General features: G+C 40.2%; 4 protein-coding genes and 4 long non-coding RNA genes across 19 annotated transcripts; 3 read left to right on the top strand and 5 right to left on the bottom strand.

The window, feature by feature from the left end:
- Positions 1-15,391: 15,391 nt before the first annotated feature.
- Positions 15,392-25,423, bottom strand: LOC137853067 (uncharacterized). Of its 2 annotated transcripts, XR_011094211.1 has the most exons (4): positions 25,202-25,423; positions 16,710-16,785; positions 16,513-16,623; positions 15,392-15,486 (listed from the first exon to the last, which is right to left on the bottom strand). It is a non-coding gene; the product is annotated as an uncharacterized lncRNA (long non-coding RNA). The 2 variants fall into 2 exon arrangements; XR_011094212.1 differs by lacking the exon at positions 16,513-16,623.
- A 29,877-nt stretch (positions 25,424-55,300) lies between these two features.
- LOC137853065 (uncharacterized) lies at positions 55,301-59,618 on the bottom strand. Its single transcript, XR_011094210.1, has 3 exons — positions 59,482-59,618; positions 59,074-59,278; positions 55,301-57,052 (listed from the first exon to the last, which is right to left on the bottom strand). It is a non-coding gene; the product is annotated as an uncharacterized lncRNA (long non-coding RNA).
- An 8,489-nt stretch (positions 59,619-68,107) lies between these two features.
- Positions 68,108-79,278, top strand: IRAK1BP1 (interleukin 1 receptor associated kinase 1 binding protein 1). The gene is made up of 4 exons (XM_068678125.1): positions 68,108-68,500; positions 74,304-74,369; positions 77,801-77,931; positions 78,967-79,278. Exons 1-4 carry the CDS (start codon positions 68,183-68,185, stop codon positions 79,235-79,237), a joined length of 786 nt encoding a protein of 261 aa, XP_068534226.1. The 5' UTR covers positions 68,108-68,182; the 3' UTR covers positions 79,238-79,278.
- Positions 79,279-79,719: 441 nt separating this feature from the next.
- LOC137854557 (F-box only protein 21-like) lies at positions 79,720-89,098 on the bottom strand. 4 transcript variants are annotated; one of them, XM_068678127.1, is made up of 8 exons: positions 88,557-89,098; positions 88,364-88,421; positions 87,289-87,459; positions 86,048-86,137; positions 84,521-84,591; positions 83,591-83,754; positions 81,576-81,686; positions 79,720-79,949 (listed from the first exon to the last, which is right to left on the bottom strand). In XM_068678127.1, the coding sequence occupies exons 3-8, from the start codon at positions 87,414-87,416 to the stop codon at positions 79,854-79,856; spliced, it is 660 nt and encodes a 219-aa protein (XP_068534228.1). In that variant the 5' UTR covers positions 87,417-87,459; positions 88,364-88,421; positions 88,557-89,098; the 3' UTR covers positions 79,720-79,853. The 4 variants fall into 4 exon arrangements, with proteins under 4 accessions (XP_068534228.1, XP_068534227.1, XP_068534230.1 ...); XM_068678126.1 differs by lacking the exon at positions 88,364-88,421 and having other exon boundaries at positions 88,557-89,095; XM_068678129.1 differs by lacking the exon at positions 88,364-88,421 and having other exon boundaries at positions 87,292-87,459; positions 88,557-89,088.
- Positions 89,099-97,867: 8,769 nt separating this feature from the next.
- On the bottom strand, positions 97,868-208,973 carry PHIP (pleckstrin homology domain interacting protein). 2 transcript variants are annotated; one of them, XM_068678117.1, is made up of 40 exons: positions 208,195-208,973; positions 208,013-208,071; positions 207,813-207,842; positions 207,601-207,660; positions 198,147-198,297; positions 197,946-198,044; positions 186,617-186,777; positions 175,610-175,831; positions 174,857-174,957; positions 169,492-169,562; positions 168,597-168,697; positions 168,459-168,499; positions 167,232-167,330; positions 165,509-165,662; positions 164,463-164,597; positions 149,188-149,316; positions 144,512-144,737; positions 141,462-141,599; positions 140,225-140,408; positions 139,134-139,257; positions 132,478-132,618; positions 131,916-131,992; positions 130,941-131,172; positions 128,789-128,908; positions 125,101-125,208; positions 124,512-124,636; positions 124,257-124,339; positions 119,762-119,873; positions 119,487-119,548; positions 117,990-118,145; positions 116,314-116,434; positions 113,777-113,902; positions 112,295-112,367; positions 111,872-111,922; positions 111,406-111,555; positions 109,654-109,806; positions 107,288-107,451; positions 106,524-106,804; positions 106,025-106,192; positions 97,868-104,164 (listed from the first exon to the last, which is right to left on the bottom strand). In XM_068678117.1, exons 1-40 carry the CDS (start codon positions 208,238-208,240, stop codon positions 103,521-103,523), a joined length of 5,478 nt encoding a protein of 1,825 aa, XP_068534218.1. In that variant the 5' UTR covers positions 208,241-208,973; the 3' UTR covers positions 97,868-103,520. The 2 variants fall into 2 exon arrangements, 1 of the variants encoding a protein (XP_068534218.1); XR_011095225.1 differs by lacking the exons at positions 97,868-104,164; positions 106,025-106,192; positions 106,524-106,804; positions 107,288-107,451 and having other exon boundaries at positions 109,667-109,806; positions 111,872-111,918.
- Positions 208,974-209,164: 191 nt separating this feature from the next.
- Positions 209,165-224,055, top strand: LOC137854555 (uncharacterized). Of its 2 annotated transcripts, XR_011095226.1 has the most exons (4): positions 209,165-209,548; positions 214,389-214,506; positions 223,084-223,225; positions 223,945-224,055. It is a non-coding gene; the product is annotated as an uncharacterized lncRNA (long non-coding RNA). The 2 variants fall into 2 exon arrangements; XR_011095227.1 differs by lacking the exon at positions 214,389-214,506.
- A 584-nt stretch (positions 224,056-224,639) lies between these two features.
- Positions 224,640-249,392, bottom strand: HMGN3 (high mobility group nucleosomal binding domain 3). 6 transcript variants are annotated; one of them, XM_068678120.1, is made up of 7 exons: positions 236,516-237,702; positions 235,428-235,478; positions 229,547-229,576; positions 228,875-228,922; positions 226,481-226,591; positions 226,264-226,363; positions 224,640-225,965 (listed from the first exon to the last, which is right to left on the bottom strand). In XM_068678120.1, exons 1-7 carry the CDS (start codon positions 236,714-236,716, stop codon positions 225,952-225,954), a joined length of 555 nt encoding a protein of 184 aa, XP_068534221.1. In that variant the 5' UTR covers positions 236,717-237,702; the 3' UTR covers positions 224,640-225,951. The 6 variants fall into 6 exon arrangements, with proteins under 6 accessions (XP_068534221.1, XP_068534220.1, XP_068534223.1 ...); XM_068678119.1 differs by having other exon boundaries at positions 226,481-226,594; positions 236,516-236,731; XM_068678122.1 differs by lacking the exon at positions 226,264-226,363 and having other exon boundaries at positions 236,516-237,014.
- Positions 249,393-280,283: 30,891 nt separating this feature from the next.
- Positions 280,284-283,252, top strand: LOC137853064 (uncharacterized). Its single transcript, XR_011094209.1, has 2 exons — positions 280,284-280,622; positions 282,282-283,252. It is a non-coding gene; the product is annotated as an uncharacterized lncRNA (long non-coding RNA).
- Positions 283,253-288,358: the final 5,106 nt, after the last annotated feature.

Here is a 288,358-nt window from a genome sequence, read left to right as displayed (position 1 = left end):
AAGCAGCTCCAAGTCTGGGCTGCAGAAGATGGATGGGGAAGAGATGGAACCATGACAGAAATAAATTACACAAATTGGAGAGGTAAATGCTTCGAAAAGGAGTCCAAAACACCTCATTTCTAAAATCCTCCCTCTGAAAACACCACCTGGACGACACTGTTGACTTGTAAATCCAAACCAGAGTAACCTCCCAGGACTCCTTCAGAAAGCAAAGTGTTTGCACATAAACTTTATACAGGAGAATGTGGAAAACATATATAGAGTCCACAACAGTTCATATGCATGGACATATGTTGTCTGAACTACACTGAACAAAAGAGGCACATAACTGGCTCCCCTAATCATGTTTTTTGGTCCTTAGGTTTGCACCACTTTCATCTGTGGAGCAGTGCTATACCCTTTCCTAGGACAAAAGATCCCAGCCTGTTCTGGGATCTTTTTTCAGCTGGAATTGATGAGCATGCCAGAGAAGGGGTGAAGTTGTCATGCACCCTGTAGAGATTCAAACAGAGATGTTCCTCAATCTATGTTATGTTCCTTACCACATCACATCTCCCAGCCCACTGACTTATTCCTTTTCTTTCTCTCACCCTTGGTGCAGGAGGTCTTATGTCAAGAAAAATCAAAAATTGTGAAAAACTGTGTCAGGCTCAGAGCCAAGAAATAGAACTCTAGACCAAAATACAAGTTAGTGTTTAGAAAAAAATACCTCTTCTTATTTTCAGGGTCAGAAAAAAAAGATAGTCAGATTTCACCAGTTAGACAAGGCCTTTGCTCTAATCTCAGTGAGAAAGAGTAAAGGTAAGTTTGGTTTTGTGTAGAAAAGTGCAGGCCTCAGTACTTGTCAGTGCTGTGATTGCACCAAAAGATGAGTAAGGTGTCCCTTTTTCCACCTGGCAGTGATGGCTCTGGTAGTTGTGACCATATTGTCAAAGACTGTCTCACCAGACTGTTGAAGCTGTGCATTTGATATTGTCTGGTGTGTTTGACTGACAGATTATGACTAAGACTGACATGCAAATCACTGGTGGCAAAACCATTGCAATATAGGGTGTAGTTTTATGGCAATTAAGCATGATGTCAGTAGGACACTGACTGCTGTCAAGAACAGGATCAATGATCCCCAGGGAGTCAGGATGTGTGTGTTTTCCAGGTTTGCAGTGTGGATGGTGCTCCCAGTTATTTCATCAGTCACAGGCTTCATCATTAACCCTCTTAGCTCAGGGTTTTTTTCATGTGCATGAACTATTGCATCAAATTGACAAGATTAAAAGAAAAGAGGTAGGACAGAGCACGCAGTGAGCAGCTTGCAACACATGCTTCTGCACAGTGTGCCAGAATCACCAGGAGGAAAGAATAAATCACCATACTAGCTGTCAGGGAGGTTGCTTTGGTAGAATGGCTCCTTTCCCATTGCGCTGAGAAGTGTGTATCAAGTGCTGTGGGACACCTTCAGATCTGGGTCTTTATTTTGGCTTCAAGCCATTGCAGATTCTCCATCTTCAGGCACAGAAGTCTGGCATTCATGTGCACCTCTCCTACATCCCACACAACCTGTGTTGAAGACAGGCAGTCACAATCTTCAGAGCCCACTGGTACCAGTGCCACAACCACCTCTCCTAACTGAGACATTGCCAAGAAAACCCAAAACACCTTAATCTGCAGCACTCCCCTCCATGCTCATCCACCACACATCATTTCAAACATGATTTTGGCACCTTAGGACAGAGGAGGGGGAGAAAGAGACAAAAAAAAATACAAAATAAAAATAAAAGAGAAGAAAATAAAGGGTCAGCAAACTGATTTTTTACAAGCACTGGTGAAATGTGCTGTTACTGGTCTTTTCTGTGGGATGTGCACACTACAAAATATTAGCCACTACTATCCAGCCTTAGGTAAACATGTCAAATTCACCATGAGTATACACTCACTTACTATACGAATGCACTTCAAATTTGTGTGTATCCCTCTAAATCTAGCTTAACCTGGATATTTCAAATATATATAAATATATATTAAAAAAAAAAAGAAAAAAAAAAAAAAAGCTCACATAAGCTTAAATTGATTTAAAAAAACAGCAATGACACCTTGTATCTGCAGATAACCATTGGAGAGTTGTTGCTGAAAGCTAGTCCCATGCATCATTTTCAAGCATCAGAAATAATGTCAAGTGATTTGCAGAATTAAACTCAATAGCACAACAGAATATTTCATTCTGATACTTTATAAACACACTTCAAATACTTCAGGCCCAGTGGAGACTCACAAATAATCTTTGACAAATACAGTGGAGAGATTATTAGGATTTTGTTGTTGTTATTGTTGTTTTATTTATCTATTTTTTTACCAGTCCCCTGGGAATATGAAGAACAGACTGCCACCAGCTATTAACATTATTTTTTTTACCCCATTCTGCCTCGCCTCATCTATGAGCTGCTTGATTTCAACCTCCTGCTGCAAGCCTAAAATCTTGGAATAATCATATCCACCCCTAGAAATCTGAACTCAGTTGACAAAATACTCACAGCCATACCTTAGCCCGCTCTAACCAGAAAGAAAGAAAAAGAAAAAAAAAAAAAAGAAAAAAAAAAAAATCTATTAGTTTGGTTTCCTATCCTTTCATTCTCTTATTTCTGGGAAATCTGTCCATCAAATTTCAGATGTTGCTCAGTGTTGTCTTCACTACAAGATGAGCAGCTTGACATGGGAGCTGTCATTTGTCTTTCATTTCTAGACTGTATTACAGATATTATATGATTACAGGAGATCAAGTGGGTGAAATCCTGTTTCATTTCCCTGGAGGCTGCAGATCATCCTTATGTAAGCTGTCACAGTTTTTAAGCGCTCCTCCTGCTCTTGGCTTTCTTCCTGTGCTTCAAATGGACCTTTTTAGTCCCTGGGATGAGCACACCCAGGGGTTCCTGGTGTGAGGGCACTGTGCTGGTATATCTCCTTCACAGCCAGACCATGACGGGGGAAGATTTTGTGTTGGATTCACCAGACTGAGATTTTACACATCTTGCAAAATGTTTCCAATGCTGCACAAAATCATTGGAATTCTGGTGCTCAGCAGGTTGTCAGCCAGCTTTATTAAGCCCATTCAGAAAACACCTGTGACTTAACAAATCTGGGCCAAGGGAAAACAAAAGCCAAACAGAAAAACAGACTTAGTAAACTCTTATGGGGAGGAGCAGTGTAAGGTGTTTTCATAAAGTCCTCCTGCCAGGAAGACAGAGAAAAACAAGCTTTGGGACCTGGTCCAGCTCATCACCTGGAATGCAGATATGAGCATTGCCCATGGCCACTCCTCAGATCCTGGCCCTGCTGCCCAGCTCACTTTCTTCTTCCAATTATTCTTCCAAATTCTTCTTCCAAATTGGTACAAGCCAACCAGCAACAGTTCTCACATTGCTGTATCTGTCCTTGGCCTGACCAGCTCTAGCAGTGGGACATAGGATCACTTGTGTCTCTTGGTCTGGATGTAAGTCATAGCCACCTAGTAATACCAACCCAGCTTGAACTAACCAAGAACAATTTTATCAGTGCAAAAATGGAAACAAGGAAAGAAAAAACAGTAAGTCCACAAAACAGTAAGTTTGAACTTGGTCAAAGTCTATGAAACAGTTTGCACTGAAGTTATCTGAGTTTGTATCTGAAGATAGTGAAGAACCTTTCCCTAACCCTCAGCCTGACCCTCCCCTGTCCCAGCTCCATGCCATCCCCTCGGGTCCTGTCGCTGTCCCCAGAGAGCAGAGCTCAGTGCCTGCCCCTCCGCTCCCCTCACGAGGGAGCTGCAGGCCACCATGAGGCCTCCGCTCAGCCTGCTCTGCTCTGGGCTGAACAAACCAAGGGACCTCAGCCACTCCTCATATTTCTTTCCCTCCAGACCCTTCACCATCTTTGCAGCCCTCCTTTGGACATTCTCTAATAGTTTTATGTCTTTCTTATGTTGTGGTGCCCAAAACTGTACTTAGTACTCAAAGTGAGGCCGCACCAGTGCAGAGCAGAGTAGACAATCACTTCCCTAGACTGGTTAGCAATGGTTTGACTGATGTACTTCAGTATATGTTTGGTCCTTTTGTCTGCCACGGCACACTGCTGGCTCATATTCAACTTGTCTTTGACCAGAACCCCCAGATCATTTTTCACAGGTCTGCTTTCCAGCCTCTCATCCCCCCAGTCAGTATGTATATCCAGGGTTGCCACATCTCAAGTGCAGAATCTGGCACTTGCTCTTGTTAAACTTCATGTGGTTGGTTATTGTCCAGCCCTATAATTTGTCTGTCTAACATTTCTCAGCCTTCAAGGGAATCAACAATTCCTCCTAGTTTAGTGTTATCAGCAAACCTAGTGCACCTTCAAGTCCCGCATTCAACTTATTTATGAAAATATTGAAGAGAACTGGTCCTAAAATGGAGTCCAACAAAACCCCACTAGTGACTGGCCACCAGCCTGATGTAAGTACATTTACTATAACCCTTTGAGTCCTACCCGTCAGCCAACTGTTCACCCATTGCATTATGTATTTATCTAGCTGTATGATGGACACTTTATCCAGAAGGATACTGTGAGAAACAGTATCAAAAACTGTGCTGAAATCCAAAAAGATTACATTGACTGATTTCCCTTCGTCAGCTAGGTGGGTGACCTTGTCTTAAAAGCAAATTAAGTACATTAGGCTTTCCCCTCATGAACCTGTGTTGGCTACGACCAATGACTGCATTGTCTTTCAGGTGTTCTTCAATAACTCACAGAACAATCTTCTCCATAATTTTACCAGGCACTGAAGTGGGACTGACAGACCTGTAATTACCAGGGCCTTCTTTCTTGCCCTTCTTGAAAATGGAGAAAACATTTGCCACTTTCAGTTGACTGTGATCTCTCCAGATTTGCAAGACCATTGAAAAATAATTGAGAGAGGTCTCCTAATGACATCAGTCAGCTCTTTGAGTACCCTAGAATGACCTCACTAATTCTCAACTCTGGACCTGTGTCTATATCCTTTTTTTCTCTGATCCCTTTTTGAAGCTGTTACCACCTGCCTCCATAAACTACCATGGAAATGGCTTCCAGGTCATGGCCCACCACATAAAGATGTCATTTCTTTTGTGTACTTTAAACTAGTTTCTCACCAGTTTCAGTGACTTCTACGAGTTTTTGTATTGAAGGAGAATACCAGTTCTACATGAACCTTAAATACCACCTCCATGATTTTGTAAATGTCAGGCATATGCCACATCAGCCCTATCCTCCTGAACTGCTACCCTCCGAAGTCCCAGCTACTCTCCAGTTGCTACACCCCTTAATCATTTCAGTTACTTCTCCCTGTACTTTTTTTAAGACTATTTTGTCCTTTTTGAGATGTAAACACAAATCTGCACACAGTATTGAAGGTATAGGTGCTCTAAGATTTTGTATAGCTGCAAAATTATGCTTGTTTTTTTTTCTTTTGCATCTAGTACCTGATGATACATAGTGCTTTGGAGTAAGACAGGAAGGATCATTATCCTACTTGCAGACTTACAACCAAAAGCTTGAACAGGACTGCATGTCTGAATTACTCATTCTATAATATTTTCTGTGTATGTGTTTCATGATCTGGAAGCACAAAGGTTGCAGTGCCTTTCAGTAGTAGTATCTGTTTGTTGCCACTTTACAGGAAGCTATGCTGCTCATGAGTTTTGTAGGAGTTTCTGAACCTTCATGGTCATGAATTGAACAGTGAGTTGAAGTTTCGAAACTAAGACCCTCCTCTTCTCCTGTGCTTTTACCATGTTTGTGGTCATTTAGACAAATATGCTTGACTCTGCAAATGAAGTGAGCTGAGAGATGTGGCTCAGAAGACCAGGTGGTAACTCAGCATGCCTCAATAACTCAGTCCCTTTGGCTTCAAACTTTTAGAGAGCTTGTCAATGACAGAGGAAAGAACTAGCCTCTTGCTATGCTTTCTTTGTAACCCACTGGTCACAGAAGCAATCACATTTTGTATTTTTGTCTCTTATTTGTTCAGATGTCTTTGATCTAAACCAGGGACCTACTGGGTAAGTATTTCTGGCTGATGCCTTTGTAGTATTTGCCTGTTGCATAGGAAGGTAAATTCAAGAAAAATAAACGTACATCAAAAAAGATACAAGGGTTCATTTGTATGAACCCTATACATGTATAAGCAAATTTGAGGGGGTGCAAAATTCTGAAAATGTGGGTATTAAAAATATGTTTTCTTGGCACTAAAAATATTTTTGTTTACTGTCTTAAAGAACACATGCCACTGAAAGTCACAGTAGCAATAAGAAACCTATGACCAACAAAGGATTTGCCTTGAAGGAAAATAAATCTATTTCCAAGAAAAAGAAATTAGGGTAGGAATTGATAACAAAAAATTGAAGTTTTCTTTCCTTCAGATTTCACCTCAATTGGAGAATAAGGAATTAAAATCCATAACACACGTTTTTATTCTGGCCTGTTTTTTGTTGTGTTTTTTTTTTTCAAAATTATTTAAGCAATGATGGCTTTCCGTTTGAGACTGCTGCTTTAGTGCTACACTAATTATCAAATGTATATAGGCATTGAACATTCCCCTCCATCAATATTGATATTGAATTTATGTTTAAAAAAAAAAAAAAGATGCCAGTTTATACCACGTGTTTCATAAGCAAATGCATTGACACTTGCTTCAGGATTCTTGTTTTACATTCTGTGGCTGAAGGGCAGGTATAAATAAATTAATCAGGTTATTACCTTGGCCCACACTATGAATTACAACTCTGCACACAGAGAGCAGAATATCCGACACTTGCCCTCCTGACCTGCAGAACGGTGGAAGAACTGGCACAGAAACATGGGTATGCTTTCCAAGAGATTTGAAAGTCAGCCAGCCTGGCACATGCTTGAATCAAGGCAAGGTAAAATATTTTAGCATAGACCTATCAATGAAGGTCTTCACTCTCTCCTCTGAACTTTATGCCTTAGGTGAGAACTGTCTCCAGCCTTTCAATCCATAGGAAACATAACTGACCATGACTACTGTTGTATAAATACAGAAAATACCACCTGATGTGCTTTCAATGCTTTTGGTAAAGGCAAATTCAAGGGGTGATATTTGAGAAAATCGGAGTGCATCTGGCACAGCATTGCTAACCAGTCAAGGGAAGTGATTGTTCTACTCTACTCTGCACTGATGAGGCTTCTCTTTGAGTACTGAGTACAGTTTTGGGTGCCACTTAGGACATAAAACTATTAGAGAATGTCCAAAGGAGGGCTGCAAAGATGGTGAAGGGTCTGGAGGGCAAGAGATATGAGGAGTGGATGAGGTCCCTTGGTTTGTTCAGCCCCGAGCAGAGCAGGCTGAGGGGAGGCCTCATGGCGGCCTGCAGCTCCCTCACGAGGGGAGCAGAGGGGCAGGCGCTGAGCTCTGCTCTCTGGGGACAGTGACAGGACCCGAGAGGATGGCATGGAGCTGGGACAGTGGAGAGTCAGGCTGGGGGTTAGGGAAAGGTTCTGCACCCAGAGGGTGGTCGGGCACTGGGACAGGTCCCCAGGGCAGTGGTCACAGCACTGAGCCTGACAGAGTTCATGAAGCATTTGGACAAAGCTCTAAGACATACGACCTGATTTTTGGGTGGTCCTGTGTGGGGCCAGAAGTTGGACTCAATAATCCTTGTGGGTCCCTTCCAACTCAGGATATTCTAAGATTCTACGTTTTTATGCATTGTCAAAGCATAATAAATACATTTGAATAGTGCAGTTGAACATAAGCCATTCAAAACAAGCCTGTCAAAATAGCCAAAGGCTTAGTATGTATTAATCACTTTTGGCATGCCAATACCCTTCTGACATCACTAGAGAAAATACAACAATACATCAAAATGAAAGCAATAAAGATAAAATATGGAGAAGACCCAAGGAGGTGTAGAGAGGTCTTCTCATTGGTGCTTGGTCACTGGCCATCATGAGAGGGGACTTAGCCATATGATCTCCTGCACCCCTATCCTCCTTACTTTTCCGGGTGAGTAGTGGAAGCAGTCACGGCACAACAGGGCCTACGAGCACAGCTCACTGCTTTCTTTGCTGATGGAAAGTTTGGTCCATGCAATGAAAGTATTTATTTGCAAAGAGGAAAACACAGCTGGAATCTAGAAGTATCTCATGACAACCAGCCCTGCAGAGGACTTGGGGGTAACGGTCGACAAAAAGCTTGACATGAGCAAGCAGTGCACGCTTCCAGCCCAGAAGGCCGACTGCATCCTGGGCTGCATCAACAGAGCAGTGGCCATCGGGTTGAGGGAGGTGACTGTGCCCCTCTGCTCTGCCCTCACGAGGCCCCACCTGGAGTGCTGCATCCGGGCCTGGGGCCTCCAGCACAAGAAGGATGTGGGGCTGTTAGAGTGGGTCCAGAGGAGGTCCACAAAGTTGATCAAAGGACCGGAGCACCTCTCCTATGAGGAAAGACTGAGAGAGCTGAGGCTGTTCAGCCTGGAGAAGAGAAGGCTCTAGGCAGACCTCACCGTGGCCCTTCAGTACCTAAAGAGGGTTTATAAAAAAGATAGAGAGTGACTTACTACAAGGGCAGATAGCGACAGGACAAGGGGAAAGAGTTTTAAGCTAAAAGAGATTTAGATTAGATGTTAGGAGGAAATTCATCAGTCAGAGGGTGGTAAGGCACTGGCACAGGTTGCCCAGAGAAGCTGTGGATGCCCTATCTCTGAAGGTGTTCAAGGCCAGGTTGGACATGGCCCCAGGAAACATGATCTACTGGGTGACATCCCTGCCCATGGCAGTGGGGTTGGAAATAAATGATCTTTAAAGTCCCTTCCAACTCAAGCCATTCTATGGTTCTATGATTTACTATGTATCGCTTTTATGATATAGCACAATAGTTGTGCATAGCATTTTGATACATTAAGTGAATAGTTCTTGTCTTATAATTTTATGATATAAAATGAGATATATGTGCATATAAATAAATACATGTATGAGTATACTTTTAAACACATAGATCCCAGTGCTGACAGCACAGAAATAAGGAAGTCAGTTTCTCACTTGCTTAAAAGAGCTGTCAGTTTTCAGCCTGTCCAGGGGGGAAAAAAGAAAAAAAAAGGAAAGTTGCTGTTAATGATGACAAACTGAAGTCTACACTGGCAAATACACCATCTGTAAAAACAGTCTTTGAATTCTCATGAATGAGTTGCTGAAGACAACCTTAGTCAATTAACAAGCCATTCTTCAGCTGCCTAACAGATAGCTCAGCATGGTCACAGCTTGCCTTGGCCCTCATATTACAGCTCAGTTGTTTCCCAAGACAGTGCACATACAAACACACACATTCCACCAGCTGCCTTCACTGGATGAATACAAATAGACAAAGATGCTGAAAAATCTGGAGGAACTTGATCAGAACTTAATAGCTTAGGTCAGGTTACCTTCAAGTTTTCCTTTCAACACAAAATACAGAAAATTCCCTCACAAAATAAATTTGCCTCTGATGGATGAAATGCACTCTGTGGGGTCTGATTCTGGACCAGTTGTCATGTGTTGCAGGTTTGGTTGATCTCCTAGCTGGACTCTTATCAAGCTACACTGAAGGATGCTCCAGTCCTGGATTTCTAGGTGTCCCTCTGAACCAAAAGTGTGATGGGCTTTTTCTCTCCCATTAGTCTGTTTTGTACGTTCAGTTGGGTACCTGCATCTTCTTTGCCACCACAAAACAGGCAGACCAACAATCAGTATTTGATCTGTGATGGAAGCATCTGCAGTGGTTTATGTCCTCCTTCTAACATACGAGCAGTCTTCACAATGACAATATCCCATATTCCATGATGTGACTGTGAACCCATCTTAAAGTATTCCCAAGGGATCAGGTTCCTAAGACCTCTGCAAAGGGGCCTTCAACACTTCTCCCAAGAGTCTTTTCAGAGTTTCTAGGGCTTTGGCCCTGAGGTAGGACAACTCTGCTGCTGTCTACAAGCTAGTAAAGCAAAGGAGAGGTCAAACTAAAGTGGATTTGACCTTGATCAGCTGTTAGACTTTTCAGCATCTCCAAGCTGTGCAGAAACTGAACAAGTTTTTCAGAAAGAGAATGTGGGTGCAAGATGTAATGAAGATGAATATTAAGCATTTCAGCTCTCTGCCCTTAGAATGGGAATATCACTTTCTCACCTCAGAGAGGTGCATGTTTAAGTTTCATACCCAACAAACTGGTATGTCTAGCAGGAAAGTTTCTTTTAAAACTAAGAATTCACAGGGAAAGAAGGTCATTGCATAAATAATTCAGTATCAACATAAAGGAAAAAAAAAAGAGAGAGAATAAAAATTAAAAGCTCTGTTCAAGATTCTTCTCATCCTTCTCCTTGAAACCTGTAGAAAAAATAGCAATAAACAAGCTAAATCAAAATTCATTGCAGACCTGTTGAAGGCCACCACAAGGGAAGTCCTTGGAAAGTGCCAGAGAAAATTTAGGCTTCTTAAAAGAATACATCATCTCTCATCTAGCCCACCATTAATTGGTCTTCCCTAGTGAGAACATGCCCAACAGTCATACATTTCATCATGAATGTAGTTTAAATGTTCATTTATAGTTTAGTGCTGGAAATGCCATAGAACCTTTTGGGAGTCTTTTTTAACCCATACGTGTGAACACTGCTATGATATAGTAATGCCCCAATGTTGTTCAGAACATGATAATAATATTTCTAAAACAAAATATGGAGTGCGTACAGTTTTGACATCCATAATATGTGGCTATGCAAGGAGTAATATGCAAGATCCAAACTTCTGTCTACTGGGTTTTGAAGAGATATGAAGATTTTTGAAGAGAGAAGAAGTGCGGGAAGGAGATGAAAGCAAACAGATATGTATTTTAGGCTTTAAAAGGACCCAAGTACATAGACAAATCAGCAAGGAGTTCTGCATTGTAGAGGGAAAAAAAAGTGTAAGTTCTGTAATATTTTCTTAATATAAGTTTAAAAGAAAAAAAAAATCTTATGAAAGACTAGGGTAGTTCTCTGTCCTAACTTAAGGAGTTTGATTAATCACTTTAATCACACTTCTTGCACTTTTCTAATCAACTGCATAATGATTTCTATGCTTATGCATGAAAATGCCATATTTGTATTGCTTACAACAGCACAAGTAGCATGCTCAAAAAAAATACAGGACTGACTTCACTTAATTGTTATCATAGGTAAGGCTTAGGCTAAGTCATTCTTTTAGGTACTTCCAGATGGTGATTCAGAGAAGGTGGGTGAGGCTCCAGCTCTGAATTACCTTCAGAGGATATTTCTTTCTCCACAAGCACAGAAGTTTGAAGAGACTGTTCTCATAAATCTGGTACCTAGGCATGACTCCTAATTTTGGTAGTTGTAAACGCTTTCAGTAGTTTCAGATGCTCTTCACATGTGCTTTCCTTAGGACTGTGGCCAATGTGCAGAATGCTCTGTTGCTTAATGACAGGAAGGAAACTACTGTTTGGCTCAGTAATTTGGATCCATTTGTGTCAACATTGCCCATCATCTCTCTTGCCACTCAGGAAAGTGGAATTCCAAAGAAATCAGACTTCATTAATTAAGCCAGAATATTTTTTTTCAGAACTATTACTGGATTACATTCAATAGGAATTGCAAATCATCTGTTACATGTCAGAGGATCTTGCCAAAATATTTTCAAAAATAATCATTTCATGGTGCCTGACTAAGTAACACAATTTGAACATCCCTTTCCAAACACATGCTGTGCCTTTTTAGATACAACTTTTCAGCCAACTGTTTCTCTGTGACAATCTCCTCAACTCTTCCAAGAAACTTCTCTACATAAAAATATCCAACCTTTCTTCATTGGGTGCATGTGCTTATTATTGGGCACTTGTTATCTCTATAAATATATCTGCTTGACACAATGCAGTGCTGCATAGAGAAACTTAAACGAGCTCTGCAGAAATCAGAGAGGCATCCACATCTGCATTAGACTTCTCTTTACCTAAGACTAAAGCATCTAGCCTTGAAAGTGTCCTCATCTGCTCTGCACTAGGGCTGCCACTCTGGCTCTGGTTCCTAAAGTAGATCATTCATTAAATTGTGCTGTCTGTATACCCCTTCACCTCGGTTTTCAAAACAATGTTTTTTCCTCCTATGGAGACAAAATAAGTGGAAGCTATCAGAAGCCTGAAAAAAAAAAAAAAATAAAAATAAAAAAAAAAAAAATAGGCTGAGTTTTATTAGAGAAAGTAGTGAACACAAAACAACAAATCCCATAGAAACAGCCTCAAGGCTGTCTTCATGCCCTTGGGTGGTGAAGACTTCTTCCCTTTCCACATTTGCAGACATGGATGAGGGAGCCAAGCAGTGATACAATACTTGGAGCTGTGCTACAAGAAAGAAATGTGACTGTGAGGCATAAATTAACACTAGAGTGAATAACTTTAAATTATATTGAGAAACACTCATTTTAGCATGGTGGAAGTTTAAGGTTGACATTTAGTTAAAACTAGTTGTCTAAACTCCCTCTTCCATGAGGCTAGGTGGGTTCCTTACAGGTAACTATCTAGGGGGATGGAGTTACACAGGACGGACACATGGAGGAAGACAGGCTCTGTAGAACTCCTCCCTTATTCTTCCCTGCTAAGGGCTGCCACATCTTTCAGATCTGTCATGCAGGTTTTCCTCTAAGACCCAAGACAGAAAAAAGTCTGCCTACAGGTTCTCTTCAGCACTGGGAAGCTTCTCACACAAAGTCACTTCTTATGCAAAATCCATTCGGTGAAGAGTCCTTCAGCCTTCTCTCAAGATGTGGACTGAACAAAGAGGGGGGGTTATTATTATTTGCTTTTGCCTGTTTTCTATTCCCCTCTGTTAAAATTTTACAAGAAGGCTACTAATCAAATCTAAATTTAAATAAAAATCCTATTGCATTATCCTTTATTGTTGGTACTGTTGTTCTCATCATGCTGAATAATGTTAATGGTGTGCAACCAAAGGATAAAGTGTAAAAAAAAAAAAATCTCATTGTGGCATTTCTTGTTTCATATTGAACTTAGGACAGATTTTGCTAGATCAAGTATGGTCTGGTCTATTTTATTGCAAAATAATTCACATTTTCTTTTTCATTTTCTGCAAAGGCTACAGATAAGCAATTATTTTATGCAGAATACTAAACAAACTACAGCCATACACATATCTACATAGCCCACTCATTAATACATTCATGAGATGGAACACTTATGCATTCCAAACATTTTTGCAAGTAATTTATACATTTTGAACAGGGATGTTGCATTTTCAATGCAAGGTCTAATTCTAAGGAATGCTACCCCCTGTATCAGTGCAGTCAGCATTTTGCCAGCCACTCCTACATCTTTGCTTTCATCCATTTCTACGTGCCTTTTGTCTTTGCATTTGATTCTATTAGCATTGAGATCAATCACAAGATTCCTGCTGGGAGCAGAGGGAGATGTCTAAATCCAGTATTTATGATATCTAAATCCAATATCTGTCACCATTCCTCTCTAATACCAGCTGCAAACCAGTGTCTGCTCTTCTAACTCATCAGTTTTAGATATTTAACTGCTTAGGTCTTCTCACTATTTAAAACAAAGATAAAAATACAAACATGAAAAAAACTTTCAAATAATGCTGACACCCTAGGGTGTATTAACACCCTAGAATTTTTGCACAGTTAGTTTTCTAATTTAATTTCATATATTCACAGTTGTGAATATACTTGTTTAGCTACTTGTTTAGCTACACAGTCCCCACAGGACAAAAGGTTAATTTCTCTGTGGTTTTCACTAGTGCTGAGCAAGCAAAGCTCACATTCACTGGATGTTTATAAGTTTTCAGAGTGCACAAAATGCACCAACTTACAAAAACATACCAATTGCAGCCATTCAGATAAGGAAAACCAACCTGAAGATCTGCAGATAGTAGAAAGGTCTTCCCCAGAACTTTCTTTTTGTGAAACAGTTCCTTCATTACTTACTGTGGTGACTCTTCTTGAGAAATACACTTTGATAGTTTTCACACTGGGAAGAAAAAAGTAAGTGTATTTTTTCCCTTTAATACCAGCTCACTAGCAAAAGGAAAGTAATTAAAATTATATCTATTCTCATATCATTTTTATTTTCTGAGAATGTGTAGTACATGTAAGATTGCTCATCTTAGTAAATATACTTGTAAAAACACTTTAATTATGAATACTTGCCACTGGATATCATTTTTAATCCAGTTAAGATTGATGGTGGATGACAGACCAGCAAAGTAAATACCATTTTAATAAAAACAATTGTTGTAACTGATCTCTGTTGTTTCACTACTGCCATACTTGACATGGAAAATTAAAATTATTTCTCTGATATTTTCACACCTGGAATTTCAAGACTGTCACTACTATGAAATAAATAGAAATATTTTCATTTGCTTTTTTTTTCCATGTGCTTTTTTTTTTTTTGAATCAATGTTTATTCTTGTTGTAAAACAAATGCCATGGGAAATATAAAATTTCAAACTGTCTTTTCTGTTAGACTGGTAAATTAGCACACAATTCACTGATGTTTTAAATTCCTGTGTTACCACAGAGTTCAAGATACTTCTGAACAACACATAATATTTTTATGCATATATACAGCCCCTAAATTAGTCCCAGGATTACCACAGATTTCATTAGGTGTTTAGACCAGGATTGTTATTTCCAAACGAATGATAGAGAATGAATCAGCAGTGAAGATGGTCTGTAGATATGAATTTGATATAATCTGGAAGGCTGGAGGACTTTCCAGAATACTGGGAAATTGCTACAAAAAACAGTGTGCTTCCCTAGGAGTGACAACCTGATATGAGGGTTAAAAAGAGGACCACAACCTACAGGGAGTGTGTGGCTATGTGCATCACTGCCTTATCAACATCACCTTTATCATTTATAAATATTCAAAACTTATAAAGCAGACAAGTGTTAGAATTTGGCTTTTAAAAACAATAAGCGTTGGATTGTTTTTACTTACCTTCTAATTTATCTTTGGAGAAAATTAGTGTTGTGCTTTTGAGTTTTTCACTGCAACCAGTAAGACTAATAGCTGTTTATGGACTTTTTTCTTTCTGAAATAAAGGATTTATCTCCTGTAACCACTTGTTTCCAGGAATGAAGGCTTTGACTGAAAAAAATAACCACTGCACAACTTGAGATCTATTGTTCCCCATAGAGAGCTGGCAACTCCAAAACGCAGTGCACCTTTCCAGAAATAAGAGGAAAATTGGAACTACGTAGGGGTTTTATCAGATAATATAAAAGAAAACAGAAGTGTTATCATACTTGTTAGTAGGCACAGAGAAAAACAGGAGCTGCTTGGTAACCAAGCACCTCCTGTACTTTAGGGCTGTTCAGAACCTGGGATTGTTTCCAGTGTTACCTTTAGTCACCTCCAGTGCTGGACCTGAGGATTTTCTAATACACATTGGCCCTCAGAAATCTGGGGACAATGATGAAGACAAAGAGAGATGGTATCTGTGAAGCAAGGGGGTATATTAAGCTTTCGTCTCTATGCCTGGGCAACTCAGAAAGGGTTGAACTAAAAACATATGGGGACAGCTCAGGACCTCCTGATGAAATGCACAAAATATCAGAGATAATAAAAAGACATTCAGTTGACTCTCTACACCACCAGGTAAGTGTCTATTCACCCTTGAAAACAAATAGAACAGAACAGAAGTCAAAATATAGCCTAATGGTCTTTTTAGCATACATAATTTCTGATAAGTTTTACATAGTTTTCTTCTACAACCTAAATAGAAAATGGGTTTTAAGCTCTGAATGGGGGTGTTGCATGTGGTGAAGGTGTTGTGTGATTATTACCTTCCAGCAGCTCCATAGCACTGACTTTCACACGTCACCACCACTTGGGATGCCTAGGAAGAGGACAGTCACCTACCTATTATGCTGTCTGGATGCATGGTAGAGCCTAATTCAGTTTGACTGCCACATCAAAATGCAGCTTGTGCTAGATGCTAATGACAGGCTTCTGCAATTCAATGCTTTCAACAACAATTTATTATCTTGGATAGAATCTAGCAGGGCACAAGGCATTTTATTCATGAGAATATACTGTAATAAAGGAGAAATACCATCAAAATGCAACTGCTGTGTTCATGACGAATCTGAGGGGGCTTCCACCTATTTAAAATTTTAATACTTTTTTAGAGCTCCCAGCAGCACTAGTGACTAAAAAGTAGGAAAATGGCTCCTAGAGCACACAAAAGGGCAAGGACATTCAGGCAAGGTGACAAAGCGGGAAGAAAACCAAGAAGTCTGTTGGTCCTCCAGGCAGAGCAGCACTCACTCCCATCACGGGATTCAGCTCACAAGTACAGGGCTACCACTTGCCAGCCTTCTCCACTACCATGTATTTATGTCAGGGTTTTATTCTGTTCAGTAAACAGAACATATTTAAAGATGAAGCATACTGGATATATATACAGAACACATAGCAATGGTTTTGCCAGCTAGATACAGGCTCAAACTGATCTCTGGTACCTGCAGGAGACTCACACACTATTTGGCAGCAGCATAGCTCACTCCCACGCTGCGGACACCCAAACTGGGACCAATGGCATGGCCAAGATGGCTTAAGCATCACTCCATAGACTGCAGAGGAACACATCCATGAATAATATGACAGCAGGGTGGCAATTGCTGAGGAAAAAGTGAAAAAAATAACAGTGGGCAATCACCTCCTCAGCCCCCATAGCATCACTGTTTGCTGTTTACAAGTCAGCTCCTGCCATGGGCCTGTGCAGTGCAAAGTACCTGGAAAGAATATGAGAGATGTGAAATCAATATAATGAAATGTGGATTTCTAATCCTTGTATCTCCATACTTGTAAAACAGCCTGCCTCAGTGAAATTCAAATAAAAAGAATGGCCTCTTCTTTAAGCTTTTAATAGCTTCTTTTATATATATATATAAAAAATAATATTAAAAAGAAAGAGGTAACATGAAATTGTCTAAATGGAGATACAATTTTGTCTTGCCTGATACTCGAGTTGAACACTAATGACATCTCAAGAGTCCCATCTTAATTCCAGTCAAACCAAAATCATAATTAATTACTTCAGGAGGCTACTAAATGCCCACAGCACTGAAAAGTCTGTGGAAATCACTTCAGTGCTTCTGTGCCTTAAGTACAAAATCGCAAACATGTAAATGATTAACCAGGTCTTGTCAGTTTTCCATGGAGAGACCGGCTTCTCCCAAAATTTCCTGCAAAGCCTCATTCTCCCAGTGTGCAAGCACATACACACACTCTTTGGATGAAGGGGTTGCCACAGCATTGATTTTATGAAGCAACACGCAACAAAACCCATTAGAGAATATTGGGAGAAGTTGTTGGAGCAGGGGGATCCACCCCAGTTCAAACCACTAGGGTTAGTAAGTTCATGATGCACTTTTGGTGAAACCATCCACAATCAATTACTGAAGTATAAATAGGAGCGTGGGAAGCAACCCCCTTTAAATAAACCAGTGATGCACTTGGAGCAAGGTCCTTTGAGGAAAACTATTCCTTACGTTCCTATCCATGAGAGAACTGGCTCCTGTAAACTTAAATTCCTGTGCAGTCCTGGGGGCTTAAGAACCAGCTTTGATCACTTTTCTCACTGTGGCAGCTCTCTGGTTAAATAAGAGGCCTTTAAAGTAAAGAAGGGATAGTATGAAATGCAACATCTCCCTTTAAGGAAAATACTGTTTGACAAGAGTTGCTAGTGAAAGCGATGAGATACATTCAGGTAATTCAGAGATGCGTTCAGATTGCTCAGACACTAACTCATGTTTGCTGCAGTCGCAGCCTCAGGTAGAAGCCCTTAAGATTTAAGAGCATTGCTGAGTTTTTCAGAAACGCCATGTTAACATTTTCCACCAGCTCGCCTCCCAGAGTCTCACATTTTACAGCTGAGGCAGGAGAGCCTGCAGACCTATTGGGACCACTAGCAGTGCTGCCTGCTGCCCAGTCCTGTCCCCATGCTGGGGGTGGCACTTGCCCAGCCCCGCGTTTCAGCTGCTCACCAGAGCGCTGCCTTGGGACTGCCTTTGGCACGGAACACTGCACAAACTGGGCTGACACAACTCTCTTCTTTTCCATCACACAGCTTCTGTCACGCGCCAGTTGAAAGCAGCACACAAAACAAAGACCAACTATTATGTAAAAGAAAGGAAAAAAAATATCTTAGGGCTTAGATTTAAATCTTTAAGCAATTACCAGGAAATCAGACTGACTGTACAGGAGAGATAACCTTAGAAGCATGATGCCTGTGTTCATTTCTTTGAGTTGCATTTTGTTCTAATAACCTGGTAAAACAAAGTATGAAATAAATTCTGGCAAATGAGCAGGTTATTTCATATTAAATTAACCAGTATTTAATAACTGCTTGTTTCAGATACTGTCTCCTTTTATAAGCAAGGTTTTTGAATGTTCAGAGTATATGTATTTCCAACCCTCAAAAGGTTTCTTTTGTCATTTGACAGAAATTCAACCTGCATTGGAGCACGAGAGCAGGAAACCAACACAACAGAATTCCCTCCCAGAAGATATTTAAATTTTATGTAATAAGCAAGGCCTATGACAAAAGTATGTGTAATGTAATGTAATTGTGTCATTTCTCAAAGTTTTACATAATGATTTTCTGTTTCTAAATTGTACTTCATTACTAGGAGCAGGAGAAGGTAATTGTTCTCTGGGTGCTGCTGATAGCTCCTAAGGGTACAATCAATCCTGCTGAGACACATAATTCATGCACTGTTTGCTTCTGATACAGCTACATTTACGAAAGCAGTGCTGTGATTAGATTCCTCTGGAATAAATGTGCCTATAAATCCTTGTGTTGCGAGTATTTCTAAAAACTACATCCACTAAAGGACTTGGGCCACTAGCATAAGGCTGAGACAGAGCTAACAGGTCTCCAACCTAATCGTAATTCAATAAATAAACAAATAAATCTCATCTATTGCTTAACCCTGGGCACAGTTTCACTCACACAGCACCTTCCTAACTCCAGTCCACTGGTGCCTGAGGCACTGCTCCAGCTCCTGCTCAGCACGGACTATCTGAGCTTTTCCTACAGAAAGGAAAACAGTCGGGGCATTGAACCCTCTTCTGCTAAGCTTTTGGAAAGATTGAATCTGATAGGTATTTAACACAGCACAAGCAGAATCGGATGTCTTCACAAAATGCAACTAGGGACGCTCTTATGAAAAATAGTTGTCACTTTAGCTGTCAGCAGGTGATCAAGAAGGGAGATTGCTCTCTGAAACACCTCAAGCCAGAGGAGAACAGGGTTCTTAGCTACCATGGGCTAAACACCGCCCTACGTTATAATCCAGGTACACACAGAAATTACACAAATAGAGCAGAGGGTCAGGTTCATCTCTCCAAAATAAGACATCTGCATTGGAGCTAGCTGGAGAAAGATCAGTGTTTTAGGGAATAATTCATCTTACTTAAGGAAAGTACCTAAAACTCATGATGTGTTTCACTCCTTAGGGTTGTGATTCCCATACCAACTGTAATGGGAGCCCCCAAAGCTAAATCAGATGTAAATGTATGCACTGCAGGCTGCTAAAGTTAGCTGAAATCAGTCTTGCACTAAGCATATATTAATAATTTAACTAACCAGAAACACAGACAAAAGTGAGTCGATGCATTGTTTTAATATTATTTATGTTACCATTGGGCTGAGCAGAGAGCAGAAAGATTAAATACTGAAAAGGCATACATCTTTCCTAACCATGGAGAAAGTCATATTTAAAAATATATATCCTTGTATCATATTGATTTCCATCAATTCCACATAGGCCATTAATATAAAGAAACCAAATTCTGAAGTCAATAATTAAAAATAAATAAAAATAAAAAATAAAAGATAAAAGAATGGGAGCCTTGATGAGCCTATAGGACTCCTATGAGAGTCATAAGAGTTTCACATGAGGCTGTGTAGCCACTAAAGTTCAAATTGGGTTCCATGGACACAAATATAATCAAATTGTTTCAGTCATTTCTGAATCAGCTTTGAAAAAGATGTATTTTTTTTCATCTTCCAGTATAGTCAGATTCTCAGAGCTTTCCTCCCATTTGCAACCAGGCTGTATAGTGCTCGGGTAGGTACATCTGTGCTGAGTTGTTCTTTCCACCACTGCCTGTTTCCAACATGCACGTAATTTAAGAAAAGACCACCAATATGAAGGCATATTTCCATTGTTTTTACACGATATGGCAGCATGACACCTCAATGCAGAACTTATTGAGTCTTTACGGACAGTATTATATTGAAAACTTTTAATAATTCCCTTTATTAGCCAGACATCATGTATGCAGGCCATCCACATGAAGACAGACCGAAGAATATGTGATTTTTGCCTGGTGCAGTGATCTGTTCATATCTTTACATTTGCAAAATTGATACCAAGATTTCCAAAATGATGACAGGAATTTTTTTATCCTTTAAAGCAAATCAGAACTACACACCCTGTGCATCACCTCTTGTTGACACTAGTCTCTAATTTTGAATATGTCCTCCCCACCCCATGAATCTTGCCAGTAAACCTTTCACTTTCTTTGGTACATAGTCTGACTTCCAGGACAGCATCACTGACTGTTTTCCGAGTGTTCAATTAGCTGGTACTTCAGACAGGCACATAAAGTAGTTTTCCTGCAAATGAGCCATTTAAGAAGAGCCAAAGATGATAACTATCAAATGTCATGGGAAAAAAAAAATAATAATAAGAGAAAAAGAGAGAGAGAGAGAGAGAGAGAGAGAGAGAAGAGAAATAACAAAACCAAAGGGAAATGATCAGGAAATCCCCACTAGAAGAAACAAAGATAAACAATCCTTAACTGAAAGAAAGCAGGACTCAAAGACCAGCACTCACATTTCTTTGTTTTGAGCTCTGTTTTCTTCCTGAGCACAGACCAGCTGTGGCATAGCTAATGTTGGCTGTGGTCATCTTTCATGGTCTAATTGTTGCCCACATTTGTAGCTGCATAGGGCACAACCCTGGGCCACAAAACAGCCTAACCTGGTGTAGGTGGAATAGAGCATGAAGTATATAGTATATATACAGTAAGGCACAAGGTATCTGAGCTCATCTGGCCATTTCACAGAAAGATGGGTTGTTTTTGTGCAGCCTCCATCTTTCAATGCTATCACAGCCTTGAGGCACATCAAGACTTTTCCCCTTTCTTTTTTTGATGTCTCACAGTTGCTTTAGCTCTAAATCAGACTCCTCCACACCCAGACATGTGTCTCCCAGCTTCAATCATCAGTGGCACATTCTCAAAAAAACTACTCAGTGAGGAGGAGGGCTTAATGTATTTGATTCCCAGTTTGACAGGTTGGGCCCTCTCAAAGCTCTCAGCAGTCTGCAGCAGTGATGCTGACAACAAGAAGCCAGGAGCACAAATATATATTAAAAAAACAGCACTGGGTAATCAAATACAGGTAATAATTTTCCTCACCCAGCAAACAAGAAAAATTAAAAACCTCAGAGGTACACCTGTGAACCCCTGGATCATATTCAGTAACCTACTGTTATCTTCCTTCCAAATCCAGACTTATGAAGGCTAATTGTGCTCATCCCAGTTAATACACTGCAACCCCAAGTAGGACTAAGGAGGACTCTGAAATTTAGCTTCTGAGATCTCAGATGGTAATTGTCAGTCCCATGTAGGAAAAGGAAGGATAATGCCTATCTCTGCCATCTGTCCAGTATCAGCAGTGCACAGTAGCTCCAATACAATACCAGATCCAGTTGGGCTCCTTAATATAAACAGGACCACAAAGACATAAAACTTTATTAACTTACCCCACCCCTCTGTATTGTGCAACTGTAGACCAGAAGGGAGCTGAAGGCTGAAATGGTTTAATGAGAGATGACCTGGACTGGAAGGAGACAGACTGGGCATCCTCCTGAGGTCGCTGAAATCTCTATCTCCTGTGACTGCTCACTGGTTCAAGTAGTGTAGCTCCTATCTGTACACCTAACTTTAGGCTTCAACCTATTAAAGGAGCTAATTTAAAATAGACAAGAAAACATGTCCCAGACTTCCATTCATCTGGAGGATGTCTCCCTCTTTAAAAAGAAGGTCTATTCACTTAGCACTTAAGCGACATTCCTAAGCCATGCTCAGGCACTACCTTCCTTAGGAAAGTTACAGTACTGATTATTTTCACTAGAAGTTTGTAATATTTATCATTTTCACCTGGATTTTTTTTTTTTTTTTTGATGTCAAGACCCTTAGCAAAGGTAAACAGCTGCAAAATAAACCTTTAAAGAAGTGCAGTTCAGCATACAATGGTTTCAGTTCAAGGGACATTAAAGTTCCAGCCCCACCAGACCAGGCTGCCCAAAGCCCCATCCAACCTGGCCTTGAACACTTCCAGGGATGGGACATCCACAGCCTCTCTGCGCAACCTGTGCCAGTGCCTCACCACTATCAGAGTAAAGGATTTCTTCCAAATATCTAATCTAAATCCACACTTTTTAAGTTTAAAGCCTTTACTCCTTGTTCTGTCACTACATGTCTTATAAAGTCCCTTCACAGCTTTCCTGTAGGCCTCCTTTACATACTGAAGGCCACTGTAAGGTCTGCCTGGAGGCTTCTCTTCTCCAAGCTGAACAACCCCAGCTCCCCCAACCTGTCTTCGTAGGAGAGGTGCTCCAGCCCTCTGGTCATCCTTATGGAGAATCACCTTCCTTGACCTGCTGGCCACACTTCCCTTTATGCAGCCCAGGATCCAGTTGGTTTTCTGAGCTGCAAGCACACATTACTGGCTCTTGTTGAGCTTCTCATTTACCATCATCCCCAAGTCCTTCTCATCAGGGCTGCTCTCAATCCATTCTCTGTCCAGCTCGTGTTTGTTCTTGGGATTGCCCCAACGTATGTGCAAGAACTTACACTTGGTGCAGTTCTAGTAACTATTTTTTGTATGAGAAATTGGTTATAAATGTATAATTTAGGGCTTCAAGGAAAATGTTAAAGCCGGGTATAAATTAACAACCTAATGCTGCTGTCACTGAAGTCTGTTAGAACATGACTGGATTCTAAATGACCACTGGAAGTTACCATTTCCCCACAGAAATTCAGTGAGCCAGGCATTATGCTAATTCTTCTCAGTTATTAAGGGCAGACATCCTTAATATCAATAGCTGCAAAATACTCCCACATATGGCAAGCTGTGTGAGTGTGCTTGGGGCATGATGGGGTGTGGGGTTGTATTTGAGCATGTAAGCATAGAAAGGTGTTTGGAGAAAGATTTCTTGTTGCTTATTATTTGTTATAAATAGCTTTATTACCCCAGAACCTAGAAACCCAATATCTCATAGAACCACAGAATGGTTTGGGTTGGAAGGGACCTTAAAGACCATCTAGTTACACCCCCCTGCCATGGGCAGGGACACCTCCCACCAGACCAGGCTGCCCAAAGCCCCATCCAGCCTGGCCTTGGACACCTCCAGGAATGGGACATCCACAGCTTCTCTGGGCAACCTGTGCCAGTGCCTCACCACCACCGAGCAAAGAATTTCCTCCCAACATCTAATCTAAATTTCCCCTCTTTCATTTTAAAATCATTCCCCCTTGTCCTGTCATTATCTGCCCAAGAAAAAAGTGTCTCTCTTTGTTTCTCTGTGTGACATGCTCTACAAAGCTGTAAGGCTGCTCTAACCACCCACAGCCTCAGCGAAGAGACAACAGAGCATTAAAGGTATATAAGAACCGATCAGACAGTATTGATTGGCCTGATAGACAACAACATCTGCATGCCAGCAGCCTCATCATCACTATGTCCTGGCAGAAATTACAGGCACAGAGAGCTGTTTTAAGGTGTCATCCAAGAGGAGATAACAAAGCTGTTCTGTACTTGCTTTCAGAAGCTATTCTGCAGCACATTGGCAACATGAGCTATATTGGTGCACTTTTGAAAACTGGTGAGCAGGCAGTCTTGACTTTCTGGGATGACTGAGTGTAGCAACTAACATCTTTAGTATGAATGAGAGATGCTAGCCTGGCTAATATGACTGATTATCTCTGCTTGCACATTTTAGTTACTGTGGATACCTTGTATGACACCACATGAGGAAGAGACACACCAGCAGCTTTGGTACCAGAACACAGATAACAACCTTAACACACCACTTCACCTTAGAGCTTGTAAGAAGGTGGTCATTTTAGGACAGACATGGTATCATCCTCCTTTGGCTATATTACTTCAATTCATAGCTTGCTTTTTTTTTAAAAAAAAAAAAAAAAAAATCTTCTGTACAGCACTGGAGAGCCTTAGGTTCCTACTGTAAATTGGGGATAATAATTGTCTTTTTTCTGTCTCGCTCATTTGAAGACAAGATCTGGGAGGCAGGCACTGTCTTTTAATATTCATGTGTGCAACAACTGTACAATAGAGCCCAGATACAGGCAAGGGCCCCTAGAAATTCCTTCAGTACAAGTAGTAAATGCAATAATAAGGTAATCCTACCTCTCAAAATATCTTCAACAAGTAGACATGGACTATAGTATTATCAGTCATGTCAGGAAGAACCTAATGGCAGTTTACCCACAAGACCTGTTCTTCTCACTCACTACTGGCACTCAGGGGTGCCTAATGGCATGTTAGAGGCAGAGCAACAAGAGAAGATCAATGTGACACAGAAAGAAAAAAACCTAACCCAGTGGTGTGTGGAGAAAGCATTCAATCAAGCACAGGGGAAGCAGCTGCTTTGTCATCTGCAAGGCTCTGTAAAATACCACAATCTAAAAAGAATAAAAGAATTTTAAAAATAGCACTCCATTTTCCCTTCTTTAAAGATTTTTCACCCCCATCATTTTCTCTTCTGCAAAGTTCTTCTCACCATCAAAGCATTTTAGCTTTAATATTAAAGTGACATATCACTTTCTTTGTCTTTCCTTTTATTTTAGGGGGAGGAGGGGATATGAATACTTTCCTTCATTGTTGGATTTATTTTCTTCAATCTAAAAATGGTTTTGAAATTCTAAGCAGGTTGAGAAGCTCTGGTAGAAATTCAACAACTTTCTATTTATTTTATAATTTAAAAAAAAATCTATTATATAAACCTCTATCATACTGTGCAAAGGACATTAACAAACCCTTTGCAGCTCTTGCACTGAAAGTCTTTCTGCAAGTAAAGCAGGACAATGGATAAAAGGAAGCTCACCTACCAGGATCCCAAGTCTGGTTGTCATACAAACACCTTCCTTCTGGCACAGACAGGCATCCTCACTTTGGCAGTAAGATATTCTTCTGCCATTTGTCACTCTGAACCTGGGTGAGTGTGGCAGTGGAGGGTTACCACTGCCTCTTAAACAGGCTCTGGAAAAACATAGCAGGCCAGACTACTCTTGGGGCAAGTCATTTGGTAATCCCTCTACTGGGACTTGAGTGGAAACAGCTGTAGGTAGGTTCACTTTTAAGGGTAAATCACTACTAAAGCATCATTCAAGACCTTACTCAGAGACCAAGGGATATTATACTGATGCAATGAGCAACACAAATGACTCAGAGATCAAACCATCCCCACTGGCAACTATAAAATGAATGGCTTAACAAGCAAATATTTTTATTAAAGGGAGAAAAACAAAAATGCCTCTAGCAGGCAGATAAACAGGGTAACAATAAGTAATCCTCAAAGCATAACTGTAATGTATAGCCTTTTCTTCTGCGGAGGGAACAGCTATGCCAGCTGGATGCCTTTCCACTTTTCTGCCAACCGTCACTCACAGGGCAAGACTTTGCAGCCTTTCAATGGCAAATTTCAGTTGGGCAAGCTGGTTTTGGGAAGCCCTTGCCTCTGCCCCAGCTGCTGCCCTTTGCCTGGGGCTGGGAGAGAGAGGAGCTTTGTGGTTCCTGTCCCTCTGCCACCACTCTGCCTGACCCCTGTGGTCTCTCTGATGGGTTCAGCTCTGGTGCCCTGGAGGCTATGGGCACAAACTGGAGCACAGGAGGTTCCCTCTGAACATCAGGCAGCACTTCTGTGCTGTGTGGATGATGGAGCACTGGCACAGGTTGTCCAGAGAGGCCGTGGGGTCTCCCTCCTTGGAGATCTTCAAAAGCCACCTGGACATGGTCCTGGGCAACCTGCTCTGGGTGGCCCTGCTTGAGCATGGCTGCCAGATATGCACATGACATGAACATATCTCAACATATCTGTGCCATTGGATATGGCACAGATATGCCCCTACATCTGGATGTGGGGAATATATGGGCCTATTTGGGCCCACCTCCCAGAGACATTAAGGGTGGCTTCTTGCATGAGTCACATACACAGCACTGAAATATTTGTGGGTTGTATAAGGGACCCAGCTGGAAATTGCCAGCTCAGGCCCCTGCTTCCTGACTAGCCCATACAGAAAGCAGACATCCCTCACCTATGAGAGCAAAGGCACCCAGCAAACAGCCCTCAGGGCAAGATGACGTGATGATGGCTTTCCCGTGTCTCCAGAAAAGCATCTTCTGCGTGGCAGGCAAAGAGGAAACACGCGGGGGAGAAGGCAGGAGCCACATGTGGGAGTCCCCTAGCAGAAGTGAGAATAAACACTTGCAGCCAGATGCCCAAACACAGTCACGATGCTGGGACTGGAAAGGAAACAAGAAAACTCAATTAGTGTCATACTTTTTCTTTCCTTTCTTTTTTCACAGGTCCAGGAGCTCCCAGGGGGGTGAGAGTGTAGCATCCACAAAGCCTAGGCAATATTGTGTTTTATCAAGGGCAGAATAAAAAAGAATTTAAGGATTCTCAGTTTCCAATGGGAAAATCATCCCTGTCTTTTATTGCAAGTACGACTCAATGAAGAATGCTGCTACCGATAAAACCTCACGCAAAGCTCTGAAAGAATAGTACACAGGATCCTTAAATACTAACATTATAGGGCTCAGTTTATGTCTTCACTGCAAAAAAATATAAGGCATATATTATATAAGGCAGGACTGGTAAGTTCTGAACCAGCTCCTTTAACGGTGCAGAGATCTCAAGAGCAAATAGCGTCATTATCAATAAAAATAACTTTTCATTTACTGCAGTTTTTGTAAGAACGCCTATTCTGTTCACAGAAATCTGCTGTTGATTGAAAAAGCCAGCGGTTTTCAAAGTAGTGACAGAAATTACCTGCCTTTCTCTGTATGCAGTGTTTGCTTTCTCCCCTATGATTTAGCTGCCTTGATAGCAAAACTGTTTTGACTAAATTACTGCAGCCTGCTTAGGCAGACACTTATATCAATATAAAGGAGGTAATATATTTATAGGCAGTACCAACAAATATTCACATTGACATAATGGTTATATAGATTTAAATACATTTGTACTTCTCCCACAGTCACTTCACAGAGGTAAGACTTCTGAATAAACAACAGCTATATTAACCATGCACAATAGTCAGTAAACTTTTATATCAGCTTGATTTGATTACTAAAGTTGAGACGAAAACTGTCCTCCAGGCTTCAATGCATGAAAGTCTAGAAACAGCCACAAAAAAAATAAGGTAAAAAATGGTATTTTGCTGATGGAGTTATTTTAAGTCTAGAGTTAGATAAATTTCTGACTGCGCAAACTGACAAAGTGACACATTCGGTGGTTCCACTTTGACTGCAACCACTACTGCGTTGCTTGATCCTGTCTTTCTTCTTTTAAAGATTTTGTTTCCAGTGAAACAAAAAACAAAAATATGTGGAGCCTGTCTTTCTGTTCTACCTTTGAGCAGCGCTAGGACAGCAGGAGGTTAGCTCACAATAAAGTGAAATAACCGACAAGCAGATATATTGCAGCATAGCTTGCAATTATCAGTTGATAATGAAACTGTCAAGGGTTATCTAAGAGGAAAACACATCTGGCTATGCAGAGCATCCCAAGTAATCCATAACTTTTTGTTACCTTGTCACCAAACAGTCTAACAAGTATTCAATAACATATTAAACCGAGCTCGTAATAGAGGCTATATGTCAAAACATCCTTCAAAAATTTACTAATGAAATTTTTATAACACAAAAAATTCTTGATAAATCAGGCCATTAATTTGGTCATATTTTCTTAAAATCAGGAGCAGTAGCTGTTTGAAGCCAAGGGCATGCAATAGCCATTCCAGTCAAGATGAAAGGAGAAGATGCCCATTTCAGAGAATGCTCTTTCTAATCACGATCAAAGCCTTCTTTGTAGTGCAGGTGAGAAATTTTTCAATTAATGGCTCCCACCTACCCAGTGGGAAACATTGACTTGCTAAAACTTTTTGTAGAAAAGACCTAGATTTAATAGATTTCTTCATAGTGAACAGAAAAAAAAAAAAAAAAAAAAAAAAAAAAGTAAAAAGGAAAAAAAAAAAGAGGAAATGTAAGTTTTCAAATTGTTGTATGGTTTTATCTGGGAAAAAAAGTTACAATTTGTTTATTCAAGCTACTTTGTTTTGAAATTTAAACTAAAACACTGTATACATTCACCAAAACTGTGTGATTTAAAGATTTTTAATCGTTAACATTACTGAGATTTTAATTTTGCATTGCCACAAAAGAAAACATTTTTTTAACTTGAAAATTCTCCCACTAGCTTCTCTATTATTTATTGGTTTGTGTTTTTGTATTATTTAGTTTTGTTTTGTTTTCCCCTGAGAATTAGGAGATTTTTAAATAAATTGAATACTTTGATTCAATAGACACTGAAGTTGCAGCTGGAGACAACAGTCACTGCAGTGTTTCAACATGTTTTCATCTTTTTTCTCCAAAACAAGTTTTCAGCAAAATAAATAAAATTTCAAAAGATAGTACAACTAGTCTATGTATTTTTTCTTAGCAGATTTAACCATGTTATTTATCTTTTAATCCTCTAATGTACTCACATACTTCCTGCTTCTTATCTCTATTTTGATCTCTTCAGGTTTTCTACAGAAGCTTGGCTTCAAAAAATGCTGCCAACACATGAGAGAGGTCAAATATCTGAGTGCAGAAAAATGGGACACCCAGCTCATAAATAAATTTCTGTGCAGGAGAGGTCACTGTGCTACTCTTGCTGAACCATTTCCATGTGCAAGGTATTGCAAACTTACCATGAATGTCTTCAGGCGTAAGAAAGTAGTTATTGTAGCATTTCAAAACCACAAAACTTTATGAAAATTGTAGATATTAAATGTTATTGGTTCTACTAAATCTGAGACCATGCAGGCTTAAAGTTTGTCTAGAGAGAACCAGAGAGATATGTCCCCTGTAACTCTGAGAGAGTACAGCTTTACTGCCACCTTTTTCCAAAGCACAAGCTAGGGCCCTTATTAAAGGAAGCACATAAATTCACTTCACTTACTCATAAAGGAATAAAACAAGTTTGACTCTTTAACACATTCTTCTATTTGGAAGAACACTGACAGACAGTAGATTTTAATCTGGGTTTTCCAGAAAGAAGATATCTGCTTTATCTCTTTAGATGCAGCTCTCGGTACAAACAGACTTTAAATGAACAAAATCGCTTCTTTTTATCTTCCAATGATGTCTTGGAAAAGATGTGATGGTAGAGGGTTATTTCATAGCTGAAAGAAAAATAAAATAAAAAAGAATGGGACCACTATTCCATAGTCCATCAGAGTCTTTCTAACCACTACCTTCTTCTCTGGATTATGACTTCCAGTTCTACTGCCAATAAATTTCAGGAGGTTTATTGTGGTTGCAGCTGGGAACCTCAGCCCTATTATGGCTCGTTATCTCAGTCTCACAATGCATTTGATGCAACCTAATCCATGAGTAGTAATTTCACCATTGGTTGAAACCATTATAGTCTCTCTAATACAGAAACAAACATAAAAATAGTGAAAACAAAACCCTCAGGTGTCAGAGTCCACATTATAGAGGTCACAATCAGAAGTTTTCTATGCAATAAGCATTATCAGCAAAATGTAAATTAACCATAACTGAGAGTGCAATACCATCAAAAAGAAATGGTTCAAACAGAACAATGACACCCTAGGAGTAAAGAACAGTTTGTTGTTACACTCTTTTCTCAGAGAGAGAAACTAATTTCCTAGCTCCATGAGCAGCAGAGGTGATGCAAGTTGGTTTCCTACAGCTCCGTATCTCCAGACTGTGTTCTCCTCTGGATTCTGTGATGTCTGACACAAGCACTTCACACCAGCCTCTCCTCTGCTGGGGCATGAGCCTTCCACCTCCTCCACTTGACCAACTATTTTCACTGAAGTTGTAGGGGGGTTTTGATATATCTTTACCTTTCTGACAAGTCTGCATGAAATCAGCTCACATGTCCAAAAGTTTTGGGCCAGTACAGGCAGGACTCTGGGCAACTGATCAACAACCAGTCAGACAAATGCAACATTTTCTCATAAGTTTTGTTTTCTTGTTTCTGCCTGCCATCTTCCAACTCATGCTGCTTTTGATTTATCTGTGGGATGGGGAATAAATTATATATCAGAGAAAGGGGTGAGGGAGGTAAATCATCAGCTTTCCGAAAAATTACAGAGAAGAAGTGTGCCTGTAAAGGCAGTGAGCAAGAGAGATGCTTAACTTCTGTGTCACGGATGTGCCTTGGGAGGATACTGAGAGGCAGATGGCTAGGGAACAGCAAAAACATGTTAAAGAGAAGCCTCTGGGAAGACTTTATAATGGCCTTCTAGTACTTATGGGGGGCCTACAGGGAGAGACTTGATCAGGGAGTGTAGCAATAGGACAAGGGAGAACAGTTTAAAACTAAAAGATGATAGATTTATATCAGATATTAGGGAGACATTCTTCACAGTGAGGGTGATGGAGCAGGTTGCCCAGAGAAGCTGCGGATGCCCCATCCCTGAAAGTGTTCAGGGCCAGGCTGGATGGAGCTTTGAGCAACCTGGTCTGGTGGAAGGTGTCCCTGCCCATGGCAGGGGGTTGAAACTGAAATATCTTTAAGGTCCCTTCCAACCCATGCTGTTCTGCAATTCCATGGTTCTAAGGGAAACTCTTGTTCCACACCTGAGAGTTGGAAGAGAGTTAAAGCCTCTTGACATCTACATCTAATGAGAAACCCATGAGAAACCCATTCTGTAGTGAAGACAGTGATAATTTACTTTCCAACAGCATGGAAGCAAAACTCTACATTGTCCACATCAGAAATGGTCTGAATCACGTAGCTGAGAATGACAAAAGGAGTCACAGACACAGTAAGTGCTCCTTATCCCCAAGCACTTCCATGACTCATCTGCTGGTACATTTCACGTCTAAATGATTCTCAGAAAACTTCTGAAGCTCCCTAAGGAAGAGAAAATGAGAGAAAGAGAGAAAGAGAGAGAGAGAAAGATAGAGATTGGCAATAACATTTGCCATTTTAATAGCATCTGACTTCTTTGAGGTATTCCATGCAAGACAAGGGGAGCTGTCTGCTTTCACTTACCAGCAAATATGAGTGTAGAAAGAAGCAGTTTTTATAAACATGGGTTCCTTTTGGGTGATGGATTCTCCATATGGGATATAATAGTGATTGAATGCCACTGCTGCTTACAGTGAAGGCAGAAGCACTGCCTGCCCAGGCTGTGGTAGCTCCAGAGCTACCAGTTTCTCTCTGTCTCCAGCACTGTGTATGACCATGCTTCTTGCACTTGTCTCAAAGCAAAGGGGAAGGTTGTGGAGCACTGCTGACTGACTCAAGTTCAGCTTGTGTTACTGTCTTACTGCTGGCCTCTACAAAATGAATTTGTCTTTACAGCATTCCATTATTTCATTAACAATTAAACTCAATCTTGCCTAGCTGTATGCTTGAATAAGATGTAAATCAGAGGACCACTCTAGTTAGAGATGGGCCAAAATTAGTGTCAAACTCTATGTCACATTAGGTTTCCAGGGCGTTGAATTTTGAGGCGTGAATCCAGATTGGTCTCACCAATACTTTGCAGCAGAAGATGAGCAATTTGTCCAAATATAGAAGCCCCATCTCCAGTCAGACAGAAATACTGAATTCAGCCTCTCCTCCAGCATGGGAGATGTAAGAAAAGGCCCCCACTTTCTGTGTGTGATTGCTGTGGAGATTAAAAAGGCACCCATAAATCTTTCTTTCAGCAGCCTGAACAAACATGGGTGAAGGTATCAAAGGCTAGACATGAGCCCAAGTGGATCTCCTGGCTTTGCCCACAGAAAGGCATAAATGTGCTGTTGGTATCTGTGCCCTCAATGATAGGTAAACATCTACCTTGAAATGGGCTCAGCAAAAGCTGTGCAGATATTTACCTTTAAGAATCTAAGACCTAAAGCTGCAGAGATGAGTTCCTGTATTGTCCAGCAGTGAAAACTAAATTGATTTGGACTCCGGATTTAAAATAAAATAAAATATAAACCCTACTTAAGTTAAAGAAAAAAAAAATATCTGTTCCATCTGTTTCTAACTAAAATTTACTACCTTGACCTTAAAGTCAAAACTTCAACAAAGATTTGAAGATTGAGTCAAATTAACTTTTCTTTATGAGATATAATCCAGAAAGAACAGTGGCATGTGATTCTTTGGAGCATACTTGTGTTCTGGAAGTTTTTTTTACAGAGCTGAGAAATCAAGCTTAGCAACACAGAGCTTTCCATCTTAAAGTACTTCAAAGACTTTGCCCTGGACTACGGCTCTGTGAGCTGCTGCAGGACTTGCCTCTTCTCGATCCTCTGCCTGCCAGGACTGGCAGCACTGACCTCCCCAGCACATTCCCCAGCTGCAGCCTGCCCCAATGCAATCCTGAAAAGCATTCCCAGGGAACACTGAGCTGCGAAATTACATTGCGCAGCCATGTATCAATTAAACACAATAGCCCTCATGAAAACACGAGGCAATTTCTGGAAGAGTGAGCCTCTTTGTGGTCTGCTGTATAGCAAACCTCTCAACCTTTAATTTCATCCTGCTCCCAGTGCTGTGGGGCTCTGAACTTCGTCAGAAAAGATGCTTGTTAATGACTCAGCTCTGGGAACCCTGACTGGTTTAAAGAAAATGTACCCTTTGAAAAAGATCTAATGGGAATCTTCTCTTTCAAATCATTCCTCAAGATCTCTCTGTGCTATGACATCCATCAGCCAGACTACAATTGTAAGGTGTGATAGCAGACAGGGGCAACCCGCATCCCCTATCAAACATGTTTTCAGACAATTCAGAAACACCACGCTGGGTGTATAGTTTATGTAATCTCCGTTATAGTTTATGTAATCTTGTCATATCGTTCTCATCTTTTTCCCTTCCTTGTTACTTCTTTCCATTTTAAACATATTTGTTGCATTTTTTATGAGCCCCTGCCCTCCTCTGGTGTTGGGGCAGCATGAGATGCTGGCCAGATTGCACGAATCCTGCAGCTGAAGCTCTGCACAGATAGGCGGTTGGATGCCTATGTGTACATACTTAAATGCACTTAAAAAACAGAGATGAGTTTGTATATATGCATATAAGTGCATGCACACACCTATACACCCCTCCCCACATACCCTATCGGTTCCCAGAAAACCTACCTGGAGCTCCCTACAGCAGAGCTCCCAAACATGAAACGATTCACATCGCTGACATGCCATTTAAAAATCTTAAAAATCAAAAGTAAACAAGCCAAATTCTCCTAGGTACATTTTTAATATCTGATGAGAAGAGCATTTGTTTTTAAGGAATATGAATTAATTCCCCTAAATATACATAGCTACTTCACTGGAGAAATGGAATATACTTAGCAGGATCAAATAAGAGACTAAATCTGCCAGAAGAACTCTCTTTAAGGAAAATGTTCAAACACATAAAACTTTTAATACTTTTTTTCCCTTGGAAGCCACACAAGATAAAAGCAAATGTGTCACCATTCTAAGTGAATTTTAAAAGGTGAAGAATCACTGCATGTTTTACTACCTCTATATACATTGTAGAATTACTTACAGCATGAAAGATGTTTGCCAATAAAATGGTAAGTAAAGCATGAGAAAATAAACTGAAAATGCTTTGGGACTGTTAGGACCAGGATTATTTATTGCAATGGATGACAGCCAGCCCCCTTTGGAATCGGTTAGAGCTTCGCCACCCTGACTTCACCCAGGTGGCTGCGCTGGGACACGGGGCCAGGTCTCAGTCTGATTACCTGGCATGAGTACTTCGACCAGTAACACTGGGACATGGAAAAAATAAATGCAAGCAATGGTGAAATGTCCTCTCATTGCCACATTAGGAACATAAATCTCCCAATAAGTTCACACGATTGGGTACAGCTGGATTCTGGCCCTGTTTGTAACTGGTCACTCCAGTAAAGTTGCTGGTGCATCTGAGAGCTGCTTTACCAATTACCCAGCAAGCTCCCAGTTCACTCACTGTGCCTTGAGCCTGTGGCAGACTACCAGCTTCTCTGTTTGGATGCCCAAATTCACATGCTACCAGCAACTTTTCCCTAGCACTGAGTAACAGTGGCTGAGTTTCGAGCTTTGGCCATGAAGAGAAAGGGCAGAGCAGCACGGCCCCTGGCCCATTAAGACACTAGGCAGCAGTTTAATAGATTCCTGATCCTGGCTTTGAACACGTTACAGTTTTTTCTCCCTATTTGAAAGCTCTTTAACACTTTCACATCTGACTGAACGCTACATCAGTGGCAAATTATTTAGCAAAAGCAGCAGAGTGCAGCTGAGAAGAGCACAGCCAGGAGATTTAGGAAGTCTTTGGAGTCACCTGCTCACAGGCCAGCCCATGCCAGAGCAGCCCTACCCAGCATTGTGCCCCTCAGTAGGACTTACAGCTGCACACCAGCAACCAGGATAAAAGCCAAAGCAGTGGTTTCATACCACATAGAAGTTTTCTTGACAAAGCTGAAGTCCCTAAACTCAGGGAAAAAGTGAGTTTCACGCTGTCCACATAGCACAAAGCTACCTCCTAGGGGGAGACCTCTGCAATGAACATTCCCAAATAACTTTTCCTTTATCAGGTTAACTAGAAACATTCTCAAAATTTACTACTATTACAGTCTATATAAGAGAATATCAAGGTCAGACATAGCCAATTTGTAAAGCTGAGTTATGCTAAACTGAATACTATGCTATAAAATAGCATACTAAAGCCTTTGCCACTGGAAGGCCTCCAGATACCTTACTCGTTATGTGTCAGAACCAATCTGGTCAGGATCACTTATCACCTGTAAATCAAGCTAACAAATCTGATGTACACAGTAAAATGCCTTTTTTTTGTGTGTTAGAGGCTCTTGTCACACAGACGGAGCAGCTGCTAAGAGGACTGCAGTAGCTGCTGTGGCTGAGATGCTGTCAGCTCCTGTTTCAAGCCATTTGATGTATTCTGAAAAATCAGCATCAAAAGTACTTACCAGAAATTATGTCGCAATATACTCACCAAAGGTAAATAAAAAAAAAATATACCTGTCAAAGATATATAAGAAGTGGAACAGCTGCATGAAGTTGATGATTTTAAAATATACAAAAGCTATAGAAATTGGGTGTTAGGGAGTTAAAGTCTGTTAGGGAAGAAGCTTGCAATGCTGCACAGAGAAAGGTCAAAGCTCACCTCCTTCCATCTGTCTTTATTCTGGTTGTCTACTCGCTTCTTGGACTACATGGTGTGTTTGTGGCTGAATCTTCTGGCTAAGCTGCAGATTTTCTCTAAAGAGTGTCTTACTTCCTTGAGACAAATCCAAGCTGGCACCTTGGACTTCCTGAGCCAGAAGGCATCCAAACACCTGGGTCAGTCTCTGGTGACACAGATATGAGAAGATGCCCAGCCAAGTACTTGCCACTGATGCTGAACAGCAGAGCTGCAGACCAACTCCAGGTTTTTATGCACATGATGAATATTTTGCCTAATAGAAGATAAAGTACTTTGCTATCATATATCAGAAAAGCTCTTGAGCAGAATTTAAACAAGCTTATTAAAACAAGACTTGACAAGCTTCCAGAACAACATAAGCCAAGTGATATTCCAAAATACATCCTCAAGATCACTACGACCAACAGAAATTACTTCAAAATTACCTTATCTGTGCATTTAGGTCGTAACTCCATTCAGACTGAATTAGCTGCCATCAAATACAACCACGGCACAGAATCGCCACCTTCATCTGATATTTGCTGTCTCCTAGAGTTTGGGGTTTTCTTTATTTAATAATTTACAGAAAGGAACAGATGTTACTGTCCTTGTAACTAGCAGGCTTTCCATAAATTCTTAAGCCCATATTTCAACTTCAGCACTGCTTAGGTATTGCTTTTACTGCCAACAAAAAACAAATAAACTTTCCCTGTTCTGAGAATAAATTCACTCGACAGTGTAGCAGCTTCCACCTCTTTACACCATCAGGAAGAGAAAGAATCAGCTACTGATGGTTAAAATAAAATAAAATAAAATAAAATAAAATAAAATAAAATAAAATAAAATAAAATAAAATAAAATAAAATAAAATAAAATAAAATAAAATAAAATGCTCCTCGGTTAGAGGGGAATTTGAGGTGTATTAGGCAATCACATGTCATACAGATTCCCAAAAAATTCTCTCGTTGCTATCCTGCAGTAAAGCCTACGTCCCCAAAGTGCATCTGCCTACCGAAGGAGGAAGCCATAGGAAAAGGATTTCTTTTATCCCTGTTTAAATACTCACATGCAGCTAAATGTGTGCCACACTCTGCTGCATGGACACACATTGCTGCAGAGGTGGTGAACAGCAAGAGGAAGCTGGGCAGGGCTCACCACAGTCCCTTGAGGTGGGACAGGAATGAACCTGGAGTGTCCTCTGCAAGTCCCTGGTGGCCACCGGACACTGCTCTGGCTACTCTTTGTGCAGCTTATTTGTGTGAGGAAAGATAAAATCTATCAACTTCCAATAATGATTAAATAAATCTAAAGGAAAGGAAAGTTACTATGCATCTTAAAATTGCTATAGTCTCATGAAGTTTAAAAAAAAAAAAAAAAAGAAAAGTATACCATTTGGTGCAATGCAGAGTATTCCAAGGGCAAGAACTTTTGTTCTTCAGAATTATTTTTATAATGTCACCTCTGCCAGGAATGATTTAGGAGTTTCCAGATAAAGGAATGAATTTCATCAGAAGCAGAGAGATCACCTCAAGACTCTCTTCCAATTCTTGATGAATAAAATCCCCAGCCCTTTCCAGCAGCTTACTGCTCCACTCAGAAGCAGGACTTAAAAGCAAGGGAAATTATTTCTGAGTCTCAGTCTAAAGAACGTCCTAAAAAAAAATTAAGAAAAGACACACGAGTGTACTGAATAGAGTTGAGCTTCTTGACTAAGTTTTAGATACCTTTAAAAGTGAAATTCTCTTAAATCAAGTGTGTTTAATGTAGCTCTCTGAACCGTTATTACTGCATGGCACTACCATGCTCGCTGCAAGTGGGAGCAAATATCCGCTCACATTTTCAGAAAGTGTCATAGCACTTCAGGTGTCTTGCAAGCAGGAATCCTCTCTATAAAATGGACACTTCTTTTGGTGCTAGACACAGCAGAGTATCAGCTAAAAACTTAAATAAGGCCAGCTCCAAAAGGATTTAAATATCCTCACAGCATAGAGGAGGTTCCTACTGAGTCTTGCTCACCAGGCATTTCCTTCTCAGTATCAGTTAGTTCCTCTTAGTAAGCACAAAAAAACGGGCAAAGAAGAACTAGAGATGGGAAATTGTTTGCAATATACCCCTTCAGCCAACAGAAGCATCAGATAAAAGGGCTCTTCCTCCATTATAACCTTTCTGCATAGCTCCAGTAAGGAGAAAGAACCCTAAACATTGCATGCTCCCAGCCACAAATCACCACAAAAGGCACTACGCTGGGGTGCCACCAGTCCTGGCCACATGTTCAGGGAATGCTGTTTAGATGAATGAAGAAATGGAGAAGCTTATCTTGTAAGGGGACACTACTACAAATTGGCTTACTCAGCCTAAGAAAAAGCAAATTCCACATCCTGAGACAGGGTGTGGTTGTGTTACAAATATATTGGGGAGAAAATAAAAGAGAAAAGAACCTTCCCAGCTCACCGACAGTGTTGGCATATGAAAAAATGGTTATGAAGAAATCAGATTTCTAGACATCTAGAGACTGAGGTTCTGGAACAGATTTCCAGAAATACATATATACATATTAGGAAAATCAAACAAACAAGCAAGCAAAACTTTTTACAAGGTAGAGCTGACTGTGTTTGCACAAGGGGATTACTTGGCACGGTTTCTCGCAAGGAAATCCACCTCTGTACTTTATCTGCTGCTCAATGCTACTAATAACCTATAATCAATTCTAGGGAATCAGAACACCGAAAGGCTGTTCAAGCAGAGCATTGGTCACATCAGCCTCTACGTCAAAACACGGTGCCAGCATAAAGATTTTTTTGCACACTCCTGCCCCTATGCCTTCACTGCTGTAAGTTCTGAGTGGCAACTTTATGAGGTATGGTAGAGCATTATATGCAAACAGCACAACATACTTAGGAAAAATGTATCTGAAATATTTAAAGATGAGGAAACACACAAAATGAAAGTTTTAAATGTTCGTTTAAGGAAAAGAGCTATCTACAATGCACAGTATACTGAAAGGCAAGGAATTGAATTAGTATTTACTGCTGTATTTCAAAAGCCTTTGATCATTTCTTCTTAGCATGTAATTTACATATTAATAAGGGAAGTGCCATTTGTTTGTCCATTGCATTATCACTGTCTGATAAGCAAGAGTCATTAATACATACAAATAAGACACTCCCACCTGTCTGCTAGGACTCACAGCCCGAAGTTCTTTACAGAGGAGTCACACCCGGCCTGTTTCACACTGTCATGAATCAGCTGCCTTGTTAGTGGACACCTCTCCTTCCTTCACATCAAGTCAGCAGAGAAATGTCTTAATGCATGCTGGGTAATAGCACAAGAAGACTTGAGACTTTAAAATCTAAAAGCTGCTTTGCTGTGAGACCAAAATAGAGACGTGCTGGAATTGTACCCATGTGCCTCTTCAAGCTGCACCCTGTACTTGTGCTCCTTAAAAAGGAAGGAAGCTAAAACCCAACTTTTAGGGAAATCAAGGCTTGAGAAAAAAAAAGGAAAAGAAAAAAAAATCCTGGACAGTGACTGAAGCAGAAGCTTTCAGTAAGCCACAGTTTCCTTCTGGTAGAAGAAGAGTCCCAGCAGCCACCTGAGTCCTTTGGCGTTTGGTCACTCAGTCAATAGCAAAGAACAGGGTTAAAGCTACGTAGCCAACAGAACAGATATGAGCAGAAATATTTTAAGACATTTTGGTCAGACTGAAGGTCCATTTGTTCCTGTAGCCGTTCTCTGGCAAAGGCTATTAGCAGATGTTACTGCCAGGGAACATGGCCCATAGAGAGCCCCATTGACCACAGACAATCTTCCCAGCAAGCAGGTGTCTGAGGCTGCTGCGTGCCAATTTGTTCTTCATGGCCTTTCTTCTCCAAATGCATCCCATCCGCTTAACACATTCCTACTTTTACATCCGACACTTCATATGGTAATGAGTTCCTAAGCTGTATTACAGGCTGTGCAGAAAAAGTATGTGTAATACAGATGTCTAATAGCACCATTACACTGCCCATACTGCAAGGGTTGTGAGACACAGGGAACAATCATCCCTGACTTGCCTTCTCCACATACATCTCAGTAGTCTCTTTCCCAGGCTAAAGGGCATAACTCATTTAATTTCTCCATATGCAAAAGCCATTTCAGATTCCTGGTTAACCTTACCGTACTCTCTGTACCTTTTCAATCTCTACAATATCTTTTGAGATGAAAGAATCAGAAATGAATGCCTTATTCAACAACCTGAATATGTAAGCAGAGAGAAAATGATATTTTATCCATTCCTTTCCTTGTCACTTCTAGCATTCAATTTTCCTTCAATTCTCATTGATCATTATAATGATTCAGAAAAGGATGTATAATATCTTCAAATTGTTATAGGTAATAAGAAAATTATCATTTTGTACATATAGTTGAGATTGGTTTTCCCATGTGCATTACTTAGATTTTATGGGCACGAGATTTCATCTGCCATTTTTATCTTAGAGTCAAATAGTATAAAGCAATGATGTTAGAATGAAGGAAAAAAAAAGAGTGTCCTTTAAGGAACGAAGAACATCCTTCTAATGCTCTTTACAGTTGGTTTGAATTTTGGCTTCTCAAAAATATCTTGTTTGATCAAGCAGCAGTTGTCACCACATCACCCACCCCTTTTCTCAGCTCATTTATGAGTATACTAAACAGCACAGAGCTGGGACTACGGACTTTCCACTCTGTTGTGAAAACGGAGACCATTTACTCTTACCCTGTGTCTCCCTTCATTTAACCAATTGTTAATCCATGACAGCTTAACCACATCCAGAACCTTTGGTAAAAGGTGTTGTTGAAAGGTGTTTGTTTGTTGTGTTGTTTGTTTGTTTGTTTGTTTGTTTTGTAATTTTTTTTGTTTGTTTTTTGTTTTTTAAATTTGTAATTAACTGCATCACCCTTACCTACATATTCTTCAAAGAATTAGACCAGATTTGTGAGGAATGACTTCAGCCTACAAAATCTGTTTTCACTATTTCCCAATATGTTGTATTTCAAATCTCTACTAACTCTATCATTTGTTACAGCTTCTACTGATTTTTCTGGTACAAAAACCAGACTTACTGTTCTGTAGTTCCTTAAATTCTCTTTGTGGCACTTTGTTAAAGAATTGGTGCCATTTCTCATCCATCCAAAAGGGGAAAAACAAAGAAAAAAATAAAAATGCAATAGGTTGGAAGACACAATTAATTGTTCATAAAATTCAGGCTGAATTCCAAAGAAAGTACTGTGCTCATGTTACCTGCTGCTGCCACTTTGATAGTACTCTTTCCACTGATTTTTCTAAAACCTCTTCTGGTGACATTTCATATTGAGAGTGTTCCCCAGACTCATCCCTGAAAAAGGAATGTGTTACAGTAGGGCATCTTCCACAGTGGCCGTCATTGAAAATAATTCACTTTAACTTTTGTTCCTTACTTTCACTGGGCTCCCTACAATTTCCTTCTGCTGTTTGAGATATCAGTAGCTTCACCTAAAACCAGTTATTCTAGTCCATACTTCATTTTTCATTTTCTAATGCTGGTAGAAAAGTGCTCACATTCGTATGATTTTTTCCAATACATATGCATTTTATCTAGCTGCCTATTTCTGTGTCTCAATCTTAACCAGATTTTATTTTTTTTTAATGTTGGTTGATAAAAACAGGGACCTTACATATATTTGTCCACACATGCTGTTATGCTGCCTCATGTTTCATAGCATCCTGTATTTCTGTGTAAAATCACTTTGTTCCAGAACATTTAACAACTCCAACAATGACAGAGAAAAGCACAAAGAATAAATTCAAGACAGCTAGCACTTTCACTCTTCTGTTCATTAGCTGTTCACCCCTAAGCACCACCACCACGACCCCCCCCACCCCAAAAAAAAAAAAAAATCTGTATTTAAATGAGAAGATTAGACTATGTTACTTAAGCACAGTCTTAAATGTGAAAGGAAGATATATATTTCTGCTGTGGGTTTATCATTAGTTTTTGAACATAAAGCAAATGTTCAATGTCATGTTTATACTACCACATGCTGTAAGAGACTCCAGGGAATTTGCACTCTGCTCATCTGAAGTGGTAAAAGTATTTGAGCTATTATGTGTACAGCAAGCCAGTAGTAGGGAATGAAAGCATGAAACCATCCTTTTAAAACCATGTGCAATACCTTGGCTGAAATCAACACCAGCACTTCAGTGCTCACATACAGAAAGGAAACACCAAGTTCTCTCTCTCTAATGTTGCTTTTTCTTTCAGAAGCTACCAAAATTGGATATTGCTTTCATGATGAAGCTGACAAACGATTTCTACTCACAATTCAGCATCCCCAAATATTTGTCAGCAGCTTTTCTTCTCATTACTTCTAAATAAGTATTTTCTAACAGCACTGTGTTGACACCTATGAATCATAATGGCATTCTTATCCAGGGCAAAAAAATATGATGATGAACTTTTTCAGATACATTTATGAGTATCAATCGAAAAACAGTTCTGCGGGTACAAGCTCTGGAGAGCACCTTTTTTAGTGATTTAGCTGTGTATAGAATTCTCTGGCAGCTAAAATCTATGATCCTTTCTGTCTACTAACCTCAGCAGGACTACTTGTACAATTAAGGATTAATTGTTTCAGAGGGATTGCTTACAATGCAAGCAAACATAATGAACATGTAAGATGTTCTTATATTCGCATGGTTTGGGCCAAACCATCAACTGATGTACTTAAGACATCTCCAAAGAATTCAGTTAATTGATGCTGAAGGTCTGGTTCCTACTATTTGTATGATTTAGAGGGAATGTGATAGAGAGAAATAGATTTTTGTCCAAAAAAAAAAAAAAAATCTACTAACATATGAGAATTTTATTCAGCAGACTAATAAGAGAAATAGGCTGGCAATGTATGATTTATTTCATTTTTCATTAAGATCTTTTTGAGGCTATTCAAGACACTGATAAATCACAGGTTAAATGTCAGTCCTCTGTCCTTGTTGGGATTTAAAACTTTTTAAAAAATAAGAAGGTAGAGAATTTAAAAGTAGCTGTAGACTGGCAGTTTTATGTATGATGTATGTCATTAGTAAATAATCAGAAGATGGTTTGCTGGAAGTCTCTTTGGGTGACAAAAATGTTGAGGTGCATCGAGTCTGAAGGGGCTTGAGGGATTAAAAAATGTACTTACACTATATGTGTAAGTACATAAGGTAGTTACCATTTCTAATACAAAGGGACCCTGGAACACTCTGCTCTTAATAAGAGAGAACACTGTCCTCATCTGCCCAGAGTTTAATATACTGCATTTATCCTGGGCTGTGTTGTAACAGTATTTTCAATTCCCCTCATTTTGCTTTGTCTTTTCCCTTTTTCCAGGAAAAAAAAAAAAAAAAAAAAAAAAAAAAAAAAAAAAAAAAGCATAAAAGCATCCTTCTCTTTTAGTGATCTGTCTCTTTTAGTCTTTTAGTGATAAGACACTCCTGGAAAAAAAGTTCCAGGCTGAATTTGGTTTCTTGTGCTTTAAATGGTTTTATAAGAGAGACAGGAAGTTCTGTCCTCACCTTCTACTGCCTGGTGTTATAAAGAGTTTTCCTAACACTGCTCCAGCTCCTAAGAAATAAATAGATAAATAAAACTATTGCTCCAGTACAAATATGTCATCAGAGCTAACTCCAATCCAACAGAAGGACACCTGCAAGTCTTTGAGACTATAGTTAAGTCTTGCCAGTGTCATTCAGCAGAGGACTCGGCACTACTGGCCATGACTCTACTGAAGAGTCATGTGGCCTGGGACAGGGGCAATAAGCAAAGCTATGAGCTAAGTGCTTGCTTCAAATCAGCCCTTGTGTAGGTGCTGCCAGAAGGGAAAATGGATCACAGCACATGATAGTACTGAAATGCAGTGAAGAGAATGGTATTTCTTGTACCCAGCACGCAAGGACACTTGAGCTTTCCCTTCCTTTCTTCCTTCCTCCCACCTTTCCACCTCTCTTCCCCTTCTTTCTCTGCTTCCTTCTGCTATAAAATCTCCACGGGATGGACCACAACCATTGTGCCTCCGTTCAGAGAAACCCCGTGTAGCTGCCAAGGGTTGACCTGGGAGGAGCAGCTGACTATAAAGGAAACAATACCTCTTTTAGCAATTTTTCTCACCATTATCTCACATTTCTATGGGCACAGCAACTTCAGAGGTGAAGAAGTCTTGCATACCAGCATATATAATGAAAAAAAAATATATATATATTCTCCACTGACCTTGTTCTTCTACATCTGTGGGAGGTGTATGGAACATAACAGCAGCGTGTGGAAAAGTTCAATTCAGTCAGTCACGGCTTTCACACGGTAAATGCATTTTATTAACTATAAGCTTTCATTTTCTCTCGTGGGTTCGCAGGAGCCTCATGTGACACTTATCTAAGGAGAAAACAGAACAGAACAATCTTTCAAGAAAAGAACACCATAAAGCTCACAATTAATTCAGCTCTAAAATATGCAGAACACAGGCCCAAAAGCCAATTTAAAATCTTCAACATAAGATCAAAAACTACTACAAAAGGATATAAGTATTTTTAAACAGGAATGTTCTCTTTAGGAGTCAAACTATTTCACAAGTTGACAACTTTCTGTGTTCAAACCCAGTAGCTTTCCTTTGAAGCAACATTTCACATTGAGATCTGATGGAATCATTCAACATTACAAAACAGGAAAGTATTATTAATTATTCTTATTATTTTGAAAGTTCCAAAACTACAGTCACAGTTAAAGGTCTCAAGATGTACACAGCCTAAAAATAAGAATTAAAATTAAAATTAAAAAGAAAAAATTGACTAGACCCTTCCGTATAGAGAGTATAGCTGACACATTAGAGAGCAAGTAGACAAAATACATAGGAAAACAATGTAATGATCAGGAAAAAAAGATCCATGAATTTGCATCTTGTTTCACAGGGTCATATACAAAGAAATAGCTGGTCAATCGAGTATTTGTATAAGTTCCCCCTTAGACCAAAACATGGTTGTATTGCTGCAGGGACATTTGGAACAGAAGAAATGTACTGTCAGACCCTGCCAAACACAGCCTCATCATCTGAAAACAGCATGAGACAGAGAAGGAAGTAAAAATCAGTCATCTACAAAACTCAAAGCACTGGCAAGTCAATCAGCCAGATGATTGAACCATATGTGTATAAACACGCAGTCAGTGAGGGGCATTAGCAGAATAATATTCTTGTCATTTTAGTGTTACTAGCACACGGTAGGGGTATTAACTTAGCAAAACTTAAAACTGCAAACACGTAGCAAACCTAAAGCCCAAGTTCTCCTTAAGATCAGACACGAAGTGGTGTTTAGACTTCCCATTAGACTGCTACACAGAAGTGGACTTCATACAAATTTTTTATCGGATCTTTTTAATTTTGCACGCCATTTCTCGAGCACGTGTGTACCTGCTGCAGAGCACTGTGAGTGCCACAGCCTCACGGGTGCACAGGTGGATGCTCTGCAGCCAGCTCACAATATCTGCTCTGCAGAATGTGTGATCACATCACAGTGTTGTTGTTATCTCTACAGCATCAGTTAGCAGCTTGCTGGAGCAAAATACACGCTTTGGTTTGTTCATGACATCATTTATCGTTTTATACCACTAAGTCCTCATCTGGGGATGTCAAAGGTGTGAAGTCACCTAGAGGCCCACAGTATTTATATACTAAACAAGGAAAGGTTCGTACCCATCAGCTAAAAGTATAAAGGAAAAGTCACTTTTTTGAGAGATTAAAAAATAAATAAAATGAAAAGAGATTAAAAAATAAATAAAATGAAAGCAATGGCTGTAAACTTTACTTTTGTCTATTAGAATAGCAAAATGATTTTTTTTCTAAGGTGGTTGCTGTTTAAGGAAAATGAAATGATCTATGGCTATTTCCATGGCTCCTGAAGGGGAATTTACCTATGGGATCAGCTCTCCAGGCATGAGACTGGAAATAAGGGTGCTGCAAAGGATGCTATACCATGCTGTCAGGATGGTGTGATGCATTCACTGCCTCAAAGTAAGAATTTATTCGGCAACACTATTGTTTTCTGATTACATGACACCGCATGGTACCAGGGAAGAGCAGAAATCAAAGGGAACAACATGAATAGAAGAACAGTGCAGCTAAAAGCTTCAGCAGAAACACTCTGAAAAAAAAAAAATAGGGGCAGAAAGGATATGGGAGAGACCTAAACAGCATGCATCTCCGCGAGTAACGGTTGCCAGAAAAATGGAAGGCTTGTCAAAGGATGGGCTTAATTCTGGAAATCTCTGGCTGTGAAGCAGTGGATGTGCTTTACAAGTTTGAAGTAATTTGGGCAGAGGAAGCTAAATCTGCAGCAGCAGCACATGTTTTGAAGGAACTCTTTCTTCTATGCAAAAGAAGAAAGGGCACCCAGAGGGTGTGCAAGCAGTTTTGCTCATTCCCCTGTCCCACAGAAGTACCTTAATGATGATCACAGACCCATTCACTTTTAGGAAACCTTAGAACAGAGGTAAATAGCAGATGTTTTCCTTCTACCTTCTCCCTTCTCCTCCCTTTCATGTGCATGTCATGGTGTTGTATCTCCCAGAGAAGCCCTGGGGCTGGCACTGACACCCTAGGAGCAGAGCATACAGAAAGCGACACAGCTGCTGCCAGTGCCACGTGTGGGTTAAAGGGATTTCTGTCACCACTGGGGCCAGATGGTTTAACATTCTTTGTGAACACTGTGCTTGCTTTCTTAAAAAGTATTAGGACTCTGTCATTAAATGCTCCCTGATTTGCACAGAATTAAACTCTATTGTGCTGTAATTTTTGCTTTGTTTTCTTGCATATTGTTTCAACTGTTGGCACGGTCCTTTGAGATTTGTCATCTGTGCCCTGAGCATTAAAGAACTCACTGGGCCACCACTTATCTTAATCTTTTTTTTGACAATTTTCATATACAAAGTCCCCTGCATAATAGCAGGTTCAATACTGTTAACAAAAAAAAAATGTAACTAGCAATTTTTCACGGAGTCAGGCACATATGCAATATGCTCGCTAGATTACTTGCTCTGTCCTTGCCTGTACAGGACATATCCAAAAGAAGATTTTCCCCATTGGGCACAGCTTGCATACATATGTAATTAGTTAATTTTCACACATGCATGATTACAGGATGAAGACTGGACAGACATTTATGTTCACAGGACATCCTGCACAGCCGTAGGAACATCTCCTCCTTTGAGACCCCATTTGCACTTCAAAATCAATCATATTAAGGAACTCTGGGCATGATTCACAGGGAACCCAAACTCTGATTTATAGCAGACCTGGAGTGCAATTTGTTTCCTGCCACCTCAGCTGTCCACAAGCTCAGCACCTAGGGTAAGCAAGTCTTCTCCATCCCCTCCATACTCCAGGGAGTATCTTTTGATACAGGTAACTTTCTGATCAGTGATTCATCAGCATCTCCTTTGTTTTTTTAGGACAAGCTGAGTCATTTCCTGGATGTCTCTGCCCACTGATTAAGAGCCTAGATCACTTTTTCAGACTAAATAGCTAACTTCAAAGCAATTAATGTTAGGACAGATTAATCCTGCCCTCAGTTAAACCACTGTTCTTCAGTTCAGGTGCTGTTTTCATGTTGGGAAGGAAACTACAACTTAAATCTCGGGGAATCCTGGCAAAGTAACACTCCTCTGAGAGTCAAGAGTCCCGGTGGCTCAGGTGTTATTCTCTATTCCAACACTATTTATGCTCTACAGACCAATTAGAAAGATAATTTAAAAAATAAAAAATAAAATAAATAAATAAATAAGCAAGAATAGTGGTAAGAGGGACACCTGCCTCCCAAACCATGTCTTTTATTACTACACAAGTGCCAGGTCCCTTTCCTCACTGTGTCCTAAGTTCCCACTCCCAGGTCCCCACTGGTCCAGCCTCAATGTGACAACTGCAGTCACTTAGAGCAGTTACTGGCCCAGCACCAAAGGCACTTTCATTTGCATGAAAGAATATCCATGAAAGAAGCTCTAGCAACCACATTTTCTATTGATTAACTTTGGTATTTGGACAGAACATTCCTTTAAATGCATTATTGTGTAGGCAACCTCCTGACCTTTGGATCTTTAAATAGGAATATTTTTTGCCCATACTGAAGAAAAAGCATAAACATCCAAACTGAGAATTATTTGCTCACCGCACGGCAATAGACTCATACCATGTAAGTGAATTTGTTTGCTTTTTATCTTACGCAAAGTCACTATTAGGAGAGGTGTTCAGAGGGTCTGTTGACTGGAGGTCTATTGGCAGGGAAAATAATCTTGATATTTTGCCAACAGGCAAAAATTTAAAGGAGAGACTTACAGAACAGTGGTAATAAACCCTCCCAACTCCCAGACAACTCATTGCAGTGCAATATGAGGGAGACTAGGGCTAGAGGAGATGAAGGTATAAAATAACCTTTAGCATGAATAACACTTCTAAGAATCCTGCTTTACAAGTTGCAAGGTTTTCCTCCATCCTGCCTGGTAGGTAAGTCTACAACATAATTCAGCACAGTGGTAACCAAAGTGTGATCATATTATTGTGATCATATCCTAGCTATTCTGGTCCTCAACAAGAATGGGTCCCACACTGTCCCAGCTCTCCTGCTCTGGAAAATGAAGCTCTTCAACACTGTTTTGTGCCCTGAGCAACAACCCTTAGTGACACTGGAAGCACCTGCAGGCATAAGAGAAGAGGAAGCAACACATTCAAACAGAAGCTGCTAGCCCACCACAGACTCTCTTAAACTAAATAAAAGACTAAATAAAAGGGCAGAGAACAAGAGGAACTATAAAAGTTGTACAGAGAGGGGAAAAACTTCCTTAGGTATATCCTGCATGGGCAAGGACAGAACAAGCCAGGAGTGTTTGCTGTAAACGACACATTCTCTTACCAACTTCTTCCTTGAACTTTCTCTTGCTCCTAGAAACTTGATCTAGCATCGCTCTTATTAACCCAGCACACAATTCAGGAATGATCAGTAAAACAGACCAAACAAATAAATCTTTATTTAAATATCTAAATTTGAAGATTTACAAATGAATAGTGTAACGAAGCTGACATCAGGCACCTACATTGATAACTAGAAATCCCCACAGGATGGCATTCCTGAACTAGAATCTACAAAAGGTAAAACATATTCACCAAATAAAAAGGGATGCTTTTCATATTTTGTACTCGGAGAATGAGAATTACATTTCAAAGGACTGAATGTGCTTCTAGCACAGGGGAACAGAATTTCTTTCACCTTCACTAAGTAAAACATGCATTTATGCTGAAATCTTTCATCTGTGAAGCCACTGCTGGAGTCACATAAAGCATTTGACTAAGTACACAAAAACTCATGAGCCCTTCATTCAGTATTTGGGTGATTATGTTTGCTCACACAAACTGTATCTTACTTTTGTAAACAGATATAAAAATTATGTCGTTTTGGGGGAAGTTTATACATCAATATTCAGGTATCTTGTTTTGCAACTCTTACTTCCAGTTATTAGTTAATCTACCCAGAACATCACACCTGCATAAGTAGTGGCTCAGCATAAGAGAGGGTCTAAAAACCTGCATAGGATAAATTTATATATATAATAGATTTTTATTTTTTCACTGATGTATTAGTTTTTAATAATTTAGCTCATCTATAGAGACTAATGAACAGCATACTTTTAGAATGGTAGCTGAGTTACTGTAGCTTACAACACCATTTGAAATCAGTTGTTTCATGCATTCACATTAATAATAAACTGTTCGACTCTGTTTTTCTCTGTACCAGAGTTATGTGTCAGGTCTATGTCTAAATCCCATGTTTACAGTTGTGGTACAAGTCCATGAAGACACAAAGACAGACAAGCACAGTTGTTCTCCTGCAAAGTCCTTAAATCTTGTCACTGAGAAGGACATGAACTACTTGATCTAGCTATACCAAAGGTAAGGTATGGAAAATGAACCCAGGAATGGGTACAACTTCTATACAAATATATTTCCATCTTCATCTTTAAACATAAAGAGAAAAAGATGCACATAGTTTGCAGAGTTAAAACTCTGAAATATGTTCTTCTTTCATAATATGTTCGTTCAGTATTTCTCAATCTCAGAAACCACAAGAATTTTGGGGAACAGCCCGGTCACTGAAGATCATTAACACTTCCTCTAGCACTAGCCTCAAAACCAACATAGGAGAGATAAAGAGGAAAAAGGTTTTTCTCTGACATTCTTGGTTTTGGCTAATATTTTTTCAGCACACAGATATGTTTATAAGCAACTAATAACTATGTTAATTTTATTCAGAAGTTTACTAATCCATTTAATTCTAAGGCCTTTGTGGCTTTGGTGGAATTAGTGCAGGGATTCAGAAAGGATAACAAAAGATTATTCTGATGAGTACCAGTCAACATATTTCTAAAGACAAGAAATCTAGTTATTCTTTAAGGAAAACCAAACAGATAAAGTGAAATTTACCTTCACAAATTTTAATAATAATGCATTCCCACAAGTGCTTAAAATTCCAGTTAACTAGAGAATTTCATTAAAAATAAAATAACATATTTATATTTGACACATTTTTTTACTTACAAGCATTTAATTTTATTAATAAGAATCTGGTAAAACACAGAATGGACTATTTTTTTATTTTATATATTTTACTTTCACGTTTTGCTGACAGTTCACATTGACTTCAGTAAGAAGTATGTCTCTATAATCAGACTAAATGGCTTATTGTATTTTTCTGAAATACCTATATGTGCAGAATCAAATATTAAAAATCTAATTACAATCAAATTAATATATCTATTAGTCAAAGAGCTGACTTTTTTAACATGTAATATAGGTAGAATTCAACACTACTTGCTACCCAAAAAGTGACTTTAATTTATGTATTTGACTTAGAGATGAATCTGGCTCCATATATATTTAAACAACTGTCAACTTCAACCTACATAATGTCCTATAATTAATGTTCACAGTATTTCATGAGCAGATTGACTTTATTTGCAGTTACTTCGCTTTTCTAGCATTAGTGTAACAAACTGTTCTCCCTCAGTGAAAACAAAACAAAACAAAACAAAACAAAACAAAACAAAACAAAACAGAAAAGAGGTTGAAAATCCAAAGTTTGTATCTCAAGTGATGATCACCTCCAAAACAGGTCATGTGCGTATTAACACAGATGCTTCCATTTCTACTCATTTCTTAAGAATTTCTGATGGTAATGAAAATGTAGAATTCTAATGAAGAGATGCAGTCCACCAGAAATAACATTTCTATTCAAATCCAATAATTTTATTTCAAAACCAAGTACAAAACCCTAAGCAAACTCAATATAGTCTAAATTTCCAGTAGTGTATGTGGACTATCTTATTAATCCATATATATTTTGATATAGAAACTTAAATCTCATTGACCAATTGACCATCAGTGAGATTGAGGGCTCTGTAGGAAGATTTTGGTCCTTCAAAATGCAATTGAATGGAAAATGGAAAATCCCACTATTGTAAAAACAAACAAACAAACAAACAAACAAACAAAAAAACTTCTTCGAAAATGTGAGAAGAATTACTGAGACCAACTCAATAACCGAGCCGTCTGAACAAATTAGGTGCCAGAGTTTTCACAAAATATGCATATTCTCCTCAGCAAATGTTGGGCCAGATTTCTAAAGATATGCACTAAATCTAAATCAACATTGCCAGTCATTGATTTCAGCAAGAATATGTTACCTCGACACTCTTTAATCCTGCCTCAAGTGCAGCTGCTGGCATATAGGAAAACCATATCTGAATTTATGCTAATTTAATGTTACAAGAGGTGGAAGGAATAATAGGAGATATCTAAACTATTCGGGTGTAAATCAGGTGCAGTTGAACTTTGAGCTGAGTTCTCTTCTCATTCTAAATAATCTGACTAAACAGGTTGTTCAACTTGGATTATTATTCTTGACTCAGAAAATCCAGATTTTTCAGAGAAATTATAGTTTATTTCAGGTAAAATTATTAGATAGCTGTTTCCTAGCTTATATTTTTATAAGCATAGTGTAGACCTATCAGAGTATCAGAAGGGTGTCCTTTCAATCCAGCAGACCTGTCTGTCTTAATGGCTCGGAGAAGGAAATGGTAGAGATCAAGAGAAAGCGAGCAGCAGCAACAGAAACCTCTACAGATTCTCTTGATAGGGATTTTCTAACTTTGTCATTTAAAAGTCAACTGCCTAAATGTCAGCTAGTCCCCTGGGCTCCTTTCTATCCAAAGAGAAGGAGGCACCTCCAGAAAGCTATTCATCTCATCCTAAAGTAGATATCTACAACAGGTTCGGTGAATCACTCTTTTCATTTTTATCCTATGGCTATGAAGGGAATGTGACGAATAAGTTTTAGATGCCTGAATCTGGTAAATTGAATACTGCCCTAGTGTTCTTTTTTCACTCCACTTTGAAAATTCGCTTTTGGATTTTCTTCACCTTTGTTGTATTGCTTTTGGGTCTTGGTTCTGTTTCTTGCCACTGCTCCCGAGCTGTATCATGCCTGACCCAACCTCACTCACTGACCCAAACCAAAGCCCACTGGAAGATTCTCCTTGATATGAATGATCTTTGGATCAGAGTTTAAGGAAAAAGCAGTAGAAAGGCAAAAGCATTCACCAAGATTATTCCAGAACAGCAAGCAAGTCACTTTACTCCAATCTGTGAAGGAAAAGTTCTCCCTTGACACTGCCAATGCATCAGTTAGCCCACTTTGGTCCAGAAGGTCAGCAGTTTTTTGATCTTGTATGTTATGCTGTCACAGATAATTTGACAACTGCATCAAAACTGATCCATATGGCTGCTGTTCACTTCTGGCCAATAGAAAGGTCAATGAGAGGTGTATCAAAAATTTGTATTGCAAGAGTCTTTCTGAATTCCAAAATTCCCTCTATTATGGAGCTAGTTAAAAGTTTAGAATCATAGAATCATAAAACCACAGAATGGTTTGGATTGGAAGGGACATTAAAGACCACCCAGTTCCAACCCCCCTGCCATGGGCAGGGACACCTCCCACCAGACCAGGTTGCCCAAAGCCCCATCCAGCCTGGCCTTGAGCACCTCCAGGGATGGGGCATCCACAGCTTCTCTGGGCAGCCTGTGCCAGGGCCTCACCACCCTCTGAGTGAGGAATTTATTCCAAATATCTAATCTAAACCTACCCTCATTTATTTTAAATCCATTCCCATTTCTCCTATCCCTACACTCCCTGACAAAGAATCCCTCCCCAGCCTTTCTGTAGGCCCTCCTTAGGTACTGGAAGGCCGCTGTAACATCTCTCCGGAGCCTTCTTTTCTCCAGGCTGAACAACTCCAGGTCTTTCAGTCTGTCTTTGTAGGAGAGGTGCTCCAGAACTTTGATCATTGTCATGGCCCTCCTCTGGACTCAATATAAAAGACCCACGACCATTTATTAGATTTTAGCAATACTTAAAATATTGCTTTTTAACTGTGTCCTGCTTGTCACTGAGGCAAAATCACATGATTAACTGACTTTTTTCCACTTCTGAAAACAGGATCAGTTTATTTAGCACATGAACAGTCAACTATTTCTAGTATCATACACCAGTACCATGAGAAAGCAATTATAGCGGAGGTTGCATTCAGTGACACTGTATGAAAATCTCTCAATTTTTCTACCCTAAGATTAGTGGAAAAGATTTCTTACTGAAATCAAAAATAGTTTGTTCAGTGCATCAAAATAGCTTGTATTCTTCAGAATTGTGGGTAAGGGAAGCCAGAAAATAAAACAATCTGTTAAATGTGTTATCAACAAAGAGAAGCTGTCAGTCATGGTACTGCACTGTACATTACAAAAATGGGGAAAAAAAATGAACCTGGACTCAAAAGCATCCATTTATTCTGCATATATGAGAAAAACAAAGCTGTTATACAGATATTTTACTGATTTCCTTATAATAACAGAATTCTTCTTGAGAGAGCTGTTGACAGAACAAGAATCTAGAATCTGGAAACTTGTTTGCAAGTTATGATCAGAAGTGGTCCACGCCTGATGAAGTGGATGGGTAAAGATGAAGAAAAGCAACAGTTAAATTCTCAAAAACTCTGGAAGCGTATCTGAGAGCTTCCAACTCTGAGAATTAAGGAGGAAAAAAATAGGAATAGAAAGCGCCATTGCATTTAGATTTGCAAACAATTACCGTATAAATAATAAGTCTGTTTAGAAAACCCATCCACAGTTGAAAATAATTTCTAAGCAGACTGGAGGAAAACAATTTGCATTTTCAGTTCAGGTATGTCTGCCTACATATTTATTCATATCTATCTACCTATCTGAATCTATGTGAATTAAACACACAAATAAGAACTTCATTAAATGAAACTTTGATGTTTTTTACATAATTTAATCAAAACCAAAGGTTCTTTATCATTTTCTCATCAGAATGAATAGGATATAGGCACAGTAAAATGTCCCATTATTGGAATTTCATTATTATGCAGTGCCATGCATTTACTATTATAATGTAAAATAACATAAATATTCAAATCTCTCTGTCCAATATGGAAATTAACAGAAATATATATATACATTAGCAAAAGGAAGGGAAAATAATAAGTTCCAGAGCTACTCTGTCTTTCTCACAAATGCAAAGTAAATGGATAATTTAAGCCTCAAATCAGATTCCACTTTTCTTACTAGTACTATCTTAATGAACATTTGGAGTTTAAATCTAGTTCAATAATGACATCTTATGACATGTGACCTTTGATCTCCTACATACATAGCTGTTATACTGCTCAGTTTTATTTTCAGTATGAAAGTTAATCATGCCAGTGCAATATCCTCCACTCCATGCCATGTAGTTGAGTTACAAAAGTTTTTTCATGGCTGTTGTTAATAGAGCAGTCCATGTCCTTAATAACAGCTTTGGTCATCCTAGGATAGTTCATCTAGCTTAAATTCCTGTTTCCACATGTGGCCAATAGAAATTGTTTAGAGAAAACACAAACATACAGGACTTGAATCAAGTGATTTCTCTGAGCTATATTTCCAAAGTAACTAGCTGAATTCCTGAGACTACATCTTCAGAAAGCCTTACTTAGACCTTGTCTGGAGAAAGAGAGAGAAGGAAAACAAGAATGAGAATAAACAACACAATGAATGTTCAGCAAGGGGAGCCCACAACAAAGTGGAAAGACTAAGGGCGAGCCTATGTTAGGGTGTCAATGCAGCCAAGGAGAGTGGTTTTGAAGAAAATCATTTGTCACCATTTTGTGTGCTTTGGTTCATACTGCAGAATGGTCTCTGACCATATTAACTGGATCCTTTTTGGATGAAAATAAATCTGATGGTGACCTCCAGGACTATATCCTCAGCCCTGAAAGAGTATGCAGTCTATAGGACAACACTAGGCTTAGTCTCAAGCATGTAGGCATAGCGTAGGCACTGAGTCCTCAGCAGCAACCATTCTGCTCTACAAATATAGCTAGTGTCTCTTACTACTTCTCTATGAATATGGAGCCAGAAAAGCTCCCAAATGCAACACAGTCTGGTAGAGCCAACCCTCAAAGGTGACAGGATGACCAGAAAGGACTGCAAAAATTGTGCTACAACCCGCAATACCTTTAAGTGGACTGAAACTATGCTTGGGAGCAAGGACCTGAGTTCAACATTGAATTGGGCAGGGGAAGATGTTTTTCGAAAAAGACGTCCAAGAAAATGCCCATTTGACCTTCCCAGAAGCATCATTGTTAAAAAAAAATGCAGAAATATATAATATCGTTTGACTTTTGCTTTTTATTTCCAGAAATGTTAAAACCTTGACTGGGAGGAATTGGGCACATATGAACTACAGTGAAATAAATCTTACACTTCAAAGATGAAAATACTCATAGCTCATCGCAATCCATCTCCTGGCTTGCAGACCAAGGCCTTCAGGGAGCATGACAAATTTCCATCACCTTTTAAATGCCAATTTTGTGTTTTGACCCTATGGCTTCAATAACTGATAAAAATCACGTATAACCATGTAATTCCCCAGTGATTACATTAATGCAGATGCTGAAAAGAATAGGTTACTTGAGTGAAAACCTTCATGAACTTAAGCAAACATAAAAATTTCTTCCAAATCTACCTTTCCCTGATAAAATAGAGGTTAGGCAATACATCACTAGGTACTTTAGAGAAAAGATTACTGCTCGCTGTTGTTTTATGCAAATTTTACTTCATTTAATCACATAAATCCCTTTTTGGTAAGTGATAAGTACATTTATAAAGCTCTTTCAGTTGCAAGGATGAAAAGCACTAGCTAAAAATGCTATCACCATTTTCACTGCAGAGGATTCAGAAGACGTGACTCTGGTAATCTGAGAGGAGCATGAAGTAGATAGTCTGAGGCTACAGAACATAGCTTTCAATACAAACATAAAGTCATGACTAAATTTCAACATAGATCTAACGGAATCATTGGCACTGAGAAATTACACACCTACATGTTGCAAGTTACCTGTATTTTCTCTCTCTTAGCAAGGTATAAACTGGAGAAATCCTACCAGACTCCGTTATTCAGAAATACAGCCTTCTTCTCCTAACTTTGGCTAATTTCGCCAAGAAGGGGTCTACACCCACGGTAAGCTGCTCCCTGAACTGGGGGTTGTCATGGACCACCTTAATAGCCCCTCAGTGTTAACAGGGATAGTGGTTTTACCAGTCCACGTTGCCCATGCCCCACTAGGAAGGCTATAAAGTTCCATGTGCATTACTGGCATGATTGTTTTGACCTACTTCATTCCTACCAGCATATGATGGCATATTTAATGTACCTCTAAATTTGGAGTAATTTTCATGCAGCACAGATTAAAAAAATATATGAGCAGTAAACTTCAGGCACTTTCACACAGATGGCAATGCAGTGTGAAATGTTATTCCATTTTCCCACACTAAGATAAGAAAGTATAAATGTCAAGTAAACTGGAGGTTTTCCTTTGGGGAAAAAAAATGCAAAAAGTTAGAAACCAGTGCCTAGATGGTGCTCAGCATCCCCCATTTTGTCACTTGTTATACAATCATGTTTTCTGCAAGGCAGTAGTTGATTCACTGGAATGTGTCACTCCAAACCACTATATTTTGCAATCTCTTACTGCCATCTTATGCCATTTTTTGTCACTGCACAACCCATGTCTTACTAAAAATTGTTAAAGAAATGTTTTCTCACATACACCATTCTTTTCGTAAGCATGTGTCATCCTATCAGCTCATTATCATCTGGCTCTCCTTTCTGCACCCCCAATTCTGCAAGAAAATATTGAATGCTGAATTCTCTTTGAAGTTGATGAGAACCGAGAGACCCCAGCACCTTTAAGGATTGTGTTCGAAAGGGTAATAATAAGCTCTCCCCTTCAAAACTGTTTCTTCAGTTGCTCATTGCTTTTCAAACATTTGTCTTGATTCTCATTTGCACTCCATGTTTCTCATTCCAGTACTGCACCGGGACTACAGAGTAAATGGAGACGGGCCTGTAGTCTTCCCTCTGTAAAGAGATGGCTATAAGTGGTGAAAACAGACTCACAGTATGCATTGTTCATGTAAAAAAATATTTGGAAAGATTGTCACTTTAAACAGCTTTAGATGCTAGAACAAAATGAGTGAAACACAAGCAAAATTAGTGGTCTATAATATGATCTTTTAAAACAGTGGGTTTGTTTTCTTTGTCTAAAAACTCATTTAATGACTTGGGACCTCTGTGCGTGTTCTTTTTCTTGAATTCCACATTAAAATTCCAGTTTATATGTAAAGGAACACTCCTGGTGTTTCTCCAGTAAAGCATGAAAAATTGTCTTTAAGTATTAAAGTCTGTTTTCTTGTCCCATCCACTCTAACAGATTTTCCACCAACCAAGCACTATCCCCAGCACTATCCATAAAAAAGAATAGATTTTAGTTCTGTTTGAGACATTGATGATTAGAGTTTAGTAAAAAATATATCTTGTGGCTGATGTATTAGAGCAAATAGATTCATTTCTCTCCCATTCTTTTCTCTCATTCGGTTGTGGTTTTGTTCTGGTTGCTGCACTGATGAAAATTAAAATAGAGCTCAGCTTCTCAATACAGCTAATGCAAACTAACCTTCCAATTCACAGCAAACCCTGCAATCACATTTTATGCCACATAAAGTCAATTTTCTTCAAATGCATCGACTTTAACCATTCCCAGCTATCGTACTCCCAAAGCACAATGTTGCAAGACGACTAACATTTGTATTGATTTTTCAATATGCACTAGAATAACTTCTTTTAAGCACACTTCAGTGATCACTCTAAATGACAATGCAATCAAATGAGAGCTGCAAAGTATTTCTTTGTTTGCTTCTCCCTAACACTGGAGCAACTTCTGTATCTCACTTAATAACACATTCACAGGAGAATCAACTAATGCATTAGGGACCTTGCCATCTAAAAGCAAAATTATATTCTTCTGTACTAAGATTCCTGAGAGATATTAATGTAAACTAGTTTTACTAAAAAAGGACAAATTGATGTCATGTTCTCCACTCTTAGACATCATTTCGTGCTTGTCATTACTCTTGCTCTGTGGCATACTCCAGTGTGGGGAAATCTAAATAGCTCAAAGTCCCAGTTTTCGGCTGACTTACAAGGAGGAGCGCAGAATCTAACCCTGAAAACTCTCCATACATGCCAGATTGATGTAAACAGAATCGTACGATTAATCTTGTAACTACCTGTTTTCATAAGTATTTGTATAACTCCCTATGTTGTGTATTTTTAAACATGAGACCTAATTCGCCATTTCAGGTACAAAAAAAGGACCCATTGAAAATGGACATTAGAGTCATTAAGTCATTAAAAATACCAGTTTCTTTCTTTCTTTCTTTCTTTCTTTCTTTCATCTAAGCCTAGTTAAAGATGTTGTGATCTTACTTGTACAAAAAGACAAAGAACAAAAATTAAGGAAGGTGGTGTGTTAACAAGGCCAACCTCTCTCTCATTGAACACTGGTCTATTGAAAACTGCGGGGGAAGACAGCAGATATGAGGCTCCGCTAATATTAAAAAGGGAAAAAAAAAGTCATTTCTTTAACAAAATGTAATATGATACACTGTTTTGTGCTGAAGGAATAGAGATTATTTAGAGAATAATTCAACTCCCAGTAAGGTTCATAGATGTTACAGTACTGAGACCTACAATAAAGTAATTTGCCATTTTGACTTCAATAGCAAGCAAAAACATACTCTAAACCAAAGATGATGCATTTATAAATGCTGAAGGGTATTCTACACATCCTTAGGTTTATGTAGAGCAAAATGGCCATGGACATTCTATATTTAACAAATAATAATAATTAAATAAAATAAAATAATAGTTTCTTAGTACAGGAAATAATCCTTCCATTGCACTTTTTAGAATATAATTTCTTGTTTGGAAAAAAGAAAAAGAAGAAAAAAAAAAATCAGAAAAAAGAAAGAGAGAGAGAAAGAGAGAGAGAAGATATAAAAACAAGTGATGCACAACGCAATTGCATATCACCTGCTTACCAATGCCCAGCCCAGCCCTGAGCAGCAGCAGCTCCTCCAGCCAACTCCACCAGTTTTATTGCTGAGCAGGACACCTCCTGGTGTGGACCATCCCTCTGGCCAGCCTGGGCCTCCCAGCTCCCAGTGTACCCCAGCCTCCTCACTGGCAGGGCAGCACGAGGAGCAGGAAAGGCCTTGGCTCTGTGTAAGCACTGCTCTGCAGCAACTAAAACATCAGTGTGTTAGCAGCATTATTCTCATCTTAAATTCAAAACACAGCATCATACCCACTACCGGGAAGAAAATTAACTGTATCCCAGCTGAAACCAGAAAACTAGGTAATCTACTTTTTGTGTTGATTTATTGATTCCCAAATCACATTATACTACTACTACTATTTCAAACCCTAGAAGAATCTTCTCTGCTAACTAAAAACAAGATGAGGAGAGACAGTTCCCTCTACTCCATCTGTTGGCAGTTGCATGGTTTGAGGACAGGTCAGGAGGCTGCCTGATCGAGGTGCCCCAGCGGCACGAGAGTCTGCTCTGGGACTCAGGAAGCCTTAAGGCACCTTCTGACAACACGAACACCACCTGTGTCATGTAGGGTGATACTTGGGGCAGCTGCTCAGGATGGGTGCTGTGGTCCCTTGCAAGGGCTTATAGCTTCAGGGAGAAGAGCTCTTGCCAGCAGGCACCTAATCTCCCCTTGTATTAGAAAGCACACTGAGCTTCTGCCAGAGACATTGCTTCTAACGCCACAGATAACAATCAGTCAAGAAGAGGAATTTTTGTGCACAAAGTATTATCACTTTGCATGGTTTCACTGCAAACCCCATCACTGGGTACAGTCTGATGCTAGTCTAGGTCTTTGACATCAGGCTTAACTTTTCAGAAGGAACAGGGTTAGAGTTTGCAGGAAAACCTTTTCTGAGGAAGGACTTGAGTGTTAAGACTGTAAACTTCATCCTCCAAGAAATTCCAGGAATGTGGAAGAAATCTATAAAAGGTAGAGGAGAGTTCAGTGGATAGGAATTAGCCTGAAGGCTGCACCCAGGTGCACCATTGGCAAGTTTGCAGGTGACACCCAGTTGAGTGGTGCAGTTGGCACAACAGAAGGAAGAGATGCCATCCAGAAGGATCTGGACAAGATTGAGAAGTGGGCCCATGTGAAGATAACGAGGTTCAGCAAGGCCAAGTGCAAGGTGCTGCACCTGGGTCAGGGCAATCCCAGACACGAGGACAGGCTGGATGAGGAGGGCAGCTCTGCAGAGAAGCACTTGAGGCTTCTGGTGGACAAAACGCTTGACATGAGCCAGCTGTGCGTGCTTACAGCCCAGGAGGTCAACTGCATCCTGGGCTGCATCAACAGAGGAGTGGCCAGCAGGGCAAGGGTGGGGATTGTCCCCCTCTGCTCTGCCCTTGTGAGGCCCCACATGGAGTGCTGCATCCAGGTCCGGGGCCCCCAGCACAAGAAGGATGTGGGGCTGTTAGAGCGGGTCCAGAGGGCTACAAGGATGATCAGGGGGCTGGAACACCTCTCCTATGAATAAAGACTGAGAGAGCTCAGGCTGTTTAGCCTGGAGAAGGCTCAGAGAAGACTTCATTACAACTTTTCAACACTTAACGTGGGCTTGTAAAAAAGATGAAAAGCAATTTCTTTTTTTTTTTTTTTTTTTTTTTTTCAGGAAGACAATGACAGGACAAGGGGAAATGGTTTTAAACTGAAAGAGGGGAGATTCAGATTAGATATATGGAAGAAGCTCTTTACTCAGAGGGTGGTGAGGCCCTGGCACAGGCTGCCCAGAGAAGCTGTGGATGCCCCATCCCTGGAGGTCTTCAAGGCCAGGCTGGATGGGGCTTTGGGCAACCTGGGCTGGTGGGAGGTGTCCCTGCCCATGGCAGGGGGGTTAGAACTAAATGGTCTTTAAGGTTCCTTCCAACCCATGCTGCTATACGGATCTACAATTCTATTAAGGTGAAAACCAAATCAACTGGATTGAGAAGATGGAGTCAGAAGGCATAGGATATAGCCAAACCCCAAGGTCATCAATGGCAAGAATTTGAACCTTAATCACAGAAAATCTGAGGGGCAAAAAATGAAAGTTTGACAAAAAAAAAATGGAGAGAAAATACTGTGCCATTATCTGTTTCTAAAGACAATGATCTTTCTAGTTTTCATTCCGCTGGGTACAAGAAAGCACCAACAGTCTCTTGCTGTCAGCTACCCTGGTCTGAATCTCCCACTCCTGCTGCTTCTCATCCAAACTCATGCATGCAAAATCTCAGCTAATTTCTGAATTGTCACACCCTCTCGTAGCTATTCTTACATCTCTCATTCCCACCTTCTGCAGCTTACCTTTTTAACATGTGTAATTTAAAGAAAGTATCTGTTACAAGCTGAACATGCACCTTTACCGTTCGTTAGTATATTCATCATTTCAGATCAACAGGCATCATTGAAAATAATCTTAAATAAGTAATTTACAAGACCCCTAACAACACCAAACACCAGTTACACATTGCTGCAAATATTTTAAAAAAATGAGGTGTCATGTATTAAAAAAATAATAAAAGGTCAATGACTAGCAGATTCAGAGAGCAGCAGAGTTTTTGCCTTGTCCTCCTCCTACTATGCAATAGTGAGATCTCATTTGAGTTGACAGCTTGGAAATGAAAAACTAAGGAAAGGAAATTTTCAGTCTGTATATAGTCAAATTATGGATTTCCTTGCTGCAGGAGATTCCTGCTACAAATTATAGGGTCAAGTCTAATGGCTGCCTGGGTAATTTTCTGAAAGCTAACATTTGTTGCATTGCATACCTAATTAATCTTACGCTTCAACACATTAAATTGTAACATGCCCCACTGAAAAAGAAGCTGTTTCTTGTCATGGTGCTGTGAGACTAAGATAGGTTCAGTATAGTTAAATAAATAAATGACATGTAATGGAAGGATCATTTTTTATTTTAATTATATATTTTTTTCTAATCCAAGGCTTAGATGGACAATTTTTAAGTATTGATTTCTACAACATCTATTTTCCATTGTGTAGTTTCCATTACATTAACAGAATCGTGAGTGAGCAGACAAATTCCAGGAACAGGACTGATAAAAGCTGTTTGGGGGAAAAAATACAGCCTTGGGCTGACACAGTTAAAGATTGTTGGTAAATCAGACCATGGACATGAGCAAAGAAGTGTGTCTCAGAACTGAGCCTCGGAAAGAAGTCCACCTGGAATAAAAAACGAATAAACAAACAAAAATATATATATATACATATATATATACGTATATGTATATATATATACGTATATATATATGTATATATATATACATATATGTATATAAATATATATACATACATATATTTTTTTTTGCATTTTGAAGCTGAGACACAGGTCAGCAATCAGTCATGAGGAAGGGAAGTCAAAGAGATGGTGCATCTGAAATTTAGAGACTGCTTGTAGAAAGAGGGAGACTGAATCTCTCAAAATCTGTGTCTCTTCCTTGCTGCTGATTATAATAAAGTGTTGAGTCAGTGCATTACTAGCATCGCCTGACAAAAAGGATGTAAGCATGAAATAGATAGTTAGGACAGCTAAGGCACTGGGAAGTGAAAAAATCTCTACCATCAGAGGGGATTTTGAGAACCAGGTAACCAAAAATAAATAAATAAATTAAAAAAAATCAATGACTGCTTGGAAAAGAAGAGACTTGCTAACTTTGAGCCTCCTCTAACTTGTATTTTCTATTCATCTAGGTGGCATACTATTTCATCTAATTTTGAAAACAATCAGACTAATTAATCAATAAATATCTGACAAAGAAGAGTGAGAGGCTCTCCATACCATGAAATCTTTCCATCAAGATTACAAAGTTTTCTAAAAGTTCAGCCAGCACACTTTAAAACTTCTGAAAGTTGTGTGACTTTTTATGGAGGTCAGGACATGGGGATATCTTTTGACCTTAAACTACTGCATTTTGTAATTCTCCCCTGTTGTATGGCTGCCTCCACAAAGCTCCTTTAAAGTGTTTCTGCTGAACATGTAATTGCTGGAAGTGCCAGGTTCCCAGTGGTCAAATTACAGAGTCATATTGCCTTGCTAAAAAGGAGCATTTGTGGGCAGTTAGCATTAAGTTGGCTAGCAGTGCTTGTATTTAAGAAGTATACATGTGCATTCATTCACAGCTGTTCTGGATGCCTAAGAAAATATAAAATTATAGACTGGGGAAAATATGGATCATTTCCTCCATAAGTCATGAAAGTTCTAATGACATTTTAAGTAACAACAAGCTGAGAGGAGTATTAAACTTATTAAGCACGTACGTTTTAATTAACAGTTGCTTATAATATTTTAAACTACACTTTAGTCTTCAGATCCTAGAAAATTAATATTTTTAAGTTACCAATTTATATAAATATTGCTTCTTTTGACGCATAATTTTTGGTGCAGATTTATTGCCCACAACAAATAATTCCAGCCCATTTCCTCACAAATGCAATGCTGAAGACCACTGCAAGGAGTCCTTTCATTTAGCCTTTCTGTAACGTTCATATCCTTGAACACAGCCTGACTTTTTTCTCTTTTAGGCGCTGCTGAATAAAGAACACGAGACATTTCAGTGAGATCTGCCACAGAAACTAGATTTAAACCTCATTTCTACTACTCCTAATTTAACTTTCTCTCTGACAGCTCTCTGCATGAGTAATACTGATACATCCCATGATTTAGGGCTTCATTCAGTCGTGACCAAAGACAACCACTGCCTTTTAATTGATTTCAGGAGCAACAGTATTAAGCTCTTTACAGTTTTACAGAAACCGTCAATAATGATGTTATGAAGGCTTTTTGTGTGGAGGGCTTTTGACTAGCAGGCTAAATCTATCAGCTCATTTCGTCAATAGCTAGCTACTGCCAGAGAACAGAAAACAATTTTGTTGTTCCCATTATACGCTAAATTTGACTTCAGAAAATAAAGAAATCTCCACCTTTATTAACAGGACTGATTTAAAGCTAGAAGTCAGATCACATCTGAGCCCAGCCTGAATCCATGGTTTTGCAGGGGCTACCTCTAAAATCACTTCACCTTGTCAAATCAGTATTTAGATGGAAGACAAGGAGGAAAAGAAATGACTGGTGTCTTTTCTGAGCCTGTGAGGTGTTGAGCTGTTTAAAGGAAGGTAAAAAATGTGATGAATTCATTCTTACTTTCCAGCAATGCTGTCCCTTCTCATGCTTAGGCAACAAATTCTGTTCATAAGAATGGTGTCTTCCAGTTGGCGACATCTAGAGCAGAAACAAATGGGCTTAACCCTTTTTGACCAACCCCCCTTGCTGCAGAAATTATTAACATCCCTTGGGAATTCTGTAGGCAAGCTCAGGAAGCTGCGAAGACTGGAGGCATTTCTCTTTCTCAGTGGGTTGTTAAAGGAAAAACTTTGGTTTTGCTTTAAAGTTCTGACTGGTCTCATCAACTGTGAGCCCTATCAGGTTCCCTTCAAGGCTCAGTATGCCTGTCAGTGATTCCCATTGGGAAGGAAAAAAAAAATCTTTTTCATGGGAATATAAAAATTCTCCTGAGGACTCACATTTCCTTAGGTAGGAGGTTTCAAAGAAATCATCTAAGCTCTATATTGGTGCCAGCTTATCCAGTAAATTTTGATCTTGGAAATAAAATGCCAGCAGGGGCAGCGCTACCAATTTTGCTCTCACTTCCACGCATGGTATATGGTTTTGAAAAGGCTGACAGTGGATATATATTTGCCCTACAGAGTGATTTTCAAGGTCATGTAGACAGTGGGTGACTGACTTTGCAAATAAATATTGTAAGGAATAACTAAGTAACACACACATAGAGCTTCTGATCATTAAATGTTTTACAGCACAGTTAGTTTAACAAACTTAAACAAAGCAAACAAACAATCTTTTTTTCTAACAAAAAATCAAATCCCATGCACAATTAAGCACCACCTCCATCTCTTCATAATCTGTAGTCAAATTTTCAATTTTTTAGTTGAACGGCAAGTTAGCAGAATGCTCTTCTCAATTATGTTAGCTTTTCCAACACTGATTTTCCAACTGTTTAATCCATCATTTTCAAAAGTGCTTCCTACTCAAATTATAAGTCAAAAAAAAAAAAAGCTTGTTATCTGTAGATTTGGCTTTATCTTCCAGTTCTGAGTGACAGCTTTTCAATATACTTAGAACAGTGCTTTGTAAAGCACCCCTAAAACAACTGCAAAGTAAATGTGCTATAGCCCTCCCATTATCCTTAGTGTACATTGTTCTTATAGTGCATACTGACTACTCAGTATAGATTAAATTGCATCTAAGGTAATTTTGTAACTGGCCTCGGAAAAGGTCTTCTAGGATACATCCAATTAAGCTCTTCACTTATAATACCTTTTTGTGGCAGTTACACAAGAAACACGATGTTCCCAGAAAGTTAAACATCATACAGCATCGAATTAGGAAGTGCATAACGCTTCCTAATAACACATAATTTCGTTGCACATCTGCATATATGTGTGTAACTACTATAACAGATTTTTTTTTTGGCTGTTACAGGCTGTCTTTCATAAAAAGGCAAATCAATTTTAATCAACAGTTAAATCAGAATAGTTTTAAACACACAAAAACAACCTGGAGAGTACATCGTTTGGCTTCATTACATTATCTTTAAAAGCTTTATTGATTATTTCTTAATGAGTGGCATTCAATATTTAGAACGTGTCTATTTATCCTGGTACATTTTCAAGCAAATTTTCTGCAAACATCTCAGCGAAACAAAAAGCACTGCTGCGACAGAATAATTTCAAAAGCATTTTAAACTCCCTCTGTAATGAAATAATTTATTTCAGAGGCATATACATTTACCTCATCTGCACAGATAATGAATACCTAACAGGTATTTCATCTGAAGCTTCGAGTGTTCAGCATGTCTAGAGGGAAAAACAGACTCAAGGGCAGAAGACTCCTAAAGTCATGAGGCATGCAAGAGTCATTGATACATCTTAAGGTAGAGGTGATATTAATGATGGGAAAGGCAGCTGGTACAGATTCTCTCTAATGACAGGACATGAAGCACACGCTGCATGAAGATCAATGAGGGAAAAAAGACAGGACTTCAATTCCCTTAATAGTTCTCTTTCCTGCCACCTCCAGTGAATTTGCATCTGATTTGTAAAATCAGGTCTTGATGTCTTTACATGTCATGTTTTTATCTAGAAGGAGGGTATAGCAATATTTATCTGTACCTTTTCAGACAGATATTCGTACAGAGATTCTGAAGGCTGTGAGACCTTATATACAGCACTGTTTGATTTCAGCCTCTGTGCAAGATTCCAGATTTCAATTAACCAAAAAAAAAAAAAAGTACCACAAATGTACACAATAACAAAACACTAGAGACCTCTCAAGAAATTGTCATAAAAATGAGGTTAGACATACAGGCCAATGCTAGCTGGATACACATAAGAAATATAGGGTTTAGATTATTAAAATAATTTGTTGAATTTGAGAATTTCAACAAATATCTTAATTTATAGAGAATGGAGACTGGAGAGTCTGCTCATCCCCTCCCGCAGCCTGCTGGATTTTCCTAATGCAGCCCAGGGTGCTGCTGGTCATCTTTGCTGCGAGGGCACACTGCTGGCTCATGTTCAACTTGGTGTCCACCAGTTCTTCCAGATCCTTTTCTGCAAAGCTGCCTTCCAGCCAGCCAGCCTTCTGACTGCATTGGTTATTCCTCCTTAATGGCAGGACTTGCCATTTGCCCTTCTGGCACTTGATGAGGTTCCTGTCAGTCCATTTCTCCAGCCTGTTCAGATCCCTCTAGATGGCAGCACAGCCCTCTGGTGTACCAACCTGTCCTCCCAGGTTTTTTTCCCCAGAAAACTTTTGGAGGGTGCACAAGTGGAGGGTCCACCCCATCACCCATCTCATAAAGAAAACCGTATTGATTTCAGGCTCCAGAGTACCCCACTAATGACTGGCCTCAATCTGCATTTTGTGCTGCTGATCACAAGCCTCAGAGTGTGGCAGCTCAGTTAGTTTTCAGTCCATCTACAGTCCACATACCTAGTTTGAGCTTCATCAGTTTTTTTGTGAGGGTGCTATGGGACAGAGTTTTGAAAATCCTGTTAAAGATGCAATGAACGCGTTCACTGCTCTCGCTTCATCCAGAGAGTGAGTCATTTCATAGTCACTTGGACAGGCTGGAGAACTGGGCTGAGAGGAATCTCATGAAGTTGAGCAAAGGGAAATGCCAAATTCTGCATCTGGACAAGAATAACCTCATGCACCAGTGCATGCTGACAGCTGACTAGCAAAGAAAGTCCAACAGCCTTGTGGGCTGCATTAGGAAGAACAGTGCCAGCAGGTCAAGTGAGGTGATCCTTCTCTGCTCAGTATTAGTGAGGATACACCAGGGTTCAGCTCTGGGCTCCCCAGTACAAGAAAAGTGCGGAGTTAACTGAATTTAGACCAGCACAGGGTCACAGACACGATGAAGGGATGGAGCATCTTCCACATGAGGAGAGGCTGAGGGAGCTGGGACTGCTCAGCTTGGAGAAGGGGAGGCTGGGGGGGATCTCATCAATGTCTGTAAATGCCTGAAGTGCTACACAGTGACAAGACAGGAGACAAAGGGCACAAACTTAACCACAGAAGGTTCCTTCTGAGCACCTGGCAACACCAGGAGTATAGTTAAATGTTAGCAGAGCCCAGAGAGGCTGCAGGGTCTCTCTCCTTCAAAATATTGAAGGAGACCCAACCCAACCCAACTGGACATGGTCTTGGGCAACCAGCTCCAGCTGAGCCAGCTTGAGCCGTGAGTTGCCCTAAATCTCAAGAGGTCCCTAAATCTCAAGAGGTCCCTTCCAGCCTCAAGAGTCCTGTGGTTGCACTCTTCCATCAGGGATTGCATCCCTGCACAGGACCTGCATCCCTGCGCCCTTCCAGAGGAAGGGGCAGCACTTGGCCAGCAGACATGAGCAGAGCCAACACGTGTGCTACAAGACCTCACTGCGGAGAAAGGGCTGGTGTGTGAGGGAGGACAGCACCACGCTGGGGCTGCTTTGTGACCCTCCTGCCTGGCAAGGCGAAGGGGGTCGCGAGAGTCGCGACATGGCGGAGCCTCCTTCCCAGCGTGCAGCGCTGCAGCGGTTACCATGGAGCCGGGCGGGCTCCGCCGCCATGGCGCTGCCCGCGCCGCTCCCCGCCCGCAGCATGGAGCTCGCCCCGGCCCCGGTGCCGTCCCCGGTGGCGGCGGCGGCCGGCCGGGAGCTGCATGTGAGCGGCAGCGCGGAGCTGAGCGCCGGCCCCGACCGGGCCCGGGTGTCGGTGCGGCTGGGCAGCAGGAAGGGGGCGGCCGGGGCGGCGCGGAGCAGCGTGTCCCGCCGGCTGGAGTACATCGCGCACAGCGCCCGGCACCGCGGCGTGCCGGTGAGGGGCTGAGGGGGGCGCGGGCACGGCGCTGGGAAGGTGCCGTGGGGGTGGGTGTCCCCCCGGCAGTGCGGTCTTTGGGATGTTGTGAAGCGGTTCTGGAGGGTTCCGCACTCAGGGCTCTTAAAAATAAAACGTGGCAAAGCAGGGCTGCGGTGGGGGGTGGCTGGGTTTGGGCGCCTCAAAACAAAACGGAACAAACCAGACCTGTGGTGGGGGGAGTGGGTGGGTTTGGACGCCTAAAAAACACAGCAAACCGTAGCTTTGGTGGGATAAGTGGCTGGGTTTGAAAGTTTCTTACTCCCGAAGGCCCCCAGGAAGTCTGTGCCGTTTCCGTGCGTTCACAGATGAGCTGAGGAAAAGGGAGATGACAGTTTGCTCCCAAATTATTCAATATGGTAATAAAAGTATTGCAGATTTGTCACAAAAAAAAAAAAAAAAAAGAAAAAAAAACAACGATTTTGTGATAGTGCGTGACGTTACAGTGAAATTCAGTATCTGTAAATACGAAGTAAGAGTGGGTCAGGAAGAAGGAAGGCGATAGGAAAGACCCCCCTAGCCTCCCTGTTTCGGGAAGGGTCACGTTGTAGCCATGGGTCTAGATGACGAGGAGGCACCAAGGCTGCTGCAGGCCAAAGCTGTCACCCGTGTTTTTCCCTACACGCGGCTGTGGGGTGTCTGTCACATCCCACAGGCCCTCCTCACACTGATGACAACCGGGAGGAGGATTCATTCGCCGTCAGAATAACTTGCTCAGTCAGAAATGGTGTGGTTTTTTTGGGGGGGATACAGGCTGAGAGCCTTCAGTTTCCATCGTGAGCTGGTGGGAGCTTAGTCATGGATTTTCGGAGGAAGACAAGGCGACTTATCATTCATTCATGTTTATTAGTAGACAGAAATGTTAAGCTTTGTGCCCACCACTGTGGTAAACTATTAGGTCACGGGGTATTTTCATCCTGGATGCAATTAAATAGCACTTCAAACTGTGGAAGGATGAGAAAATACAGCTGCAGCTGCCCATCCTACAGGGAACCTGAGGAACTGAGTTCGGGTTTTGACATGAGCCTGGCTGAAATGGGATTGTGGGGAGCATTGGACTTTATGGCAGGTGACACACAAAAGGAGTAAATGGGCTGTTAAGTCTGTGAGTGTGCTTTTGAGGTGTTGTGCACACGCAGGCTGGAAAAAAATAAGTGCAAAATGAAGTGTGATCAGGACAAGCATATTGATATTTGGGTATATGTAGAGAGGAATGTAACAGGGACATGTAAACGGTGGTGTAACATAGGTAGAAAGTGGACTGTTTTGTGCTGTGAGAGCAGAGCATTCAGTGGGCTGTTTATAGTTTCTTTTATAATGAAATTAAACTTATAGTTTCTTTTATAATGAAATGAAGCTTTTAATAGTTTCACAGCCCTCTCCGGCTGTTCCAGACACAGCACATGCTGGAGACTGGACGTGTTCTGTCTGCAGACCGGAGAGGCTGTGAAATGCTGCTTAAGTTCTGGGCTTCTCAGTGTTAGCGATGTGTTAGCTCTGGGGAACAACAAGGTAGTGTGTTTTTTTTTTTTCCAGAGTAGTTCCCTATGGTGTAATTTTTAGTGCTTTTTTTCCATCCGATTGTAAACCACTAGTGCTGGAGCTTTCGTTTGCCCTCTGGGTTTTCTCCTGACTAACAGATCTCACTGCTGGCAGTTTGCTCCTAACTGCATTTCCTAACACCGCTTGTAGCTAATGCCTTTCTAGACCACTGTAAAATTCAGCTCGCTTCGCAATCTCCATATGGTTCTAGTTCTTGCAAGGCTGTCTACGGCCCCTTTAGAAATCAGCAGGTTGGACCATATATTTATTTTTTAATTAACCCGTAGGACCATTTCCTTAGCCGTTCGTGCTGCTGCTGTAGGAAGCCTGTGGGATCAGGAGTGCGTAACCTCTGCAGCAGCAGGAGTTTGCATTAGCAGCTTGTCAGGATGCCGGGGGCTGCTCCTAATTTCCATATATATTTACACAGGTTTTTAATCAGAAGTAGTTGCACATAGTAGCATTTATTTATAGAGTGCTCTAAGTATCTACTGCTCTTAGAGCACAGAATTTGTACTTTCCCTGCAGCCCTCAAAGCAATCAATGGGGAAACCAATCTCTTACTGAGCCCAGCTGTTCAAAAGCAGCATTTTTTTTCCTTCTTTCTCTAGAAGCAAACTGATTTATATTTACAGCTTGTTATTTATCCAGGGGGTGGTGTGGAGATGACATTTGTTTTCTTTAATCATTGTATCCAAAAATTGTCATTGGCCATCTTGTTTAAAAATAGCAGTGATTGTACAGGTTAGCTGAGGAATTAGACAAGGGGGTGTTACTTAAGGAGAAAAAACAGTTCACAAACTGTATCCAGCAGGCTCTGTCAGTACTGGGCTGTGTCCTTGGATATACATGCACTGTTCTCTGTATTTGGAACCAGTTACTCAGGAGTCACAGCCGTGGATGCACATCCATGCAGTCAGTGGGGGAAAAAAAAAAAAAAAAGAAAAAAAAAAAAAAGGATTTGAAGCTTTGCTCACCCAGTTAAGGTTTTTTTTTTCCAATTTCAATGCATCCTTGATTAAGAAATGCAGAAAGACCTGCATAAGACATCACCTTCCACATAGTTTAAGACATATCCCTGAAGTATCCTGACATTTGCTGAGTACAAACTTGCCTTTTACCTTCCTTAAAATAACTGTCACCTATGCGCCTGTTATTTTCTGAGCAGACGTAAAGCACCAGAAACTGCCTCACCGTAGGTGTCATTCTGTCTGTGTAATGCCAAGGGGAAGGCACAGCGTGAAGGGCTGAGAGGCTGGGGAACAGACCCGCTGCCTGGAGTGTGTGTGTGATGCGTGCTGACTGTCAGGGCTTCCCGTCCTGAGATGCTGGGGTAACCTTGCAGAGACACTCTGATGGACGGGCTGTTGTGTCAGTCTCTCATACATCACATCTCTCATTAAATGGTTCTTTAATACTAAGAAAAAAAAAATGTATATTCAGGTGGAAGAAGCCAGCTCTTTTGGTTATTTCAATATCTTTTGGGTATTATTTTTGAGTCTAGAGTTACATTAGATGCATCTTTGCAAACATACAAGTAAATTTTAAGAGGCATTTCCAGGTGTCTCCAGAGTTTTAAGCAACAGCTACACATACCAGTATAGCTCACTACAACTGTGTGCTAGTGTGCATTTCCAATCTATGGACATTTTTGCTTACTGAGGCTGGTCTTGTAAGAAGGACTCATAATTTTGTTAATTCAGTAGTTAGGAACAGAGCATGTAATTTTACCTTCAGATAGGTTTTTTTCGCATACTGTACTGTTACATAGCTGTCTCCTTGAAGCGTGCTTTCGCTGAATATCTATTTAGTTTTTTTTCCTGTTCTCTTCTGAGGAAAGCAGTAGTCGTTCCTACAACGGTGACGGTGTGATGAGGGTGGACACAACAGTTCTGTGAAGAAGCAAGTGTCCTGAAGTAGCAGATAGGCAGGAGGAAGGGCTATATAAGGACTTTGGTGTGTTGAAATGGGGCAAAACATAAGGTGAGGAACAGTTCTAGACTTGATACTCTAAGCTCAATGGGATGTTGCCTCTCTTCTTATTTTTTCACCTGCAACAGTGATAATTTATATCACTGCTGGATCAGAAAATACACTATATAGGCAGCATACAGGTGTGATTCTGTTAAGAATCATTCAATGGCTTCTAGGGGTAATTGAGTTATCATATAAAAATAATGTTATATTCATTTATTTTTTATCCTGTGTCTCTTGGCCCACAGATTTAGAAAATTGAGAAAACTATTCCAGAAGTCCAGGACACCTGACACACTGGAAGTGTAGTTTTTCTTAAGGCACAGTGAAAACTACTTTTTTCCTGTGGTTATTGCTGTCAAATGAACAGTTCCTGAGCCAAAATATAAACAGCAGGCATAAGCAGCAGGGGGAAAAAAAAAGGCTTTTGCTTTTGATGTAGTCAAAGCCCTGATTTCAATTTAAAATTCTGCCGTCACCTCCTTGTCTTCTCCGTGTCCTTGTCTGAAGATGGAACAGGCTCCTGAAAAGGAACAAAGCACCTGGCAGAAGATGCATCAGAAGAGGCCACATCATTATGACTTCAGCAATTAGGTCTTCCCTTTATCTTCAGGAACACATATAGCTACTGTCAAATCTTGGGGGGATACAAATTAGCGACGAGGGAAATTGCCTAGTGGATGATGGCACAAGATGGTTTTTCACTCCCAACTGCATCGGTTTTGCAGTAGTGCCTAGAACCACACGATGGCACTGCCCTTAAATATACAGCAAGCAGGCGAAGTGCAAAAACAAACAGAAAAAAGATGCAAACAAAAGGTTTAGAAGAAGACTGACCTGTTCAGAGGAAAATTAATATTTTTAAAGGGATTAAGGAATGGGGATGAGGAAAAAAAAGTGCACCTTTTCTATGGTTACTCTCAAGTTTTATTACAGTATTGTTATTTCTGTGAAATAGGGTTTTTTGTGTGATTATTCTTATAAGACATGTATATGTATCTCTAGGGGGAAAAAAAAGAGAAAAAAAATCCTGATAATTATTATAAAAAGTGTGGTTTGCTCCATGTTTCTCTAACAAACCACGGCCAGCCATGCTTCCCAAGTACCTTGAACCTATGACCATAAAAAGGGGAAATACGGCTTTTAGGGACTAACTCCCCATGGTCCTTGCTTTTGCTAGGAGAGATTTTCCAAAAATAAGGATGTTTTCTTGTATTTGAGCATTATTTGTCAATCATAAAATTGAAAACTCAATTTTTATTTTTCAAAAAACCCAAAAGCTTCTTGTAGGCACTGTGCGATGATAATTATAGGTCTGATTTCCATGTGGTATTTTAGAAGGAAAATGCTTCTCGTGATTAATGTCATTTCTAAAAAAAAAAATGCATTCTACACAATAAACTTGAAGATTGGAGTCCTCTGTAGAAAATATTCTGACACAAAGCATCCTTTGAAATGTGTCAACACTGAAAGCAAATATTATGTTCCTATGCAAATACATTTAGTAAGTAAAACTTTTTCAGTAATTTGGAAGACTTGGGATTTGCTTCTCTACAGCTCATGACTATTAAATTCAAACTCATACTTACAATTAAACTGTAAACTGTGCTTTCTGTTATGTTGTAGTAATTTTACAATAACCTATTCATCCAAACTCTTTACCAAAGAGGGCAGTGGGTGAAAGAAATGTTAGGTTGCTAGCAAGCTGGTCAAATGTTCAGAGGTAGCCAGAGTTGTTCCGTATCTTACTTGGAAATCTTAAAGTTTCTGCTAGTGCTCTGTACAGACCTTACACTGAAAATATAGCTGGTATTAACGCAGAAGGGTCAAAGTGGAATAACCTCTTTTAAGGGTTTCCTTCCTGCTGAATAACCATTGATTAATCATTATTTAGATCATGAAAACGACTGAAATGTCTTGGGTTTAGTACCAGGTGAATTGACAGCTACACACTGATACACAGAGCCTCTAGCTCGCAGTTGCTTTTAAGAACTAATTTTTCTCTTCAAGTGAATAGCAGCAAAATTGCCATATAGAGCTACTGTATAATTTACTTTAAGTGATGTCAAGAAATCTTTAATATCCAGCCTTAACTGACGAGATTTGCATGGAAAATTCCAAACTTGTGTTGCTAAGTTATAAGCAATAAGCCAAAACAGTTCAACTTTTACAGAACACAGTGTACATACGTTTCCAACAGGCCCTTCATTTCTGTCTTTTAAGATTATATTCTTGTATTTTGTTTTAGGAAGAAAATATGACTGTAACAGAGGATTTTAGTAGACTAGAGAACACCTACCAAATGGAAGCAGAGGTACGTATTCAACCCAAGAAAACAAAAAATGTAGCAAGAACCAAGGAAAATTTGCAGACTCTCCTTGTAGCTGGACATTCTCTGCAGTAAAGGCAGCATAGTCCAAAGAAGCTACTGAAGGACTGCAATTTAAAGCAGAATTCAATTGCAGTCCTCTGTTGTGTGCAGAGCTTGTTTTCTGCTCCTGTAGCATGGAAAGGATTATTTTCTTGTCAGATGAATGTGTGCTGTGATTCTATGATGCCGCAGGAGGGACTCTTTTGTTCTGGGACGCCAAGGTTGTCATCCTGTGGTGGTGTAAGCAAACCTATGGTTCTGCTCTCTCCTCAACCCCTAGATGTCCCTGCCCTCTGCTTTTTTGAAAGAATTTGTATGTAGGTGATGAGGTAATAGACAAGTTTGGAAAGCTGCTCCAATTAAAACTAATCTGGAAAAAAAATGATTATTTTTCCCATTATTTTAGCTCCGTGAACTGGAGACAGTGCAAGGCAGAGGACAAGAGTGGACGGGGAACAACCGTGGCATGGCAGCCCTAAGCTATATCTGCTTAAGCCATGGTTGAACAGCACCTGGACTTTTGTCTATCCTACATTACTCTGCCATCAGCTTACTGCAAGTAAAACAAAGCTAATTGTTTCCTAGGTAATTCACTTTGAATTCTGTAGGTTAAAAGTGCTGTGTGAAAGTTAAATGTTATTAGAATAATCCCATTTTCTTCAGCATCAGCTCAGGGGAGTTTATTTTTGCACATCTGTACTATAGCAAGAAGTAAATGCACTGAAAATATTCATTATGGGAAATAGTATGTTTTCAATCAATGAATCTTTCCAGATTTAATCACTTCAGTCACTACTCAGCAACTTCAGTGATTCTTATGAAGATTCCTATAAAAGTCTGCAGTAAAACTCTAGCAGTATTACAGAGTTACTGTTTACAGTCCCCTAAATCCGAGTTCAGCCTCTTTAATTTGCGTGTTTGTTTTAAGGTATATTGTCATCTAAATAACAGCGATAAATATACAAATAAATGGGAATTTGGAGAACAAAATTAGATTTTAAAATGAGTCCTCAGATACTTAAATGATATCATCAGTGTCATCTGCCGAATGGCTTTAACTTCGTAATTTAGACACCTACTATCATGAGAGCTTCAATTATCAAGTCTTTTAGATAAGCTGTACTTAATTAATACAACTATATGCAGTTGTTATTTAGGCTACAAACGAGCTTAGGCTTACAACTTCAGCCTTATGCAGTACATAAACCAAAAATCAGCCTTCTTCTGCCATCAGTTTTTATACAACAAAGATTGTAAGTAAGCGGAAAGCAAATGACATGGGCCAACTTTCCACCAGTGGGCAGTTTGGACCGGCTGCAATTGTCGTTCAGAAGTTCTGTGGTTGCAAGGGGCCTGAACTTGAAATCCTGGCTGCAGTACTGTTGCTTTGGGCTGCTTAAGTAGCAGTCTGGTAGCACTTCATGCAGAGATAAGTTTCACCTTGACTCCCCCCTTATGTGAGCACTGGTTTTGTTGGTGCAGCTTCATAAACCAGTGAAGTTCAGTGTATGGGACTACTTTAGCAATATAAATGAATTTTAAATTAACTTACACTGGCTTCTGTACTAAGGAGTTTGCCATTTTGTTTGTGTTACGTATCAAATCACAGAGGTCATGCGTTATTTCATTCTGTACACTCTTTTTCCCATTTGTCTAACAGTTTTTAGAAGACTGAAGAAATTCCCAGACAAATAGCAATTTAAAGGTGTAATTAAGAATTCAAGGCGTACTTTCAGCTGTAAGAAGATAAATTCTAATTCATGCTTTAACAAAGGAAAATATGCAGAAGAATGAAGTTTTGTAGGGGATCACAAAGCTCTGTAGTATCTTAACCGTAACAGTTCATTTGTTGCATGATGATCTCATGGGATGATTAGTTTGTTCTTGTGCATATCTTAACACACTTGCCTTTTTGTAAAACACAACTTCTTGTCCTTTACAGCCTTATCCAAACCTTACAATGTGGCCATAATGGTTTTGCATTCCTCAGATTATTTTTTCACAGTTTTTAACCTTAATCATAATTTTATTGAAGAAATTGAAATACTGCTTTGCATATTAATGCTCAGGTATCCTCTGTACAAAAAAAAAAAAAAAAAAAAAAGAATTTATTTTATTGGATCTAGCTCTAAGTAATCAATGTGCAAACTGTGTTTGGGGGTGGGGAAACAAAATTCACAAGTGTTACCCAGTTGTTTTCTGCACCGAGGACGCCTGATCCCATGCTTGTTTTTTACCCATAAAGTTCCTGAATGCCCAGAGCTGCCCCAGTTTGAGCAGGTTCCCTCTTGCTTAAGCCCCACCATTATTTTGTTTGACCAGTCCTCTGTTTCATCCCCTTGAGGGAACTGATCTTATAAACACTGGCAGCCATCTGGCAGACGCTATGATGGTCCTCACAGTGACAGCGTGCAGGCTTTATTTCTGTGCAAAAAGAAGTGAAAGAGTCCGGGACAGGAGATGGTGACCCCGGCTTGGTGATGTATGGCAAGGTGAAGATGAAGACTCTTAAAAAAAGAGTTTGGGAACTGGGATTTCTGCTTCCTGAACACTCCAGCAGCTGGGCATGACTGCTCGACTGCTGAAAAGGGTGCTGTGCCACAGGGGAGGGCTTGCTCCTGCCTGGAAAGCTGCCACCTGGCTGGTGCTTCGCTGCCAGGAAGGCTGTAGGGCTCTGGATCCTGGGCTGATAGCGATGTCTGCTTTGTTGGGAAAACACCCAAATTCCTGCTGTATCATCTGTGTGTAATGCTTCTTAATGCTAAAAGTACAGAAGGCTACACGTTTAAATTGTTTTTCATCCTAGACTGAAGTGACCAGTTCTCTGCAGGCACTGGGGCAAATCTGTTCACCCAGCACAGGGCTTTGAACAAGTGGGATGGGACTGGGCTAGGCTTATTTCGGTCTCGCAGTTTAAGTTTTTTGAACCTAATGTGTGGAATTAAAATGTAATTTTCCTTCCTGCCCGATGTTTTCCACATCATTTTGCTTGGGCTTCTGCATAATTAACATCTGGTAATCTAAGTTTAAATTTAAAAGGGAAGAGCTGAGATGCATCTGAGGATGTGTCACACACAGTACGCGTTCATTCTTCAAATTGTCTACATACCAGGAATGCCAGACTTCCTCACAAAGAGAATTTTCTTAATCCTCAATTTTAAACCATTTCATAAGCTTCTTTCTGTTGGAAAACAACTGATAGTTTCTAGGGCTATATAAAAGCGTCTGACTCAATAAATGTATTGTATACAGGACTGGTATGTTTAGTTAGTTTGTACAAATCTGTCTTTACATTGATTTAATTACAGGTGTTGGATCATAGGAGAAGAGTTTAAAAAAAAAATGTACTTGTCTGATGTCTGTGTTCATTCCAGGTCTCTATTATATTCAATGATTTTGGAAAAATGCAGAATGTTTGCAATTTACTTACTGAAAAACTAGGGACTTCTGTTACCATCAGTCCACCTCATTTCTACCACACTCCAGAAGCCATAGACGCCCTTCGGTAAGTTTTCTCTTATGCCACAGATTTTACAGCCTCAGATACCATTTAATATGAATACATAATTTATACTGTTTGTAATGGGAGCAAATAGTTTCCTTCATACCTATTAAAATTTATGTTCAGATCTCAGCATTTGTTCTAAATATAACTTAGAAATTAATGCTGTTCAGCTTAGGAAGATGCATCTTGTTCTTTCTGCAGTGCCCCTGTGCAGAAGCAGACTGTAATAAATATTTTCTCACTGATTTCCATTGGAAGTATAATCTGCTGTGAATATTATTAGGTCAACATAATTTGACTTTGGTTACATCAGCATGTGTAGATTTAATTTGAATTTATTCATGGAGGTACAAATGCGTTACCAGATGTTGATAATTCTAAGTACCCTTGCCAATTCCCATTACTTGTAGCTACTGCCATGCTCTGAAGTGAGCCATGGATGGTGCTTGCTCAGCATCAAAATATGCTACTTTGGTGCTTATGGTCTTAAAATTTTAGGTGTTTTCTAACTATTTGATTTTTTGCATATCCTGCTGATGTTGGAGAGGGTGGGAGAACCAGCGGGAAGTTTAATCTTGGTTTGGGGTTTGCCCCTTTAAAGAAACATGCCTGGGCTAAGGAGGGAGCTCAGCTCACTGCAGGTAACGTTTCTGGAGATGTCAGAAGTGTATCCCAAAGTGTCGACACAGGAGTCTGGAAATGAGGCCAGTGAGTTCAAGGGGGTGCAGGTTTGACTTACAGCTGGGCACCCAGATGTTTGGAGCAGGGCTTGGACGCTTGCTCTGCACCACACGCCACCGGTGCCTGTAGCAGACAGGTGTTTGAAATGCCTGATTGCAGCTGATGAGGATGCTCACGTTTTCTCCTCAGTTTCCCCTCAAACTTTCAATCTACCACCCAGAAGGTGGGTAACGGTGATGCTCCTTACTCCATGCAGTTATAAGAACTGAAACACAGGGGAAAAAAAAATGTTTGGCATGAATATTTATGCAAGTTGACCCTGCTTGTTGTTGTGCTGCATTCTCTGCCTCTCAGCCGTCAAGTGTGCGTCGCTGCTGTTGGAAACACACGGCAGAAAGCCCAAGAAGTATGTCGGCTGCTTGGCCAGTCACTGGGAAAACCTTTATTAATAAGAGAAGAAGAAACAAAAGAATGGGGAGGCCACACAGACAGTCAGCAACCTAACGCCCCAGATTCACAGACTCTGCAGGAAAGAATCCTGAATGCTACTGCTTATGCTTCTTGTAGAGTGTTTGCTGTGTTTGAGATAAAGGGAAAGGAAAACAGAAGAAAGAAGTTGCTCTAAAACCTTATAAATTTTCTTAATAAATTTTTATACTTTCTTCATTTTTTTGTTTTCCTGTATTGATTTTTATTCTTACGCTAGCAAGTATGGTTAAGACAGGATATTAAGAATATTGTTTAAGTACTGAGCAAAAATAGAAAGTTTCTTAATTTGCCTATCCAGGTGCAAGAAAAGACATTTAATAGTTTTATGTCACTCAAAACTCTTCCTTTGCATGGGTCATTTGAAAGCAGCACAATGCATGCTTTTATAAAGAGAGTAGCGAAACTATAGCAGGAATACTTTACTGTAGCTCTCACTAGAAATATTTCAATTCCAGTTGGCCTTTACTTAGCTCTCGCCTCTAAAATTAAGATAATTAGTTCTGCAGATACAGTATTTAACTGTTTCATTTATTCTGCTCCCCACCCCCCAGCTCACTTAATGATGGGAAACTGAACATGCCATTTGTCCACTTCTAACGAAATGATTCTTCAACATAAAACTTGCTTAGGAACATTTTATTTCATCATAGGAAAAAAATATACATTAGCTTTATCCTGGTGTCTGTTTGCTCAAGTTTAAAAAGGAACCATGTTGTCCAGATGCACATCATATGTACAAATAGCTGAACACTTCAGTCATGAGGATAGATTTTTTTCAACCACGGCTGCATAATGTATTTTGAGCCATCGTATCCGCTGAAATAGGCCTTCATATCAGGGTGGTGCACCTGAGAAAAATCACGTTTCAAGTCGAATTAGCAATGAATACAAACTGATACTTTAACGATTTAAGTTACTAGAGTTAACTTCCTGAAGACTCCTGATTAGTTTAAATGCATTTTGTACATAGATACACTTTCAGTGGGATTTTCCACACTATATTGTAACTTTTGGCATAAGAACAGTGGCTTTCTCAGACTGTCAGTGCCCTGTATGTATTGAACACGTCTCCGGAGATGTTACTGGCTAGATCTATACCAGGGTTGATGTTTTAACCTCAGCGCTATTTCTTATTGAAGTAGTTTCCACTCCTTTGTTGCTGGTACAGCTTCTTGTTATTTTTTCAGCTGGATCAGGTATCTAATCCAACTAAGCAGGCAGCAGGAACACTAAAGTAGTCAAGGAAATTGTGAAGACACACCGAGTTGATGGGCTTCTATACCACAGTGTCTAACTTGAAGATCCAACTCCACAAAGGGCAACCTGAGTCAGGAGCTTTGTTATGATCCAGAAAGCCTACAGTTAGTAGGTTAGAACTGGGAACTAGGAAATGGTTAGGGCAAGTTGAAACATGTTGTCAGCCTCAACTCTTTAGGAAATAAGTGTCTATTAGGCTGGAGGAAAGGCTGTGGGAAGGCAATCCGCAGACCTTTTTGAAAGTGAGGTGTAGGCATGACTCATCATCTGTAATTAATCTCACCTAGACAGTTTTCAACTCTCTAAATTTGTAAGCTTGTTACCATCAGTCGCCCTAACTGTCTGTGGGAAGAGTAAGCTTCCCCTGTGGGTCAATAAAGTGATCTGATAACTTAAAGGCTGGCTTTCACAAGGTAAATGTTTGTGGTGAGGTATTTGTGTCTCCCCGTGGACTGTAAAGGTCACCAAAGGTAGGCAACTGACTGACACAATAAAAGGTGCATTTTTTATACATGAGTCTGAGGGCTCAGAACCCAATTTTAAATCCTTATGTCACATATCTGGGTTAGCATATTTCCTACTCCTTTGTTCAGCACATTTTATGTTACAGTCACTGGCTAGAGCAGAAACTTTTTAAGGAAGGCTGTCTTCTGGATCAGAGCCTCTGTCTAGTTGAAGAATCAGGTGCACCTTGTGTAAGCTAGAAATCAAAGGCAACCAAGACCGTGATACACAAACCAGAATTTTAGTTTTTGCAGTTAAAAAAGGGAGACATTATTCAGTCTGGGCAGCAACTGAGCAAAAGCTTTTTGAAACACAGATTTTTCAGAGTGGAATTGTGAAAGCAGTGTGTTTTGCTAGATCCAGTAAAAAGGGATGAAAGGAGTTGCCCAACTTTGATTGGTCAGTGAAATCCTAAACCAAAAGTCCATGTCTGCAACAGCCTGTATGTAACAGAAGCCAAAAATGCTAAAGGACTTAAAGACAAAGAAAAAATTAGGCAGTTGGATGCTTTTAAGTAGACAGCACATGGTTTGAGTCATTTATCACCTTCTAAAAACATATATTTGAAAGTACAGCTATAGTTTGTGCGTCTGCTTCCTCTATTAGTTTCACTACCTTTGTAAAATAAATAGTATCCATTAAGCCAAAGGTCAGCCAACTTTTAAACACAGAGGATAACAAGCAAGTTGCAACGGAATAAAAATAAATACTACCTCTAATCCCATAATAATCGTTATCTCTTCCTCAGGAATGTAAGTGGTAGATTTGCCAAATCCATTTGCTTTGTTAATTAGAATTCGATAGTGAGGAGTATCTCTTACATCCTGTAAAAATAGAAGGAAAATAAATAGCCTCGAGAGGAGCTGATGACTAAAGATTACATTATATAATCAGTTAACTCTCACTAGACTTACAGGGCCTAAAACCTCTCAATGTATACATACAGCAGGTTTATTTTTATGATCATGCCAACGTCAATTTGGAAAAATAAGTATAAAACCATCAACACTGTAATACGTGAAGTTCTTCTTCTCAAATCTTTTTTGATTTTAAGAGCCAAGATATTTATTAAGTGACCTTTTTGTTTGTGTATCTTGCAAGAAATATGACTTAGAATATCCCTGCTTTTTGTATATAGGTCCCACAACAGCTTGTTAGTCCCCCTTCTACCTTCACAAGTGGTGACGCCAGAGAGAAAGGAGCAAATTCAGAGCATAACACCACCTCTTACAGCCTCGATCCCAATCCCGGATAAAGCTAAGGCAACTTCCACATATATCTAAAAGTCTTCCAGCCAAGAAAGAAGCGTAGCTTATGATTATTTTTGTAGTGCCTATAAACCCCAGTCACAGGCCAGGGTCCCACTGTGCTGACTGCTGCCCATAAATATTCCCATCAAAAGTAACCCACAATCTAAACACGAAAAAGTGATGGATGAATACGGGCAGATAAATGGAGTTTGTGCAGCCGTTAGTATTGATCAACGTGACAGGCAGTGGCCTCTGCTCAGCAATGTGCTGATGAACTGCAAGGCAGAGAAAGGCTGGGCTGAAAGCCTGGCTAATAACGCCGGGGGGGTTGTAATGACCAAGCTTAGCAGTTGCCTCTTAAAGGTCAGAGGACATTTTGCATAGCTGATGCACAAAACAGAGAAAAGCAAAGGCAAGTTTAATTAAAAAAAAAATACACTTCAACTACAGCATCAATAGTGAACTTAAAACCATAAAGATGAACACGAACTTAAAACCATAAAGATGAACACAAGCTATCATTGGGAAAACATTAAAAGAAAAGATATATAAAAGGATTCAGAACGCCTGATGGGGAATGCATAGGTGTGCAGTTGGTGACAATGCCACTGAGAGGAGAAAAAAAAAGAGGGGAAAAAGCAAGGCCGCAGGTGTTTTCGAAGCCAAAGATGAGTAGCAGATGGATGAAATTGCAGTCAGGAAGGGGCAAAATGCACCCAACAGTACTGAACGTCTGCTCCCAGCTGAACACAAATTCTCATCTACAGGCAGAGCTTCTCATTTTTTCTCATTTTCAGTCCTCTTTGGCTTACTGATTAGTGCCTTCCGGCCACTTAAGCAGCATGTCAGCGGCCAACCCACAGGGTATGTAGCACTGTATTACCAGACCAGCATTGTCAACAAAGATCTAGCATCTGATTTCCAAATGCAACAAGGACTTTGGCTAGAGAATTTCAAAAGCTCTAAGAATCCTAGCAAAAACACATTGTTAAGTAGATTTATATTCCAACTGTCCAGATGCCCCAAAACACAGCTTTCTCTCTCAGAAATTGATTAAACACAGAGGCTTACTTGCATTTCTTGGGTGCAGTGAAGATGTTACCAATTGTGCCTACGCTGGAAGATCAGATCAGATATTTAAAAGCTTTTCAACTTTAGTAATACACCATGAGAAATTTGTTCTGTTATAGGGTGACACTGCTGCTTTAAATGAAACACTGTGTATTAAAAGTAATTTTAATTCGAGAGACATCCAGAACAACCCTGACCAGTGAAGTTTAACCAATCTGAGCTGCAAAAGCAAAGCTCTCCTGTGACAACAGTACAGAAGAAGCAGAGCTTTCTCTCAGCTGCACAGGTGATCGGGGTATTAAGTATTCCCTATTAGGCTAGCAGGAAGTCCATAGCAGTGTTAGAGGTTTTTTAACAGCATTATTGTGTGTATGTATTGATAAAATAAGAGTTTAATACAGTCAAACCTGTTTTGCTGGAGGATATTTGTGTTGTAGCCATTCTTCTGGAGCTTTAGCTTTTACATCCCATCCAACAATGACTCCCGAGTAACCAAGTCTTTTGTGAACTATCACCTGGCCCACACTGAACTGGATGGATTCAGGCTTTGGGCTGCGAACCTGAGTTGATTCTAATTTAACAGAGAAAGAGACTTGTAAAAAAATGTTTTATCAAGCATTTTAATCATTTAAATAGACACTCACATTCTTCTGGTTTCTACCAGAAGAGAAGTGACAGTTAGATTAATAGGCAAAGTAAACAAGGAAACATGTACTTTGTGTCTTTTCTCCCCAGAATATTACTACAATTTTTGACAGACCAGCATCCACTAAGGAAGGTATTTTTCTACTTGTGTGCCTTTGATATCACGTATGGGTCTTAACAGAAAACATAAACTCATGTGTGTATTGGCAATTGCTGTTTAACTGCACCTCTGTATTCAATATTTCACAGTGCTACACACAATAACTAATTTTGCCATATTTTTTTCTAGTTTGGGTCACGGAATTTTTCTATTCAGTCTGACTGCAGGGATTTTTTTTGTAGGAGCAGACTAATCAATGGTTTCTTTTTCCTTTTATGAAGTTGTTCTAAATCATTCATTTGAATCAAGTGAAAGCTATACCATTGTTGCTCCATACACCAGTACAGAACAGGCACACTCAGATCTGCTCCACGAAACAGACAGATACACGTAGTGCATCACACTGATACCCTTACACAACACAGGGTGGGAAGACTTCAGATTTGACGTGTCCTGTTTTGCCTACTGAATATGATCAGACAGGAGGAAAATGACTAACATTTGCAAGACAAGTGTAGAAATACCCTACAGGAAGGCCTTAGAATGCAATACCACCAGCAAAACACAAAAAGGATTGCAAAGACTTTGATACCTGCAAAATAGGAATGGTTTTCTGCTTCAGCGTTGGCACTTTTAATTTTCTTTTCTCCGAAGTACCAGTTCCTAAAATGTAAAATTAATAACCCAGCATTCAAACACATTCTTTAGCAAGTGAGTTTTAGGATAATCAGCCTTCAGGTTATTACTTTAAGCCTTTGTCTGAATAGAGGAATAGTGCAAAGCCTTTGATTCAAAATTCTTCACAACTAGAAGCCCAAACAGAATGAGAGTTTTATATTAACACCACTTCTAGGGAACATACAAGACAAAGAAGCTTGTTCCAACAGGAGAAAAGAGTATATATATAGCTTCTTTGGATATGTAGCTCCACAGCTGCATTATAATTTTATGTCAAGGAAAAGCCATTTACTTTATATAGGTGAGCTTGATACTATTCTGACTTCTGAGAGAGATTCTTCAGTCTCTTCTGTAAATTCTACTTTGAAATCTTTAAAGATTGGTTAACTGTAGTATGGACAAGGTGCCTGGCCATGAGTCCCAGCTTAAGGCTACAGTAAAAGTATCTTCCTCTGCAGTAGGCTGAATTTCATCTGAATTTCACAGGTGGGGAACTCAGTGTTGTGGGTTTTTTTGGTGGTTTTGTTGTTGTTTTAGGATAACCAATTCTTTATAGTAATATAAGATATTCAGAAGATGTAAGTTGCTCCAACAATGTACAAATAATCAAAGGATCTTTTGGTGTTTAGAGGTTTTATCTCTACACGTGCCTGAAGCTTCCTGCAAAGTTGCAAAGCAATTTGCGGTGAACCTGAGAAAAGCACAGTTTCTGTTGCCTTTTGTACATCCCCTAGGCTTTCCTGGGGGCAAAAGTAATTCTGAAATTTCCGCAGTTCAGAGGTACTCCTTGACACCCCTGGTCATTGAATATGAATCAATAATAAAGGACCTTTGAAGGTCCAGACAAGGTAAAACCTTTGGAGTATTTCTACTGCACAAGAATTAAATCTCAGACATGAGCCCTTTTAACCTCCTTGAACAAGTCATCTTAAAACTAACCAGGTACATATGCAAATGGATACAACCTTACTTCTTCTAGACCAACCCACTGTCATTTATCCAAAAATCACATTTTCCCTCCATCCTAAACCCACAGATTTCCCATCTACGTTTTCTACAACCACTGTATACAGCATAAGATATCCATCCCATGTTGTAGGATCTGATCCTGTAAACGTATCACAGCTTATAACCAGTAACGTGGTTAATCCTACAGACAATCAGATTGCACAAGCAGATGAATTTAAAGTAGAGGATAACACATACAGAATTACTGCCAGGATTTATGTTTAGTTTCACATGGAGCTCCAATTGCATGTTTGTGTAGACTACAAACAAAAGCTTTTCTTAAACTGGTAGAAAGTCCCAAATCAGTCTCAATAGGAAAATGAGAAGCATTTCCCCTTCGTTACTTATTTCACCCGTGCAGCATGCCTTCCTGTTTAAAAATAGACCGTGTTTGAAAGATAGGCTTAAATGCAGACAGAATGCAACATCCTACCTTGTCTTCAACAGCCACAGCTTTAAACGATCTGCCCACGCATCCACACTCAGGTAGGACTTGGTAAAGCTGCTCCCACAGGCAATTAGCCTTCAGTAGTAAAAACAATCACCATGTTGTTTGAAAACTTTCTATCATGTTTTTTTTAATATATACTTATTTTCCTTTTTTAATATTTAAACTTTAAGGTTTCACTTCTGTAGCAAACAGGAAAAAGAAGTCAGTGGCCAGGAACAAGTTCTCCCTAAAGATTACTACTTACACTACAAATGAATGTCCTTTCAATCATCGCTTGTACCAGTAAACCATACATGAATTTTGGAAAATGCCATTTGTCATGACAAAGTTGCTTTTTTTTCCTGTAGTCAGACCACAGGAGTTGCCAAATTGCATCAGATTCTGCTGTTTCAACTGTTACTTGAGGATACTGAGCACAAAACATTTCAAAAGTTGTGCACATAATCAAAGGACTATTCAAAAACAGCAAAGCAAATTCTGCATAAATCTAAATGGTTAGTAGTTGACTCATGCCATGAAACCCTGAAAGTGTTTTAAATCTGGGTCCTCGCCCACAAAGACAAACTTTGTTCTTTTTTAATCCAGCTTAATCTTTTGCTCTCATTACTTCATGGATTTGAGTTCTACAGATGAACCACACAACGAAAGCACTACACAGACCATATTAAAACTCTAAGTCATACACAACTCTCTTTGCATGGTACATCTTCAAGATACTAACATTTGCCAGTGGTTACCACTATTAAATCCTTGGACCTGATGCACTGTTCTTCACTTTACATTTAGAACAGACACAAGGGACCCTGTCAGTACATAACTTCCTAATTCATATACAATATAAGAATAAGTGTCAAAAGGTAATGGAAAGTTTGAAATAGTCTTACTAATAAAACATTTAATTTCTCCCATTTTAAAGGGTTTTAATCAATAGTCACATATATTGGAACATCCAAAAGCAGAAGAGGTTAAGACACAGCCATGCAGTCTCACAGATTATACACAAATTTTTACGGGAAGAAAACAATGGTTGTTATTCAAATGCTGAAGGACCTCTTTAAACTACTAAATACAGTCACGTTAAGCCACAAAAATGTCTGAGGTATGATTTGAATGTTGTTTTCATGCAGGAATGGGCAACACATTCCCACTCGCCAGGACAAAGTGTATTGGGGATGAGAATGAGAACTCTTATAGATGAATACAGTAGGGAAGGACAGACTTACAACCTTTCAGTTATTTGGATGCGCTGAGCGGAGTCTGTTCCATACCACTGGGATAGGAAATACTGTGCAGGAAGCGCGGACAGCAGCATGCAGAACTGCAGAGCTGCAGCTGCATTGATGTGAGGCATTCCGACAGGAAGCTTCTTCAAAGGCTCTTCCCTGCTCTCTAATCTGAAAAAGAGGGCAAAAAAAAAAAAGGCAAAAAAAATGCAGCAGCCAGCTTTGCTGGCTGTGTGTACTTAAAAGTTTCCTTCAGATTGCTTTTGTTGCTTCACAAGATAATATACAGGCTGTCCACACACACTGCAGTTACATCCAGACCTAAATTAGGTCTCACTACATTTATAGAAACTAAAAAAAGACTAACATTGACTAATTCAGTGTATTAAACACGTCTGACACATCAGACTGATGGCCTCAGAAAAGTCTGCTTCGATACAGTGAGTACTGCATATACAGAACCAAGGGATTTTTCTTTCAGATCCGAAGCGTGCACGGCGTTGTACCTGGACAACAACTATCTGCCACAGTCACATCGCTAGAGCAGGAACACACCCGACATCACCCTTCACTCCAGTGGCACCTGCCGCACCTTGCCAATGCAGGAAGATACTCGTGACTCTTCTCCCCTTGCCCACCAAACTGAGATACTTGCCTTCAGACGAGGAGAGCATTTTCTGTCCTTTTTTATCTATGAAAGTTCTTCACATCAGAGCCCGGACTGACCAGATCTGTGCCTCTTACCCACGCATTCCCAGACCGTACAGGCTTACTGCGACCTTCCAAACACCACCTACATGGCGAGCCCTCTGCATCCTCTTTTATTCGCCTCCAGCAGAGGCGGTTGTATCTCTTGCTCCCTAGCAGAGCGTTCAGCTTGCAAGCAAACACAAATTGTTCAAGTTACTTCTAGCTTTTGCTATGGAACTTACAATGCAGGCTACTGTAACATATGTCGTACAGGTGCCTGAGGGAAGTTAGATTTATGAAAACTGCCTAGAAAACACAGTCAATATCACAAAATTATGCTGAAGGACACCTAAGGAATACCATAAGGAATAGAAAACATACACACCACGACAGACAGCTAGCAGAAATCACGTTTTTCCCCTCGACATTCCCTCCTTTAGAACCTATGGGGAATATAACGCAGCCTGGCGCCAGGGCGGATCCTCGGGGAGCCGGCGGGGCGCTGCAGCAGGTGCCCCGCTCCCCCCCTTCCCTCCCGGCCACCCTCTCCCGTGCCAGGCGGCTCCGTCCCCCCTCACCCGGCGGTGTCGGCGGAGCTCCCCGCTCCCCTTGGCGGTGCCGGTGCCGGTGCCGGTGCCGACCTCAGCCCGGTGAGGGGCCGATCCCGCAGCGGGGCGGGCCGCGGGGCTCCCCCTCAGCGGCGGCGGCGCCGCCCTCGCGGCAGGTGGCGGCCGTTGGGGCCGGCGGACATCTTGTGCGGCTGAGGGGAGGCAGCCCGCCGTCGCGTTAGGAAACGATGTGCATCAATAAAAATGGCCTTAAACGTTCTTAATTCGACAGATAGGCGTCTTGCTCTGAGCCCTACCAGATGCAAAAGAAGCGCTGAAAACCCACGCTTCGTGTTAGGTGGATTATGGTACTTTAAAGCGTGGAAAAGCTGTCCAGAGTCTCCCACAAAGCATCATTTCCACAGAACACTGCTTCCACAAAACATTGGGGGGAATTTTGTGGGTTCTGACAAGGGAAGAAACCCAAATGTACAGCCACCCTGTTCTGAAGCCAGGATGCAGGCTGAGGGGGTCTCCACAGCTCCCAGCACCTCACGGAGTTGCTCGGGCCACGATTCCTCCTTTAATAAAAACACAATGAGACCAACACCTCAGCAGACTGTACGCTCTTACCCTTTTTAAGAGGAACATAAAGAAAGGACAAAAAAGTTCCGTTCTATTTTTGCAGCTTAGTTTTAAATAAATATGCGCTACTCCCCTGAGCATTCATTTAAATAGTTTTTTTTCCAGGAAAGAGAAAACAGCCGGTGTACCCTGCTATGAATAGAAGCCAGAAGAAAGTCCCCTAGTATGAGTTTTATGCAAAAAGCATCACGGTTTTAACCTAAACTTTTAACACAGCACCACAGTGCGTCTCAGACCACCCTCCTGGTGGTTCAGAGAGCGCTTCATGGTGGTCCACGGGCTGGGCTTTGTGGCAGATGGATGAATGTGTAACGAAACAAAAGTCTGCGGCGCGGTTTCGACAGCGCGCGTGTCAGACTTCAAACACAGCCTCCCCCTGGGCCCGGGACGGCTGCACCAGGGTCGAAGCCTCTGAGCGAGTCTCTTCTTTGTCAGGGATTTCTTTGGTGCAAATTCAACAGCGGTCAAATTTGTTGATGACACCGAAATCAGAACGGGAGCCAACAGAGGAGGACAGACTCAAACTGCAAATGACCCCAGGGAGATTAGAGCAACAGGGAAGTTACAGACAATACGGGAATTCGGCAGCAGCAAATGTGAAGTCTTACTGGGGAGAGGAAATAAATGTTCATCTCTTCTTGTTTGCTGAACGCATCTCTATAACATGCAGTATCATGAAAAAAATAAAAAAGGTTATCGTGCCACACCTAGTTCAATAATGTACCTTACTTCTCATTGTCTCTTCAGTGAGTAACATGAACTACCTCTTGCTTTCCCTTGTGTATAAAATCAGCAATGTGTATACTATAACTACCAGCCCAATACAAAATATGTTAGACAGCTAACTAGAGTCGTTATGCCTCTTCTGTCGATACAGGAAAGTCATAAAGGGTCTCCCATGCTGTGCTGGACAGAGCAGAGGAGTGGCATTATCTTATAAATAGAGTGCATTGCTGGCTCGAACAGTTTGACTTGTTGCTTGGGCTGAAGTGAGTTTTCTTGGGCTATGGATTTGAGCCTAGAGCCCATGAAAGATAATTTAGAAAAACAAACATAATATCCGGAGGCATTACATTCAGCATCCTGGGGCATGCAGTCAAACAAGGATAATCCATCTTTCTAGTGCAGAAAGTGCTTTGAATTCCTGTGCCTTGGCTATGCAGGAAGCTGAGGAAAAAACATGTCAGGATTTGGCCCTGCTTTTTTCTCTTCTCCCTTGCTTGATGTTCTTCCCTTCTTCCACAGCCTCAGGGTCTCCTCAGAGACCTTCCTTGCTGTGGGGTCTGCTTGCATTTTTCAACTCTAAATTCATACAAAGATGATGAGGGGTTGGCAAAAATTACAATAGCAATTTCAAGACAGCATTGTTGGAAAAGAGATTATTTGGGAACTAAGCGTCAGCTGCAGGTTTTTGTTTGCTGATGGATTTAAGCCTGTGCAACGTGGCAGGTCTGCCCAGGTAAAAACTCATCTGAGTAATGACCCAGATTAGAAATACTAATTTAACATAAGAAAAATGTTTTTAAAACATAATTAATTGAGTTGTTTCTGTATAGATAAAATATAGTGTAAATAGCTTCAGTTGGATAATTTAGCTATCATTCTTCCACCCAATTAAAATTTCATTATAGGGAGAACACAGCATTAACTTTTCTGAAGGTACTTAGGAGTAACTTATCATGAAGGTATTCCAGAGCATGGCCAACTCAACAAAAGAGAAAAAGTACATTTATTCCCCACCTTGCCACCATAGTAACAAGAGTGAGTTTAGGACCTATGTGAATAGGAAAAATAAAAAAAAGTATATTTCTTCTAGGAGTCCCACTTTCCTTCCAGCCCTTCCAGCATCTTTTTTTTTTTTTTTTTTTTTATTTTCCTTGGAAAGCCTCTTTCTCCAAGTGGATGTTTGGTGCTCAGACTGCCATGAATAACATTTAGCATTTAAATGGGCAAGCTGGATGGGAAGGTAGCAACTCTTTGAGGAAGAAGTGATAGAGAGGTTGAGGTGATACTTTTCCTGTTACTTGAAGAGAGACAATTTCCTGCAGGACAGCATATTCCTCCCTGGTGGCGGAAAGGTTATCAGTGCAGTGGCAAAGTTTCTCTGTATAGCAATGACATGAAAAAGGTTTAAGTTATCAGCGAACTGCCGAGGAAGTTATTCAAAAAGGAGTATTTTACAATCCTTCACCATTTCTCAGCTCACACCACTGTTCTCCGCAGTGATCTGGGCAATGAGGGTCTGCCCAGCAGGTAAAGAGCAAGGCTTCTAATATAAATATATTGTTATATATATACTTACATGCTTTTGCTTTTAAGGAATAGGCACATCACCTCATGTAATGGGCTGAATTGTGTTTTATTGTCTTCTGGTAAAAAAAAAAAAAATGCCTGTGACTTGTAAGCATCAGTGGGGTGTCAGGTGGTTGGAAAGCAATCTACATCCACACTTTTTTGTGTGAATGGTACATAATGTGGTGAAGCAGCATTGAACTCTTTTTTTTTTTTTTTTTTCTTTCTCTCAGCATCAAGTCTTTATGTATTCTGAGCAATAGTAGGATTTGCAGCTAAGGTCACTAAAGTTAACCCTTTTCTAGTCCTGGATTGGATATGTACCTTTTCAAAAAATAGAAGATACTTTCTCCCTCTCATTTTTTTATTTTTTTTTTCCAGCCTGGGAACAAAATACATCCTGTACTGCCATGAAGAGCAGGTGCTGTTTTGTAGGTTTCTTTTATGTAGACAATAGAAAGACTGGGGAAAACAAAATGAGAACAATTTGCCATGATAGCAAGCAGGTCAAAAAAAATAAAATAAAAATCAACCAAATTTGTAACTGAGTGACAGCAATACCAACCTTAGCATTTTAAGGGCACTGGAAGCCAAACCACTATTGCATTTACAGTCCCTGTGGTCTCACTTCTCTGCTGACTGCAGTTTACCATTCTAATTGCTGGCCAAGATTTATAGATTTAACCGTGATACTGACTGAGCAGCCTAACAACGTTCATTAAAGCAGAGCTAATGCTTTTTCTGATGGAAAGTCAAGTTCAGTGAAACTCAAACCTTTGAAAACCAGGAAAGAAATATCTACTGTACGTATTCTACACAGGCTTAGCCCCAGTAGAAGAGTGTACTGAAAATGCTCTCCAGCTGCAGCAGGTAGCCGAAGAGCCAGGTTGGAGCAGGTGGACAGAGCTGTGGTTGCAACAGGAGATGAGCCTTGCTTGGAAAAAACACTCATGTATTGGAGTAGGGTCGCACACTCAGTGCCTCCATGTGGAGGTCCATGGGTTTCATGTCAGCGGTTCTGCTTGCTCTCCTTCCCAGCTAGCTGATGCTGTCTGGCTGCTGCAGTCCTCTTACAAAAGGTTTTGTTGATGCTTTTTTGAGCATCGATCTCTTTTATGAACAAGAAGAGCTTTCCAAAGAGAGTTAGGGATCATTTTGTTGAACTTGTTTGCATTTGAGGTAGTGCTAAGCACAGATGAGGCATGTTACCTAAATGCTCCTTACCCTCCTCTGCACTTTGCATTAGTAGAATGGAAATTGCTAACATGTGCCAGAACGTATGGCTAATGTAATTTCTAGGGGGCCTGGCACAACAAACAAAAACCAGCATATAACCACCACAACAAAACCACAGATCCATGATCTTGGCAGTTTACTCAATTGTCATCACCACAGCAGGAGGCACAAGCCTGAGTTGTTCACCTTTTTTCATCCAGCTCTGTCCCACCACCTGTCATTCTTTCCTTGTTGAGTTAGCAAATACGTTTTTTTTTTAGCTGTTTGAAGCGCTGTTCTACTCAAGTGACTGACTCTTGGTCACCCATCAACCTTAAGACAAAAATACTCCTGCATCCTTTCTCTCTGTTAACTCAAACTTGAAACTCTCGGGGAGACCGGAAGTCTCTAGGTGGGATTCAAGCAACTTCTCAAACACGATGACATCTTCCAGAAACGCGAGGTAAATCAAATTGCAGGATGCTGCTGCTAGGAAGCCGGTTGTTGCCCAAGCACTTGAGCAGAGGTTTGTGGTGGGGGAGCCAGAGACCAGCCACCTGTGCGCTCCGCTGTGACCCGGAGGCGTGCAGAGAGGAGGACCATCTACCTCGTCCTCCCTCGCTGGAGCAGGGTGAGGTTTCGGTACCGGTCTGACTCAAAGGACATCCGTGGTCTGAGCGACTGGGTTCCTGCACAGCATCGCAGTGGTTTCCCCTCTTACCAGGCAGCAGTTTCTGTCCAACTTTCCTACCACAGCTGGGCCACCACGCAGCCAAGCATGCAAGACCCACCATGCAAGAGCCAGCGCCCGAACAAGCACAGGCAGAGGCAGCCCAAGTGCCACTGCCCGGTCAGTGAAGCCGTCTGGGAAGGGAGACACTGCTCCCCAAACCACTTCTGTTTCATCCTGGAGAATCCAACACAAAATGCTCGGAGAGAGCGTTGAGCACCAGCTCTACCTTTCACTCAGCAGCAGCTGAGAGAAACATGTGAGGGCTGCCGTGGGTAAATGTTTTCTTTCCCTGGAGCCGTGGAGCGGCCTGTGCAGCATGGTGTGTATCAGAAGATCTTCCCAGCAACAAATGCCAGACATCTGGCCAGGGCTTTCACTGTCACCATCTCCACGAAGAACATTAAAGTTTGGTGCAGCTGGGTTTCACACAGGTCCAACCTGACACATGTGCACAGGACGGCAGATGCCGCCATTTTGTGGCTCATTGAACAGGCTCCTCTCCTCTCCCCAAAATGGGGGCACGCCCTGGCAGGAGAGGGCAGAGTCAGCGGTCAGAGCTCCTGCAGCACAAGCAGGCTCAAACCACGTCCTTGTTCCTCAGTGGAAGGTGACAAAAGTGGGGCTGGAAGGTCCCTACAAGCAAAGGCAGTCACAGCCCCTGCCAAAGCAGGCTCTTCGAGTGGGCTTAAGAAACAATCGTTAAAAAAAATTGTGCCCCACAGCACATTTGGGTTTTATTTATTGGGTTCCTGGAAACAGTCTTTGACTCGGGTCCAAGAAAGCAGAGGGTTTTTTTGATGTTTCAAACAGCTGTGGAGGGCAGGGAGAAAGACACAAGAGCTACCATCCACTTGGGGTGATCCCAGTTTGCGCTGGGGGAAGATCCCAGGTTTAGAAAGCTTTATCTTTGCAGACATTTCCTTGCACACATAAGATCTCTGGGTTTCCACCATTCTTTTTCTCCATGAAGAAGCAGGAACTTGCAGATCTACAACCATACCAAACGTCTCTCACTTGTTGAGATAGGCGGAGTTTCACAAAGCTGTGTGGAACAACAGCTTTTCATCTCCAAGATGAAAATCTCCAAGAGAGCTAGGGAGGTTGCTTTGTGTCCTGAGAAGTTCAAAATGGCCTCTTTGGTGAAGACTGGGTTCTCCATAAACCTGGTGCAATCTAATTACAGGCACAGAAACTGGAATTCTCCACCAACCTGTGAAGCCTGGGTGAGGGAGTTCCTCAGCAAACTGTACTTCTGCCATCCAGGTGCCCATGAGTCTTCCCTGGCAGTAACAATCCTCTGAGAGAGGAAGAGGATGCTTAGCAAGGAGTCGGGGCACCAAAACAAGTGCAAAAATAGGGACCAAAGCTCACAAGAATTTATATACAAACTTAAGTTCTGTAAAAAAGCCAGACACTGCTGCACAGACTGAAGCATTTTCTTGGAACACTTCCAAAGAAGAAAACCATGGTTTGATAAATCAGCATGTAAGAAGAAAACCTTGTCCATAGGACAGTATCTTAAGAGAAAGCTTATACGAATTTTCTAATCATTTTCTTAAATAATTGAACCTCTCATTTCCCTTACAGCTTTAGTTATCAGGAGACTTTAATATTAATGCACATTTTCCAACCTCAAACCCTTTACAACCATTAAACAGAATAAAAATTCCAAGTACTAGAGTTTTAATCCTTCCCCATGTACTTGAGCATGAGGTGTTATCTGATGCCCGTGAAGGACAGCAGTCATACGTCAAGTGCTCCCTGGTCTCCACGTTAAGGCTTTGGTTGGGTAAAATTATGCAGTGCAGTGAAAGTTGCTGGCATGATCGCAAGATAAAAAAAACACCTCTGAGTAATTTCGTTCTGTAAGTGTCATTAACATAAAACCTTGGCGAATGGGAAGTTTCTGACAGCTGTATTCCCATTTTTAGCCATTCGTGGCAGCTTGCCCCAATCCCCTTCATAATAATGAGAATTCAGATTTTGAATTAGGGTTTATAATATGGGGAAAAAAATAACCACACCAGATTCCCCTACTGTGAGATGTAAATCAAGTAATCCTTTCTAGAGTTTTAGCCATTTTCTAAACTAGCTTTACATTTAAAGTTACAGTCTTTCTTATTTCAAACATCCCTGTTCAAACACAAAATCAGAGACCTGAAACAAATTGCATGTTAACAGATAAGGCTGCATGGCACCATGAATGCTAATATTTACTTTGAACCTGGTATCTTCAGGTTTCAAACATGCCTCTGCAGAAATGCGACGCTGATTGAATTGATTACCTGCCTCGGCTTTTGTTTCCTCTTTCTCTCCCTCTCTTTTTCATTGATGTACCTAAAAGATAAGTACATCAGATAGGACCAAGTTTAGGTAAAACCTCCCCATTTCTGAAAGGAGAAAAAGAAGCATGAAGGAAATTTGTACGCTTGTTATCAGATTAGAAACAGCACTCCAGAATTCTCCATCCCGTCTTCCCCTCAGCTAACACAAAGATTTCAAAGCATGAGAGAGGCTTCATAAACCCTTACTACACTTCTGTCAAAATAAATTAAGCCTGTTGTGTGGAGATCTGGCATGCAAGGTTCCTCTGAGCTAGAAAAACAGCCTGAGTGTTGGGCTTTGAGCTTCCTGTCCACATTAGCAAAACCCATAAAAATTACATTCTGCGTGCTAATTTTATGAACAATGAGTCAACTATAAGCTATTTAAATTCCAGTCACCTTCTACATTGCTTGCTGTATTTAGTTTTCTGGCACTTGCTTTATTTCCACATATGCTTCAAATAGAAACATTGATCAATTTTTATAGCCGTTACACTTTGCTTATTTGTCTTTGGGAAAAAATGACAACCACACGCTTTTGGAAAGTGCATATTGATTGCCAGGGCAGGAAAAAGCAAGGGTTTTCATACAAGAACTTTTCGCTTTGGAAACAAAATGGCCACCTTCAATGCTAGCGCTTGATTTCCTTCATGTAATGAGCATTACGATCCAACAGGAGTAAATGGTTTTAATGAGGTAATGAAGCCTTAGTACGTGGGAAGTCAGCATACTCTAGCTGCCAGACTCCACCATTTCACAACGTGTGATAATCCTGAACAAAATCTTGATTCCTACTTGGAGTAACTACGGTAGCCTTTAAAAATTCATCTGTCGGACACATGAGGACAGAGAACTGGGATATCACGGTATTTTAAAGCTTCTGTACAAAGTTATGCAGAAAAAAAAGACCAAAAACTTCCTATAAAATTACCCTGTGTTCATCCCCTAGAAGAACCAACCAACCAAAATCTTTAACTACTCAGAGACACAAACGGTAACAACACTAAAACCAGGCCTAATGCTAAAATCCTGGACCCAGGGTGGCTTAGTTATGGAAAGCACACCACTACTTGAACGTAGTAATACTGGAGACGTGTATAAAATAGAAACACCACCTCCCGTACTCCATGTACACATGAAAGGGAAACCACATTGCATTTTCATAATTTGTTCTCTCAAAGCAGAGCATGCCAGTGACTACAACTCACACAGGTACTTGAGGGAACAGATTTTTTTCTAAACGATGCTAAAACAACTCTTCTTTTTGCCATAGACTCCGTCACAGCCAAGTCTGATATGCACAGGTCTTACAGGGTTCCCAGCACTACGCCACGACCAGCCAGTCCCACTGCTCAGCAGCACACGTACCTGCAGCTGCTAGGCTAGAAAAGGTTTCTTCTACCACTGTCTTGGGATTTCAGGTAAGGTATAAGGAGGGAAAGATCATCTGCTAAAGCAAGTAACAGGTGACATTAAACACGACCTACATGGTGCAGCGTTTGAGATACCAAACATTTCTTTTGTATACCTATTTATTATTTTGTATACCTATTTAGCGGAAACAATGCAGATATAAATGAACAAAACCCTGCTACATTCAGACAACGTCCTTTATTGAGCTTTCGGTGCACCACCCATTCGGGGCAGCCAGGCTGCAGCCCCGAACTCTGCGTGCGGGGAGGCAGGGGCCTCCTCTCTGCCTGGTTGGTTTAGCTTCTTCTAGAGCTGTCGAGAAGCAGATTTCCACCCATACTGGAGGTAGCTCTGGTACAAACAGCTGTCACCTGAGCAGGGATGGCTTCCTGCAGGATGAGGGCTACCCTGCTGCACATGCAAAAATGAGCTAAGAGGGCTGGGCAACATCGTGTCTTCAGTGCCAGGTGCTACTGCCTTTATATTGCCTCCAGAGCTGTGGTTTTTTTTTTTTTTCAGTAAAACAAACCCTGACAAATTTTGATCTCTATCACAGAATTGCAGCCAAAGCAATCTGTCTCTTGCCACGTAATGCACTAGGCAATAGCAGATTCCACAAGGAATCAAAACAAGCTGATTTTAGGCTGTTTTGAAGAACACGTACAATTGTCCCCAAACACAGTTAAGTCACTAGATAGAAACAAACACTGTTGGACAACTTAGAAAAACATGTTTTCTATTTATTTAAAAATAAGTTTGTAGTTACTACATTGCAGTGACAGTAATTCTTACACATACATTCTAGTTTGTATAAAAGGATTCAAAGTATTATGCATCAAAACTAACATAGAAAGTGTCCACATAACAGTAAAGAAATTTCCAATCCTTATGTACAAAAAGAAAGGGCACTGTTATCCTGGTGAGATACTTCAGGTTATAACATGATAATCCAGATTTCTGGAAGGAGGAGAAAAAAAAACACAACTCAATAAAGCTAAAGAATTATAGTTTTCAAAACTGTTACTCATTACATACAACAGATTTGTGTTTTACATAATTCTGTACAAAATAAGTGTAATTTTTTAATCTGAAAATGTGTCAGTTCCAAAATTAACCTTTCTAGGTCATTTCCTTAAGGTTGAGCTCCGTTCTATACATATTTAAGGATTATGACAGAATTTAATACACTCATGATCATTATCCAGTTGTCCGCCACAGTTCTGCAGTTTTAGTATGGTCCAAAAATGTAACTTCTGTATGGTCTCAGTCTATCAGCAAACCAACACACGCAGTTGTAAGCACAAAAATAGTACATGTACGTCATACAGGCATGTGCACACACTAGGTGCTTCTATTTCTTTCTCCTCCTAATTTTTATGACCTTGTTCTTTGTTCTTCCAGGGTGGAAATTGATAGCATAACACTACCTTCCCTCCCTAAAATGCATTACTTGCAGTATTTGAAATGAATTTCCTGATGTATTTATCTGCATTAAAAAAAGGATCCAAATGCCTACTTGCCTCGCTATCTAACCCCTAAAAGCTAAATTTATTCACCTTTATTTTATTGCAGCATATAAGGTTTCTCTCTAGAATGCCCTGTGGCCATTACAGTTGGGGGGGGGAGCGCTAATCTCATTTTTCTGCAATTTAAGATGCCTTTCAACCTAGCTTTCCTGGAGTGTTTCCTTCTCTAACACATTGCAAAATGACATGGCCAATTCCCACATTAAAATTAACACAAACGCGAGAGCACCTAGGGGTTAGCTCCAGTTTAAAGGCTACCTGTTATTTCCCCCAGACATCGTAGCAAGCGTACAAGCTGTGTTCCTGATTCAAAACCAGTTAAGTACAGACGCTGTCATTACCAGATTTGTTATTGGAAACACACTGTCAGCTTTGGCCAATTTTACAAAATGTAGTACAGTTTATTCTGCATATGAACAAGCACTTATTTACAATAATTTACAGCAGAAAACTAACAGCCCTTTTATCAGTTGAGTATCCAAGTCCCCTTGGAAACCAATCTGTTACAGGAACTTCAGGGAAAAAAAGAAGCTATGCAGTAATTAGTAAACAGAAAACGAGCTTTTGCTGTTTCTAGGTGAGGTCTGAAAGCCCTACCTTCTGCTTCACAGCATTGTTGCAGAGATGCATTAAAAGTCTTCATAATAAATACTCAACTGTGTTATAAAAAAATGAAAAATAATGCGGACAAAATACACTACTTTAGTCAGATAAGGACTCGGGACACAATGCAATTATTGTGATACGGCTGGATCTTGATCGATCAGCAGTATGTTAAAAATACCTCAGCAAGATTCGTATGCTTCAAATTAAATGCAAAGGTCAATGAAAAGTGAGCTTGAAATCATCTAACCTCCAACCTACTATTAAAGTACAGGGTGAAAGGGTCTCCAGGTAAGCCTATTGCTTTTGTAGAACCAGCCAGCCATTTAACGTGTGCCTAAATTCAAATTAACACGCTAAAGCATTTACTTGTGGTCCTTGGTCCAACAAAGGTGGGCAAAAGATTTATACCAAGGTGGTGCAAAGATTGTAACAAGCCTGATGTTACCGAATGGACAGACTGTTGCTTGTGTTGTATGCAATTTTTTTTCATAAGGCAAAAGAATCGGAATTGGTACTTGAAAAATATTTGTACAGCAATACAGTGAATAACTTGTCTCTACACTACAATTTATTTTTTATCGATATTAATATGTCCTACGTGCTGCATCAGGGTCCGTTATCAATTAATAGTTTTACAAATATTAAGCCATTGTAATATTTAACTCAACCAACTCAATCTTACAAGTCTAACAACAAACTGATCACATGTACAACCTGGACACTGTACAAATAAACATATGTAAATATATATCACAGCAGTCTAATCACTGGAGGAAGACATTTCTCTGTAAGGTTTCGCTGTCGTTGCGAGTGACAATGAACTCTAGTTCAATATTGACAATAATGATCAATATAGTGGTAAAATTTTAAGTTCATTTCCTGGATAACACATTAACAACAGAAACAAAACGGCTGAAGAGCTGTTAAATAGGCACAAGTACAATGATTTCTGTTAAACATTTAAAGCACACTGGTATCACAGAAACAGAAGTTACCTCCTCGTCTGTAGGTAGAGAACACGCTGCTATTAAGATACCACTCAGTGGTAAATACCAATTTTAACGTTTCCCAGTATACAGCAGATTATCAGAACAGTATCCTCACATTTATGGCAAATATAAATGAATTTAATGAGTAAAACTGTGTTAGTCGCTGCCAGATCTGTAAGATCATTTGACCTTTGTATACGACTATGAACCTGTGCAATATTTACAATGGGTATGAGAAACAAGCACGTGAGATTTTGATACTCCATTTTGCGAATTAGCTGTTAGGTACCGGAGATGGCATTTCATAACATGCAGATAGCTACAGTTCTTAAGTTATTTCAGAACACTGACCAATAGTTTATTGCTCACATTTAAAAACTTAAAACTTTGTAATCAAAAGCTCCTGTGTCCATACAGGATGTCACAACCTCAAATGATACATTTTTTCCCAACCGAAATGCACAGTCTGACGGTGACTAAAGTCTCATAAATAAAGCTTGCAATCTAGTGAAACGAAATTACAAAAATAAAACTTTTAAATAAATCTGGTATTAACTTCCAATTTTATTTTATTTTTAGTGTCGCTTTTATTAAAAACTATCTAAATGATGCACGATTTATTTTAAAAGGAAAGCCATTAATGTATCTAATATGAATTAAAAAAATACTGGCTAAAGTCACCGGTATTACTGGGTGGGAAGCAGTAGCCACGTTCTGCAGGTAAGGCCTTCTAGTCTTGTAAAATTAAGGTGTATAATTTTCTACCTAGTGTTAAGGGAATGCGTATTACTTCAGTTTCCAAAACGTACGTACAAGGTATTTCAGATATATAAATATATACATAAACATGCCGTATAAAACATTATTACAAAGGGAGTAAATACAGAAGTTGGATTTTAGATATAATCTATTTCATATATTACAATGCAGATAACATCAGGAAATTACACATTTTCAAATGATTGCCTTCATCAGTGAGAACTGACAAAATCAACAGGTAGAATCAATTAGCTTTGAATTATGAAGCTGTATTGCAACTGTATAACCATAGCTTTTTACCTTACCACATCATCAGTGATTCTAGTTTAATTGAATAAAGACACACTTGTTTAAAAAAAAATAAATAAATACACCAACAAATGAAATGCAAACTGATCCCTGTTCCCCAAATTCACAACCAAAACAATTCAAAGAGGATCTGGAAAATATTTTAGACATTTTTTGTAACAAAATCCATAGTGAACTACATAAAACTAAGTACGGTGGATACCAGTTTGCCATCCACAGTAGCATATTTCTGTTCCTCTTGGTGCCAGATATCAGTGTTCTTTGCTCAAACATTTTTTTTTGTAACAGAAAATAAAGGGTGAAGAATTCAGCCCCAAATAAGTATACAGAATCTGTGCAAATTTAAGGTCTTAATTCTGTATGCCCTCCCAGATATTGCAGATGTTGTTTGTTAAGGAAAAAAAAAGGAAAAAAGAAAAACAATCATTGTAAAGTAAGGGTGTACAGAATTGAGGTTTCATTTCAGGTTTATTTCTTCAGCTAAGTTAGGGTCACACAAAAATCTGTAACACTACCCAAAGTTCCAAAATAATGTATAAGCAGAAAATTTTGGTTACATTTTTGTACCATACCAGATTTCAGAAAATATGATTACTTCCGTATTTTTTTTCTTAAAACTGGACAATATTTTTTTTTTGAAGTGATAGAAAATGGTATTAAAGTTTGTTTGTAAAGGTATAAAATAACTAAATGTACCATAAACAAATAAATAACTGCTTTTCTTTTCCATAGCAGTACATATAACAATACATTCCCCTAAGTCATATAGTTATCATTTACAATAGACAACTTAATTTTACTAAGGATGCAAGAAATAATAGAATACAAGGCACAATCATTAAATGGAATTTTTCTTTAGGGTGAATATTGACTTATGTCAGCGTGATATACCATAAAAAGTGCAGAAAAACGCAATGTGCAATGAGACCACTGTATAAAACATGATTGCATAAAAAGTGATTTGGCCTTTTTAACCTTAATAATTGAAAATAACCAATCTTCCCCTTAAAATTAAACTATAAAGTATGACATTTTAAAATTTATTTTCAATTCTAGTGCTATCTAAAAAATCCTGAAAAAAATTTATTTACCTGGGAAATATTTTATAGGTGTTTATGTATATATTAATATATACACATACACTCTTCTTTGTAGGTCATTTTAGCCTTTTAAGCATGTCTAAAGTTGTAGAAACAACAATCAATCTGGATCAGAAAGTAAACATCATAATTCCATACCTGTCCTGTAAGTTCCTTGAATCCTTTAACCAATTATACATTTTGTCTAAAACATCTCTGTCAAAGGACCCCACCAGTGCATTATTTTCTACCAAAAGTACCAAAAAGGATACATTTCAGAACAATGTTAACAACGTACTATTTAAAACAATACACAGCTTTGATCACTGCAAATCGTATGCTGTACTGACACTCAAAAAGAAAAAAAGGCTTTCCACTGCACTGATTCTCAGTCTTTGGCACAATAAACAGAGATTTAGTGATTGATACAAGAATCAAGGTCTGAAAAATTAGACATTAGTCAAACTTTTTCCAATGTGGATATATATATATTTGTGATTACATTTTTGCTATGTTTGGCAGAACTTGGATAAACCAACAGCCTGCTAGGCTTCTTTTGCAGTTGAATGTTCCGTCACTACTGAAATTAAGCATTTTCAGATTAGCAAAGTTTGGTATTCTTGTATTTGTATTTAATAGAAATGTAAGTAAATTTACTGCCACTTTTTGCCAAAATCTGCCTTCCTAAGCGACTTGACTTTACAATCAAAGTGTACCTTGCTTGGTCAAAAATAGACTTCTGTTTTCAGTTTGTGGCATTAAAAGTTCTGTCACCTTTTTTAATTACGTAGAGATACTACGCACTACTTGAGTAGAGTAGCTCTCGATTCTGTAAGTCAGTCAGAAATTGCTTCAATTATTCTCAACTATGAACAAAATGACTGTTGAAATGCATAACCTATTTGGAGGGCAATAAATAGCAAAAGTTTAAAATATATATTTCTTTCAAAGAATGTTCGTTCAGTTTATTTTTTGCTAAATTTTTCTCCCAACTCAGAACATATTCTTCTAACCCATAATAGCAGCAGGGAAGCAGAAGTCTGTTCTGCTGTTCCTTAACTGTACCTGCTTCATAGCATTCTGAAGTAAAACCCTTGGTAAAAGTTACCAACCGATTAAATTAGCTTTTGCTTTTTCAGTCAACTTTCGGACTCTGCCTCTGCTAGACGTTCCAAAAGTTAAGGAGGTGTCTTCAAACAATAGCTGCCTTTGCTCTTCCTCAGAGTCATCTTCATTGTAAAAGGCTGTCCTCCTACCCTGGTTTCTAGTTCTCATGTGAGGTTCAGAATCTTTAAGCTCCTCAGACCCTTCTTCCATAGGCTCATCTATCTTTTTCCTCCTGCTTCTTGTTTGCATTTTAACGTTTGCAGGAACTAAAAGGTCCGAGCCCGGCTGATGCGTCTTTATCTTTCTTTTTGGCTTTCTACCCCCACGGCCTTTTTTTTGTAACAAGTCTTCCTTCATATTATTTTCAGAAAGAGAATTGCAAGCAGTAGAAGCGGAGGCTTCTTCTGGTATATCCCTTGTGGTCTGGACTGTATTCTGCTCTGCAGCCTTCTGCTGTTCAATAATTTGTAGCTTTTTTGGTTTTCTGCCTCGTTTCTTGTGCACCACTTCGCAGCTACTGTTATTGGTCTCCACCTTCGGTTTCCGTCCAGGACCTCTCTTAACTGGAGGCTTTGAAGGCTGCCCTCCGTGTCCGTTTACCTGAACGCTTCCCGATGCCAAAGCGTTGTTCTTGCATTCCGCTGGAAGAAAAATCAGAGCATGGATCATGCAAAAAGATTTGCACTTACATTCATTTTCACGCTGTCCTAACAAAACTCTTAGTAAAATATCTGAATGGATTCAAAGTGATTATATAATCAATCTGTCCAAACCCAAGAGACAGACTCAAAGTAGAACTCAAGAGTTTCATGCTAGTACACAATGAGGATTAACTGTAGCTGGGCTAATAAGCTCAAGGTAGCTTGAGACAAAGGGTAAAAAAAAATAGCCAGAACAGGGAACAGGTAAGGTTTTTTTTCTTGGCTGATGCAACACGTGTCCAAAAACTCATACTTGATATCTGCAACAGCAAAGTTTCTCAAGAAGCACTGCCATAAGGAGTAGCAATACTTCACAGCAAATCATCTCTGGATAAATGAAAAACCTTATTTCAGCCCAAGGTAGCATCCTTTACAATGAGTTCATTAGACCAGGGCTATTTCAAAAATAAGTGAGGGCAAGGGTAAAAATTAGGAAGACTTCAAAAAAGAACATACATAATCTGCACAAAATTTCTTACATGATCAGGCAAATGTCAGAAGGTGTTTGCTTGGAGACTTGTATGAGCTATGAGGTTTTTTTTCTTAGCCGAGCATTACTGAACTTTCTCAGTGGGGCATGTACAGGACCTCGTATGGAGGTGTTCTGATACCACCGCCCTTGCCTAAATAAAATATGACTCATAGCCAGCATGGTGCTGCAACCATTTCTTTGATTGAGTGTCCATGCACGCTGTGGTCCTGCTGTGATTAAGTGTGCCCCATAAGTCTACTAACAGCACAAGGCTTCACTTTCACGAGTGGTCGTGCAGGAGAGAGGATCAGGTAAACCATCTCTGTGACACTATCGATCTTCAGGTCACAGGATGGGTACATACTCTGCCATGCTGTACAGTAACAATAGAGACCTTTGTGAGAAAGCTGGCAAGGAATGGACAGAGAATTTAACTGATCAGACCACGAGCTGCTTGTTCAGAAGCATGGAAGAGTAAGAAAGAAGAAATCCTCAGGGAGAAGAGGGCTACAGGCAGTAACAAGATTAATTAGGTGGGGCCCAATTTGCAGACTACCATTTCTCCATCTCCAGAAAATAAAAATACTCAGAGGATCTAGCTCTTCATAACAACTTTGTAACAGTTCAAAGCTCCTTCATAAGCAGGAGAGCTTTTATGTCTGGGAGATCTAATTTCAGTCTCCACAGAAACCTTGAGTTTGAACATATTCAGACATCAAAAGACCAAGCAAGTTCAGTCAGAAGATTACATGAAACTGAGTCCAATGAACCCATACAAATATGTTCAACAGAAAGAGCAAACACTACACAGTTCTATCTTGCTGTGACACAAAATGAAAGAAAAAATGCAGCTGCAATGCTCCCATATTTATGCTCATGGTTGTGGGGAGTGACATCACACAATGTTAATGAGCCAAATGTAACCTAAACAAAGGCAGGTAAAACCCACAGGGTTTCAAGTGTGACCCTGCAAGAGTCTGCTTTGGGGTTTTAGAACTCATAAGCTAGTTGTAATACATTGAAAGTATTACCCTTGTAATAATTTAAAAGAAGGTAAAGATAATTTAACATATCAAAATTGGCTACACAACACTTATCACACCGTGCAAATCATGTCGAGAATAGCCAAAACCATCAACTACTTGGCTAATTGTCAAAAAGGAAACTAACCATGACTGAATTATTCCATTAGACTTCCTTTTTCTGCAAGATCATCACAGCACATGTTAAATGCTCCACCCCCAAAATATAAAGTCTAAGGTGCCACTAGAACTACTACGTCAATACCAAGGTGTGTGTGGGGTAAATATTACCAAAAAACTCCATACCTTGACCTTGTTGATTAACAGTGGAGGATTTTACTTTGCGTTTGATTTGCTTCTCTTTCTCAGGATTTTCTTTTGTGGAATTATTCCTAGTGTTATGACTGTTATCAGATTGGCTAGGGATTGGTAAAATATTCTGGTTCTTGGAATGTTTGGTTGAATTCTCCAGTACTAGAAGAAAAAAAGAAAATGTGTATTTTTAGAAGTACTTTATACCATGCCCAATCTTATCTGGCTAAAAAGAAAGTCACTCATGTTCTTCTACAAGCAAGCAACTTGAATCAGTGATCTGGAAGTGAAAGATTTCTGCATTAAATAACATAGCTTAACCTTTCTTCTGACAAACCTCAAGGACGAGCAGCTTGAAAACAGCACCCAGTCTTATCTGAGACAAATACATTTGATTTTTAAAAAACGTGAAGCTTATATTTAAAAACATTGTTTGTGAAGGAGAAAAAAAAAAGAAAAAAAAATAAACAAACAAGCCCCAAAATCAACTTACCTGACTTTCCTGTCCCTGCAGTAGTATTAGGTTTTGTAATTAAAGGCTTTATTGTTAAAGGCTTTGCCCCTGAAGAAGTAGATGGTTGCTCCGTAGCAGCTGCATCTGTTGTACCTCTATTGCTTCTAGTCCGCACAAGTGAAGAGGTTTCAGCTGCTTTTCCATTCATCTGAGGTGGGGCATGTCTCAGTGCTGTTGATCGTGCAGGTGCAGAAGATGAAGAGGAGGCAGAAGTTTCTGCCTTCACTTGAGGTTTTATTAATCTCCTCTTCCTTTCAGGGCTGCAAAAGGAGCAACAATTTGAAACCTGGATGACCACTTTCATATTTTACAGGAATAAACAAAATTTAGTGCTAGTGTCTGAGACTGTGGAAGAAAAATGACCATCTCTGTACGAAGTAAGTTAAAAATATGACATTTTCTGTTGAAATTCATGCGGTTGTGAGCTTCTGAAAAGTGAATTTTCAGTGAAGGGCCATAAAAAATGCTATATCTATATGACAGAGCATGATGCTATCACTATCCTAATGGGGCTGAAGGCTGAGATTTCCTGTACATGGTTAGCAGTTATTTGAATGTTAAGCACTTACACTAGGACAGCTCTAGTTAAAGTTTAAAAATCTTCCACACCATAGGGACTTGCATTTCAAAGCTATACAGGGAATAGTAAAAGGAAGTATTAAAAAAACACCACACTAAGTTCTGCTATTTAGGAATGTCAAACTTGCGCAGCATTTCATGAATACTGTAAAAAATGAATGTACCTGGATGCAACACTACTGGAAACCGAGCTGCTTCTACTTCTTTTTTTCCTTCGTTTCTTTATCGTATTTCTTTTATGAAAACGCAGGGCAGATTTATAATCTGATAAAATAGAACTTATGTGTTCTTCAAAGAAAGCAGAAAGGCGCAAACTCATGCTGTAGATCTAAAAAAAAGAAATACCAGGAAATGAGAAAGTTTTCTAGTCTTCTAAAGCATCATCTATCATCTTACTTATTTACAGTTGAGCAATAGCTAGAGAAGGATGCTGGTTAATATGGAAAAGTTTTAAGGAAATTTACAGTTTCTCACAACAAATTTACACTAATCCATGCAAAGGTTTGCATTAAGTGTTTTCATGGTTGGAAAAAGTGTACTATGACTGAAGATCATACACACAAGCAGAATGAAAAATCAGAAGTGACATGTTTCCAGCTGTCACTTTCCAACTGCCCTACCAGAACGTGTTCCTTTCTAGCTTCTGTGGAAACAGAGAGATCCTTAGAGGAATTTACTTTGTCATACCGAGGGTTAAGAAATCCAATCTTCTGCATTATGCTGCACCCATATATCCTGTATTTGAACATCACTTTATTTCTCTTATGGATGAATTGATACTAGTGGTGGATACTAGTTGGTTGCAAAAACTACAGTTATGAATTAGAATTATGTAGACACTTCTTTTTTTTTTTTTTCCCCCCTCCAGCCTTGGATAGTTTACAGAGAGAACCAGTCAAATTCAGTTTAGATCACAACTACCTAATGGCACGCAGTTGCTGTTAATTCTGGATACAAAAACTCATAAATGAACTGAGTAGATAAATTAAGAAGGGAAACCACAGTCTTGGAACATAAAATACAAAGACAATATTGTAGCAGTAGCCTACCTAAAGACACAGGGAATTATCTGAGTGCCAGCCTAAACAGTCAAAGTGACAGAAACTGAATGCATTTCTGGAGAGGACAGCCAAGGAAGTTTTATAGGAAAATCTGTAAAAACTAGACAAAAATGTTATGCCTGATGTGTCAAGAATAAAAAGCAGATAGGTTTAGGATTACTCTTCCAGAAAAGCATCAGTGATATAAGGTAAGGTGCTAAAAATATCAACTAAATGACAAGAATCAGAGTAAAAACATAACCATTCAACAACAATGTATTGCAAGCCTATGCATGGAAGTACATATGTTCTGAAATATTAAAATTCCTGACACCAGAACATTCCACTTATGCTTCTAAGTAAAAGAGAGAAGAGCTATAATCTAAACTAAAGAGCTAAAATTCTAAACCAGTCAAGTCAAGAGAAAAAAAAGGAGAAAAAAAAAAAGAAAAAAATACAAAAACATCATTTAAATCAAACTGGAGCTGAGACTATGGCCAACATTCTCCTATCTTGCTTTTAGGAGAGAGAAAAAAAAAAAACCAAAAAAATCTAAATCTACCCCAAAATCCTGCACTTTTATGTGATGAAAGGACAAGGAACTTAAGTGGAACAATTACTGTCTGAAAAGAGATCAATCACTGATCAGTGCCACCTACTTGCTAAGGCCACCTACGAAGACATTTTGTCCATGCCTTTTAAGACAATGAAGTCCTGATGATTAATTTGCTGTTTAAAACAGCCAGGCACAGAAGCTAGTGAGGATTTTAGTCTAACACCTAAACCGTATTAGGAGAAGAAAAGCTACCAAGTACCTTTGAACATGCCTAAGTAGCCTTGAACAAAAACTACATTTGTACCTTTCACCTCTAACAGATACTGCACCTACATGTCAATGTGAGAGAAAAAAATTAAGAACTTTACCACTGGCAGGGCATTTCAGTATCAGCTCAGTAACAGTGGCTTTGTAGGCTCATGTTTTACATAAGATTTCTGAGAAATAGAACTGGTTAAGTGCCTCTTTACAGTATCACCACACAGTAGTGAACAGCGTAGAATTTCATTATTCTCTACTCTCTGTGTGATATTTCAGTTTTGCGCAACTTTGAAAGTGTAGGAATTTGGGGGTATGTATGTCTGTGAATCTGCATGCACATTGATAATCTGGTTTCTTCCCCAAAATATCAGTTACCTTCCCCTACTGATCATAATCACATTTCTACAGATCTTCCCTTTAGTGTGGCCCTCCCACTAGATCCATCCACCTTGAAACACTTTTGAAACACGCTTGCAGAATATCAAATATCAGACATTTAAACAGCATGCACTCCTTTAAAATACAAAGTTGTAATACTTTCTCAGAAATATTCATGTCTGAAGATGAGAAAAACTTTTTTTTTTTAAGTAATCAATTACATTATCTGTTTTTCTGTCTTTTTTTTTTTCTTCCCAGCTATAAATATTCTTTCAGACAAAAAATGAAGTCTTACCCTTGATCTTTTACTTGGTGTATAGGCCTTGGAATTGCTGAAAATAAGCCTCACATCTTTACATAACTCCATTGGTGACTCATAGTTACCAGCTTCCAGTGTTTCTCTAACAGTAGCAAAATCCATAGGAGTGTCAATGATGTCTCTATAATCCTGTTAAAAAACAGCAAAAAAAAACAACCTATTACAACGTTTTTTAAGACTTAGTTTCATTTGGAAGCATTTGATAAATCTATTAAAACCAAACAGTCCTCCTTGAAAATACATCTGTAAGACCAATGAAGACATTTGCTCCTTCCTACTCTTACATAACTCAACTCCTCACAAACATACTCAAAAGGACCAAGTTTAGAAGTTAAACGACACAAGATTTAATTCATTTTGTAAAATGATTTCTGGATATACCGAGCTCAAAAATTTCTGGCTCCTAAGGGTTAAGTACTGACATACTCTCATGGAGATAACGGATATAAAAACATGACTACAAGCTCTCTGGATGGTTTAACAACTCAGTACTAAACCTAATACTGTTCTCACATACTAGCTTTAAAACGGGAAGTTAGAATGTTTGAACCTGATGACAGTCTTGGTGCATCTCTCCTGAAACCTGAGCAGTCTCCCAGATGGAGAGCTGACAATTTAAGGAAGTAACACTGAAATAATGAAAACTCCACAGGCTGAAATATGACCTTGTTCAAATCAATCACTGAAGTTTTTCTAGGCTAGAGAAGAAACGGGAGAACGTACACATAACAAGAAGCTCAAATACCCATATGACAAGAAGGTGAGGTAATCCACCAGAACACGTGTAACCTATGCAAGTACCTCTTAATGTTAAAGAGGCACTAGGGAGCAGAGTGTTTCATGCCAAACCCTAGTAAGGTGCTCTCTATCAGATCATCTGAGGATCTGAATTGCAAAAGGTGGCTCCTTGTAGCTAGCCACAGCATGAAGTTTAGCTTACTTCAAAAAATTTGGTGCCCAATGGTTTGCCAGAGCATCAACACAGACCTACCACCAACTTCCAAAACATGAGCTTTTCTTTTTTCTAACTCAGACAAATAGTTTCCCCCAAGCTAATCACCTCAGAGTAGTATTTTAAAGAAAAAATTATGAAAACCTTTGCTTTGTTATTTAAGGTAAAACTAGTCTAGAAAAGAGATCCAAGGCAGCAGGACTTTTTGATAAAATATTCTGTAGTTACATCTGAACTCCAGTGAAATCACCCAGGCAGAAAGTGAAACTGGAGAAACTCAGTTGTTATTACAGCTAATATAATAACAAAATATCACTACAGTGCTTCAGTTGGCACTTCTTCCCCAACAGCCCCGATGACTGTGATATGAAAATTACTCATATTTTCTACACGTCCAAAATGAAAACCAAAAATGTGCCATGACAACATTTGTCACAACAATAAATCAAACATATTCCATTGATATATGACTATTTTTCACTCAGAAAAGGAAACAAGTGTCTCAATTGCAAACGCTGTTTACTCAACAACATAGTCATCCCTTAACATAAAACATTTTGCTACTACACTATTTAAGTGAGTAGAGAAGTACAATTTATTTTGAAACTACTTTAAAGAGACAATGAATATTATCATCAAGTGACAACCAAAAACTGACAGAATAGCTCTGTGAATAATGCTGCCTGAAGTTTCAATTAAGTGAGTTGAAAGAATGGTCACAATTAAAGAACTGACTGACTGTGTTACAACCAGCCTTCCTGTCTGAGAACACTCACTGGATATTCAAGGAGATCCACTGGCTGTCGAAATGGTTCAGAGTCTTCACACTGAAAAATGAGATTCAACAGCTCCTGACACTGCTTCTTCCATGACTGAATGTCATACGACTGGGCTCTATTACGTAGCCGCCGCTTCGGCTGATGATCCTAAAATGACAGGATGGTCTGTTATTTATTAAATAAACTAGCTGTTTTTACAAAATCAAATGGAAAAGGTACCCTGCAGGATATAAATTCTAATTCATTAATTAGTAATGTGCAACAGCACGTACAGAAATGCTTTTACATTGCACAGCTCAGAAGAGTAACACTTCAGTCACTCTAAGTTCAAAACTTTCCAAAAGGTGATTACACAATAATAAAACATTTTCAGTTTTATATCCATGTGTTTACAAACACACTGTGAATTATTTACAGCACTATAAATCATTAAAAAAAAAAAAAAAACGGAGTACGATTTTACCTTTCTTTTTCTAGTGGAAGTTCCTGGCATATTTGTATCTTTCTCTTCTTCCTTTGAGCAAGATAATGAGTCGCATAAAAAGGTTAAAAAAATATAAGCATATATGAGTAGGTGAGTTATTTTATAATTCACTTTATAATTTGAGTCTTCACAATCCTATCCTTATCTCTTTAATGCAACTGTCAGTTTGAGAACCTCTCAGATGTCTAAACAATCTCCAAAAAAACAGTTAATGCTCTCTGCAGTACAGGAGAAGAGGAGGCTGGATTTTTACCAGTAACCAAGTTAACATAAAGAAACATCCAGTTGTTTCAGTACTTTGTTACACTGACTGAATACCGTCCTTTTACATCAAGTGGGAAAGAGGCATCAGTCCCATTTCTCCAGTCTAGCAATGCCAGTGTCTAAGAAACAACCACTTACCTCATCAGAGTCAGACAACACTTTCTTCTTCATTGAATTGTATAATGGAATGATGTCATAGCAACTCTGGTCTCTGTGCAAGAAGAAATACACACTAACATTTATTTTCCATCTTCACCTATGGAATCAACTGTATTTTGCATAGAGTAAGGAAAATATTTATGAACTCATTCCCCAAAAAAAGTGATAGAGTGTTTAGTGCCAAAAGAATGTTAAGAGGATGACAGTAGTAGGAAAAAAAAGAAACAACAACAACAAAACCAAAAACCAATTTTGCTTCTAAGATATATAGTTAACTTTAGAGACTAACCCCTAGATTGTGAGAGATATCTAGATCTAATTTCACTCATTAAAACCATGGGGTTGTCCTTTGTTGGTCTAGGTAGTCAGAAATCTAACAAAATCTTTGCAAGCCTGGGCTTTTTATGCTTACTAGTTCTTTTAAGTAAGTTCTCTTACTAGTACTTTTTATGATTACTAGTTCACTGAAATGAGTATACTAATTGGCATAAGCTATAGGCTGTTATTTAATAAGAATATCTACATGATGCATTAATTTTGGTAAGTCAATTAAAACCACGCACTCAAAATTCCCAATCTGCTTAATTAATCAAAAAGATAAAACTACGTTGGATAAAGATGTTAAAGAACAAAATTATTATTAACAGCGAAACCTTTCAGGTGCTTATGTGTTCCTAAAAGTGTGTTTCACTAAAATTTTAATGTCTGAAACAATTAAGTATTTTTCAGTGTTCAGCCAGTATCAGAAATCAATGGCATTAAAGATCTCAAAGATTTATGTACAGTTACATGTCTTAGATTTCCAAATACTTAAGTCTAATGTTTCTAATGAGCACATTCAACGTTTTGCTCAACTAGTAACGTTTCTTGCCATTTTTACAGAGTAGGAACAGCAGTGTTTGCTACATACAAGCAAATCAAGACAATAGATGCAGTAGGCTCTTACAAACTTTACATCTGCTAATGTGTTGTCTGAGTGGGAGAACTCAAATATTTCTCACAGATTCCATTTTTTATGGGCAGTAAGAGAAAAAAGAAAGCTTGAGGTGAATATTTCTTTTGACTACAAAGCTTCCAATTTTAATTTTATCAACCACCATTTTCAGACTCATCCAGTTGTAAATATTTTAGAATTAAATTCCCAGTTATATTATATACACAGGCAGCATTAAAACTCAATACTAAAGCTCTTAACTTACCTGTAAATATTGTTCCATGAAGATACTAAGACTCATTTTTATTATTTAGCAAAAAGTCTATAAAATACACTTGTGAAATAAAATGCCAATCTATACCAATGTATTATAAAATTTCATCTGTTTTCCAAACTTGTGTACTCTTGTTTTGTAAACACAAACTTTCTTCTTTTCTGTCCCAACAGCAGACTTTAAAATTACTATTTCAAAAAGCCAAGTACCTTGATAAGAGACAGAATAATAGTAGACCTACTAAGCAACTCACTTTATGAAGTGCAGCAGCAGATCTGTGACAAATTTGGCAGACTTGACAATAGGACTTCCAGGCTCATTAAATGTGCGAGTGTTATGTTCAATGTATCGGACTTCCCACATTAATGAAGAAAGTCGCCTGTGTATGAAAGAAGTGGAGAAGGGATGAGGAAAAGAAAGTATCAAAAAGATTACATTTCTGAAAATGTATCACAATACACGGGAAAAAGTATTAAATCGTTCTTCTTTAAATCTTATTATCCCATTCATCACATTTTGACATTAAATCAGAAAATATACAGGCACAGACATACTGCCCTACATGACCAGCAGAAGACAGCTTCCTCAGGCTCTTTTTATTAAAAAAATAAATAAATGTATTAAATAAAAAGAAATTATTAGAAGCACAGATTTTTTTTCTGATAGGTAGACAAGACCAGCATTCCTCACATAGCTCTGATTTAATGACCTAACTACAGAATTGCCATAGCATTGTGAGAAAAAATGCACAATCAAAGAAAAAATGAAAAAAATAAATCAATCTAAAAAAGATTTTCTATGTTCATACTGGCAAAACAAAATGAAAAGAAATGCCATACTTTAAATGCCGGGCTTTATAGACTGAAGTGGGAGATCATTTAACGTATTTCAAGTAGCATAAACATTTAGATGCCATTTTATCATTTTTATAGTCCAATGTTTAGTTCTACATGATGCCAGAAATGACAGGGAATCTTTTTTTTTTTTTTTTTCCCCCTGGTGTGCATTGTGTTTTTGTTTAAAAACAAAACCCATATAGGCAGCTACTTAAGACAACTCAAGCAATCTGAACAGTCCCCCCTACAATAGTTAAAGAAAAAAAAACACACTAGAAAACACAATACAAGGCAAATAGTATCTAACCATGCCTTGGCAATCCTAAAAACTAGTAAAAAGTAATTTACTGAAGAAGGTATGATAGTGACCAAAAATAATTGCTAATGCTTTCGACAAGAGGGGGAAAAAAAAAAAGGAAAAAAAAGAGCTTGCCAGCTCTGACTGCAACACATTAGAGAAGTCCAAGATGAATTGTATCTTATGACACAATTAGCATGGAACAAAATGTATGTGAATGATAACATGTAATATCCAGGTTTAGTTTTGAAAATGAGAAGTGATTTTAATTTAGAATGCTATTTTCAGTTAGTACACTTGAAGTGCTACAAATTAACATTGAACTTTGGCTGAAAACATTGTATCCTGGCTGAAAACACTTGTATCCTACAAATGAAGTATTAGAGGGAAACTAATTTCCAAACCAGAAAGATTCCAAGATCCAAAGGAAACAGAAGTATTTTAAAGGAGCATGCTCCTACACAGATAACATTTATTGCAAATAAAATACAGCAATTGCAATTGTATTTTAGGAAAAGATCAAAACTGTATCAAAAAGTTAAAACTTATTTTAAAACCATTTAAAATTTCAAGGCTAATTATTTAAGCAGCTATTTTCCATCTAATGTCTTATGCAAGTTTAAACAACAAACAAAAAAAGTCTATTAGGACAAAAACACTTACATACGTGTGGTGGTTTTACCGTGCTGGGCAGCTAAACACCACAACTGCTCTCTCACTCCCCCTCCTTAGATGAGGAGGGGGAGAAGTAAAGCAAAGAACAACTCACGGGTTGAGATAAGGATAATTTAATTAAAGGGAAATAATAATTAAAGAAAGATTATTATGAACTAAACAATTTAACTAAAGGGAAATAAAAAGGGAAAGGGGAAAAGGGAGTGGCAAAAGGGAAAGGGAAAAAAAAGGGGAGGGAAACAAACAAATAAAACAAATGTGGAAGTGCAGAGGAAATAAATTATTCTCTACTTCCCACAAATGAGCAATGATTGACCACGTCCTTGAAGCAGGGCCTCAATGCACGTAGCTGGTGTTTGGGAGGAGGACCGACATTTTCACAAAGAGATCCCACCCCTCCCCTCTTCTTCCTGTTTCCACCTTTTATTGCTGAGTGTGACACCATATGGTATGGAATATCTCTTTGGTTGGTTTAGGTCAGCTGCCCTGGTGATGTTTCTCTTCTCACTATTTGCCCACCCCCTAGGAGGGCTAGAGAGAAGCCCGATGCTGTGCCAGCACTGCTCAGCAGTAGACACAACACTGGTGTGATTCCAGCTACAAGTGCAGAGTACGGCACTGTATGGGATGCTGCAGGGAAAGTTAATATTCCAGGCAGACCCAGTACAATACATCTATAGTTTCTCTTATAAAAAAAAAAAAAAAAAAAAGCCTTAAAAAGTGCACCGTTTTGCTATTTGCAACTGATGTGGAGCGATTTGCATAATCAGGAATTTACACCACATAGTTCTAAAATACATTTAGGAGAAGAGACATTCAATCCTTTTTAACACACCTTATACGATAGAAACCTAGGTGAAGGATTAGACAAACAGAAAGAGCACACCTGTACCCATTTCCAAGTCAGGTATTACGAGACGAACAGCTACCAAAACCACAGTTGGCAGTATTTCACAGCAGTACCTGAGACTTGAATCTAACCTGTAAAATCTGCTTTCCAGTCTTTGTTTAATGGTACTGAGGTCCGTGGGATATGCCACAACAGTGCAATACATTGGGTAAGCTTGAAGATCCACAGGTGCCACAAACGCAGATGCAATATCTAGACAGAAGTTAAAAGGAGTCAAAGTTATTATGTACCACAGAACAGTCCTTTTGGAGTCTCAAGAATTCCACCCCCCGCAGCACATGATTTTTTTTCATGCTTGAAATGCAGGGCACTTTCCCAAAACCAACAACAATAACCGCTCTAGATATTCTGAACATTATTTTGTGATATAAAAGTGCTTGCTGACGTGTATGCTGCAAGTACAGTCGCTGTAGTGAGTACCCATCCTGTTGTGCATGAAGCGCCACGCTCTTCAGAGACATGGCGAGTGCATGCAAAATATACGTGTTTGAAAAGTCAAATTAAATGTATAAATTATACATTACAAAGATATGCAATTCAGCATTATTATTTACAAGACAGGCTCATTTCATTTGGTTTTATATTGCCACTCTTCCAATTTCAAACAAGGCAATTCATTAAATTCTCACCATAAATGTCATCGTAGTATTTCAATCTCATTAAGATATGAGGAAAAATCACTCTCAAAATACAATCTCCTGTCCCCTCCAAATAGCAAAGAAGCCATCTCATACCAATCCACCACAATGCCAGAAGATTGCTGAGCAAGCTAAGTCTATGCACCTAAACATTTTCTTTCCTCCTGTGCTTAGAAGCATCATGCATGCTTAAACATGTCATTTTAACATTTTACACCTCAAGGGAAAATGCGGTAATAAAAAAGCATCAAAAGCCTTTAAAAGTCTTCCTTGAATGTCTTTAAAAACAGAAAAATTGTTGATGCTAAACAGACTGCTCTTCTAAAAGCTGTTTACCTACTCTTATGAATGTTCTAGCAACTGCTGCATTGGACCAGTATGTACCACATATGCTATAGTCAAATCCTAAACTAAGCAGTATGCCATACAATGTAACACAAAATGTAAAACTGTTACTCTTAGATGAGACAGTGAAAACAACCAAAGCTTCATTTTCTCATTTTTTTAATGTCATTCTGTAAATTTGGATGGGTCCACTATGTAGGTATTTTGTTTCTTTTGGAAGCAAAAGGAAGCTTCTTACTAAGTGTGTCATGACAGAAGTCGTTATGTGGGATATTTAGGTATTAGATGTATTCCAATAATTTTCTGGGATTTGTGAAACTTGTCGCTTTGAGTAATTCAAAATCATAAAAGTAATAATCTGTGACAACCTATATATATGTAATTTATGATCGCTGTTACCCAAAGAACCAAGACTGGCAGCTTATCACAGAACACACAAGAGATTTGTGATTCAGCCTGTACTTCACAATGTCAAAATCAAGTAGTTGTTTTTATCAAGACCCAAACCCCTAGTATATGTCAAATTATCTACCAAAAAAAATAGTTACCTTTGAAATTAAGAGAAAGTGTAGGCTTTTATGTGTACTTATTATACGAAACATTTAAAATGTGCTATGAGAAAGTTTTATTCCAGTTAATCAGGAAGTTAAAGGTGTATTTTTTCACGACATAACAGTTACTGATATTGGTAATTTCAGAAGCATACATGAGCATAGTCTGTAAAACATAACACAAAAATGTTTTCTATAATATTCAGAATTTACCTAGAGTCATGAGCTGGTTTATCCCTGCAATAATTCTGTCACACTCCTCGTCTCGTGTCCTGGAGCCCCATTCTCCATCCAGAGGTTTGTACAGCAGTGTTCTACGCTCATCATCTGTTAAAGGAACACTAGTTCCTAGTTCTTCTGGAAATACAGCTAGAACGTAACACGAAAACTAAATAAAATACAAATCTTTGTATCTGGTGAAATACATAGTCCACGTAACTAAGAAAAATCAATTCAAATATACATAACATCTTTCTACTAACCAAGACAAATGCATAGTTCCTGATTTGTTCAAAAACATTTTTGACACATTGAGAATCCCTTCTACTGTTGTATGTAAAATTTAAATCTTTATGATGTAATCTGCTGTACAAGTCCTCCATTAAACAAGATTTACTTTCTTCCAAATAGCTAACTGTAGAATTTATTTTAGAACCACCTAAGGTAATCCTTTATCATAACGGAAGTTCATGTTGCCTGTTTTTCTTAAAACCCTAAATTCTTGGTAATGTAACTAGGATTTGCGGTTGATGATTTTCAGATGGAATTTAAGATAATGGCTTTGATGTTAGACTGGTTTATTAACCAGTCTCCATTTAGTGGTTCTACACTGCCAGTTTTGTGAGGTCAAATGCTAAAAGCAGAGCTACTGAGCAAGCAGACTGAAACGCCATCACCCTGGCATTCTTCAGGGCCTGCTGACTTTGACTAAATTCATAATGTAACAGAATGATGCACAGTGCTAACTTTTTTTTTTTTTTTTTTTTTTGAAAGGAAGTGTAACAAAAGTCAGTGTTTATGGACACAGCCACTAATTCAGGATTCAGGTTCAGTTGTCTGCCTGTTTCAGTTACTTACTTTAGCCATGTTATCACACTAGCTTCTGTATTTGACTTGTAAGAGGTACTCATTAAAAGAAGGGTTGAAATAGAACAAAAAGTTGAAATGTGCACAACTTAAAAGAATAAAACATATTTATGGTTACTTGTTCTCTGTACAATGCCTAACAGCAACAATTTCCGAACCAGACAGGCAGCAAATCCTACTATTATCAAACTCTCTCACTGGTGCATCTTGAGTCTTCAATGCATTGATTACCTGCTGGCAGGCTAACAGCTTGCAGAATAGTCAGCTTCTTTACAGCTGACATGGGCACAAGGCTATCTTCAAACCTCTCTAACCGTATGAGAAGTTAATTGCAACTGTATGCCATCTATTTTGAGGTTTTGTACCACAAGTGGCTAAATCTAACATACGTTTTGTTTGTCTAAGTACAGTTGTATGTCTTTCCTAAGGGAAAGATCACAGTTTGTTTATGTGGATATGTATTTATTTTAATAATTTACGTTATTTAGATGCAACTGGTTTGTGGTACTTCCCTCAACTTGTGAAACCACGCAACATTCACCTCAACAGGTGAAATCACACAACAGTTTTTTTTACTTCTTCATATAAACTCTTAAAGCAAATTAAATTATGAATGTACCATACCATTACTTGGTATCAGCTCCATGTCCCAAGGACTCATCTTCTCGGTGTCCCCATTGTCCCAGCTTAAAAATAACCACATTTAAATTATCTACTAATATGGCTTAAACAAAGTAGTTATTTAATGTTTGTAACATAACTTATTTATTTATTACAGAATATTAAAATAAACTGGTACAGTGAGATGCTTGATTGAATTTAATAAAAGGAAGTTGCTCAGTCAGTACTTCAAATGAAATATCTAATTAAAATAAAAGATTTTAGATAAGTTTGCTAACCAGACATTGTAGCACTGAAACAAGCTGTCAGGATAATCGGGCTGAAGAGGTTCCTGGCTTTCAATTGTTCCAAACCACCAAGCATCATCTATTACTGATCTGAAACGATCACCTAGGTAAGAACACAAAATAATTTAATCAATACAAACTCCTTCCTTCCTCCTCCTCTGAAAAGCAGTTTTCAGATACATTCAGCTAGACATTGAATACAGAAACCCCTTTAAACATCTGCAGCATCAACAGACAAATATGAATCATATTCTTTAAAAAAAATAATTCTGAATGCTGCCTTTAAACCTAAATGAACCAGTTAATAATTAGCATAGACAGAAGCAATTGATGATTTGCAAATATATCCACGTAACTTTTATATATGAATTTATTTATTAATTTAATATAAAGGTGAAACATGCAAATGCTGTATCTTTAAAACTACCATCTACTTGTGTTAAATACTACACACTATCTTAAAATAACTGCGCACTGACACCCCTGTACAGGGAATACTTTTACATGCTGCTGAGCTCATCCTCCTTGGTTTCTGGTGTTCTTCAACTGTGTGTATATAAAAAACTTCCAAACACAACTTAGACAATTATTCCCTTTACTAACGCAGTCAATATGAGTGATTCAAGAATCACATTTATTAATGCTTCTTCAAAAGGTTAGCAAAGTCACTTAGGACGATTTGAAATGGTTTTACTACTGCAAAGCATTCGTATAGCTGAGCAAAAAGGTCAGAAGTGTTATTAAAAAAAAGAGACATCAGAATATGTTACACACGTCACCATAATTTCTAATATTTTCTGTAAAACGGGCTACAAAATTTAGAAACAACTTTTTTTAGTGAAACACTCAGTTAACTCAATCCAAGAACAAATGGAATTTAAATCTGAGATTCCAAGAACAGCATGTTTTTTTTTTTGTTTTCATGGGATTTGAAGACTATACATGTAGATACTTTATCACCTTCTGTAGGGCTTTTTTTTTTCCCCCAATATTTCCACAAAAAGGGAAAAAAAACACAACATTCTGCTCAAGTGCTTGCTGCAGTTGTCTGAATTATTACCAACTACATATATTCTCAAAATATTCTCAAAATGTTTACTGATTATTTTTTTTAATTTAATGGATTAGTTCCATTTATGTAATTCTAGGACAAATACAAAACTTCCACTAAGTCCTAGTTGTGCTGAATGCAATAGAACCAAGTCATTCATACCACCAATATCTTAAAAGCAAGATCAGAAATGTAAACAGGGGCTGATGATCTATTTTAAAGGAATAAATTAGTCCACAGAGCTCTTAAAGATCAGTCTCCCAAGCAGTTTTACAAAGAAATGTGAGTAGGCACAATTGTGAGTGCCTTTCCAGTGCTAAGCAGTTCAAAACCACTTAAAGGACTGTATACACTGGCGGTCAACTTTGGATTTCTCAAAAGCCAGAGCATTCCGGTGCTAAATAAGAATGCTAAAATAAGTGCATGTGAATGAAAACGCTCACAGAACAGTCTCCTCAATCACCATCTCTCCAGTGACCTCTGTGTCATTTTATCCGTGGGATACTAGAAAGCCATCTATGTGGATATTAGATGGAAACTTCTAACTAATGACTTCTAACTAAATATGCTAACTAACATAATTTTCCAAAGCTGAGTATCACCAGATGATGTTAGCTTGGTGGAGATTTAAAATATATGTTGAACTGAAAGTAGCTGAAACATAAGAGACATGTATCACCTATCTTATATGTACACCTACCTACCTTATACGTATAGCAAAAACTCAAGGAATCCTATCAGAATAGGTTTTAGCCCAGATACTTGTATTCTAGTTGAACTATATGACAATGATATGCAATAAATAGAATCTGAGTAGAAATAAGAACCCAACACTCCTCAGCCTTTAGAAGAGTGCTCTTTTTAAAAGGATTCATACATTTAAAACACAGGGTCCCTTAGTATTAGAAAATATAAATGCTGCAGGTAAGTAAATATTCTTCCTCTTACCACCACCACCAAAAGTCTACCACCAAAAAAAAAAACAAAACAAAAAACACACAAAAAGCCCACCACCACCAAGGATCGTTAAGAGATCAATATTTTAATGACTTAAAGTGGAGCCAGAAAATTTAATATTCAGCGACTCTCTAAAGAGTACCTCTAAAAATATTGATTTGCAGGCTAAGTGGCAGAAATCATAAAGGAATAAGAAATGATAATGACAGTGGTCCTGAGAAAACAAACCAGAACTGCACAGAACATTTATATATCATATTCCACAGTGCAACAAAACAGGGCAGGGTTTGTTCCAAGCAAAGAAGCATACACTAGTAAAGTATCGATAGTGTCAAGTAGAGACCAGGGTAGTGTTTCAGAAGATTCCTGGAAGAGCTGTAACAATTTTATCAGTGCTTTTGCTATCTCTGCTTTACCATTTCATACTGTCTCACAAAAGGAGACTATTTCACCGCTACTCTTACCACCCAGAAGAGGAACTGAACAATGAACACAGTTGTCAAAGTTACAAACTCTGTATTAGTGTTGACCTGAAACTCAAGTTATTTGCACTGAAGGCTTGATAAAGGCTTCTGGTGCTTACAAAAAATACTTTCTACACTTCAAGTTTCTGGAAATACACTTGCCAGCCTAGGAAGGAGATGCTACCTGTGCTCATAACCTTGAGCCCTTTTTTTGTTAAATTGTTAGAAGGGCTAACAATTTAAGTTTCCTCCACTACTCCTGAATTTCTGTTATGACAATTGACTTCTGGCTAGGCTGTTCACATACGAGGTATGGCAGTCATTCTTTTACTGCTGCCATAAACTTGTGGGAAAACATTTACATTGTGGCAGAGAAGACCACAGATCCATACCTATGAAGAAACAGTAAAGCATGGTGACATCTTAGTAGGTGTTAACCAAGCTTGACAATTAAAGATCTTTCAGCTGTAGTGATCTTTAAAGAGGAAATTGAGGGACATTTTCCTACTGATTCAGAAGCCTAGAGTCTTTACCATATTCCCTGTAGATCGGAAGGCTAGCTGTTCTTTTTGACAAGTTCATGTAAAGTATTAATAGGGCATTATGTAATTTATATATTGCCAATTCATACACACACTAAGCAAGGATGTCGTGATGTGCAAAGGACAGGATATCAATTCATCTTTTCTGGCAGAAAAATCAGGTAAGAATCAATAAGAAAGAGCATCTAACATCCATCTGTGCCACTTCTTCAGGCTACTTAGTCACAATGAACTTAGGAGAGGACATCAAAAAGGAAATAATGAGTATAGATGAAGGGATGCAGTGTATTTGCAGAAACATGTATTATACCAGTTCGTTCTGAACAGGCAATCAGATGTCCCATCATGTTGTTACAATAAAATCCTCCACTCTTTTATATGATGCTTTGCCTGAAGCAGTAAAAAGTGCCACCAAGTCAGCTGCGTATATGCTAGTCACAGCTCATGAGTAGAAGAGCCGAAGGAATTGAATGTGTACATCAATCATTGCTAGTTTACAGAAGATGTGTTTAACACTGAGAATTTGAGAATTGGTTCAAAAAAAAAAAAAAAGTAGGCTATCAATATTTCACTTTCAGGAGCTTGTCACTACAAAATATACTGAGATAACAGAGAGGACTTAAAAGGTGTCTGTAATTCTACAAACATGGTATCAAAAACAGATTACTCTCTTAGGGGAACAGAACTCATGTTGAACTCTGAAGAATCAGTAATACTTGTTCAATCTTTTAAGTTTCAGGGACTATCTAAGGATGTTCTTAGGAATAAGAACATGAATTTCATGACCTCCTGAAAAAAACACACCTTAGAGAATCATTTTGCTGTACCGCACCTTTTTCTCCCCCTAGTTAGATTTCATTGCTAAAAGGTGATCTTTGCTACTGCACAGAAAAGATGACTAGGAAGCTGATCTGACTGGAGGACTTGCCTGTTATTAACATTCTCCAGTATACAATGCTTTACTCAAACAAGTCAAAAATAGATGGGAAAGGCATTTTCTTTGTGCAATCTAGAGAATATAAATACCAAATGCTTGATAAAGTGTTTCTGTATTTCCAGAAATAAGCAGGCCTGAAAAAACCTGGGGAAAAAACCTCTAGTAACAATGCAGTTTTAAGAGAGCCTTCAATCACAGATAGGATAAAGTAAATTATTAGTTACCGATAAACACCTGAACATTATAATAAACACCATATTTCTAAAAATTTATTCTTCATTCCTCCCTGCAAACACACAACTGAGATTTATTTTTCTTTTACAAAACACATTTTATGTTTTGTTTACTTGCCTGTAGCTTCAGTCAAGGACAAACTGGGACTCCACATCCAAATATGGCCAGAACTTTTCCTCCATTTCCAGCATAGTATTAAGGATTTATTTACCATAACCTACTTTGTAATAACTTATCATGAAACCAGGGAGACGTGTAAACACAAACCATTAAAAAGCCCAAACAAACTCACACAACTCACCTATATTCCATCGTCTATGTTTTGCATCATCAAACTGCTGCCTCAGAACTAGGAAATCTATGACGTCTGGCATGTCATGGTACCTAATTACAACAGAACACAAAACTAATAAGCAATACAATAGCAAGAGCAGGAAGTAAAGCATAATTCAACATTCTGAATTCAAAACTTCAAAAGCAAAAGTTCCAGTCATGACATTGACTTTCAAAATAACCCAAAATTACAAAAAAGTAATTTGAATATACTAGTGCTTACTTCATGGTGAACGATCCTCCAGTTAGTTTACCCGTATCCGGGTCAAGAAAAGCTAGTTTAAGACAGCAGAGAGTAGGCAATCCCACTTCATACTTAATCCCAACTATCTTCATCAACTCTTGCTCCTGGAATCAACAAAATATTACATACCATCACGGAAGTTACGATGACTAGCAACTTTCTGAAACGTGAAAATATAGGTATACTGAAAATACCAGATTTTTGTCAAAACACGTCAAAATCAAATATTAGAAATTTAGTCTTTCAAACCAAGGTATTACTTTGTATTGTAACTTGTTTCAAAAATAGGCTGCTATGAGATGTAACCAAATTAAAAATAAAATCGGCATAAACTGACCAGGCATGATTTTAGCATAACTTGTTAAAATGGTTCAAAGAAAAAGTACAGTTTAAGATCTGATTTCATTTGACTGTTAGGTTAACTTTTTCACCTTCCATCTGACTAAAATATTAAGAGCACAGTATCAGAAATAATCTGCATTAAGAATCTTCTTTAAGTTTGTTTTGTTAAGTTTCCAAACTTTTTTTTACATTAAGATGACGAACAAAAATGAAAAAGAAATCATACCCGTAATTCCATTTTATGCCATGGTTGTTTTTTGGGATTAATACTATATATTTTGTTCTTCTTAGCCATTACAACATATGCTTCATGACCTTGTCGGAAATAGTAGACCTAGGAGTGAAATGGGATAGTTATTATAGATGTTATGAAGACTTTTATAAGTAAAAATGCTAGTGTATTGCTGCCATGTAATGCATGTATTCTCTCTTTTACCATTTTTGTCTTTGCTGTCTGTTTTTCCTGCATAAGTCACAGGTTCTCAAATAAAATTCAGTAGACAGCCAAAGCAGGTATCATAGAAACTTTCCCCTTTTACAGAAAAAAGTGTGAAAGGATACCATTTTCAATACAAGCAAAATATCCTAAAATGCGAAACCAGTGAAATGAACCAGTGAAACATGTGAAACCAGAACATCAATAGCAAAACCAAAACCATCTATTAGTCATCACACTACAGCACAATTCAATGGCAGTAACACAAATCCCACTAATCCACCTGCTCAACACTGTAAGACAGCCCTAAGATGACAATCAACCAACACTAAAATTGAGTTAATTGCATCTTTTTTGAACAAGATGTATATTCTAAAAGGAGAATTCAACTACTGGCTATTCTACTGGTAAGATCTCGGTGTTCATTTCCATACCACCAAACAGCCTAACAAAGACGAGAACAAACCAAAAATAGACATTTCAAGTGCTTATGACAATTTTTTTTCAAATCTATCCATTACACACTTCCACAATTCAGGCATCTAGACTCTTCTTTGTTTTACAATGATCCTGATACCGCTTGGATGAGTGTTTTTGTTATAAACCGCTATTGCAATCAAGAAGTAAGCCAAAAATCTTAAACTTACATTCAAGAAATGTTTGTGAAATGCAAAACTGAGCTTCTTCAAACTAACTAGAACAAAGATCTTATAACAAGATATCTGCTAAATTCACACCGAATAAAAATCCTCTAAAAACGTCCCAAACCATAAACATGAGATTTCTACCAAGTAGGATGAAAGAATAGCTTAAATGCAAAGGCCTAAAACAACAACAACAAAAGAAGAGTAAACAGCCCTCAATAAGTTTTAAAATACATTTATAAATACAAACACTAATACCTGTATTTCTACATGCTTCACAAAAAATATTATATCATAAAATACTATAAAGAGTATCTGCCAAGTTTCTACATTAACTGTTACTGACTTTTCTTACTTTCATATGGCTATTATTTTTCTTTTAAATAGAGGACTCTTAAGCTTTACTTCATACCACAAAGTCCTTATAACCTTGCTTTTCAGGGTGTTTGAAATGCATAATACCCGGAAAGGAAAAAAAGAGCACAGCAGTTACAGAAGGCATAGAAGTCAATGCACTGTCACAACCTAACTGGCAGGAAGAGGAACAGAGGCTTCTAGGAGACTCCTCTAAAATAATACCAAGTTAAATTACACTTTCAACATTATGATAATTGTTTCCTACACCTTAATGGGTTGTTAAATAACAACAACAAAATCAGCTGAGTGGCTCAGGCTACAAATAGTTCCTTCTACGTATACTGTTTCTGCTAAACCTACAAAATACATTGTTTACAGAAGAATATTTTCCTTTGAAAATTGCTCCACGCACTGTGCCTTCTATCAAAACAACAACTCTGAAAGATGTCTGTGGAAAAATACTTTGTGCTCTTTTCCAGGAAATTGTATTTTTAATCTTGATCAAGATTTTGCTTCTGGATATTATTGGCAGTACCCAGGCACAAATGTTCTTTATCGCGTTAAAAACAGAATATTACAAAGACTATGTACTGTACTTGGGTAATCAGCCAGTCAAAACTAGAGTCCTGTGTCTTTTGTATGTTTCCCCTATTCCTCAAGACACATGACAAAGGTCTTTAAATATTAAAAAAGGGCAAAGGGATGGTATGTGCTATTCTAATATACTCGGTATGCCTAAATATAGCACTACTGTTGTTTCTTACTTGTTTGCACAGCTGTTAAGAGAACAAATTTGAAAACTTTCTCCTTCCAAATCTTACGAAATATATCAAACATCCCACCAAAACATTCCAAGCCCACAGGAGACTACTTCTATCATCATAGTTCTCTAATTAAACCTCTCTTATTCTGTGGATCTCAAAAGTAACTTTCTAGTGAAAAGAGGCTATTCATCATCTTAAAGCAAATCCGTGAAAAGCAAATGACAGACAGCATTTTAGACTAAGCAGCTTGATTACTAATGTATCCTCTATTGATGCAACTAGTCCTACTTTCTAGATGCAGCATAGGAAATTTCCTGTTCACCAATATAAAGATTTTTTCAACAAAAGAATGTAGCCTACTTAAATATTCCTAGTACACAGTGCATAAGCTATTCAGCAGCTGCCAAACCAAACACCGGAGTTTATCTTACTAAACTGGGGTATGATGCCAAAGTCTCCTGGGTAATGCGGTACAGATAAATCCCTGGCTGCTTCACCGTATCCAGATGCTATCAGGCACCAAATATATTTGTTTAGATTTGATCTTTTGAGCAGCACAGTCTCCAAAACATGTTTATTTTCCTTGCTCGCTAGTGATAACTTGCTTAGTTATGCTGCAAACTGGATCAGTGAGGTTGTCCACTAAAAACAAAAGCAAAACTTCTTGTACATGCAGCCACTGCTCTCCATTCAGTTTCTAAGGTGATACCAACAAATGGCTGCAGCTCAGGAGCAAATTAACCAACTTTGCCACCAAGTCAAGTACTTCTCCAACTATGTTCTAAAGATCTGAGCTATACAAGAACTCTGTTTAGTACCTCTGAAACACGTTGCTCCTTGAAGAGCCAACAGACTACACATTACAGCATAAGCCAGCTATTTCCTCTTATTTTAACCTGGGGGAATTTAGGAAACATGCACAGACTCTGATGTTCAGTACTACTTTCTATTTGATACTACTTATTCATGAAATTCACTGTACTGTTCACATTTCATATATTCCAAAGTAGAAATTGGTGAGCGTCTTTTTGCTATTGTATTCCAAGACATCTGAACCATGTTTACAACATGTTTTTAGTTTAGTTCATGTAAAATGGATATATACAAAATTATTCTTGTGGTTTTCTGACTTAAGAGACTAGTAGAAGTTTTCTGGCATCAGCAATGTACGTGAAAAGGAACAGCATCAGAGCTTGTCTTCAGATTAAATGAAGTTTTTAAAAAACACCACCACCACCTTTTTCTTCCTCTCTTTTCTTTATAAAAAGGTTTAATTCCCAGTTTTTACTTCAAGTCCCAAAATGAAGTTCTCCAAACAATACTTAAATTCCTATTTGATTTCGTACGTATTCTTCGAGGTGCAAGATGCTCTACCACAAAGGCCTAGTCATACTAGATAAGCATCTCAGACAGCTTGTATAAGTGTGCCGTAAGTCACACACTGAATATAGTTCAAGAAGGAATGTTACTGTAACAGCACGGAAGAAAAAGGTCAAAGCAACATTGTGTGCAGAACATTTTTTAAGTATGGGAGAGACTATTGGAAGCGAATGCAAATTTTAGCCTGATCAAAGAATGTTTTGAAGAATATCCAAAATATTCCAATAATAAACGGTATTAAATCTCTGGAAAAAAAATGCAAAGATGAAGACAAAAAAAAAAAGACAAAAACAAGCTGAAAGAAGGAAGAACACAGAGGAAAAACTACAATACCTCATCCCCCATCTGCGGTACAAATGGGCATCGGCGAGGAACAGTGTCTGTAATCCATGCTGAAGGCAGCCATTCTTCCAGTGTCAAACCATTTTCTGCCAGAACTCCTACGGCCAGCCTCTAAAGAAAATGAACACTGAAGATTAATATGAGAAAAAAAATAACATTTGGGGCATTCCTATGCTTTGGAAATGCTTTTTTAAAAATTGACTGCCATTCCTTTAATATATTTAAAGTAAAAATGAACATACTGTCAGTGTGAAAATAAATCTTAATTACAGCTTACAGTAACATCCAGACCAAAAAATAACAATCTAAAGAACTATTTTTTTTTTTTTAAATAACAACCTTGTGCATTTAAGATTGAATTTAAGAATTACAACTCATGCCCAGAAAACTAAAACACATCATTCTTTTTAATCAATTAGACAAAATACTGAAACACTACAACAAATATTGTTAAATATGATCTAAAAAACTGCACGCATGCCTTCACTTTTAACCTTTTTGTATTCAGAAGCCACAGTCACAAATTTGTATTTAGTAATACAAATTTAGATTCAGTAAGCAGAGAACAGGTTCTACAGTTATCTTTCCCATTCCTTCTCCTTATTAAAGGTATGTTTCAAACCTCCATCCCTCAAAGATAACAGGCAGCAAACAATCAAGCATCTCAGGAGGACTGGAAACTACTTTTGATCAGACTCGATCTAACTAGTGAGATAATATGTGTTAGGCTGAGAGAGTCTAACTAGTGAGATAATCACATGGTTGTCTTGGCCCACAAGACACTGCAACTATACAGTTCCCTCCCATTAAGGAACTCTGTAAAATGGGGAGAAATAGATTAATGAGTGTACACAGAGGTAAAGCATGTGGAAATGACCTGGATTAGGTAAATAAAAGTTTCTGCACAACCATCCAAGCGAGCTTGCTTTAGAATTCTTAACAGAACCTTGTACGTGTACAGAAAGCTACGTGGCCACTGACAGAAGACCACGCATCCCCAAAGTGCAAATAATGATGGTCCAGATTTCATTCCTGAGCACAAATTAAAACGTGGTTTCACCTGAAAGGGGCCTACTTTGAGAGCACCACTGGAATTTATCACAAGACAAAGCATAAACACAATTAAAAACAACAATAGCAAAATCAAAACAGAACTGTTCCAGTGTAATAAATCACTGATAAAGAAATGTGTTATGGATTTTCAGGTTCAAACAGGGCTGTCTTATGAAAAAATGATGTAATATGTCAGAGCTAATTCCATCTAGCTCATTGGTGAATTATGGGAAGGAGAAAATAAACAATCTTTTAACAAATTCCTCTGTTGCTATGATTTCACACATTAATCAGCAGTTTACAACCTTCATGAAGCCAAGCCTGAACTCAGGCAACCATAGTTAATAATCACATTCAATAAGAAAGAGACTAATCCCTGTGAATTTGTCTAGTAATTTCTGAAACTCTGCTAAATCCCTTACTAATCAGCTCCATAACCTGATTCCATACTCAGGTTTAGTTTTAGGTTTGGTTTCAGGGGGTAGGAGCAGAATGAGGAAAGGATCTTTTTTGAGTTTCATGCCTGTCATTGGAGGTTTCACTGCAACAAAATAAGGACGGAAATCATTCTGTATATATTTGTGTCTAAACAAGGCTTATAAAAGCTTTTATATCTCATCTCCCCAAACTCTCTCCCTGTCAGAGTAAGCATGTTTGAGTCTGCCCTACCACTGAAAAAAAAGCCCTGTACTCTATGCAAATATCACACATAATGGAATTAAAAGAAAAAAAGACATGATTGTTCAGTCTTAAAAAGAAGTTGGAATGAAGTGAGGAGACTGTCAAGTACAGCTGAAAAAAAAAAAACAGGGATATATTACACCAATACTTGGTATATCCCTATAAAAGGAATTTCTGATCTGAGGTAGCATGGCTTTAAGGACATAAAAATGTCTCACAAGTGAAATGTCTCATATTTAGAAAGCATATAATTACAAGAATCTATAATTTGACTTACAGGAGTCAGTAAATTAGTAAAAGACAAGTTTTCAAATTACACAATATTAAGTTACATACGTAACCGAATCAGTCATCTAACTGTCTAAAACAGTAAGAGTGAGCATCCTTTAATATATGAAGTGCATCTAACCTTTTGTTTTCTCTCTTTGGGTTTCCTCTTCTTTGGTGATGTTGATGGTCCATCTTTCTCCTCACTGCCTTTCTTCCTTTCCTTTTTAATTTGCTTCTTTTGTTTTTCAGGTCCTTCTTCATCTTCTGAACTGCTTTCTGCTTTCTTTGTTTTAAGTTTAGGTATTTTCTTTGGTGGTTGCAAATTGATTCCTGCATCTGCTGTCCAGTCAGAATAATCACTGGAGTAGTCACTATGTATGACATGCAAAAGATATAAAGATATTAAAAAGCAGAAGTTGAAAAGCTATTCAGAGAACGTAAGTTTATATAGTATGATCCAATCCAAGATTAGAGTTAACAGTCTAGGTAACTATAATTTGTTTAAAAACGTTTCCTAAAAACCTACATTCTAACTACATATTAAATGGTAGTAAAACAAAAGCTTTGAAATCGATCAGTCTTGTAAGAAGCATCTTCTAGTATGCTTCTTGACCAAACGAATGACCAAATGACCAAACGAATTTAATGAATCTTAAATTCGTTTGGTCAGTTCAAGATGATACATTTCAAAGCCTGGATATTGTTCTCATGACTCTTGGCTTTGAAGAACTTTGAACAAATATTAGCAAAAATATCTGCTCAGGAAGAAACAAAGAATGGGTTGAAACTACTTCAATCTTTGCTTTAATTTCAAACCAAGGGCCAGCAGAGGCAGTCACAAGAATGTACTATTGCAGGCCTGAAACATGCCTGCAAAGAAAACCATCCTGCAAAACCAATGGGAAATAATTCTGCTGCTGGCAAACAAGGATGAAACATTTCCTGAATTTTAGAAAACCAATACTACAGATGAAAATGAAATCCTGAAAGTTTTAAGTTCCTTGTCATCTTCTAAATGTACGTGTTTTAGTTACTACTTAATTAATTGTTTACAGAGAAGACAGGAATATTTAACATTTATAAGCAGCATTTTTTAAGGTATATTGTCACTTACCTAGAACTGCCATCACTATGCCATGCTCTTTCATCATCTTCTGATGTTCCACCACTGGCGACAACTGCTTCTCCTTCCTAAAAAAGCGTGGGGAGGAGAAGGAACGGGTAGGGAGAGGGAAAGACAATGCGTTTTCTTCAGAATTCAAAAATGATTAAGACTCTTCTAGGCTTTACATATCTTATAAACATTAGAAAAGTTTTATGTTGTTAAAAGACGTTTTAATGTGCAGATATTCACTTTAACAGACTAAATGAAAAAAATAAAGTATCTATACCTGGAGAGATGCACAATGGAGAGCAACATTTTTGAACATAAAGCCAATGGAACCATAAGTGCTTCTCAATCTCCATTTAAAAAGGCTAGCTTACCTTTGGAAAAATTATTTCCAAATGTTTTTAATGTAGTACTTCTCCATCTTTTCAATTACTATCAAATGCAAATTGGGACAAACCTTAAATACTCATTTTAAGTTTAAATACTCTAAGTTTAATTAGCTGAAGCAGAAGCTTAACAAATAGAAAAGGAATTTATAAGACTGCTTTATGACTAAGGATCTTACATCTGAGGAACTGTGTCCATTTTCTAACTCTTCAGGAGGCCGTGCAGTTTCTTCTAATGCGTATCTTGTACGGTAATTGTGCTGGTTACCTTGCTGTTTTTTTGAGTCACTAGTGTCTAGTAAATGATCATGAGAATGGTTCTGTGAAGACATGAAAATCAAACAGATCATTTGTGAGCATACTTTTTTTTACTAATACATAGAATTTTATTTAGCTGTAGTACTAGAGGAAGCAATTTTTGCAGTAGCAAAAGGATGCAAGTTTCAACATCAGAAAATTCAAGACAAGTCACAAGTCCACAACTAAAGCTGGTGAATAAAACACATGCATGAATACCTGAATATAAGCACCAAGTAGTTCAGTATATTCTGGACAAATTAAATTTTCTTCCCAAATATGAATAACAAATTTGTATCTTAAATCATTAATACTCATCATTCTCAACACAGTACATAGAGAGTTAACCATAATATAAATAATAATAATATAAATAGGCTGCTAAGAGTTTGTAACAGCTCAAAATTACACTAATGAAAATGCCCAGCAGAAAGGGGACTCCTACAGAGAGCTCTAGCATGTGTCATATTGCATCTGAAGGGTCAGATCTGTTAGAAGAGAGAGACCATACATTAATGCATCCCTTGGTTACAGTCACCCCTGTATAACAAGAAATGGCCTTTAAATGGTAAGATTATTACAGAACAGTTCAAATGAATGCAAGTCAGTCGTAAAGAATCTGAGTTCTTATGAAGCTTAGAATATGTAATGTGAACACTTGCTCTTAATACATGAATGTAATGCTGCATTAGTCCCCCACCCTTATAAAAATTTAAGCACTATGATCTCAATTTCTGTTGTGTTTTTGTTTTTTTTTTTTTTGGTATGAGTACTTGAACTTCGGACTTGGTCAGTCCCAGTGAAATAGCTTCTGTACTCTTTAGATGCTACAGCAGGTGGTATGCTTCCCCAGTGCTCTAATTCTTCCAGAAGGGAAATCTCAGATATCTATTATTAAGTGTTGATATGGTTGAAAAAACAACACCAGAGATGAAGCAAGAAGAACTGGAACAGACCACAGAAAGGCGCTGATATTATCTGAGCATTCTAGTAGGATAAGTTGCATGTACCTACTCCTCTTACATTTTTTCTTCTGGAGCAGTGAGATCTATTCTGTCGCAGATGATTGCTTTTCGTAATGGTAAATTTTCCCTCCAAGAACAAAAACTACTTTCTGTTGAAAACTGTAGTAAAGTTTGGTTAATAAGCTGTATCTAAGATTTGGTTTTCCTTAGCTGAATGCAGAAGACTGATAGTTAGAGCTCTTCTCCCACCATCCATGTTGGAATGGACGCGCCTTTTTGAGGAATGAGTGCACCTGTTCACCTCGGTAGATCTGTGCAATTACATTACTGGTTTCACCAAAGTGCATAGGACCAACACACACTGCCCTGTGCTCTCATAAGTGAGCTCTGAATTTCCTTTGTTCTGTCCAGTGAAAACTGGGGAAGTCACCAGCGTCTTCTTCCTGAGAAGCTGACAGCGCAGCTACTGGAAGACACTTCTATCAGGATTGCTCAAGTAATCAGTATTTCAAGATTGTCCAGACTTTTGAAACCTGGGGCGTTCCTTCTTCTGGATTCAAACTGGCAGCACATTGCAGATCTCCTCAAGCTGCTTTGACCTTACTCAGAACAGCTTTAAGGCAGCCCTAAGACCAGCTGCTGAGCCCACCACACGCTATGCTCTGCCCCCCGGCCTTCTGGGGCTGCTCACTTCTTGTCAAGCTCTCAAGATTGATTGCTGAAGCAGACAGGACAAAAAAAGCCAACATTACAACAACTTGCTTCTGCTACTTTCATAGAATAGTCGCTGGGAATCACTGCCTTTTTATAAAGCCCATCCAGCTCCTAGCATCATGAAACGCTGTGTGAGGAAGCACAGGCAACACAAACGGGATCACATAAACCCAATGAAACCAACCAGTACCAGATGCATTTTGCAGAAGCTGCATTACAACTACACTATTTTTTGTCTTCTTTCTAGAAATAAAGCTCCTGAAGATGTACACCCACACTTCGATTCATTCTATTTCTCAAATGGTTATTATAAATACAGCTTTACCCTACTTACGCTGGAACTATGGATTCCCTGAAAAACTGAGGTGCTTTGCACAGCTGTTTGATTTTGGAAAGATTTCTTCTCTTTTGGCAGTTCAGAGGTTGACAAAAAGTAAGTAAATCACTCCCGCATGGAAGCGCCTATCAAAGCAAGTAACATCACTGCATACATATTGCATTGTGGCGATGCCAAAGCGTAACAGACTGCTTTGGGAAAGATATAGTATCAAAACAAGAATTTTAAAAAAAATGGTTATCCATGACACAATCACTGAGAGGTTGAGGTTGGAAAGCACCTCTGGAGCTGATCTTGTGCAGCTGCCCTGCCCAAGCAGGGACCAGGAAAGGGACCAAAAGATATACATCTTTCGCCTCTTGCCAAAAAACGTAACTTAACATCACTCCTACTCAACACAGCTTTGCCAAAACATGATTAGAAGCTGTAGGTCAGGCAGATTCTCATTTATTCGGTGGTTGTTGAGTGGCAGTAGGATAGAGTATGAGGGTCTGACTGGAAAGAGGAGGTATTTTAAGCTTTTCTGGCAAAATGGAATCCATCACCAAACTCTGCAACAATGACTGAGGAAACACAACTGATAGGTTTCTTTTTTCAGTATATACTCTGAAGAAAGAGCTTGAAATTGCACTCTTAACTCTAATGGGAAGTTTGAAAATAAAGCCAAAATTACCTATGATTTGAGGCTCAATCATCACTGTCTCTGTATACTTTGATGAAGTCATACATGCTGACAAGTACCTTGTACCATATCCAAGGCTTCCATTCAATATTAGAGCACATCTATAGACACATTAGAAATTACAGCTGCTGTCAGAACAGTTTTTCTGTGAAATACAAGTAATGGTATTCCCTCTATTTGAAAGGGACAGATACAAATGTGTCATCTGGATGGAGCTGAGGGACTTAACACCATTATGAAGGATCATTTGATACCCTGGAAACTCACTGGTATCTGAACAACTTCCACATGAGAGCACTGAATTCTACTGTCCTTAAGACCCTTGAGTCTACCAGGAAGCACAGATTTGCTGTGATTTTATACAGGGTTACAGTAATTTTGAGAAGCTAAAGCTAGAAAAAATTCATAGGATTTCTTCACCTCCAGGATCTGCTCTCTGAGAATTGTTCCTTTTTCCTCAAGACAACAGGAATTAGCTTTTACTAACAAGTCAAATGGCAACAGTCATGAACATGTGTCCAGTTACGGAACCTCAACATCAACATGCTCATAGCCTTTTTGAGACAAAGAAATTAAATTCTGGTGGTGTTTTGGGGGATCTGTATATGAGTTTCCCAACATTATGATTGAAACATTATGAAAAACATCATGTTTTATGATGAAACATTATGATGAAAAACATCAGTTTGCCATATAGTCTACGTAATTGCTTTAAGTATTGACTAGATAGGCTATTTAAATGCTTCTACCCAACCAGAACCAGTTCTCTGGAACTTAAATTTGTCTGTAGTGAATGTCCATTCTTATTTTTCTGGAGAAATGTTTTCATTACTGAAGTTGTCAACATAAAACTTTACCCAATTTTAACATTCTTCACTGACTGAGTTCTCCCCTGGATGACAAATAAAATACCCCCAAGCTGTTAGTGCATAAAGCAGTTTTTATTTCACAGAATCCCAAAATGAGTGAGGTTGGCAGGGCCCTCCGGAGGCCATTAGCAACTGGATTGGGGCAATCCCAAGCACAAATCTAGGCTGGGTGGAGAATGGATTGAGAGCAGTCCTGAGGAGAAGGACCTGGGGGTGCTGGTTCATGAGAAGCTCAACATGAGCTGGCAATGGGTGCTTGCAGCCCAGAAAGCCAACCGTATCCTGGGCTGCATCAAAGGTAGCGTGGCCAGCAGGGTGATTCTCCCCCTCTGCTCTCATGAGACCCCACCTGAGTGCTGCATTCAGCTCTGGGGCCCCCAGCACAAGAAGGACAGCAAAGAATTAGAATGAGTCCAGAGGAGGGCCATGAGGATGATCAAGGGGCTGGAGCACCTCTCCTATGAAGGCAGGCTGAGAGAGCCTGAGAGAGCTGGGGTTGTCAGCCTGGAGAAGAGAAGGCTCCAGGGAGACCTTACAGCAGCCTTCCAGTACCTAAAAGGGGCCTACAGAAAGGCTGAGGGACTCTTTGTCAGGGAGTGTAAGGATAGAAGAAATGGGAATGGATTTAAACTAAAAGAGGGTATGTTTAGATTAGATATTTGGAATAAATTCTTCACTTTGAGGGTGTTGAGGCCCTGGCACAGGTTGCCCAGAGAAGTAGAGAAGCTGTGGATCCCCCAACCCAGGAGGTGCTCAAGGCCAGGCTGGATGGGGCTTTGGGCAACCTGGGCTGGTGGAGGTGTCCCTGCCCATGGCAGGGGAGTTGGAACAGGATGGTCTTTAAGGTCCCTTCCAACCCAACCCATTCTGTGATTCTATGGTATCATTTAATACCTACTCATTTCCAAATCTCTTCAGGACCTATCTCAAGGGACTTTAATTATCAGTAAGCTTCTCACCAACCCAAGTCCTCTGAAAAGAGGACTTTAAGAAAGAATAAAAAAAAATGAAGAGTATGAGTTTTCTCTTTGATGATGCTATTGCATATCCTCATGGTTTAAGGATTTATTTAAACATCTTTAAATAGTTACTGAATTCACTAACACTTACTCTATGGAAAACTTATTCACACACTCAAGTGCAGAGACCTTGACTGTTTGCTATTTCCTCAGAACAAAGTTGGGAAGCCACTGAAGGATTTGCTGCCAAGTTATCTTAACCTTACTTTCAGGGCATAGAATCCAGATCAGAGATCTTTCAGATCTGAGATAAACGAAGGGCATGCTCTTCTCTGGATCAACATAAGAAAATGAAGAAAGGTTTTCCTATGCTAGCTTCCACTCTGTAGGATTTTAAGGGTACAAATAACCACAAAGAAAATACGGGAACCCGAAGAGTTCAGTGCTACCTTTAAATTTAGGATACTAAAAAAAAAAATATCTGAGTAAAGTTCTTTAAAAGAACATCCACATTAAGTTTGTTTTCTTTGTTTCAAAGATGTAATAAAAGCAATTGCTGAAACTGAAATGCTGAACCAACTAGTCTACTCTGCTATTTTTATGTCCCAGTGATATTTTAGGAGAACTATAACCCAATGAAAAATTTAAGGGTAAGCTGGTAGGAATTCACAGAGCAGGAAGGATTTTTTGATCGAGCTGTAGCTAAAGAAAAGGGAAAACTCTTGAGCAATGCAATTGTTTAAATACACTGAAGAAAGTCTGTAATTCAACACCAAAATACATCCCTTCAATTCAACAAATAACTTTCTTAAAAACTGAATTTGTGAGGGTCATCGTCTATTATTTCAGAGAGAAAGAAAGAGTTACCACATTTGTGGTATCCTGGTAACCCACCCATTGGCTCTGCCATGGCCACATCCAAAACAATAAAGGACAAAGAGCTTCACACTTCTGTGTACAAGAACTGGCAGATAAATAAAACAAGCTATATTTATTTAAATAATATATATATATTTAAAATAATTCAAATCTAGGACACTTGTTTTTAATTTTAAAAATTAAAAATATCTTAATTTTTTTCACCTTGAACCCCGTCATTTTTACTTTTCAATAGACAACATGCAGGCATTCTTGGAGGCACAAATTTTACTCAGGTTCTAATTAAGGGTTGAAAAGTCTTATCTTGAGTAAGTGTACTACAAAAGCCAAAGCACGGGTTGTTCTCCTTTCAAATTGTTTAACATTTACTTCTTAAATTACACAATCTGGCTTGTTATTTGGCTAGAAAAGCACAGATATGCATGTGATGCATAGATTAAAAAAATGTTTTAATAAACAAGACATAAAAAGATTTTTGTAAATATGGAATATACATCCTTCAGATTTTCTTACCAGTATAATGGTTGTAAGATTATTTGTTTCATAGGTTATATGAAAACATCAGGTCAGTTACGATGACAGCTTCATTTTTAGTACAATGCATTCCCTTCTATCTATTTCATCTATCCTGTTTTCCCCTTTTCTGAAAAATGCACTCCAGATCCAGAAAAAAACATGACATAGAAAATCCCGTAAAAGTTTGCATTATGATTATTAGGGTACCATGAGAGAAAATACCTACATCTTTATTTGTAATATAAAAAGTATTTAAACGAATTAAAGAACTACAACTTAAATTTTAATTGAACCTTTCCACAGAACAGTATGTCAAACAGTAGACAACAGTATTAGGATGTAGTGATCAACAGTGACAGCCAGCCTACAGCAAAACATGTTCCCAAAGCTAGATTTACAGGGCCCCCACTTCGGGGGCTTCTAAGAGCAATCCCAATTTATTTAGAACATAGTGAAACATCAGTATAAGCATGCATCCTCAATCTGGAGAGGTAAACAAATTCCTATACCCGTTTTTCAAATTTAAAACTGAGAAGAGTAATATAAATTCATGTGGCCTAAGAAATACAATTTATTTCTATGCTTCTTACTGTGATACAGTACAAGTGACTATTTACCTTAGGGAAAGTAGGTATTTTGTTCTCTCTCTGAATGTGACTCATTACATGTTTTCTTTTCTCTTCTGATCGATACACCCTTACTTCTTCTTCTCCCTTTGCTGTTCTCCATTCTTCCTGCCTACTGAAAATAGAAAATTAAGATGTTAACTTTAAAGCAAAAACACTAGCACTGACAGAATCTCTTCCAAGTCACAGAATAAATGTTCAATAGTTATGACGTGCTTTGAACAGTAGTTTCTTTCTTTAGAGACAGAATTTGGCTTCAAATACCCTTTCTGAACAAAGAAAGATTTCAAGTGGCAAGGATTGAATACATGGTTGTGTTTTGTTCGAAGGACATCTGACTTAACTATGCCCAAAGCCATGACTCTAAATTCGAAAGCAATTTTCTTGAGAAATATTCACAGAGTATCTAAAATATATAATTGAAATTTCCTGTTCCTCTTTCCTGTTCATGTACAAGATACCAAAATCTAAATATAAAGAAAACCTGCATGTTTATACACCAGCACTGTGTCTTAGGACAGTAACTGTCCTCTCTTAAAAAGATTTCCATAATTTTAAGCATTCACAAAAACCCTTGGTTATCTAAGAATTCCAATCTTGTTTCAAAAACTAGAGCAGTCTGAGTATAACCAGTAGGGTTTTTTTGACTTATTGATATAAATATTCGTCACAAGCCAATGTTACTGAACAAAATAAGGTTATTTCAGGTTTGAAAAACCAAAATTCATCTCCGGCACTTAATGCCGTGTGTCAGTGTTCCAGTTTAAAATGTCAGGAACACATGCAGTTAAAACATACCATAATCTCATGTCACAAGTCCGAAAACATTTAGGCAATTAGATTTCACTGCATATACAAGTTAAATTATTCTGTCATTTATTAAATGGTTATTTTTTATTCACATTACTTGTGCAAATCGAAGGTTTTACAAGTGACATACAAACAGATTTTATAAGAATTATGAGACCAGAGAACAGGTAAATACCACACAAATAATGCTGTGACAATGTGACTTTCAAAACCATTCAATTTTAACAAAATTCACCAAATTAAAATTCACTGCAAACTGGGCCTATGTTTACCTGGCCACACCAGAAGATAGTTCAGGCACTACAACCCTTCGACTCCAAGCGACAAGGTCCCGCTCAGTGGCTATTTCACTTCTTGGTGCATTACTGTGCATCTGACGCACACCTTCAATTTGTCCACTACGTCTTAATCCTATATTTGGGGGTGAATGAACTTCAGAGGTAGAACTTACAGATCCTAAAATGTCAAGAAGTGATAGCTGTACTCAAATGGAAATTTTACAGGCAACAATTAAAAAGAAAAACTCAAAAGAAAAAAGAATTAAGTATTTAATTTGACTTAATATATTAGTTCAGAAGAAGGCAAATATTAAATTAACTATTTCAGCATTTCTTGTAACTTCCAAAATGCACACTGAAATATGTATAGGACTGCAGTACTCCATTAAAAGATATATATATTACAAATATATATATATATATATATATAGAGAGAGAGAGAGAGAAAAGGAGCAGATGCATCAACACTCAAGTGAAGCAAATATCTAATTGTTTCACTGCTGTTTAAAAATGCTTTTGAAAACATTTCAAGAAGCTAACCAGTGTTAATGCACTCTGGACCCATTTTATAGAACTGTGGGCTATCTCACTCCATTCACTTACTCCTCAAACTATCTTCTACCTTCAAAAAAAAAAAAAAACAAAGCCACAACATTGAGAAACAACCAACCAACCAACCAGCCACAACAACAAAACATCCAATTTCCTTCAAACATCTACAATTATAGCAAAGATTTCGGCATTTTTTCACACTTTTCACACAAACATTATTCTTTTTTACTTGGATGTATTGCCAACCATGCTTTTATTTTTGGAAAGAATTGGAGACTACCCTGTAATCTACTAAGACACGAAAACATGGAATAGCTGTACTGAGAAACGTGTCTATCTTTCCCTTTTCCTCCCTATTTTCTTATTTGAGACAATTCAGGTTTCCCTCCAACAGATGGCCAACTCCAGATTAAGTAGCAGAGCGGTTAATTCTAAGGGAGCACAGTTACTACAAGTTCCTTGAGCGAGCATACGATAGGAAGATAAATTTGTAATGTTAATAATTCCAAGATTTTACAGAAGAAAAAATAATAGATGGGAAAGCTGAATGATTTTCTGTCATCCTCTACCTTTTCTTTTAGTTGAACGGGCAACATGCACAGTAATGTGTGATTTACATTTTCCAATTGTCAGCTGGTTCCATTGAAAAAACAGAACACCCTCCCCTTACGTAATTTACCTCTGCTTATCCGGCTGGTACTACTAGTTCCTGCCTCCCCAGAACGTCTCTGATCCTGCTCTTGCTGAAGTCTTTGAATCATGCTATCCAACGGACTAACTTCTTGATTTGCTTGTTGACTAAGAACTTGATTCAATCCTGTAAAATAAAATGAACAATAACACGAAAATGTTGAAGAACCTTCTATCACAAACTGCTCACTTATTTTAGCTTGCCAATTTGCAAATAGGATATATAATCACATGCTTAAGTACTGGCTAAAGCATATTTTTAACATCTTTTTTTTTATGTGTTTGTTCTTGAGCTTTACATTTCCTGGAGCAGGGTGAAGGTGATCACACAGAACAGCTGATAAAGGCTTTAAATTTGACCAAGTGTGAACAAGATACAGAAGCTTAATACAACTGTCGTCAACTCAGTCAATGTAAATTGTCCAAACGTGTTCTTTGCCTACCTCAAGTGCACCATAAAACACTTCAGTAAAAATTTATATGAAAGAACTTCATCAAGAAGGTCGAACTGAATTGGAACAGTATTATCTATACTAGAGAACTGCAAGCAGTCAGAACGCTTGACTGGGTTCCACGGGGGCAGAATGATGACACAGGTAAGTAACAGTGATTTTCTTTGCTACGTAGAACAATCCAGGAAACCTCCTTTAGGGCAAGTCTCTTGAGTAAAATACTGGAAACAGTTCTAAAAGAAGGGATTACAAGTTGACAACACTGTTTCTGTACAGCAAACTAAAAAGATAGCATGTAAGCATAAGCAATGAAAAACCTCTTCTTATACTCGCAAAAATTTGACTTATGGGAGAAAAAGGCAAGGGTTACAGTACTGATTTGAAAAGAAAGTCAGATACCTTATTACAAAATATATGGTGGGGTGGAGTGGAAGGAAACTCTTGTCAACAGAAGCAGAACTTCCAAAAACTTTGTAATGAGGGATGACAATGTTCAAAGAAACATGTTACAGAAATAATTTTCCCAGCATCATTCCAAAGAGATAAAAACTTGGTAAGATCAAGAACAAGATATTACAGCAATTGTGCTATGAAACAAACACCTTTGATTATGGCTAGAAGGAAGTAGCCATTTCTTAAAAGATGATGTTATGCACAAAGAACATAAACATTTATGACAGTGCTCCCAGAGTTTCAAAAGTTAATTAAGTTGAACTCAACTGCCCTAAGCAGCAGAACCTTGAAATCAATGAATGAGCTCTGGTATAACCACAGCTGGATGTTTTCTGACTTGTATAGTAAGGCAATCGGATTTATTTGGCGATCTTATGAGCAGACATATCGTCTCATGAAAATAATGGGAAATACTACAAATAACTCAAGAACGATCATAAAGAAACGATTACCTAAACAAAAGGCATGTTTTTAAGTATCTAGCTTCTGAAATTTTGTCCCCACAAATAACCGTATAAAAAAATCACACCAAATAGTAAAAACATTGGTGTAAACTTTGATTTTTTCCAATAAATTTGGTTTAAAAGAGCTTCAGGTAACATCTAAGAAGTAAATCAAGCAAGATTATCTGAATTCCCCCTACTCTTCCAGGCCCCTACAGATAACTTCTTGACAAGACATAAATTGCCAGTGCTCTGAGTGAGATCCATCAAATCCCAAAATAAAGTTTCAGAAAGCAAGCAGCTTCCTTAGTGGAGGGAAATATATGAAATACATCAGCACAGTTTAGCTCTGTGTAAGACTGCATATACTGTTGCTGAACTGTAAAGATGTAGACAAACACCCTCTGTCAGCCCTGATGATGGCTTCCTGCGATTAAACAAAATGCTGTGGACATCATCTGGCATTCATGTGTCACCATTAAATTTAATACAGTTGGGTCTGAGTACATGGTCTGACTTGTTTCAAGATATTATATTGGAGAACATGTCCAGAATGTTTTCAAATTCAGAGGACTGAAGAATGAAGAATGTCATGACTCCATGCTGCAACTGTAGCAATAAGGTAAAATCATTTCTTGGAACTCTAATTTTGCTTCAGGCACTAGCTAAGAAGTTAGGAGAGAAAACATGGCATATGTTCACCAGAAAGGCTTTTTTCCTTCTTAAAAATGCTTCTCAGGTAGCCTTTCTTTCTGTAACTTTGGAGGACATGTTGAAATGCTCCTTAATATTGATTATGTAAGTAAATATTCAGTGACTTGTCATCCTCAGGTCTACTAATGAGGACAAATATCTCTTCTGGGAACAACACTGACAGTTAACTTTCCTGGAACATCTGACATACCACAGATTTCAGTATACATAAGCCACTATTTACAGGTGCACAAAGCTTTCCTGTGTTTTCAAGGATATCCAAATATTAAACAATGCTTATCTTGAAAATATTTACAGCTACTGTCACCAGCCGCTGTTTGCTCATTCATACTAATATTGAACTAGTAAAACGTGATAAGTAGGCATTGTTTTTCATATCTCCACTCACGTGAGCCATATTTAAGCAGTTTCTAATAGCCACTGGCCCATAGTATGCATGTTCCTCACACATAGTACACATGGAGAATATGACTTTAGAGGAATGTCCTAGATTTTGCATTCTCATCAAGCCTTGAGAGCTCTCCAACCAAACCAAAGCTTATGTTGAATGACTGGCTCCACCTACAGAGGAAGAAAATTTTGCATGTTTCAGGTGTCCTCTTGTTTTCCTCTTCTTGTAGGTATATTGTAGGTATAATCCAACTCATCTGTGGAAGATCAGTCTATTTCCTAGGCTTTTTGAAGTAGGAAATCTTACCCAAAGAGATCAATTGAAAGCTCACTCAACCTCATCTACTGCTTCAATAATGAAATAAGCTCCGAGCTAACTTATGTTGTAGCATCAACTAGGACTGACTTGGTGGATGACAATGCTGTAAGTAAAATAGTCTATCACAAGCAATCAGTGTCAAGCTTGTCAATGTTATCTGAATGACTAGTCCCAATAATGAAGAAAAAGAACAGAGGGAGAGGGAGAATGCAGAGCACCTGTAGGCAACTGCATAGGCTACGGTGTACCGAACTGAAGTTTTCCATACCTGAAGATGTCACTCCCATCTGAGGAATAAGTTGCTCCTCCCTGCAGTTCTCACGACCAGGAACTAGCCTTTGATACCTTGCAGGATGAGGGTTGCCGTCCACATCAACCAAAAACGGGGGAGGCATAAGGTGTGGAGCCTGCTGTGTCTGTTCATCCAGGACGAAGTTGTTGGCGTCGCGGATAAGGGGCCGATAATCACTATGAAAGAACATCTGATCTGCTATCTGTAAACAAAGTCATTTTGTAATTTTTTTAAGAACCTATTAACAAACACACAGAAGATAACTGCCAAAAGTATTTTTAACAATGTTATTGATGGTCACTTTTGCATAAACAAGGTTACAAACTGATCTGTTTATCTCACTTTCAAGGGGAAAAGTTAATTACTTTTTTTCCCCCCAGTATGCACTTTCTATATTCTCACAAGGAGAATAACCCCCAGGTTTGAGGGTGGGGAGCATTTAAAGAGCAGAGGAAGGGAGCCATATATAACTACTTGTAAACATTTGGCAGAACATAGCATGGATGTATTAAATAGGTTACCCATATTGATGTATATACATCTGATAATGAAAAATGTGTCACAGACTTATGAGCTACGGTGTAGGAAGAAGAGAAAAAGGAAAATATTTATCACGTTGCATGACTGCCAAATATTTTAACACCAGAAGCCAAATGTATATTCTTATTATAAAGCTAGATATGTGAAAATGTCCCCATAGAAAAAATAAAGCTGAATTGAAGTTGAATTCTTCAAGCTCAAAATTATTTAATTTCAGTCCACCTGCTTGCAATTCATTCTAGGTGGCTTTCCATTGACAGACTGAGGAATTCTTTTGTCCAAACTGCATGTAAAAAGACCTATGGCACTATCCCTTGCTGGCACACACATCTCAACATTGTGCAATCAGAAAGACTTTGAACCACAAGGAGAAAAGAGAAAGAGAACAGAAGACAAACTGCAACATATACTACACATCCCAACGCTACTTACTGGCAAGCAAAACCCCTTGGCAGCTCATATACTCAGTTTAACTTTAAACAAGTAAAAATTAAGCCATGAAATCATCGTTCACTCAAAATCAGATTTCCAGTGCAGAATAAACACGATTGAACAAATGACCCAAGGCACAGAGATGTCCAAAAAAAAGAAAATCTTGTCTTTGCTGTTAAGAGACAGGTATTTTAGCACAGTCAGAAGAATGCCTCGGTTCTAGTCGAACATCCTGCCTTGTCTGAAGCTGGTCTGCTCTATCACAACCAATTTGTAAAACAATTTCCTGTAACTTGATATGTGGAAATCAGTCTGGCAGAGGTTATAACATCTAAATCATGCTCAGAGGTCTGGACTCTCAATGACATTACGTCTGCTTGTCCAGGATGTGAGAAGAACAGGGAAGAATGATGTCCACAAACATGTCAGTTACAAAATCAGAAGGTGCCTACATGCACTGACATGATGTGAATTAAAATAAAGTCATAAGAATCTTTGGATCTGGACACCACACAAATTCAAAAAAAGTTCCACCAGGAAGAGAATTGGGAAGATGCATGGAAAGATACAGTAGCAAAAAATTTACTTCAGGGTTACCCTTACAAAGTGCATGTGCACAAAGTGACATCTTACTGCAATGGGAAGCCCTGAGTGGAAGAAGTACTGCTGCCAGATTCTCAGTTAACAAATAGAATAAATATTCTTATTCTGTGAGATAAGAATAGCATTTCATGGAGAACCCAGGCTCAGACCGAATGTCAGGTAGAACTCTGCAAAGTCCCTGCTGGAACCTCAGGAATGAGCTCATCCTCAGGCTACTGCGGGTCCACAGAAAAATCGGAAGAATTACATGATTTAGAGAATCTTAAATATCTATATTCAGTTGCTCACACGTTAAGCAGACAATTAGAAGTACTAACAAACAACTGTGTTTCTTGATATACTATCAGAGATCAAATCCACAACAAAAGAAGATAAACCACCTACACGAATGTGTAGGCACACCTACACAAATGCAAAGAGATTTTCCCCACTACTGCACCACACAGGAGCAGGGGAACCGTGATTTGTGTAACCTACAGGTACTAAAGCCTTAGAAGGCTCAGGGATGCATTCTAATGTAACATTTAAAATCAACATAAAAGTCCGTATCTTTAGGTCAGTTATGCATTTTTTGGACAAGTTTCCATCTATGCACAGACCTCTGAAGTGCACATGACAGTGAGCTCAACTTATCCCTGATGATCTTCAGCCAGCCAGAAATCTCAGTTAAGACTGGCTCGCATACAGTTCCCTTAATTGGGTCAAACACTGCAGGAGCTCAAAGCAAACAACAAGCATAGTCCTTTTTTGACTCACAAAGAATTACTCCACAAAAACATGTACCATCAAAAAAGAGGGAAAAAAAAAACACAAAACAAAACACCATCATCTCAACAGCATCACAGCCAAGATCATACAAGAAGAGAGGGGGAGAAAAGGGAACCTCAACAGTGGTTCCAATCAACTATAAGCCAGATACGATTTGAACCCAACATGAAAAAATGTTTATGGGGAAAAACAAGAGCCTGCTCTCTCACCAAACTTATGTCATCTCAACTAGAATCATTGCTCTGAGCACACTTCACAAATGCAAGAGTACAGGATTGGTTATTGTACTCCTTTCTCTTGTAAAGATCATTCCCCAAGATGCATGGAAACCACTTTAAAGCCAAAAAACGCACATCCTAACAGAGTGTATTCTTCCAAGTTGTCTGGAAACAAATGAATGAGGAGCTGAGGGTGGGACATCAGAAAACAGAGCACCAAATCTCCAGCACCTACCCACCTGTAGTTACTTTTTCTACCAGGCAGGTCAGACAAAAATGAAAGATGAGATGGAATCAGACAAGGAAGGTCTCTAGCTTCTAAGCTGAGATTTAAGACCGAGAGGTAAATCCTATTTGTTCCTATTTTTTTCCATGGTCAAAACAGGATTGGTACAGTAGTAACTGGAGAAAATCATTGTAAATCATCCAATAACTGAAAAAAATAATCCTTTTTTTTTTTTTTTTTTTTTTTTTTTTTTTTTTTTTTTTTTTTTAAGAGCACAGATAAAATCCCAAGAGAACAAAGGGTCTGTTGTGTTCAAGAAGTGAAAAGCAACTGGTTTTCTTCAAACAGGTCTAATCCTTCACAAGGAAAGTCTTCAGATGGCTACATAAAGAATCCTGGTCCATCACAGCAAAGATGAACTGGCTCTTGGTTTCAATTTCCAGCATTTATGAGTTGCAGAGGACTATGCACTTCCAAAATGAGAAAAAGAAACAAATGATTGGAGAGAAAAAGAAACCTCAAACAATCCATGGATATAGTGAGAAAACGTTTTCTATCACAACAGGTTTTAAAGCTTAGGAGAGTAAGAGCACTGAAAGATGGAAGAACCTTGAAAGTGATCTAACAGCACCGTTTTTCCTTGCTTGTAGTATCTTTGCTCCTGCTCATTGTCTTTGGAATGAAAGGGAAAACACTCAGGTGGATTAACTGTAGTAATAGCTGACGGATAGCAACAGCAGCCAAGTACTTCAACTTATAGTTGAGAAATATGACAAAAAAAAAAATCCTAGTATAAAATGCTGCTGTAATTGGCATCAAAACAAGAGCTGGAACACTACAGAAAGAAATGCAGCGGTTTACATGACAAAGATTAAAACTGCTTTTGCTCTCCCTCCTTCAGGCCCCCCTGCATTGATTTTTGCCACAGTGATTTCAAGGCCTGTCTGAGTCAAAAGATCCACAAGCAGGAGGAGGCAAGATCCAGAAGCCAGCACTTCATCAACAACCGTCAAGTACCAGATAGGAAAATGCAGATATGAAAATCCTAGAGCAGGTATGTCTGCGTAAGTCTTAGAAGGCGAGGAGAGACACATCACCTCTTTCCTGGGTGGTAAAAGAAGTCAGGACCTTGTAAGCACTGCAAACTGTGTAACTGGTACAGTTCAAAGAGCATGCTCATCAACAAGGGGGAAAAAACAAACCAAACCCAAACACTACAAATCTTTACCATCATGACAGTCTGTGACAAGACACCCACATTCAGAATAGACCATGTTGACTATGACATAAGAATAAGAGGTAATATTTTAACTACACAGCAACAGCAGAACACTGCTGTGTAAGCACCACAGCATCCATGACAGCAGAAATACATTAGCAGACATAAAATTTTTAACTAGAACATACAGTGCAGGTACTGTAAATAACTGCCACTCAGGCTATGCAGTGTTTAAGTAGAGGTATCAGCAATTAGTCTTATTGCACTTCCCTCCGTTTTCTGTCTTAGTTAGGAACCAGTATATTGTTTAAAGCAAAATATTTAACTATTTTGAGTTCCAATGCTGCTTACTCATTATCCATGTGGACCCATTAGCAGACATTTGCAACCATCTCATCTCACTTAAGAGAGGAGACAGTGACTGCATGATTTTTATTTTTTTTTTTAATTTCCCATGCAAAATAGCATGTTTCTGTAGCTTAAAACAAGAGAGAGTGAAAGAAAACTCAGTGCCAACAACAGGAATTTGAAACATCCCATATTCATGGCTGAAAAATGTGTTGAGATACAGGCTCTTAAAGCACTGAAGGAAAGATTGCACAAATGCATTCAAAACAGACAAACATTTTGATATCTTGTACTGTACCTTGTCATATTTGCTACTGGAACCAAAGCCAAAAATCAGAAGGTGACCGTGAGAATCGGTACATGCAAAATGCTGTCCATCAGGAGAGCACTTGCAGTCAAAAACTGCACCGTGTCCTTGTCCTTCAATCTGAAATACATCAATATACAAAATAATTAAGTTATCAGAAATAAATTGTTTTCATTTACGATTCTCAAAACTGTTGTGCTGATGTTGAACTTTATATAAAATCTGCAAGACAGGATAGTGCTAGATGGAAGTTACTTTAAAACATAGTTTACTTTTTTTTAAACTATTCGCTTTTCATTGAATTTTGTAATAATGCTCATGAAAGATGCCAAATTGATAGTAGTAGAAACTGACAGACTTTATCCACAAAGCAGGCACAGTATAGGAAGTGAAAATAAAAGCTTCCCCTTGAATGTCCTGCTAATAAACCTAACCAGAGAGCTGGGTCCAGTTCAGGGCTTTAGTCGCTACACCCTTTCAATCCTCTGCCTTTCTGCTAAGCTAGCCCGTTAAGGTTGGCTGTCGTGGTGTTTCAGGACACCTGCCCCCTACAAAACGCGCTGACATAGACAACCCACATTACACAACTTAGCAGCTGCCTGTGCCTGGAGTTCCTACCCCTAATTTATTGGAGTGGGGGGAGGTTTGGATTTGTGTAAAAACTCCGCTTTTCATAGGAGAACTGCAAAGATTTTAAAAAAGGAATTTTTACCTGATACTCATTTTCTGTTTTCCAGTTCCATTAAGCCAGAACAAAGGGGTTTTTGTTTTTCCCTGCAACCTGTCAATCAAGCAGAGGTGACCAATCACCACTCTGAATTTTCATGTCTCCAGCACCTCTTCAGAAAGCCCCTTTCTATTCTCCCCAGTAAAGCACTTTTGCATTTTCTTTAAAGCAGAACCAAAAAGAAAAATAAAAAAAATAATAATAAAAAAGCTTTCCCTAACCGTGGCAGGCCCGTATACTGCCGGAAAAAATGACGGTGTTCAGCCCGCACGCGGTAGCACTGTGCACTTCTGCAGCACCTTCCAGAGGCCATCATCCAAAAGTTCATGAACTAAAGCCTCAAAAATCCCCCGAGGCAGGTACTGTCCTCGCTATCTTACAGCCTGAGACTAAGGCAAGAAGTCCAAGCCTTTTGCCCCCGGTCTTAGAGCACATCCACACCCACACCCCTGCACGCACCCCCGCTGGTAAAGGCTGCTACACCTCCTAGCACTGCTTTCCATTACGGGACAGAGGTCGTTCCTACTGCAGGTATCCTCCATAAAGGTTTCTGGATTAGGGAAAAAGGAACATAAACCATTCCGAGTTTTATGTTCTGTTTTGCCCACTATTCCAGAAGGAATGGATTCTTAATTGAAAAACCCTACAGAAAAAGATGGGAAGTAAAAGCATCACTCACTCAGAGCTCTGGTAACATCACAACAGCTAAGAATGCAGAATTTATTTAGGCTAAGCATGTTACAACAACCAAGGCAAAGCTACAACTCTGTGGTGTGTTTTTGAGTGCAGAAAGCTCATCTTATTAAAGGGAGACGGTGTAGGGAGGCAGGTGCAAAGGGGAAGGAACTTCAGCCCAAGACTAAGCTTTACAGATGTACAATAAAAACCTGGAAAAGGAGCATTTACAGAGATTTCCAATACCCTTCCCTTCCCCCACCAAAAGAAACATAAAAGCATCGAGCTTCCTAACATTAAAGTTCTTCATAAACAGAATTTCAGGGTCCCCTCTGAGCCTGCAATGTGAAGACTTGCTTTACAAGGAAAACAAGTCATGCCACGTGAAGAACTATTTGCTAACCACGGTGAAGGGAAAAATTAAAAACAGAAGAAAAAGATGACAGATCTTTTTAATCCTTCCCCGCAAGAAATGTCTCAGACCATTTTTAAGAAACTCCTAGAAGTCAGACTGAAGTGTTGGATGACATTTATTTCTGATGTAAAGGAAAACAGAGTGATCTACTATGCAGTAATTAGTACAGTGTAAATAGTTTTACTCTAGATATGGCCAGAATCTGGTGTAAAACATGCTTTTGGAAAGGACAAATCTTTTAGTACAGTCCCTCAAGGCTGGTGTATAACTGCTTTGAAATAAAGACCCTTGGTACTATTACAAGAACAAAAATCATTGTTAGAGATAAGCTTCCAAGACACAATTGCTATTAAAATTAAAGGGTAAAGACTGCCGGAGTGTGATATCCAGCACATATTTTTAAAAACAAAAATAATTTGGATTAACAAGTGATGCTTCACAACGGAATTTCTTCAATAATAGCACAGGCGCTGGTCATTTGGAACAGAAATTAAACGTTAACTTGCAAAAGAGGAAGTTGAAATAAATCAATGAAACTCTAACTTTGGCAAACTAGATGAGGGTCTTGAACAAAAATGAAGTTTTCCCAACCCTATTCCTTTTAAATCAAAGATGCAAGAACTCTCTGAAGACTACATCCTGAAGAAGATGAACTGTTTATTCAGTTTGGAACCTTTTGCAGCTGAATGAGAGGAAATCAGTGCTAAAGAGAAGAGGCTGCCCATCAGAACAACAACAAAAATAAAAAGTTAATTCAGAGCTGTCCCCACAAAGTAAGGACTGCTCAAAAGCGAGTGTGTTAAGACACTGCTGTTAGCAAAGCTAGTAGCATGGACTCCTCAGCCATAAGCAGGAAAGAACTCGTGATGCTATACAATAAGGACTAAAGCCACAAAGAGAGGAATGTTGATTAAGGGAAAGAAAAAGGGTAGCTCTTCTTTTCCTCTCAGTTTTGAGGGATTTGAAGTTCCTGAATCAAGGAGAACAGAGTTGTGAAACTACTATACAAAACAATATTTTAGATCCTTGAAAATAATTTGCCTTATGAAAACAGAAAAGTATTATCTACAGAGAGAGAGAGAGTGGAGCAATAACAAGCCTTTTTGAGTTGTTATCAGTAGGTGGTATGAAAAACTTAAAAACTAGTTTTTAAGGAGAGTAGGAAACAGCACGTGGGGTAGTAGTGGGAGGGAGTAAAATGCAGAATGAATCAAGGAGTAGCAGCCAAACTCAGCAGACATCCTTCAGTAAATTAACTGATTTTTTGTAGCAAGAAAATACAATTCATTCAACCTAGCTAGATTTCACAGCCATGACAAGGCACTGAAAACTTTGTGTTCAAGCGGTACAGACCGTGACTAGTAGGAGAACTGCACAGTAGGCAGGCTTTCTGAGGAAAGAATAACAGTCACTGGTTTTGAGGAGATATAAAGAGATAAAAGAATGTGATTACTGAAGTTCCTTAAGCCAGGTCTTTCTATTAGTGGCAATGGAAAAAATAAGAGTTTGCTGATGAGCTCTTTGCTCTTTTTGAGCATTGGCAAATCGTCTGCTAGGACCAGATGTGGGACACAGCACAAATGGTATCAGCTGAAGCAATCAGAAGCCAACAGGACAAAACTCAGTAGACCACAAATGTAGTAAGATTAGCAGCAATAACTTAATGGACTGACTGGCAGAAATAAAACTGGAACTGGGTCTGTGCACCTCTATTTATGTACTATGCATCTCTATCACACCTTTCAACACAAGTCATCAGCAGTATTTAAAAAAGTCAGTGAACTAAGCCTTTTCTAGCCCGAGTTCGACACTTTTTCTTCCTTCACATGAAGAGATTGAGGCCATTAGTTGGAAACACAGAGAGAAAGATCACTGTGTATTTCATCGCAATGCATCACACACAATGCGACAACAAAAAGAGAACTATAATCCGAAAGCGCACCAGAAGTATATCCAGACAAGGAAGAAAAAGCACACACACAGCTAGACGAGTAGACAAGATAAGAAAGAGCTCTTCCAAAGCGACACAAAAAAAATCTTTGCTTCCCACGTTCAATAGAAGTAAATCCCAACTGCAACAGCTACAGAAGAATGTTTTCACTCAGCACAAGAAGAGAAAACCTGAGAGCTCAGCCTCTGAACACGGACGCTTAGCAAAAAGGACCGCTCTGAATGCGTGTACAAAGAGACCTCTAGCAGGAAGAGAGCAGGTCAACTTCAATGTATGTTAACAAGTGAAAATTAATTATGAACAACACTCAAACTTGAAAACTAAAATTAAGCTTCTACCAGTCAAAACACTAGTACGCTAGAGCAACTTTCTAAAAATAGAGAAAAAAAAAGACAACTTATTATTATTAAAACAAATAATCTCTTTTATAATTGCTGAAAGTGCATAATAGCTGCTTGAACTGAATCAGTCTCCAGCTATTTTGAAGTCCCTTGTATACTTAGGTTCTCTTCTGCTTTAAGGAGCAATCTCTAATCACAGCATGCTCCCGTGATAAGCCAAAAAACATCTACAGACTTCCTACAAAGTCAGAGGAGATTGCTGCAGCATTGGATGAGTGGAAAACAACATTTAATTTTTATTAAGCCAGTTTAAAAAAACAAAAATTGAAAGGGCTTCTATACTGCTTCCAGAACTCTAACAAAGGATCAAACGGTAGGAAGAGGACAGGAAGTAATTAAACCGAGAGTGAAAAGTTTCCATCTTCCTAGCATCCCATCCCCATCAGTTATCTATTCTATTCAGGAATACTGTTTGTCTTCAGAGATGAATGTATCCATGACAAGATCTGAGAGATTGCCCTAAGGGTGCCTGAAGTTATATAAAGCTCTGCAAAATACTTACAGTTTCTTTTTTCTTGAGGAAATGTTTGTTCATAAACATTCTGCAAACTCGGAACTGGCTTTTACTGGGACTAGTAGGGCATGATGATGGCTTCAGGATCCTCTTCAGGATCCTTCTGTGCTCTTACGTACTATTCAAAGGCAGAACCTTTCAAAAACATTTCTGTAGGACTACAACTGACCGATTCAAAAATACTGCAGCTAAAATCTTATTTGAAGCTATTCTATATTTCAGATGCAGACACTACAAAACCTGATCTAAAAATACAGTCCCATATAATCCCAGCAAAACAGGACCTCTCTTCAGACTTTATGAAGGCCACAACACACAAAATATCTGGTATTTAAAGTTCCGGTACTGCTGGAGATTACACCAGGCTGTCCCTATGAGCAAGCGGTACGCCTTTTCAGACATTAATGCAAAAAAAATCCCCTCATATCGGGGAAACAACCAAGGTACAGAGCACACTGCTGAGCTGCCCAGGATGGAATCTGATCTTCCACGTTGTTCTTCTGCAATTTTTTTGGTATGCCATTTAGGCTAAAGTTCAAGTAGGCTGAAAAAATCAATTAGCTGTCAACAGCTCCTAGGTAGGCAATCCAAGTTTACTAATTAGTGAAAAGGAAACAATGTTGTAACTGATATGATAACACCAGAGCTTATCAGGTTGCACTGAAAGTGAACGCAGGGTTACAAAATACTGAATCACATTGCAGAGATCAGTGAAAGAACACGCTTTCTTTTGTAAGATGAAACTGTCCACTGCATTTTCAAAATAATGACCAGACCTCAGAAGACAGGGTAGGAAAAACACCATGTTAAAAAAACATAAGGAAGCACAGCATAGGAATTGCCTGCTTAAAAGAGGTTGGAACCAGATGATCCTTGGAAGTCCATTTCCAACCCAAACCATTCCTCGATTCTGTAAATCTCTCAGGTAACCACACAAAACTAAAAACAAAGGACAGAGTCAACAACCCGCTCTCTGAAGAAGCAGGAGCACGCAGAAAAATCTGAATCACAACTTGGTAGCCTCTGCTTGATTGACAATTTGCAGGAAGAAACCCTTTTCACCTGAAACAGTTGATGCTGTAACACTAACACAGTAAAACAAAATAAGGATTAAATTGTAACAAAATACTTAAACCATCTTTGGGGGTGGTTGGGGAGTCTGGCCAAATTCACAAAAGCTTGACAACACCTCCATTATCGAATGCATTACTACTGTCACCTCCACAGTGGTTCCCAAGGTTTCTCACTGATTTATGTAAAAACACAAGAGGTATAAGAAAGGGTACAGAGACTGCAGAGAGGGGAAAAAAATATCACAAATATCACTGCATCAAGTAGTGCAGCAGACTCTCCTTTCGCTTCAAGGAGCGTCAAAATTACACTCTCAACAGTTTCCACTGTAAAAAAAATAATAAATAATAAATAGATCAAAATTCTTATGGGATGCTTGAACTTGTGCTTTACTTGGGCAAGTTTTGCATATGACAAATTTAGTCACTGTTTACACTAACAGCTTCTAATAGATTTACAATACAACCAGAGATCAAGGCTAAGAAAGGGTTTCTCTTGAAAATTTTGAAAAGATAACAGTGTGTGTAGCAAGACTGGGGAGAATGCAAAAGCTTGAAGAAAGAGCCATGCGATATGACTACCAAATATCTTCCAGAAGAAGATATTTCTTCCACTTGGAAAGAAATGCATGGAACCAGGAAGAGTACCAGACAACTCTGCATTCATTAGATACCAGCTCGCTGCAGATGTGGAAACAAAACCTCAGACATCAGCTTCAGCAATCTTGTCCTTAATTCTTCATGTCTGCCTTGTCTGAACTTTTATGTTTTAAATATAAAGCATTTGTCTACACTGACTGGCATATACAAATTAACCAATGCCTGGCTACGACAAGGCATGTTTTCACAACCATAACTTCATACAGTGAATGCACAGCAAAGCTATTCCAAGTGTATCCACCTGCTTCAAGCTGTCTCACCAGGTGCGTGCCAGTACACACTTCCAATTTCAAAGACAAGCTTAACTGTTTAAACACAGCTAGTGTTTAATACATATCACTACATTTACTGATTCTGTGCCTGCATTTCTACAAGAGTAACTTGGTTTGTTACACTGCCATCTGAAATAACAGCAGCACTTTAAAGCTACGCCGTTATTATCATCATTTAACCAAAAGAGGGTGGCTTTACAAGGCAGATTAACATCTGCTTGCTGATACGACTTCCCCAAATGTTTTTAAAGGCAATCAAATGAAATTAAGTAATTTCCAAGAACACTTTCAAAGCAAGCATGTCAAATACAATTTTTAGTTTCCTCAGCCCAAGGCTTCTCGAGGAAGAAGCAACTTGAGAAAGAAAACTGAGGTCTAAAGACAGACACATTTTTTTTTTACTGCCTATAAAATAAACTAAAGGCTTGTATCTAAACTTTAAGACTGGTCAGGAAACCAAGGGACCTAGAAATAAGTTTGTAAATATTCGCAAACAAATTCTAATTGAAGCTATTGCAGTGAAGCAATAAGCAAATAAGGTATCAAGGAGCAGTCCAGTGTCTTCACAAGACCTTTCCAACACAATTGATTTTTCCAGTGCTATTAGAAATTTAGTTATTCTCTAACCTTCTAAATGTGAAAAGTTGCTGGATTCTTGAATTCTTAACTGTAGGCACATCTACTGAAGCAAACCTTTCGTTCTTCACAACTCCTACTTCAGCAACACCCAGACATAATCAATACAGCTTTCCAAAAATGCATATATAGTTTCAGTTCTGTAACATCTTAGGTTTGTGTACCTGATGTCAGTGTAAAGACATTAAAAATTAAATTTAACCGATAATTAGTTTCAAAGTAACACTATATAGTCCTTTTCTCAAAAATAATAAAAAAAAATGCTGAGAAAGACATTGTGTACATTTGGCTGAAGAATATATAAAAATGCATTTGTATTTTCTCCCTTTTCAGAGTATTTCCACTTTAATTTGTAGTGAAAAATGTGTAAGTTGGTCATGCTAAGGAACAGGTTTTTGTCAGGCTAAAAAAAAACTTGTCCAGCTTTCTCAGAGATACAGATCTGCATTATTTTTTTTATTACTTGTATTATTATTATTGATCAATTTCAGAGAACAGATACTGTCCCATCAAAACTGGCTAGGAAAGGCAGACCAAGCTTCTGGTCAGCTTGGTAAGATAGCGTAAAATACTCAATGCTTTGTGAAAGAAGTCATAACCCACATAAATCAATAGTTACAAAGTTCACAGTTTCATTAGTGGTTTTACACCACTACAAGCCCCCATTCCCCATTTTTTTGGTGGGGTGTGGGGAGGGATGGGAATAATCAACTTCTGCAATAACTTCCAAACCTCCAACCAAGTACATAAGCATAAGATCAACCTAGAAGTTCTTTAGCTCCAGTGATAGAAGCACTTTAATGCTTGTATGCAATTTATGTTCAGCAACGGTGTGCATCTAAGTAGTTTGTAACTTTTTTCTATACCGGGAACCTGTACATGGGGAACAAGTTGCTGTTCCTCACTTACGTACCTGTTAAGGGGAAAGTTTATATTTAAGCTTTGATGTGGCACTATATTGCAAAGTCAGAGTAATTTATTTTCCTGAAAGGGTTCTCAACTATTTACGTAAGGTTCCAGTAGTATGTCCTTTAATCTCTGAACCCCAAGGATGAAAGTTTTGTCCCCATTTTTCTTTTAGCTGTCAATTAAAAAATATGAACAGTAGAGGAAATAAAACTTTTATGTTTATGCGGTTAAATCCAGACTTTGGCCTAAAATCTCAAGCAAATTACTTCTGGGCTGACATTTTGGATGAGTAAGACAAAAATCACATACTACTAAATTGGCATTGTAACTGCAGCTGCAAAAACTTAAACTTGTTAGCAAATTGACACTTTTCAATTCAGCTTAACACTGTACTTGTTCTAATGCATTGCTTTTAACACAGATGGAAGAAACCACACTCACCACACTAGCCAGACCTTTGAATAAGCTTTTTAACACTTTGTAAAGTAAACACGAAAGTCTAAGTCCTTACTTTGTTTAAAAAATGTGTTTATATTTAACGTCTAAGTTTCATAATCTGTTGCTAATTAATAAGCATATTGAAAAGAACACATGCAAGTGATAAAATTCCTAGTTCTGGATACAATCATTGTTTGCATAAAATACAAGTAACGTTTTACATGAAAGTTTGGGATTATTCATCATGAACTTCCTACAGAGAAGTATCTAGAAGGACTGAAAGCAGCTAGGATTCTGGTACAGAAATTCAGATGAAAATATGCCCAAGCTGAAAATGACAACTTATTTTTCCCCAGAACAGATCAACACTTAAGAAGCCTCATCCTCCCTTACAGCAACTACAGCTATCAAATATCTTGTTGTCAGTCTAGATCTCAATGAAAAAGCATGTTCTATGCTTAGGACCAGAGTTTTTCAAAAGTGGCAAAGAACTGCAAAGCATACCCTACACTTTCTCCGGCACTGATGCAAGAGGCAGGTCTGCCTCCAAGTGATTTTGAAGTTATTTCTGCTGGTTTCCATCAAGCAGGACGGAGGGCCTAAGACTGACTAACACCCATTCAAGCAATAACAGACAGTGCTGTAACAAATCATGCACTATTTAAGTACCAATCTGGTTTCCAGGGGAAGCAACATTTACTCAGTGACACAGGGAACAATCATGTTTCTTGGGGAGATTAAGGTTTTTCGTTTACAAATGTGACAGCCAGCCTCTTCTGAAATAGCAACTAAAGGTGCAGGAGATGGAGAACCAGTTCAGTGAAGATTTTTTCCACTTCCTCCTCAAAAAGAATCAGAAGGTTGCTTCAAATCACTAGTTTACAGAGCTCACGTTGTAGTGCATTTCTGAATGCTCCTGGCATTCTGTGTGCTCTGATGAAATGTGCTTTTGCATTTAGAAAAAAAGACACATCAGCAAATTTGTGACAGCTGGACACAGTGTGACCTTTAAGTGTCAAAGGCTAAGGTGGCTTAGCCTTTCAACAAGTTGGATAAAGCCACAAAGGTAGGAGGATTTTGAAGTATTCGCATCTGTCAATTTAATACAAGACCGTAAAAACATTCTTTCTGTATCAGTATTTCAAAGCATTCTTCAGAATATGATGAAAGGACTAAGGCCACCTTTGCACTGAATTCAAAGAGGCTTCCAGAAACACTATCCACCCAGAACGTGTTGTGAAAAGCACTGTAATCCACAGCAGTGCTCAGAAAGACTGGCTTAAAGCTAAGGTAACAACAAGAATTGGCCCATATGAAGTCTTCACAAGCATTAGGAGGAAAACTTGAAGCATTCCAAGCAGAAGACTGACCTTGACAGGTATTCAGGAGGCCTCTGATGCATACAAATAATGTGAGATGTAAGGAAGCCTACTAATGGCTTTAGCAAAGCCTTACTTTTCAAAGATTAACTTGCTATGGCAGCCAATCCAGCAAGACAGAAAAGCAACACCTAGTCACAGTAAGATCTTTGGGCTGGTTGGTTTTGTTTGGATTTATTTTGGAAGTTTCTCTATCAGCTGAACCATTTTTTTATTTATAGGCATCTGTATTCCTACTTGATTTATTTCTACTTTACACAATGTGCGTTTTAAAAAAAAAAAACAAAAAACAAACAACACCATAAAGGTTAGTCAGCAAGACTTTATCAACTAATATATGAGCTTACAATAATTGCAGGGCCTGCTTACCATATCTGATTTAATCTGGTATCAGATTCAAGCAAAGCAATTACATTTGAAGATGCACTACAAAAAAAATCATATGCTCTACAGTAGCAAGGATTATAAAAATCCCTGTCCTTCCCCAGTCTCATTCCTGATACTGCACTACAGTCACCATACTTTCAGCAGCATACTTGCAAGTAACGGCAGTCACCATATGTTCCTACAACTGTTCATTAAGCTATGCTGTAAACCAAATTATAAAAAATAAACATAAAAACGCAACAATTACAGGCTTTTCAATACATATCCTGAAAACTTTCAGGAAAGATTTTTTTCAAAAACATACTTCTGCAGGGCAGCCCGTTCATGGGGCAAGAACATTAGTGTTACTGCGGGAGAAACCTACTCTCTACGGCTCCATACAGAATGCCTGATGCAAGTTTGAACCAGCAGATCTTGGCCTTGTCACTTTTCCTTAAAGGCAAGTCCATAAGGGAGACCACAGAAGTCAAAGAAAAATCCAGGGCAGTACTGTAACACCATAAAGCTATTTAGGGTCAGACTCAAAGAACACCATCACTTATGTCCAATTGCAACACCCACAAAAAGTCAATTATCAACCCCAAAACTTTTGCATCTGCTTAGTGTAATTAGGCACCTCCTTTCTGACCTGGAAGAGTCTCAAGCCCCTGTGTAGTTTTCTCTTCCCCTCAAACATTCTCAGAACTGAGAAACTTTATCTTAAGGCCTACAGGATTCAGGAGCGTGAGGCCAAGCCGCAGCATACACCATCTGAGCGACAACCCTGGTATTCCTAATAAACCAGCAGTATTAAGTCTAATTTAAAAGTAACTTAGTGAAAACACCTGCAAGACAACAGGTATTATGACAACTGAGTGCTGAACAGCTTTTACCTATGGCCTAACAGAGCACTAATCCTGCAAATTCAAGCTTGTCCAAAGCTTGAATCCAAAGGCTTCAATTTACCTAGAACAGGATTTCTAGATGCAGGAACACGAGCTTAGCAGCAGTGCCTGAACTGACACGCTGCAGATTCAAGATTCATGCCTCTCCACCGCAGCACAACTTCAGAAGTCAGTCAGGGAAATAGTCCAGTGTAGAAATACATCGCTGAGGCACCCGCTGGGTAAGCGGCAGGTGTTGAACTGTACCTTGCCACCTGAGCAGACAACAGAATTTAAGTCTTTTATTTCCCAGCTGAACTGCTTAACTAAAAAAAGCCACGTACAACTGCCACCATTCTTCCTGTGCCCTCATTTCAGGAGAGCAAGGCATTTCCTCTGCTCTTGGGAAGGTGCCTTACCACACCAGGGATCCAGACGCCACGCTGCGGCTTTGAATACAAAGTGGCATTTCAAATACCTCTCTACACACTCTACCACCAAGTAGCTCTTGCTAGACAGCTCACCACCTGGTATATTTTTCCTCCATTGTCCACTAAGACATCCAAATCTACCACACAGCTCAGGGAAGCAAGGATGTGGAGGAATATTGCATTCAGCTGTGGGGATTAAGAACCTCACTCCTCAGGAGCTGAGGTGCTAAAACAGTCAAGTCCTTCAGTGAATCTAGGCCCTGGGTAACGAGCTACAGCGTAAACATTTACTAGGCCTGTCTTGTCCTTCTGGAACAAAACCACTGACGCTGTGAAACATGTAAGCTCTAAAAGTTGGCTGTAGAAACCATTATTATCCCAACTTTATTACCCTGGGTTTCTTAGTAAGTCCGCTCAATGCTTCCCTCTACATGGGAACTACAACCAGTGAAATTGCCCTGGTATTACATCAAAACCACAACCTCAGCAGTTCCTTGGAGAAATGAGTGACAAAAACACATCTTACATTAGCAGCTGTATTAAGTCAAAAACAGCAAGTATATTATACAGGCTACAAATAACAATAAACACCTGTATTTGCACATGCCATTTACAGCCCTCCCAGAACTTATTTGCTACGTCTCAAAAACTGTCTAAAAAGCTTTATAGACCTCTTGATTTTAATATCTCTATGACTACTTTCACTCTTTGGGTAGGGAACATATTTCTTCAGTCTAGCTGACTCAAGTTGCTAAGTTAAGCCAGACATGAATGCCCATGAACTATGACACCAAGTTATAAAAGAAAGACCTATATAAATTCTATCACCACAGTGAAAACTACACGTGAAAATGTCAAACATTGAAATTATATACATACTTACTGAGTAAGCCCACGTGTCAGTCACTTATGAGACTGAGTTTACTATTAATTATAAAGACCAAAATCTGGCAAAGAGACCAAAGGTGTTTCAAGTTCAACCATGACTGTGCTAACTTATTTAACAGCAAATCTTAAGTTAAAAAACAATAAAAACAAAACCCAAAACCCTCAGAGAGAATGTTCTGCAGGACCACTGCCACTCAGTCTCCTAGCAGCACCTACCTGTGACACATCAAGGCATAAAAACTTCGATTCCCTCATCTAAGTTCAATACAGAACGGGACCTGTATTTGGCTACTGAGGCTTTCCAATTTCACGTTCACTGACCGGAGAAAAGGAATTAAGTCTCTGTAACTCAACTGATGAGTTGAGTTTTAAGTGCGACAGCATTCGCATCACTTGGATTTTGTTTTTGATGCTGACAGTGAATTCAAACTTGGGAGAACGTAAAGGTACCCAACTCTACTTTAGGGATTTGCCACAATGCTTTAGATGCAACAGCTCTCCACCTAGGATGGGAATACCTGACTGGACTAATTATCACTAAGTTAACAATCCTCTTTTTTCTAATTCAATCAGCACTTCCAAGGTCAGCACAGAACTTTTGTTACAACAAAATTGTTCAATACTAGTTCTGTACTGCAGACACCGTTTTGTTGGGCAATGATGAGAGGTTTTTGAATGCTACATCAGGTCTCTCCTGTCATTCAACTACCAGGTTTGGTTCTTCCAGATGTTGTTCCCCATCTGATCCAACAAAACCCAATCTGTAAAAACTTTCCCATCCCCTGAATACCCTATTTTTCAGGAGTATGAGATGACAAACTGAACAAGTCAATGAAAGTTGCAGCAGTTATCAGAATAATTTAATAGTGGCTAATCTAATGACGTTTCCAGTTGATATGCCAGTTAGGACATTGGGAAAAGCTCTGCTTATTCATGCACTCCCTTAGTAAACCAGAACTCTTAACACCTGCAGCTCTGCAGAGGTAACTGTGCAATACGGAGCCTCATGCTCCAGAAGCATCTTCCCCACAATTGTCTAAAAACCCTCCAATTTCCATCCATGTCTTTTGAAGCATCAGCCACAGAAGACTGGTGAAATACGCAGACACTGTAGAGAGATGCCTGTCCTGGATATCTGGCTCATAGATCTTATTCATTTGTTTGAGTCAAACTGCCAGATTTACAACTCCCCTCACCTCGCTCAGCAGGCAGACTTCTCACATTCATTTCTAGCATGAAGCACACACTATTAGCTGCTGGGAGCTTCTGATTATCTACACATTTCTCTACAATTCCCAAGATCTTCAAATGTAATTTTTACTCTTTTTTTGGTGTTTGTGCCTCTTAGCACCCTTGAAACAAGTACTTCTATTTTTCAGGGTGTTGCCTAAAGTCTCAGGCACCTGTAATTTAGATTCTGACATCTCTTGACTGGACTTGTCTTACAAGCAGCAGATGGACTCAGCCTCCTCTGACTTTAAACTCCACAAAAACTATCACACATCCACTACAAGCAGTAGTGGAAGGGCAACGTAACTGTGCATTGAGGACATGCACCTCAACTGGTACCAAGGAATAGCACTGAGGAAACAAAGATCTATACTCATAACTCCAAACATATTGACTGGGATCCTTCAGAAGTTCAGTTACAGAAAACAATGCAGAAGGAACAATACTGAATCTAGGTCATTGCTGTAGGAGTCTAGGCCGCTCTCTTTCCCATAAAGCTTAGCAAAATTTCTTCTTTATGAACTGTCCAGTATAGTGAACATGTCAAAAATTTCTCTGGGTTCAGAGTGACCCTCCTGGCTTGTGCTATCTGTTTGTTTTTAATTTTATTTTGTCAGTGTATCTATGGCAGGTGTCTTCTTCAGATATCTTCTTTATTCTAGTTTCCAAGACCACTATTCCACTACAGCTGAGAGCTGCATGAAGCTCATTTGCCTACTCTCAGCATTCTCAATGATCCTCCATATTCTACAAAGACTTTTGAAATTTTCTCCAGTAGGCAAAGTCTGAATTGCAAACACATAATTACCTTTTTGAATTAAAAGATACGTACAAAGACCTACTAAATATCAAGAAACAAAAAGAAATACCTGTCTCATCCATCTTCCAGAAGAACTAGTTTATTGCAGAACAGACCAAATTTGAAACCTGCATGTGGAGGAGGAACTCTACACAGAAAGGCTGACAGTATTCAGTCAGGGCCAAGGCAGCATACAACAACATTGTATGAGATCAGGTGACTCCTGAAGAGCTTTAGCCAGATTAAGAATTAGTAATGCAAAAAAATAAACTGGTTTTCATCTTGGTTTCCCAGGCAGGAAACAGAGCACTAAAGGAGGGTCTCTGTCACCCTGTCTCTTATGCATGATCTCTGACAATGTAACCTATCACTCCAACTTCACATGGATGAAGCATATAGAAAGATGACTATGAAATACAGCCAAAGAAGCAACTTTTTACGTTTTACAGATTTGATATTTGCCCCATTAAACTGAATAGGAATTTCTCTTGACTTCACTGGATGCAGGACCTCGCCCTATATTACAAATGCATGCTTCAAGATGGCCTACATTACAAAGTACTAAAAGCAAAAAGTTTAGAAAGGTTGCCTTGGCGTATCTGCATAAAGCACAATAATTACCATGTTGAAGTAAGACCGGATTTTGACCCCTCTTGCCAAATCCCAAACTATGACATTTCCATCATGTCCAGCAGAGAAGAGAACTCTTGGATCAAATGGATGAGGTTCAAGTACGAACACTTCATCTTCATGGCCCTGAAATTAAGGATACAGCAAGAAGAACATGAGAATTATCTCAAATACTTATGCAGGAATTCAAAATGATAACACTGAGAACTGCCATGTTCATGTGTGAAAGTGTCCAGCACATAACAACTACTTCAACTAAATCTTTTTTTTCAATCTGTATTATACTCTTCTCTACCCAGTTGCAATTTTAGCTTCATAATAAGTATGTCAAGTATGACAACTCTGTAACAAGTTTGTCCCACAACTTTCATCATTTCATTTGATGTTTTTGATCTTAATGCTGGGCAGATTTCTATTTGTTTAAGCATGTTAGCAGTTAAAAATTTAATTTAGAGCCATGAAATAATTAAGTATAACTAAGAGAACTGCATCTCCAGAATTAACACTAATTTTAAGCTTTACTTGAAATAATTTACCTACAGCTTTTCAAGTAAATTTACCTACAGCTAACTATTTTTACAACTAAAAAAGAAAAGTAGTATCAGACACTAGTAAAAACGAATGTTTGATTCATTCTCTCTAAAAGGCTGCTTTTCAGTACTCATAAAATGATGAGGTTGCAGTAACAAGGCTCTGTGTTTAAACAGGGCAACTTTATCCATTAACTGTATTTCAAACATTTGTCACGCTAAAAAAGTCAAAAGTAACAACTGTTTCCTTCTCTCCTTCCAAGATAGCATTTTAGGAAAGAAAAAAAGTCCAAAATTAGTTTCAGACATCTCAAACAATAATGGTGATTTGCACTTCAAAGCTTTATTTTCTAGAAAGCAGCTGAGAAATACCTCAATTACATTTCAATTATCTAAATACATTAATTAAGGTGGCTTTCAGGTAGAAAAAATGCTTAAGGAAGAATTTTGATGACATATATATAAATTCTGCGTTCCAGATTGATAAATGAAGGTGGAGCACCTTACCATGAGAATATGAATGAGTTGGCCAGTGAAAGAATTCCAGACTTTCAGTGTCATGTTATTGACTGCAGTTATAACAGAGTTGTCATGGCGGTCCCATGCCACCATAGTCACTTTCAGCTTTGTGATTTTGTCTTCAACTCCTTGTGGATTTTGTCTAAAATAAAAAAGCAAAAAGAGCTTCAAAGCAATTCTAGCTTGCTAAAAATATTCTTATGTCTGTAACAGCTGATAATACTTCTGTATTTTACTTTATTATTATGAAAAACAGCATTATTTCTTCAAGAACCTGGAGAAATGAAAGACGTTTTCCAATTTTTTAACATATACAATCAGAAAAGCACTACAGATTCTTAAACAATGACTGTAGAGTCCTCTCAATATTTCAAAGACTATGTTGATCTGTTTTTCCAAGATAATGCTCTCTGATACATAATCTAACCCAATTTAAGTATCTATATGTACTGTACAGCTCAAAAGTATAAGATGTAGTTGTAGACAGATTATTTTCTAGACCACTGCAGTGGTCTAGAGGAGGCTGAATTCTTTCGTTTTTTTTTCTTTTCTGCTATCAGAAAATAAATCTTGAATTCTTTCTTTTCTCTAAGTGCACCAATTTCATGTTCTTTGATAAATAGTACTTATGAAGAAACGATCAAATTTGGAACTGTCCTTTACACAGCAATCGAAAGGGAATAAACAGAATTCAGGTACAGGTGCTTAACTGAAACAAGCAGTTCAGTTTCTTAAATAAGGTCATCATTTGTGACAACAGTTTAAAAACAAGCCATTGCTTTTTCTCCAGGATCAGTTAAAATGATTTTTTGCAGGCCACATTTTCAAGAAAAAGTAGCTCAGTCTTTGTTTTCAGGGTGCCAATGCACTATAGATTGTCATCCAACAGCTTTATATTCATGTTTTGTTTCACTTACTTAGAACAAGATACTTTCTGATCCAAACTTCCAACTAAACTATATAGCTTATTTAGTCATCTCTTCCATGCCTCTCTTGATCTTTCAGATGTATTTCCACAGGCTTACTCCTTATGTCTTTTTTTTTGCATTAAATATCCTTCTTTAAACTACTCAACATGATCAGTGAAGGGAAAAGGTGTACCCATTAAACCATTATAAAACTTTCTAATGACCATCTGTTGGAAAACATTTCCTCCATGCCAAAATAAGAAGGTCTAAACCACAATCCCTACAAAGTTTTTCTCCATCTTCAAGCCTTTTTCATTATTTGGTCTGGTGTACACAAGTTTTCTATACCTACACAAAGCCTTGCGAATTCTCAGATTATTGAAAACCCATTACATAGCAAGTGACTTATTTGCTCTGGCATGTGGTATAAAAGAGCCCAAAACTCCTTCTCTGGGTACACAGATTCCACAATAACTTTTAAATATTACCAGAATGCAATATTTTAAATATTACCAGAATTACACCTACATAAAAAGCATAAATTTGACCTTTAATGTGGTTTGTATATCTTTTACTCCTTTACTCAAACCAAAGAACTAGTGGAGCTACTATCTGGACAAACTAGTTTCCACAGCTGAATATATAGTCAAATATTTGCTTTCATTGGACTTCAAGAGCTAGACAAGCATATTGTAGATTTAATCCATAATCATTTGTGCTTTTTTCTTTAAAAAGTCAGCCAGCAAACAATATCAATGGACTTCAAGTATCTACCTGATAGCAGAATATTCTATATTACTTACCCTGCTGGGCGAGTAGCCATATCCAACAAAATGCTTTTCCACTCCCTTCGTTTAAATTGCCAGATTCGTGCTGTTCCATCACGGCTTCCACTCACAAATCTAACAAAAGGGAAAAAGAGTTATACTGAGATCAACGGCAGGTCTGTACAGAAAAGACCCTTGTAAAAAGGGATAGAAACTAGAGAATTCAGAATTCTAAAAATTAAGCTGACGTATAAGGAGTGCAAACAATGTCAGAATGCTGTACTACTGGCTTGAGGTAAAAAAAAAACACTTAATGTACCAGTAAAAATGTAAGGGTCTGCAAAAAGTGAAATCTGCTTCTCTAATATGAGCCCCTTCCAAACTAGCTGTATTTTGATCCATGGTGCACCTGGCTTAGTTATCATAGTTCTCTGCCATGGGGACACAGCAGCCCAACGAGCATTCTAACAGCCTGCCCCTATCACTCTACGTAAAGCTACTAATGGGATTTAAGACCTAAAAATTGCTGAAGTGCAAGGAGAGCTGCAAGCTGAAGTAGAGACTTGATTTAAAACAAACAAAATCTATTCCTCATTAGCTGTGTAGCGAGGGTCTCTGAATAGTTGCAAACAAGCTTGAGCTTCTCCCTGATCTTTTTTTTCCCCTTTTTTTGGAGTGCAGGGTCAGGAGGAGGAGAAAGAGGTGGATGGAACACAATGAAGCCTGGTTTGCAACTAACTGTATTGCAATAGAAGTGTATGTTAGAGTGTCATTTAAATGAAATGTCAGAAATTTCATAATAAATAGAGCTATTTTCTTTAGCATCCTTCACATCCAACATCTAAAACTTCGGTGAAGTACTAAAAAGGCTAAACAAAACACAGTTATATTTTGTTTAACAGTTTTCCCTTTATCTAGCAGTCACTTAACTGAAAAGAGGTTTAAACGTTTAAATATATCTAAATGTATAGTTATTTTAGTTATGAATACATATAAGTATAAATGTAAATAAAGTATATATGAAGTATTTCTACACTCCTTCATTTTGGCAAACTCAAAATACTTTAATTATTCGTTGCAATGAAGACAATGGTAAAACTGAAGAGGGAGTATTATTTAAAACATACTAGTGAGAATCCAGTCATTATAGATAACTTTATTGCATGAACCTCAAAACAGAAAGCAATTTTTTAGAAACTGGTATTTACACATCTCCACAAGGTCAAAAAAAAAAAGGTATGAATAAATAAATTGTTTGCTTACCTGCTACTACTATTAGAGAACTGAATGCTGTCAACTTTGTCCTATATAAAAAATAAAAATAAAAAAATCAAAAGCAATTCTAAATTATCCAAATCTTCCTTTTAATCAAATACATATGTAATTTAATGAAGTATTTACAGTATGAAACTCCAACTCTGATATCTTCTCTGGCTGACCTGATCCAAAGAAATAAACCCTAATGATGTGATCTGTACTTCCAGTGGCCAAAAACATTCCACCTGAGAAAAACAAACACAGATAAGTCGTAAGAAAAACGGGCAATCTAATGTTATTACAGTACTTTCAAATATCTGTAACATTAAATATTTAAAGTTATTCCCTTAAATTTACAGCTGTATCTCATTTCATTTGTGTCTGTAACTGACCTTTAAGTAAAAACAACAAGGCTGAGAAACTCAGAGTTGAACTGGAGTTTAATTAGCTCACATTTGTTGTCAGACAAATGTGTATCCAGAGACGTACCTGAAAATTAGCTAACTGAAGTAATTTGTTTGTGACTAAGCTCTTAGTGGGGCTCAATCTTAAAGAAAACTGAATGGAAACAGAGCCCTAGTACTTTCTGAAAATACTCTTCTGTCGGTTTGATATTGTATCTAATTGTTTGTGTTGTGTTCTTTACCAACTGTCAACTCTAAGTATGAATGAAATTCAGAGTGTGAGAACCTGGTAATTAGCACCTTCTTAATAAAACCTCCATAATCCTATCTCAGATAAAGCTAACTTTCAGAATCACTGAGGAAAAATGTCACATTTTAAAGAAACTGCAGACACAAGAGACTTACTTTATGTTCAATTGTTTTCAAGAATTTCCATATCACCAAGAGTTAAAGCACAGATTCCAAATATTAATCATTAATATTTGGTGGTTTTTTCCAATAACCATTTTAACTCAGTTCCATCTTTTTAAGAAGAAATATGCTACAGTAACTGCATTATAATTCATTTTACTCTCTAAATGACTTCTTACATTGAGACAAAGATATATACGTGTATATATAAAATAGTCTTTTACCAGCACTAAAAGAAGAACAGATCATTTGGACTCCAGGCCGAGGGCGTTCCATAAATTTTGTTGGCCTTGGACTAAAAATAAAGAAATAGTTAAATAATTTCCTAATACAGTTTCAAAAAACAAGTCAGTATGTTAGAAATAAAGCACAGAAGGACAAAATTAAATATGACGGAACAGATGGCTGCCCATCTACAAACAATTTACTGCGACTATGCTTCATGATCTGATCTTTAGGAAACTAAGACATACAGACAGACCAAACAATCTATGTATAAAGGAGAGCTGTATTGCAAATTTAAATCCCATGTCCCTCTCCCCTCAAATATAGCTATACAAAACACTTTCGTTTAAGTCACCTGTAAAGCAGATGAGAAGACACCAGAGCCAGGTACCCAGGAGGTTGTTTTAAACCACTGTGTGTATCAGAGCTCTGGTTTTCTCCTGCAAAACATGGCTGCTTTGACTACAAGAGAGAAACTGAGGTTGGTACTATTTGTAGAAAATGATACAAAAGAAATTTAAATAAATTTGAAGTATTTCACAGCATTAGAATACACCCGTTTCTTCAGAAAGCATGTATTGTTTGTGGGTTTCCAATAGCCCCCACAGAAAATTAGGACTATGGCTAGAAGTTTTAAAGAAAATTTTCTTTATGCACTGTGCTTCCATTTAGGCAGTTCAGTACCTGATGTGGAAGCAGAACTAAAGCTTCACTTTAAGAGTGTGTGTGTGTAAAAAACAAACCAAGGATCTAGTCCTTCAATCATTACTTCAGTTCTGCTCACGTACTGCAGCAACCCCAGCTCAGTAGGTGGTCTTGCATAGTATACCATCTGCAATCCTTAGTCCTCAAAGAATAAACTTACTAGAGAACAGCAGCATTACACCCACAAGTGTCATCGCTAAAGATCTGTTTTAACATAAAAGAATGCATATTCATGACATCCAATTTTTTCACTTTTAGAAGCAAAATGGCTTTTTTTTTTTTTTCAGCTGCAGGCAGATGAGTAAGAGACCTTTCTCCATCTATCAGCTATTGCTATCTCAAAGAAAGTAGTAAGCATGACACCTTACTGGTGCCTATATACAAAACAATATAACAAACACACTACTGGCAATAGCAGTTAAGAAATCTTTCTCCGAATTGTCCATTCAATACAGGTTGTTTCTGTCAATCTTCCTTCAGGACTTTTCAGATAGCTCCTTGCAAAGACTTTCAGTGGGGGATGTTACAAGATACACTAAACAACACAGAGCTATTACACAAAACAGTTCAAACCCTTCTTAACTGAGATACTAACTTAAAAAGAACTATCAGATGATTCGATATGCAGCTTACATAATACGGAGCAAGTGTAAATAGATAAATAGGCTGCTGTTTTCTTCCACTGTGGTTTGTGAACTCTGCCTTTGGAGTTAGGACAGCTGCAAAACAGAGCAAGTATGCACTTATGTTCTAATTTGGATAATCATGTTAAATTCTCCAACTTATGTCTCTCTAATGTATGTTATTTAAGGCATTAGGAGACAAGATTATGGCATTCTTTTACACTACAACAGACCGTGATCTTTACAAGATAAACTGGACAATCAGTAACGTGGGGAAGTAAGGAAGGTGGCTGAAGGACAATTTCTTGAAACATACAGAAAACAAGTTAATCGTTTTGCTTTAACAAGCATTCTCAACCCAATCGTGTAAGTGGCTGGAACATATTAAGGCACCTTCACAAACATTTCACAGAGAGGTCCAGCAAGGCCCTGGTAAACCATTTTCCTCCCAAGATGAGAGGCTACAGTCAGACCAGAGCCTGCACAGGCAAAAAAGCAATGTACACCGTGTGCCTCAACTAAGGGAAACACTCACCCATGGAAACATCTCTCAAGTCCACCTTCAAAATGCTGTCCTAGTGCAGGAACGGCTGCATAACCCAAATCCTACAGAGTAACCTCACTCTGGACATGCAGTGGCTTAAGTAAGACTTCTCCAGGAAAAACATGTGCAAGGCAAGCCCTCCGACTTGAGTCTTGGCTTAAAAGCCAACAAACATGGACTGGCACACCTGAATCCTAACGCACGAGAAGCCCCTTCAACATAAAGTGCCTTCTGCATAAGAAAGCAGATGTGAAGTATGCTACCACCCCAAAGACATGAGGAATTAACATCGTCTTGTCCAAAAGAGGAATGTCAAAATCATCAGCACATGTTTTGTTCCTTTTTTTTTTTTCTCTTTTTAAAATTATGGGAAGAAAATTAAGAGCAGCTAAAAAGCAGTATAAGTTGTTCCTCTATCCAAATCTGCGAGACAGCTCTGCTGCCTTGTTGGCGTGGTCTGCCAACAACAGACTAACACTGGAAGCTTGCGATTCAAATAGGTGGCAGAAGAAATAACAAGAAAACTCAGCATCTTTCTCATCACAAATACATATACAAATACTTTTAGTGCAACTGATTTAGCTTTTGCACAGTGACCAGTTGTAAAAATTCTCCCTCAGACCTGAGGCAAATGATCTATCGGTTCCTGATGACCCAAGGATGATTTTCTCTCTTCTCCACACTGTCAACTCGAACAGCATGCAACCCTTGTGTTTTCTGCCCTGATCCAGAATAGTAACAGCGCCTAAATGTGAGGGAAGGTCTTGATTACCTTATTTCTAAATTATTTTTCCACCTGCTTTGGACCTTTCCTTGTCTTCTTTATCTACAGGAACAACAGCCCTACTGTTCCTCTACTTAGAAACCAAATTAACCTGACTGGATTGTTGCAGCTTTTGGGCATACACGGTAACTGCCTGGTCAGAAAGCTCTTCACTGAAAGCACAGGAGCACACAGGAGGCTCTAGCATTTGAATCTTCCTCACTGTCATCGTCACAGAAGCATATAGTAACAGAGTTAATCCCTCTCTTCTAAACAACACTGAGAATTTTGTGGTCACTCTTGCCATGCCTGTGTTTCACCCTGTGGCACAAAATCTACTGTAAAGTCTCCTTCTGCAGTTTATTAAAACAGAGCCAAGCATCTCCCGTCTGGGCCATATGTGTAAAACAAATACTTAACAGGCCTCAATTAATGAGGTTATCCAAAAACTGGGAGACCAGCATGGGAAGCCTCTAATTTCAGAGATACTATTAATACTGCAACAGATCTGCTGGCAAATATGAACACAAGGTTTTCTGAAATCCAAGAGTGAAACAAATAAACATTTGCAGAGGAAAAAAAAAAAAAAAAAAAAAAAAAGGAAAGACATAACTGGGATAGGACACTTAGAAAAAAAAAAAAAACCAACAAAAACTTACAATGGGTCTTATGAATAAGACTGACAGGAATCTCTCTTTCCTTTGATGCTCTTATATTGCTACCGCACATCACTGAGTGGATGTGGAGGGAATCTGCCCCATTTCCACAGTTCTGGAAGCAGATCCAGATCTAGAGGTGTGAGGAAGAGCAATCACCTCACTTAAAACCACACCAATCCACACCCATTACTGAGACCCTGTGCCCATATGACGCGGCCTCCTTGTGAAAAATTAGGCTGGATTCTTAGTTTCACAGTGTCACTTAATAGGATTTACTGGAGTGGGGAATCACAGTTAGAAAAGGTTACAGTTTAGCAAATTAAGTAAAATTTCCTGTAACTAACAAGCTTAAGAAGAGCTACATTAAGACTTTTATGAATGTCCAACTAATTCAATATCTTAAGTGACATCAATTATGTTTCCGTCCCAAAAGACATGCCTGTTTCTTATTTAGACTTACCATATGCTTTGGCTTTGATGAGAAAGCATTGATTACTTCAAAAACGTAACAGCTCTACTAAATTAGAACAAAGATCTAAGAGCAGTATCCTGCTTCCAAGTGTAGCCAAAACTGAATGTGTAAGAGCAGAAAAAGTATACCTTTCAGTATCTTCATGCAAGTTTTCAGTGCATAATATTCTGTGGCAAGGAGTTTCACGGCTTAGCTGCACGTTTTGGTAAGAACCACCTGCTCCTGACTTGGAATTGGCTGCTCTCACTTGATACCCTCTAGCACAGGAAGAGCCAACAAGCAACTGGTCGTTGTACAACCTCCTCAAGGCACTTCTAACTATACAGGTCTCATCTTCATGCACTCTTCTTCCAGACTGAAGAGACGTAGGGTCACTCTGTCTTAAACTCGACATGTAAATTACTCCAGAACAGAAGCTGAAGATGGTACAAACTCCAGTCTCAAAGCTTACTCTGCACTGTTACACAACATGAGTCACTGGCATGGCTTGGGGTACCAGGCTCCTTCCTTTCCATTCTGCAAGGGACACCTCAACTCATCTGTTTTCTCTGTGCCACTGCACTGCGACTATTTACACATGAAAGCATTAACTGGAAAAAAAAAAAACACACTTTCTTCTTTTAATATTTGCCAGTGCATCTCACTTAAATTTTGCATTCCACATTTACATTTCACCATGGGTAGGAAATAGCTGAGAATCCTCTACAACAACTGATACCAGCTTGCTCACTTCCCAAGTTTTACCTCAGGACAACTTCCATCCAACTCCATGATTCATCTCCCAGCTCGTGTAGTATAACCCATTTAAGTCTCATTAATTCCACTATTCTCTCGTTAGGAAAAGGGAAGAGATCTCTTCCTCTAAACTGAATTATCAGTGATTATTAAAAGGTCTATTTCCAATTTTAGGTTCCAGATATTTCACAATTAAGAAGGAGCAAAAAGCACTTGAAAGCCATTGAAGAAGTTATCTTTAATAAAAAACTAACTCCATTTGAGGGTCCTGGCAAAATTTTTCATATCTTATACTTTGAAAACAGATACTTCAGACTCAACTTCATCCACTGATACACAACTGCCCACGAGTACTCCTTCCTACCATGCAACAGTAAAGAGCAACTAAGAAAGGATTTAGAGATGAGAAAAGAACAAACCAAAAATAATCCCATCCTGGTTTCTTGCTAGAATATTACCTTCTCCCACCAAAATTTGGATTTTCGAATACCAATTGGAATCATCTTGTAGCACAATTTGTCAACACCATTTTCATTTCATGTGGGATTGAGAGATGAGAATAGAACAAAAAAAGCCACCTTTGATATCATGTTACAAAAATGTCACCGATTTTTTTTTTTCCTGGTTAATAATTAGAGAAAAGAATGGGTATATATTGATTTGTTTCCCTGAACAAAAAACCTCAGTGGTTGCTTATGTTATCAACTTAGTCCTTAAAAGACAAGTAAGTTACAGGTACCCACAGAAACAGATCATATCCAATGATTGCAGACAGCAAACCAACCAGTGACAAGTTTTTTCTCCAAGGTTAGTAGGTCATTCTTGATTACAAAGTAATAACAAGAAATAAAATAGCAACTAACTTTATTTTAAGGGTGCCAGCATCCCACAGCCAAAAGCATATTGTTCCATCTGCCCCGGTTGAAGATAAGTATCGCTTTGAGCCACTGCATAGTGGAGAGAACTGGGAGGGGAAACGGGGGAAGAAAAAAGAGAAGGTCTGTTAATCCGTCCCAGACATCCTAAGAAGTTCCTCAAGACATTGGCTTCTCATTTAAACAAGACATAAAATAAAATAAAATCAAAAAAAAAAGTATCAAACCATACTGAAGAAAAAAAAAACTAACACAATAAACTGCAATAAATAGCACAATAACACAATGCTTCTCGGAGTAACTTTCTATCTTCAGAACAACTTTTCTGGGTTACTTGCCAAAGCACTTTGGGTTCTCCCTCCCCACAACCCAAACTGTGCAATAGCATGCAACTCTAAACAGAAACAAAGCAAACCATACTCAACACTGACTTTAGTTTTAGTTAACGTACCCGTAAGTCAGAATCATGGTGTGCAAAGAAACCTTATTTCACAACAGAACTGTCCCCATGCATCACGCAATTTTTGTTTCGAACAAGCACTATGCCTGGCGTTTTTCAAGGGTCAGATATTGTGACAATAAACCTGCCATTTTGCAGTGCGCACCATGAAAATTCCTTCTCCCTTCACAGCGTAGTTGCCAAATACGCATTTTCATTGTATTGAACATTCCCAAGTGGTTTCTTTTTCAGACAAGCGGTGCGTGTTATTGCTTAGGTGACTTTGCAAAGCAAACACCTACCTGCAATGACGTTATAGACGCGCTGTGGCCCTGCAGAACTGCTAAGGGTGCACAAGTTCGAAGGCACCAAACTCTGATCATTTTATCACAGCTCCCAGCAGCTATCATGGTGTTTTCGTAGTTCACTGCCATATCAGATATTTCAGCTGCGTGCCCTCTCAGGGTAGCCAGCAACCTCCCATCATCTGTTGCCCAGATTTTTACAAGGCAATCATCTGATCCCTGGAAGTAAGTAGAAATAAATCATTTCAATTGTACCATTGGTTGTTTCAGTGTTACAGTTCACAAAGACAAAGAACTGAACAACACGACTAGCAGCACACAGGATTATTTTTTTTTTTCATTCTTTTACTGCCTTCTAACTGCTTTTCAATAGCTTTCCACTCTGCAGTCAAAACACAACACTAGATTACATTAATTCTCAACAGTAGATACAAATCATGCATTCTTAACACAAACTACAGATCTCATAGCAAGGTGGATTTAACCTCCTCAGCAAGACACAACACTTCTTTTCAAAACTCCAGCACAAACTGAAGAAGGAAACAGTTGCAGTACACTGAATGCAAATGGATATTAAACGTGAAAATGAATTATGAATTGCTACCATGTTTTTCATTTAGCATGATGCCCATTTCACAGACACTGACTGAACAGTGACACTGTTCCAGAATGACTGATTCAAACTACCTGTGAGCTCTGAAGGCAGCCACTCCTGTATAGGTTTTGGTTATTTGTTCAGGTTCAGAACAAACACAAAGATGGGCGTTGGGTTTAGCACCCAGAGCACCAATCTACTAATGGCCACGCACAGATGCTGCAGCAAGTTATAACACGTCATACAATTTCACCTGGGTTTTAGTTCTTCTGCCTACCAACAGCGCATCTGTGCAAGTTTATCTCGCCTGCCTGCTGGTTTGTATTTTGTTTGGTCGTTTTTTGAAGAAGTGGGAAGGCAGGGTGATACTGTTGTCCGCATTTCTAAGAAAGATATCCAAAGCACAGAGAACAGCCGCCACTTTTTCATATGGGAAAAGGCAGGGAACAGCATTCTTGCAGTTACCTAAGAATTACACCTCCATTTGCGTTTGTACCAACAGCCAGCAAACCAGCCAACCTCCTCAGGGTTGCTTTTTGTTTAGCGAGCAAGAAGTTGTTTCTGACTCAGAGTTATTCACAATAGTTTCTCTCTTCCTACATTGTTTACATCAATGTAGACAAGACAACGTAGCTCTTTACACACAGGGATACAACAATAGCCACAGTTTTCGAAAGAGTAAAAAGAAAGCTGATTGTATTTAAGCATACTGAGAGGGGGCATTTTTCTATAGGGATACTCTTTATAGAAGGTCTTTTTTCTCCAACTTTTCTCCAAAGCAAAAGGTTGCTTTGGACCATTAGTGGCATGTTAATCCTGCAGAATGCTTTGCAGGGAACTCCAGACGTGTGAAATCAAGATAACTTAAAAATTGACTGCATTTCTGGACTGTCTTAATAGGTAATTTTGATTTACCATCTGCCATGCCTCTACTTTTCCCCAGATGGGCATGACTTTCTTACGGGAATGACATTTCTTTCTTCCCAGCTCTTCAGCAGGCGCACCCATGAGTGCAGAAATGTGGGCAGGACAACTCCTCCCGTACCTCTGCCCTACTCGTTTTTGGTATAAACTGAGTTTGTGCTAATTGCCTCTTGTCCTGTCACAACCCCCTCATGAGAAGAGTCTGGCTCCCATTTCTTTTTGAGAAGGATGAGAGAGATGAAGACACTCACATCACATCTTCACACATGCGGATAAGATCCCTGCAAGCCTTCTCTTCACAAGGCTAAGAAATCACAGCTCTCTCAGCTTCTCCTTCTATGTCAGATGCTCCGATACCTCCACCATCCTCCCAGCCCTTCCCTGGACGCTCTCCAGCATGTCCATGCCCTTCTTGTGCTGCAGAACCCAGAAACAGACCAAACAGTCCAGACATCATCCGGGCTGAGTGCCCTCAGGGGCACATTGCTGGCCTATATCCAACTTCTCTCTCAGCATTCCCAGGACCTTTCCATCAATGCTGTTTTCCAGCTCATCAGGCCCCAGCATCTGCACAGGGTTATTCCTCCCCAGCGGCAGCATTTGGCATTACCCTTGATGAAACTTCATGAAGTTCCTGATAGTCTGTTTCTCCAGCACGTGAGGTCCCTCTGAACGGCAGCACAGCCCACACAAACTAGCAACCACACTTGTTCTGCTCTACAGTGTTTCTGAAGGAGCACTTTTTCCCATCACCCATGTCATTAAGGGTGACATCAAGCAATACCGGCCTCAGAACCAAACCCTCAGGTGCACTGCTAGTGACTGGTCTCCAGCCACACTTCACGTCACCGATAATGACCCTTCAAACCAGGCAGTTCAGGCCTGGGGACGGGCTGGGCATCGGTCAGCGAGTGGTGAGCAATTGTGTTGCGCATCATTTGTTTTGTATATGCAGGCCTCCTGCCACCTCTGCTTGTCTTCCTGCACATCAGGACAGGAATGATCCTCAAAAATCAACCAGCTCTCCTGGACTCCTTCTCTCCAGGACCATAACCACGGGACTCCTCCATGCAGGTCCCTGAACAGGCCCAAACCTGCTCTTCTGAAGTCCAGGGTTGTGAGCCTGCTTTTTGCCTTGTTCCCTTCTTTGCAGAATCACAAATTCCATCGTCTGATGGTCACTTCTGTCATGACTGCCCCCCCAGCCTTCACATCCCCGAGCAGTTCTTGTTTGTATGATCAGAGCCAGCAGCAGCAGTCCCCCCACCTCACAGGGTTGCTTTGATGGCTATCTCCATTCTACCATAAATAAAATCTTGGGGCTTCAAAATAATTGCAAACAACTCTAAATGCTCCCTCTCCACCAGAAAGGAATCCTGCACTTGTGTTTTCCTGCTCAAGTTACACAGATTCAGCTTGGGACCAAGACCTCTCCTATTCATCAGGTAACAAAAAAGAAACTCATCCTCTCAGGAACCCATAAAGCATGCTACTCTCTGTTTTCAAACTATGCCAGCAACAACCCATTGCTCCTGGCTCTCTGTGCTCTCCCCACCTCTCTTTCCTGGCTTGTGATAAGTCTTTTATTCCTCCTTTGCCAGAGTGCGACAGATATGAAGGGATTAAGTTTACTGCTTGACTTTGATAACTTAACCTCTCCTCACGTGTTTCAGTAGTGAAAACATGATCTCATCTGCAAGGAAGCAATTGTTCCTGTGGTAACTAGAGATCACTGAATGCTTTGGGTTGGAGGGGGCCTTAAAACCATCCAGTTCCACCCCCCTGCCATGGGCAGGGACACCTCCCACCAGACCAGGTTGCCCAAAGCCCCATCCAGCCTGGCCTTGAGCACCTCCAGGGATGGGGCATCCACAGCTTCTCATGGGCAGCCTGTGCCATCACCATCCCAGAGTAAAGTATTCCTTAGGCTTAATTCTAAATCTACCCTCTTTTAGTTTAAAACCATTACTCCTTGTTAAAGCCATTACTCCTTGATCACGCAGATGACAAGATTTATAGCAATACCTAAGTCGTAAAATGACCTTATATATTGTCCTTAAGAGATTCATGCTTCCTGTACTTTTCCTAGTAACCCAAATAACAGAATGAATGAAGCTGCTGGAAACCTGACAAAACTGTATCACTCTCAATAATTTGATGTGGTGACAGTTTTGGCCCCATACTGCTCCCAAAGCAAGTGAGAAAGCACCGTAATTCATCCTCAGGATTTGGGCATTTTATCCTTTAGCAACAAGTATTTGGCTGACAGTCACTGCAACTTGAGAGATACTGAAAACCACCATACTCCATAAAAAGCTGAATGCACAGAGTTTTCCTGTAGTTGGCTTTCCTCCCAATCTCCAAGGATACCCTATGGCATTCCAGACCACAGGAAGGAGATGTGCAAAGGGCACGTTCACGTTGCTGTTAGAACAGGTATGAGATCTCAGCTGCTAATTTCTGCCACCTTCACAAGGTAGTCTCTAGGAATTCCCAGCTGGAGTCCAAGATGTACAAATGTAATCTTGCTTCTGAATCTCTGCCCTCCATAACAAAGAATTACTAAGACCCACGTGGAAATCATGCCAGTTATTGCTCAGTACTACCAACAGTGAAAAGATGTGCAAACTCCAACTCAAAGACAGAGGAACACAACCACAAGCAAGAGCCCAGATTTCTAAAAGCACAGTCTGTATATCCATTGACTACTCACCATTCTTTCCACCTTCCTCAGAAAGAGGATGGTATACAGAAACATGTTTCTGATAACTGCTACCTTAATCTAAAAACGACTGCCCCCTGGTTCACAGGAAGAGTCTTATGCAATGAGATACTGCTTTCCGAGATGGCTTTTCTAAAAACACAAGAGGGCAACTCTAGGAACAAGGGACGTGCAGTAGTGAATCCTATGCAAGGGAAACATCAATATCACATTAATCCCCTCCTCCCAAATGCTGGGGTTCATCTCACTGGGTCTTTTAGGAGAAAAATGTTGGCTTAGACAAGGAAGCAGACCAAAGGCTCTACAGCCGAGGCAGAGAACAAGGCCAGACACAAGATCTGGGATGGATGTCTCCATCCCCCCTCTGCCTGCATACTGTACACCATAACAACCTGTGTTCAATTCCTTCTTGAAGCTTGGTAACTTAGAAGAGTTTACCTCTCAGAAAGCCAAGCATTGTGGATTGAAAGTATTCTTGAGATAGTTCAACATTACCAAAACCCTTAATAATGTTGTTCTAGTAAGAAGCTACTCTGTTTATCCCTTTATTGCCACATTGAGTTCAGCTCAAATACCTGTATGGAAAAAAAGTAAATCCCTTTCAGGAAGTTTTCAGTTTATAGATAGAATTTGGTATCCCCCAGTAAGGTGCTCAGAACTTCTACAAGAAGATTCAGGTGTCTCTTAATTTCATTTGTAGTTGTTTAACTGCATTTACAGTTGTGAGCATTTAACGCTTTTGAAAAGGCTCCAGATTTCACTCATCCTGAATACCTTGATTCAGGCTAATTTCATTTATCACCTGATTTATTCCCTTTGAGTTGCTGAGAATACTAAAGAGAATGAAAAAATAAAGAAAAAAAAAAAAACAAGCTCTGTAATTCACATTTTCAAATCAATTCAAATGAACAAGTTAACAGGGGATTACAACAGAACTAGCAAACTTGCTGTTTAAAGCTTTATAAGCAGAGTTAAGAGAAAAAAGGGCACCATTTTTGCTTTAAGCTCTGCCTGTTAAGCTTTAAGCAGATTGTTTTAATCCCTTTGTTTCTTTAAAACAAACATATAAGTAGTCTATAAAGCAAATAGGTGATTTTTTCCCAATACTACTCAACTAATGAGGTTCCGTAACTGTTCCTGTTTTCCTAGATTCAAGGTTGCACTTCTGTAGCTAAAATTTAAAAAGTTTCACTCTACGTCAAGCTCAATCATTTATTTAAAATTCCCATGCCTCCAGAAGTTAGAGTCATTAATGCACCAATATCTTCATTTTAAACGTTCTTCAAACATTTACATTGTTCTTTTCAATTACTGATTAGTGAAAGTCTTGCAAATGACAAGAGCACTTAACACAGATAGTGAAACATACTTTTGCCACTTATTTTATTTCAAGTAGTTTTCTCTGCTAGCCCCCTGGGTCTGCAAATGTTTAACTAAAATTTGGCCAAAAAACGTTACCTACTTAATACACTGATGATGTGAAATGCATTATGAGCTCACTCTGCTCTACTGCTTTCACTGTGTAAGATCTCAAGAATGAAGAAGTTTGCACATTCTTGAGGAAAGTGCAGTCACCACCAAAAAAATCAATGGAGGAGACATAAAGGGCTGGGGTGGGCGGGTGTGTGAAACTCATGGTGACAAATAATGCCCTCACCCCTCGAAACAGAGACCTGAGAGTGTAAGAAGGGAACAGGGAACTGGGAACCTAGAATTTCTACAGCGCTCTAGGAGGGTGGAGATGGAAATCGTTCACATGTGGATTGATCTCTTACACAAAGCAATAAATGTATGAGAACAGAGCCAAGCCATTAACATTAATTACTTGCATCACAGTCTAGAAGCCTCAAACCACTACCCCATTTTTCTTCGAGCTGCACAAACAGTACTCTCTGCAGCACTGTATATATTATATAAAACATGCTTCTGCAATTTTCACGTTGTAAGGATCAACATTATGAATCAGCTACTCACTTACAGCTTGCAGCCATTCTACTGGATGAACAGATTGTTCAAAGCAAATAAGTAAATAAATGAAAGACACCCAATAAACTAAACCTCGTATTACAAGACCCCTAAAAAGCTGCTTGCAGAATGTAACTGATGAAGAGCAATCTGTGCATAGATAACTTAAAGATGTAAAAGAGTCAGCAACAAAGGGAAAAAAAAAAAAAGCAGCTAGTTCTAGGATCTGCTGACAGCTGGAGAGACCTCAGAAGTCGATTTAACCACATTGAACTAAGGAAAGCAGAAGACTTGGCTTCTCCCTATATATAATATAGCCTATATAGTTATAGGCTGGCTCTAGAGGCATGTGTTGTACCTCTCCATTGTAGAGGAAAATTAAACTGTCTCAGCAAGCAAGAAAGCGAGAAAAATGTCTAAAGTAGTAAATTCTGTAGCATCTTGGCCAAACAGTAATATTAGATCTGAAATAACTCCATGAAATTCTGCCTGATCTGAATGGGACAATTCACAACTCTTCAAATACTGCTGCAGTTCTACCAGCAAGGGCATTGGCTTACTCTGCAGTTCACATTTCCAAGGTTTTGTCTGCAACTACTACACATCGTGCACCTATTAAAAGCATTTGTCAAAAGTGAATCCTAGAACAAGTTCAGCACCAGCAGAAAAGTGATGACAGCCTTACCAAGGTATGGAGCAAAACTGGTTCATCGCTTTCCTACCATTACACAAACTTGTGGGCTGCAGTAGGCTGCCAAAATCCAAACAAATCAGCTTGTGTAAAGTTTCCAACCACGGGTTATTACACACCCTTGTTTATTATTCCCTAGAAAGAGTATCTCGGAGGCAACAGGGAGATAAAGGTGGCGGAAAAGATGATGGCAACTTTCTGACTGCAAGGAAGGACGAAGTAGTACAAGAACCAGAAGAAGCAATGCCTGTCCCTACTACCATGCGTGGGTTCTGCAAGTCACGCTTTTTGAAAGATCCAAAACACAGTCTCAGAAATAATTAGGTTTTCTTCACTGGCAGCTGGCAGTTCTTTCAGTTGTGTCTTTGCAAGAAAAGAGGTTGTCTTCATTGCGGTTAATTTAAAAATAGAAATTACCAAGACATCCCAGTTTGTATATTAGGAATATTTTTGTATATTCAGGAAAAAAAAAAAAACACAACAGCTTAGAGGCTGATCTTCAGAAATCTCTTGTGAAATCTTTAGAAGAATGTAAATAGAACCAGTCACTGCATGACCTACTAGCTAGTAGGAAAACTGCATAATGTCCTGTTTTCACTGCCTCCAGGCAAACTAAGAGCACCTTCCTCCTAGCAAAGATAACATCTCTCAGAACAGCGTGACTCGAAAATGTGCTGAGATCACTTCTTTCTTTTAATTTGAAGCAGCACATAAACAGAACTTGAATTTAGAGGCTTTCAATCCTTCAGAGGTCAGAAGGAAAACAGTTATGATGCATCTTCTACACCCAATTATAAATCTAAACCAACCTCTTTTATCTAGCTATTGTCACACTAAATGCTCTAGGTTAGAGTAAAACCAGAGCAAGAATGATCCCCTATTGATATAAATTTATATGCTGATAGCAGACATCTAGAATGAAGTCTGCCTTCCTTCTGATTAGAAATTCCCAGTTCTACTGACTGCACTGGAGACTGAAGAAACAGCAGTGGTCTAGACTGAAAAGAAGACTTGTCCCCATTTTGTCATAAAGATTAAAATGAAATTAAAAGACAGTTCATCACCGATTATCCATTGACTACACCACACCAGCAACTTCAACTTGTGTTTCACTGAATGCAGAATAAAACGCTTTGGTTTTCCATTTGTCACCAACCACTTAAACATCTACACAACACCCACAGGCCTTACCTGACAATGCTGAGGTAAGAAGTTTTGCCCCAGCCCCCCAGATGAAAATTCACCAGCTACAATTACCTTCTACAGACAGTTTATTCGACACTGGGTTGAAATAATCATGATGTGAACTTCTGACCTTTTTCGGGCAATTTTACTGGCAATTATACCAGGACATCAGTTTATCTCTCAGCAAAGGACTGCCAGCAAAGCTCTAGGGTTGCAGAAGCAATATTGCTCCCCTCTATTTTATTCCAGGTTCTTCCACTTTTATTTTGGAAATAAATTGTTGTTACAGTCCAGAGAATTGTCCCTCTATAGCCACTGTTAAGTCACACTGCAAAGCACAAGGGAATGTGCAACTCTACTCTTCCCTACAGGTGTACTCAGGGGAAGCTGAGTAAATTCATAGAATCGCAGAATGGGTTGGGGTGGAAGGGACCTTAGAGACCATCTAATTCCAACCACCCTGCCATAGGCAGGGACACCTCCCATCAGACATCCCTCAAAGCCAACAGATTTTAGGAACATGGGATTCAGAAAAAATGAAGAATCACAAGACTTAACAAGGACTTTCATGCACTTCTCCTGGTGCTTCCTTGAAGAAGTTTTTATTTAGAGGTGAACAGGATGAGCGTAGGGGATTTTTATACTCGCACACAAAATCCCTAACCCATTCTACCTTGTCACATATAAAATAAGCCCACGACATCGGAGAGACCCTTCTCCTGACAGGTTAATCACGCACAAACTAGAGGAGATGGTAAGAATTTAATGCCTATGACTGTTGAGGGACTTAGCTTGTCAATGAAAGCTAAAGAAATATGAAGAAAATCTCTACTGTGAACAAGTGAACAAATAAAGAGAAGCCTGTTCATGACTCTCGAAGCGCCCCAGTCCCTACAACCACACATCCTTCCACGCCAGGAAGTAAAACGTATGTGGGCGAAAGGGCAAGTTATATTTGTGGCTGTGCTGAAAGCATTTGAACAGTTAGGACTGCAAGACGTAGCGTAGAACCGAAATGTACTTTCATCTGCATTGTCAGAGTTCACTGTCATGAGCTTCGAAGGGACACAATCAGGCTCCTGAATCCACGAAGGCATCAGAAGTATCCAGTACTTGTGGGAAGGCAATAAACGCAGCTCAAGTGGCCCACACTGACACGGGGTATGCATTTATATGGTCCTTTGCTTCATTAAAATTGACTATTGCTAAGGTATCCAAATTATACCGGCACCCGTCTGTTTTCATAATTCCCATTTATTTGGGAAAAATGCACTTTCAGTACTGATTTCAGACATCCTCCTTTGTTTTTTAAACAAACAGAACAAAACCCAAAACAAACAAACAAAAAAAGGCAAAAAAAAAAAAAAACACCAAAACAACACAATGAAAATAGCTACAAATAGTGAGAACATTGGCACTAAAAACAGTTTCTGGTATCTCACGGATTACAATTCCTTGTGAACCAACATCTGTTGAAACGCACTACGCTAGGCTTCTAGTTTCCACCAGCATGCCATACAAATATTAAGTACATCACCAGACTGTTAACTGTCATGCTTTAAATTTTTTTAAAAATACAGAAAAAAAGTCAAAACAGTTTTTAATTACATATTGATTGTCCTCCCTGACTTCTAAAATTTTGTGGTGGTTGTCCACTCTTTTGCTATGTTTCTTCCCAGAAAATACAAGTCTACTCATGGTAATTTTACTGGAATTTACTTGTTTTCTGACTAAAATGCATGGATCAGCAGTCACCGTCACATTTAGCTGTGGTGGTTTTACCCAGCTGGGCAGCTGAGCTCCAACACAACCGCTCCCTCACTCCCCCTCCCCAGGGAAGAGGGGGAGAAAAAAACAGACTCAGCACACGGAGATTAATGTAATTTATTTCCTATCACTAGCAGACTAGAGCAGTGAGAAACTAAAAACAAACTAAAGCCACCCTCTTCCACCTCCTTTCCCAGAGCAGTGCAGGGGAATGGGCTGCGGTCAGTCCCTTACACTCTGTCCCCAGTGCTCCTTCATGGTCACTCCCTGTCCCTGTTCCCTGTGGTGTCCCTCCCACGGGATGCCGTCCTTCCCCAGCTGAGCCTGCGGGGGCTGCCCACAGGCAGCAGCTCTCCAAACACTGCTCCCACACGCCTCCGTCCCACGGGGTCCATCCCCCAGGAGCAAACTGCTCCAGCACGGGGCCCCCACGGGTGGGGGCAGCTCCCCCCAGACCCCCTGCTCCTGCGTGGGCTCCTCTCCACGGGCTGCAGCTCCGGCCCGGGGCCTGCTCCTGCGGGGGCTCTCCATGGGCCGCAGCCTCCTCCAGGCCACATCCACCTGCTCCCCCGGGGGCTCCTCCACCCATGGGGGGGCTGCAGTGTGGAGATCTGCTCCATGTGGGACCCATGGGCTGCAGGGGGACAGCCTGCTCCACCAGGGGCCTCTCCACAGGCCGCAGGGGAACTGCTGCTCCAGCACCTGGAGCACCGCCTGCCCCACTTCTGCAACGACCCTGTGGTCTGCAGGGCTGCTTCCCTCTCATTTCTCACTCCTGTCTCTCCCAGCTGCTGTCACACAACAGCTTTTTTCCCTTTCTTCAATCTGCTCTCCCATAGGCCCACCTAGCATCGCTTCCTGGCTTGGCTCTAGCCAGAGGCAGGTCCCTTTGGAGCCTGCTGGGTGCTTCTCATAGAAACCACCTCTGCAGCCCCCTGCTACCAAAACTTTGCCATGTACACCCAATACATTAGTATGCTGAAACTATTTTAACATGCAAACCAGCATGGTCATTAAAAAGCATCCAAGAGTAACAGCAGTAAAGCATTCATCTGCTCTTAATATGCGACATCAGTACATTTAGGTTTTGGGAACAGTTAAATGACATGCTAACTGCACTTCAAAAAAATCATACGATAGAAAATTTGTACTTACAGTAAATATTCTCCTGCCAGTCCGATCAAAAGTTACACAGTATACAGAAGATAAGTGTCCTAAAATTCGTTTATGCATCTTCATATGTTGATAGACTGCAGTTGGAACAAGGCGTTCAAGTCTGTATTTTCCATTTAGTTTTCTCGAAAACAAGGTATCCACTACCAAATGAGAAGAAAGAAAATAACATTTATATTGTGTTCATAAACTACAACACTGTAGAGAAAGAAGTGAAAGTTCATTTCAGCACTAGACCACTTCTCATATGAACACTTTACTACAGTGATTCTCTCATTTTACCTTAATAAGGAAAAATGTAATACAAAAGTAGCCTATGAAACAAACATGCAAAAAAGTAGTGAAGTGCAAGGCAGAACACAAAGGTATTATACATCAAACTTCCATTTCTAAGCGCCTAAATGTATGCTTCTTGCTTCATACCTAGTGTGAGAAATTCAGGAGGACCAAGACAGCTTCCATGGAGGAGTAAACCACCTCGAATTTAAGATACATACAAGCTTCCCCATAGATATTAACTGCACACCAGAAAGCATTCAAGTCCTCTCCAGGGCAACCTGTTTTTAGACACCTGCATAATCAAACATTTATCCACCCTCTGCAAGATAAAATCAGCTCTTGTTTTGAAGAATACTACTGCCTACTATGGCCAAAAAAAAACAAAAAAACCACAACCAAACAAAACCAGATACAAATTTAGCAAACCCTGATTTTGATTAACGGAACTTTGTTTAAAGGGTTTAGGATTTTTTTATCCCAGTTTAAAAGCTAAAAAAGTCCAGGAGCAAGAATTTACTTTGTTCTAACAAAATGGAAGGAAAATAAAGGTCAGAGTTATTAATTTTAAACTGCTGCTCATGCAATGATAAAACAGCAAAGTGTAGCACTTGCATGCATGGATACACATTAGTCAGACAGTTCCCCATATTGTTATTAGAGCTAAGAAACGGTGGCAATATATTTTATATTCCACAGAATTACGATAAAATTTTCAAATATATCCTGCTTCTGAATATGTGAAAAGTAAAATAAAATAAAAATAATAATTAATGTTCAGCAATATCCACAGCACTACTCATGAAAAACAAGATTCACCACTGTCAAGACAGGTAGTTGCTACTCTCATCACTCCCCTGGTTAGGAGTTCTTTACACATCATTTCACCACAGTAGTGTGTGTGCTATTGAACTGAAGGGGACAGGGTGCAGGGCTGGAAGTGCATGACACTCTCGCTAGCATCAGCTGTGAAGAGCTACAAGCCTCTTGCACCGCACGGTTTTGGCCCAGGCCAACTAGACAGTGGTTCATGAGTCAGCACAGGTCAAACTTCATTCATTATGCAAACTGGATAGCAGCTACTCTGCACGGGAGCAAAAGCACTTAGTGGTATGGACAACTGCCAAGCCCACTGGCTTCAGGCCATGAGAACAGCCCTGAAACATTTCAGCTCCTGCATATGTAGCCCAGGGATTCAAGGAAGTCTTCCCAGTTCAAGACGCTTTGTGAAGGAGCAGGATCCTTAGCTGCGGGGTGAGGCACTGACTCGCTGTGCTGCTACTGCCTTAAGGCTCTGCAATATCTTCACCCTCCCCCTACACAAGAAAAAGATGCAGCTGCAGTTGCTTTATGACAAAGCTTTTCCTTGCCAACAGACAGTCTACTTTAGAACAGCAGGAAACCCAGATTAGTTCAGTCACAAGATAAATCGTTTCTGCTTCTGACACATCATCCCATGGTAAAAAGAAAAAATAAAACACACACCAACCACACACAATAAAACAGGGTAAGAAAAAGTATTTGCCACAACAATAAAGTGATCTTACACAATCTCAACCTATTCAGTAGTTACCTTTTTGTTTGCTCTTAATGTAAGTAGGTTGCTCGGAAATCAGCTTCTAGCACATTATATAAAAATGAATCCATAGCTCTCATAAAAGCAAAAAGCTAAACTAAAAGTTAATTTGCTGAGATGTTCTGTCAGTAAGTTTAGAAGTAAGCAGCCTCTTTAGGAGGAAGCAACCAATAACTTCATATAAGCATTTTACTTTTAATATACAGACAAATCTTGACTTTTTTTAATTTAATAGATTTTTAGATTTTTAGATTAATTTAATAGATTTAACATAGCCTAAGCCAGTATTTCTACTGATATTCTTGTTGATGTCAAGTGGTGATGGGCAAATTGCTACTGGTTCACATATCTCTGGGGAACTCAAGCATCCCTTGTTTAGCAACAATCAGCCTACTGCACACAACAGAAGCAACACAGCGACAGGGGAAATGAGAAAACTGGGAGCTTACTCATTGGCTTTGAACAAAATCTAGATTAAAACTACATAAAAATCCCATTACCCTTTAAAAATAAATTTAAGGGTTTTAAAAATTGGTTTTATAAGGCAAAAAATATCATTATGAACCTATGGATGATGGGGAAGAGGATTTTTAACCAAGATCATGCTTTTAGAAAAAAAACAAACCATGACAATTTCCCATAGGTTTGGACACTGTCCATTAAAAAACTATTTTTTAGAAGACTCCTCCAACAGTTTTTTTTAAACTAAATGCTCACATCCATCATTGTTCTTCAATACAGCTTCCCATTTAACTCTAATTATATTTAATCTCACTCCCTTAGCCAAGGGATCCAGCTTGATTTCTGAGGCGTTCCCATGTTTTATTCCAACATTTACAACTCCAGCACAGACCTTGTTAGCAAAGGAAGTACTCTTTTTTTTTTTCTTTTTCCTTTTGGAGTACAGGTAAAAATTAAAAAATAGCTGCATCTTGTGCATCAAAACAATAAAACTGATTTTTTCTGGTGTGAACCAAGCTGAGAAAGACTACCAATTGCTAATAATAATACCTTTGTATTAATTATAAGTCTTAGGTTTCATCATGATAGTCACCCGTATCTGGCCTCAATACCTTTCAGGCCTTCTGTGGTCTTTAAGCTATTTTAGCTTGATTTTAACTGTATTGGGGGGGGGGGGGATGATTTTAGGAACTCCTGTACAGCGGTTACTCCTGCAATCTCTTGTTTAATCCCTATTAGCAGTTCTGAGTCTTTGCTTAGGTTCTGCCCGGCCTCACACAATGGGGTCAGCATAAGCAAAGGTGTTGGTTCAATCACAGGAAGAGTGATAAGGTTTAAGCAGTTAAACAGCTGCCACAAACAGTACCTAACAAGCAAGGAAAGGAGGACACAAACTTTATCCAAGGCCAGTTAGAGAGCACTGGTTGGGCCCTACAGCGAGTCAACCAAGAAAAGAAAGAAGGGTTGGATGCAAGAAAGAACAAAGCTACACAACAGATTGCTCGCTCCTTACTAGGACGTCCCCGTGAACTGGACACTGCATGGAAAAAGCTATAACCCAATGCCTGGCCAGCTAAGGGAACTAAAATTATCTTATCTTTGTGTCTGTCCACTACCCATGCACAAGATTCTGTTTTAAAAAGGAGGAGAAAAAAACAAACACAGATGTTATCAGTTGTGTGTGTGACACGGAACAACACTCCACTACTTAGTCCCAGTTGACGTTTTGGTTCTCATATATCAATTCTTTGTATTTAATAGTGAAGCTAGCTGATCAGTAGAATTCAACACCTAAAAAAGTGAGGTGCTCTGCAGATGTTTGAGCATGTAAGAAAACTTCTCCACAAAAACAAACAAAAACTTTTAAGTTGCTATCAGTTGTTTACCAGTTGCTTCCAAACAAAGCAAATTGCTCATCACTTTCAGGTAACTGGGCTCGTCTTCACCCAACATGACCAGCCTTAAAGATCGACTTTTGACCTTGTCACAGAATCACAGAGGTTGGAAGCGACGTCTGGAGCTCAGCTGCCCAGATCAAGAAGGTTCACCTTGAGTAGGTTGCGTCCAGTCGGGTTTTGAGTATCACCAAGGGTGGAGACTTCACCACCCCTCTGGACACCCCGGGCCAATGTTTTGACTACCCACAGTAAAAAGGTACTTTCCAATGTTTCAGTGGAAATTCCTGTACTTTGGTTTGTTTCCATTGCTTCTTGTCCTATCAGGAGGCACCAATGAGAAGAACCCAGCTCATTAAGCCCCTGTTGTCTAATTGTGCACAGAGACCTTCCTTCCCACGGACTTCTGCACTTCTCTTTGTGGAACCTCTGTGAGCAGAGCCCAGCAGCTGCCCCATGTAAGATCAGAGCCAGCTCCAGCCGGCTCCACAGGTACCCACCACTGGCCAGAGCCAAGCCAAGGAGCAATGCTGGGTGGGCCTCTGGGAGAGGAGACTGAAGGAAGGGGAAAAAAATCTGCTGTGTGACAACTCCATCCCGGTGGAGCAGGTGGATGTGGCCTGGAGGAGGCCGCGGCCCATGGAGAGCCCCCGCAGGAGCAGGGGGCCTGGGGGGAGCTGCTGCCCACCCGTGGGGGCCCCGTGCTGGAGCAGTTTGCTCCTGGGGGATGGACCCCGTGGGACGGAGCCGTGTGGGAGCAGTGCTTGAGGAGCTGCTGCCTGTGGGCAGCCCCCGCAGGATCAGTTCAGGAAGGACGGCATCCCATGGGAGGGACCCCATGGGGAGCAGGGGCAGGGAGGGACTGTGAGACAAAGCGTCAGGGACTGGCTGCAGCCCCCATTCCCCCGTGCCACTTGGGGGGAGGGAGGTGGAAGAGCGCAGGTGGGGGGAAGGTGTTTTTGGTTTGCTTTTAGTTTCTCACTGCTCTAACATGCTTATGATAGGCAATAACTTGAAACCACTTATATTAATCTCCCTATGCTGAGTCTGTTTTTGTCCATGACAATAATTGTTGAGTCATCTCCCTGTCCTTATCTCAACCCTTGAGCCCTTATCATATTTTCTCCCACTTTTCCTTTGAGGGGGAGTGAGAGAGCGGTTGTGGTGGCTGCCCAGCAGAGAGAAACCCCCAGATCCTGCTCACCCATTTCTCCAGCCTGTTAAGGGCCCTCTGAATGGCAGCATGGTCCCTTTGATGTGTCAGCCACCACCCCTAGTTGTGCACTGCCTGCACACTTGGTGTGCCATCACCCAAGTCACTACTGAAGATGTTAAACAGTGCCGGCCCTAATGTTAGCCCCTGTGTGCACCAGCAGTAAACCCTTTTGCCAGTCAATCCTTTGAGCCAAACGTTTCTGCTCGTACCAAATCCCAGAAGGGCTGGGGCTGGCAGGACCCTCTGGAGCCCACCTGCTCCAACCCCCTGGTTTAAGCAGGCCCACCCAGAGCAGGCTGCCCAGGACCACGTCCAGGTGGCTTCTGAAGATCTCCAAGGAAAGACTCCACAGCCTCTCTGGGCAACTCTGTTCAGCCACCTGGAGAAGCCCTGTGTGCTCCTTCATGCCCTTCCCCAGATTCAATGCCAGAAGAGCTCTGACTTTTATTACTGCAGTCGCAGAACACTACAAATCCACTCCAACCTCAGCAAGTCACCGGGTCCAGCCTCCCCTTTGAAAGCAAGGTCAACTACAAGTTACTACAGCCCTTCACTAGATTAAAAAAAGTGTATGGGGGAAAGCAGCAGATGAATGCAATGAGAAACATGGGATTCTGCACCCATCAAGGCCAACACTTAAATACATTTATTTATTTTTAAAGGTCACTTAGAAACATAAACCAAACAGAGACTTGGGCTCCTCAGACAACTTAGTAAAATGGAAATTTTTAAAATCTCACTTCTACTGTTATGATTCACTGCTACTAACAACGTTAATCTGAAAACCACATCTCTGAATCAAGATCACCTTAATTTTTTGCTTTCCCTCAGAACAATTTAAAATTTAACATACATAAAGCTGCTGAATGTAAAATGGTAGGAGTTCTCAATAGAGCTTGTGAAAGATTGTATCAGGCTTTCTCCCACTCAAAAGGCACGCGGCAGGCACCAACCTGAATGCCTTCAAAGTTTTAGCATGTCTCTAACTCCGCACCCAAAATAGAACAAGCAGCTCAGAGAAATACAGCAATCTGTGAGAGATAAATTTTGGTGTCTGAAAGACAGTGCAGTATTAGCTGTGCTGACCTTTTTTTCCCTTGGCTTTTTTCACTTTTTTTTTTTATCCAAGCGACCAGCTTCATCACCTTATTTACACAGTCTTATCCTTGAATGTGAAATATGCCATTAAAAATGGGGGAGAGTAATGTGCTTTACTTTACAAAAAACAAACAAACAAAAAAAACACATATGGCAGTCTTTATGGTTTATTTTTCATTTTCTTTCGTTCTGGAGTTCTGTTTAATTAAAGTTCTATTCTGAAGAACAGCAGCCACCTTTGTTCCTCCTCCATTCACACAGAAATGGAAGCAGGTTCAAAGCAGATCTTGAAGGACACTTGAGAAACACATTTTATTCACAACTCTTAGCCATAACGAAATGAGTTGCATAGCTTGAGAGCCTGGGCACACCTCTAGTGAATACCAAGGCATTTACAGTTGTTTAAAACAACAAGACTGCCAGACTCCTCCTGTCGCTGCCTAAGCTAATAACATTAAATGTGTCACGCACTCAGGTTTTCTTCCCTCCTCCACCCCTTCTGTCAAGATATCCAGGATCAAAAAAGCAGCTTGAACTGACTTTTACCTTCCCACCATTTCTCTGTTTGACTTCCACACTCTACGCAGTACTCCACGTCTTCTGGCTTATAGGCAATGATGACATAAAGCTAGCAACTGATTGAGCAAGAACTTGTCTCAGGGCAGGGTAAAGGCATACTGGCTTCTCACTGGAGCATATCTGAGTGTATGTCATGTCTATGTACACCCAAAACTTTGCAAATAAAATTTACCTGCTCAGTGAAAGTAGGTGACCAAACCCTTACCAATTTAGAGAAATGAGAGGCAAGAGGCTTGCAAGGGTAGCACACAACAACAAACAAAAGCTGTGCAATCCCAGCATTTCCAAACTCTTCCCTATCTTCAGCATAGTCTTGCTTACACCCAGCATATTACTTATTTGTTACATATCTCACTCAACATATTAGGACCTTAGGACCTCTATAACGTTTCTTTTTGCATAAAAAGAAGGCATTTATTTTAGTATAATTCACTTTATACTTGAACAAACACAGGTAACAACGTTAGTTTACACAGATAATTTAAATGTATTGCATCGCTAATATTCAAAACCTAAAGCTGGTCTTTTGGGTTAGTTTATTTTGGTTTTGTTTGTTTGTTTTTATAGTAACAGGAGCATATTATGCAAAGTACTCTTAGGTTAGCTTTTAGGCCTAAAGTATTTACTAAATTTCTAAAAAACAAACATCTACACCACTAGCAGAACATCACGTCCTGTTTACAGCCGAAACAGCAGGATCATTTAATAATAAAACTGTGAGAAAAACAGAAAATCTCTCAGAACTTTTATCAAGGAGGACTATTCAGCAAGACAATGAAATAGTATTTCTCAAAGGCAGATATATTCATCAATCAAGAAAAACATTCTTCATTATCAGGGAACGAGCAGCCAGCCTCATTCAGCTCTTCACACATGAATGACCAGCTTCCCAAGAGCTTTGAACTCACGGCTTTAAGCTTTGGTTCTGTGCTTTTTCAGCAGTTCCTGAAAATTACTGAAAGAGTTCCATTTCTGTTCCTGCAGGGATCTTTAACAATACAAAAGAACATATGACATAGCTCTTTGTGTTCTTAATTAACTATCTTAGTGCTTATGTCGCACAAACAATATAAACTGGAAAAACATTATTTATTACCCAAGTTTTGTTTCTCTATATCATATTCTACAAATGCTTTATAGTTCTCTGCCGAAGCACGTATTTGTACAGATGTATTTTAACTGCGTATAGAAGTTACTTAGAAGGCAGCTGGCACAATGTGCATGAAATTTTTAAACTAAAGAGTATCCTTTCAGCATCGTAATTACATCGGTCCATCAAACTAGGAAACGTGCAAATATGCTTAGAAAGACGTAAACGAAGGATAAAGCTTGCACAACACTGAAATGCTTCTTCCCATTCCTCAACCATTTGCGGGCTCTCCATGTGAAATACATACAGCCCTGAGAACATGAGTTTCCAAACGTTTTGTTGCACAAATACATAAAATGCAGCTCTCCTAGTGGAGAAGGGGTTAGCTATGTAAGAAAATGGAATCTAGTATCTAACGTTATTTATAAAAAGTGTCATTCCGGTTCCCAGTTTCATTCAAAGGATCAGACTAGAAGAGGATAAACCAAATGCAAATGCTTTAATGCACAGGTCTGAACCAGACATCCAAAAAATCCAAATACACTTCACAGTTGAAAACATGCAGTTACCAGCACTTATCTCAACATTCAGAAAAGGAAATTATTGGTCATGAAAAACGTGGTATGTTGAAATAACTATAATTTTGCAAGTATTCAGAGCTCTGCAAAAGGTTCAATAAAAATAACATCTACTTAAGAAGCCGTACGTGTTCTTCCTATAAATAGCCTGAAAGTTATTTCTCCTAACAGTTAACTTCTCTACCGTGGCAACTACAAGTTTCTTTGCTATCTAGCTGACAGAGACTTCATGCACTGGTCTTTTCTGCTTAAAAAAAAATATGTACCGTGGATTAAGCCAAAGTACAAAGCAGAACAGTCTGCTTCTTCTGCTGCTCTGATTTCAAATATGTTTTAAAACACATTGCCAAGTATTGAAAAAGTTAAGACAACCACTACAAAGGAAATCTAAGCCATTAGACAGCTCTGTCCTCCAGACACCTTGCAGATAAGGCTGCTTATCCAGCCCAAGATTTTCTAAGTTCACAATGTTCACAACTGCGTACAGCCACTCAGAAAGGGAAATACTCGGCCACAAGCACTTCTTCCTCCACATCTGGAGCACAACATAGAAACTATTCTTTAAATGAATACCAAAATAACGTCTGTAAACTAAAACCTACTCAATGCAAGTAGGTACTACAGGAGGGTTTTGGTGAACCACCTCGGGATAACACACAGGTTAGCTGAGGAAGCTCTGAAAAGCCAGTAACGCTGTGTCCTCTCCCTATATCCCAAGCACCTACAAAAGTACCATGGGAAGTATGCAACTTGTGCCTTAAAATAAAAGAGCCACTAGAACACCAAATACTTTGCCATCTGACCAAGTCAAAGTTGGCAGCGCTCGACTTCAAAGCTTCTTAGCTGTAGCGTGCCTCTGCTTCAGCTTAAGACTGAACCGTAATCCTCTGGATAAAGCATGCTGGTACGTGCTGTGAGGTTTCACTTGGAGATTCTTAGAACACCAGCAATAACCTGGAGAGCCCAAATTTAGCATTCTCAGTTTTATTTTATTTATATATAAATATGTTTTTTTAAATATCCCAATTTATGGAAACCTTACAGGCTACCAATATTCCTCAAAAGGAGTTCAGACTTCAAAAAACCCATAATGGCAAGATATCCCATTTAAAATACCTCTGTTCTGTACAGCACCCAGCTGTCTATTTGTCCATTGCTACTTAGTAGCTCACCCAACCTATCTTCAGTTTTCTCTTTTTCACCATGGCCTTCACAGCAGCCTGTCTTTTATCAGAGATACACTGCACCACAGAAGCACAAAACTGAAGACTGCTTAAGCAAGGAACTGTTTGATTTGATCCAGAAACCTGCTGCTGGACTGTGACTTACTCCTCAAGGCATCTCAACTTGTTCTCTCGTCTCCAGTAGTCTCCCAGGTTCTTAAAGCTCCAATGTGTTAAAAAGAGCCCCTATGCCCAATAAAGAATTTTGGATTGCATATTTATGCCCTTGATTTGTGATTTAAAAAAAAAAAAATTAATTAAAAATGTCAGTATATCATTGCTGTTGCTCATGAAATGTAGAGAAAGCTTCTGGGAATTTTTTTTCCTCCTCTTACAGCCACATGGTGTTTATACTTTACAGTGACTAAACAGGTGCTTAAATAGCTTTCAGGAAAGGAGGTGTAAATTAGCTTGAGGCCTACCTTTGACTAACCACTGTCCTGTCTCTTTAGAAGCAATTAGATGCTTGATGTACTCTGAAGACTTGTAAGAATTTTCGAATATGATTTTCTGAATATTCATGCACATATGTACGGATGAAAAATCAGGCCACCCCCTGACTAAACTATGGAGAAATACTAGTATTAATATACATCATATTTTCAGATTTTCTTCCTACAAATAGTTTTAACAAAGAGTAGATTATAGATCAAAATAACAGCTTAAAAAGATACTAAGCGTATCTTCAATCACTCATCCTAAAAAGTAAAAAGAATGGCACCCTGTGCTAGCTGTTCACTAGATTTCATCAAACTTTACTTACACAGGAGACAAGAATAGGGGTGTAAGCTAAGGGTAAACAAGTCCTTAATCACTGAAAACTACAACACACCCTTGTAAAGGTGCAAAGAGCTGCCTCTGAAACGGAGACAAAATGATCAGGGGCTGAGCCAATGTGAACGAGCTGATTAAAAACCGGGTATCTACCCTCCTTCCAACCTCATCCAACACTGCACTTGGCATCTGGCCTTAACCTCCCCCTAGGCAGCAGCAGAAAAAGATGAAAAGACAAGTGATTTTGCCCAGTTTTCCTATCCACAGCAAAAGGAAAAGGATGCTCTTTAAACAATCTCCTAAAACACCACATCTCCATCCTCGTAGCAATTGAGAACAAGAAAACGCATCTTCTTGTTAAAAGGTTGAAAGCTAACAGAATATATTTTAGTGACAAAGATATGAGAGCTTAAAAATAGCAACTAGATATATATATTAATTATATGTGTATATATAAGGTATACACACACTAGCCTCCTCCAGTTTCTCAGCAAGACAGACAGCACATGCTTCGTGAAGTAACACAGCAAACTAAAGCAGAGCTACAAAATTACTGCAGAGACCAAAGAGCAGAAAGAATCACTTCTACAGGACACTTAAATTTTTCCAAAGAAAACCATCACCAGTCTCTGTGACTTATTCTGTCCAACAATGGGTGCAGACAATGTCATTCTGGTTTTAAGTTGGTCCAGCATATGAATTATTTATCTACTGACAGCATTATTACACCTTTAATAAATTAGTTTTATTTGTATATATTCACTGCTGAAATGTAATTTTTTTCAGTTGCATTCTTCAAAGAAAAAAAATAAGTAACTTCAGAGCAGAACTGGTGCATAAATTTACAGTATCTTCCCCCCCACATACAAAGTGGGGAATATGGCCAGTTATGACATCTTAATAAAAAAGTAATATTTAACAGAAGACATATGACACAAACAGCCAAACAAACAGAACCACTACCACTAAGTTCTCGTCATTACTATAATCAATTACCCTGGGAGCCAGGTAGTGCAAGGGCAATGCTGTAATAAATTTGGCTTACCTATGCTCGGTGGACTGCCATAGTTTACAGGTGACTCTGGAGGCCTCCCACAGTGTAATGCAGCAAGAGCAGATCCCTTCCATACAACGTGCTTGCAACCTGTTTTAGAAGAATTACACAACAGATGTTTTTCCTTGCACAAAATCGCAGAAGGGGCATGAAATATACCGAATTCTCAGAACTCTCACACAGTTTTCATACTTTTGTTTGTACGAAGCAAAGACTGTCTGCCAGCTCCTAATAGCGTCTGCACTCCAGGGACACTTTGGGGAATTTCTTGCTCTAGAAGTGGTCCTAGTCGATGACATATTTGAAGCAAGTGATCAGGTGCCAAATGTCTGTAATATTTCACCTATTATACGAAAGAGTAAACAAAACATTTGATGAGAAAGAGTCATATTTTGGACAAATTACCACCTTTTTTTTCCCCAGATCATTACACGAATCTTAAAGAAAATTATAGTATATGAAAGATAAAAACATAATGACCTTTAAGTACAATAACTCATCCCAGCTGGTCCCAATTAATTTCTTCTATTCAGAGCACGCTACTTGTACAGAGAACCGTTGCTATCTACTAAGAGTTTAAAGCACAGTTGGTCAAAGACTAATAAGCTGCTTTGTAACAGTGAAAAATGTAAAGAACATTCAATATTACATTTAATTATCTGTCTGGTCGATTTCAATTACTGTAACAGAAGAATGAGAGAAGGATTCTAAGGACAGCAATATTTACAGTTACTGGAAGATTCACATGCACTAAGCAAGTACCAGGGCTTTGTAAAGGACAGACACTTGACACAGAAGCATCCTGCCACAGCTTGCCTAAATTCACAAGACCTTGTTGAAGGACCACAAATGGATTTTTTTTAAACCTCTTTCTGCCACTGCTCAGTTTCCAGCTGCAGGGTACCAAAGCTCACTCCTATTACCCACAGCAGACCTTCTCACATGATTATAACAACGTCAAACCACTATTAACAGCAGCCCAGACAAAAACAGCCCATTCTCTTGAACTACCATAATTACAGATCAAAAGATCACCTTGTACAACATCTTATATGTCTTTACATAAAAGCTTTGAAACATACATGGCAACAGTAAAATCCCATTAACACAAAGCTTTCTGTTAAGAAAAAGTATTTTTTAAAATGCATAAGTTATTGCCAGCTTAAAACATAGCAAAGAATATTTAAAACAAGATGACTAAGAGGGAGAATAGAAACTCAATCTTCTTATGTCCTAGTACAACAGTGGCATGTAATAGCTTAAACCCTCACCCAGCCCAAAATGTTTTCACAGGTTTACTTTTACTTTGCAGAAAACAAAAGCATTGCAGCAAAAGCTTGTGATGGTTTGCTGACTGACATTTTAGGCAGACCGATGCTTCTGTACTACAGCCCATTAATAGGAATACACCTCATTCTTCATCAGACGTGCTCCTCCCTTGCTGACACGCTGTGACCGCTTCTTGTATTCCAACAATCTGCTAACGTAAAGGCTGCTGGCCTCTGAAACGGGCTCTGGAAAAGCCCTGCTTACACTGGGAATTCCCACCACCCCAGCCTTCCAGTGAAGGAGGAAAAGTTTTCTCTTATGGTACTCTTCCATGAATCACATTTCATTTGCAGAAGGTCTTGCAAGCTGCTGAATTTGATTGACTACCCCAAAGTCAAATGACTTTGAAAATTCAAGTTTTAAAAAAATAAAGGCTTATTTTTTAAAAAAATATTAGAAATTATTTAAGTAACGCTGAAAAGCTGCAGTTGATTATACAGATTAGTTCATTCGGGTAAATTTAATGACATCAGAGAGGCACTCGTAAATGAGAGAAAAAAATAATCTCACTGAACTGAGAACTTGTGATTCTGATTCATTTTTCTTATCAGTAACATGCAAATGAAACTCGCTTCTCTTTGGAGAAGGAGGAATCACAGTCAAAACACACGCTTCAGTGCCCTAAAATATTAGAATAGCTGCAAGTAGTGACAAAGCTACATACAGTTCCCACCATCAACAGCCCAGATCTATTTCCTTGGCTTTTATTCTCCTTTGCTCCTATGAAAAGGAGCACAAAAACTTAACGAATACAGCCCTTTGTAGGGATCTATCTGCATCCAGACTTCACAACTCTGGAATCTGAACTTACCTCTCAAAGACTAACAACTAGGTTTTGTTGCTGCTGTTCAAATAGCAGCACTGAGCTACCTATAACATGGTTGTCATTTTATCCTGCTCAACACATTTATTTTTTTTTAAGCATCCTCACAAGTGCACAAAATCTAAAGCAAATGAAGCAAATCAGCTTTGACACATTCCCAAACTACAGCTAGCTCGCATCTTGAGTCATCCGTCTCATGATTTGTCAGAAGCCATGTGTTCATTTTTTTGTGGTGTAGCAGAAACAAGGTAGGCTCAATTCTTCCTGCAGTTTCTGAAGCAAATGATTTGGAAAAAGGGGAATCTATTTGTATTATTCTTAACATTTTTAGTAGGTACGAGCATCTTAAGGCATACCTTTTATCCACACCACAGTCTCTTTGTGAGAACACAGCCGTTCGTGCCACGTTACACAGCAGTACCGTGATACTTCTGAACAGCATTTTTCTGAGTAATCGTTGTTTGCTACTAAGCCCAGCTCGTTAACAAACTGATTCAACACTACCAAGCGAGCTGTATGCTAAACAAAAATAAAATCGAATGAGTGGCACAGGCCATTTAAATGCTTGGCAGTTCCAGGAAGTTTATAAAACAAATTCCAGGAACCATGTATAAGAAAGTACCATTGGTGATGTAAGACAAAAGCACAGAGGAAATCTTTAAAAAGTAAAATAAGGCTTATTTATCTGTAAAATTCTGCTAAGGTAAAAGCCTCTTATTTCATTTTAAGTTTCATTTAGACCTGCTCCTTCCCTTTTTCTCCTATAGAAAAAAAAAAAAAGTAAATGAGGGAACTTAAAAAATTTGTTAAAAACACATTATAAAGTCAGTTTTCTCAGGGTACTTTCTTCTCCTTGATAAAAAAAATCTCAACACTATTCATTTGTGGATGTGACTACACGCATTACAGTAGAAGTCACAAATGAAAAAAGTACTTAAATTTATCTTAGTTCGACAATTCCTCCCTTTTTGACAAACCATAAAAAAGCTAAAACCAACATAAAATATACCTACTGCCCTCTTAAAAATTAAGTACTTCCAAGTCAGATTTAAGTGACAAAAAAAAGAAATAAAATTACTCCTTAAAAGGATACTTTACAAGCTTTGTAAAAAATAGAAGAGCTTGTGACAAGCCAATAGAATGATGGAAATTTGTTTTGATCCCAAAAGGAGAAAGTGGAAGGAAAAAAAACACATGACAGATGTACAAGTATTTAAAATTCATGCAGCTCTAAATGAAAAGCAGACTGGACTCTACACACACGAATTTTAAAATTTTATGCCAAAATCGTGATGTCAAGCAGTAAATAAACACAGATTTTTTTTTTCCTGCCAGCCCCACCTAGATGAAATTCTAGCTGGTTTCTGTCCTCCTCCCATTAGGCTGTCTGCACCATCTAACTGCCCTGCTCCTCCAGCAGGAACGCAGAAGACAGGCTTTTGTGAGAAAAAGGACGAGCTAACTCACTTCTAGTTCAAAACATACAGAAAACAAGTTAGCAATACTTCTTAAACCTTACTATAATAAGAATCAGAACCACTAGAAAGCACAACATTTTCAGACGTTCAGCATGAATAATATTTCCTAGACAATAAGAAGCTGCATTACCCTCAAGCTCACCCTTCATCTCCTACCCCCAGCTTTACTTATCCCAGATGAACTGCACGAGAATACACTAAACGCAGCTAGACAGCTATTTGGACTAACATTCAAAACATTATTACCTTGGAAATAGACATAAGTGCTTATATGTTCATTCTGCATGACTCTGCAGAATAATTCAGCGTCAGAATCACAATGAATGAATCAACAGAACCATAATTTAACCTAGACTCCTTAGTTAAATTTGCAATGCATAATTCAGTTACACACAGACTCTTTTAGACACCGAGTAAAATATAACCCTCTTCTGGAGCCTCCTCCAAGCACTACGCATACTGAAACGTTCTCCAAGGCGTTGCTGGTTTCCCCCCCATGGTACCAGTTCGCAGGCTTTGCTGCGAGTCTAACAGCACACACGGACATTCACCAGGACCTAAGTCAGCCAGCTACTTTTATTTCAAGAGATGGGAGCTCAACCTTACTAAAACCAGCAGCCAAGCCAGCTTTAACTACTGCGCTGTACAATTTATTACCCAAAACAAGCTCCAAATTGAGTTACAGTAATTGTTGTACTATATCAGGCCATCCATCAAATTGAGAACCCCGTACCGCTAGCTACTGCCTTAGTGCCTTAAAATTAGGGATTGCAATAACATGCAATTACTTTTCTCTGAATCATTTTGATGGGGGGGATGGAACAACAGAGGTGAGAGTTCGAGAATTAGCGATTTTCCCAGAAACATTTATTTCTGGTGTACCTTCAACAACGCATGATTTAAAAGCACAGGGATAGTTAGCCAGTGCTCCCTACAGAATGCCTTTTATTTTAACATGAAATAGACCCACACGAAAAAACAGCTGTCCTAAGAATACCTGATTTGTTTTTCAACTACTTAATACTTTTAGTAGGCAAGACCAGAGCAGATAAATTTCTCCAAAGCTCAGTATAAACGAGCTGCTGCAAGCTTGCTACTTACCACATGGTAAGTTATGAACAAGTGGAGTAGCACTTTCAGCCTCGTGGACTGAAATGTTCAACTCTACATACTCCTGTCAGCACAGCTGTACCTGTGTGTCTATACTAGACTCATTCCAAACCTTTGTGTTTTTTTTTTCTTCTTCTTTAAGAGAAGGTGCACCTTAGAAAATTAACAGTCCTCTTTAATCCATCTTTCACCAGCTTAGTCTCAGCCTGAAAGAACAAGTGTAAAGCAGCTCGCTGACACACACTGGTTTGCTCCTGAGGTAATCAAAGGGAACTGGTTCTTTGCACAATTCATCATTAAAATATAATGGTGTTAACAGAGAGGCTGTAACACCATCTCAACTACCAGCTGTGGGAGCAATCTGCAGGACAGAAATGCTGGTGTTGTAGAACTAAAAAGCAGTTACTTAAGTTTACATATGCCCAACAGCAACACTGATAATGAGAACAAAACCACTGCCCAGGATCCCAACCATTGCACAGGTTTTCATACCACCATATCTAAGACTTTCAGACCACCTTCCCAAATAGCACACAGACCTTCAAAATACTGTAAATAACAACTAGATGAGGTAGCTCTTTGATTTAAGTCTCATTTTTCTTCCTTATTCCATCCAATACCTTTTCAGCCCAAGACTTCCTGAAGAAACAAGCCACTGACTATTTGGTTACTTATTAAGAAAGAGAATTATTAAACAGTAACCACAGCACTGCCTAGAAGCCCTTTCTGTGTTAGAAAGTATAAGAACAATGAAACACAGTGACAGCATACGGTGTCAATGTCCCAGTCCCCTGACACTTGGTTACACAAAGGTGCACAAAGTTACAAAGAACAAAGGTTGGAATGGCCTAAATACACAGCCCTTCATTTTCACTCCAAACCACATTTAATAATTCAGGGCAGGGGAAGAGGAGGTGACAAACGTCAGCAAGATAGGAATAAACAATCTCGGAGAACAACAAAGCGTGTTGCACTGCCTGCTAAATCTGCTGCACTATCATCCTGTTCGATGGGGATTCTCTGCCTTCTCCCTCCTCAACCACCACCAACAGAAATAAAATCCAGCAGAGAAAATCACAGATACCTGAATATTTCAGGTAAGACAGACAAGTTAACACGATAGTTCTGAGTGTATACACTGTGGTGCTTGCACCCTAAAAGACCTAAAACATCCCTGTGATAGCTTTGAATGGCTACAGTGAATCTGAAGTCACCTTCAGCCAGCCAAAGTCCAGCTTGCCCCAGAAAACATCTCCAGCAGATCCCCCAGGCCCTCTGACCATCTCCCTCCTGATGGTATAAGGCCCACGTGGTGCTGAGCACACGGAGCCAGCTGAATCATCTGAAAATCATCGTTGTGCTGCTCATTTCTCAGACGGTTCAGCTCCCTTATCTGACTGCCTGCACACTTGGATGAGCACACAAAGGATGCAGCGGGACTGGATGGCTTTCAGCAACAGCACACAATTAGATCAGCTACACCCACAGCGAAACTGCAACATGAAAAAACAATTACCCCGGAGTCAAATGATGCACCAGAGCTTGTTTGTGTGTCCGGGCCCTAATAAACATGTTTTAAAGCCTATCAGCAATTCAGAAGGCTCCCTCAACTCTGCTCAAGTGAGCTATTAACCCTCTCAAGAGCCCTCAATTTTCATCCCCTATCAGGAGAAATCCTCTGCCTCTCAAGAAGAAAAGAAAAATAGCAGTTCAATAAGTTTTCACAGCTGATACATGAAAATAAAAACATCCTGAGACCTGAGGAGTCTGGGCGCCCTTGGTACTTAGGCTGTATGCTATGCACCAGGGATGCAATTCGCAGAAAGTCTTTGGCCCTAGTGCACAGGTGTAGGGCTGGCAACAGAAACACTGACTTGGCACTCTGGAATAAGAGACCTCAGCCTCAGAGCAAGAATCAAGTAGTTTATGCTCCAAATAGTGACTACAGGAAAAAAAATATATAGGAATACTAGAGTTTTATGAAAAGATGCTAAAGAAAACAAACCACAGAAGAGCATTTCTGAACTCATGCATTTCCCTGTGGCATTACAAGCCCGCACAGCGTGGTGTTAGCTTATAAGAAAATGAAATGTTTGTTTTCACTGGCCAAAAGAGAAAAATTTAAGTAATTTACGAGATGAAAACTGCATCCAATTTAAGATTATTTGCACAAATTAAGCCACAGAAATAAAATATATTAGGACTACATGTTTTGGTTTAGTATTTGAAAGTTAACTCTTATAATAAATAAATGTTTTCAAAAAGAGGACAAAACCAGGAACAATATCTTGAAAAGATATGCTCCACTAGATCCACATAATTACATCCATAATAAATGGCATGGGTTTGCAAATAATAGAACAGAAGCTTGGGGTTAAATCCCATCAGCTGTTGCACAGAGCCTTTACTCCCTTCCAGAGTAAAAGTCGGGCTCCTAACGTTACACTGAGTCACACTGATCGGTACTTTTGGTTCTTAGCTTTTCTCAGCCCTTTCTGTGAAGTTTAGTGAAAGTTCAAGGTATTCAAGTCAGAGGAACGGTGCCAGCACATGACAAAACATGCCCTCTGCAGAAAGAAAAGTCAGCATCTTAAAGGCAGAAAAAAAAGATATGGATACATTATTGCTATGTTATCATTAGAGGAATGAAAGAACATGGGCTAAATCAACATCAACTTCTAGCTTCGCAGCGAAAGATTCCTGAGTTGGAGTTAAATGAGTTTTTGTTTAATGTGTACAAGACATTGTGAAAAACACTTCTTTTGTATGAAACAACCTTCACCTTGCAAATGCACTTCTGTGCCAGTTTTCACAAGCCTAAAACGTCAAGTGATACTAAGCTCACACATCTTTGACAACCAAAGCCAGAGCAAACATCCAGGAAGGAGAGAAGTACCAAAGTAACCAACTGCTTTTTCTCTCCTCCCCCAGTTTCCAGGTAGGGGCAAAGTGGAGAAGGACACACAAATGTTTACCGCCAGCCTAAGAAAGCTTTGTTAAGAAAAGTAGGAAAAGAGAAGGGACCCAATTACCACCATATGGATCCAATTACCACGAGCATGTGGATTCGGAATCAAGTCCAAATTACGAGATGTACATCTCACGTCATTACGTACCTATTCTAAGTTAGTATCTATCTGCATCCCAACAAAGAAGGGTCTGAATGAACTTGTCATTAGAGCTTCTTAGCTTAATCTTTAAGATTTCCTTCTTCTCACTTTCTGTCTTTACATCCTCTTTTACACTGGCTACGTAAAAGAACCCCAAACCCACCAGACACTGAGACTGCACCTCCACCTCTTTAAAGGATAAAACACAATAAGGGAATGACTTGTGCCAAGTTTTACCACTCAGCTTGTGACTGGTGCTTGAAATAGAAAACACGGCCTTCGACAACCACATGCATTTACAATGCCTCGGCGAATTCACCTCTTGGTTCAGGAAAAAGAAATACAGTAAACAAATTGTTCCAATCCAAAGAAAAGTCCATAATTCACATTGTCATATTCACCTATGCATGTTCAAAACAACCTTCACGCGACCCGGTGTTTACTGGCTGCATTATGGATGGGAGCTGTTCCCTCTCCTTTTGCATGAGCTCAAAAGTTCTCTACATGTCTAAATCTCAGTTGTGGAGGTCAGAACCACTACAAACATCCCGAAAGCTCAAAGGGAAACCTTGCTTTGATGAACACTACAAGCAGGGCTCACTCTTCCCCTGAAACGTTATTCAGAAATTCAGAGACTGAATTATACAACAGCGTACCTGTAACGAAAACAATAGGGGCAACAAGTTGCTAACAGGCACAACTCAGACATCTTAATTGCTGTCCTCTCAACTACTATAGTTCACAGGATAACAGAAAATATACGTATGTTGATGCTAGCAGAGACAGGCCTGAAGTTAGTATCCATCTGCATCCCAACAAAGAAGGGTCTGAATGAACTTGTCATTAGAGCTTCTTACCTTAACCTTTAAGATGTCTTTCTTCTCACTTTCTGTCTTTACATCCTCTTTTACACTGGCTACGTAAAAGAACCCCAAACCCACCATACACTGAGACTGCACCTCCACCTCTTTAAAGGATAAAACACAACAAGGGAGCGACTTGTGCCAAGTAAAGGGATTTAGTACCTTTTCTATAACAGATCTGTACCTGAGATGCAAAGCACACACTGAGAGATAAAAGATAAAAAGGAAAGGAAAGAGGAAGGGGGGAAAACGAGGAAAACAAGGCAAGAAAGCGCAGCAAACCTGGGCTGTGCGCCTGGCCGCTCCGGCTCTCCTGGTGCACAACGAGCAGCAAGCCCCGCGGGGCTCCTGGGGAGCGAGCCGGGGACGCCTCCAGCTGCAGCTCCCAAGCCGGGGGAGCGACGGCGAGGCCGAGGCCGAGGCCGTGCGTGTGCACAGCGGCGTGCAAAAAGCGCGCCCGGCTGCGTGTGCACGGGCGGGCAGCGGGCGCGCCCCCGCCTCCCGCCATCCCGCTGGCCCCGCCCAGCCGCGGGGAGGCCCCGCCCCCCGGAGGCGCGAGGCCCCGCCCCCTCCCCCCGCGGCCCGGCCGTGACGTCCGCAGCGCCTCCGCGGCTCGCGCAGTGCGGGCGCGGCCCCGCGCCCCGCCGGGAGGGGGGGGGCTGCGCGCCTCCGCCTGAGGGGAGGGGGGGGGGGACAACAAACAACGCGAAGGGAAGGGCCCGGTTAAAAACAAATAAATAAATAAAATAAATAATAATGATAAAGCCCTGAAGTTTGTGTGTGTGTGTGTGTGTTTTTTTTTTTAAAGTCGTCTTTTTTTTTTTTTTTTTTTTTTTGCGGGAAATTCAATTTTTCGGGCTGCTGAAGGGAGAGAGGAGAGGAGGGGAAGGGAAAAGGGAGGAGCCGGAGCCGGGCCGGCGGCCGCTGCCTTACCAGGTTCTGGTAGCTGCGCGGGTGCTCCTTGCCCGTCCAGTCCGTGCGCTTGGGCAGCAGCTGCAGGAGGGGGGGACACAAACAGGGGGGGGCAGAGCCGTGAGCACCCCCCCGCCGCCCCCACACAGCGGGCAGGGGGCGAGGGGAGGGAGGGAGGGGAAGGGAAGGGAGAGGGGGGTGAGGCCGCGGGCGGGGCGAGCGGCGCCGCTTACCTCTTTCTCCGCCACTTCTCGGATCAGGACCTGCGGCGACAACAAAAGGGGGACGGGGACAATAAAATCGATAAATTGGGGGAAGGAGGGAGAGAAGGGAAGGGAGGGCCCTCGGCTGGGGCCCGGCCCGGCCGCCCCCTTCCCATCCCTTCCATCCCATCCCATCCCCGGCAGGCCCCGGCGGCGCCATCCGCCCCTACCTGAGCCGCTTGCTGGCAGGGTCCGTCCTCCAGAAAGCGGGCGATGAGGAAGTAGAGCTCTGCGGGGACAGCGGGGAGAGGCGCTGAGGGCTGCGGAGCCCCCCTCTCTCTCTCCTTGTTTTTTTCCCCTTTTCCCCCCTCCCTCCCTCCCTCCTTTCCCCGTCCCCCCCCTCAGCGCTCACCCGCTCGCAGCTCCGCCGTGTGCCTGCTGCCGCCGTCCCCGGACATGGCGAGGCGAGGACCGGAGCGGCGGGAGGAGGAGGAGGAGGAGGAGGAGGAGGAGGAGGGAGAGGGGGGTGGGCGGGGGGGAGGAGGAGGAGGAGGAGGAGGAAGGGGGGGGGGGGGTCGGGCCGCGCTCCCGCGGCAGCGCCGGGGCCCAGCGGCCGGCCGGCGGCTGTCAGCGGAGCGGGACGAGGCCGGGCTCCACCATTCGAGCCCCGGGCGGGCAGCGGCGGCGGCAGGAGGAGGAGGAGGAGGAGGAGGAGGAGGAGGAGGAGGAAACAACAACTCGCGGCCGCCCGCGCCGCCAGCAGCCAGCCACACGCGCGATCCCTCCGCCCGGAGAAAGAGTCCCTCCTCCTCCTCCTCCTCCTCCTCCTCCTCCTCCTCCTCCTCCCTCCGCGCCCCCCGCCTCAGCCCCGCCGGCCCCTGGCGCCGCGCCGCCCCTCCCCCGAGCCCCCGGCCCCCGTGAAGAAGATGGAGGAGGAGGAGGAGGGAGGAGGAGGAGGAAGGAAGAGGAGGGGGGGGGGGTGTCGCTCCTCCTGCCCTCGTAGGATGAGGGGAGAGGAAGGAGGGAGGGAGCCGCGTGCTGTGTGAGTGAGCGTGTAAATGAGTGTGTAAGTGTGTGTGTGTGAGTGTGCTCGGGCAGAAGATGGCGGGGCGGGAGGGCCGCTGGGTGTCGGAGCGGCGCTTTTCTCTGCGCCGGCAGCGAGGGAGGGAGGGAGAGGGCGGCCGGAGCGCGGAGGGATACGGAGGGAGCGGGAGGAGGAGGAGGAGGAGGAGGAGGAGGAGGAGGAGGAGGGGCCGCCGAGGCTGGAGGCTGCCGAGCCGCGGTGGCGCAGCCACGGGAAGCGAGCGAAGCCAAAATGCCCCCGGGGAGCGCGGCCCCGCTGGGGAGGCGGGCTGAAGGCCGGCCCTCCTCCTCCTCCTCCTCCTCTTCCTCCACCTCCTCCTCTTCCTCCCTCCCCCCTGCCTCAGGCAGCGCCCCCCCACCCGAGGGGGAGGGGGGAGGGCTCCGGTGCCCCCCGGCGCCCGCGCATAAGTCAGGCGTGTTGGTTTTAGGACAAAAAAAGAGAAAAAACATTAAAAAACCCCCAAACAACAACAAAAAAACACTCCCCCCCCTCCCAGCCTAGTGTGTGGGCGCCAGGTTCCTGCCACGGGGGCGCCTGTAGGTTGAGCTCATCCTCCTCATCCTCCTCCTTCCTCATCTTCATCCTCCTCATCCTCATCTTCATCCTCCTCTTCCTCCTCCTCCTCAGGGCGCTGCTCGCTGTCCTCGCCTCGCCCGGGAGCGGAGCCGCCGGACCAGCGGAGGTAACGCGGGGCTGGCCCCGGGGGGGGCCCCAAAACGCGGCCCCCGGGCGTGCTGAGAGCCCCTCGGGGCCGGGAAGGGGGAAACAAAGCGCAGCCCGCTGCTGGTTAGGTGAAAATGGGGGAAAATCCGTAAAAATAGGGGGTGAGGAGCGCGGCGGGCCGCCCGCCTCATGGCTCGCCGCGAGCCCGGGCGCTCTCGGGTCGAGCCGCGGCCTTGCGAGGAGGAGCGGCTTTCGGGGCAAAAAGCAGCGATTTTAGCAAAAAAACGTGTCCGGCTTTCACACAGGGGGCTGGTAGGGAGGGTAACCGGCCGGGCCAGGGGTGCCTGAGGTGGCACGGGAACCAGGCAGACATACAGCGGGCGCAGCGAGCCCTCGGGCCTCCCCGCTGTAATTTGGGGGCAAATCGGGTTGAATCCGTGTTTTCTGGCCGCAGCCGCCCCTCTGCCTCCCTGCGCGGACAGAGGAGGGCAGGGAGAGGAGCTAAAACCTCGCCGCTTTCCCTCGCTTCTTCCCAGTCACCTCACAAAGAGGGATTAACAACTGGGTTTATACAGCAGGAGCCCAGCTCCCCTGCCTTTTGGCGTACAATCATCAAATGCCCTAAAAAAAAAAAACCCAAACCTTAAAATCCTAATCTACGCGGTCTATAATCGAGGGTAGAAGCGCTCCCCGGCGCAGATCTCCCTGAAGCAGCAGCACCCGATGTGCTGTGCCCGATGGGTTCATCTCCAGCTTCCCTCGCTTTTAAATTACAAAATGTCTGGGTGTCTCCCTTTCCCCGGCTTTTGCAACAATAACCATGCTCTGCCTCGGCTTTACCGCAGACAAACACTTGAAATAAGTGAGATGGCAATGAAATCATTTACCGCCTAATAAAGATTAAAAAAAAAATAAAGCGACTGGAGTCTCTTTCTTAGCTATGTAGAATATGTATCGTAATACCTCGTAGGTGGTTCTCACAACAAAGGGCTACACGAATAATGTGATTAACATTTTAATTTCCCCTGGTGTTTACATATAAGAACGTATACTTAAATATGACATCACTAAACCTATAAACCAAGGAATTGAGAATTTTTAATGGTCGACGAGTCTGAAAGTAGAGGAAAACTGCCCTGAATATATCGAACTTCCCCGTTCCTTTGGCAGCTTGTAACTTTTCCTGATGCAGATTAAAATACAGCCCACAGAATCAAAATGTTCGTGTGTTTTGAGACTAAAATAAGGATTGTGTCTTTCATTTAATTTTTTTTTTTAGAGCACCTAGCAAAATGGAATCCCAGTCCCCGACTCAAGCCCGACCACAGCAGTGCTACAAATACTAATTAATGAGCAGCTTTTACAAACATACATTCCTCTTCTCTTTACAGATAAAATCTGATTTTGTTGATGTTGTTTATATGTGGCTTAACACGGAAGTCACAATGGCCACAAGAGAAGATGCAGCGTTATTATTGTTTGGTGATGCATGTTAGAGTTTTAACAATTCCTGCAGCAGTAATAAATATTCCATTAATTTTTTTTCAGAGATTAACAGGGCGTTTTTTTGTTGCTTTTTTTTTTTTTCCCTGATGCAATTCAATTGAGGATGTTTTTGTTACATACACTAGTGGAGAAAAATACCCTCATCTCTGAATTTTTACAATCTTGAGTGTAGGGCTTTCAAATAATTCCCTTCCTTTCGAGTGATCTTGTCACCTTACATTATCCTTAAGTAAAAATACATCTCTTCTACTCTGTCACTGAAATTTAATGTTTTTTAAGAGATGTTTTCACTCTGTAAAAATTGGCATAAAAAAAAAAAAAGTGGAATTACTTTCCTTCTTCAGATATAACAATTGTTAGAACAAAAAGGAAAATCTCAGATTTTTTTAATCTGATAATTTGATTGTTTTAACATCTGATATTATTGCACATTCTTTTTGCTGATGTTAAATGTCCCATTATATTTTTGTGGCTTTCCAATTTGAATATAATACATGTTCACTAAAATAATTTAAAAAAATAATAAAGTTTACTAGATTTTGCTTTTAATAAAGCTGAAAACTTAGTTATAGACTGATGCAAAGACTTTTTAAAATTTTTCCTAGCTATGTTGGCTTTTTTTTTCCTTTTTTTTTTTTTTTTTTTTCAGAACGTGTTTGGCACTAAAAGTATCCAAATATAGATATGTTCGGGAGAATGCTCTTGGATTACTGCTTATGTTTGGTAAATAAAAATGTGGTATCTTTGATTTCTTCTCGATTTGTGTGTCTTGGTAATTTTTTGTTTGTTTGCTTTTAATTTGTATTCTTCCTTCATTATACTTTATATCAGTTATCAGTGTAGTTTAGCAATCTTGCAACCAGAAAGTGCGTTACATGTTGGCTGCAGTTTGATATGAAAATGCTTTCTGTTTCTCATGAAATCTGGTCTTTTCTTTATAGACAAAGGAAAGTATTTATGGCTTGTAAATTGCCAAGCCGGACAATGTAGCTAAATACTTGAATCACAATATTGGGGGAGCGGGGGTAGGTTGTGTGAGCAACATAAAGCATTCACTAAGCTTTCTTGGTTGATTTTTTTTTCATTTTTCCCCCCTCAAAAGGGAATTATCACCACCAGTTGCTCGTCTTTTTCTGACTGTTGGTTCTTACTCTTGAAACCAACCATTAATTTGTCAAGGGTGAGAAGAGTGATGTTATTATGGAGCCAGCCAAGTTGTGTTTTTTTTTTGTTTTGTTTTGTTTTGTTTTTTACTGTTGTTATTTTGTATAATACATATCCGCGTAAGGAACCAAACGTGTCAAAATACAATACTACCCCGAGTAAATTCCTTCTGCAGCTTTAAACAATAACCTACAATTTATCTAAATAGCTTCACACCAAAATGGTCTTAAACACCCACTTGCTTATGCTTCATGCCTAAAAGATCCTTTCTGCACTCTACATCGGTAACCTAGAGGAACGTTCAACTGGAGAGCTCCTTACGGATGGCGTAGCCAACATGCATTCTCCCTGGTCCATATCCTAAATACTGAAGTGTATGCTTCCATTCTTGACCTTTATTTCCTTTCTCTAGCGCACCATTACCACTGAACATGGATGTCTTCCCGCTCAACCCAAAATACACCATTTCACCTTTTGCTTTCTTTTCCATGATGGTGAACAGTAGCGTGGCATTAGAGATCTGTTACCCAAATTAACACCATCATTGACATATTAATGTTTTATAAAGGCACACAAATCAGTTCACCCCTAACAAACGTATTTCTAAGTATTCTTCTCTTCTGCAGGTAGAAAAGTCCAGTCACTTATGAAAACATCATTCATTTTTGTATAAAAATTAATAATAAACCTTGAATCTCCCAACAAGAATCTGAAACCAGATCTATGTCTCATTTATATTTTGAGCGGAAAATGAGTGGTTGAAAGTCATCCTCTAGTCTGCTGTTATCCAAATACATGTAGGCTGCACTAACTACAACATCCTTTCAGTTTCACTATTAAATATTTGAATGAACATGAAAAATTCCCCTTATAAACAGAAAATAAGAATTAGACCTATGTAACTCCTACTGAATAAAAGACTTCTACTGGTTTGTTTCCCTTTTTTTTTTTTTCTTTTAAGTAATTTAATTTTTGCCCCTGTATGTTGTAAATGAACTTCGATTACAGTAACCAAATCAGTTTGACAGTACAGCTTTCTACGCTGACTACATTTCCTAATTATCCAGAGAATTTTAAGAAAAAGATTAAACTGCTGTACTTAACTGTGTGCTGTTAGGCTGTTCTTCACAGAGAATTTGGGGTATTTGCCACATTTGGTTCCACGTTCATTTTGACGCCTTTCAGGTTTTCTCACGATTCTAGAGCTTGTTTTTGTTTGGTTCTTAAGCAAAAAAATAACATGCAGGGTCTATTTTAGAGGAAGGGTAGTGCAAAATGTATATAGGAGCAGGAAAACGTTTACTATGTTGCTTTCTATACCGGCAGGCATTTTCTGTCGTCATTACTTCTACAAAACTTTCAAAACTTTGTTACTATTCTTTCTAGTAAGGCACTCCAGTACATCAAGGCACTTTCCACTGAGCAGAAGAGTTAAGATGTATCAATGGTTTGCTTCACTGGTTTCATTTTAGAGTTGTAAACCTCAGAGGGCTTATTTTAAGCCTAAGTGACTTTTGTTTAATGTTCACAAATTGTAAAGTGTATTCAGACACATTTTAATGGTGTCTGTAAATGACTGTTTATCTTCCTGTTTCTCCAAATGAAAATCTAGATTTCCGTTCAACCAAATTTCAGGGCCATTCACGATGAGGGGGTTGGATCTGATGTTTTAAATTATTGTAGTAGTCTTGTAGAAGCATTACAACTTTTTAAAATGCAGATGAGGGGTTATCTGTCTGAATCTTCAGTGTGAGGCTGGTAGCAGTAGCTTTGGTATAGGCTTGGAATTCCCCTGAAGTTCATGCAGCGGACTACTACAATCTACATCAAAGTAATAACTTGAGAAATGCTGTCATACTTTTATCTGAGATATAGTCTGATATAATTACAGGAAATGCTGAAGGGAACATATTTCAGCGTTTACAGATACTCACTGTATGCAGTTTAGATAAAACCAGGAGAAAGATCAGAGATCTACCCAGAGAAGAGTAGAAGAACATTGTAGGTAAAATTTCACGATGATACATTCAAAATAATCCATCAGAAGAAATAATGGAAGTCAGTTATGCTCCTTATGGGCTCCTAAAGAAATAAAAGCCAGCAAGCTAAATTCAATACCTAGCTTTAACCTTAAAAAAAGACCATTCTAGTTATGTACTCACCATCAAGAATGTGATTTTTTTTTCTAGAACTCTTAATACGAAAACAGTGAAACAATCCAGTGATCCATCTTATGTTGGAAGATCATTCTGAGTCTTTCACCTTATCTCAAAAGAATTAGAATTCAGAGATACATGACGAAAATAGGTAAGACCAAGAAAAAAAATTATTTTAAGGATAGAATTAAAGACCAAGGAAATGGAATAAAGCATTTGAAGAAGGTAAGATAAAAAAAAGTCACACAAAATATCTGTTTCAGAGAAGATAAAGAAGAATCTTCAGTAAACTGTAGGATGTAGTGCAAGAACTGAAGTCGTTGAAAGATTTCAAATTAAAAATGATGTTTTCCCCCCATCACAAAATATAGCCATCTTGGCTTCGTTTTGCCTCAGAATCACCAAGGCAAAGCTTTTAGCAGTCTTCAGAAGAAAGAACTGACACTTCTGCGGGCAATCCAGCGAGAGAACAAGTGCAGAATGGAAGGATCATTAGGCTGATCCGCTACCGCACTGCCCTGTTGCGAGCTTTAAGACAATGCCTTGTTTCTCCTAAGTGTTTCCTTCAAACGTGGTTTGATTTCGTTTAGAGCTGTCATGTATTTTTATTTCTATGTAGCAGAAATATCTGCTTTCCCCAAAACAGCAATGATGCAATGCAAGGAGTACCAATATTTGCACTTACAGTAAAGATTTTAGTGCTGTTAGCATCGAACCATTTGGCTGACAGTGCCTCCTTTGCATAGCATATGTGATTTGTCAATCACCCATGAAATACACATCACTGAGGTTCTGATCTCCATTTACTGTTCAGTCTTCTGAGAAAATCCTGGGCTGCAGATCCAGATTTCTTAATATTTTGTTTTCCTCTCTAGCATCCAATTGATGCCTTGAAATGATTACTTTTAATTTTTCAGTTTGCCTAGATAATCTGCAAAAGGGTTTTGGTGTGCCAGGTAGGCATGGTTTAGTAACAGATATAAATTGTGTAAGATAGCTGCTGCTGTAAAGTCATTGCTTCCATCTCTTGATTTTACCGATATTAAAGTACAAGAGACTGGAATTACGATTACCCTTGCATTTACACGATGCTGATTTTTTGTTTGCTTCCTTGTTTTAAACCCAATAAAAATGAAAGATGGAGATCGGCACATGGGCTTCCCTTTTTTCCAGGTAAGGACCTACAACAAAACTAAAAGATTGTGCTCATTCTAGCTCAACTAATCTTGAGTTTTTCCATGTAAAGTGGAGAGGCTCATTAAGTGCTGGCCAAGAAGAAACCTCTTTCAAAGGTGTCTGCCCGGATTCCTGGCTTGTTCTCTTTGGAGGTACAAAGTGCTAACCGTTTTTGCTTCCCGGAGGAAGAATTGGAACTGAACTTGGATTTCCCAAGCACCCAAGTGGGTGAAAGCTACAACGCTGCTGGATAAAAGGCAGGGCTACCATTGTGATTGGGGGCCAGGGTGGTAAATGGGCTCTGGAAATGTTTAACGAGGGGGGCTTGCAAGCAAGGCGAGCAGAAGATGCCTGGATCCTGAGTGTTAACGGGCAGCGTTGGGGACCCTCAGAATTCTACAGATATCCAGAAACTCTTACTGGTGGAAAATCAAGCGTCTACATTTTGTATCTCCAAATTATTTCGTAGTTAACTGCTGTACATGCTCTCACCCAGCTTTGGGTTAGCTTATCACAGCTACCCTGCTAGGGTAGGTGTTCCTGAAGCAAGATCTAGAACACAAGCATGCCGCTCGTTTCTGCATGGGCGCATTCTGTTAAAGCTCAGGCTTCCGAGATCAAATAAAACAAGGAATTGAACTTGATCTTTCAGCATCAAGTTTCACTAGTACTAATTGCCTCTCAGCAGGCCCTTGTAAGCAAAGCACTGAATAACACTAAAACTCAGTCAACTCGCATAAAGAAACGAGATGTTTCACGATGACTGGATTGAGCGTTTAAAGAAACGCCCAGGTACTTGTCTTTAACACAGTTCCAGTTTGGGAGTTCATTACTCTGGCCATAATAAAAATACATTTACTTAGTCCATGCAATAAGGTTTTTGTATATATGTTTGAAAGTGCTTTTGAGGAGAAATGACTGCACGTTTAACCTTCCACCTAAATACAGCTGAAGTTTGAACCACCGAGTTAAAACACCAGGAATGCTAACCCAGCATCTCAGTGTTTGAGGAGCTGGGACCCTCCAAAATCCTTACCTTATTTTTATACCGGGTTTCTTTTTGTTTGCATGCCAGGTATGCTCGGTCTTATAAAACAGCTGGATCATGTTTTAAGCTTTATCTGCTAGACATTTATAAGAAATGAAAGCTGTGGTTTTTACAGCTTATTTTCCTCTAGATCTGAGCAATAAGGTAAAACATCGAATTCCCGCAAGCTGAGAAATAAAAACAGAAAAGATAAATTCTCCTATGTAATCTGATACAATTCATAAAAATCAGTAGGGTTTGAGAAGAACAAGCTGCAGGAGGAATTACTTGAAATCTAAGTAACACTGAAAATAGCATACTGACATTTTAAAGGAGGGATCACCTGGATCCTGTTGATCAAAATTTCATCAGAACTTGATCTTTATGTCTCAGATTAAACCTTACATTTCAACACATGGTTAAAATTCAGAGAACTCTGGAAAATTTGTTTTGCACAAAACAGAAAAGAGAGTTGCCTAATAAACTACCAAAAATATTTCCTGGCGAGCCTGCCAGCTGGCAGTTTCTGAGTTTTGGTTTCGCTGTGTTTGAGGGATGAACAAGGAACACAGAGACAGAGAGCAGCTGATGAATCAGCAGAAGTCAGGGGGAAGACACCTGCGCTGTAACAAACTCCTGAACAGGATGTAAAACTATTTTAAAAATGGGAAAAAATAGGGATTTTTTTTTTTTTTTTAAAGGGCATTCCCTTAGAACGCTGAAAACAAACAGTGTCAGCTTTCCAGCCTTCAGGTAAATGCCTGACTTGAAGAATTGATTTATGCCAAAGTTCAGAGTCAGAAACTTAACATCACAGAGGCTCTCACTGAAGTTCCAGGATTGATGTTCCTGGTCATTGAAAGTTAAACATTACAGTCAGTTCTTAAAACCCAGCAGAATATATGCCTTTTTCCTCAGACTCTGGATAACAGTTACTGGCAATTTGAACAGTATAGGCAGCTGGGTTTGAGCGCACAGACCTGAGTACTGGTGCTGTTTAAGTTGTTACTTAAATTCATTTTCAAAGTATACATTCTTAAAAACAAACAAAAACAGGAAGAGGTATTCATGCACCTAACCCTATTTAAAATAACCAAGCAAACAACAAAAAAAAACTAACACACATTGAAACCCCACAACACTACTCTTAAATTCTAATAACGGGGCAATGCCTCAGCTCTGTTTATCTCAGTTAAAGTCCTTGTGTTGGAAAGAAAACTAACCAAATCAGAAGTCCTAACCCCCCTTTCTTTCTTTGGATCTTTAAATCGAAACCAAATACTACCCAAGTGAAATAAGAAAATCCTTCAGCCCTTTATGGTAGACCACTCTCAGTGCATCCAAGACCTTCTCAGACCAAGTATACTCTGGTCATTTAATGCTGGGTGTTTCTGACAGCACAGGCCTCTCTGCAGGAGGGCAGGTCACGGCATAGTTACACAAAATACCACTTTGAATTCCAGCGTGCAGAAGGTAAGGAGCACTTGTTGCTATATTTCTCATCTCTGAATTTTACCAGTGCTAGTAAACCGATTTGTACTGGTGCTCACACCCTTCCTGAGGCTAACTGCTTTGCCCTGGCCAGACTCATTTTATTAAACTCTTGACAATGCGGATGCAGCTGTCCTGCTCGGGTGGTTAAAATTTGGGCTGAGCTAAACCTTGAACCATGCCAAGGGTTGCTCGGGAGAAAGCTGGTTGGCCTGGACCCAATGCAGGGGCTGTGCTGACACTTCAACAGGGTAAGCAGCTGGGTTCGAGTGTCTAGCCCTGGCACCCTTTGGTTTGCTAGCTTCGTGAAACTGTGACAAACACAGCGCCAAAGACCGCCATTGGGCTTCGCTTCTTAAAAAATAAATAATCAGATTTTAGTATGTAAACTGTACGTGACTGTAGCATGTAAAATATGGAACGTGTCCAATACAAATGGCCTTTGTTCAGAAGTTTGAGGCTGAGCTAAATCCTACCCAGTTGCTAACAAAACCCTAATACATCTCGGAACATTTTTGCACAGCGTCTGAATTATTCAATCCTTCCTTTTGTCCAGCAAATAACGACAAAGCTATGAAATGCTTTTTTGTTGTCGTTTTTGTTTTAAATACAGTGACCACATGAATTTTGTGCTTTTTTTTTTTTCTTTGACCAGCCCATGATTTAGTAGACATAACGATAAGTTCTTATACGTATCACACCATACGGTAACATATGTGGCATATGATATACATCAAAATATTGCTATATCCTTTGGTCTGGGTCTGTAAATATTGATGAGAATTTGGGTGCAGGGACCTTAAGCTTACAGAACATTGATATTAGAGAGCCCATCGTAGCTTGCATTTCCCTGGTTCTTACGGCTGATGAAAACTTCAGATGCAGGGCAGCCGAGATTCAAATAATTGACTGCAGAAGCTTCTCAGGACTACATGAAAGATCACTGAAGGAAGAGTCGATGTGGAAAACAGAAACCTGGAAAACAGAAAGTGTAAAGCTGCTGAAAAATTGGGAGAAAACAATTTAACATTAGATGGAGGTAAACATAAATTAGCGGCCATCAGGGAGATTCACGGTGTGCCTCAAACTTCCACACGGTTCTGAACTGCTGACTCCCTATGGTTAGAGGCAGCAAGCAGCTGGTTGCAGTCCTTTGCAATGAGTCTATTTAAAGTGCTTGAGGCACATTGCAAAGGAGATGATGCTGCGGTGATCAAACACTTGGCCGGGCTGTACGAGGAACAGGAAGGCTAGTTAGTGCATGAAGAGCACTGAAAAGAATCCTTAAATGGGATTTGGGCTGAGGGCTTCTTGCTGCCTTGTGTTATCTGGCCTTCTGAGCAGGAAAAAATCCACCCAGTTTTGAAAGCCCTTCAGATAACAGAGCCCTTCGTGGCCCAACAATAACTTAGAAAGTATCAGACTGCTACACATGAGGATGCATTGTTGTAAGGAGCTATATGGTATCAAATGCACCATTGTCTAATTGCTTTATGAAATAAAGGGGACAGGCAGTGTCTTCCATGTTTGCTGATATAAAACGAGGCTCTTGTTTTTAGTGACAAATTGAGCCAGCCACTGGATTTTCTGTAAATGCAGGACTTGTACTGCAGGCGCTTCAGGGCCTATAGCCCAAAAGCACCAGCCCGTCCTGAAAAGGCAAACCGGGTCACACAGGACTCCCTGCTGGCTACTGTGTTCACCAGGTGAGGAGCACGATCACTGTTTTCACTCAACAGACCCAGCATCTCAAAAATTAGTCAGACACCCCTGCGAACATGTGAGTCGGACAGGGGCTTGACAGAGCCACAGAAAGGCAAAGAAAGGTCTCCCAACATCAGTTACTTACGACTCGTGTGGCAGCGATCCTCCTTAAATTCCTGCAGTTTCATCACTGAGGGTGACATCTACTTGGAAATACGGTTTCATTTTACCTGGCCTTTGGGATGCTTTTACAAACGTATATACAACTGCTGCTGTAACTGGAGCTTGCAGCTCCTAAATTTCATGTTTCCCACAGTCCTAGCGCCAGCTCTACTGCCAGAGAGGTGACAGCTCCCACATCCCAGCGGATTCCCCGCTACTGGCTTTGGGAGGCCGAGTTCACTGCGACCTGTCACCACAAAAGCTGTGCTTGGCTCGAGGCTCACGTGCTAGCAGGGACAACGAACAAAGGAAAATCGTGTCCCTGAGCAGGGAGCTGCTAATGATCAGGGTAATGAGGTCCTAGAGCAGCGCTCTAAATGGAGCCAGCTGAGGAGAGAGAGTGGGGAGACCACAACATTTAAAAACTGAATAAATTTATAAAACTCTGAAATATGGCATGGAAGACTTCAGTAACAGGTTCCAGACTTGGAATTGCCCTATAGGTCAAAACGTTCCCATCTGAGTTCCCTTGGCTGGCAAAGCAGGCAAAGCTTCCTGAAAGGCTCTGGAAGCTCATCACCGAGTAGTTATCCTCGAGGTGGGAATTTGGCACCGATGCACAAATGATAGTTAATTGCAATGAAGTACACGGCAGCTTGATTTCTCTATTGCCCTCAAGGAAATAAATACAGTTACAAGATTTACCAGAAATATATCCCAGAGGGGAGGAAAAAAATGAAGTAGACTCGGTAACTGAATTGTTGATACAAGGCTTAAGGGGGAAACAGACTTGGCGATGCTCATGGCTTGCTTGCATGTGCAGAGAATTTTGCAGGGTTTTGCTCTTGTACCTACTCCTAGAAAAATCAGTTTCCCTTGTGTTGCACGAGGTCTCTTCCTCCACCCCTACCTGCCCAGGTTACAGGGTTGAGACTTTTTCCATTTCTTACCTTTTTCTCCTTTCCCTGGCTTGCCTTCCACGGACTAAGGCTGCTTTTGGAGTATTCACGCATCTTCTCTTCCACGTGCTGCTGTGCGGGAGCTTTCTTCCAGCCTCGTCCTGGGACATCCCCCGGCTGCCTCCTGTTGCCACAGCAGCAGCACTCCTCCCTCTGGGGCCAAATAGGCAGCCGGCTTTGGAGTGACTGTAAGCAATCACAAAAATATCTCCAGACCCACGGCTTCTCTCTTCTTGTCAGTTACTGTAGATGCAACTGACGTATTTACATCTGTTCCTTAATCTGGAGTGGCAATCAATCCCTTCATCTTGTTGTAAGAGCTCGGGTCTTCTGCCATTACAGCATGTTATCAGAAATTAGAAGGGGGTTGGTTTGTTTTTAAGACATTAGATCATTGCAAGATTTTATTCTGATGCTATTAAGAGCTTAGAATGGCCTTCCAGCTGCTCTAGATAAGGTAAAAGTTCTTGTTCTAAAACCTTTGCTTTGGGAGGAACTACAGTAGCATTTTATGCTGATTTTGAGGATGGACTGAAGACTCTGACAAGGTCATTGCTTCCAGCCTCTGCGTTGTCTCCAAGTTCTATCACTTGGCATTAAATCGTTCGTTATTAGAGGAAGGCTCGTAATCAGGCAGCACAGTACCTGAAACCTCCCAATATAAGTTCGTTTTTATAACCCCCAAGTCTGAAATCTGTTTCTGAACGGGAGTCGAAGCAGTGATAAAACAATTCCTACAAGTTACACTACGCCAGTGCTGAAATTAAGCACAGTGGGCCCATGCACTCAATTCCTTGTTTAAGCAGGAATTTAAATTACTAGCTTTATCCCCCTTAAAGGTATTAAACCACTCTTTTCTATTCGCATTTAGGGGGGAAAAACGACTAATTAGTATCAATAGACAGATTTGCAACGTAGTGTTAGTGAAGTCATTTTGCACAAGAACGTATTATCGCTCTCTTTGAAGGTGCTGACAAGAAAACAGCATTTTGCTACACTCGTCAGTCTCTGCTTCTTACATACGCACTACTTTGTTGCTAATACTATGGTTCATCACAAAGGGAGTAATATGTCAAAACAATTTATTTCTCCTTCTGTCCATTTTCTGTAGAAAAGCTATAATTATTTTGATTTATTGTAAATCCAGAATTGGTTATTACAGAAGGCAATCGGTGGGTCATAATCTAGGTAAATAGCAGCTTTGCAGTGAGTTCAAAGTTTGTGAATAAAGCAAAAAGTCTGCTTATTACAGAGAACAGCAGTAGAAAATTCTTGCCTTTACAACAATCATCGCACCAAACATTTGAACGGTGCTCCTGACCATCCCGTTTGTGATAATTTACCCAGCGGTAGGAGTATTGCTCTAGTTTTCCTACAGATAGAGAACCATAGTCCTTAAATTAGGAGGATGACAGAGTTCTGGCTACTGAACTTGTTTACAGACAGTCTCTGCTATCTTTTTACACTTTGATTCAAATGTATGAGTTTACTGACTCATTTAATATAAATTAAGATAGTGGGCCAAGGTGTTGCTTAAAATCAGATACCAATCAGCTGCCCAGCAGCGTTCCACGTGCAATGACCCAAGTGAAAATACAGATCCCACGAGGGTTTCAGGTCAAAAGCAATTTATTCAGGGGAGCCACACACTCCTTCACATCGCAGATTATTTTCCTTTCTCATTTGACGCCAACCTATCTTTATAGCGTAAAGAATAGTCACTTGTTTCTCAGTTGTATTATCTCCTTCAGGTTACATAAATTTCTGTATAATTGTATTAGAAATGTAATTAATACTGTGGCTGTTGAGGTTTAATAACATGATGCACACTTCAGTATAGTAACAGTGGTTTAATTTCAAACCGTGCTCTCCCTTCCCACTCTTCCTTAAGAAAGTGCACCAAAAAAACCCAAACCACATATTATTTTCCTATTCCATTAAAACTTTCTTACATACGTGTATTTTGCTGTTTGTTCTAATAAGGGAACTGACACATCCCTTAAGTTCCCTAATAAACAAACTAATTTTCTTGCTATTCTTTCTCCCTTTACCTATTTTTTTTTTTTTTTTTTAAATGAACAAACCAAATAACTTCCAAAGTGTTGGGAATTGGACAAAACATAGCAGAACAACTTACTTTTCACTGTTGTTTAGTATAAGCATTCATTTTCCATTAGCACCCCCATAAAGACTTATGTCTCATCTGCAGTTCTCCACTTGGAAGAAGCTGCATTTGCCATTTCAGAGTCAAAGTATCAAGAGCATCCTTTGGCTGACATATGCAATTAGCTCAAGTTCACTCAAGGACATGGAAAAAGCAGAAAGTAACAACCAAGAAAAATCATATAAAGGTGGGCCTTTGACTACAAAAGAGTGGCATTTTCAGATCATTCACTGAGTCTTGTTTCTCATGGGCCTGCCTTCTCTAAACTTGAGAACAGTCCATCCTTCCCAATAAATAAATACATAAAATTGTTGTATGTACCCTGAACTACCCATCCATTACTTTCCCAGGAAGGCCAAATACTCATGGATTCTTCCAAATCTTGTGTACAAGCATGAAGCAGCCAATCATTAAATACTGATGATGCAAGTTTCTTCAAGGCTAAGCTGCAGCATCTGGCCCTTTCATGAAACACTTCAAAACTAAAATGCTTACATACTTCCTGAAGGTGCTCTGAGGATCACCAGCTGCCCACAAAAACACCCTAGCCACATATGTTTGAAGATGCTTTCAAAAAAAAAAAAAAAAAAAAAAGTGTTTTACAACTTGATACAGTGCTTTGAAAATTTTCCTGCATCTCTGAGAACTTGACAAATAAATGAAAAAAATGCAGAGCATCACATTTACAAAGCACTTCTGAAAAATTAGAAATATTAATTGAATCAGCAGGATAGTGTGCTTCATTAAACTTCATCTAAGTGGATTTTCTATTGTTAAATGCTTCCAACAGAACTCTAGCACTGAACTGAATCTACTAATCTGGTCAAGCTGACATAAATTTTGTGCCAGAATTGATACATGTTGAATATCATCCAATTAATTTAAGGACCAACTTCTGTCTGACAGAGATTTAGTCAAAGAAGCTCCCCTAGAAGAAGCCTGTCCAGATGTGTCAGTGTCTTATGATGTTACATCACTGCTGTGAAGGGTCATTTCAACAACTCCACCTGGCTAGGTAAGATTAAGCAACTGATCCCTTAGTTCTCCACAGAAACTGGTCTAACGTCACAAAACCAATCCCCAGGAATGATAAACCCATAAATTGGCAAATGCTTATAAAAAGCACCTTGATGATTATGTGAAAAAGTTCAGACGAAACTTCCCAAGGTCATAGTGTCTAAATTAACAGACTTTTCAACAGGGACGATCAGAAACCAAATGAGAAGTACCGTGCAGGACTACTCAGTACATATCAGTGAAAAAAGATATTGACTTTCCTTCTGATTAGGCTACAAATTTTGTTACAGCCCTCTACCTTCCTTATTTCCATTTTTTTTCCAAAACTAAGACCACAATGCAGCAAACAGACTCCTTTTATTTGGCGTTAGCAAGCCTAGCACAGCACAAGAGCAGCAGCAGTGCTTATCTCGATACCAATCTTAACTACTACTCTAGCTAGCATATAGCAATGTTATTTGTTTTTGTATTCACTCTTAGCTTGTAACTTTTTAAAAATGATAGACAGGCTTAGGTTTTTTGTATGTTTGTTTTAAAAAAAGGCAACCGGAGATTTCTTCCCAAAGAATAAATAGAACACTAGGTCAAGCAACAGTCATTCATTTATTGACTTAAACAAGCAAGAAGTATCCTCAGACATAATGGCCACCACTTGAGCAATACAAATCAATACTACTGAAGAACAGGGAACATCTTTTTCTCTCACCCCTCCCATCCCAGAAGTAACAATAGAAATACCAGGGCCCCTAGAGAAAAGAGAAGGAGAAAAATTATAAAAGGCGCTTATAATGAGCTGCAGAGTTGAAACATGGATACTAAAAAATCATTAGCTACTCCACCACATCACCACAATCACCTCAAAAATAACTTTCATTGTTCCATTTCTACCAGGTAACAAATATATAGCGCTGTTTAACAGCGATTTCAATGTATTAACAACTGTCCTCAGCTGAAGCAGAACAGCAATTACTTGTTTATATTAAATTTGAGACTGCAGGTAGAAAGAAGTGTTGCCAGAGAATATGATGCAAGTCTTCTCTAGTTAATGAAAAGGGAGCAGAGGGAGAAACAAAGCTGGTTTAAGCAGTTACTGCATGTCTGTAGCAATCGAGCAATTCATTCTCTGTTGATACTTCATTACAGACATGATATCCTGATAGAGTATGTCAGCTCTACTCACCCTATGACAGAGTATCTGAAGAATGTACCTATAAAGTCGCTTAGGTTGCGGGCCACTGAAAATCCCAACCTGCTACTCCTGTGCGGGTATTTATTTTTTTCATCAGACACCATCAAAAAAGAAAATCCAAACAGACTGCATGCAAAACTATCGTTGCTATATCATTTCGTCTTCCTTGTAACAGCTGAAAATATGAGTAAGGCATTCCTCAGATTTAGAGAAAACATTAGGAGGCTGTAGTTTTGCAGGCAAGGAGACCTTTTATTTTAATCCATTAAAAGAACCCAAAATAGTCAGCAGGTGGCCACATCTATCCATGTTTCATTAAAATCACATAAACCCTAAGTACAAAAGCACCACTGATTATTGCTCTAGAAAAACTGCATGAAAAATTCAAATACGCACAGTAAAAACATCACCATATGCACAAGACTTAATTTCTTAAAGCAAGTGTATGGAATGCTGATCCAATTTTACACATACCTTGCAATATTAAGTTGATATTTATATTACTTGGCAACAATGGGAATTTCTAAAAGCACTGTTATGAGAAGGGAAATGTTCATATACAGTTTAATATGTCAACTATCATAGTCCTAAAAAAATTAGCATTTACAAAATACTTGATAAAAATATCTTTTAAAAGTTGTCCAAGAGGTACATAAAATCAACCCAAAATTTTCATGATATTTCATTCCTTCTTGTCACCTACAGATTCAGTTTTCTGAGCCTGTGGAGAAGAAAGAAAAATTAATTACTATAGTAAATTGCTGTTATATACGTATGAATACCCACCCTACTCTTACTCCTTCCATTTCTTATTTTTAAACAGCTCAATTTCAACCCTATGTTGATATTACATTCACACAAACAAAACAGGTACACTCACACACTTCTCTTAATTCATTGGTCCCAGCTTTTCAAAAGCAATACAAGCCTTACCTGTCAGCTTCCATTGTTCATACTGAAAAGCACCACACCACTACCTGTTTCTATTCACTGCACACATGCAGAATGCTCTACTGTACCCTTAACTTTCACTGTTTCAATCTGCCCTTTTACTGACAGTGTGCTGGGTGGGGCACCTCTGGATGTTGAAACACTAACAGTTGAGCGAGAGATGCGAATCTGCAATAACATTATGGGCAATAAAAAGAAACATTATGAACATGCTATCAATGTCTGAAAGGCTGAATAATTAAAAAAGCACTGATTCAATCAGCAGGAGGTATGTGTGGAAAGTACCTCTTCAGCTTTATTTTCACCATTTTCAGATGGTGTAGTACCTTCCTTTGCAGCTTCTTGCTTTTCATCCTTCTTCCCTTTAGCACCTTTGTTGGCCTTTGTTCCAGGTTCCTTCTGACAGAAGATTAAAAACATGGGCACAGATGTTGCATGAATAGCCACAACTCTACATCTTTATCAAAAATCCTTCATATGAAGTACGAAGCAAATTCTAGCAAGCTGCTTGTGCTGGACTGAAACAGAAAACAGCTAAACACCACCTGAAAAATTTACATCCAAAGTTAACCAGACTCCCCAGATTTCTAGAAAATTTACTTCTTTGTTGTTTCTCTTAATTCACTGGGATACAACAAAACCCTCGAACTATTTTGGTTGCACTGATTAAAAACCAGAGGTATCTAAAATATCTGTATGAACAAATCCAATTATAATATATGGAAAGCTTATTTAGCCAAGCACAAACACCGCACTGCTTGTGCAGCAGCACTACAGTTTTGATTAACATGAAATAATAAATTAGATTAACAAAATTAAGCACTTTTGTTGGCTGTCCTTTTGTTAGTTTGGTAACATCTGTGATGTTCATTTCATGTCACTGAAAGAACCAACCAACACATGAGAAAGGCAAACTGATAAAATTCCATCTGCAGCAACACAAAGCAGAGAATTTATCAAAATGAACTATCCTAACATCTACAGTTTCATTTGGAGATACGCTCTTGAACAGCTCCTATGTTGAACCTACTTTTTTTTATTCCTTGCTTTCTGTATGTATTTGTATTTGTGATCTCAGAGCAGTAGAAACATAGGATGAAGATAAAAACATAAGTAATGGGATAAAAATGTAAATCATGTTTGGCAGTGTATTTTTTTTCATTGGCAGCTAAAATAGTTCTGATAAACCCTGTGAATATCTTCCATGGCATCATTCGCTCCAAATTTCCCATGCAAAATGGCAACAGAATCTGGGAGAGGGGATATTAAGGTCAGTTTCCCTTTGCATTGGAACATTTGCAGCCTTTCCAGAGAGGTCCCCCCAGAGCAGTGGGGCAAGGAGGAAGGGATGTCATTAATCCCAGCTACAGGAGAGCTTGAATTACTCCTTTCACTCTTGAGCTTCGATGTTACACAGCAGCTGCAATGCCTGAGATGCTTACTGGTGGTGTGTATCATCTTAACTCTTCAGCTACAAATGAATGAACTGAGGACTTAGTAAATCTGTACTTTGCAAGCTTTGAACAATAAAAGGGATGCTGAAGCTGTATTATCTTTAGTTGTTTATTAGCGGGGTCACAGCACACATTTGCTGCTTTTTGTTTTGGAGACCAAGATTAATATACTCCTTAAAATGTGATCTGGTCAGAACTTGAAAAAACAGACTACTGCACTAAAAAAAAAAAAATACTTAGAGTTATGTTGAAAAGGAGTCCAGTTGCCTGAAATAAGCCTTGGATGTCAATGCAGCTTCACCTGACTCATTGCACCATGTTCATTTCATAACACATGCTGGAAGACACAGAACCTACCACATTCCCTTCCTTTCCTAGTGGCTCTTTTTAAGAGAGAAGCATGACAGACTCAGCAAAACATTGTTAGTATTTTAAGTTGCTAAGTTATATATAATGTGTTCAAAGTCATAGCTTTACTTTCACACACGGACTTCATATTCTGATACTTGCCCAGCTGAGATCCCAATACAAGGACTTGAAAAATGTAAGCGTGAGGAGTGCTGGACTGAGTTTCCAGCAGTATGTTTTTTTCTGATAAAGCAATTGTTCTTATTTAGCATTCCCCTTGGGCGCAAATAGATCTACAGTTTCTGAAGTACATGATTCACATGCTGAAATCCTGGAAAGGTATTTCAGACTCTAATAAGATTTTAATTTGACTGTAACTGACCTAGAAAACCCAAACCATTCAATTTAAATATATTTAATTTCACCTTTAATTATAATTGTGCATTCTCAGCAATTGCCAGGCTTCAAGAAGAGATAAGAGTATCTCACTATGAAATGAAGTACTGCCCCTCTAGACAACGAAACAGGATGGCATGCAGTAATCTCAAATCCTATTGTAGAAACCAAACCTTTAAATTTCAGGAAAGGTGTAGGAAAGGTGAAGAATGTTTTTGAAGTAGAAATTAACTACAAACTAACATAGTCTGCATATCAAACAGGCAAGACGTTTTGTTTGGGTCAGTAATGAGGCCAGGAAGGGGTGGAACAGAAAGAAAAGAATGATCTAATTTGTTTTTTCTTTGAGGGGAGAACTGGGAGGAGGGCAGGGGAGCTGATGCCTCTCACAAATACTCTGCGAATTCAACCGTTTGCAGTGCAAAAAGGGAGTGTACTTGCTTATTATTGGCTACAAGGATGGCAGCTGAAGTATATTTACCTTAGTGGTTTTCCTTGGCTTGGGTTCAGGTTTTGGTGGAGCAGGTTTCTAAAAAGACATTTTCAGTTGCATGATGTATTAAACACGTTACCAGAAGCCAGTAACCCAAGCTCCACGCAGCTTCCCCCACACACCCCCTTCCCTTACTTCCCACTCATTACCGTGCCCCTCAAAAAGGGCTGAAAAACCTTAGTGCACCTCCTCACCGTACACACACCTATTTTCTTTAGCTCACTCTAGGAGTTGAAAGCAGACCGAGGGTCATTTGAAGAGACAAACACAGAGATCAGAAGTAACTATTAAAAAAGGCCTATCAGATGTGCTCTAACAGAGAAGAGAAACGAAACCCAAGTACTAATAGTGGCAGCGAATGAAACCCTCCAATGACAGCCTTTTCTCTTCCACAGACAAGTTGCACTTCCACAACTACCAGCCTGCAAAAGGACACTGAGTCAATACTGCATGTAGCACACGGCATTGCACTGAGGTGGGGAAATGCATCTTCTATCAGACTAACTTCCCAAACCCAAGAAAATGCAATTATCTTTAGCTGTAGAGTTCTTAAATACCTCTCAGCAAGAATTAAAATTGAATCAAGCAAAATGTAACAAACCTGATGGGGCTGAGAAAGCACTAGAAAAGTATACACCAAGGGCTGTCACAGATACTTACAGCTGACAATCTTGCTGATCGTCTCGTGGGCTACAGAAAAGGAAGAAAGGAGAAGACATTTTTATAGGCATACAGCAAGCAGCATTCAAAGCAACGCAGTATCAGTCATGATGACAGCATAAAACACGCCCCTACCAAAATACCCATCTATTGCCAAACACAATTCAGGGCATCCTCATCTTGGAGGACCCAAGTTTTAAAAGGACAAAGTGATCTGTAATTCCTGACAAATTCTCCTCCATATCTACTCTCAATATGGTGAAATACTATTTTCCCCCTATTTTACAAGTACTCCTGAGGCTGTTGCTGCACTCTGAAAGGTTCACAAACACATTACGTGTGCCTACCTGTGCAGAGGACACTGAATCTTTCTCAAAAATACTTGAATTTCGTAAATACTTAGAATGATGTTTCTGTAATTTATTAGATGTTGTAATAGCCAGTAAGAAATACTATCTGATACACAGCAGAATAAAGATAACATCCTTCCCTAGAGGATATTGGAGCCCTAAAATTTCAAAAAGGAAAAAAAAAAAAAAAAAAAAAGAGGGGTACCCTCACTTCCACATTACCCCCCGCACTCAATCCAGGAGTGCATATGATGAGGCATACAAAGGCAGCTGCAGAATCACAGGGAAAATGAATTCTTCTATTTAAACATAATGCTAAAAAGAAAAGAAGAACGTCAAATATTGTGCTTTTCTTCCTTCTTCCTTCATCACCTCCCTTATTAATCTTTATTTCATTCTGTTCTTTCTCATAAGTTTACCACTGAAGATGAGTTAAGTCTTCAAAGCATCTGTAAGCTCATTGGTTTGCTAACAGTATTTTCTGAAATCATTAAAACAGATGAACCCACGATCCAGTTACACAGCATGGTTAGCAAACATGGTTAAAGTTTGGCCTGTATCATAAAACTGGAATCGCACTTGTAATCAAAATAAAGAGACAGCTCAACTGCAACAAATATCCCATGTAGCACAGCCGAAACAGTGAATCAAAAACACCTTTTTAATTATGCATTAAGCATTTAAGTTGAGATGAAAAACCACGGCTCCACATATCGCTTGCAACAGAAAAAAAGCTGCTGTTTATGTCTGAAGAATGCAGGAGTTTGTATTCAATGGAGCCATTTAACCATCCTTTGCGGAAAGCAGTAGTGAAAAGTTCAGATCTGGGTTCAGCAAAACAGAAGTCTTAGCAAAAACCACCTAGCGATATTTTCGGCTATTAAATATTTATGTATCTTTTGCAAAAAAAAAACAAAAAAACAAAAACATAAACCTCTCTTTTCTTATAAACAAGTCTGTTTTCACAACTGATGATTTCTATCCCTCAACGTTTGGGCATCAAAATGTTGTGTCAGCACTTATGTTTCAAAAGACACTGTGCTTTTCTACACAAATGATAACCTCCCCCACATTCCCCACCTGTTCCAGCTCCATGACTGGTTTCATGTATGTTCTGCATTGCTATGAGGAACTTGGCACAAGCCCTCCAGCTCCTTTAAAGATGCCTGAATGCCCGACTGGTATGTCACTTTAATGCTCACGCAGAGTTTGTACGTATGCTGTGTTATCTGCCTATAAGGAGGTAATCAGAGTCAAATCACAGGACAGATTTTAATATCATTTTGGAACTTTTTTCCCCATTCAAACAGCTGTACTAAGACAGGAACAACCAGCTTACCCAGCTGTTTGACACTGGTCCACTAGCAAACACCCCTGGAAAGAGCCTATGCAATGGAGCAGACAGAGCAACCAACACTTTGCACTTTCCTACTGCTCCAGCTTCTGGCAATCCACATGTGCAAACTTTCCAACCTGGATGCTACATATACACCACACGTTTAACAGCCCCAAGGGACATTTTTTCCATAAACTTGTCTCAGAAGCTAGTGAACTCATTGGTGCTTTCGGTTTCCACAACATCCCGTAGCAATGAGTTCCATGATGGGGTTATAATGCTGTGTGGAAAAGACAAAGTAGTATCTCCACTGTTTGTGGCCTTTCCTCTAAACTTACTGCTTCTTACTTGCACTGTATCCCTCCAGTTCTCAGGTTACTAACTGCCTTTCTCTGTGTAGCTGACGATTTTATCCCCTCTTATATGAGGAGTCCAGAATCCCAGACCATCTGCTGGAACCCACTGAAAAGCTGCTCCGCACCCTCTGTATGTGCCACTGTACTTCGTGTGCTTTTCTTTCTATCCTTCTTAAGGAAGAGCCAGGAGAACTTCATTTTGTAGTCTGCATCTGGGAGCCCAACAAAGTAACCTTGTGATACGCTGATGTTTCCCACTCTGTCCTCCGGTATTTGTCCCACATTGTGTACTTTGTGATGAGAACCGCTGTTGTCTAACAGCTACTCGCAGTGATTCCATAATCGCTCTCCTGATTACCAGCTGATCTGGTGCCAATCACTGCCATCTTCCCCTTGCCACGTGAATTAATTCACATCTCTCCATACCAAGTTAGCACCACTTACATTTTATCACCTAGTTATCAGTGACATTACATCTTTCTCGGTCTCACTTCTACATTTTTCTGATCATGTTTTATAAAGTTTGTCATTTCTCCACTACTCCCTCTCCTACATTATTTAATGAATATATTCAGCAACACAAGCTTAAGCACAAATCTTAATACTCCACTGATAATTCTCCTCCAATATGAAAATTAGCTATTGTGAATAGCTATATTATGAAATATAGCTATAGCTATATGTCCTACTTTTTTCTCATACCTTTATTTGTTATCAGTTGTTAGGAATACCTTCCTTTTAATCCATGCAAGCTTTGTTTCTTGAAGAACCAGGTTGGGGAGCCTTATCCAAAATGTTATGTACGTGTAAGCAGGCTGTAGCAATCAGTATGCCAGCATTTATGTACCTGTTGCCTTTTACAAACAACTCAGCTATGTGAAGTATAACCTCTTTGCAACATTGGTGTTGACTCCCTCATTATGCTATATAAATTATTATACATTTGTCTACACGTATGCATTCTAGCATTATTTTTTCTTTCTATTATTTTACTAGTTTTCCAAGTCAGACTTACAGCCTTCATTTTCCAGAATCCCCTATCTAAAGTCTTGGGAGCATTTCATTACCTTCAGTTACTCTGATAGGGCCAATGCAAGCAGTAAAAATTACGTCCTGACTGTAAAAGTTTGGCAACTTCAGATTTGGGTGCTGGTGAATACAGCCAGGCTGCCTAGATCTCCCTCTGACTCAATTCAAGAACATCCTCCAGACACTGCACCCATGGGAAGTGGCTCCATTGTGAGCACCTCGGTAGGAATTACCCACAGCAGGGGTTTCGTTACTGTACTTCAGCTTGACATTTGGCTTGCTGGAGGGTTTGCTCTTTCCCTCATTATTTTCTATCTTTATAGAAACACCTTTAAAAATGATGAATTTCCTTTAATTTGCTGTTAAGCCATTCTGATTGGGAGGGCTTTTGAAGAATAGCATGCTCTTCTGCAAGCCTCTAGCATGGTGTATCACATAGCCTCTCTGCCACCTGCAACCATTAAACCTTTTAGCTGCTCCTTTTAATAGGCTATCATTTTTAAGAAAATTCCCTTTCTTGATATCAAAACTTACCATCGTGGAGTTTATTTGGACTTACATTCCTGCAAGGACGACGAACCTGAATATATTATAGCCACAACTACAGATTAGTTCTCTGCTAAATGTCTTTTTAACTAACTCTTACAATACTACTGAAGAAGAGCATCAAGGACTTATTATCCTTTTATTGGCCCTTTGATTTGTTCCTCCAGGAAGCAAGCACTTACAGTTTTAACTTTTTTTTTTGCCTTTGTAGTGCCATCCTGTGCCTCTTACCAAATCTCTGAAGGGTAAGTGAAATCTCCATTAACACTATTGCTGTCCTCAGAACCTCTCTGATCTCCCTTAACATCCCATTGACACTTTTATTAGTGTGGCCAAATGATAGCGGGCCCAGTTTCTACACTAGGGCCCAGTTTCTACACTATATACACCCCATTAACGCATGGCTTGGCAACCCCCAAAGGACTCAGCTGTAGTTATTGATTTCTCTATTAATCTAGAGAAATATTAAAGACAAGTGAGGCATGTAACAATTCCATCCCATCTTTAATGCCATGTAGTTCTCCAACCTGGATATTTTGGGCCCCAACAAGTTTCCATTACCTACTGATGCCCTCACTTAAAACTAGCGGGTCCAAGTTGCCCAGATTTCAATGAGCAGTTCTTACAATGCGAGTCTGTTGCCTGTTCTCATGGGTGATTTAAGCAGAGCTTTATTTCTCAATATTGCTCTTTGACTTTTCAGATGTCAACCTCTATGGCTTCTGTGATATCTCCCTCCCCATCCCGCTACCCAGGAGCACTGACTTCACCCTATGTACTCTCAAACTATTTTAAATAACACATCTGAAGGAGACTGACAAGTTCTTCAAATCTCCTCAATGCCATCCGTATGGGTCTGTTTTGGTTCAGACTGAGGCCACCCTTTCTGCACAAATGCCACCTGTTCCAAGAGCTCCCACAGTTTCTAAACTAATTCTTTCAACTATGTTCCTCACTCACCCACTGAGAGCTACACGTATGTCTATTGAGAATGTATTTTTTTTTTCCTCCCCTCCTGTAGCATCATCAGCCACTATTATCTTGACTGAAGACTACTCTAAGAGCTCTCGCATTTCAGAGTAAGCAGGCTCTCTCTAGAGAACCTGTATATTTCTGTAAGCTTCTTGGTCCTTCTTTATCTAAGCAATCAGCTCTCAAACTTTTAGGGGAAGGAACCTTACTTTTCTGTCCCTTGAAGAAGTAATATTTAAACTGGGACAGAGAAAACCATTAATTCAGAGCAAAAAAGATTATATTTTTACGATGATTTAGTCAGCCTTTTCATATTTTGTGAAAGAGAAACTAATTGGTCTTGGAGAAAATTTCATAGGAAGATACTGAGATACCAAAACCCATTCTTCTCAGACTTCCTTCCCAGTTATTATTTTTTTTAGGAGCTCATTATAATCGCTCCTATTGTTTGAATATTTTGACATTTTCTTCGCATCTTTTTTCTGCTGGATTGACCAGCAACCAACTTCTCAAGGCAGAAAATGTAAAACTTCATTTGACTTCTTCCCAAGGATTTACAAGAAGAGCAATTAAGGTTTAGCTCATTTGAATATTCACCCATCAGGTCCTGATTTAACTTCGTCTGCTTCAAAAGATGACCGTCTAAGAAAACAAATCCCCATATTCCCTTAGCCCTTCCTTTTTTAAAAAAAATAAAAATCACGTTAAGGCCTGTGACAGACGAACTCCAGCAAACCTCACTGTAGTGGTCAAGTCACCACCTGCTGCTTCCTTGCCTTTTCTGCCAGAAGTTGCTGTGCCCTTAAAGCGAATTCAGACAAAGAAAACACACAAATATGTCAGCTGCTCCAGGTCAGAGCCTGGTATGTGAATTCAAGACACCCTTCCATCAGGCACTTCAGCTAAGAATAGCTTTGATGGAGCGTGGCTGAGGTGCGTGTATTAACCCTCTTCTGCCAACTCACTAGAGACAGCAACGAGGATCCAGGCAGTGACAGCCTCCGCTGTCAGAGTTTATCTATAAAAGCCCTAAATGGTTCTGAAATGTATTCTGTGTATCGGTTAAGTCCCATGAGACCTCGGTGCACCAAAACAAACTATGTCCAAAAAAGCTACAAACGTGGATCGCTGCTGGTTTCAAGCAAACTGTCTTTACTTGCACTGAAAACACCTCACCAGAAGTGGCAGAGCGATTCGTAGCCTTCTGATACACAAGACCACAGATCTCCAGTTAAAGAAATACATGCCAAAATGAATTAAAAGAAAAAAAAATAAAAAGGAAATATACTTGCCTCTTGTTTAGTTACTTTTGCTGCATCCTTGCCTTCAGCACCCTCTGGAGACTAAAAGAAAATATTAAGTCAGTGCTTTTATTACAGACTTAAAAGCATCCAAGCAACAGCAAATAAAATTATGGTGAAGACGCTTCTTTCTGTACATTGCAGCAACTTCAGGAAGTCTGGTACAGGCACCATCATACCAAAGCCATTCTTGATTTTCCAAGCAGAACACCGGGACTGATCATCACCAGGTACACGTGTACCACACAGCGTCCCCCAGTGATCCCCGCAGCCAATTAACCAAAGCACCTGCAGGCCCCCCTGGGAGCTTCACCTAATCAGCAGCTGGCAGCACAACAGTATGAACTGGAAGCCTGAGGTTTGCTCTTCTCGGGCTTCTGAAATCCCCAAGAAACTTCACATGTTTCTTCCCAAACAGGAACTTCACTGGTAATGAGATGAGGCGAACCAAAAAAGCCCAGCATTACTGAAATGAGTGATTTCTTTATCTGATTTGCTCCTTTTGTGCCTCAGGCTCACTCAGCTGGAAGTCTGAACAGTATTTTCCCCTCATCTCCTCTCCACCATCAAAACAGCAAAAATCGGTAAAACACCAAGACTTCTGCAGGAAAGCCAGGGACAAACATCTTTCTTTGTAAGAACAAAGCCTCAACCTGGCCGCTGTTGTCCGCCAGAGGTACCAAAGAAACGTTAGTTAAACCGCTGCTAGAAATCCAGCTTCTGCTCTTCATTTACAGCCCAAGATGCATTAGTTTATGTTTTGCAAGTGACACAGTTTCCACCTAGATGCAAGCAATTCATGGAAAGCCAGCACATGGCAGCAGTTGGAGGAGAACTATGAGAAAGGCATGGGTTTAAAAAGGGCATTTAACAGGTAATTTGGTAGCCCTTCTGCTTTTCAATCAGTAAAGGAGCAGGCTAGGTAATTTCTCCTTTCTCCTCCCAATTCCCCCTTACCCACACACAGGTTTTGACACAGAATTCCTTGGAGTTACGCAGGTTGGAGCAGAGGAAAGGACCGGCGGGTTGGCAGCAGCTGCCCACTGCCTTCTCCTGTCCCTGGGCACTAACGTACTTACAGAAAGACACTCTGCAACTCCCTGCTCGAAAATAAAATGTGGCTTTGTTACTCGGTGCTCTCCGGCCAGAAGCAAGGCATGCCACAAGAGCAGCTGGGTTAAAAAAAGCCGAGGAGCGCCCGTCTGAGCAGCTAGCAAACAGCAGGAAGTTGAGCAGCACCGAGCGGGGTAGAGCAACTCAGAATAGCAACAGTCAGGCATCCAAAATGGAGCCTGGCTGCTCCCCCAGCTCCTGCAGCCTCGCCGGCCTCCCGCAGGACTGCTTCAGGTTTGCATTCCTAAAAGCCTCTCGGCTTGGTTACGAAAGAGCTGCCACGGCTCGCTGGTGTGATGCTGGGAGCATGAAGAGCTGTAAGCAAAACACAAACGAGCAGCTCCACGAGCAGCCACCAGCAGCCTTGCTCCTACAACTTCCCTCTCCGACACACAACATGGTGCGAGCTTCCAGCACAGCCTTCCCGGCGCTCATCAAGTCCTAACAGCTGTTTCTCCTGTCTGAATTTTCTCAAGTCTTCACAAACTTGCGCTGCACCCTTTCTGCTACGGGGAACTCAAATAGCATCCTTCCTGCGCTGGGCACCTATTTATATATGAAACCTGTGAGAGAATGTCTCATCTTCTCCTCACGGGGGCCAAGAGGCTCGAGATTTATAGGGGCAGGGACAGAAAGGCGGCATGATTCATTTCCTTTGGAAACCAGGCTGAAAAACTCCCCATAAACTGAATGAAACCGATTCACACCCCGCAAGCGGGCTGTTTTACACCGTTTCACTTTTAGGAGCTTTGAAACAGGGCTAAATCCTCACCAGCCGGCACTGTCACACGCCAGTAGTCTTGCAGTAATCGCCCGGGAGCAAACTCTCATCCCACAACACCGTACAGCTAAGGCACAGCGATTTACCCCATTATCTCCAGCACCACCGAAAGACACGTCCGCCTTCCTGACAGACGGGGCAGGCTGCTTTTAGATGTCAGTATTATTGCTTGATGACAGATTTTAAGAACTGCTCATGAGGCTAACCACAGAAAAAAGAAAAGTGAAGTTATATTAAAATACCCTTAACGCAGCCACAACCGCTGTACAGCGCTACGACATGTTATGTAACAGCCTGATTAAATTAGCTAATTAGCCCAAAATTCCTTCTGAGGAAAATCCAAGAGCGATCCTGAAGGCTGAGAGCTTTCCTCCATTGAGGGAGGTGCACAGGAGCCACCCGTGAGGCGCGAGCAAGCAGCGCGGGGTTGCACCAGGCTCCCATTTCCACGCCGGCGCCGGTGCCTCCCCGCTGCGCTCGCCCTCCCAGGGCCTCGCCTTCCCAGGAGGCTGGCAGAGCCGCGGGGGAGGCCGTGTCGCCACTGAGGTAATCGATCCAGCTGAAAAACAGCCTGCTGCTTCAATGAGTGCATAAATATTATAAATACAGATACAGATTATAAGTACGGAGCCCCCCGGCCCACTCCAGTGAGCTCGTTTGGCTGCGCAGCTGCACAAACAATTGAGGCAGGGCAACAGGCAAGAGCCAAGTGGCATGGGCAGTCGCAAGCAGCCCGGGATCCATAGGCTGACAGACCCCAAAAAGTTGTCAGATAGGGCTACAACATAATTGCTAAAGGAGGAACAGAAACTTGTTTTCCCCTCAGTGAGCCCTGCTCAGGCATTCCAGCCTGACGTAGATCTTCGTGCTAGTTTCCACAGCGCTTTCTCCTCTCCCTTGGGATCAGAGATTGGGATGTGAACCGATTTGAGCCGAGCGCAGCTCCCAAACCACTCGGCATGCCACAGGCAGCCTGCACTCATCTGGGAGTCACGGGGCTTTTACGTAGAAACCACCAAAACCTTCAGGTCCATGTCCCAGCTCTTGCCCTTTCTGCTGGTGCCAAACCACCAAAGGAACCCTGGTTTCAAGGCCACCAAGTGCACCGAGTCCCCCGTCCTCTTGGCATGTGGCTCACCGTGTTTCACCTGACACCCCGGGCACATTAAAACATGCCCTGGTTACTGTGCCTTGCCCTGCAAACTGCCCAGGGGGGAACCATCCACACGGTGAATTTGGTGAAGCAAAATCAAGACCACAGCTGGTGCTGAACAGCAGAGAAGGGCACAGCACAGCCTCGGTGATTCCCCAGCCGCAGCCCCTCGCACGCCCACATTACGCTCATTAAGCAGCCTCTGTAGGCCTGCTGCATCTGACTCTGCGTGGATGCCTACGAGAGACAAGGCAGATAATAAAAGAAACAACCGATAAGGCCCAGATAATGGTGAATTATTTTTTTCCACTCGCAGAGGTACACAGAAGGCACGGCAAAGGAGCTGACTGGCTAACTATAAATATGCTTTTGACATTTAATCTAACGGCAAGTTTTAGGTTCAGATGACCACACATTGTGTCATGCCTCCATCTGTACTACGTAGTGGCAATACAACTGGAGACGAAGCTGCAGCTAAGCTTTGCAAGCTCTGTCAGATCTGCACAACTTTTATACCACCAGGTTAACCTGCAAGGCTGTGTGCAAGATTCCACGGGCCTAGCAGCAATCAGTTGGATTTTGTGGTGGGTTGGTTTTGGGTTTTTTTTGGCCTTCTCTTCCTTAAGCTACAACCTAGAAAATGGTTTTGTAAAGATTGGAAAAAATATATATATATTAATAAATTACTGTGAGTATAAAGAAGAAAAAAAAAGGTAAAGGAATATTGAAATTGAACTTATTTACACACAAAGTTCTTGCATTTCACTAGCTGTGAAGTATGCACAAGAACTGGTGTTTCCACACACGACCACAATACGGTGGTGCCTGCAATGCCAACACCATTACAGAACTGTTGAGTCGAAAAGAGAAAACTAGGTAACTGTTTTAAGAAAATATGTAAAAGAACAAACTGACCGATTTCCTTTCTTGATGTTCTAAAGGCTGCTTACCTGGTGGAGATGCTTTTTCTCCTTTTCAATTCTCTTATTGAAATCCTGCAACATAAGCAGGATTTAATGGGGGACACAGTAACCTGTGGTAGTGAAGTTATTGTTGTTCATTCGAGAGATCCAAAGGTGCATGTTTGAACCTGCAGTGACCAGCTTCAGGATAAACACTTCATACATAAATGAGTGGGTTGCACTGTCGTAAAGGAGAGCACACTAAAGGCACGAAAAATGAGAATACAAGAACGTGAGAAGTAACAGTTGGCAAAGGAGGTGGCTTATAAAATGCAACAGATCATTCATTCCGGGAAGGATCCTGTTACTAGCTGACACTCAATACCTCAGCTCTGGTGGGACAGAAATTAGTCCTTTCATACCCTTGCATAAAGCAGATACCAATTTCATAGTAACTACCAGCTTAAGGAGTTCGAAAGGCAGAAAGCCTTCACTGTCCTACCACATGAGCACTCTCTGTAGTGTTTCCTCCCTTCTTTGCAAGCTGTTTTGCTCAGCCACACCTCAATGCGCTGCCTGCGATGGGATTTGCCTGTGGATACTTTCCTGGCTCGCTGTTCTAGCTGTGATTTCCATGACGTAATGCTTTGGTCATTCCCTCCAACAACTTTTTTCACCAACCAAAACATAATAAAAGCTTGCAACAAAACCAATGTAGAAAAAAAATAAAAGACATCATATCGAGCCCTAAGCCTTTTTTTTTTTTGGGGGGGGGGGGGGGAGCAGGGGATACTGCAATGTTTTCCTAAAATTTCCACTCCCCTCACTTCCCATGAACAGAGCTCTGCTATAGCCTAAATTTAATTCAATGAATTGTTTCCCCATACATGCAAGACCTTCTAATTATTTCTGTCTTCACAGCAGCTCTGAATTTCGTGCCATTTCATAAATGTAATTAAAATGCTGTTTGCTTCTTGTTTTAGATTAACAGAGACTCTGCGGGTTGACTAATTTAACACCAACCAACTCCTGCACCATCCTTCTAACCATTGTTTCCTCCTTCAGCTCCTCCAGGATCTTATCATTAACCTTTGTTTATAGCTGCTTCTTTGATCTGCTTGCAGCTGATACAACTATGCTCATTGCCAAGGAAATCTGAATGAACTCTGCAAGCGGAATTAAATCACCCTATTAAATGCTTTAAGAAATCAGGTATTCTTCCTACTGCACTCCTTTGTTTCTTTTTTTCTACAACAAGCCTGACCCTGGTTTAAAAAAAAAAAATAAATGCCATTAATGTCAAAAAAGTGTAATTCTGCCAGAACCATGAAGTACAGAATAAATCTGTTTAGTGGTTTCATTTTGTAAATACTTATCCAGTCTGATATGTCTTGCACTCTTCCAAAACTCTTACTTGTTTTTATATAAATATATATATATATATATATATATATATAAATATATATATATTTATATAAAAACATTTTTTTTTTCAGTTTTTGCTTTTTAAAAAGTGAGTTCCACTATGTAGATTCGACTTTGGAGGTGGAGGTATATTTATACATTATTTATATAATCTATATCTGCACACATATATATGTGCATACAAACATATGTAGATATAAGTTATTCATATGCATAATCTGTGCAAACTTTGTATGTGTGTATATACTTACATATATAAATAAAATCTTGATTCTGTACAGGGGCAGGCTGGGAGCTGCATGTTCCTAAAGCTTGTCAAGAAATATTTATAAAGCTCTAAAACATGCGTGACACAGAAACTCCCTCCTGCTCCAGACACCAAATTGCCAAATTACATTTTGCTACTTGTATTAAATCAAACACTTACTCCTTACTTTACAAAAAAAAATGTTTAAATGCTTATTCTTTAAACTTATTCTTTAAATCTATATAATATTTAATACTTTCTGTTAAGAAGCATTACAACATTACAATGAAATACTATACAAGACGTCATTTTTAGAATATTAATGCCTTTATTTGCGTCTACTAAGAGCAGAATATTTAATTTTCTAATCCTTTGGGGGAGAATGTTGTTGGATCATGAAGTTCTGAAAACACAAACCATACTTAAAAGTTTAAACATAAAGAAGGCCATTAATATCCCCTGGTATTAATGTGCGAGTAGGAAAAAAAAAATCGGTGAAAAGCAGTTCCTGATCAAAATCTCTGTTCTTCATTAGAAATTCAAACCAAACAGAATAAAGATGCATTATATTTTCAAAGAATATGTGAGAAAATAAGAATACAGGCTGCCTGGATATAATCAAAATCACTAGGCTCAGAAAACAAAACAAGCACATTTTATTAAATTCCTTAACTTTCAAACAGTTAAATTCTGCGAGCTTTATCCTTTTCCAGAGCAGACAGACGAGACAGAAAACAATTTAGGCCTGGGGTATTTCTAGATGTCCCAAACCTGCCAGAAAAAGTACTTTTCCTTCATTGTAGATAGAGGCCTTGCTATTCGCACTGAATGGGAATGGCAATGATTGACCAACATAATTTAAACCACACTGAAATTTGATGGCGCACTTTGCAAGTCTCACAACTGGCTTGGCTTTTTGTTTTTACACCATTTACTTGAAGGGTTATATGACTGGGACAACGGACTGAAAAAAACAGAGGCAAGACCTTTCAAATTTGTCTTCCTTCAAGTCAGGTTTTGTAATGGGCCATTTTCTACCTGTAACAGAGCAAAGGAGTTTTCAGAGGTTGCAGCTCAGATCTTAAAAACAGCAGTGTAAGTTAAAACAGTTATTCCTTATTCCTTCCTTACTCAAATAATTCGCTGTGTTTTAAAAAATGCCCACCAGCCACGGGAGCAGTGAGCAGAGCTCATCTATCTGAAGTCACCCAGCTTCCCCTGAACTCCAGACCCAAGAATTCAGCTCGGTAGTGTGTAAATTCCTGTCTCAATATTTGCTTAGCAACTTTACTGCCACCATAAAATAAAAAGGCAGATTCAAAGAATATGATGGATGACATTCAACCACTAATAATAATATTTCTCCGGCCTTTCAAAGCTGGTGCCAGTTCTGCAAGTGGGATGGAGCTGATTGACTCATGCAAGTCTACACGCACAGCTGGAGCTTTTAAAACCTTAAAGGCCAGGTTTTGAAATCATCCGTGTCTAAATGGAACTGATCAGGCCTGCAAAGGAAAACAGCACCAAATACTTCTGGAAAAATACGTAAGAAATTTAAAAACAGAGATTAATTTATGCAACTATTTTTAATAGCGTAACTGATTCTCAAAAAATAGCCACCTCTGACAAAGAGAAATACCATGAATAACAGAAGAAAGGTGTATAATTCCTCTCCTCCCAGAGGATGTAACTGTGATAAAAACAAGAGAAATCCAGAGAAGAGCCTTTGTTGGTTTTGTTGGGACTGAGAGGTGCCACAGAGCATCAGGCACCTCAGAGCTGACAGCAGCAGGGCCCCAAGTAAGGCACACGTGGTGCCGTGCCCTAGACCCACCAGCCCCTTTTGTCCCAGGAATGCTTCCAGCTGGGGTTGACAAGAGCATCGCCCTACTACAGAAAGGAGAGCTCCACAGACAACCTAAATACGTTTCAAAAGAAGATAAACCAAGGGGCTAAGGCTGAGAGGAGGAGGCGGGTGGGATACGAAAGGATGCGGCAGTGACAAAGGATGTTCCCACTATGAACAGCACCAACACCTCTCCTTAACTCTGCCTGAGAGGAACAGAAGAGCGCAGAAGTAAATGTCAGCAGCCACTCGACTTCCAGCCATGGGAGCACCCTCTGCTGCTGCTAACTCAGCACTAGGACAACAGAAATCTGGGTGGGAAGAGCTGACATACCTACACAGTCCCAGCGAGGCTGGTGTTGATGGGAACGCGCACGATCTTTCTGTGCAGACAGATCCGAACACTCTTGGGGAATTGCCTTCTATATTTGCAGCTTCCACTGTTACCAAGCACACCCACTCTTTACTACAGGAAGGCAGGAGCGGTATCTCCGAGCTACAGGAGTAATTAATTGAAAATTGGTCACCAAGGGACACCGAGGGAAGAAAATAACCAAACAAGCCCAGCGCATCTTTTTCCATAGCAGTGCCGGGATACGATCTGACCGCCGAGTTGTTCTGAGGAGCAATGCCTAATGAATTAAGGAACACGCCCCTACGTACCCTAACGTAGCCTCGCTGGCAGCAGCAGCCACGGTGCTGGGGGGAGTTCTGCACGTCCCCGCCAGACAGCCAGCTTCCTCTTCGTGCCAGCCTCTGGGAAGCCACAGCAGCAGCATGGCCTGCCCGAAAACTACCTCAAATGTGCACGATGGCCCACAGGTTAAATCCGTGTAAGGTGACGAACAGGTGTCTGGAACTGCTTCTTTGGCCAACCAAAGTGTCTGTCAAATTGCAGCCTGACCCGTGAAGTCCCGCACTGCCAGTTTTGCTGATGGTAAAACTGAAACAGGAGGACCTTACTTCTGAATGCAGCCAGTTGCTCATTCCCAGCCCTACTCCCTCCTTATGGGTTCACACATTCGTTGCACCTCGAAACTAAAATGATCCAAGGAAAAAAAAGAATTCAAGGGCACGTTCACATCTGTTCAGTAAGCAAGCTCTAACAGGATCATGACCTGCAACTTAAATCCAGTGCCTGAAAACGCCTTTTTGGCTAATGGACCATGGGAGAAATCACCATTTTACCTGAGCTTGGTTAACAAAGAGAGATGCTAACTTCCAACAAGAGCTGTGATCTGGTTAGCTTACACCCTGTACTAAAGGCACGCTTGCATCAAGTAAAATTCAACTTCATACAACTTCTCTGAAACAAGGATACGTCTTGGTACATAGCAGTTCTACCTACTGCTTGGGTATAAAACAGCAGAGAAACTAATACTTTTTCTAGTAAGATAGAAGAAAAGCAGCACTAAACTGCATGGCATATACCAGCTACATCCAGATACATACACAGGACTTCTTTATTTTTTATTAAAATAAAAACAACTTAATGCTGATAATTCTAGAATGCAAAATAATAACAACATCCTGGCCAGATCACACAGTAACAACAACCCCACTGGCTTGTTGAACTACCACCAAGCTTATTTTTGATTTCCCTTACAAGCATCACTAGGTACTTCCCTAAAATCCATGTGCTCAACAAGATGACTTGCATCTGCTTAGTTTTGGCATAGAAGGCGATGGGTTATAAAGCGGACTGTGTCACTGGCTGCACCTCATCAGACAGCATGCTTCAATGCATGGAGCAGCATTACAAATGACTTTTAATTCAGGGAAAAAACAAGAATGTTGAGGGTGCCCATTCATTAATTCCAGTTGTACTTCAGTGTGGTCAAAGAAGAAAATTCCTATACGCTGTAATCAATTGTTATTAAATGGGTCAAATTTTTACAGAATTGTATAAAGCAATCAGAAGCATTTTAGATCTATAAAAACTTGGTCGATGAGTTTATAATCACCATAATTCAAAAAAAAAAAAAAAAACAGTCATAGCTAAAATTACATTAATAGCTCTTTTAAGGTTTTTAATATAAACCACAGACAAATATATGTTGCATGTATTTAACAGCCCTGTAATATTATTTATGGCAATGTGGCACAGCAGCATTATTCAAGAATGGCTTTTTTTCAGTGCCAGTCAACACTGCTACACTGCATTACATCTAAATGTACCATATGCAGATAAAACCATGATCCTTCCTGCTTGTTTTTTATATGAAAAATGTAGGTTCTTCGAGTCGGTCAAGGCCAATCAGCAATTTTGTTTTGCTTTAAATACATCAGGGTTTAAAATCATCAGTGGTTAAAAATTTATTACTAGCACTACAATCTCTAAAATTGAAAAGCCATAACAAAACAGCCTTTTCCCCTGTATTACAAGAATCCTGCAGTCTTAGCATGCTCTGGCACCTCTGTTCTGTTTGCCTTGGTTGAATCTAAGTGCGTCCCTGACCGCACAGCAAACGTTGTGCCTGTGCCTGCAAAGGGTGCCCAAGGCAGAAGCCCACCCAAGGACTCTGCTGGCATGTTAGGCAGGAGGATTTTTGGAATTGGGGTACCTCAGTGACATGGATCCAAAGAGGCTTTTTCTGATGTTGCTTATCCTGATTTCCAGCAGTTACTGGACAACCTAAGATTGATCCAAGGCAAAAAATGCAGCAGAAACTACCTTCACAGAGTTACGACTTCTTAGTTCCCATGCAGCAGAGGGAGAAAGGAGGAAGTGGTCAACACAGAACACAGGGGGAATTTGGGGAGAGAACGTGAGAGGGTAGCAGACAAGACATTAAGGATCTGCTGCTGGCTCCCTTTGCCCTTGTAATGTGTAACCAACCTCCCGATCACGACACAGACCAGAGAATTCCCCCATCCCATGCCCTGCTGTGTTCGAGGATAAACCCAAAAGTGCCTCTGCTACCGACCAGCAGCTTCCAAGCCCAATACGGGGCACTTCGACCATCAAGGTGCGAGTCCCAGGGGCATCACTGGAGCTTCTGCCTTGCCAAGGAACTTCAAAACAGAGTTGACACAGTCTGATGCACACCTGGAGTATGAATACCTGGAAAGGGACAGGAATTAGAGCCCTACAGCCCTTGAGTGTACTTCTCACTGCTGCACTACGAACACAAGCTCGCCTACTGCTTTTGCCACAAGACCTACACCTCCCCCTGCACACCGAGCAGTGACAGCAGGATCAGAGCCACAGCAAACCAAGCTGTCCTCTGCAGGACCCTTGGCTTCATTAGCTAATTGGCGTTAATCACAAGTTGCTCCCACACTTCAGAGAACTGGTTACTATTTGAAAGTTCCTCAGTTTCTGTGTGCTTACCGTAAGGCAGGATGACAAATTTGGAGAAGTAACAACTGCACCACTCAGAGCACAGGCAGTGCTCATTAACAAACCATCGCTTCAGACATCTTAAATTGAGAATCCAAGGTGAGGGGACAGTTCCAACACCATGTCCCTTTATTTCTGTGCCCCATTTCCCTACCAGCAGGGCAGGAACACATTCCTCTTGGAATACCCACAACATCACAGAAACAGAAATTCAAACATGATGAAGTATTTCACATAGAGCACAGAGGTTAGGTCCAGAGGAAAAAACACCGGTGAAATCTAACAGCTCTAGGCCAGTACATGTGAGAACCTGCATTTAAACCCAAGGATTAGAAGACATACTGAGGAGACACCTGGTTGGCAAAAGAAGTAGGAAAGTAAGAGTCCTGCAGAAAAAATGATCGCTGGATCTTGTAACTAAGAGCACTACAATGGGCCAAGCCCAAAGCACAGCACCTTCTCACTTCTACTGAAGCAGCAGCATTCCAAACCAAATATTCAGAAGTTTTGGTTTTCTACAGACTAGCTGGGCGTATTTACTGACTTTAGAGAAAAGGACTTTGCATATCGGAACAGGAACCTGCCCCAGATGTTCCACAGCTTCTGCAGTACAGTCGATGCTAACATCCTTGACTACAAGGGAGCAAATAGTTTACAGAAGCGGCTAATTAGATCACAGAGTTTTTATTTGCTCTGAAGCCACAGCAACATTCAAAGATGTTATCCAAAACAAGGCATCAGAAGAAAAAGTTGGAACTAGTCCTCCCACCTGATCCAGCTCCAAGTGTTTTCAAAACAGCCTGTGAAGCGCAGGTCATGTTGCTTGGGGCCGGATTAGAGACCAAGTCGCATCATCCAGGAGCGTGGCCCCAGCTCTGCACGGGATGGTTCCCGCCTGGCCTGGTCACACCCCCGAGGTGGTGCAGGCGCTGCTGAGAGGTGTGAGCACTGCTCACCTCCGTGACGATGACACCAGAGCTTATGTACGCACGCCTGTGTGCGTGGGTGGGTGTCTGTGACCACACGGCGGCTCTCCTCGCCACCAGGCACAGGACGGCTCCTCGTTCTTCCATGCCTAACGCAGAGATGTTTTTACCGGGGCGGTTTCAAGGTCAAGGAGTTTTCCAATATGACCCAAGAGCTAATTCCAGTTCGACAGGCAACAGAACAAGGGGGAAACACCCCTGACCATGCCAAGGCATTCGCTGCTATCGATACCACAACAAGCCTTCTGCTTCACCCCACACTGGCACACCTTGTGAAAGGCCACGTTCACGCCACAACATGTTATTACAACAGGCAAAGCACGCAGAAATCTGGCAGGAAGAGTCCAGAGTTCAACCTCCTTTTGTTGTAGTGCAGCACTCAACACCGTCTGAACACACGGTAAGCTCTCCCTTTTCCCCACAAACCTCAAGCCGCTAGCGATACACCAAGCCCTGACACCACGGCCCTGCAGAGGACAGGCAGCCCGATGCAGTCACTCACCACATCCACCAACAGCGCCGTGCCAGACACTCAGCCACTTGCTGAAGTTTACGTAGAGATGCAAACTTTGTTCAGAGACGGACAGAAGAGCAGAATAAAAAAAAAAGACCAGCCAGTTGAGGTAACCAAGGCATACGCAAAAGCAGGCGTGAGCAGCAGCAAGCCCTTTCTGCGATATTATTTATTTACTTATCCACAAAACTATGAAATTTTCTCATTTTGATTTTTGGGGTTTATCACCCAATCAACGTTCTGATATCGGCAGTTTTTTTCCAAGCTAAAAATTTTGTTTTGAGAGCAGGATTTGTGATTAGCTGTATGCGATGGCTCTCTGTCCAGGTGGGAGCTGACTGATGAAACTGCTCAGCTGCTGCTGTACCACCAGCTTCTTGCTCTGTGGATGTTACTCTGGAAGAAAACTGACCACTGCGGAACACTTCAGCAATTCCACTTTTCTCAAAAAGTGTTGTTCAAACGCTTCCTGGACCCAGAGCTTCCCAAAACCAGTATTTTATGTACAATCTTAAAATGCAAACGCTCGCCTGTGCGGTACGAAGTAAATCACAATTTACCGAGTAAGCTTTGTCTCCATCGCTTTGACAACACGCGTAAATTTTTTTTTAATAGTCTTCTAAAAACAAGCCATGCTCTCATGGACCTACTATCCAAAGATAAAGTTTCTCTTGACAAACACTTCGCCACGGGCAGCAAACAAACCTCCACGAGCGACTTCAACCCTGCTCCCTGCTCGGAAGGGCAGCCTGACACACTACCACCGACCTAGTGCAGAAGGGCAAAGGACCTGGGGTGGGAGGGCTGCCAGGTCCCCAGAGTCACCCCAAGACCTCCAGTTGTCACCTTCTCCCCCGTGGCAGGCGCTGGGGGCCGTGGGAAAGGGACGGAGGGAGGAAAAGTGCTGGGGGCTGGCTGCCACCGAGGCGAGGCATGCCAAGGGAGGCCACCAGCCCCACACGGCTGGCTGGGAGCGAGCTCTATCTGCTTGCTGGGGCTCGGGGTGCTCCAGCAGCACGCTATGTCTCTCAGCAGCGGCACAGCGCGGGGCTGGGGGGCACCTCCATCCCCCCACCTGTGGCTGGGCACCAGGGGAGGCCGCGGGTCGCCTTATTTCAGGGGCCAGGCCCCCAGATCCCAAAACCAGCATGGGGGGGGGGGGGGGGAAGGGGGGGAAATCCCGCAGCACCACGGCGCCGGCAGCCCCCCAGCCGCGGCCCCTCGGCTCGGGAGGCCGGGGGGGGGCCGGCAGCGGGTACATACGGGTCTGCGGGTCGGCTCTAACATGGCTCGCCGCCTCCTCCTCCTCCTCCTCCTCCTCCTTCCCCACAGACCCGGGCCCCGCGACCCCGGGCCCCCCCTCACCCCTCACCCCTCAGCCTCACCCCAGGCCCGGAGCTGCCCCCGCCGCCCCCTTCCCCCCCCCAGCCCCCAACCGCCGCCGGGAGAGGAGCGGGGCGGGCCGGGGAGGCCCTCGGGGCCGTTACCTTTCTCTTCGGCATGCTGCCCGCCGGCGCTGAGGCGACCCAAGCGGCGAGCGCGGCTCCGCCCGGCGCTGAGGGCTCTGCCCGCGGCTCTGCCCGCTGCCCGCCGCCCCCGGCGGACCCCCCACCGGCGGGGGGCGGGCGCAACGGGGCAGCCCCGGCCGCTGATTGGCTGCGCCGCTCCCGCCCCGGCGGGAGCGGGCGAATCAGGGGCGGCCCGCGCGGGTCAGAGGCCGGCGGGGCGGGAGCGGCAGCGCGCGCGGGGACCGTTGGGGACGCGGCCCTGAGGGGAGCTCCCCCCCCCCCCCACAGGGAGGTCCCTTCAGGGTGATGGTCTCGCTGCGTGGCTCGGCCCCGTTTAATCGCCCTTCTCTTCCTCCCTTGAAACCCGCCGCAGCCCCGTCCCCGTCGTAGCCGGTCTCCCCTTTCAGCCCCCGGGCTGATTTCCAGTGTGGGTCCCCCCCCCAGCTCCTCCAGGGCTGTGGGGGCGCCTCACGGTCCCCGTTCAGCCGCCACCGACGCCACGCAGCGAGGGAAACAACACAGCCACAGCACAGGCTGCACGGTCAGCCAAGTTAGGCTGCCAACAAGCACTTCTCAAAATATAATTTTAATAAAGAATATAAATTTTAATGCAAAAATAAAGAGAAGACCCATGAGCTGGATACCACACGATCCCCTGAGCACCTGCAGGACCGAGCCCCCTGTGCAGAGCTCGGTCACCCACAGGGATGTGGCAGCCGGAGGCCTCGAGCTCTTACCTGAGGGGACTGAAGCTCGTACCTCTTGTTCTGCTATAGTGTTATTTTGACAACAAGCTAGAGGATCTCAGAACTAGGAAAGATTAGATTCTCCTGCTGATGTTGTTGGAACAGCTTTGTATTAATTTGCTGGGGCAGGAATCCTGTTGCTCCCTGTGAAGCGTGTACACCACCAAGCTAGAGTCACCACCACCTGGTTCATACTGCCTTCGTACATTTAAGTACCTGATGGGAGGTGATACAGTTCCATGCAGAAGGACTGAACAGCACACACTTCATCAGGAGATGCCTATGTGAGACAAGGTTTGAGTCCAGCCTTACACAGTGTAACATCTAAATATTAATTAACACAGGAAGGAAATGAGTCAGGATGGCTCCATAGCTTAACCTTTCCCTGTTCCTTTTCTCCCCTATTCTCCAACATCTGTCCCATGCATCCTTACTTATTTGTGGATGATGGTATCAACCCCTACAGCTTCCATTCAGGAAGAGAAACCTGAGTTAGGCCTCCATTAATCCAGATGAAAATTATTGAGAGAAGAACTGCACGCAACCGCAGTAATGAGCATAACCGTAATATTTTCTCCTGTGCCACACAAAAATTTGTATTAAGCACACATCTAATTCCATACCATTCCAAAACTGTGAGGAACAAATTAAAAATTCTGGCCACCTCGCCGACTGCCTTCCTCCTCGTTTAGTTCTTGGTTGATCTTGTCCTCCTGCTTTTAGACTCACTGGATAATTCAGGTTGGAAGGGACCTCAGGAGGTCACCGAGTACAACCCTCTGCTCAGCTAGAGCCAGTGGCTGAGGGCCTCATCAAGTTTTGGAGAAGATAAAGTTTCTCTTAGCAACCCACACCAGGTCTTCACGTCTTTCCCTGCTTACCCATAAGTTCAATTCTAAAACCTCCATTCCACAGCCACTTACTCCAATTTATTTAAACTTTCAGCTAGCAGAAGGCAACAAAGGTGTAGGAGCCTGGGAAAAGGAAGAAAGTCCAGTAGACTTGAGGGGGTAATTTTTTTCTGGCTTAGCAGGAAGGGGAGAAGCAATCCGGTTGACATCATGCTTATAACTAGCTAAAACTAATGAGCAGTGTGAAGAAAATGAAAAATTTTAGCTGTAATAAATGAAAGAACTAGGAGCTGACAAGTTATTTGCAGATGGTTTTCTTCCTCAATTGAACCAAGCTCAGGTCCGATGGAAACATTGCAATTTAGGATAAAATCACTCAGGAAACACGCTGCTCTGCAGAACAGTCTGGAAGAGAAAAAATGTTAATATGTAGGTTTTCAATTGAATCCCAAACCCTTCCAGTAGGGAGAATGCTCTCTTCCAACATGTAATGGAAAATTCTGTACTATAGATGTAGGCCGTCGTAGAAAAGCCACAATTTTTGTTGTCACAGAAATTAGTTTATAGCTTATTTTAACTTCACAGCTATTACTATTTAGTAACAACTACTTAGGAAGTGCACAGATCAAAGTAACATAGCCTTATATCACCTTTCTTGTCCAAGGGGTGACATTTGTGATTCAGAACCACTCAGATACCTCGGGTTGATAGTTTCAAGGTTATCATGGTCTGTACCCTATAACTGAGTGTGTGGCTGTAGGCCAGTGGTGTAGCTATCAAGGTAAGGGGATACAGATACAGAAAGTAACAAATCAACACACTTATAGATCAACAGTTTCAAACATAGGTCCCCCAAAGTCAGGTTATTATTGTCTTTTCTTATTACAATTTTTCCTTTTAAGTAGCAATTCTGAAGTTAGAGAAATTTCTAACTTCAGCATCGGATATTAATTATCTGTGACAGCTACCTTTGTAAAAAGGCCAAGCAGTTCAATCAGTATGAAGGAATTCCCATACACTGTATAAATTTTTGTAAATTAGCTTCAGAACAACATTATGGTTTACCTCTGAATAAGAAAAATGTTCAAGCACTCCAAATTCACCACGCTGCTAGCATGATGGCTTCCAAGCTATCAAGTTTTTGGAACACAGAATCATAGAACATGTCGCAGTTTTCAGCAAAGCTCCTTCTACTGTTGTTTCAGGGACACTTCCACCACCTTCAACTACTACAACCACATTTTAAACCTCTCCTTTAGTATAAAAAGGCAACTTTCTTTCAAACATGCTTTGCACAAATGCTGCAAGGAAAAGTAAAAAATAGAGACACTTCATAGCTAGCTACTACAGAACAGAAGGCAAGTCTAATTTTTCTATCATAGCAATCCATAAAAGTGCAATGAGTTCCTCATATGTATGACATAGACCCCCCCCCCCTTCTGGGATCAGTTTGGTGCATTTGGATCATGACGGTATATTAGGAAGGCAGTTGAATTTGGAAGTCAATTAATTCTCATTTTCTGCCATAAATTTCTCCTGATTATTTGCAGAAGTAGACCAACTGATATACACAGTCTCCATAGAAGTCAACAGGAACCAGACCAGTAAAGCTTGGAGCAGGATCTGGCTAATACTGTACACCCCAGAAAACTTGGGACCATTTCAGACACTTCATGTTATGACCGGACTATGAGTTGTTTAACATTTAAGATCACAGAATCACACAATGATTGAGGTGGGAAGGAGCCTCTGGAGATGGTTTGGTCCAATTCCCTGTTAAAAGCAGGGTCAGCTAGAACAGGAGAGCTATGTCCCATCAGGTTTTGGATATCTTTGAGGACAGAGACTCCGTAATCTCCACGGATAACCTGCTGCGGAATTTAACCACCGTCACAGTAAGCCTTCTCTAACATCAAGATGGACATTTCATTGTAGTTCGGTTTCTGCCCACTGCCTCTTGTCCTGTCACTGGCCACTACTGAAAAGAGCCTGGCTCCAGCTTCTTGACAGCCTCCCATTGAATATTTACAGACATGGATAAGGTCCTCCTGAGACTTCTCCAGGCTGAACAGTCCCAGCTTTCTTAACCTCTTCTATAATGCTCCAATTCATTAATCGTCTTTGTGGCCCTTTCCTGGACTTACTCCTGTATGTCTTGTACTGGGGAGCCCAGTACTGGACATGGTACTCCGGGTTTCCCTAACTAGGGCAGAGCAGTGAAAAATCAGCTCCTGTCATACAAACATCTAGGTCATAAATTATGTTAAATAGTAGTTGCTCCAGCCTTGCCCCTGAGGTACACAACTACCAACTGGCCTCCAGAAGAACTTCATGCTGCTAATCACACCTCTGCGCTCACACCCTGACAGGTCTGGACCAGCCAGTTTTCTGTCCGTATCACTATTTAGCCTGTACTTCAGCAGTTTGTCAATAATGATGGCATGGGAGAGTGCTGCATCTCTAATGTCAGCAAAAACATCCACATTCTCCACACCAGTCACCTTATCATAGAAGAATATAAGGATTTGATGATTTTTCCTTCATGAATCTATCCTGACTACTCCAAATTACCTTTCTGTTCTTAATATACTTGGAAATATTTCCAGGATTATTTTCTCCATCACTTTCCTAGGGATCAAGACACAGCTGACCTCGAATGCAGGTGTGACATTTGCTCTCCTCCGGTCCTCAGGAATCTCTCCCAGTCATCGTGGCCTTTCAAATACAGTCCAGGGTGGCCTCACAATGACACTGGCCAGCGCCCTTCACCACAGTGAAGTACTCCTAGCTCCAGACTTTCCCTCTGATCTCAAGGGCTTAGTATTCCTGAATTTCTGACTTATTTGAAGAAGCCCTTCTTATTGCTCCTCTGTCCCTTGCCAGATTCAGCTTGTTTGTCTTCAGCTTTCCTAACCCCATCCCTCAGTGGTCAGAGAGTGGTTCTGTGTTCCTCCCAAGCCGTCTGTCCCTGCTTCCACCTCTTGGACCCTTCCATGTTATGAGTGAGTTCTGTCAGGAGCTCCTTGCTCACCCATGCAGGCCTCTAGCCCCGTTTGCTCATCTTCCTTTGGTTCCAGAGAACTGTGACTTATAAACCAAATAAAAACTGCCTTTTTTTTTTTTAATAAAAAGTTGAGGAGAATCAGGACTGCATGACAATCAGACCTGTTAAGCCTTGGTGCAGGAGTACAGTAGAAAAACACACTCCGGAGAGCCAACTGCATATTAAAACGAAATGAGAACCACACCATGCAGTTATCCAGCCCACTGTCAAAGTAAAGCAACCACCTGCCGTTCTAGCCTTCTTACTCTGTTACGTAAAACCATGAGGCAATTTGTGACCTATTTGTACAAGCACACTGTTTTGCATGACTTGCTAACGCAAGAGCAAAGGCCTTCACCTGTCTTAGGCTCAGCACCACCTCTATTCATGTTGCCTTCTAAACACAGACACCGAGCTGCCACAACTTGCAATATTCCTAAAGTATTCTCACTCTGCCTTGTCTCAGCATCTTACCTTCTAATCCCCTTGTGTGGAAAAGCTGGACCAAGAAAGATACCACCTTTTGAGATAAAACAGTAAATCTTGAATTAACCTGCACAGCCAGGGTAAGAGCCTTTCTGATCTCCATTAGAAGGGAATTTCAGAGATTTGTATCATCTTAAATATTCTCCTGTCTCATTCCACTTTGCAATAGCCCTGTCCTCAGGACCTTTAACTTTATGCCAGCCTGTTCTAAAAGCATCTACAAGCACATAACTGTAAGAATACACTGATAGTATTTCCAGTGTGATGGTACTATTTACTTTCTGAATGCAAGAGATTTACCTTGAATATGCTAATATTTCCACTAATTGTTCACAAATTTATTCCTAGCACATCTAAGCTCTCTAGAATGAAGTAGTTGATAAATGAGAACCAAGAAACACCCTACAGCACTTTCCACGCTGCGGTATACATCAAGCATGCAAAAGCAGACCTGGCCCCTCTTCGTAGGGCTTCAGCAAAGGTCTCACATGTTGCTCCACCTAACTCTGAGCCAGGTGAAGCTAGAGACTCCTCTCAGGTATATACCTCTCCTCAGTGTACCAATTTTTATGGCCACTACTATCAAAACGATTGGGTTAGAAACACATGCATTTAGAGGTATTTAATTAACCCAAACCCTTTTATAGGACTGAGAGCAGCCACACATGCAGTGTGGGGTTTGGGAGCACATTAATCTCCAGCTAGCGAGGTAGGGCAGTAGTCTGTAGCTGGGGGCAACAAACACTGCTTAGCTGCTGCTGGAACAGCCTGACTGCAGTTGTGCTGCAGATTTGTCCTGCCTTCTAGCCTTTAGGCAGTTAACAGGCGATGCCTCTTCTTAGCTGCAGCTTTGCTAGGTTAAAGAGCCTCCCTACCACCTCCAGCCTCTCGTCCATAAAAATCTAAAAGCTGCTGCCCCCAGTTCTGTTGGCCCATGCTCTCATACAGTCACTTTGTTTAAGTTCAGGCAAACCAAAGTAGACCTGAAAAGATGGGTCATTAAAAGTGAGCGGGCCTGGCTAAATGATAGCTCCTCTTTTAACATACAGTAAGGAGAAAAAAAAAAAAAAAGAAAAAGTAAACTAATGACCTATTTCTCTTCAAAGCATTAAGCCCAGCTGCTCTCAATAATCAGTAAGAATTTATCTGTAAGGAATACTATAAGCAAAATGTAGGTTTGTTGTTTGGTTGTGTTTTTTTTTGGTGTAGGCACCATATACGATTCTTAGTTGAAGATATGGGGAGCCCGTTCTGACTAATGGCAAAATGCTGCTGCAACATAAAAACAATAAAATTTCTAAGCTTGTCATCTAGTGAAACTCTGAACAGCTAAAGCAAACGTTCTGTTGAGATTCTGGACCAGCTAAGCAAAAGAAACACATCCGTACCCCCCCTATTACTGGCTCCTCACAATCTCCGCACAGAGTTTCTCTGCAATTATTTCATCTGCCTCAAACTGGAAGGGTAACGACCATGCAGGAGGCCATGAACAGGAGCTGCAGTGGTCTTTACTCTGAGGCTGCATCCATTTCTAGGTGAGAGTCAGATGCTAGGCATGAATCAATCTGTTACCATACACCAGGGATAGGGAGGTTAGTTTATTAGCTATTTTGAAGCTAGAAAGAAGTGTAAATGTTAATTCTTTCCCTCTTCCTTGCATATGTTTTTCTGGGCTAACTGTACGTGTTCCTTTTTGTGTTTATTTTGTGATAAATATGTCAATAAATAATTGAGCTGACAAGAGGAAAAAAGCAATGCAATGGAAATCTTGTCAAGTAAGGCCTTTAAACAGTCAGTATAATTTAAATGGGAAATCTTAAATTAACTGTTGGATAATGTAGCAAGTAAATATATTAACCAGCCACAGAGTCATAAAATTATGTTTGTTGATATATCAAAGTCTACTCACAGTAATCAAAAAAAAAAAAAGATGAGGAAGTGTTATTGAAATTCGGGAAATAAAGATAGCAAATTGTTTTATGGAGTTTATAAATTATGCCTTCTAAACATATTGTTTTATGGAGTTTATAAATTATGCCTTCTAAACACTTCCTTGAAAAAAAAAAATCCTTTTCGGGCTGCCATTTTAGAATCATTGTTGACAAACAGGTTTTGTTCTCAATAAGACTTAACCACTCAGGAGATTTAGAGGCATTAATGCTCAAAGAATGCTGTAGGTCAGCAGTGCATGGTGGAATCCTTATCGGAACAGCACTTGGTCCTACGCAGTAAATAGGATATAGTCACTGAACAACAACAACAACAAAAAAGTATTTGTTGGTGAAATTTTGTCACTTAAAATACACACACACATATATATATATATATGGATACAGATACAGGCAGGGTGTTTATGGTATGCTCTAGTAAGATTCTAGTAAGATTTCGTTTCTCCTACGTGTTAGTTCCTAACACCCTAAAATAAGTAAAGCCAAACAAAACTAAAACAAGTGTCACCGCTCTCCAAACCCATGAAACTTTATATCATGCATCCTCTTCAAACCAAAGAGACATCGTTGGTGGGTTTTCCCAAATACTTGCCCTCAGCCAGCTGCTGCCACTGAAAACCATGAAACTGTTCTCTTTGGCAGAAGAAAAGTTAGGCCCAAGCTGAATTTGGGCCTAGTTCTGCTTCTGCAAATCCTTTCCCTGTCAACTGCGAAGAAGAAAAACATTTGAAAATAAATACTTAAAATGTTTACAAGTGTGCATGACTAACTCTGTAAAAGCCCTCTCTCGCAAACAGAACAAAAAAGAAACCACTTTTCCTGAAAATTCATATCGCTGCTTCTGGTTCCCAGGTGATACGCGATTAGCTGTTGTAGGCATTGTTATTTTAGGGGAACCAAACGGATCCCATAGCTGTTAATTTAAGCATTTGGAATTTAAACCCTGGAGAAGTTTAGTGAGAAGAGGTTTAGCTGGAGTTGACTACAGATCTCTGTTTTGTTTAACAAACAGGAATCTGTAGCTGAGGCCATACCTGATATGGCCTTTACTGATGTAGCAATAATAAAGTCAAAGCATTCTAGGAGAAAACTTCAGAGGTGTGTAACATATATTGAACCATCCTCACACTTTTTGTAACATAATTTTTAAAAATTTATTCTTTTCTTTTACTTTTTTTTTCCCCTGTGTGGTGATGATGTCAAAGGCTTAAGAGATGTTTTTGGCACGCAGTCACCCCCATGAGGATCAGCTTTATATGTGCAGCTAGCGTGTCCCCTGGGCTTAATTTTCTTGATCCTCACTGCCAGCAGAAGTTGTGATGATAATGCTGTGAACCCTCAGAAAACAATCTTCAGCAAAGACATTAAATTATTAAAGTAAGTTGGTAAGCTGAGCCTAGACATGCTATTAACAGTATTTTTTCTTACCACCTGTGAGCAGAAATCAAAGCTGCTGAAGCACAGTGTGCTAATGTACTCTCAAAGCACTTCTGCATTGTACTCCGTACTGTTAAACTGCCCCAGTGCTTTACTACAGTATTCTCTTCCACAGCTTCTCTGTATGCCAGAGACACGTCTTTGGCGGGGAGGAGAGGGGAGGTTGCTTTGCTGTACTGCGTGTCCTTTGTGTTAAAAAATTTTCCTTGAATTAAGAAGTTAACTCAATTTCTTATTTATAACTACATATGTGCAAAATCTATAAATAGGCATGGAGCGCTATATAATAGGAAATTAATATGACATATTATCTTATTGTAATCTGTTACATTATATTTTGCATATTACAACTTGCAATTAAATATATTCAAAATGTATTAAATATACAAAATATATTTTTGTGTATGTAATAAGGCATACATTAAGAATGGCATTGCTGATTTAAGATTCCTCTGGCTTCTTTGCTGGTAGTTTGTCTTGGCCATTAAAATGGAAACAAATGAGGTCACAGCCTCAGGCCCACTTCTTCAGCTTCGTACATCTGCTGTTCATTTACTTCTTTGTTTCCCTTCAGATACCTTATCTAAAACCTAAGTACGTAGCTGGGTTATGAGAGAAATTTTCTAGCACTGCTGTTACTTTGTAAAGTAGATGCAGTACCTCTGCCTGGATCCAGCATGCCTGAAGGGTGCTGTAACGCACAGCCTGTACTTGATGCTCCAGCACAAAGCGACCAGCTTCGGTCGGCTCTGTTTGGTAGCCCTCTGTAACATCCTTCTCTATGTTATGTTCATTATGATAGACAGGCCCTACACCACTGGCTGAAAACATTGCCAAGTCTGGCCGTCATGCTGTGAGACACAGAGAAGAGATGTCTGGAGAATGAAATCCAATCCGTATTGAAACTAAGGAAAACCCAAGCCAGCAAACGAACAAAAAACCTTCCATTGAATTAGGGTCAAAATTTCCAAACACAAGACACGCGATGATTGTCCTGTTGCCTTTGGAGCAGATTGTTGCGGTGCGGAGTTCAGGCACATTTATAGGACATACCGAGACATGAAAAGATCTGGGGTGGCTGCCCTTGAAATGGGCATGAAATGTCCTCAGGATGCCCACGATGCAACCTCTGTAGCTCAGAAACCATTATTTCTCTTGAGACCTCGCATCTGCATCTAAAAGTGAAGCTCACGGTATTGAAAGTTGCAATCTTTTTGATGCCACACAGAATTTATGAACTTTCTGTACAGCATCATCTCAGCTCCCTGCTCCCTCTGTGGTCAGAGGAAGGTGGCACTAAGATCTAGCCGATGCTGATTCCAGCTCTGCTCTGGGGCTTAGGCTTTCAACATTATGAGAGGGCCCTCTCCTCTCCTCAGGCCATGTGGCAGCAATGTCCTTTTAAGAATAGAAGCAGATCTACAGACTTGAGAACAGGGGTCTTTTGGCTAGGATTTTGGGACATCTGCAGCCTGTTGGAGCTGCAACTGCCAATAATTTATCAGCACCAAAGGAATGAAAAGTCTTTGAGTTCCACCCAGTGGAAAGGAGGATGTGATCCTACACTTAGCTGTAGGGCCTCTACCCAGGAGGGGGGAGATCCAGTTTTTCAGTTTTTGCTCCAAGAACTGTTCATGAATTTTCTTCACTGACTGTTTCTTGTAAAACGTAGAAACTGTCCAAGAAGAGCTCTGAACCCAGATGTTTCTCTAAGGCCAACCCAGCTTCCTGACTATATTTCCTCTTTCTTTTCAGGCAGCTGGAGGAACACCATGGCTTTGGTACTACTGCTGGTGCAGATGTGAGATAGATGCTGAGATGCTTCATATACACCTACAGAAGAAAGCTGAGAGATTTATAGTGATATGTTCAGAACGAATGGACTTCTTCACGTTGTCATTTTGGACTTGGACACCTCTTATCCATGTTTTGACTGTGAAATCACTGTCCTCTCTCTCCCTCTTTTTTTTTTCTTCCATGTGCATATCAACATTTGATTAGACTTTTATGGACAGTGCCCCGCTGCAAGTCTAAGACGTAATATACATATATATATAAATATAATATATATATATATATATATGTATATATTATTACTTTTTTGAGGAGATACAGCTTGCTTATTCTGCCTGTTTCTGGATTTTAATTCTATTTCTTCTTCTGGTCTCTTCTGGATATAACTGCACAGTTGTGAGCCTTCCCTCCGGATGGGCATGAGTCAGCTCCAAACCATAAACAGCGTAGCCATGGTTAGTAAGCCTGAGCTACTAAGCCTTTGCTGATAGCGTGGGCACAACAAGTCGCGTCGGCTTGGAGTACAACCAAAGCAAGCTCACATCTGCTTAAAAAACAACAACAATGACAACAAAAGTAAATATCATAACCTCTTCGTTCGGTTTTTGCTCTTCCCCCTGCCTGTCTCCTTCCCTCTCCCTTTCTCTTTCTCTCTCTGCCACCCACGCGCCCCCAGAGGAGCACTCACAGAAACCCCACCTATCTCAGCCCTCCACCCAGATAGTTCAGATTCCTGAGTGGGATCTCACAGGGCACACGTTTGTTTAGAGTGGTAACAAGTGGCTGTGTTTTGGTATAAAGTCGCTTGCATGGTTTCTTACAATTAATTTGAACAAAGAGCAGTTATGTTCATTGTTTCAACAAGGTTTAACTCAGCCTATTTTTTTTTCCTACTACAGCTGATTGAAACCAGAAAAGTGTAATGTGGATTAAAAAGCTACAAGTTCCACATTTTTGTTTTGTTTTTCTTTGTTTTTATATCATGCATATGTCAAGAAACAGTTTGCTCTTTCCCTAAATTTTCTCTTCATCCATCTTTTCTTTCACTAACTAGGTATTAATTATGTTGTCCATCATCCTCTGCCATTTTGCTGGCAGGAGCAGCAGGCTATCACAAGTCAGTGGAAACTCAGTGTTCACTAAGGTTAGACTGTGTATTTCCTGGGTATCTCCTTTGTCCTTTTTTTCTTTTTTCCCCCTCCCTAAGATGATCACTTGCAAGAGTGAGACCAACACTTCATTTCACAGCAGGAAGCCCTCCATGTTAGACAGCAAGCCCACATAAGCTGCATCTTGGCTGTTATCTTCTTGATGCTAGGGATTTAGTGTTTCCAAGATTTGGGGATTTTTACTAGTAGGTTTTGAAAAACATCAACAATCTTAGTCACCAACACACTTGCAGAAGGACTGCATTCTCAAAGCAATGCTTTCTGACAGAACAACCAGGGAAAATGCTGAGAAGGAAAAGGATCATCACAGAACACATCTTTTTCTCTTTTTTAAAAGGCATGATCCTTACGGAAGATTGCTGATAGGTGAACATTAGAGCTGCTCTCTCTTCTAGCTTGAAAGCTTGTTTCTCAGGGACAGCTCTCTTTTGATAAATTAAAGAAAAATGGGTTTCCTGGGATCCCATTGCCCCCATTTCTCTTTCTCCACAGGAGAAACTGGTATCAGAGGAAGGAAGCTTACTTAATCCTCTGAATCCTTCCTCTGTGTGCATGTGTGATATTTTTCTCTTAGTGACAAAACCCAAACATACCAGGTACAGACCCCAGCATTTTCTTTTCTCATATTCTCTACATTTCAAGCAAGTATCAGGAAACTAGATGAATATGGTTCTTCCTCAATCACTTTTCTACTACCTGTTGGATGTCACAGGCTCTACAGCTTCATCTACACGCTGTATAACTTGGTTAAACATGGGAGAAATATTTATATTGATGTTCTAGTTGGAAGACACTTACATAGCTCCTACTATTACAGCATCCTCATGAGGTATAATATACATATCTTCCATAAATCTGTTGCAGTAGGATTTGCCCTGGTATTCCCGTTTTTCAGAGAGGAAACAGACAAAGAACGTGTAAATGACTTGCCCAACACTACATATATACAAGGTCAGACAAAATCACATTTGTTCCCTGACAGAACAAGGCTTGGTTTGTTTCATAAGCCAAAACAGTGCCTTAATTTGTTTAACAAGACCAAAATAGTGCCTTAACCCTTTCATCTCTAGATTAGCACCTTATTACGGTGGAATTAAGTATCATATGGTACCTAAAACAAGTACAGATTTCTCATGTCTGCCAAGTATATATAGAAACTTCACAGTATTTGGGCTAAATGGGAGAGTCAAGGATAGCAGATGGAGTGCAGAGCTCCTCACTGTCAAAACAAGTTTGGGACTTGGAAAGGTCACTCAGAAAAACCATCAAGTCCCACCTGATCTTCTCTGCTAGAGAAGGTGAGAATTCCATTCCTGTGCTTCCTACCAGTTAATTTCCCATTCCAGCTCAACATCCTAAACCTTCACAATATGCACTCCAGGGCTATGCTAGTGGTAATGGGGAGAGGAGGGAGAATCCAATTAATTATGTCCTACCTCGCATTCAGCTTTCAGAAAGCAATTATTAGACAAAACCTGGTTGAGGCCCTTATTTGATTTAGGGGACTTGTGTGTCTTGGCATTCATCATGATTTACTGATGTTGATAAATTGCTCTTCCCTGTCATGGCTCTAAATAGATATATCAGGTTTGTCCCAGGCTCCTTGCTGAGCCTTGATCTAAATGATCTTTCATCTAGGAGTATGGAGCAGTTGTTCTTTTATCTGGAACTGTGATATGGAGGTCAGAAGTAATGAAACTGGCATTTGTCTAATTACAAATTCCACTATTGTTTTCCATTTCTATTATTTTCAAGCAGCTGGGGGTAGATCCACGTGAATCTGCTTTAGTAAAGCTCTCTTGAACTAGCATAGTAAGATAAATTAAAAGTAGTGTGAGCCAAGTTTCTCTTAAGATATCTTTACACGCAATATCTAAGCAAGCCCAAGCTGCGATCTGCAGACGTGCTGTTGCTAATGAATGGGGCAGTCTGCATGTAACTGCTTGGAGTACACCATCAACAGACTGTACGAAGTTTGCTTTAGTTAAATTTCAAGATAATTGATGGGATGCCCAGAGCCCTGGAGCACTTCTGTATTTCAAACCAAAAGAAAACCACATAAAGAGAAAATAAAACCATAAAATCCTGTCTTTGTCCCTCCTCTCTGCCTCCCATGGTACTAACCAGGAGCCATGTCAAGTACTGAAACTTGTTTTTTAAGACTAGTTCTTGAGATCATAGCCGCGATGGACAGGATTCTGCTTCTCCTCACAGAAGGCAGTTTCTTTTTCCTCCTAAATTCTCATTTCTAGTGAGTCACTGTGTTACTTGACAGCTGAATTTAGTGTATCTGACTGTCAAGTTCCCTAGCTGCTAATGTTCAAAGATCACTTACTGACAAATACCGTGTAACATCCATAGCAGAATCGCTGCACTTTCATGTTAAATAACTTCTGAGTGTTTTTTTTTTTGTTAATGCCAGGTAGTTCAGGCTAGATGTTGTTTTTTTTTTTTTTTTTTTTTTTTTTTTTGATATAACCAAATGTAAAATCTAACCTGTTCTGACCAGTTTTGTCCCTTGTTAATGTTTAAATATGTGCCACTTTTACACCAAAAGCTGCAGTAAGGGACATTTATGAACTGCCAAATTCCAGAGAATGGCCTCATACAACTGCGCTTGTAGCCCAACTGTCTTCTTTATCGGGAGGGTTTTAAAAGCTCAGAGCAATCATCGGTTTGTTCCTTATTGACGAAAAAAAAAAAAGGGCTGGTTTTCCACAAATAGTACTTGCTATTCATTGTTTCTATCTAACAGTTTCAGAAGTTTGCTGTCTGACCAGTAAGGGGACCAGATGTGAGGAATTATCCATCACAGATGAAAAACAGAGAGCAGTTGCACTTTTCATACTTTTGAAAAATCCAGACAGTTTTGGTAAAAAAAATAAAAAATTTAAAAAAAATCAGTAAGCATTTGAAAATTGCAAATGTAAATATGTCTACAAATGGTGCTGAAATAGTCACAGGGACAAGAAGAGCTTAAACTGATGAGATGTGATTATGTGGCAGATGCCATGACTGCATAGCTCTGTAGTCTCTGAGCAGATTTCCTGAAGCAGAACTTCGTGTTGCTGAAATGGAAGTGGTCCTTTCTCCCTCTGTCACTTCACGCCACCTTCTCGGGGAAATTCAGCTCCACCCCACCAGATTACGGCCTCGGCCAGGCCTGTGGAAATAAGGTAATATTCTGGTGCCGAGCGTCCGTATATCACCTTAAACTTTCTTATGCCAAAATGTCAGAATGTACTAGATACTTTTATAGTGCTCAGCTTCGGTATTATTGTTCTTTTATATGTCAAACTGAAGATATAACGTATCATAAAGTCATCTAGATGTCAAGGTATTTCATTGCTATTTGATAGCCAGCACGGTTTGCTCTGCTCTCCTGTAGCTTTACAGTAAAAGTTGATATATTTCTTTATAAAGCACTTATTCCTTTACATCTCTGATTACTGTAATACCAGACCGTATGTTCAAAGAAAAGTTGTGTTGGGCCTAGCAATTTAAATAACCAAACAAAAATAAATACCTAATTGAATTATTTGTTGTTATAATAATATTTTCAATAGCATTTTTTTTGTATGCACAATTAGAGGAAAAAGCATTCCTGGCTCAAAGGAAGAGGTGATAAATTTCTAATCTTTTGTTGACTGCTTAACTAAGAATACAGGACAGCAAGGTTAATCAGAAAAAATGCACTGTGAAGAAAATAAGTGTTTGTTTTTTTTTATGGCCACACAAATTTAAGTGAACTATACAGCTTTAGACAAATATATGTTTGTTGGCACATCATTTTGCAGTGTGTGGTGACTGAGTAGTTATCCTTAGTAGATAGCCTTGTATGAACAGACACCAGCTTATATGTACCATCTCGTGTAGAGGACTCCAGAAACTGTAGTATTCCATACAAAACCTAACATACACTTTAAGGCAGGTATTCACACACTTTTTGAACTCTTTGAACTATCATTGTCTTTTGCACTTAATATACAAACCTATTGAGGGATAATACTATTCACTACCAAGTGAATCTCACTGCAGTTAATTAACAGTGAACTAAAAATCTAAGTAACGTAGATTATCTTGACTAAGAGCATGCTACATGTATCCCATCAAAGGTCCCACTAATCCAATACCCTGTCTCCAGCAGAGGTAGCACAGGGAATCCACAAGCTCAGTAGCATTGGGGCAGGTGCAAGTTGCAGTAGTTCATTTCAGAAACCACTAATTAAAGCCCTGCTGGAGTTTGATTCATCTCTTTTAGCAGCAGCTATTTACAGTGTAGATGCCTACATCCGAGCTAACTGTCTAGCCTCCCTATCAAAATTAGTCACTCAACTAGAATTATTCATTTCTGATTTGCAGCCTTAAAATGTCTGTTTCTTTCCAGGGTCTGGAAGAGGAACCTGCAGTGACTATCTCAGACATAGACATTTACATGACTCCTTCCACGGGACCTTTGTGCTTGCCTACCTTACGTTTGAAGACACTCAGATGTCTATACATGCAGATAGGACAGGAAAGCCAGCGGCACTGCATTCATCTTATCTGCAAACAAATGCCAGGGAGACGCCTCAGGTAAGACAATTTCATTCGAACTCATTCATCTGGACTTACAAACCACAGCCAAAGCTAACAGAGCTCCTACTGTTTTAGACAGAGAATTCACCAAGGAGCTCATTGATGTCTGGCAGAGAATGGTGATGAAAAAGAAGGATTAACAAAAGTGATCTGTACCAACAGTGAGGATTTCAAAACGATAAACTTTGATAAGCTGGGAAGACTATGCAATGGACTGAAGGGCTTAGGGAAAGGAACACTTGAGCTGGATTTTTCTGAAATCAAAAAAGTGCAAAAAATTAGTACAGAGTTTCCATCCAGAACTGTTAAGAAAAGGTTGAGAAGGAAGATGGACAATTAACCATCCCAGAAGGATAGCAGAAATAAGTAGACACATTTAGGAAAAGAGAACAAGTGACTGAAGAATTTCTTGGAGGGCAAGAAGAGTAGAGCTCAAAAAAAAAGGGGGGCGGGAGATAAAGGAGGAGAAGAAAAGGGGGGGCATCTTGAGTATTACAGCTGAGCTTATTTTATTTTATATTTTATTTTATTTTATTTTATTTTATTTTATTTTATTTTATTTTATTTTATTTTATTTTATTTTATTTTATTTTATTTTATTTTATTTTATTTTATTTTATTTCCAGTATGTCCAGGATAAATGGAACAGTATTTGTTCTGTGTTTGCCAAAGGTGTATTATACCATAACAAAATGATTTTTTTAAGACAAAATTATTTTCTCCATGCTATCTTTCCCTAGAAATACAATACCTTTAATACACTTGGACTTTGCTTATTTACTTTCTATAACACATACAGGATCATCAGTTTAAGAAGAGGATGTGTATAGGAAAAGAGGATAGTTAGAAGGCAGATGATAGGAGTTTATGCTAAAAAGACAGTCATAATGCTAGAGGGAAGTATGCAGCAGAATTCCTCCAGGAGCAGTTTTGGTCTGTCTTGATCTCTAATTTAATATTTTCATGTAGTATATATTGCCATGGGAAAATGTGTGTCTCCTAATGAAAACTGATGATGATGCGAAGTTGAGAGGCAGCATCAACATACAAAAGATTTGAATATTGAGGGTATAAAAGAGGATCAGAAGGCATAAAGGAGGATCGGAGAAGCATTTGAGGATGAAGTTACATTTAACAATGCCAAGTACAAAGCAACAGACTTTGGAACAAAGAACAGGAGCCTCTGCCATTACATAGGTTGTCATCAGATGACCACGGGAGGACTACATGGTACCAAGATGATATGATTGTGAAAGAGGCAAATGTGATTCCAGAATGTGTCTGAATCCATCCCTAGACTCTCGTTTGAATGGGTCACTGTTCTCTGGTTTGGTTCTGGTGATCATTTGTCCCAGGGACTGTTAGCACACAAAGATAACTTGTAGCTGTCAGGTGTCGTTTCCTCAGGCCCTCACACTCCTCCAACGCTAGCCCAGAAGGCTTAAGGCATCCTTAAACTCCACCGTGCTGATGCCAGGCCCCATAGTAAGCAATGCATTCTTTACCATCATCCTATAACACCGTTATTATTATGCCTTAGACCCACAGGGTCCCTGCACAGTCCCCAGGGAGACCCAAGCCAAGTACTATGCAGAGTGTGTAGGAAGGTGAGTGCTCGAGGAGGTTTCATTCTGAACAACGTAGATGCTGGCTTCTCACCCCACTGGGTCTGAAGGACATCTGGGAGGATGTCTTCAGAGACAGACAGACACAAACTGCCTGTGGACATCCAGGAACAGCATCCACTACCTTGCTGCAGGCTAGACAGGTTTTCTGGCTGTCACTGGAACACACAAATTCCTTTCTTGATCTCTGTGACGCCAGCTTTCAAACCAGCTCTTGTAGCTACCATGATTCATTTTTCCTTTGATTATTCTAGGAAAGCTGGACAGCAGTTAAAATGCTGACTTTATGATTCATTGCCCCTGAGGAATGTCTTGCAATTAGCCAGTTACTTTGATATCATCCTTACCTCAAAAGAAGGAGAAATAAAGTGCAAATAACTGTATTAATTCCAAATGTAAAACAGAAATGAAAAAAAAAAAAAAAAAAAAAAGGAAAAAAGAAACTGCTTAATCTGCTGGCACCAAGATCAAAATCTAAAAATTAAAAATAAAAAACCTCTCTCCTCTACAGTCAGTGTTTTGTAGATACTCCGGTACCTCTACTCTAGTAAACCACAGTGACCTTTAACACTAGACCCCATGGAATACAATAGGATCGAGAAGAGAGTCAGTGCAGAGTGATTGTGGCTGATTTCTCTAGAGCCCTAAGCAGTGGGGACCTGAGCTGCCCTCTGGCCTCAGGGTCAGAAACTGGCTCCTCACCACCCTTAGCAGCACAGATGGACCCCTCTCTTCACTGACGCTGCCTCCTGCTCTGCCCCACTGTGAAAACCTCCTCCTAGTGTAGCATCCTAACCCCTACAGCCTGAGCTTCTATTTTATATCAACCGGTAAATGGGTGAATGTACCTCTTACAAACAGGTAAATGAGATTAGTATGCCACGTTCATTATAGATTCTCAATTGGCACAAGAAAAGATGATAATCTACCACCTTGGATGAGTTTGAGGTTCTTCTTTTTTTTTTTTTTAATGGAAGGAGACCAAAAGCTTTAGCTTGGGTAGCTTAGCAAAATGAGAATTGAGGTGAACAGAACTGCAGGATAATGCAGGTTGAAAGGGACCTCTGGAGGTCATTTGTTTGAAAGTCTTCAAAGGCAGAGCTAAATTCAAAGGTAGGTGAGGTTGCTCAGGTTTTTGCCCAGTGAAATTTAGATTATTTTAGGCCCTGAGATTCCAGAGCCTCTCTGGCCAACCTGGTTCAGTGCCTGCTCATCCTCCTGGGATTTTTTATTTCTTCTTGAATCTGTTTGGAATTTCTTTGCAGCAATTTGTTTGTGTTACCTCTCAGCATTTTTTTCTGACCACTTTGAAGACGCTGACTCTATTTCTCTATAAACCCCCACTAGTCACCTAAACCTTTCCTGGCTTAATGAACCCACATCTCTCAGTCTGTCCTCATACACCCTGTGCTCCAGCTCCCTGACCATCCTCGTGGCCCTTGCCTGGGCCCAGTGCTGTGTGTCAATGCCTTTTTTTTAAGTCAGAGGCCTAAAAGCAGGCACAGTATCTCAGATGATGTTTTGCAAATGCCAAAGAGAGAGGAAGAGCCATTTCCTTTGACCTAGTCGTGACACTCTTGAAGTTTATCTTTCTCTGTAAGTTTTTGAGGATAACAAACACAAGGAAAGAGAAAATCTGCTTAAGTAAAAGGCAGAAGAATAAATGATTCTAAACTGGTCATGAATAAATGTGTTATAGAAGTTAGAAGAGGCATCTGATAAAGAGAGTCCTACTTAGAACCAGACTTCTGGTAGGAATAGTGAGGTAAGAAACTTAACTAGTTTTACAGTTAAGTATGATGGATGTATAAAGCAAAGCAAGTGATGTGATTTATTCTTTCAGCATTGGATTTGGAGATACAGGAGGTCCCCTTCTCTCCTCTGTTCTGATTTCTTTAGAATTGGTTTTATTTTTTGTTTGTTTGTTTGTTTGTTTATTTTTGTTTTGTTTTGGCTAGGGTAAAATTTTCCAATCCTATTTCAACAAGTTCATGTTCACAGTGACCAGTGGTCCAATGTCCAGTGGTGACACTGTGAGCAGGAGTGGTCTGAAAATTTAGGGAAGCCTTGTGAAATCATTATTTGGAACAAGAATCAGATATTTTAGCTGTAATTAATTCTATCCAAACACTTGTAAAAGTCCCTCAAATTGTGGCATTTAAAGATATTTTTTTTTTTTCCTGGCTTCTAAGACTCTTGGGTGCATTCAGGTCATGCTTTCAAGAATTTTCTGTACAAACACAATTATAAAAAATGTACATAAAAAAGGGGAAGGGAAGGGAAGGGAAGGGAAGGGAAGGGAAGGGAAGGGAAGGGAAGGGAAGGGAAGGGAAGGGAAGGGAAGGGAAGGGAAGGGAAGGGAAGGGAAGGGAAGGGAAGGGAAGGGAAGGGAAGGGAAGGGAAGGGAAGGGAAGGGAAGGGAAGGGAAGGGAAGGGAAGGGAAGGGAAGGGAAGGGAAGGGAAGGGAAGGGAAGGGAAGGGAAGGGAATTCTCCAAAATTGCAGCAGTGCTAACTGTGTTCTCTTGACTTTAGTGACCAGATCACAGACACTTTACTATTGTTTACAAATAATTTATTTTTGGACTAACAGCATCAGTGCTAATGGTTTTGGGTTAGCAGATATAATCACGTCTCCCCTCCATGCCTAAGCTAATCAGCTGGAAATGAACCTTGGTGGGCAGGTTCTCTGAGGTGATCAGAGTAATGGACCCCTGTGTCTGAAATCAGCAGCACAGATTTCAGGAGCATTTTTCATGCATATAATATTCTACTCAAATGGATCAGAGTGTACAGTCGGGACCTATGATTTTTAGGGTCTCAGACATTGTCAGTAGGGAAAAAGCATTTCTCTTTTCAAACAAAAAGAATTCTGCTGGCAAGTTCTGAATAGAGCCCATTAAACCGCCATGTTTACATCTGTTAATGACTTTCCTGCTTCTTTTGACTCCCACAGTGAATTCATTTCTTCCCAGAGAAAAAATGGACAATATTATTTTCCAGTGGATACTTGCTTTACAACGGGAAGAGAAAGATTAATCACACAACAGAACCTCATTAGGTGAACACCTGATTTCCAAACTTCTCCCTCTAATGAACTACCAATATCTTCCACTTTTGTATTGATTTGCAATTAGCTGCAAGTCCTTGCTGTCACCCAGCTGATTCAGACAACCAGGTTTTCATTAGAAGGCAGGTGCACAGCAGCGATGCTCAGGCAGTCTATAATGCCATTCTTTGCAGAGCCACACTAACAAAAGAAGCATGAACTTGCACTTCCAGTGTTATATCTCTGTTATACTTTGTGTACTCTCATGTTATATTGCATTAACTGATTCGGGAAAGTTAAAGAAAAAAAAATCACAACCTATGAACAGAGTTGTTATCAAATAAATATTTAGAGTTATTTGGAAAGACAAGATGAACTCCCAAAATACAATTATATTTTCATAGCATGTTTAGCTTAAAGAGTAATTTGGGTTCAGTGGGATCTTGATTTATTCCTGAATTGTTTGTTCATCATTTGATATTAGATTGCCGAATGATACATAATTGTCTGCTCTTCTCAAAATGTGAGGTTACAGTTCAGTATGTACTGAATGAAAAGGCTCTGTCAGGTGCATGTTCTCTCGTCACCAGCAAAAAAAAAAAAAAGAGAGAGAAATTATCAACACAGGTAATCATGCCAGGCAGTAAGACGTGAATTGTCTTAGTGGAATCACAGAATGGTTTGGGTTGGGGGTTGGGCAGGACATTAAAGCCCACCCAGTCCCACCCCCCTGCCATGGGCAGGGACACCTCCCACCAGCCCAGGTTGTCCAAAGCCCCATCCAGCCTGGCCTTGAACACCTCCAGGGATGGGGCATCCACAGCTTCTCTGGGCAGCCTGTGCCAGGCCCTCACTACCCTCATTGTGAAAAATGTCTTCCTAATATCTAATCTATGTCTCCCCTCTCTCAGTTTAAAGCCATCACCCCTTGTCCTATCACTACTCCCTCACAAGGAGTCCCTCCCCAGCTTTCCTGCAGCCCCCTTTAGGCACTGGCAGGCCGCTGTAAGGTCTCCCCAGGGCCTGCTCTTCTCCAGGCTGAACTGCCCCAGTCATCTCAGACTGTCCTTGTAGGAGAGGTGCTCCAGCTTTATGGTAATTTCTGTTTTGTGACCCTTCCCTGTGTTCTTGGAAGCAAGGCCTTTTTCCAGCAACTGTACCTGCATTTCAAAGTACAATTATTCTTCTACTCACTGTTTCCATTCAAGTTCCAGTTGCAGGCTGCTTGCTCGTCACTGTTTTGTATTCTTGACTTCTTGTCTTACCAAATTTCTAAGATGAGGCAGGAAATAGAAACACAGCATTTGAATTCATCAATGACTGAAGCAAGCTACTAGACACTCATTAATTATAATAATTAAGGAAACCATTAAGGAAACACTTTAAAGACTCTCGTCTTTTTAAATAGTGTACTACAGACCCACTGGCAAATATAGGCAGATTGTTGGAGAGGCCCCTATCCTCCCTTCTCCATGTGCATGCATTTCAGCTGTAAACCTAGTTCAGGCTCCACCCAGATTTTCACTCACTTAAACTGTTCTTTATTTATTTTACAGAGAACTAACCAAAAAAAAAAAAAAAAGAAAAAAAAAAAAAAAACAGGAGCTGTATTCCTGATTTGCTGAGGAGCCCCGGCCACCCAGGCATGCCCTGGACATCACACACCCCTCTCTGCAGCTGAGGTTTGGGAAGCATTTCGGAGTGATGGAGGATGTTCACCCACTCATTTTCGAAATGCTTTTGGGAATAATGTGCTCCATTTCACAGGGCTTTCCTGCTGAATGAAGCTTGAAGGAAATAATGTCAGCTCGTGCTCTTTGTCTTTGTTAGCAATCCTGTGTTTTCGCTTATCATTAGCTGTGTACAAAGCTCGATACTGAGGATGACTATATGCTGATTTTCCAGACTGACAAGCAGAAAATTGGCCAAATATATATTACTAAGCACATGTGAGACAGTGCTAAGCACTAGTAGTTTAAAAGATTGTAAAGACAAAGTGGCACATCCATCTTCAAGTGATGGACTTCTGAAAGATGATCTGTTGCTGAGGCTGACTAGCACTCATCGTCCTCCTTAATGAAGCAACACTGCACCGTTGTGCCTAGCTGACAGCCCTGGCAGGCAGAGCATGGGTGGGGAATATGTCTCACAGCCATAGGCAAAATCCAGCTTCTTTATCAGTGCCTGCCCCTGGCACCCCTCCAGCAGCACCAGATCTCTCTGTGTCTCCATTGCGCCTGGGAGGAGAGGAAAGGAGGTGGTAATGGAGTGGGAAATGGGACAAAATAGAGGGTGGAAGGCTTAAGATCTTCAGTCCTTCCCTTTCCAGAGGCTAGGGATAATGCAGACATTGGAATTAGGGAAATTCGCTGGCCAGTGGTTTGATAGCCAGATCCTAAAGGCACAGGGCTAGGTGCACTGCTGGCATGACCCGTTTTTATGGTCACACCTAGACAGCCAGCAGCAACAGAAGAACCTGTGAGGGATGTCCCAAGCTTGCAAAGTACTGGTACGAGATACAAAGTCAGCAGCAGTTTTCAGGATACACCTCACACCATGTTGTAAGCATTGCCTGTTGAAGACCAGGAGCCGGAATACAGCTTGGGAACGTGCCTGTGGGGATCGTTCCTGCTCTCATTAGGCTGAGGAGACAAGTCTCTGTGCTCGATGTCTTAACAAGCAGCCACAAAGGGTTATATTTACAAATGCTGCGAAGAGGAGCTACAGCCGAGTCCTTGTCAGTCCTGACATGGAGAACGTCCTTCCTGAATGCTTCTCTTGGTCACAAGAAAACTGAGTTAATAGCACACTTTAACACTACCCAGCTTGCTTAGAAGGTTGCTTTGAAACAGTTCTGATTTACAGCAAGTAATCATCTAGCTAATTAATATTTTTTTGATTGAAGAGAATGAGCATAATCTAGTTATGGCAACTTTAGAAAGTGTGACCAGTTACACTACAGCCAAGCAGGATGACCTGGCTAATTGCAGCTCTGACAGCCTGGTGTCAGTCCTGGGCAAATTAATGGAATGACTGATGCAGGACTTGATTAATCAATCTAAAAGAGGGGAGTGCAATTCATAACAGCTAACGGGGGTTTACTGAAAATAGATTGAATTGTACTATGTTGTTTTTTTTAAGATGAGGTTACGTGTTTAAAGATAATAGAATAAATAAATAAATAAATGACAACACAACATTTTTGCTGAGAAATTGTGGAGAATGGAGGTCCATATAACATGTGACGGATGAAGGACAAACTGTTAAACTGATGGTGTCCAAACTCAGTTCAAAATGTGGAATCAAATCTAACCCGGTGCTTGCAATGGGTGCCGCAGGGTTCAGCTGGGGGCCCTGGCTTGCAGCCAGGTTCTGGTTCAAACGATGCTCAAAGATCACACAAAAAGGTGTGAAAGCAGCAAATACAAAGCAACTAAGGTAGACAGACATGGGCTGCTCTTCACAAGCGTTGAGCACGCCCTTCAGGATGGCCTGAGGGGAACTGTACATCGGTGGGACAAAGCGGGCAGGCCAGGCTTGAGGATGGGTGAATCTGTCCTGTCAGACAGTGGCTGGGACCAGGAGTGGTGGAGGGGAGGTGGCAAAGATCTGGCGATGAAATCTGACTGTGGGACTGCGGCCACTGGGCCATGGTAGCACTTGGTGTATGCTGGAGGGAGGGCGGGGCAGTGGGACCGGGCCCTGGCGTGATGGCAGCTGGAATATAAATCGTCTCCATCTCCTGTTCTCAGACCCACAGAATCACTAAGGTTGGAAAAGACTTACAAGATGGTCCAACCATCCTCCTACCACCAATGTCACCCACTAAGCCATGTCCCTAAGCACCACGTCCAACCTTTCCTTGAACACCTCCAGGGACAGTGATGCCACCACCTCCCTGGGCAACCCGTCCCAATGCCTGACTGCTCTTTCTGAGCAGAAATGTCTCCTCATTTCCAACCTAAACCTCCCCAGCATAACTTGAGGCCATCCCTCTAGTCCTGTCACTAGTTACCTGTGAGCAGAGGCCGACCCCCAGCTCCTGACACCTTCCTTTCAGGCAGCTGTAGAGAGCAATGAGGTCTCCCCTGAGCCTCCTCTTCCCCAGACTAAACAACCCCAGTTCCCTCAGCCGCTCCTCACAGGACTTGTGCTCCAGGCCCTTCAGCTTCGTAGCCCTTCACTTGTCAAGAAACAGTTTGCAACATGCTCCCCCACTGTGGGATATATCTCATTTACCCTTCGCAGTCCCACCAGTGCTGCACTCTTTCTGGAGGAACACAGCACAGGTTTCCAGGAGAGGCAGGATGAAACATCTGCTAGAGGAGGCTGTCCCCCCATGGAGAGGAGGTGAAATCCAGAAACTGGCTTGGACTCAGCCCAGAGGGCTGAAATTGAATACCACGAATCCCGCCTGCTAACCAGCATTTCAGAGAGACCACAGATCCTTTTGAGTGTGAACGGTGATCAGACTAGCCACCACTGAAGCTGATTAAACCTTCTTCCCAGGAAAGATAAAACGACAATACTTGCTAAAAAGGCTTGAAGTGGTTGTCTCTGTTCCACCCAGCTGCCTGTGATCCTTCAGACCAAAAGAACCGACAATAATGGAGCCGAAGCACTTTGTGCCACAAACACCTGACACGAAGGGCAATACAACGGGCTACAGAAGCTACGATGCTGCAGCTTATTCCTGAGGGCTTGAGGGAGTTCAGCGGCAGAAACAGGTAAATTAGAACATTTTTAGAAATGCCTTACAGCCGTTTTGAATCAAGAAGCAGAACATTTGGGCAGCGTTCAGCGCAACAAATGGTGGTTATCATCAAAGCTGCATTTGGAAAAGACGAATTGCTGATACAACACAAAAAACTGTCTCATCTTGTTTATTGTTCTAACTGGCTAACTCTCAGCTAAATGTCAGGAAATGATTGATCTTTCATCACAAATGTGTTGTGAGCTTCACTTTATTGCATTGCGAGCAATTTTACAGCGGGGTACAGTTATTATCATTCACCAACTTAAACAGCAAATATTTCCGATGACATAAATTAGCTCTATGGTACGACTATTGCTTTTCCTCAGGTATACTGCAGATGCCTACACCTTATAGTAAAAACCATCTTTCTTGCAGGGTGAAATCCTGCCTCACTGAATCAATACTTTCTCTTCAGTGGAGGTGGCTTTTCATCCACTCTCTCCAGCATTTCTGAATAATTACGCCAAGCCCAGCAGTAATATTTGCACGAACTTGCAAGGTGGGACCTATGTGTTAGAGAAGCTGGAGGTTTCTCACAAGTGAATATTTGTATGGCATGCTCAGGGTTGTCAAAAAGCTAGCGTTGGAATGCTTTTAAAACCATTTTAGCAGGAGTAGCTTGGTCTCATAAGAACACTTCCCAGTGTACCGAGAGGACATCTGAAATATTTAATTCCATTCCTTTCTGCTGAATATTCATAACCTTCAGAAGAAAGGTTCATATCTTCAGATTACTGCCATAATGTTATGACACCCATACCCTAGAATGACTGATAAAATGGTAAACTATAGTATACATATAGTGACAAATATTGTACAATCCTACTCATTTTTGCCTCAAACTTGACTCAGTTAATTCAGCCTCCGTGCAGAGACTATACTACAAATACACTGGTAAATGTTAAGTGACATACATCTCGGTGAAGTCTTTGGAGCCAGCCTCCCACCATTCAAGGATCAGAAAAGTAATGGCTAACTTCAGAAAAATACAAACAGTAATTCAGTACATTGACCCACTTGTCCCACAAAGTGAAGCTGCAAGCAAATTGATAAGAGGGTCTAGTGATAAAAGTGATTGTTGGTGATACAAAATAACTATGGCGATCTCAAATCAAACCAGATACGTACAGCTGAAAGTCCCCACCTCTCAGTGAGCAGGATGATGTTTTTCGGAAGGCCTTGAGATTCCTTTAGGAAAATTGTGTGTACATGAATAAAATTATCCTACACCACCTTCCTCAGATGAGTAACACAGCACTGAAGGGGACAGAGGATGGCAAAGACAAGCTTTTGTTTGTTAAGGGGATAGCAAGATGCAGAGATAACAGGCCATGCAGCAGCAGCTAGGTTTGTAAATATTCCATAAATAATCATATCAGTTTGTTGTCCTACACTCAGCTTAAAGGATGCTGAAGCATCTTAAATGTATGGGGGCAATGCTGTTAGAAAATTGTAAATGAGTCTGAATAGGTTGTTCCTACAAATACCAGGAATGTCAATGCCACTTATGTGTAATAAAGCATATTACCAGCAATCATTCAAAGACGTGTATCATTTCATAGCTCAGGAAAAGGTGAGGTTTTTTCCTTCAAAATAAAACAGCAATGCATATGTACAATGTACAAGTATTTTCCATATTTAGCCCAGCCGGCAAAGAAATTAGTATGGGAAGTTCACTTACACCGTGCACCTCCACGAAAATAGCTGATTGATAGAAACTTTTTGGTATCACGGAAGTTAACTTCCTACAACCGTTCCTCCATACTCCCATTCCTTAATGTAATTCACCACATTTAATGTAATTAATTTGGAAAGAAGGAAGAACAATTTTCCCAAAGGAATTTGCTGACTGACAGCTGCTTTACATAATCAGTGCAGACGCAGCGGTGGTGGAGCATACTCCAGCTATTACCTCCTAATGGACATTTATTTTGCTCTCCTACTGTTTTCCGCAGCAAGATAGCTAGGGAGATTCAATTTGAATTCCTTCCCCTGTAAAATTAATTCTTTAGCTAAGCACGTGTGCTGCTTTGGGGCAATAATGAGCACCCAGTGCCTGGTCAGTCTGCAGCTCACCAAGGGATTCCCCAGAAATATCAGCATCACAAAGCGTCTATCCCTTCCAAAAATCTGACTTCCCAATGAGAAAATTGTAGTATTTTAGATACTGTTAGGTTTGTGTGAAGTAATGAAAATGCAAGGATGGCAATCATGTAAGACGTACTGGAGCACTTCTCCTATGAGAAGAGGCTGAGGAAGCTGAGACTGTTCAGCCTGGAGAAAAGGAGGCTCAGGGGGGACCTCACCAATGTGCATAAATAGCTGAAGGAAGGGTGCAGAGAGGATGGAGCCAGGCTCTTTGCAGTGGTGCCTCGTGCCAGGACAAGAGGCAATGGGCAGAGACTGAAACACAGGAGGCTCACTCCAGACATCAGGAAGCACTTCTGTGCAGGTGATGGAAAACTCACACAGGTTTCCCAGATTGGTGCTGGAGTCTCCACCCTTGGAGACCTTCAAAAATCACCTGTGCATGGTCCTAGGTAGCCTGCTTTGGGTGTCCCTGCTTGGGCAGGGGTTGGGGCAGGTGGGCTCCGGAGGGCCCTGCCAGCCTCAGCCCTTCTGGGATTCTGTGAAAATGATTTGTGATTGCTTGATGAGGGCAACTATACCCATGCTAAGAATCATTAAAGCATTGGAGCCTATTTGGCTGAACACATGAAGTGAAATGGAACAGCATTATAAAGAAAAAGCAAATCATTATTTGATACTTTTTTACAGTAAAGAGTTCTGAAGGAGGAGTGGGGAGTAGCAAATATGTAATAAATCCAGTATTTGATTCCTCCTGAATAATGTTTCCTTTATTTGTGGGAGGAAAATAATCACATCTTTCACTCCTGGCTCATTAAATACACAGGTGGGTTGTGAAATGTCTCTCTAATTTTCCATTTTCATTCCATAAATGAAAAATTCTGCATTTTTCTAATCTAATTTTGTAGAGAAGCATAAACATGGTAGGAGTGCCCTTCCTTTCCTCTCCCTCCCATTCCCCCATGTTCAACAGTAGGTAGTGCTCCCAGGGTAAAAATGTGCAATGTCTAATATGCAAATTAAAGATTGTTTTTCTGAGGAAGGAGAGATCCTTTGGGTTTTTAATGTGGTAACCAAAGAGTATTTAAAGAAGAAAATCTCTGAAGAGATAATGCCTGGTACTAACTGATTTTTAAATTCTGTGCAACTACATGATCGTTCAAAAAATATGGAAAATACACATTTTTTCAGTCTTTTTTTTTTCCTTGCAAATATTCATCCAACAAATCGTTCATTTAACTCATATCCTGATTGTGGAATTACAATACATGTGCTTTATTGCCCAGATTTCACTCATATTTGCTGAGAATGTAAGTAGCAATTCCAAATTACTTATAAGGTCTCTTCAGTTGTTAAATGTGTTTAATCTGCTTTATTAGAAACTATGCTCTTTACATATTCTTTCAAAATTAGATCCTAGATTTGTAGCACATGCCAGGGGGTTCTTAAAAGTCCTAAAATCTTTCTAAAGCTGTAAATAGCAATATAAGCTAACATTTTCTGTTGGGTTTCTTTGCACTATTCATACAATATCTGTTTGCTTTTCAGTTTCGTGCTACAGATATGGTCTCACACATTCTTTATACGATGAGAGAGGTCGCATGAGGGACATAACTGAGTGCACTCAAATTCCATCCACAAAGTCATTAGCAGAGCATCATACAAATGCTTAATGAAATATAGAACTAAAGTGGCAACTGCAGTTGAACACAAACCACGAAAATCAACCATTCCAGGTAGCTTTCAAAGAGGAGGGCGTAGGGTTTTTCTTAGACTTTCTTTGCCTGTTTACATTTCTGTAGGATTTCTGCAATATTTGCATAATATATTATTTGTTTATACACAATCTGACAAATCTGGCAATTTGCAAACAGTATATTTTGTTAATTATAGTAGGTGCATTGCCTATTTATGTATTTGAGCAGCTTGAGCTAAATTGAGGGAATAAAACCAATGAGGCAGGAAAGTCCAATTAAAAGTACATTAATCAAATGCCCCCCAAATGCCTTTCCTTTCTAACACATATTGTTGCACTTTATGTAGAGTGCCTGTTTGATGTCAATCGTCCTTCTGCATCTGATGCTGTATCTTACTCAATGTGCAGTAATAAATGTAATTGCCAAGTGCCTGGTCTTGGATGCTTCATTTCATATTTTATAGATTTTATAGTTCATTTAAATTTTAAACCATTCTTCTTTTTAAGATTAATTATAGCCCAGAAATAAAGAAAAATGAGCAAATGACTACCATGTTAAGAACTGACTGTATAAAACATCCTGCTTTTAGTCTACTGTTTTTTGCTGTAGTCTATCTTCTGCTCTGCGCTGGAATAAGCAGATGCTGTTGGTTTTCATATAAAATTCAAAATAGGAAAGTGCTTCAACACAGCACTGAAAATTTGTTCCCTTAATATCTGATAAACACGATTAGCCTGACTCAGCTTCCAGTATAACACTATAAATCAGGACTATGTCTGTTGGTGCCCATGTGAGAAGCATATTTTGCTGTACTGACGCATCTCTCAATACAAGAATGAGGGCTTATGGTTGTTCTGCAACGTGAAAATTGGGTTTGCCATACAGCAGCAGCCTGAGTTAGAGACAGAATTCCAGCTCTTTGATCCATTGCCACATCTTGACAGGCAAAACAAAACAACAACAAAAACAAGCAAAAAGGCAAACAAACAAACAAAAGAAATAAAGTGAGATTCATGCAGAATTTAGGATCTGAGTCTTTTCTGGTTAATCCTGGGAATTTCTCAAATCCTGCTATGCGCTTCAGTTCCTTATATGCCTAAATCACCCTGTTTTGAGAGCAGCCCTATTGCAAACAAGGCCGAGCAGTTTGGTGCCTGCCCAAATACAAGGCCATCCAGAGAAGGGGCACTGTTTATCCCCAGGAGAAACTCTGTCTGGTAGACTTTTTTCAGAACATACTGAAGGCATGCTGACAAGTTTGGGCTCTGCACAACCTTGTTGAGGCCACTGTCTAAACATAAACCCAGCAGGAGGGTACTCATGTCTGATACACAGAAAGAGGTAGAAAACTTCCAGAAAATGGCATATCAAGTTAAAATATTCCTGTGTATATTCCTTATAGCTCCTTTTCTTCTATTTCTCTTTGTCTCCAGTGTTTTTTCTGCACAATGGCTTGGCTATGAGAGAAGGGATGGATGGAGAGTCTTCCTTCTTCTGGCTTCTGGGGTACCCTGAGAGGAGTGACTGAGGCCTAAACTCTCTAACCAGAGAGACACCTAAGACAAGGTCTTGGTTTAGGATTTTCACTGTCAGACTGTTGTAAAGGGGAAATCCAATGGCCTTCTCCTCTTTAGGTGAAAAATATACAGAGGCATGCTCTGTGAGTGAAAGGAAGGCAGGAGTTCACCTGCAGAAGCTGAGCTATGGGTATCATCTCAACGTGAGGCACAGGAGACAGAGACAAGATGGCGTTGTAGCCGGAATTTCTTTTCTCATCATTTACTGCACATTAGTGCTACCTGGTGCTGAAATAAATGCAGCAACTTCAGGGAAGGGCCTAACCGCAAGCTCATCCTTTGTATCCCTTTCTGAGCTACCTCGCCATGGGCACACCTGCTTCCAATCCAGCTGAGCCAAACCGAGAGGCTTCCCTCCCTCCTCACCCTCTGCACTCCCCCATTGCAGACATGCCTCATTTTCTCTCCCTTTCTCCACTTCTTCGCACCAGAGGTTTCCATCCTCTTCAGCTGAGCTGCTCAGGAGCCATTCCTGACAACAGGAGCTGGCAAAGATCAAAATTAATTCTGCTCCAGCCAGCCCAGGTGAGGGCACACAAGGCAAGCCAAGGAGGGGTCATATGAATGGATCAGAGGGCAAAAGTTTTAAGGCATGGTGGAAGCCAAAGGCCTTGCAGGAGATGAAAGAGGAGGTGTGTTCCTGGGCTAGCTAGTATTCTTTGTAGACAGAATAAGCTTTGGTAGGAAACTTAAAGATATTGCTTTATGTGGGTGGCACATACTAGGCTTGTCTTTAATGTTCTACAGGTAGCGACCATTTTGCTGTAAAGGGAAAAAAAGGAGCCTGTTTCCTATTGCTAATCAAGTGATTTATGCAATTCTTTGCAATACCTGGGTATTCAATAGCATACCTTAATATTAACTACTAAATTTCCTCCAGTGAGAGGAGTTTTAGGAGAGGAATTCTGAATTATCTTAAAGGGGGGTTCATCATAAAATTTTCTGTACCTAAAATGCAAGCATCTCTGGTGGTTGCATTACCACAGAATATTTGTCAGGATATTGGAGAAATGGCATCCCGTGCTAAGCTCAGCCTTTTCTGGAAGAAAAAGGGTTTGTTGGGGTACATGTTCAATATGCATACCAGATGCCATTTCACAGAATTAAAACTGTGGACTGCTTACCAGTAAATTTAGGCTTTCTGACTTCCTAGATATCTTAGGTTTAAAGACCAATATGTTCCCTAGTTAAAAAACATGGAAATTGGACAAGATTTTAAGGAGAATAGCTCTAAATAATAAAGCTTGAATGCCACCTTCAACTTAAGAATCTCTTAAAAACAATTGCAAAAAATAACAAGTTAAGTTCGTTACCAATGAATTTTCTTTTACTGTATGACTTCCTGAATAAAAAGACAGGTATGCTTTGTTCTTAATGAGAAGTAAATAAAATATGCCCAGGTAAATAATTGCCTTTTCCATTAGTAACACTGCTATGCAATCTGGCATATATTTTTTTTTTTTAAAAAAAAAAAAAAAAAAAAAAAAAAAAAGCTGATAGTACTTTGGGTTAATTTGTTTGAATTCGAAATATTGTGCTGAACTAAAATTAAAACATATGCTCTGTGCATATGTTATGCAGGCAGGAAGAATTTAATGCATGAAGTATTGTAGATAGACATTCTCATAAGAAAATGAAGGCGTTTTTAAAAATGTGGATATGATATCCTTCTAGGGATATGGAGACTGAGCGGGTTTGCCTTGCCTTGGTGTTGTTTTAAAAGAAGACTCAGAGAAATTGGAATAAAATATTTGATACAGTCCTCTGGCATTCCATGATATATGGCATATTAGCTTTTAAATTTGTTCTTTTATTGACATGTCTTCATATATATGAACACTACCAAACATTATATATATACATAGACATATATAAAATATTAGTTCATTCTGCCTCTTAACTAAAAAAAAAAAAATAGAGCTTGTTACATATTTACAGCACTACGTCCACCCTTCTGGTGTTCCAGCAAGGCAGTTTGATTTGTTGTTTTGCAGAAAGGGAAGACTGAGAAGATGGGAGGACTGCCCAAAGTCACAGAGTGGACAAAATAATAGAAGCAGATAGGGAAAAAAAGAAAAAAGAACCTGCCTGTTTATCTCCTATAGTGGATGAATAATTCTTTCTAGTACTATTATTGAATTATAACAGAAAGTCTGATATTTCCTATTTTCTTACCTTCAACAGGATTCCCTCACTGTCCAGTAATGCTTTGCAAATTAATTAGCTCAATGGTAATTGGGAACCAGAACCTATTCCTCCGCCTATAAAATCCTCCTGTGTTTAAACTGATATAGCAAAGAATCATTTAAAGGAAAGAGAACCAAAAATCAAGATTTCTTCCTCCAGGAAAATAAACACCACAGGAGGCAATGACTGAGCAATGTATGTGCCATCTATAGCTGTAGGCTTCAGCTGCAGTTCTGACTTTCCTCATCCAGGCATAAAAAATGGTATCAAAACCCCACATGAATTAAACAAATAGAAATGAAATTATCATCCGACAAAATAATTTGCTTTCCACAGGATTTTCTGAACCTCACGCTCTGGATCAACTTTCTCTGTGTGTCTGGAGACCCTACTCTCTGCATAGGCTCCTTGGCCACCAGGTCACTTTATGGAAGTCTGCCATCCCGCTGAATAATGTATCCTCCCACCATACATCCAGTGTTTTTATTTGGCCTGTAAACCTGTGGGACCCATTTTCCAAAATCCTAATTTAAGGAGTTATGTACATCATGACTGTGGAGCATAGACAAGGGTCTTAAATACGGAGCAGCTAAAATTATGGTCTCTGAAAATGACAACAGCATCTAATCCCAGTGCCTGGTTCTTGATCACCTGGTGACTCCAGTGCATGTGGAAATACCACAAATGAAAGTTTCTAAATGGACTAAGTGGAGTCTTCACAGTTAGAAAGCCTGTGCCGGGTGGTACGTCCATGTTGGCATCACCAATGGTTGCATCTGCCCCAAACCTGGCAGCATTTTGAGCTCCAGGCTAAGCCCCAGTACTTGGTGTCTGTTCCTGCAGGCAGGATTAATGCAGCTAAAGCTCTGGATGCCCACTGCACTGCCATTTCCTGAGGCAAAGAATGTCAGAGCTTTTTAAAACAGGTCCCGCTGTTTTCTCTCCCCATCTCAGGCCATCGTTTCCCCTCCTCTTCTGGGTCACGGCAACTGGGAAAACTACAGAGTAAGCTGTGCCTGATCCTAGGGCAGACAGTGAAGACCACCGAATCCAAATGCAACTGAGCTTTCTCCTGAAAGTAACACATGCACTGGGTGTTTCTGCAAGTAATTAATGTATTGGACATCTATGTTACCTTTCAGCTCATGATAGGAACCTCTGTTAGGAACCAGCAGTATAAAGGCACCCACTGAAAACTGGAGGTCCTTATGTTTAGTCCACATAGAATGGGGAGATTAAAAAATGAATAAACCTTAATCACGTCTCCAAAGTCAAACAACTGCTCTGTAATTTGATAGGAAATATGTTATTTTTGGAGTAGGCCTGCATTAACTCAAAATTTGGGCATTAACTCAAAAGTTGGACATAAAATTCTTCTTCTCTCCCTCTCTCTTTCTTTGTTTCTCCATTCAAATTAGCAGATGCACTTCCTATAACTTGGTACTTTTTCTGTCAATAACACAAATCCCATGGAAGCGTGCCAAAGATTTTCTTAGCAACCAAGCCTCTTGCCTGATATACATGATTAACTACAACAGTCTGTTAAAAGCTTAAAATAAACCTGTCTTTTTTATTTAGAATTTCATGTAGTGCAATAAAATTAATTGGTAATGAATTTAGCACAATTTCAGCAGAATTTATTTATTTTTATGGAGGCTGAGCACTCAAGGGATGTCATGGTAAAAGCAAATGTCTCTGTAAAGGCAAATCCGCTGGGATCGGTCCAATAACGGTGAGTTCAGGTAAAGTAAAAGCACTCAACAATTGATGGTATTGGCTCCCCTATGATTAAAATGTAAATTGATTCATTCCTCGTTAGTGTATAACATTGCCGTAGAAACCGTCCTTCCCCACCACGAAGCAGTAAATTCCCTTATGAAAGATGGCAGCCTGACAAGGCGTTTCTAGTTCCAAGAGGGTAAATATTTTGGGGAAGAGTGCACAGACTCTGGGAACTGCTTTCAAAGTCTCTGGGAGGTGAAGACTAATCACATTTTCAGAAAGCAGAAGTCACAGTAGTTACGTTTTCAAATTCGGATAAAGTAGAATATAACAGATTGTCACAAGTTCTGTCCTCTTTCTAGAGGATCTGTTTTATCCTTGCTTAGGACAGTCTCCACTGACTTTTGAGGTCTTTGAATTAAACCCAAGCCAACCATCCACATATGCTGCAGACACCACAAAGCTCAGAGACCTTTAGGTCCCTCTGTAGGTATCAGAGCCAGCAGTAAAATACACAATTTCTCCAACGGTCCTGAAAATAGGTTTTCAAGACTAGATGTTTTTTTCTGGCACTGAGGAAAAAACAAACAAACAAACAAACAACAACTATTAAGTAGGAGAATGGAAAACAAAGGAACTACAAAATGCAGCATTAACCATTATCAACCGAAGACCTTAAGTAGCCCTTTGTTCAGGTCTTTGAAATGGTTTATGGACAATGGCAGCTTTAGTGATCTCATAGGAAGAATGACTTCTCCACTAAACCTGCTGGTTGAAATTTAATGATATGCCTCCAAATACAATCTTCCTGATTTGTGTCTGCTGTAGGGAGGTACAATACATCACCATAACTCTTCTCTTCTCAAATGACCCACGGCTTCTAATGCAAACAGCTGCAGTGTAGTGAGGAGGAGTGACCGAAATGACCATGATAAAGCTTGCAGCAAGTTGGATGTTCTTAAAGTTTTGTGAAGTTGTGCAATCTAGTGAAGGGGAAAAAAATAGATCCTGTTTTAAGTAGTTATTGTAGCAGAAAGTTATTAGAAAAGTAAATATTGCACACACCTTTGAAGACACAGAGGTCGTTGTTACCTGGAACTGAGTGGGTTGAGCCATGCCCCGCTGCAATCATTCGGTGTCCATAAACTCATATTGGTGCCAAATGTCAGCATGAAGAATCATATTTGCCTCTGCTATGGCATGCTAATAAAATCCAATGACCAGTACCAGCCATCTCTGTTACTCACTTCTGCTGCCACGGGAAGGGCTTCCACAACATTTTTCACTATGCTTCGGGCTGGTGCCATCTCTGACCTTTATGCTCCTGTCACAGAGGTATAAAGTGACCTTGAAGTAACAGTCTTTTTTGGGGTAAGATTTGGTCCATGCCTAAATTTCTGAAGTAGCGTTGTAGGAAATATTCTTGTAGGTAAGGAATCTCTTTTCATCTCCTAGTCTCCCAAAATATGGAAGTCTGTAATTTCTTAGGATCTGATATGTGCACAGGTTCTGGGGACCATGCACTAATTCTACAGGGATTGTGAGAAAAATATCACTTTGTACTGTACTGGATATTTAGTGTCAGTCTGAATTAAGACTTGTTTTCTGCAGTAAAAGCATTGTTTGAGGTGGGAAAATATGATAATTCGAGCCAAGCCACACCACCCCTGCAGCCAACCACTTTTAAGGATGGGGAGGAAGTCCCTTCTTTGATGTACAAGGCAGTAGTTCAGTCCTCATTAATTTCAATTAGAAGTTGATGAAGTTCTTTGGTTTATTACACTGTCATTTGCACTACATTTTCAAATTGCAGTAAGGCATTAAATATCCTCACAGGCAGTAACAGCTCACAGGGGATTTTACTCAGTGCAAGACACATAATGAAACCCAGCTCATTATTATTATTAATTATTTGTATTACTTTATTACTTAGGAGTTGTAGCCATGGATCGAGACCTCACTGCATGATGCAACAAACCAGAACAAAAAGGCCATTACTTCCTTAATTGTTACAGATCTAAGGTCCTTAGTGGCATAGCTCAGTTTAGGAGCCTGAATTTGTGTGTTCACCTTTCTGAAAATTGGGCAACGCTATCTGATGAGCCGTTCAGATTGCCCAGTAAGTGTTCAGACTGCCCAGACAACATCTGCTACTCATCAGTGCTGTCAGAGCACCCAGCCTCACTCAGCCAGCCCCTGCGGAAATGCTCAGGCTGAGGCACTCCCACTATTCACAGCAGCCTCAGCCCAGCCTCTTTGGTCCTGAGGAGCAATGACCTCCCCCAGGAGCATCTCCCAGCCCTGCCCAGTCCATGCCACTGTCCCTGAGAAATGTCCCCACACAGAGCTGGCAGTAAAGAATTTTTGGAAGTGGTAAGGAAACGCTGAGATATCTTGCTGCATGGAATAGCCTTAGGAAGAAAAGGCTGTCATGCTTGGCCTCAGTTTGTGACTTCCCTCCTGGCTTGCTGTGGAGGGTCTGAAAGCCCTTCCACTCACATCAGATGGCTTTCCATGGTCCAAAGCTGATGTGAAGGATTCAAAGGGGGAAGGCAAAATTAATGCAAAAGCCACAGGCCAAATAGCATTGCTAGGGCACTGCTAACTCAATGCCAGAGAAAAAAATGCTGCAGGGGTCAGCAGGAGCCTTGGCAGGAGCTCTAGGTAGGCTTTGGATGATGAAACTGCATCTCCTGGAAGTAGTAAGTCTCAAATAAATACATTGGGTACATATCGTTTGACATGTCTGCACCCACATTCATGCAGGTTACGAGAGCAGCCTGAAGATGAGGGGTGTGAACTGAGATCCCCAGTTCCAGGGCCCTGACTGGGGTGGCCAACACAAACATCCCTCATGGAGAAAAGAGGCCAGGAGACGGCTTGGCTGGGACCCGCGTTAGTCATTCTGGGAGCTCATAATTACCCGAGGCACATCAGCAAAACAGGCCTGGGTGGAACAGAGGAGAGAGGTCCAGAAGGAAGTTAAAACAGCTGTGTCAGGAACCCACGTAGAGATATTTGCTGTGTACAGGATCGGCCAGCAGCAATACAGAGAGAGAAAGGGAGAGTGGAGATCTGCTGGAGCATCCCAGAGAGAGGAGTGGGTGAGGAGTGCCTTGGTAGTGGATCTGGAGGGATGCTGTTTTGTCCTTGCCGTTGCAGGCTGGCTCACCAACAGACCCCATTCCAGATGGTAATTGCCCTTAGGACAGAGCATATCGGGAATGGGGTCAGGGAAGAACAAAACAGTGGGGAAAAAATCAGCTCCTTTCAGTACAGAGGCGCTGCCCTTAGGCTATGTATAGACAGCATGCCTTGTAAATGAGAGAGAAGGAAAGGTGTGCAGAAAACAAAACCACAGTACCTTGCTGTCAGCCACCTGCATGCCAAAAGAGAATGCCTCAATGGAGCCGTTTTAACCAGCACTGTATGTACATGAGAAGATGTTCATTACTCTGTCAGAAACACTCACCAAGATCTCCTAAATTTCTCCTTTTGAAAGGCTGTCGCTGGGTGACTTGGAGCACACACAACCTTCTGAGGCCTGATATTAAAGAAGAGCATGAATGAAGGACATAAGAAAAGATGTGGAATTTTGTGAACATTCCCTGCTAATAGAATTGAGAATTCAGGAGTTCTCTGAGTTAAGATATCTCAACAGCATTTCTGAAAGTGAAAGCTCCAGATTTGCTGGGGTATGGCTGTAGGAAGATAATAGTTCTATTCAACCCTCAAAAGCAGAAAAATGAAGCTGTCCCGATGGCTAACAGAGAACCGTAGCCAAGTGGTAATACTGAAGGGACTTACACTCTCGCTGGGGTAGGTAGATATATCATAGCAGTTTATTTGGGCTAGCAAATTCCTAGAAAATTTTATCCAAAGCCTGTTATTTCAACAGAAAGGAAGGGGAAAAACAAACAAACAAACAAACAAACAAGGATGGCCCAGAAGTGAGGCCATTTTAGGCTCAGCTATCTCAAAAGCAGAGTAGTTTGAACAGGGGATGAGGAATCATGCTGCACTTGAGCAGTCATGCAGAAATCACTGCTGATCTAAAATAAAATCAAAGTGTGTGGGTGATTGCACCGAGTCCCCTACCAGCACAGTTCAACCGGCCCGGCATGAGGTGCCTGCTTTAGTGTGAGCTGAATTGGCGCCGTTGGGATCCATCAGCCAAAGAAGCTCAGGCATCTGATGTACTTCTGCAGCCCACACCCAGACACCTCACTTTGGGCTTCTCCATCTGTACCTGCCTCATGCTCCTTCTCCACCTTCTCCTCAGTGCAGACCAGCCCAATTCCCATCCCACGTGAGGGCTGCAGAGGGAGCAGCGGTCTGAATGCACGTCCCAC

This window comes from Anas acuta, chromosome 3, assembly GCF_963932015.1.
Source record: "Anas acuta chromosome 3, bAnaAcu1.1, whole genome shotgun sequence".
Taxonomy (NCBI): Eukaryota; Metazoa; Chordata; class Aves; order Anseriformes; family Anatidae; genus Anas; species Anas acuta.
Note: the sequence above shows the minus strand (reverse complement) of the source record. Positions and strands in the feature narration are given on the sequence as shown.

Bases quoted from the DNA above. Each gene is read 5' to 3' on its own strand.
- HMGN3 (XM_068678118.1), bottom strand. From the start codon at position 236,716: ATGCCTGACTGTTGCTATTCTGAGTTGCTCTACCCCGCTCGGTGCTGC. The intron at 226,595-228,874 runs GTAAATATACTT...ATCTTCTGTCAG, and splicing joins AGCCAAGGAAAACCACTAAG to AAGGAACCTGGAACAAAGGC. The intron at 226,364-226,480 runs GTACTTTCCACA...ATGTTATTGCAG, and splicing joins GTGAAAATAAAGCTGAAGAG to ATTCGCATCTCTCGCTCAAC.
- IRAK1BP1 (XM_068678125.1), top strand. From the start codon at position 68,183: ATGGCGGAGCCTCCTTCCCAGCGTGCAGCGCTGCAGCGGTTACCATGG. The intron at 68,501-74,303 runs GTGAGGGGCTGA...ATTTTGTTTTAG, and splicing joins CCCGGCACCGCGGCGTGCCG to GAAGAAAATATGACTGTAAC. The intron at 77,932-78,966 runs GTAAGTTTTCTC...TCTGCCTCTCAG, and splicing joins GAAGCCATAGACGCCCTTCG to CCGTCAAGTGTGCGTCGCTG.
- PHIP (XM_068678117.1), bottom strand. From the start codon at position 208,240: ATGTCCGGGGACGGCGGCAGCAGGCACACGGCGGAGCTGCGAGCGG. The intron at 125,209-128,788 runs GTATTGTAGTTT...TTTCACTCCTAG, and splicing joins TACCGCAGATGGGGGATGAG to GTCTACTATTTCCGACAAGG. The intron at 124,340-124,511 runs GTAAGCACTAGT...TGTTGTAATTAG, and splicing joins GGAGGATCGTTCACCATGAA to GTACCATGACATGCCAGACG.
- LOC137854557 (XM_068678127.1), bottom strand. From the start codon at position 87,416: ATGCCTCACATCAATGCAGCTGCAGCTCTGCAGTTCTGCATGCTGCTG. The intron at 86,138-87,288 runs GTAAGTCTGTCC...TTACTACTGAAG, and splicing joins ATCCAAATAACTGAAAGGTT to GCTAATTGCCTGTGGGAGCA. The intron at 81,687-83,590 runs GTTTGACTGTAT...CTATTTTTACAG, and splicing joins AATATCCTCCAGCAAAACAG to GATGTAAGAGATACTCCTCA.